This window comes from Pseudopipra pipra, chromosome 6 (genome assembly GCF_036250125.1).
Source record: "Pseudopipra pipra isolate bDixPip1 chromosome 6, bDixPip1.hap1, whole genome shotgun sequence".
In the NCBI taxonomy this organism is placed as follows: domain Eukaryota; kingdom Metazoa; phylum Chordata; class Aves; order Passeriformes; family Pipridae; genus Pseudopipra; species Pseudopipra pipra.
In genome coordinates, this window is record NC_087554.1 from 14,355,938 (window position 1) to 14,582,210 (window position 226,273).

The window sequence follows — 226,273 nt, forward strand, 5'->3', positions numbered from 1 at the left end:
TTCCCGTCTTTCTGCAAAATTAAATTCAGAAGTTACCAGGTCCCACTGGTTATGATCTAGAAATTAGCTACAATGCTCCACAAAAATGACAGGGCTTATTTGAACTCACTTAAGTTTGCAATATGGCAAAAGTTAAGTAACGCACCAAGACTCAGAATCCATGTCACAACTACCCAGAGTAACTCTGTTTATAATTTTCTCCTAGAAAAGGAAAAAACTGTCAGTCTGTTCTCCACGTTTCTCCAGCAGAAAGGTGACTGTTCAGGTAAAGGCAATCAGAACCCGGAGGCATAACCTTGGCAACAGTTACAACAGCTCCTGCCCTTTGGGTTTAGGGAAAACTACCTCAGTAAGGACACACTGGGGAGAGCTAAACTGTTGTCTGTACCTGTCCAAATTCCTAAGATTATTCTTAAAATTACTTACAAACAGCAACAGTTAGTATCAGGAACTGGCTGAGGTCTGCTTAACCTTTCTGCACAAGCAACAGCTCTACATGACCTACAATTAATGAATAAATCTCTCTAACTTTGTTTCCCTAACCCCTCATCTCCTGCATAATCCCTTCTTCAATTTCTAAATTTCCAGGTCTTCCTCCTCTTACTGCTTTCTTCCCCAGTTCCTCCTGCAGGACACAGAGGCAGAGCCTGATATGAATAAAATGCATCAGCAGTGAATGACTCAGTACCATGGCTGCACGCCTGCTCCACCTGGAAAACTTCCCACTTACAAGCAGCTCCCTGAAACAAGCAGAAGCTTCTAAGACACCGATCATTTAGAGACAACACAAATTCAGATAAAGAAAATTTATTCTTTCATTAAGTCACAGCCAGCTCTTACGCGACCAGGGCAGAAGCTGTCGATGATTCACTAAAAAGAGAGAAGAGAGAAATATCAATTGCAGAGGCAGGTTTTCAAACTAGTTGTCACACAGTTCAAAGCTTTAACTACCAGTCTTGAGCTGAATCACTGCCTGTTTAAAATTTTTTATAGCATAAGATTTCACTCTTCCTTTTAAAATATAAATACTAGGAACACAGCACAAAACCATATATTCAAGAACCTGGATAGCTGCACTTGAGTCTTCTTAGAAAAAGCAAGGCTAATCCTGTGGTGGCTGCCTTTCAAGAGAAAAACTATAAATGACTTTCATTTTTGCCATACCTACTAAGCCATTTCTCAAAAATTTTTGAAAGTAACATGAACTATAAAAGTATCTCGAGCGAGAACAAAGACTGCAGCTTGTATTCTTATAAAAATTATCTAGTCCATAGAAAAAAAAATCATTGTCTCAACAAACGAGGTCACTAAGTGTTTCTAAATGTTACAATGGTCATTTTACCCAGCAGTTAATATTTATAAAAATACCAGTTCTTTGCTGCCTCGGTTATCTACACACCTGATCATAACACTTTGAGTAATAGCCCCAGCAGTTTACAAAACCTTTGAGTCTTCAGTGACAATAGGAATGCAAAAGACTTACTACTTCCAGTTGGGTGGCAGCACTCTCTTAGTTTTGTAGTAGCGAGCCAACCTATGGATCCTGCTCTCAATCAGAATCAGGCGGAACTTGGCATCTTTATCCTTGAAAAGAAAGTTACATTATAACCAAGCACTACTTTAATTCCTCAATGTACAATTCAGACGTGCTTCAATAAAATAAAAAATCCACAGCTACTGCTACAAACTCCACATTCCCATTACCAAAGCCTGATGAATCCCGTAAAGTCAGAACAGGACCAGAAATACGTGGTTTAAATGCTGCTTTTAAAATCCTTCTCACAGACAAAGACCATCCTCCTTGACCAAAATGCCTCCCCAACCCCTTAAATTTACTCAAAGCAGGGCTAACAGGAAGTACACAAAGCTTCTTTGCTTTGTCAAGCTGTACATAAACTACTGTATAATTTCAAAACACAAACACTGAGTTATCCAATAAGCACCCACCTTTCTATTTCTCTCAAGATGTTTGCGAACAGCAACAGCTTTCTTGATCAAGTGGTAAAGATCCTCTGGAAGGTCTGGGGCCAGTCCCTTTGATTTAAGGATTCTCAGAATCTTGTTGCCAGTAACAAAGCGAACCTGGGCAACACCATGGGAATCCCTCAGGATCACACCTGGAAAGAAAAATCACATCTTACACTGGAAAGAAAAACCACACACCAAGAAATCTTGTGAAACCAACCTTACAGTTACAAGCTATCCAAAAAAAGGTCTTCTGCAAGTTAAAAACCTTTCTAGTGGACACTGAAGAAACGGCAGACAATGAGTGAGCAAAATACAACTTACAAATGCTGAAACACTTTATGATAAATCTTAAAACACAACTAACACACCCACCACTCTTACACAGGTAGTACATGAAGTGCTACAGTACTATTGGAAAATTTTCAACAGGGTTCATTAAAGGAATGTATTCAATCACTCCGTGAATTATTATTCTAGGAGGGATTATTATCACTTTCAGGATTACGATAATAAAAGAATTCATTTACACAGCACCCAATTACACATACACTGCATACACAGCTCATGACCACATAAAGCTGTCATGCAAACACCAGCTCTAGAAGGGTCCAAACCACTGAGAACTGGTCTATGATGCAGCTACAGTGCCTTGCTCAGTAAACCCTGAGCACAAGGGCTGCCGATATTTGAAAACTTCCTCCAGGAAACTGGGCAGACTAAAATTCCCTATGACACACAACGTTACATTGAGATCCTCATCGGTCCCTTCCAACTCAGGGTATTACTTTATGGCTCTTAGTGCTATCCACAGTGAACACACACAGATACACCAGATATGCAGTGTTTTCTTAGCATGCTATTTAACACAGATTGAAGGAACAATTACATTATTACAGTCAGAAAAATGTGGTTTTGTCCCCATTCAGGAGTGGTTTATAATCCTTACCGATCTGGGACGGAGTCAGGCCCTTTTTAGCCAGCTTGTAGATCTGTTCCTTTACATCATCAGAAGTGAGTTTCAGCCACTAAAGAAAATGAGAAAAAAAAAACCCAAACTGATTAACACTGCTTAATACAGAGGGCACAGGCTAGCTACATGAAAGCTTTTTATAAATGGTAGAAATAGATGCTTTGTAGTGCTTGAAAAACAATCAAGAACTGAAATTGTGCTTTTAACAATATAGAATTATTTGACACACAATATACCTATAGTGCTGGTGAAATGTGGTGAGGGAAGGCAGAGGTAAAACATGAGAGCCTCCATTGTAAAAACCAACTGTTTTACCATCGGTTCACTTCAATTGCCACACCAGAAGCAGAAATACAAAGTTACAGACCAAAAAAAATAATCACTGCCATTGGGAAGGAATTCTTAAACTAGGCCTTTTGACAGAAACATGAAATTGAGACCCATTTAGCCACCTCTTAGTAAACCACCTACAGAGATTACTGAAAAATCAGACTTTAAGTACATTAATTAATTAAAAAAAAGAAACAAATGGATCTACTGAGATAGAATTAATAGAAAAGGCACAGTTCTATGTTAAACTGTGCTGATAAAGCCACTGCTTCTACAGTTATTAAGGGGAAGACAACACCAACAAGCTAGGTAATCCTCACTTTCAGTGAGCTAGAGAAGCTCCTAATTTTTTTTTTCCTTTTTAATACTGTCACAGTATGAAACTGAAAAGCACAGCAAAAATAAATTTGGAAGTGCTCCGAAGATTACAATTTAAACCAGAATATAAATAAAACTGAGCAAAGAAACCCACACAATTTTTTAAAGCAAATACAACATTTGATCATCCTGACTGTTATCAAAACGTTTAACTGTCAGCAGTAGTTCGAGTAGCTTCATGTTATTTTACTTCAAATTGTATCTACTTAAAATCAAAGCACAAAATATGAAATTATGTTCTCATTTCACTATTTTCCAGTCCATGCTTTTCCACATGCACCACAAATTGTTCTTTCTGTCAACAAAACAGATCCTCCAAGAAATGGTCTTACAACCAAAGGACAGAGAAAGCCCTTTTTTAAGTACAAGTAACCTGAAAGAACTAAGGGTGCACCAAAATTATTTCCTTTACTCCCCTGACCAACAAACTGGCTGTAAATATTTTTGAGAGTAAGTGGTTTATTCCACAACAGAGAAGGCCAAACTCGAGTGTGAAGAGTAATTTAATCTCAAGGAATTACCAGCATATAGACCCTTGGAAGTAACTGAAGCAGCACTTAAGTAAAAGGACACACAAAGAGGAAATTTTTTTTTGCCTAATGAATCGTCTGGCCAGGATAGGACACTTGCTTCTTCAGCACCGTAAGAATCATCACAGAACCACAGATAATGAATCGTCTGGCCAGGATAGGACACTTGCTTCTTCAGCACCGTAAGAATCATCACAGAACCACAGAATTGACGGGGAGGGACGAGACTTTTGGACATCATCTAGGCCAGCACATGCCAATGCAGGATCACAGGAACGCGTCCAGGTGGTCGAATGTCTCCAGGGAGCCTCCACAACCTCCCTGGGCAACCTGATTCATCATAGGCGAAGGCAGCCTTTTACCAAGCCATAATTTAAAAGCGATGACACAAATTACAGCTCTCTCGTTTCGTTTCCCTCCGTGGGCACTCCTGAGCTGCGCTGTGAGGCCCGAAAAAGATGCCGGGGAAGGAACTCACCGTGGGCACGCTGCGCCTGTAGGGCAAGGCCGACTGGGACAGGCCCTTTCTGTGGGAAGAAGCAGATGAGATGCTCAGCGGAGCGGGCCGCGCTGGAGCTCCGGGACCCCGGGCCGCGGCCCGCGCCTTCCCCACCCCGCCGCCATCTCCCGCGGCCGCGCGCCTCCCCCGCCAGCCCCACACGCGCCGCGCCGCTCCCGCAGCAGCCTTCCCGCTCCCGCCGCGATCCGCAGAGCCCGCCGATCCCCCTGAGGAGCCCCGATGCGCCCCTATCCCGCGGCTCCAGCCCGATCCCGGCGCTCACCCCGGAGCGTGCATGCGACCCATGATGGCGGCGGAGGGAGAGAAGGAGCGGCCTCCGCGCGCGCTTCCGCAGGAAACGTCGGGCCCGCGCCTGGCCCCGCCCCCCCGCGCGGCAGCCAATCAGAGGGGCCCGCCCCGCCCCTTCCTCACCCTCTCCCCCCCAGCCCCGCCCTGACAGAGCAGGACACGCGTTGGGTTTTATTCCAGAATAGTGTTTAATGTACTTACAGGAGAGTTACGGAGTCACATTGAACCCGCCGCACGGCGCGGGGGCGACATTGTACATCTTTAACCGCTTAGTTAAAAGTATTTGGTTCTTAGAGATACACAGACAGAGGGCGGCGCCCCGCCCGCTCTCGCTGCCCTGCCTCACCCCCAGCACCGCCTCAGGGACGGGCTCCCGGCGAGCAGCGCTCGGGAAGGGGGGACACGGCGCGCCCCGGGGGAGCCCCGGCGTTAAGGCAGGTGACGGGGGTCTCTACACAACCCTAACACTTGTAAAAACAGAGAAAAGAGCGTTTACCAGAGATCGCACATGCGTCCGGAGACAGGCAGCTGTAAGGTCGTACAAAGGCAGTAATAAAAAGTTCAGTGCAAAGTTGTAGGTTAGTAAAGGAAGGAGGTCCTAGCGCAAGCTGCTGCTCTCGGATACCAACACAAGGTCTGTACGGACAATTACACTTCTGGCTGCAGGTCAAACGGTGCATAAAAGATTTTTTTTTTCTTTTCATGTAACAAGATACAAAAAGCTGTTAAAACTACATTTCTCAAGCTACTTAGTATACTGGTAAATTCCATCCCAATCAAATATTTCCCTCTTTCACATCCATCTCGGGTTTTGTATGTAGCACGGTAAATTCTTATTGCAACAATCAGATTTTTTTCTTAATTGAGAATAGTGCAAAGAGGTGCAAGCTTGGTGCTGGTCCTCTACACATGAGGAGAGGCCAAGGCTAGATCCCATAGACAACATAAAATCCATGACCATAGAAAGCTCCAGCCAGTGACTATTTTGAAAAGGAAGGGAAAGGCACAAAATGAGTTAAGCTATGAAGAAGATTAAATCAGAAGTCAGGACATGTGCTAACAATAATACAGTACTACACTTTTTTTTTTCAGTCCAGACAACTGTTAAAACTGCAAATCATTTTATAAATGATTTTAGTTTAATTGTATTTTGTGCTGTAAGACACTGTGCTTTAATAGCAAACTGCAAAAAAGGCAGTCCATATTGCTTTCATTTTATTTCACAATGGAACGTTTCACAAAAACAGTAGTCTACTTTCCTGTGTTTTAAGTGACTTGTGATTCTAATGATGGAATGGAGTAAGTCTCAAAAGCATCAAGTGAGCAGGAAATATATCTAGTTAGTTATATAGTTTATTATTTACAGGCTAAATACTAAATGAAAAATATGCAGAAGATGCCTACTACAACTGGGATTTGTAAGCGCCCATTAGTATTGGCCCAGTTTCTAACATTCAAGATAGCATTAGCTTTTTAATTGTAATAATTACTACGAAATTGGACCGTGAATAGTTTAGGCACCAGGAGATTCAAGTTTACTTCTCTCTTCTGTATTGAAGGGAGATTGGTCAGTAGCAGGGGAAGGAAATTCGGATTATAAAAGAGGTTTTTAGTGTCGGGTAGATAGAAGGCTTTCCCCATATTGTGTCTTTGTTCATAGTTGCATATTTCACTTTCCAAGTTCGCTTCAAGATTTTGTACTAAAGAAGACTGTGCAACTTTATAGCTTTGTTTAGACAGAACGTGAACAACCTAAACCCCGAATAAGGTGAACAAAAAGGCGACACCTGTAGTGCAGAAACACCTATTAAGTAACCAGTGGTATTAACAGGAGATAGTGACATTTGCACTCTGCTGTCACAACATAGTTCAAATCTAATGCTTCTTGGAATGAAGTATTTTAATGGAAGTAGTTCTTACTGGGAGTGAAAAACAGTATTGCTGAGAACTGTTAAAGAAAAAAAAGCAGTCCAGTTCCTCTCTCAAAGCTCACTTAACACAACTCATTTCTGGCCTGCAATTCATCCAGCAGCGGTGCTTTTCAACTAGAGGCCATCCTTTATCAGGAGGTAAAGGTGCAAATGCCACTTCGGGTTAATGTTTAAATGTGTTTCACACTTAATCACTGCAGTATTTAAAAGTTCTGGGAATTACAACAAAAAACCCACTGAGAAGCTGGGCACATTTCCTACAGTACCACATTCAGCCAGTCTTCATTCAATTTCTGGAGATCATGGGCAGAAAAAAATGCATCTAAGTTGAACTATTTATGATCAGTGTAAGTGATGTTACCTGTAAATAACACATTTTAGGAAAAGACTTCCAGTAGGACCTGCAAGGTATCAAATATGAGAATGTCACCCCTTTATAAGGAGCTGAAAGTTAATATGTATACATATTTAAATACCAGAAATGAGGTAAAAGAGAAGCATTTGAATTATAAGGCACCATTATTTACAACTTCCATTATTGGCACTCACTCCAATAAATCTTAGAGAAGCATGAATCTGGGATTATATGCAATGCTAAGGAATTTTTCCAGCCCTTCAACCTTCATTTCTACAGGTGTGTGTGAAGCCACCAAGATTTTTACCTGTTGCTGCTTCTGTGATACCTCGTTAGTAGTGGGGATGTAATCCTAAAATATGCAATTTCTTTGATGTTCTCCAGCATCATGCCATGGATGACACAACAGCGGTAACAAATTAAAAGCAAAAATGCACTATATCCACAGGCCTAAAGATTAAGTTACGGTTCAACCAACCAGCACGGTCAAACTGTTCATCTCGCTTTCATGGATGGTTTAAAAACCCCTTCCTTTACCCACAGCTCTTAAACATTTAAAATGATGCCTTGGTAACATCACATGAGCATAAACCAGGTTTTCTAGAAGTCCTCCAGATTAGGCTACATGAACATTGGTCCAACGTGTCTGTTGAAATGGAGAGTCTTGAAATTTAAGATGTACAAGTTATCTTCAAGTAGGAAGATGCGCAAAGCACAAGTGAATACAATTGTTCTGGTCTTACTCAGGTGTAGAAATGAGTTCACAGATAGGGTACAGCAGTTAGTCGATACCAGTTAACAGTCTCCTTGCTCAAGTTGAAGTCCTTTAGTGGGAGTGTAATTCCACCCAAGAAAAAGTTCTCACGTAACGATTCTGCACTGAGCACGCTTAACTGAAGTTCTCTCTGTTTCAGAGTCTCCATGCTATATCCACTGTACACGAGCTAGAAGGTAACAAGTCAAGAATTTTTTGGTTATATGTTACACAGATTGCCCTTTTTTCTGACTGCCAGCCACTGACAGGAGTCTTAACTGGTCATTATGACCATTCAGAACATCTGTTTCTCAGAGAATGGGCTGAAATACATCCCTATTTTATTTTGTGCTCCCAGTGTTAAGTGTTTAGAAGGACTAGTGTTTTTTGACTGAAGTACAGTTTACATGCCAAGACTTCTGAATTTATTTTTCTCCACATCATAAGTTAGTGAATCCAAGGCAGGGGATGTCTTTAGTGTTAAGATTCCTTTCCTTCTCCCCATCTCTCCTCAGTCAGTCTGAGAAATTTCTACCTACTTGTCACAGCACACTGACCTACTCAGTTGCTTTGTTTTATTTTTAAACAGGGCACAAAGTTTTTCAAAACAGTTCCTTTTTCTTTTCCATTTCTATATCTTCACAGATTTTTTTTTTTTAGACAATATTTAATTACTGCTTAGAATAAGAGGTAATAGCAAACCATAGGGAGTTACTACATACATTTTAACTTACCATTTCATTGAAAGTTGGGTTTCTTGTCTTCCGGGAGATTTTGGTTTTGCGTTTGGATGTTTTGTGCGTGTCTGGAAGTAAGTATGTTTTTACATAGGGATTTGGATCTGCACCATCTTCTGTAACCTACAGTCAAATAAACAAGACAAGTTAGAAAACTAATTAGTGCATAACTAATTGCATATTTATTTTCAAGTATCTAGACTTTCCAATCAAGCTAATCAAAAGCAGCAATTAATCAAGCTGGCACTTGGAAAATTTGGAGGGAGAGAGAAAGACTGATGCAGGAATGGTGGAACTAAGTCAAGATGGTAATTGACAAATGGAACCAGTTTTTGGCAGCGGGTGCAGCATCTGTACTTACCAGGTCTTTGATGTGCATCACCATGATAAATAGAGTGCTATTTCTGTAGGATATGGACAGCTTCACTTCTCCTCCCACTTTGCCTGAGGTAGGACTTGATGGACTTGTATCTGAAAAAATAAGACAATTATTTCTTCTGTAATATTGTATGTTTTTCATCAGTGCTACACTCGATTACTACATATGGGAAAAAATATAAGCCTTACACCAAGCTCTGTTTCTGACTTTATTTCTAGTTCCCTAATATGGGCAAGGCTATAGGCTTTAAAGATTTTTTGCATTCTCTTGCAAGAACCAGCCTCAAGGTTCGGAATGGAAACCTGAATAATTTAGTCAAGCCACGAACAACTCCAAGTGATCACATATATTGTTGCAACTTTTGGTATGTATTTCCTTGAAACTGTATGCAGGCACAGTTGGACAGACAGTGATGCATTTTCTAATGAAGGAAAACTATAGTTAACTAAACCAGATTTAAAAAATTCACACTGTAAAGGTGTTATACAATTTATAAACCAGCCCCTGCCCAAATGTTACCTACCTGTAGGTCTGGCTATTCCATCTATTCCTTCCACTTTGTCATCACGAAGTAATGGATGGAAAAAAGTATAAACAAGATCACACTAAATTTGGAAGAAATGTTACATATTAGTTTAAGTGTTAAAAAGCATCAAAACCTGAAAACTTGCATTTCATTTCAATTATTTCTACTCACTTCTGCCACCTCTGAAGAGCTGTTCATCAGGCTCTGTATGTAGCTGTTGAGCTCCACTTTTCTTTTAGCTGCTACATCTTTTATATGTGTTCTTCCCAGAACCATCTTATTAGGAAAGCTACAAGAGAAGAGCAAAATTGGGTTTTCAGTTAATTTATCAGAAGCAAGTACAGTTCAATTTCATTGTTGTTTCCATCCTGAAATGCTGACATCCATTTTATTTTTTGCCAATCAGGAGCGGGAACACAGCATGCCAACAGGTTATGACACTACAGAAAGGCAAGGAAATATTTATAGGCAATTGTTATATGTGATATGACACACAGACCCAAAACACTGAGATGTTTCTCTGGCTCCTCTCCTTAAAACTTGGAGACAACAGTTTCCTCCCTTAATTGCCAACTCTGAGGTCTTAATTTGCCCCTCAGCAGTTTTGTCTCCATTTCAAGCAATTTCTTCCTCCACCCAGCTGGGAGCAGTTTTGTTGCTTTTATAATAGTGATGAGTGAGTTAGGAACATACCCTGGTAACTTCCAAAGAGGAAAGAGAATGCCAAGTTTGTTGTGGAGCTCCTGGAACTCATCAAATGTTCGGAAGACAAATGTTGGCTCAACTTGCCCTTCTCTCAAAACTCTCACTACATAGATCTGCCCAAAACACAAAAACCACAAAGATAAAAGTAGTTTATATAACAATATTATAGAACTGACTTAACAATATAATTTTCTTAACAATCAACTCTTTCTCCTGTGGTAATCCTTCTCCTGAATACATATCCTGTTATTATATCCCACATCCCAGCATTTGCATTTTATAGTGGAGTTAGAATTATAAATAGCCCGTAATGCAAAGTAACATTCCATGATCTTCCTATAATGTAGATCCACAGCTGACAGGGGAATGAAGGTATTTAAGGCTAAGCTGTCTGCACTCTCCCTTTTAAGCCTTATTGTAAGGTCATACCATACACCTATGGTACAGGTATACAAAATGTTACATCGGTGCAGGATTACATGGAAACATGTATCTGTGGGACCAGGACTACCACAGAACCCTTCAAACGTATTTTTTTTCAATTTAATTCCCTCAAGATTCCAAAAGATTCCACTTCTAAAGTGATAATTTTGTGGGCAGTTCCAATGTACTTCATTTATAACTAAAAGAATTTTTAAAAATACCAGGGTGCAGTCCCAGGATACAGTTATTCACTTTCGTAGAAGGAAATGAAGGTTGAGAAGCTGCACAGTGGAGTCATTTTATGGGCAGATGAGTTGAATGTACAATGTATAATTTAACTTTAAAAATCTAGACAGAATCTAGACTGCCTTAACAGCTTCCTGGAAGGTAAGAGGCTGTTTTGGCTTAGACTAGAAGTACTCAAATACATTTATTATACAGTGATTCAGCACAAAGCTCTTCTTCACTTCCAGCATATTTCAGATTTGCTCTACCTTCCCTAGATGGTGTCTTACCAGATTAAGACATTTACAGCAAATACAGCTTGGAAAGAGATGTACATTTGCATCTATCACTAGAGCTCACTTCTTAAAAAACTTCAGGAAAATATAACTTGAGCTGAGTATTCCAGCCCAGCAAATAGCAGCACATAAATAAAACAGTAAAAAAAATAATTGAAGAGAGTTGCACATCTGCACAGGAATACAAATATTAAATCTTAAAATGCAACCAAGGGCTATAAAAACCCTGAGGGCAAACTGCAATGCTTTCTGCCCCTTGTAAGGCTGACAGGAATGTAGATGCATTAGTACAGGAAATGATGCTTTTACTTAAGAGGAACAAATACAACTTTAATGGAAGGTCAGACCAAAAACAGAGTGCTTGACTTAAAGACTCCTAATCAGGAAGGAGCCATTTTACAGAAGGTGGCTACATAAGCCCATAAACATGACTCAAATTCCCATATTTTAAAATAATCTCCACCAACACTACTTCTGCCCTTTCTACTTCCTTCTAGATCCTTTTCAAGAGGTGTTTTCATTTTGAAGAATATTATGGGATGCTAAAAAACCCACTCTCTACTCTAGCACTCCCATGGCTGGTTTACCCTAGCCAGCAGCTGAGCACCCACACAGCTGCTTGCTCAGTCTCACTCCCTCACCAGTGGGACAGAAGGGAGAAGAAGACCAAAAGGAAGAAGACCCGTGGGCTGAGATAAAGACAGTCCTTGGGAGGGAAGGTGACGCAAAGAAAACGTCTCACCACCTCCCACAAGCAGACCCATGCTTAGCCAGTTCCCAAACAGCCACCTTGGATGACAACACCCTCCTGTCCCCTGCTTTCTTGCTCTACCCCCAGTTTTTAATCGCTGAGTGTGACAATATATACTGTGGAATATCTCTTGGATGGTTTTGGTCAACTGCCTCTGCTGTGTTTTGGAAGAAAATACAACAGTATCTTCACTGAGTGGAAACAGACTCCACATACTTACATAATGTTTATCTGGGTTGTATCTCTTCTGATATGTAAACACAGACACTTGTTTGATTCTGCCGTCTTGTTTAAGAGAATAGGTTTTAGCAGAAAATGAGAGGATGGGTTCATCATTAGAAGGTAAACCTGAGAAACGCAGCTGAGCCAGATTGTGAATGAAGAAATTAAACTTTGTGGCAACACTTCCCAGACTGGATTCAATCAGCCTAGAAAAAACAAACAAACAAACAAACAACATCAAAACACACAAAAGGGGTTCTGTCAATAAACCAGACTGAAGTCTAAGAACAACACCCCCCAATTTCTTACTGACAAAGAAAACATTTTTAAACTATGCGTGATCAATGGACTATATAAATAGCATCATATCAACATTTCATAGAAGATTCAGTATCCAAACTTTGGAATACATTTTATCCAAGAAGTGAAGGCTTTCCAGACTTGCTAAAAAGCCTAGAGTACTGCATCCAGCTCTGGAGCCCTGAGGACAGGAAAGACATGGACCTGTTGGATCATGTCCAGGAGACAGCTGCAAAAATTATCAGAGGGATAAAACACTTCTCCCATAAGAACAGTCAGAGAGTGGGAGTTGCTCAGACCGCAGAAGAGAAGGCTCCAGGGAGACCTTATTGTGGCTCTGCAGTACTTAAAGGGAGTTTATACAAAAGATGGGGACAAACTTGTTAGCAGGAGCTGTTGCAAGAGGACAAGGGGTAAACTATGTGAGGGTAGATTTAGATTCTATGCAAGGAAGAAATTTTTTTACAGCAAGTGGGGTGAAACACCAGAACAGGTTGCCCAGAGAGGTGGTAGATGTCCCACATCTGGAAACATTCAAGCCCAGGTTGGACAGGGCTCTGAGGAACCTCATGTAGTTGAGGATGCCCCTGCTCATTGCAGGGGAATTAGTCTGGATGGCCTTTAATGGTCCCTTCCAACCCAAACTGTTCTGCAATTTTAAGTTGCATGCATACTACGGCAGTTTCCCCTGTACATTTAAAGTGAAGTACAGTAACACATTTTCTAACACACAGCAACTACTCAGTTATACTATATGCACACCCCCACCCATGACACTGGAACATCATCCCTCTCTCCCCAGTGTGCAAAAGCACTTCTCCAAGAGAGAACTTCTTTACAATGCATTACATCATATACACTCCTATTAAAAAAATTAGGATGTATTCAAAATGCAAGTCTCAAACAGCCAGGTTTTAGGTTACTCCTAAAGACAGCAAAGTCTTTTACCACAAGCATTAGTCTTATATGAAACTGATCCTACATAGTTAACTGATATTTTATGATTGTACAGTGTAACTATTGGACTTCTACAGATATGTTTGTAAACATCCTTCATATGTTTTTTTCATAGCAGAAACCTCCCATTAAGAGAATGATGCTGGGAGATATTCTAGTTTTCACTTTATCGAGTACCTCGTAAAGAAAATGGTGGCTTCTGCATCTGTTGTTTGGGGCTGGAGAGCATCCTGGACATACTTCAAGTCCTGAACCCCACTTAGCTCTGGTAACCCAGAAGAAAGCATCTGCAGGAAATTAAAATTTACAGTTTTAATGAAATGAAACAACATGCTTTTATAGTGAAATGATTAAAACTTAGACTCTCAATTTCATTTGTAGATGCACTAAATTGCCAAACACAAACAGTGATAGCAAACAGTTACTTTTATAACAGCAGTTATTCACCACTTCTGCTGAATTAAAAGCAGTTAAAAACACTACGCAGTGTCATTCACGGTATCATCTTGGTTTTAAATCTTCAGGAAAGAGGTAGGCAGTAAAAAAGCTTAAAAATTTGCAAATAAACCTTCCCAAAAAGCAGATTGAATGTTTCTGGCTTTTAAAAGCATACATTAAGAGTTTCTGCCGCATAAATAGCATTTAATACAACCCAGCATGACAGATCTATCAAGTTTCAATTGAATTTGAAAAATGATTACCAATGAAAGTAGGTTAAGGAAGAGGCTTGCGTGCTTTCTTATCAAGTTGTAAGCTTGGCAGCAGAGATCCACAAACAACTGAAAGCGGATGGTGGGTTTTTCCCCACCATTGATGACATAAGCCATATCCGACGTGAGCACAAACGGAGCTCGATCCCTGTTCAAAAAGCACAGAGAATTCATAAGTTAATTATAAGGGCTATTCCTCGTCATGTGCTTCCTCCCCCCCTCCACCTCCACCCTGGGGTAATGATATTAAATATTCCATTAATGCCATTTCACGTTTTTGAATTGGGTTCAGCTCCCTCGTGCTACCTCAGGTTACCCGGCACATTCACATGGTACTGGACCTACAGTAGATCTGGATCAACACTTGGAGGCCAGGTTACCTTACAATGCCTTCCCTCCCTCATTTCTGGAAGCCACAACATATTTAAACAAATTTAATGACTATATTATCACCAGACTAAAACATAACTCCTCTATCCTGGATATAGATTATCTTCCCCTACACAGAGGATTAGTCAATACAGATTTGCTGTTCACTCTTTTCCATACTCTTGACATTCACTACTGTTCTTATGATCCAGAGTCTGTTTTCAATTGTTTCACACTCATATTCAGATGATGTAAAGGTTCTGACACTCAATTTCTCAGCCATTGGTAAAGTTCACCTCACAGGCATGCAATACATACATGGCATGACAACAGCTATCAAGATCAAACTACACTACAGCTTTATCCAATATTCCTGGAAAAGTATAACACCAAGATCCGTGTTACAAGTAAGACTCCAAAATACTAATAAAAAGTTATATTAATCTTTTTCTGTACCAAAATACTTGGCTTCCATGACTTGGAAAGAAATTGCCACTGAAATCTGTCAGTTGTGTATAGCACAAGGTTCTTAAGAAGTGAGTGCAGTTTGGAAGCACCAAATTTAAATCATGTTTAGGAGACCAAATCTCTTATGTTGATCTACCAGTAGCTAGAACAGTAATTTTATTTGAACGTTATGCCTGTGTGCTTTGCCTTAAAACAGTTCCAGAGATCAGAATATGGAAATAGGAAACTGGAGCCTTTTCCAAATTAATTCTGTATGTTTAAGTTCAAATGAGTTTTGGAAACTCTCTGGTTAAACTGGAAGATATTGGCTTCATAATGAGTACAGCAAATAACAGGAATTTAAAAGAGAATGCTTGGAATTATAACGCTTATAAAAGGAAACTAAAAACATCACTTCATTCTCTAGATTGCTTAAAACCAGAAAATACCTTTTAAAGCTACCAAACATTTGTGCATGTCCCAAAAATTTTCCGAAGTCAATGTGAAACATGTGCCCAGTGTTTCGGAGCATTATGTTGTCATTGTGGCGGTCACAAATTCCCAGTACATAAGTAGCTACACAGCATCCTGCACAAGAGTAAATGAAGTTTTCTGAAGCCTGGGAGGGAGAGGAAAAAAGTGAACTGAGATCAAATATCAGTGGGAAAGTATAATTCATGCATTAAACTATCAATCTTGATGAGTGTAAAATTCAAGCCAGGCAAGACAGGCCCTAAAATCTGCTTTTTCCCCAAATACTGTTCTTTAAACAGATAGGTTTGCAAAAATCTTCAGAAATATAAAAGTTGTCATTTTGCTTTTTATATAAATGAAAGAGAAAAAGAGTTGAAGTCAAATCACAAAACTATGTTGGCAAAGAAAAGGGTACAAGACTTGTATTTCCAATGTGTTTCTTAAATATACAAAACAAATTTCAATGGAAGACCTGAAATATGAACTTCATTCTTTCATAAGTTGGTATTTATTCCTTTTAAAAGATCTTCGAATAAGAACAACGCTGAGATAAGTTACCTTTTCATATTCCTCCTCTGTAGGGTTATACTTTCGCAACCATTCTGCCAGAGGTTTGTCTTTAAAAGAACCTGTCACTCCATATTCCACTTGAATTTTCCTAAGTGTATCTGAAGCAGGAACAAGCTCTACCATGCCTTTATATAAAACACAACAAAGTGTATTTAACCATCTCCTCATGTTATACTGCATATGTTATACTTGCATATGTTATACTTGCATTTCCATTATTCAGTAGAAACTTTTCTTGACGAGGATGAATTTTATAATCTTAGACTAACCTCTTCAAAACCCAGTTAGATGTAAAAATAATTCTATTAGTCAACTAAGCAATTTCACAGACTATGTTACAAAGCAAACCATGAAACACATGTAGCAATCCAACTTAGCTTACTTTACTACAATTAGTTACAGTCGCTAGAACGAACATATAAATTATACTCTGAATAACTGCTTTCTACCACATAAACTATTATTGGTCTATAAGCAGTAACTGCAAAATATTTTGATGCTGACATTTCTCATAGCTGACACTGAGGTAATCTAGTAACTTAAACTGCTGTCAAATGTTGAAACAGACCAGACAGTGAGCTTTAAGTGTGGTCTTATTTTGGGAATACAATTTACTAAAAATATTTGTATAGCTAAATCATAAAAGGAAAACATTCAGTCGATCAACAGAATTTTACTTCCACCTTGGCAAGAGCTACTACAGGTAAATCTAATTTACATTCACTTTACTTTCCCACTTTAATCCTTCCGAGTACTCTGGGGACACACTAATATTAGCAGCAAGAAAAAAAATATGCTATGCAGATCGATTCATCATTCAGAGTAGGAGGAAAAGCCATCTGTTTCTCTAAAAAGCAAGTCTTGCATAAATAGAAGCTTTTTGCTTAGTTTTGCCAACCTAAATTTCCAACTTTTCCATGTATTCAAGAGTTTTTGTCATGTTGCTCTAGCATCTGACCAAAGAAATATTTAAATTATTGTTTATCCTCTTAAATATCTTCGGTTTCTATTGGCTAACTCTAGAGAATTAGCTAAAACTAGAAAAAAGCATGTTCAAGGTGCAGGGCAGTGTTTACACTTGAGTTCTGTGACCTACTTTCAAACCCAAGAGACAGCCTCATATTGCCAAGGAACTTTCACCAGCATACGACACTAACTCTGGGGGATAGTGTGTGTGCACGGCAGGGAGTGTTTTAAATTTTTCTTCTTTTTGCACATTTCAGTACGTGAATGATACTCCCTGACTCCACTGCAGCAGATTCCAGATATTTTGGAATTTTGGTTTTGATTGGAATATTTCTTTCACCGTAATTAAACTTTCAGAATAAGGATTGCTATAGCCCCATTATTTTCTTGTGTTGCAATAAGAGCATCAAGAGAAACCTCAGCTTTTATCACTGTATTTATGTGTTTGCACCACTGTTCACTGACAACAGAATGCTCAAGTGACACATTTAAGTACCACTCAGCCATCAGGAAATTCAGAACAATCTAACATTGTAGTCTCCACTACTGAAGTTTCTTGCAGTGGCACTGTTCTTTGGTCCCCTCTGCACTGAAGTTTTTCACTATGAGCATGAATTGAAGTGGGGGAGCAAAGATTAAAAGCAGCATCTGGTTTTGCACCTCGGTCTTTTCCAGTTGAGAGACACTTGAAGATAACCATCCGTAGATCCAGTCCCTCTTGCAGCCAGATCTTATCCATGATCTTAATCATTTGCAAGGCCAACATATCCTGTCTCAGATCTTCTCCAACCTTAAATGAAAAAATAAAAGTTAACTAGAGGTATAATATGCTTTCAGCAAAACTGAACACCACAGATTTTAATTGGTTTACATTTCTAGGAAGTGATACACTATGCTACTTCCTCATAGTTACACAGCTAAAAAGAGAGGCTACAATTAAGCTTCCACATGTGATAGACTTACGTTTTACAACCTGCTCAGATGTTGGTTTCTACATACACAGGAGCAAACTCCCAAAAACTAAGCTTACTGGTCTATGCCAAAGTTAACTGATACCAATGAAATGAAATAGTGATTATCATTCAACTTCTTTTCTCCAATACACAGATAAGGCCTACCTTAAACATCACATTAATTTCTTCTCCCAGAGGGTCTGCATTTATCAGTGCAACTTTCAGCGGTACTGCATTGGAGCTGAAGAAAGAACATGCCTGCAAGTAGATTTAGTGTTAATAGTCAAAAAGGCTATTCCTGCTAGCCCAGAAAACAAGACATTCTGACAACAAGCAGGTTTGACACACAATGTGTCTATTCAGACTTTTAACACTGCAATTGTGGTGAATACGTGCTTCCTTTGAATAACGAGTCCTTTGGCTGTTATTTGTTGCATTCTTGTACAAAAGCCAATAGTTCTGCACAGTCATGTTTTATACATTTTGAAGAGAAGAGCGAATAAAACATGAATAAATATTTTATTAGTAGCTTTTTTTGAAACCTAGAAGATACAAACACCGAAAGAAAAGTGTGTGTTTCACAGTATTTTTCCTCATTTATCTGCTTTCAAGTACATACTCATAATTTAATAGTTACAGTAGAGAAGGAAAGCAAGATGAACTGTCTCTCCAACACAGGATTAGTTCAAGCGTTAACAGACCTTTAGGTTTTCAGTCATGCATGATGATATAATCAAGACTGTGGTTGAGCAGATACTGTCAAACCTTGCAGAGTTCTGGAAACATCATTTACCTGCTTCTCCTACATTCTAGCTTTGCCTAGATTTAATTTCTACAAAAAGGTTTTGGAATTCTGAATGTGCAGTACCTTAATATTTAACTCTTTTGCCACAAGACTGGGATTGAGTGGCAAACGGCATTTGTTCTTCAAGAAAAATAACTGCACACGTTCCATACCATTTTGCAAGGCAACCTACAGGAAAAAAAAGAAAATTCAGCTGATATTTTCCTAACTAGAGCATCTACAGAAAACTTCTGAACAAAGTTATCCTAAAACAAATGTTTTAACTCCAGAGTCAAAGGAATGCTAGGAACTACAACTGCTGGTTTAGCTATTAAAAATACATAAGCCTGGCAGTATAACACTAATCACACAATGTCGTGGCGTTCTGGTGGTTTTTTTACTGAAGCAGATGATAGCATCCCATTCTATCAAACTAAGTTGTATTATTAGCACATAAGCAGATACCCCATTCTTTTGTATAATGGGATCACTCTTCAGCAGTAATAGGTTTAAATTAATTTCCAGTTTATTGCATACACAAACCGTCCTTTTGTATCACAATCTTACGTTTCTGATGACAACAAACTTGACAAAAAACATCACATTCATTATGCTTTTAATTTGTTAAAATGCATAGCAATAGATTCACAGATCTTCCTATAAATTATACATAACATTTTGAACTTAGACTAAAAAGACAATTGAATGGATTAGTTTTGAGGGTATACTCAGTCTAATCTTCTTAAAGAATATTAAAAATATATACAAACCTGCCGAGCAGATCCACTCGTTTGCTTTACTTTTTCTGCTACCATTCCAAAGAGCTGCACTAGCCTGGTCTGCTTCTCCAGCTCTTCCCTCAGCCTTTTTCCACAGACCGAAAGAAAAGCTCCAAGAATTTGCTCATACCTTACACCAAACTTCGTATCATACAGTGTATCCTTAAGAAGCCTGAAATAAAGCATATAAGTTAAATTTTCCTAAGGAAAATACTGCAAACGATGCAATGTTAAGACATTAAAATATTTTAAAGAATCAGTTCTACATATGTCTGAAGTTACTGATATATATATATATAGGATGGAAAAGGCAAGAAGTTCGTGCTTCGTAGAGGCACTATCTTTTCTTTCATTAAAAAACTCCCAAAAAGATGCCCAGTTTGTATTATCACCACTGATAACAGTCATTGTTATATTAGTATTACAAAGGGGTTTTTTTCAGAAATATTAATCTTGTGGTCTGTGAAAAACAGGACAGAGAACTTCTTACCAGTACAGGTAGTGTGCTATTCGAATGCTTCCCAGTGCCCGAGCCAAAAGAAATTTCACAAGAGCACTGTCGAGATAGGTTTCATACTTCAATGCCTAAATACAAAGAAAATGAAATAAATCAGGTCTGGATTTAATTCTAGATGAAGACTGAGGTTTTATGACTAATGCACAGGCAGAATCACCACAAATCTTTAAGACAGTCACAAAGTGATTTTTTTTTTACTCAAATTGTGTTCCCCACTATGCATTAAAGTTATTAGAGGCATGCAATTGCATTTCTGCTATTAGTCATCAGCAATTCCTTTGGGTTTTCAAGAGCAATAAAAATTTAAACTTCTGTGTAGGCAGAAATTCTTACCTGTACAAATTGAGGCAGGAAATCTGTTAACTCATCATCACTTAATGACTCCATCCAGTTCACAGCTGTATTTCGTACTTCCTGATCAGCAAACCTAGAAAGTCACCACAAATCCATATTTAGTTATCTCTGTTCATATAGGACTTTTTTTTTTTTTTTGAGATCAGCTAGATAGAAAAGAATCAATATAAAGGCTTTAACAGCTTAAAAAAACCTACAACTGTGAGGCCCTTCATTACATAAGATGCAACCACATGTGTATGTTTAGGACAAGCACAGTAACCTCTCAAAACTTAGTGCTGATAGCGTGGCTCTATAGTTCCTGTCACACAGTAGATATTAGAATCCTAACCACTCTTACTGTGCTTTCACTACATAACTTGGTCAAGCCTACATCAATAAAGCAAGCACATGTTCTTTAAGATTTTAAGAACACTTAGCTTTTGCTACAAGAAATTCAGCAATATTTTCCTACAGAACACCATTCAGGATCTGCTACCAAAGAAAAGTCATTTAATGCTCAACAAGACACACAGAATTTATTTAACACTGTTTTCCTTACTTTGAATCAAGTAGTTCCAGTGCAGCTAAGGGTGATAAAGGAGGCCACTTCTGAAGTAACGAATATATTTCTGGAAGACTTGCCCAGTCCCAGTGAGGGGCACTAACCAGTATTTTTGGTAGGCTACTAGTATGGCTATGACAGTAATGTCTTTTCTCCCACAAAAATTCTTTATCTTCTTTTGACAGCCTGCAGACAAAAGCACAAAATGAAATGACATTGAAATAGTTATTTCCTCTGCAAAACTCAAAATGAGAAGTCAAAGCCTCAAACAATTAAGGAAACAGTTGTTAAAAGTTATAATTTGGGCAGGACAAGATTAAGTTTTAGTATAATCTAAAATAAACCAAAATGTTAATATCAGTTTGGTGCAGATGAGCGGGAAAGCCTGCCAGAAAAGCTTCCATGGCATATGAACAGCCACTGCTCCTGTAACAGAAACTGCCAAGCAGGAATAGACAACTGTAACAGGCAGCCAAAGGGGCAGCAATCTTGTAACAAGAGACTACTATAACACCAGCCATGAAAAAAAAGGAAATTCTTCAAGTCAGTACCATTATTTAAGATGTTTAATTCAATCTCTTAAGTCTCTATAGGTCTTCACGATATATATTAAAAAAAAGAGTATTAAAGAAACTTAAGAATATATAAGCATTCCATACACTAGCCACAGACTGTCATGTGCAAAGAGACCACAGCTAGAAGGGATGAACATACCCAATAGTGTTATCCTTGGACAGAATGGCAAGGAGACGTTCTCTCAATGGTTTTTCTAATGATTCCATGGAATGATGCACAGTAGTCTTTGCAGGTTCAGGAATTTTATATTCAATATCAAATGCATGGGATGGGAAGTCAATCTGAAAATAAAAAAAAAAAAAAAAAGATGATGCAAGTCCTTAAGCATAGTGGAGAAAGCTCACTCTTCCAGCAACCTCAGGCATCTGAACTCTTTAGTTCTACATGTGTAAGTCTTCAGATACTGTTTCCTGAAGGTTTTTTTCCATCTCAATTCTTTTACATGGTCCTTAAATGTACAACTGTTGCTGCACAATGCAGTGGTTGGAGCACCTTAGTAGGGAAGTGAGAGTGCTTAGAGTGGAGACTAATCACAGAACTATTCATATTCACACCAGTGGTTTCAACCCAACCAGCAACTCAGACCATGTTTTGGGACTGCTAAGCCATGCCTAGTAAGGCGCCTTCTCTTTGGAGAGAAATTCATACTCTGAGTTTAGAAAGAGAGGTGCTTATATACTGTAAAGAAACTGGAATTGCTAGTGCTTAGGTCTAGGCAACTCTCAGCACACATTTCTGTGGATTTCTGTCAAAAATGTTCTTTCCCAGTACTGACAGGATGTACTGCCAAGGTTCCTCCAATTTCTCTTATTTCAAAATAGTTATTCAATTACTGATTTGTATGGACTTCCAGGAGCTTTCTATTCTTTCCCCTTACAGTTAAGTAATCACTATTCTATACTGGCTTTGAAATATGACTTAGCAGTATTTACCCTCTCTCCAAAACATTCATCTATTACGACTCTTGTAAGACTTACAAGTCACAGTACTCAAAAAACACATAGTCAGAGCAAGTCAGATTTATGTATAACCTGCAATACTATTCTTTCCATATTTCCTTTCTTAGCGGCCATCCCTGGCGTATTATGCGGATGTGATGAGGTCCACATTTGCAAGAGCTTTGTCCCAGAAGTTAACAATCTGAGAAAAAAACATGTACAGGTATTAGTATCACAATCTGTTTACTTCACCAAGATATTAGTTGTCAAATTATTTTAATTTTCACTGGATGTCTTCTTTAAGTGCTGCACACAACCGTTAGGCGGAAAAGGCAATGGAAAATGTTCCGTGTTGACACAGCTGACACAGATAAATTAAGTGCTGCCTGTTCCTTAAGTGAGAAAAGGAATACTTTGGCCTCTGACAAATAAACTGAACACACACACACACACACACACTTCTTGCCTTCTCAGAGAAAAGGTCCAGGCATATGAATATTACCAACACTATCATCTGCCTGGACTTCCCACATTACCAGATTCTGCAAGTGCATATCAAATGACATTTGCATTTGCCAGTGTATTTCCAATATTAATACCATTTCCAATCGTAGTAGGGAACAACTGAGGACACCTCATAAATCAGTTAAGTGGTGAATGTTAGGTACAGAAATGTTCTATCAGTCTTTAAAAATCAAAATGCTGTCTCAGAAGACTGCTTGAAGACCAAACCGTAAGTATATTTTGAAAGATGTTTTAGGGTTTATATGTATTTCAAATAGAGAACAGTTTGTTATATGTAAATATTGATTAACTGGGAGCTTATTATGCCAATAAAAGCTACTAAATTGTGCCATAGAGCACAACTGAACAGCTTGTTCTTTTTAATAATTCTCCAGTTTAATATACTTGCCATACCCTTCTGTCTCATCGACAAATAATGACATTTTAAGTCACTCAAGACACACTTCAGCTGAAGGGATTTTTACTTGGCTGTGAATTCTTCCAAAGCACATACATGACCATTTTTATTCTTCCTACATTTTAGTTAGCTACAAGTTTTAGCTCCTGCTTGCTGTTGCTGCTATTCTCAACTGTAACTGAAATATTTGAGTAGTATCTTTACCTAGGTCTGAATTTAATTTACATGGACTGCAAGTGGATTAGACCACTAAGCATCTCTGCAGCTGCTACATACAGGCCACTGAGCGAACTCTGGCACAACGCATTCTATTGTAGTGCTCTGCATAAACAGAAAATCCAGTTTTCTCCCTAAACTAACTACTATGACAACATCATGAAGCAGAAGGACAAGCTAAATCTGCAATTCAAATCAAAAGCTATGTTTTCAAATACTGTGTGATGTAGTATTTAGATAGGAGACTGAAATGCAACATTTAAACAGAAGTTTGAAATATGCATCATTTATGAAAAGAAATCCAAGTTTCAAGTAGAGTCTGAAAGCAGCTGCAGGCCATCTTTGCAATGAAGGAAATCCGAAAATCTTAAACACCCTCAAGCTGCTGGAATCATTGCTAGACAAAAGAGGAAGCAGGACAAGTAAAGTCAAACCTAGAACCAGAGGACATAAAGCACATGAAACAGACACAAGCAATACACAGCAGTAACTTTCCAGGAAAGACTTGGTTGTCTTTCTGCAGCCGTGGTGGTCAATTTAAGCTTCCAGTAAGAAGTCAGAGCACAGATAAATAGGAAATCATAAGCATAAATGCTGAAGCTATTTTGAACTGGTGTGATCACTCCTGCAACATCAAGCCTAATTCTGGCATATGTGGTTCAAGTCTATTGGTTAATGTCTCACTGAGCAGCTACCAAAGTGATAAGCATTTTGGAATGCACTTTGGAATGAAAGTTTGAAGGACAAGGAAACTTGAACCAGTGCAGAAACACTTAGCCTGGGAAAGTTACAGTAGGCTTTTCATTCTTAGTGAAAAAAGTATAATAGGATCCAGCAGATGTACTTGATGGAAAGCCAATTCAAACTAGAACTATGTAATAAGTTTAACACAGTTGTTAATTATCCCTTTATTTTAAGTTTTTAAAATAAATTCAGCTCTGAATCAAAAGGAATAATTTCAGAATATTCTGGGACATAATAATCCAAACAATATTAAACTTCCTTCAGCAGGTAACTTTTTTCAGCCAGTTCGATGGAAATCCTGTAACATAAGACTGTATTTTATTCCCTATTTAATGGAAGGTTTTATTTCTGTAACAATATAGTTTACAATTTTACCTTTACAATGGCCTATTATATTCAGTGCCAGAGAGGAAGTTTCTATAGTTATGGGAGTGGAGTAAGCTTTATACAGAGCAAATCATATTAATAATCTTACCCATGTTTTGAATACTTACCGCCTAAAATCAAAGAGAGGTAGAGAAACCTGACCCAAAATTTCTGGGCCCTTTCTCTGCTTATTTGAGTCAGGGGAACTCCCACTACTTTGATTTAGGATTCCAAACAAAGTCAGACATAAGACTGATTCCAGAGGCAACTGTGAAATCTGGATGGGGAAAATTATTCTACAAAATAAAAGTATTAAGAATAAGTCAGTTAGAAGAAAAGTAGTTGTTAGTAAGTTACAGCTTATCCATATAATCCATTTATGCCTCTTGCTTTCAAAAAGTTAATTAACATTGAAGAACAAGTGGTAAATTTTCATGCAATCATATTTCACTCCATTTCCCTCACCAATAGCTTGTAAAACCTGTTAAATTGTACTTCTGCACTGTAGTCAGATTTGGAACAATCGTTTTTAATCTTTGTCTGTTAAGTCCCATTTCTTACACAGAACTGACCTGTTCAGCACAACCAGTGTTCCTGCTCTACTCACTAGGAGGACACACACAATTCCATGTTAGCCACCTCCTAATCTCTCAGATTTAAAGGGTCAGCTGACAATGAAAGAATCTATTAAGAAGTGTTGAAAGTTTAAATCAAGTGGTACAAAACCTGTAAAGAAAGCAGCTCAGGAATATACACCTCACTGAGCCATCAAATTCTCATTTTTGTTTACACTGTTTTTACTGCGTAAAATGTTCTCTTTGATTTCTCTGTAGCATATCACTATAACATACTGCACTACAGTAAGCAGCTTTTAAGTAAACTAACAGATCTTTCACTGTAATACACTGGCATTTGCAAGCAAAAGATCTGACAATTAATCCCTTGCATCACCGGAAAAAAAATGTAGTTGGAGTATTCTCTGAAGGCAGGTGTTCTAGAAACTCTCATTCCTGGTTTGAAATAATTTGTTCACTGTAAACTTTCAGGGTATTCCTCAGGGTCTATCTCTGACCTTTAAAAGCAGTCAGGAGAGTAGATATAGGGCACAGTGGAGCTCCCATGATGCTTCAGCTGTGACAGACTGCCTGATAACTCAAGTAGGAGGGAGTAAGCTGTGCAGAGATAGTGAAAAATTTTCCCCTCTCAGTTATCAAATACCAGCTGTCATTATCTCCCGATTTTTTCTCTGCATGCCCTTCCTTCCTCCTTTCTACCCTCTTCCCCTGCCCTGGGGAAACCGGAGTTCAGTAGCTCAAACTGGACATTCCCTTATGCTACAGACTGATACTCTAAAGCACTTCTGCATCTGCCCTCTTCATAGCAGTAGTACTAAATCAGATTTTTAAATTCAGATATAAAGTTGTTACAATGTATTTGGAACAAAAACCAAGTGAATATTAATATTAGTAAAAGTGAGGTTTTCTTCTCCATTTACATAAATTAAGTAGGACTTACATGATCCCTCTTTAAGCAGCACAACCTGTTCCCATTACAAAGAGTGTTACAACCTCCCCAACTCCCTATAATTGTGCACTACAAACACATTAGCACAGGGCACTTGTCCAGCATTTCCATTCCCACTTTCAAAATGAGTAACAAAATACCATTTGGAAAAATATTTGATTTTGGTCAGTAAGTCTTGCACATTGTTCTTTGGACACTTCAAATGGAATCAGAACCAAGAGCTGCTTGAATGACAGTATTCAGCAGCTAGCTGGGTAGGTACTAGCTAAACCAAAATATTTTACTGAATTTTTACATGCTAAAATCACTTACAGTTCATCCCATTTAATCAAGTAGAAGAAGTTCTTGTATGTGCCAACCTTCTTGGACTGCACAGGTTTGAACAGATCTTTTCCATTATGGGTCAGAGAACAAATCAAGTAGTATTTTTCATAACTGGACAAAGAAAAAAAATAAGTTAAACAAGAAAAAAAATCTATAAAAGGAGAGGAATTTTACAATTAATTAATTACTTACTTTGACACCCAACCAGAAGAAATTCCATGAGCAGCAAATACTGTGAACTGGAGATGTTCTGTGGCAGTACAAGCTTCCTTGGTACTCTTACCATCTTCTGGAGAAATTGCTGCACAACTGCTACAGGAATTCACGTGGAGTCGCACAAGAGCTTCGACTGCTCTTGTTAACTGGTCTATACTCACTTTCAGAGGGTTTTCAGGCTGCAGTGAACCTAAATTATAATTTATTTTTAATGCATTTTTCCTAAATCGACCACCTGAGAGCAGTTTTTGAATAAAAACTGAAGAACTTTACTCACCAGGTGAGCTCTTGCTAGTGTCATCACCACATTTTAAGGACGCCTAGACAGTAAAGTTAGAGCAAATTTCAATACTGAGAAATCCATACTAATTTTCCATTGCTCTTAAGCATCTTGTACAGAAATTATTTAAATATCTGACTTAGGCCCATATTTAGGTTTATGTAACACATCTTTTCACTCAAAGCTCCTCAAGAGTTACCTGACAGCATCACAATTTTCACACTGTGCAGCAACTACTCATCAAGTTCAAAAGTTCATGTTTTGTCAAGTCAACTGTTTTGACACTCCTTATGAACTCCTAAAAGCCACAGTATGCTGGAATATTGCTCAGGACACCCTAACTTCTCCAGGTAGAAATAAAACTTGCTCAGGGCTGTTACGGATGAAAGCAGAGGCTGTTAGCTCTATTACCGAGTAATTGAAGTCTGAACAGCTGTTCTGTTTGTGGCATTTGTTAAGGTATCTTTTGCTGGCAAAGTTACTGCAAATTTACTGAATTAAAAAAATGTTAAACAACTAAGAAAACCGAACAGTAAGTACTGTTACTTTGGACTATATTTGTTTGCTTCTTGGTCTGCTAAAATGGAAGTCTAAACATGATACAACACCACAGCAATGTCTAGTCTCGACTCTCTTCTAATCTGGAAGGGTTTCATGCCAAATTCAACTCCTGATAAAACTAAAGTTTTCAATGAAAACTGAGTCTGTGATTTAAAATCAAAACCCAGTGAACTCCTAAGACCTCAGAGAAAGTCTAAGAAGTTTGCGACAACTGCTGCTGAAGAAAGAAAGCTCTCCTTATGCTTTTAGTGTACTAATTGAGCATCTTGTCAACAGTCAGTTTGAACTACAAAAAAACTTCCCATTCTTATAAGAAATGTGGTCACTTCTTCCAACCACAAGGAATTACTTAAAAAACAAAAAACCAAAAAAACAATATCTTTCAAAGTGTTTGGATGTACCTGTCTCCAGTCTTTAAAGCAATTTTGTTTCTGAAAGCAATCCTATAAGCCTTCATGCATGTTACTGTGTAAGCCAATGTGCATCATAAAAAAAAAAAGGCACTGTTTTACTGATAAAATCCCACGTATTTCAAACTCTAGTGGGATAGTGTTATTTTGGGGAGTTATTTATACACTGTAATCTAATTATTTCTACAGCTTTCTCCTATCAAAAAGCAAATGTTGAAAAAATATTTTACATGCTGTATTCCACTGTTTTCTAAATGTCTTCTGCATTTCCCTGCCAGAATTTTAGTTCTTGGGACAACTATATTTATTTGTCTGTGCACTTTGCAAGACTTCTGCTCAGTATTACAAATACATCACTGAACCAATGAAGCCAGAAGTGAACAGAGCATCACGTGAATCGCCATTCTAATAAGGCAGCTGGACAACAGAAACAGCATCACAAGATTATTTAGCTTTTTTTATTTGCACACTTCTCCATTTGTTGACTTGAGACCAATTCTGCTCAAGTGAATCATTCATTATAAGGTGCTGCATTATATAAGCATCAAATTCTGTGCTGTTTGAGAGATTTTGGGTTTGTCCATATGCTCAGGAATGCAGGAGCACGAACAGTTAGTTTCAAGATGCTATTGCTAGTCATTTAAACACTACTGGGAAAATGCATGATGTAAATTGCTCCTTAGCATAACTGCACTGATTTTAAAGAGCATGAGCTAGCTGTCAGTTCCCCTCGGTCAGATTTAATGGCATTTGCTGTGACACAAGTTTCTAGTTACAGAACCAGAAACCAGTACTTTAAAACTAGTTTTTAAAAAGTCACTATGTAGAAAAGGAAAGTATTCAACAAGCAAGTGATTAAGGCATTAACAGCAGAGAAACATCAACATAAATAGAAAATATTAGGTAAAATAAATAAATAAAACCCAGCAAAAAAAGCCCAACCCAATCCTGACAGAACTGTTATTGGTATTTCCAGCTACCAAAGATCGTGAAATACTATTTATCAGTGTTAAAAAGAGTACCTCAAAATGCAGTTTATAGTGTGAAAGTTTACCTCAGCATTTTTAGTCCTTGGAAGATTAACAGCCCTCCTTAGCTTCTTCACTGATTCCGTTATTGCAGGAGTCTCTACACAATCCAATGTAGAACAGATTTTTCTGACAGTCTTAATTACATGATCTACTGCTTTATGCTGGTTCTAATAAGGAATGTATGAGAGAACAGATTGATCTGATCACAATTGTGTAACCCAGCAGAGCTTTAATTTTTTTTTAATGAATTGCCACAAAAATTTCACTAGGAGATGCGTATCTCAATTACATTAAACTGTGGTGTAACAATTTGATTAAAGAAAAACCTCAGTATCAAGAACTTCCTTATGAATGCCAAAAACACAGTAGTATGGATTCTAGAATGAAATTCCAGGAAACACTAGGAGGTTCCCAACCATTTTTCTGTTAAGCTGCTGGCAAGCAAGTATTTTCTATTGAGACACTAAGCTCAAATTCCCTCACGGCGTAAAAGTAAAGTGTAGTTTAAAAAAAGGCTATTCACTTAGTGGGAGGAAGCAATTCTAAAGAAGCAGTGTTTCAACTTGAGTCTTCTCAAACATATAGGTTCAAATTACACTTACACTACTACTGCTTACATTACAGTATTGCTTCCATAATGGAACTTTATCTCTTTTACTTCACTTTAACATACTTCTGAAAAAAGTTTGTTGCAACTTTTGCTTTAAGTGCTATTTAATTTAAATGGTTCTTCCAGATGAAGCAACTGCAAACTGTCATCTAGGAGTAGGTAAGAAAGGAAGGGGTGTTGCGCACTTAATATGAATCTTTATTGAAAAGAATAGATCAGCTTCTAATCAGAGAATGAATATGCTGGTAGGCTACTTAAGACAAAGTTGAGATGCTCCTAACATTCTCCTCCTTCTACTCTTCCAACAGAAGAAAATCCACTCCAGTTAAATCTAAATTATCCTAGGTTTCTTGGGTTTTGTTTTTTAATGTAAGGAAAGTCTTCACCCAATTTTAAAGAACGCAGGTAGAAAATGTAAACATTTCACTTTTTAAAAAGCATAATGTATATGTTTCTTTCACAACTACTTCTGAGCACTTACAACTAAATAAGAAGGATTATTAGTGCAATATGGTCTCGGTAAGATGTAAATTGACTCCCAATTCCTACCCTCTCACACATATTGTCATGGCTTTCCTACAAGTGGATAGCAAAGAAGCCATTTGAATCAGAAAGTTTTTGAATTGAGAGTTTCCTGGCAACAATTAACTGTCCCGGTAAGAAAACAACCACAGAAGTCAAAGGACACTGTAAATATTTAAGTCGTACTTTCAAAGCTAACACTTTGAAGTTAACAGCTGCTTTGAGTCATGAAGAACAAAATTTCCATTGCTATTTTCCTCACAGGCTTTCAATCTCAATAAGAAGACAATTGATAACTTTTAAAGTGTTCAGTGATGTGAAATCAAAGCCTACGTACAAATTATTTATGGATTACTTCACGCTTTTTCACTTTGATTAGGAAGCTTCAGCTACTGAACATGTACAGGAATTCACTTCACAAAGTAAATTTCAAATACAGCAACTGCTGATATTTGGACCTAATCATCACCATCTACAAACTAGATCTCCTATCCTAAGACTGTAGAAAGAGCAGAACATAAGTCTGAATTGAGATGTTTTGCATTCCTCATCTCAGCCTTCACTGTGAAATCACAGTAAAACAAACAAGCTGAAGCAGCTGCAGGAGCAAAGCAACAAAACCACCATTAAGCAGCAGCAACAGCTCCCTCTTCTACAAAATGATTGTGTTCAAAACTACCCTTGAGAATATGGTGAATCACCATCAAAGGAATTAAATAAATTAAGGGTGTATGTGAATAGTGGACATCAGCTTGTTCAGACCTGCATTCCTGGAGAGGCAAACAAACATAGTGGAAATGAAAAGTACTGCAATTAAGTAATTAGTTTCAAGACTGCTCTTACAGAAACGGGTTAAGAAACACGGTTAATGTTTAAGCATTTAAGCCTCCAAGTTACACTATTATCAGGAGTTAAATGCAGTTTCTCCTTTGGGAAATGAGAAAAGCAGGTTACTTCCATAACCTTGTGCATATGGGAAATCACTCCAAACTACTTGACATGCAAGCTTCATTAAGCTACCTATCATACACCAAAATAGACAATGTTTTTGACAGGGTATTTCAAGTTAATCAAATAATGAAGAATAAGTTTTACACAAAGTGTACGTTTCAAACATGCGTCAGTTATAACTCCCACTGTACACAGCTATTACTGCTCATTATTGTGTAGATTTTTATCTGTTACCAAATATATCTATCATGGTTGTAGTTAGGATTCAGACCTTTTCCCTTGAATTTATCTCTTCGAGCATTTTTCAGGAAAAGGCTGTTTTTCACCCCAGGACTTGGAAGATAGATTTCTAATTGTGATGATTAGGTAACAGTTAGTTTGCAAGAAAAGAAGAGAAATCTAAAAATCCATTATTCCAAATTCACATTTGACAGCTTGTTCAGATCTCAAGATCTCATTTTTCCCAAGAACACCTGCAAGTCTTTTTCCCAGCTACCTCACTAGTGAACTTTCTCATGCTACTTTTGGTTCAGCAATAATTTACAATGACCTTACCTCATTCTTAAGAGCTATGTTAACTTGCTTATGATACACATCAAGAAGCTCTTCAATAGAAGGCCTGCAAGAAATAATAGTTATTGAACACAAGAGCAAGAAGAGAACATAGGTCAGGAGTTCAGCAGTGATCTGCACTTGGTTACTAAAATAACCACAAAACGTTACCTTATAATAGGTTCCCTGAAAGGCTTTTCTACTTTGTAGAGGTGTTTGGTTAGATGAATGGGTGTTCTGTCATCATCTTCCTGCAATAAAATATTAGATCTTAAGTCCAGTTCTTGCCTTTCTATAATTTGTAATACTGTGTTAGAAGTTTAATTACTAATACCTGTGGAGTTGCAGGGGAAAGATATAAGGTGATTTCTTCAAAGGGGAAAAGAAATAACTAATTAATAGCCTATGATATGTGTACACACAGGGACACAGGGAAGAGACAGCCATCAACTGCATAACCACACAGATACCAAATATTCCTCCTTCCTCTTTGATGGTCTGATACAGATTTAATTAAACTCAAAAACTGTTCTCAACTTTTAGTTAACTCTGAAATCTGTTGCTTCCCTTTCAGGCCTCAAGTTTAGTCCAAATGCTTGCATACTTTTTCCAGATATAATACTTAGTCTAATAAGTGACATTACCCGTATTTGTATTACCCGCCCTGTGAAAATTCAGTTATGTATTTCACTTCCTCTTAGTACGAGAGGACACAATTCCCGGCACCAAGCAGACCTACTAACTTGTTAGTAACACTAGAAGGTTACACCTTAGATCCACCAACTCTGATGCAAACTCCCAACCTCCTGAAGACTAGCAAGTACTTACTGTCCGTGCCAGATCGCTGCAGATCGCACTGTGGGTCAGGAGCTGCAGTTTGATTTCTGTGTCCCACTTCCGGCAGTTCTGGATATATTCATGACTTCCTATGCAGTGCTTACTGTTAAACAAAAGCAAGCTGTAGTCACAACAGAAATATGCAGTGCCTTTTAAAAATCTCACATGAAATATTTAAGGCAACCTGTTGCCTCAAAGTAAGGAAGTGGTCAATCAACTCCCACACCACACTTGATCTGATTTTCACTTCTGCAGAAGTTTTGATACACTATTACAGACACCTGTATTTTTGCTAAGGCTCTTACCTACAGTGAGTAATACACAAACCAAATACTCTAACCCAGAAAACTAATGGGGTTTTGTAAACCATCAGTTGTTTTTTGGTTTTTTTTGTTTGTTTTTTTGTTTGGGTTTTTTTGTTTTTTTTTTAAATAATCAAAACCCAAAATCAAACCAAACCAACCAACAACCAAAAAACCACAAACCACAAAACCCCCAGATTATTAGAAAACAGTAGATTTTTTTCCTGGTTGCTGGGATTTGAAGAGCAGCTGAAAACTACAAGATCCATCTATGGAAATGCTCTCAAAATCTGCATCTGAAATATGCTCTGTTTGTGTTCAACACAACAGATGGCAGATTAGAACATATTTTTAGGAAGGTGTTGAGAAACTACTTTGATGTATCCCAGAGCAACTCGAAAGACTTCTGATCTTTGTGCAAAGAGTGACTCTTCTACATTTTTAAGATTTCTGCCTTCATACATACAATCACTAGAGATATACTTTCCAGTAACTGTGTCATGAAAAAGCATGAAATTAAATATTAATGAAAAGGAGTTTGCTTACTTCTGTAAAACTTCTTCTTGGCCACAGACTTTCAGGATATAGCTGCCAATGTCCACTTCATTCAAGTCATCATGCACCCAGCAAAGTGCCTGCATTATTATAAGCTCAACAGGGGAACTCACTGTTTAAAGAAATTACATCTAAAAGTTAAATATAAATCTAGAGCGAGTGATACTAACTATTATTCACTCACAAATTGTAGTTATTTAATGAAATTGGGTTTTATATTTGTTGGAAAGACTCTTATGCTTCTATTGTCTCCTAAATGTCATAGTTTGAGATGTTCACTTTTTTCTCACAAAGAAAGGTATCCCATAAAACTAGCCTGTCATTATAAAAAGCCCATAAATTTTTTAAAATTAGGATATTGTGAAGTCACTTGACCAGAAATACAAACACAGTCTGCAGGACTGAGGATAGCCTTTTTATTATTATTATTATAAATTTGCCATATTTAGCAAGGACTTCAAATTGGTAAGTGATCCCAGAGGCACTTAAAGTTTAAAAATCATTATCTGAAGAGCTGGAGGTGGAACTCTTCTATTTGTTCTGCTTTGGAAGATCTGAATATCAGCTGCAGCTGAGGCAAATCCTACTGAAAGTGTTTTTTACTTTTTCCTTTCTGTTTGTCTAGTGCAGTTTCCACTTTGGACAGAGCAGATCTCAGCATCAGCAAGCCTTTGCAAAAAGCAACTCTTAGCTACCAGTACTTTCACATCATGTTCCAAATGCTTTTTTTGAAAATAATTTCTCTTCTATCCAGCAACTACAGAGCAAAAGAAATAATCCCAGTCAAACCGCAAATCCATTCCTCCACACCCACCAGCTGTCACTGATGAAAAATACACAGATATGTTTTAATAACACAAATGATTAAATACAAAATGCTCTCTAGCCCTCTCTCCCTAGTTTCCAGCAATCTCCTGTAAGTCGTTTACAAACAATATCACTAAGTGCCTCAAAATCCTCTAAAATACACTGTATAAAAGCAACTTAATTCAGATTGGTTTTTTCCCCTCCAGGGACTTTCCTAATTTTCTCAATTTATTTTTTTTTTTTTTAGAAAGAAATATTACTGCTATGGTGGACACACAGTGGTAATGCCACAGTATTTTCCACAAGATAACACATGTGCTTCGTACAATTAACAAATGATTTGGTATTACAAGCACAGAGGTATCTGATAGCATATGAAAAATGACTGTGAAATTCAAGAGCAAGGAAGTATGAATTCAGAAACATGATTTAACTCATTAAGACTGTTTAACCTATTATTAATCTAGAGTGAACCTGCTGTCATACCTTCAGCAGAGAACATGGCAGTTGAAGAGAAAAAAGATGCAATGATAGTTTATGGGCTGTAGTCACAGGAAGCATTGGCAAAGGTCTGCCAGCCCCGGAAAGCCCAGGGAAGTAAGACAAAGATAACGGTACCACCTTTTCCCTGCCCTACTTCAAAGACATTCATTTCTTGCTGACACACGATGATTGCTCAGATAGACTTGTACTTCTACGTAAAGTCTAATAAATGACTACAAAATGAATCCAAATAAGCTCTAAAGTTCATCTGTTTCCCTCCTGGTCCTTTCTACACACTGAGCTGTCAAGAGCACTGAAAGGCTGCAGTTCCTTCTGAGCAAGACTGAAAGGCATACTAAAGCAAAGCAGCAGGATGCTAAGGTATGTAATAATTTGACCAAGAACAGAAGGAATTAAAGGTAGAGAATAACTTTAAATATGCCTATTACTAGTCACATACCCATCTTTCATCAGCTATGGAAGACAAGTAGTTCTACTGTGATAAGTTTCAGCATCAGAAAAAAAGGAAGAGAACAGAGAGCGCAAAGAATAAGATATGTGGGGTTAGAATTCAAAACACATTCCAAGCTAGTTAGAAAAATAATAGAAATAAAGGGCTGAAACCCTAACATTTTAGTTACTCTAACAAAGCCTTTTGTAGGAAAGGATTAAGCCTGTTATATTAGAAAAGTATAATCTTAAGGATTAAGAGCAGAAACCCTTCCTATGCTATACTTAAAATCTCCCTCATTTCTTAACTAAAGATTATTACATCACAGCAGAATAAATAAAAGGTCCAGCAAATCAATATAGGATGAAAGCATTGAGAGGTCCTTTCCCAAGAGAGCAGTTAGTTTACATGAGTAATACAGCAACTCCATATCTTTTGGGAACAACCAGCTCTAAAGCATCTACACCATTACAGGTCGAGAACCAAAGGACAAGCAAACATCACAGCGCAGATCCACTGTCAGGAGGTTGCTCCTGAGGTAATTTATTATCATATATTTTATCACCAAAAACTGCCAGAAGCTGACAGCATGCAGAGTTACAGCCTTGAATACAAATGCCATGAAGTCAAGACTGCACAGAATATATGAATGTATGTATAAGGGAAACCTAAAAGGTCCACCCCAAACCAATATTCCTGGTTACCCACAAAATCAGGACAGCAGGTTGCGGCACATCACGACAATATTATTGTAATGTTTGTGTTCATAAGTATATATTGAAGTCAAATAACAGATAGTTTTAGTGCTTATTCTTATTTTCCAGCAGCAATTTGTCTGAATTTTTAGATGGGCTACAGAAGTTTATTTAAAAATAAGTTAAGAGTATTGAAATAAAAAACTGAACATTAAGAATCCCAGTCCTGATGTCGTCGTCCCCTCAATTACTATAAAGTAGGTCAAAGTTTTGAAAAACTGTTTTATTCTATCCAGCTGTGGATAGAACAGTGCTTCTGGTTTGCTTGACTTTCCTTTTTTAAACTAAATGTTTCACTTTGTCAACTTCTACATATTTTCTAATGGAGGCACTGACCCAGAATTAGGTCTTTCCTCAGTTACCTTTTCCACATTTCCCACAAACAATCCATGCATCTGAGACACAAGGATTAGAAAAAGTGAAAGCCACTGGCCTAGGCTCAGTGTACAGTCTTAAGCCATCATTGTAAGTCTTAACAAGCAAACTCCAGTTTAAAAAGCAGAAACATACCATCACATGTAAAAGTTACTGGTTGCTGGAATTCTTCAATTTCTATGGAAACCTTGATACTGGCACTCTCCCCACTTATATTTCTTTGTAGCATGATTGGACTCAGCACAAAGCCTGGGTTTGTTTGCTGATTAGAGTAAGGAAACTTGGTCCTCAATCTGAAAGTAAAAAAGGTATATGAAACATTGCAATGGAGAAGTCTAAGACTAAAGCAAACAAACATGGTAATAACCACAAGCCAGGTAAAGACTACCTTTGGCTCTCTACTTAAATTGTATGTACAAAACACCATTTAATTTTTCTGCTCTCCACAGAACACTGCCCACAATAATTATACAAGTAGCAGTTAGACAGGAAAAAATCCTAGCTTATAATTAGGCAGGTTTTCCACATAGCTTCAAATATTTAACAGGTCAATGCTTACAGGATATATCCATCTTCTGAAGAAGCTAAGCTCTAAAACAGTTTTTAAAAATGTAATTTACATCATTTACAAAAAAAGAATTTTAAAAAATAATAATTTCTTTTACGTAGATAAGACAATAAAACTCTTCACATCTTTCAATTTTTAGAAGTCTAATCTGAATTTAGATGCTATGCAGAAGGTAGTTATTCCAAGTTGTGGAAGTTGAGAAAGAGGCCTTAGTTAAGGGAATGGCTTTTATTCAGGACACAAACAGTATACAACATTCACCTATTTGTGAATAGACAGTACTTTGATAGCTGCTTTTTATTTTCTGCTATTTAACATGGATAAAATAATTTAACTCAAAACTTTTATCAACATTAAAGTGGTATTATGGGACATTAAGAACAGAACTCCTCTATAAGGGTCATTTATTTCATCATCTTGATTCCTAACAAAAGTAAGAATGGGAAAAATACCCAAAACCCTCTAGCAAGAATTGTCCAGTCAAAAAGCCATCAGTATTTTAAGCACTGGGTCTTGAAAAAAAAGGCAGCAATTAGATTTAACTAGAAACTGTTGCAACAAGCCTATTTTACATGAGCTTTTTCTTAATGTTGTTAATCAGTAAGTTTCACAAGTATATGAATTCTCATTGGTTTTATGGAGTTTGCTTTTGATTTTATAAACATTCCCATTTTAATAAATAGCTGCTGTCCTTCAGATTCAAAGATCTCTATTTCCTCCATTATTTCTTGGATTTTGATCTTGAAAGTTAGAAAGGCAAGACTTCTAGTTTGTCTTCTCTAGGAAGAAAGCAAAAAAAAAAAAATCTCTCATTAAATTGTGGCAGTAAGAAAAAAACCACAGAAGGAGCATTCTGTCATCTTCTTTGGTGTGGCCTTTAAGGAACTTCACCACCTGATCAAAGCAGCGACAAGTTTGAAGGTTTTATTTGTTAAAGTATTCCAGTTGTGGAAGCAATAAAAATGAAATCATTTAAGGGTTGGAAAGCCAGGATTTAGTGAGGTGCATCAGCTAAGAAGGAAAAAAAAAATACTTTAAATTCATGCAAAAAAAATTTATATTAAAAATAGACAGAAGGAAATACAGAAAAATAGTTTGAGGATAAAGAAGTGTTATAAAAACAAGGGAAAAAGTGAGAGGAAAGTCATGAGACCAAAATAATAGAGGCCATGCGATAATCCAAAAACCTTGGTACTCAATGTTTTAGCAATTTTGTTGCATTCTTAAACGAAACAGGACAAAACCAGGAAAAACTGGGATAAGAAAAGGAAAAAGGGCACATACTCAAATCTGCCTCATCAAGCAAAAAGAAATGTAGGACTATCCCTGTCAAGCTAAGTGAAAATGAGTCATTTAGCTTTTTTATTTCGTTTTGAAAGCTTATTTGTATTCAGTAATTTCTTACTTCATAACTGCTTGAGAAAAAGCTGACAGCTCTTGATTCTGTCCTTCAATTGCTTGGAGAAGCACATTTTCTGTCAGCATGCCAGTGGTCCCATTGTCTTTCTGCAACTCAAAGATAATACAGTATTTAAACAGCTGCAAACATATTTCTATAGCCAGCAAAGCCCCACGTAGATAATAAATTTTCATAAGTCTAAGGTTATTTTTGTGCCTACTGCTATATAGAGAAAAATGTATATAATCACTAAGTTGAAAAGTAAAGATTCACTGGACCTTGACAGAAGGTAATTTATTTACAGCACCACTATCAGTTAAGATTAAGTTGCAAGCATAACAGTTCCTGAGCTCTCAGCAGAGACCTGTTGCATTAGAATTTGGCTAGATTTGGCTGAACCAGAGGAGGAAGACAGACAAATGTTTTTTCCTCCACTTCTCCAATTCAGCCTTCAGTAAGTATAGTTCCAGAAAGAGCCATTACAAACCAGTTGTTCCCACGATTACCCTTCCCTACAAAGGAGGAAAATACAAGTTGTACACTAGAAGGAAGTTAAACACTGCAAGGAAGTAGCACTCACAACATGAAATTCAGGACTAATCTCGTGGTATCAATTTACTGCTGTTTTTATCCTTTATACCACAGGCATCCACCATCTCCCAAAGCTGCAAACCACAATCTTTAAATTATCCAATCTAAAAAACAACTGCTAAAAGAGAGCTGAAGTTGCAAACAACAAAATCTAATAAGCTTTAAAAATCCAACAAAACCACAAACAGAGATCTGCAGCAGTTTTTAAATCTGTATCTTTTTCTGGTCCAATTCACAACACAGCCACAGAACTGCTGAAGTAAACAAAAAGCAGTGGAATAACCAGTGGGATTGAGGTGGAACTCAGTTGTCCATAGTCTAACAGCCACCACTGGCCTGAAGGATTCATGTAGCTCCAACCAGACACTTCCTGGAAGAAGTTGAAGAGTTTGCTCATGTCCAACCCAGAGTCATTGCACACAGAGGATAAAGGCTTCTGATCAGTTACCTTCATCACCCAAAGCTTCTACAATGCTTATAGAAACCTTTAATTCAACCACAACTCCAAAAACAAAGCAGACTGCACAATAATTTTTCTAAAAATCATCACAACTTATTTATATTTGAAGTAGTGATTAATTACTTAACTAGTAAGGGGGTTATTTATTATTAGCCAAAATAGTCAGCTAGGCAACTAATGTCATTAGAGCATATCACATATAGTTGAATTAGACAGTCTCAGAAAAGGGGTCAAATCATGCAGAGCTAGTGACTGTCAGGTCTTTTCCTTTTAGCACTTTTTTCCTTCCAAATTAACTTGTTACACAAACTTGGAAGAGATACAACCTATAATTGCCTCTTGAATTGCATTTAAACCTAGTTATTTCAGCTAAAATATTGGTTGCATGAACAGTGATCAGTCAAAAGGATAAATTCTGTATAACTGGGGATTAGCAATACCAAAGGGGGCAATTAGAGCAGGAAGCTGTAAAGCCACAAAACCTGGAATGAGCTTCACGAGCATGTATAATACCTTAAATTTAAAGGGTTCTTCTATTCTAACATCTCAGACAAGTTCTGTCACATAAAAATACTTCAGGGCAACTGCACAACACTTGTTGACTAAGCCATGCAGCTCTATCTAGTACACATACTCTCTAAGCAATTACACAATAACAATACAAAAAAATCACACAAGGAAACAGGAAGGTGACCAAGGGAAAGGTAAACACTTTGAATAAAAGTTCAACTAACTGTTGGTCGGCACTCAAGACAAAACTCAGTCATTTCAAACCAAGTAGCTGCCTATTACAAATGTTAAATTCTACTGAGGAACTCTTTTTAAAGAATACTGCAAATAAGTACACAAAGCACTATGCAAAACCACAGCATAAAAGCACTACAGAAGAGGAATACTTAAAGTCAAACCAGTGATGCAACATCTCCACTTCATGCCACTATATGACACTTTTGAATACTTAGAGCAAAATCTGCAGGCTATTCTACTGTTAAATTCAATGAAGGCTGGGGAACTGCAAGGCATGTGAACACATGCAAGTTTAGCCAGGGTAAACAATAAATTCTAATCTAATGAGCAAAGAAAAAAAAGACTTTGTTCCCCATGGGTGACCTCAGGGTCACATTTGGCTAACGAGAGAAACCTAATGTTACTACAGATATGCAACGATGGACAATATCTCCTGGTGGAAAAATAAGAACATTAAATACCTCCTTGCTTTTTAGTTGAATTTCAATACTAAGTTTTGATCATTTTTGGGAAAACAATTTCAGGATGACAAGCTCTGAAAAATCAAGAATTCTATTTAAAACTCAGATGGGTTTTGAGCAACAAGAAGGAGTTTAATTTCTTTAACTTCCAGAAGAGCCAGTCTAAGAGGTGCAAAAGCTATCAGTCAAACAGGAAATAACTTGTAAGAAAGGGCTTCAGGCCAAGTAAGATAGATAGTTCATATCAGCACAGGCTGCAAAAATAGAACAGGTCTGTAAATACAATTACTCTGAACAATGACAAGCAAACCCAAAATCCTGTAATTTACCAAAAGTCATGTTAAATAAAATCCCACAAGTATATAAATTCAAAAGACTCTTCAGCTCTGTGGAAAGGAAAGGAAGAGAACACAGCACATAAAATACAACAAAATTATGACTTTTGCCTCTGCTTTCAGAAAGAGTGACAAACACTGAAGTATTTAAAGGGGAATACTTCAAATACAAATAGATACATCAATTGTATCATAACAAATATGATACTCAATACAAATAGATTCTTCTATTTGATCAAAGCAACCTCTTGATTCAGAGACTAAGCAGTCATACATTTTGATAGAATCAAAATATATGACCAGAATTTTTTACTGATAGTTTTGTTTAAAGGGGCAGTGAGACCGAGTTATTCAGAAAGGGTGGGGGAGAATGATCCAGATCAGTTAAGATGCAAGACTTCAGAATACACTTTGAAGAACACAGATACCTGGGGTAAATTGGATAGAATACAAGAGAGCTGCCAAGAACAAGGGCTACATAACTCAGCTTTCTACTATAGTAGGTGGAAAAATATTTAAACTTGAAGAGCAAGTAGAAGCATGGGATAGGCAAAAGATACAAGAGCCAGATTATGTTGCAAAGATATCTATTTGAGACACTCATCTTTAAATCTATTAATTATCTTCTTTAATAATTTAGCAGAAATGACCATGCTAATTTACAGTCTTGTATCATCAGCTAATCTCATAATACAGACTAGAACTGGAGTCTGGTGCCAAAACTTGTGAATCAGAGACTGGAGGAGAAAAAGTGGAAAGTAAATCTCAAACCTTCAATTGGGCATTCACTTCAGAAATCTGCCATAACCTAAGAACTTGTTTGAAAGAGATGGTGGCTTAAGAAAATCAGATTCATTGACTACAAGATTGATATGGGTTGTTGTGATGCCACGGTGAATAAAGCAAATGCAATAGAAATGTATCAAGAAGGATGTCCCTACCTGTAATGAGCATTTATTCATGCTGCTGTACAAGGCCCATGGCACACTGTACTCTCACATAGAGAACTAAAATTCTCATAAGCCATCTTCAAAAAAACATGACATAAAAGGGAAGCTCTCACACAAAGCTTGCAGTGAAAGCTGACAAAGTCACTGTCTTTTATAGCACATTGAGGTAAATATCAAAATGATTCTTTTATCTTAAATACCTGCTGATCTACCCTGAAAGAAGAACATTTGCTAAGAGCTAGTTACAAATGCACTCTGCTGAAAATAAGATGACTGATTAGGACAGTAAGGGTCCGGAACAGCCTTTAAATCAAACGTGGCAGGAAGAAAAAGACCACATGTGAAGGCAGAGCTTGAGCTTCATTTATGAACCAATTCCTATGTGACATGCAAATAGCAGGAGACTGGACCTTATGAACAGAAATGCACCTTTTAAAACCTGCTTTCTTGAAAAAAAAAATGGAATTTATAAAACCAGATTTCATTCAGCAACAGTCAAATACTTCTTCCTACAGACAACACCTCAGAAACACTGATCCAATCCAGCTATTACCATCAGCAGCTGCATTACAACCAACCAAACACCCCTGGAAAACTGACAAACATAACACCAGATGACATAGCAAACCGAGAAGCAAACTGCTATAGAGCCCAAATTTACATGCCTTTGCAAATACTAGGAAATAACTGAGTTAATATATCACAGTTCAACTGTGAGTGGGGGGGGGGAAAAGCAAAATTAAGTCACACCCAAGATCTACACATATGCAATGCTAAAAATGTGATCCCATAAAAACAGAGGTAAAGGGTTTTTTTGGGTTTAGGGGGTTTTTTTGGTCCTTTTCTATGAGCCTCCTATTAAACTTTTGCCAGGATAGTGACAACTAACCCAGAAAAAACAGGAAATCCTTCAAACAAGGGGCCAGAAATTTCACTCCAGTGGAAACTCAGACAGCCCTTTAAGCCAAAGTCTAGTAAATATTCGTATTTCTGAGAAAAACCTCCTCCACTTTGGAGGTGGGGAGGGAAGAATTAAGATAATTTGGAAAATATCCTTGACTGATAATGGTTGGGTTTTTTATGGCATGTCCCTAGCCTATTAAAAACACCTAGAAAGACAATACCTAAGATTCAAAACAGCTGCAATCCAAAGTCTCCAAGGCAAACAAATAGTTTACTCCTCCCTCTCTAATCAGCTTCTACAAGTACAATTTTTTTCTGCCATTACCATCCTTGCCAGGGTGCTGGCTCTTCCACTGAAGTCTTCTCCTTCAGTCTTTCTACTCTCTCTCTACCAAAAAAAACACCCAAACAAATAAAACCCCAGAAGTATTCTCTAGTGAGCTGACTAATGTCTTGTTTTATGATGGAATTATCACAGAAAGAATTTAAAAATAAAGGAAAAGTTAAATAATCTACAGTCATTTACTGGACTTGGAAAACAACAGGATGCACTTATGGGGGCATAATTAACCAGATGAGATTGTGACAGTATTGATCACCTGCTACACACGTTAGTTTTGACACAAACTGCATCTGCTCAATGTCCAAAGATATGAGTGTCATAACTAAAGCCCCTGTTGACAGTTTTGTCTTGAATATTTCATTGAAGTGATCCTGATCCTAGAGCAGAAGTCACCTATTTGCCCTGCCTGATAAAAGTAACATCACACAAAGATGGTTTCCCTTCTTCCAGAACAGAAGTACAGTGTTTCTGACCCAACAGGCATCCCACCATCCAAGACAGTATAATCAAAAAGTTCTCTAGCATTCTTGCACAGAAGCAAAGCTTTCTGCCTACCAAAGTGGTCCCGTAAAAGGCTGCAAGTGACACTAGGAAAGCAGAAAAGATCTTTGACTATGCCACCTATCCATGCTACCTTTTCTAAAATAAAATAAAAACAAAAAAAATGCTGAAAGGTTCAAATATAAGGAAAAAAAATTTTTGTTTTTTTTCAAAATCAAAATAAAGGCTGCTCAAGATAAAATTTTCAGTTCTTAACTCACCATCCTTTTATTTTGCAGTATCAGGTGAACTACTCATAAAATTTAAATATTTATCAATAGAATTTAAACACTTAATTGTTCTAAATCTTATTTCCATTTCTCACAGGAGTGTGTTGAAAAACAGCAATTTCCTCAGTAAACATGGAAATGTTACACAAGGGCAGAGTTATTTTGGAGATAATTCAGCAGTAACGTTCAATTTTCTGAATAGCACTAATACACATGCCATAAGATCACAGTATCTGGACACTGCTCAAGCCAAGTAACAAAACAAACCCAGACTTTAAAGTGTCTTTAAATATTGTGATTAATCTTGACTACTGTACTGCAATTTAAAGATACCAATTTACATACCTGTGATGTTTGGCCCTGTGACTTTGCAAGTGGAGTTGTTCGCATGTTTAAGGACTGGCTCCTTGTGACTGTTGCTCCAGAAGATTTCCCATTAACTTTTCTTTCCAGGTGACAATTTACTAACAGCTTTTCTTCTAACAGCACAGCCTCCCATGGATCTTCAGCAGTCATAGTTGAAGCCCTCTCTCCATCATTCTCTGCTTTATTTAAAGTCTCCACACTATCCACTTTCGGTTTACTTAGGGGATCCAAATCTAACCAGTCAAATTTACTAACATCCCCACAGCTTTCCGAGGCTGGCAGGTTAGAAACTGCAGACTTTATAGCAGTCATTTCCAGGTCTGTGCTCGACTTCCCATTTTTCAGAAATTCCGAAGTGCTTGCAATTTTGTCAAATACTTTTGCCATTTCTGGTGTGAGTACTGGAGGATATATAGGTAGGCTTCTCTGTGGATGGAAAGGTGTGGTAGCTGCCAATGGGTATGAAATGTATTGTGACTGTCTTGGAAGACCAAGATAAATAGGCTCTCTGGAGGGATAGGACGACATACTTGGATGGAATCCGTTGTGAAAGACACCAGTCTGTTTTGTGTAAGAAGCTGAGGTGTAAATAGGAGGTAAAGTGCATGTCACAGGTGCTGGTATCCCAGGTGTCCACTGTCTCCTCTGACCCGCAGGCCCAAGATAAAATTGCGAAGAAAAAGATGGGCTCAAAATAGGACTTGCTGGTAATGTAGGTACTTTACTAGATTCAAAATTTTCATCCAGCAGCAGTTTCTCTAGTTCAGCATGTGTAAGCTTCTCTATGTCAATGGTACTTAGTTTATCTTCCATGCTCTTGGCATCAGACTCTGGAAACACCATGAGATCATGGTCCTGTTTGTTATGAGGCTGTGCTTTTTGTCTGGGGCTGCTTAAAGAATGAAAGGTTTGTTTATTACCAGCTACACCTCTTTCCTTCTGCATCTTGGCTAATGCCTCAGCTTCCATCTGCAATGCCTCCTCTTTGTCCACGTCTTTTGACCTTGCGGCCGACAGAGAAGGCGACGAGCGCTGTTTGAACCCATTGCTGCTGGATATCTGGGCCATGCCGCAAGAGCAGATGTCCAATTAAGGCAGCAACACTCCCCTGGTTGTCTACTCTTGGCTTCAGAATAGATCTAGCAGACCTAAAAGGAAATGAAACATTAGAAATGTAGAGAAGAAATCATGTCATACATCACCAACTGACAAGGCCGCATATGCCCTCCAGAAACCCAGGACATAAAATTTTCAAGAGACCAATTTTTATTTGTCTGGGGGGTGTCAAACTTAAAAGGAAGCCACAGAAATAAATCCACAGTCTTTGAATTGTGCAAGACCCATTTATTTTTCTTACTCTACCCACTGGTAAATACTAATAATTACTTGGTTTCTTTTTGCACCACTAAACCCAAAACAGAGAAGCTCCCCTTCAGGTACCTAGTGGTTTTCAGATTTGAGCAATTACACAGGTGCAATCTTGGAAGTAGAAATCATTCTAAAGACTATACAAATATCTAGCATTGATAAAGCACATTATCAAGAGGACTTCCAGCTTACTTCAACAGATTACAAAAACAACAGACCTTTCAGACTGCTGTACCATGATTATAATGGTCATAATGACACTGAAGGACCTCTCTTCCTTTGGACAATATTGTACTTTACCCTCTTAACAAGAAAAATAATGCTTATGAATGCTATTTCTTGGACAAGCAAACTGAGCTATTTAAGTACAGCTGCTCATTGAGTAATCTCTTTAACAGCCCCTTAAGGAAGTGTCATTCACTACTAGGTAAAGGAAGAAACTCTGAAAGGTCACTTTTGCTTAGGGCCACCACCACGAAAATGACATCTTACCTTTCTACAATTCCAGTCTTGTGCTTAGGACTACGATAAAACTTCCCATATTCACCACAGTATCTATGCCTCTTTATCAAAATAATCTTGTAAGAGATAACCACAAGAACTGTGTTGGTTTTCAGTGTTACTTCTGCTTTATTCTACAGCTTTTGCACACAGTTGGGTCAGAGCTGAGTTCAGGAGATGTCTTCAGCAACAGCTAGTGTGCATATCAAGTAGCAAGATAAAAATCAAGAATAATGAGTTTCTGCTAGGAGGCTTACATAATCAGCAATCCTCATTAAAACACAGTTCCACTGAATTGGATGAGCCCTACAGATGCAAATCATCTTGAGTTTTAAGTCATGCAATGATCTACAAATTAAGAGTTCTCTGCAGCAAATAATGTAGATTACTCTAAACTCTTTATGATCCCTTGTATTCACACCCATCAGAATGGTTTGGATTTTGGGCTGGGTTTTTTTTTCCCCCCTCCCTGAATCAAATCAGAGATATGTGCTTCAAACAAAGTGATGGTATTTCTCTGTATTCCCCACATGGATAGCAAGATTCTCAACAGATTCTCTAAATTCTTTAAGACTGGCCAAGTTTTTGTTTTATCTGCTTCATTTTAATGGCTTATAGTGTGAAGGACAGACATGTTTATAAGAGGTTCTACACATTTCAGCTAAGTCTGAAGACATAGTCAAGTGAAACCCTTCACAAAGCAAAATTAAAACAGAAATGATGTTACAGGTACCAAGACAGGATTCAAACCAAAGAGGGTGTCTCCAGAAAGACTGAAACAATGACAGATTAACAAAGTAAAACCCTGAAAATCACACAGCTGAAGTCTCGGGGCATAAAGTCTTAACGAGAAGCTTAGGAGGTCACAGGTATGTATCCATGCCACAGGATAATTATATAAATGTTCAACACAGACTAAGTCTACAGAAAAAAGCAGACACCAGATTCTTTCTGAACAGTATACTAAGCTGCAGAGTTTGACAAACATTAAGCCATAAATATTGCCTTTAGGATGAAGTTCTCTCTACTGGCTATCTGCAGAGCTGAGTGTTTAACCCAATCCGGGAATCAATTAAAAAAAAAAACAACAAAAACAACCAAACAAAACCCAAACCCTTTTGCTGAGTTCCTTTATAGATAGTGCAGGTCTCTGGTCCCATTAATAGCACAGCTGTGGCCTTCAATTATTTACTATGCTCCTGTTAGCAGGGCAGTCATACTAAACCTTCTCCTAAAGATATACAGAACATTTTGTAGATGGTCTAAGCCTACTAGCCACAGATAATATCCTGACAAGAAGTCTAATATACTTGACACCAACTTCTCAGACTGCCTAGAAAGCCAAGCAGGCTTTAATCTCTTTATTAACTTACAGATGGTTAAAATTGCTATGTCAAATTTTCAGATGCAAGGACACCCTGACTTGTGAAGTCCTCTCAATAATTCCTACCTGGTTTTTCCAAGAAGCAGCAGCATGAGGTAAGTGCAGTTTTCATAGTCATGCTATTGCCTAACGATTCTAAATAGCAGTGGGACTTTTTTCTGAATTTTATTTAAAAAACTAAAATAGGATCATACTTTCTGAGACTATTCAGAACTGTTTGGGCCACAACTCTGAAGACTATCAGTGCATTCTGGTGCTGCTTGATAATTACAACAACAAAAACCAGGTCTTTAAAAAATTAGGAAGCCTTATTTTTGTGCTGAAATCAACAGCCTTGATCTCCATATCGCCAAGCAGTCTCCTACTCACAAGGAGTCACTGTTCCACAAAGTCACAACTGCAGATAAACATACATTCCTTAGCACTCAGAAACACGGTGCACAGCTATCACAGCACATTCATTCATAACATCCAGAGAATCCCAATCATTCAATAACTGCTTGTTTATTTTACAATTTTACATTAACAGTGCTGTACTTCTGTCAGTGGCTTCCAGCATTCAAGACAGAAGATTATTATTAGTGGTTATCTGAAAAATTGAATTTTAGTTTTTATTTTTGCAAGACAGTCTCATCAGCATACATATACTTAACTTGATTGCTGTATTTAAGTCCTGTCCTTGGGAAATTTCTAGAATCAAATCAGTGTATAAATTTCTGTCACATTTTATAAGTAGACTGCAGGTTTTTTCAAACATTTTGAAGATTTTAAAAAATGATAAAAAATCTGATAAAATTGCAATAGTTTTGGCAAAAACTATTTGCATGCCAGTTTTAAGCAGTAAATCCACACAACACATCAGAAGAAGAAAAGCTCCCTCCCTAGGCATAAGCATGACTAAAATACCGATAGACCTTCTTTTAAATGCTAACTACACCTCACCAGTTAACATTTTCATCTAAGTTCAGCTTCGCTTTGAACCTCTCACTTTGTAGCCATCCAAGTTCAAAGCAGAGAGTGAGTAGAATTTAAACTTCTCCAATATTTGCAAACAGAAGGGCAAATTCCATTAAGACCATCTATCAGCAGGGAACTCCTCTCACTCAGAAGACTATGTTTCAGTTCAAATTCCAGAAGTCTGAACCATTACTGACCGTGCCACAGGAACTCAGCAGAAGTTTACAACAAGTGGAGGTCATCAGAAGACCTAGCAGTAATCCTTACAGAGTCAGGATTGTTCTCATCTCAACTGCTGCACACTATTTTAAGTAACAGTAATAATCAGTTTTCAGCTGCCAATCTATTCACCTTCAAGAGCACTACTCTTGCCAAGCACTCAAAGAATGTGAGAAACATTTCATTTTTTTTCAATGAAAGCTAGAAGCAATTTAAGAGATTGTTTTATCACTTATGAATTTCTGTTATAATCTGCTACACCACATATTTCTCCCCTAAATTTGAAATTAAACAGACACATTCATACTTTGTATGAAGTCATCACATTTACGCTGCCATACTTCACCAATACTGCCTGCTTTGTTTAAAAGCAAGTCTAAAATCTCAACCACCCAATTTATCTGCAGCCTAGATGAAGGATAATCTGTCTATTGCAGTGAGACTTCATTAACTTCAAGCAAATTCTCCTTTAACCATTTGAGCAGTTGTGATCAGACATGAGTTTGCAGACCCCTTTGGCTCCAGCCTAGCAGAGTTTCCATAAAAGCAAAAAATTGGTGACAATATTAAATAAACGTGTTTAGAGTCTAAAGTTAATTTTATATCACTCAAGTACCTGTGTATTGCTACGTAATTTTGAGTATTGCACATAATTCGTTATTTCAAAGGAGTAAAATGCACTTAAAAAAAAAGGCAGCAACAAAACTTTATTAATATCAAGAACCAAGAAACTACAAGATGTCCAATCATCTCCTGCAGATCAAAACCTCTACATGGAATGGTAACTAATTTCAAACCAGATTTTCACTTACAGTGGCTTACATTAAAAAAAAAATACACATATACTAACTTAGCAAATACATAAAATGGAACCAGGAAGAACTTTTTTCCCAATAATGAATTTATAGGTTTGTGGTAAGAAACTTCAGGGGAACCAATACAGGACATTCCACCTCTACCAGGACAAAGACTCCCAAAATGTAAATTAGTTTCCTATCTTAATGATCCAGGGATGACTTTGTTAGACATAAATCCTGTTACCTTAAGCAGAGGTAATCTCACCATATGCTCATGTACATGTTAACATTCTTCTCTACTTAAGATGAGTTGCACAATTTTCTCCTCAAAAAAACCCATAGCTTGTAATATTCTATTTATAATTTGTTCTAGTGCTACGCAAGAACAGAACATATTATTTGGTAATTTATTCACAAGAAGTACTTTATAGTTATCACAAATCAGTGCACATGAATTCCCTGGAGTCCAAGCACTAAATACAGAAGCAACGATAACAAGTCAGGCCATTTCCTGCATTCCTTATAAAGTAATGCCCTGGCATACAGTAGCCAAAGCTTCCTCAAAACAAGTGCAATTTTCACAGTAACTTTGAAGTTATTTTGCCATTACTTACAAAAAAAATAAAAATATTTGAGGCATTTGCCTAACATGGAATGATAGCTAACTTAAGAATTAACAAATCTTGCCTGCATACCAGAGACAGCAGCAGTTTTATGGGATACCAGGGAAAACTTAGCAAACTACGACAGCAGTAATATACTGTGGAAAGTACTAACCATCTGCAAAGGAATTCATAGCGAGACATTTGCCACAGCAGGAAAACTCCTTAGCAAGAAAAAAAAATAAAAATCAGAAGCACTTTGATGTTCAAAAGCCCTCTCTGCCAGATGCACTCAAATTGCTACAAACAGAGAAAAAAAAATGAACAGATATTCATGACATGACTTCTTGAAGTAAGGCTGTTATTCTTTTAAAATACTGTTAAATTTAAATTGGAAGTTTCTCAATCATGTGTACACATGCACTTCCGAAAGATCAGTGTTTAAGCTATACAGTTCTAAGATGCTATCTTTCCACTAAAAACTTAGTAGCTTCTTTAATCCAGTCATTTAGAAAAATTAGAAAGTGCCCCCTTACACATGAGATTAAGAGTTAACCAGAAGATTGAATCTATTTTGTTTCATGTCACATCTACAGAACCTTCAAATTAAATTTCACTAGCTTAAATACAGGTGCAATTTTTAACTGGGCACAAACTCTGAACCAACACTCAATTCATTTGTTTTACTCAAATCATTCAGCTCATAAATACCAAAGCAGGAACTGCTTCTCAACTTTGATTTTGAAATTTCATCACAAAACCTTTGATCTTGAGGGCTAGGCAAGAATAGGATGTTTCTAGCACTAGAACAGGAAGCCTCCAAGATCTTTCAACATCAGCAGCAAATCCCTTGAAGAATACACCCCCTGCTCTTTCAGTGCTTATAAAAGCTTATGAAGTGTTCTACTGAAATCAATTTTCATGCAGGACACTGTGCAGAGGACCATTATTTTATATGGCATACTTTTTAACTGTAGAATCTGGAGTTTTTGATCAATGTTCCAACAAGCATCTGTCATGATGTTCCAGCCAAACCTCAGTGTAGGCAACCACAGCTACCTACAGATCATGTGTTTTCCATTGCCACAGAGTACTCTTTCCCTTCTGGAACCAGGCATTTGCATCATTAGCCCCTGCAAGCCATTCCATCAGTAGATGTGGATACATCCAGATTTGCCACCGCAGGTTTGCAAGCTATCCAGCATATTTGTGCTGTTATACTCCTCCCCTCAAATTCTGAATCCAATCACCATTTCATTTAAGTCTGTTAAAGAGATGGGGGTCTTAAAGATAATTAAATTCCATATAAGTTTTATAAAAGCAAGCAGCCAGACCCTGCCAAGAACACTGGGTGTCACAGCGAGAAGAAAACTGTAGCATGTGCTCATATTACTGGACACTGCAGATTTATTAGCAGGATAATCTTTATAAATACTTGAACTGTGGTAAGAAGTCCTTAAAGCCAATTTGTGAAGACACAAATCAACAGGAAACTTGGCATCAGTTCCATCAGCTGCAGAACTACTCATCAACCTTTGCACCCCTATATTTCTCCCTATTCTGTTCTCAGCTCTCTAGCAGCACACCTGCTATTCTGTTCCTGCCCAGTATTGTCTTGATGCAGGTACCAGAAAAAAGCAATAATCAAACTGATGGCATCTCAGGCTGTTTCATTCTGATGTACTGGGCCAAGATTTTTTTTTTCCCATGCCTTACAGCCAAGCTTATTACCAGCATTGTTTGACAAAGGCTAAGAATTCTAGTTCTGTTGCAATGTTTCTCCTTACAGAATAATACTTTCAATTGCACTCCCCGTGTTTTGAAAGTTGGCTTTACAAACTTTTAACTGGTTCTCTTGCTTTACAGACACCTCTGAAGTTGTGCTTTTTTCCATTGCACCCTGACTATTCCCTATTTTTCCCACCAACCCCTCTTTGCAAAGGGTTCTTGAAAACACTCATGCAACACAAAATATTTCATACAGAATTAACGTTAGCTACTGGCTTAGGTGTTTTGTTTTTTTCTATTCTTCCATTTCTATTCAAATATTTTGATTCCCCAGCTAAATAATCAGTGCTGTAATCCCTGATTTGCAAAGTAACTTTATTCTGGAATATCACTTTGATGGAACAATTAAGACTGGGAGGGGCCTTGGTGGGGGTCTCTAGTTTCATTACCTGCTCAAAGCAGGGTCAGCTATGAGAAGGTGACAAGGGTGCTCAGGGCTTTATCCAGGCAGCAATGCCCAAACACCTTTCATACAGGTTTATAACGTTCTACAGCACAGACAGAGCACCATGTTAAAACACATTTTTTCTTAAGTTACATGCCTCAAGTAAGCCCTGCAGATATCCTCCTGATGTCACAAAACATTCAAAATGCAGCCATCTGCAGGAAGTTCATGATGCAAGGTACAGTGGCTGTTAACACAGGGACATGAAAACAACCCTCCACCACAATTTTACTCCTTGTGCAGCAGGGCATAGTACACACCTTCAACCAAACATAATCAAAAACACGCACTGAGACGAAACATTGACACCACAGCTCTGGCCCAGGTTTAAGTCTGTATCACTGTATTAGTATCACCCTACCAGTCTAACCAAATGCGATTCTGCTGCAGTAGCCAAATTATTTCCACCACTTGCTTCAGCAGATGAGTTTCCCCTCAGGCAGGAAACTTGCAAAGTTTCAGTTATAACCAGCAGATGCTTCTTAGTCAACAAACCTCGCATTCATAGAACTATGAAGCAGAATTGCTGATTATTAATTGACAGAACAAACACACAATTCACATGTACCTTTTTGCTTTATCCATTAGAAAATACTACATGCTTATTACATGTATTGATTCAATGATCACAGGGTTTTGTTTGGGTTTTGTTTTTGTTTGGGTTTTTTTTTTTAACAATACGCAGGTAGAAAACTGAATAGGGTGGCTACACCCTGTCAGACCAAAGGTTCATCTCATCCTTATCTTGTCTCTAAGGGTGGTTTCAGAAATGCAAATGGGAAAAACCTAAACCAAGACAAGCATGTAATGACACTTCCTCAAAATACCCTTCTAGTCCCCACTGATTTGCCACTCAAGTACTTCCTGAATCCTGAGGTAACTTCTCTAAGATTAAGACTCCTGATGAACTTTTTCATCCACAAATTGTCCAGCCGCACGCTGAACTCATCTAAACCTTCAGCACTCGCCTCATAACTCAGCACTGCCACCATGCTCTGCTCTTCACTGTGACTACAATCTAAGCAGAAGATCACATCAGTTGTTGATGACCAGTTCTAAATGCACCTCCTAAAAATATCAACTACAATATTGAAACCTACAAGCTAAATTATTTACTCTAGGTCATCATGCACTGCCCAATCTCCAGACGGGAACCAGCAACATCCTCTCAGCACAAATACCATGAGGCCCTCATACACTACGTACTGCAAGTTTCCAATTGTGGCTGGGTTTTTGTAAGTGATGGTTTGTTTGTAAACTTCAAATTACAAGTTACATGAAACATGCAAACATACCTTTGCCCTCGATTTCAATCTCTTCTATGAAAGCACTCACAAGTGACCATCGCTTGGAACAAACTAAACTTAATCTAAGGAAATAATGTCAGGTTGCATTTCTAAGGTACAGACTAAGGTACAGATTAAAGTAATATTTCTCATAGCTTTTTTGAATGTGAGCTTTGAGGAAAGCATTTTATTCTGAAACTTCTATAGCTTGAGTGAGGTTTATCATTACTGGAACACTTTGAAACATTTCCTCCTTCCCTTCCATGTCTGGAAACAACTTCATCATTCTTCTGCAGAAACTGACTTCACCGTGACCTCCTCGCCTACAAAGAGGCTGGATGATGCTCTTTAGATGACTGATTTTATTGACCACTGTTGATAAAAACTGAACTCTGGTTCTGGTAATTAGTCACACATCCACATCTTCTGCTTAAAATGGAGCAACATGTTTACAATTACGCTTCCACGAAGCAAACAATTTGCATTTGTGCTGTACTGCCTCATTTTTAAGTTTGTTGTACTATTCTAAAAATAAATAAATACCAAGTAATTTCTGCACTGACTGTAAACACTAAAAGACAATACTTCTAAAATAAAAAAATGGAATGTCATCATCTGAATGTCATTAAGGCTGACCTTAAAACATGTACTATATTTTATGAATTCTAGTCATGTTAGCATTATACTTACACTGGCCTACCTACCAGTAATAATTTACTGCAATTTTTAAAGCTCCCATAAGTCAGCCTTAAGATTCTTTAAGAGTTTAAAGGCAAACAATATACAATCCTGCTCAAATAAAATTCAAATCTAGCATTTGTTTTTCTAAATAATCCCATACTGGTCTGGTTTTGATCCCACATAAAAGTCTAACACGACAAAAAAAAAAAAAAAAAAGCTCCAAAACATCATCTCAGCATTTTTATTTCTAAAACAATGTAATCCAAGTTTCTCCAGCTAGACAGCAGATATAATAGCAGAACCGGATAAGAAATATCATCAGTTTCAACTTAGTTTGAGAAGTAAGAAACAAAGGAACGCAAATTCAGAAAATATTTTTTTACTTGACATTTTGAAGTGCATCATTTTCTATTTAAGGCATTCAATTATCTTTGTTATGACACAGAGTGCTACTCAAATTAGATAAAAATAACTAAATAATCAATTTAAATTCACTGATTACCTATACTGCTGAACATTTATGTTTGAGTTCTTAACAATGACAATAATAACCCAAAGGAGAGAGGAACCTCAAGTATCTAAATCAGGATTACTGTTGCATTGTAATCAAGAAGGGCAAATCTATTTTATTAAATCAGTCAAAATTTTAAATCTTTTTTGACATCTCCCATCTATTTTTTTAAAACAATCATCTTTAAGAGATGTAAAAGAATGTAAAGGAAATTTGAACATAGAAGAAAATTCAAATACAGTAAACCATTTAAGAAGATGGGACTCTAAATAACCTATTAGTTGCCTAGTTTGTGGTCCCGTCCTCAAAAGGGCACTTTACTTCCAGTATTTGTCAGTCTCTCTGTGTTTTCTCTCACTGCCTTTATCTTCTATGCAACTTTCTTTCCCTGCCCACTTTCTCTTACTAGCTTTGCTTCAACTTGCTTTTAGAACAAAAAACACAACCCCAAAACACAAACAACAGAACTTGGTGGCAATTATAGTCCCTTTCCCCCCCTCCCACAAATATGCTAAGTGATCTCCAATTTAAGTGATCTCAATTTAAGCAACTTCTCTTTCTCCCAGATACATAATAAAGTTTTTTCCAGGCCCACTCTCAGTGTCAGGGGAATGAAGGACACAATTGCCTTCAAAGACGACAAAGCCAACTAACAAAATACTTTTGTGTGCCTGATTTCATTTCCCCTGCCCCATTTCTGCTTCCCCTTTGGATTCTTCATAAATCATCCACCACTACCACTCCTGAACACAGATTATATTCTAAACGAATATTGCACAATATCTTGTACAAACATCACACGTTTTTTCTTGAATTTTCAGTTCCGTTTGGAAGGAGATCTGCATTAAACACGCGAGGTTCTTATTTAAAACCTCTGCAACTCTCCTCTACCCCAAATCAGTCTGTGCTATGCTCTAGCATCACACTTGTAATAAGTAATACAATGACTAGGAAAACCATCTTTTTTTTCTTCCAAACTCTTTTCTTTTGAGTGCATCTTACGCCACATCCTTTTCCCAACAACAGCATAGCTGGACTGGGAGGTTACTTGTGCTAACAAAGGTGCAGGTATACCGTTTTTATTGTGTTGATGCAGAATAATAAACTCGATCGAGTCAAGAACAGTAAGCCAGTCACACACTTCCATCCATCACTAGTAATTCGGAAAAGCTCCCGGAGGAAACAGCAGAGCTGTTTAAGGATCAGCTTTGTAAACATCCAACTTCTCTGAAACCACAGTAACGCACCAACCCGGGGCAAGCGAACCCCCTCAAAAGCCAACAAGGAGATGAAGAAAAGGAAACGTAAACCTGGTGCGTTCTTCCAGCGACCGCCAAGGTGCCCCCTACGCAGGGCGAGCCTCCCCAAGCTCCCTGCCCCGTGCCGGTGACAGCTCCCCGCACCCCGGAGACTTCACCTCGGGTCCAAAAACCACCTCCGGCACCTGCGGGGCGCGGGCAGCTCCCCCGGACGGCTCCGCGCCCGGAGCGGCGCCTCTCCAGACGCGCAGTTCCCCGCTGGCAGCACGTCCCGCAGACAGAGCCCGCACAGACCCCGAGCGGCGGGGACGGGACGGGCCGTGCGGGGACCGCAACCCCCGGGCCCCGCCGCCCGCAGGTGCCGCCCGGCAGCTCGGGCAGCTCCGGCCGCCGCCGGGGCCGGGGCCGAGCCCAGGCCGGCAGCGGGAGCGCCCCGAGGCCGAAGGGTCCCGGCGGGGCGACCCCCGGGGGGAGCGGGCGGCGCGGGGCACGGGGCGCGGGGAGCAAAGCGGAGCGCGGCGGGGCGGGACAGGGACAGCGCGGAGTCCCCGGCTCGGCCCGACCCGCGGCGGCGGGGGCTGCCCGCGCCTACCTCGGCCATTCCCCCGGTCCCGCGGCTCCCGCCGGGAGCGCTCCAGGCTGCGGACGGCTCCCCCCGCCCCGCCGCCGTGCGCTCACTTCCGCCGGGCGCGCGGGGGGGCGGGCGCTGCGCTCGGACCGGCCCCGGGCCCGGCCCCGCCTCACCTGGGCCCGCCCCGCCCCCGGCCCGCCCGGCCCCGCCCGGGGGTCCTGCCCCGACGCGGGGGTGGCCGAGCCCCTGGGCCGCGGGGGCCGGGTGGTGGCGCTGGGGTGACTCTCCGTCACTTCCTCCCCTTATCGCCCGATCTTCCCAGGAATGCGCGGCATGGCTGGGAACTTGCTCAACGCACCAGAAATGTCCGTCGGGGGCGGGGGGGCCGCGGACACAATGGACTTCCTCAGCCGCCGGGAGCGGGGGAAGGGCCGGGGCGCGGCGGGGCCGGGGCGTGACGCTGGAGGAGCCCCCGGCACACGGGGCTTGGCTGGAGGAATAAATGCTTTCGCCGCTCGCCAGTTGCCGACCCCGGTGGTTTGTTCCGCTGCGTTCTGTTCTGTTCCACTACACAGAATTTTGCTTGGTTTAACTTACGAAACTTCTTATCCGGCACGGGCAGATCCCGGTTGTCAGCTCCAACCTTCTTGACATACCAAGGCTTTTCAAAAAAAGAACCAAATATTTTGGTTTGACCTTCACAATAGCTTCAAAAGAACATAATGCTTTGGGTATCCCCAAAAGTATTGCATGTGGGATTTTATACAAAGTTTAGACAATGGGCCTTTCATAAGATCAAATTAAAAAGTTGTCATGGGCATTTAAAAGTAACAATATGATTTGTAATGTAGATGTAAAAGAGTTCCAGAGGGAATAACTTTATGTTCCATCCACTCAGAGGATACTACTTAAAATAAGCAAAGATTTCAGTATTTTATTCAGCACTTTAGCACACCGAAATTCTGAAAGATACAAAACACTTAATGAAGCGTAGAAGACACATGAAAAAGTGTCATATAAATGAATTAACAAAAATTAGTCAGAAATACATTGCTGACTGTGATTCTGTGTGATTGTATATAAGCCTCACCATTAAAGCATCTAAGCATTCTCTATTGAATAAATCTTGACCTGGCACCAGTAAGGTCAATGAAAGCCCTTGCAGGTGATTTCAACAAGAGCAAAATGTAAACTTGGAAGGCTGACACAAAATGTGTTCCTGGAGAAGCACCATAGGCATGACTCTTTAGTTACACAGATTAAAAAATTACCAGAGTTCTTACTACCCTTGTGATCAGGCTTTTTTCAGGCTGTCAGTTATTAAGAGGAGATATCAATCCTTTCTAGTGCCATTCCAGTATTGACAATCAATAAGCCAATTCTGCTCCAGGTTTGAATACAGTAGAAGAAAACTACTTTTCTCTCAAGCTCCAGGTTTCTTTCCAGACTGTCTGTCCAAATATACCTTCTTTTCAGACTGCATTTTAGAGTCTTTCTCCTGCCAGTCATGTCTCCTTGCCACCTCCTCTGTTGGGCTCCTGTGGTGATCCTGGCCCCAAGAACACTGTGTTTGGAGGAGTTAGTGACCCACATAACAATCAGACTGTGCTATGCTGCCTGGCCTTCAGACCTGTTTTGTCTCCCTTGGCCACAGGATAAACTTTGTAGCCCATTATACTGAGAGTTTATAGGCAGCTCCCACTTGCTACCAGTGATTGCACCATCTGCGAGTCCTTGGCTTTATCCAAAAGTGCAGCAAGATGTTCCCATGTCAATACCCTTTCCGTTTGTCAGTAGAAATAATGGACAATTATTGTCTTGCAAGAGAATCCTGTAACACCTGACATGGGAAACCCTTTTCCAGGGATGGGTTCTGTGGAGCGTGCTGTGCCCACTTGATGCTGCACAGCTGAGGGTTCCCAGCATGTACAGGGTTGTAGGATTATCTGTGCTATCCTCTCTTTCCTCATAGTGCTGGTTGTAATAAATAGCAGTTCAAATGATACTTCACAGAGGCACAGTGCCTTTCTTATTGGGATTGTCAAAGACCAGCAACTCCTGGTGCAAATCAGTACCATGGTGCTTATGCTGCTTTCCCCTTCACATGCAGGTCGCATTAATTGCTCCCAATTACACCTCCAACTCACTGGCCACATGGTTTAGCCCTGGGACAACCATTTGTCAATGTTTCATCCATCTCTAACCAGAGGAGCATTAATCTGCTTAGACTGAACAAAAGGCAGCTGCTACATCCAACAATTTCAACAAGATCATGTTGGAACTAACATGATCTTTAAGTCCCTTCCAACCCAAGCCATTCTATAATTCTATGATTCTACGATCATGACTCTTTGGCTGATCACTATCCATAAGGTTACCTAATATATGACAGTACAAGCAGGTCAAATATGAATTGTACTAGTTGAGATAGGAAAGATGATTTGGTTCATTCTGTGGATTACTGCAGAATTTTAGACTATTATCAACCCTGCCTCCCAGTGCCACAATAACTGTAAGAACCTTCCATGTCTTTCCTTAGAAATTATTTCATTCTTGTCAGAAATTTTTCCTCTATTCTGCATTTATTTTAATACTTTAAACCCATGCTTTTTAGCATTATCCCTTTTTTTTTTCTTTCAAAATGTTCTAAAGATACTTTATGTTAAATAGGTATTGATTTCCTTTTATTGTTCTGAACACAAACTGAATGTGCTGTTCCTTCATTTGCTTTCACAGAATCATTAAGGTTGGAAAATACCTCCAAGATCACCAAGTCCAGTCTTTGACCAATCACCATCTTGTCAACTAGACCATGGCACTAAATGCCAAGTCCAGTCATTTCTTGAACATCTTTGGGGATGGTGACTCCACCCCTCCAATGCCTGACCACCCTTTCAGCGAAGCAATTCTTTCTGATGTCCAACCTGAACCTCCCCTGGCACAGCCTGAGGCCATTTCCCCTTGTCCTGTTGCTGGTTGCCTGGGAGAAGAAGCCAACCCTCACCTGGCTACAACCTCCTTTCAGGTAGTTGTAGAGAGCAATAAGGTCACACCTGAGCCTCCTTTTCTCCAGGCTAAACACCTCCAGCTCCCTCAGCTGCTGCTCATAGGACTTGTGCTCCAGATCCTTCTGCAACTCTGTTGCCCTTCTCTGGAGATGCTTCAGAACCTCAATGTCTTTCCTGAATTGAGGGGCCCAGAAGTGGACACAGGATTTCAGGTGTGGCCTCACCAGTGCCGAGTACAGCGGACAATCACTTCCCTAGTGCTGACACAGGCCAGCACCTTACACTGAAGAGCAACCCCAACATCAGTACTTTTGCCTCTGCTTTCATTGTTTCTCAGTTAAATTCACATTACATAAGTACTGATTACTGGGTGCACTCTAAAGCCAGTACCAGCCAGTTTTAGAAACAGCATTTGTATATCAGATGCCATGCAGTGTTCTCCATAGCTGGGCAGCCAAAATAACTGCCAAAATAACTCTCGAGTGAGAATTGATTGGCATTGGAAGCTCAGGTTCCAGGTAGAGTGACTCTATACCCTAGAGAGTTGAGTCAAGGAAGGGAACAATGGCATAGCCTGCAGACTTGCTTAGGAATGGATGATTACAAGTTACACATTCCCACATGCAAACATGACATCAGTTCTAAAATATTTCTCATACAGGAAGTTATTAATACACCCGTGTAAAATCAGTGCACAATATGTGTGTCTTAGCAGGCTCACTGCCTTGCTACTGTGTGTCTTGTCTGTGATACACTGGCCAAATGCCACAGTAGCTCTCAGGAGACACTGGGTAAAGCTGTATCTTGCAAAAAACCCACAAGTTACTAAGTACCATTCTTATGAAAATTTATATTGCATAACGCAGGCAGAATAAACGAGAGACTTTGGTCAAATATTTGGAGAAAGTAAGCACCGTGCTCACTATGTTGATACTCAAACATCCCAAAAGCATTCCCACACAACATATGCAAAAATCAAATCAACTTGTGTAACTAGCAACACTGACAGTGGCATTAACTGGAAATGCAACAAACTGCAGCTAGCAGATGCCTTTTAAAACAATACTTAGGATACAAGGAAGCTTGATGTATACCTAGACCAAAAGGATGGCTACGTATAACAAAGCTTAACAAATGTGTTTTGGTGATGATAACAATAAAAAACAAAAACAAAACCAAACCAAACAAAACAAGAAACTAACCAACCCCCCCCATCAAAACAAAAAGGAACAATACATAAAAACCCCAAAACAACCCACTTTAAACCCAAAATTTCCTTAATTTTCTTCTCAGCCTCAAATGCTTTCAGGTAAGCTCTTCAGATTTAACAGATGGATGCCTCAATTGAACTACTGGAATTGCTACTTGTCTTTAACTGGAAGGAATAAACTTGATGTCTATTATTAGAACATCCTTTTTCTGAACAAGAAATTGTTTGTAGGAGCACAGGGATTCTTAAAGGACAAATACTTTTCCTCTGGCAGTAGGAAGACGGAGCGTATCGTACCAGGGACAGAAACATTTTCGCAGAATCCATGACGTGTTCCGGAACGTGGTGCTCACTTCGTGCAGCGTGGAAATTCCCGAGCATTTGTTCATCGGGATGCAGATTGCAACACAAAGTTCACCTGCTGCTACACTCTCCGTGGCACACACCATGTGTGGGTGTCTCACTGCCTCGTGGAGCGGTCTGGGGGAATGGCACCGCGAGGTGACAGCAGGGCAGGGGCGGGGAGCGCATCGCTGCGTGGCAGCCAGGTGTGAGCACCCCCTGGAGCAGGGAGCAGCCAACCTCGGCATTGCAATCCCAAAGAACCCTCCTGCGCTTGTCACAGCCAGTGAGCTGTGCTCAATGCTGTAGCCATTCTTGTGGAGGGGAGTCTTCAAAAGCCTTGTGACCTGTGACTTACAGCTATGGAGCAGTTTAGAAACTCCTATGTGAAAGAGAAAGGCTTTATTTGAATTGTAAAGTCCTTTCCAGACTATGCAGGAAAGGAAAATTATGCATCTACATCTACGACTCCAGTGTTAGGCTGCTCTTCAGGATGTTTGAATTAAAGGCAAAACAGCTTAAATTTATCTTATTATATTTTCTTAAAGATGTACATATAAAGAAATTGTTAAATATACTGAGAAACTAAGGTTAACCAGAATAAATACTACAAAAGTCTACCAATCCTCAGCTAATCAATACACTGATGTCCTCAAGGTGACCCCTATGTATTTGAAGGCAAAAAGTTTTAAGATCTAATTCTGGAACAACTGATGATTTGTATCAAAAGTTCAGCTAGGACTTTTTTAGTATCTAAAAACTTTTTTTTCTCTAAAAACCAGCAGAGGGAGACAGGTTCTTTTTTACTCCTAAAGAAAGCAAAAGACTGTATTACTTCCTCAAAAACGACAACTTTAGAAAATTCAGTATAATTTCCTAGATTACTCTTTCAGTGCCTTTTTTTGGGTAATTTTAACTCTAATACTCACTTTTCTTTTTCTTTGTGTCAGTGTTTATCCAAGCTTAGATGGCTCTTACTTAGATCCGCAGATGTTTAGTCAACAGTATGTTCCTATTAACATTTTGCTGTGAATTTCTTTCAGGGAGAAAGGAGATATCAGTGTTAGTAATGAATGAAAGAAAAATTAGGCTGTGGTTATGTTTTTGTTGTTTCACTGTTATGCAACAGTTTGCATATGTTTTCAGCATGTCTAAGGTCTGCATATGGCTCTCAAAATCTATACAATATTAGCTGGCTATATATATGTTACACATTTAAGGATTAAATATAACAAGAAAATTCTGTTCTACAATAAAAACCACAAAACCAGCTGATGATAGTTTCAAGTGCAAGTAAAATATTGTCTTGGGTTTATTTCTTAGGACCCAGGTCCTGCTTCAGTAAATTTAGGCATTAGAAGCCAAAATATTACTACAGATCTTGGGACTGAAACTGTATGTCCCATACAGTTTAGGCAACATTCTGTACAAAATGGCATGACAGGGCATACATTTGAAATTCATAAAATATTTTTCATATTCACACATATTTTATCAAATAAGCTATGTCCAGATGAGCTATTAGAACAGGGAAGTGAAACAATTTGACACATTTCACTCCTTGTTTTTCTGTAAATACTTTGTGATAACTTTTTAATCTACTTTTTTTTCCTCATATAACTCCCTTTTACAGGTGGTCTATTTAATCAGAGAAGAAATTTCAATAAATGTTTTTTGGATAGAGTGTGTTCTATGTGATATGCACGATTTCTATAATTTGAGGGTTTTAAATAAAATGAAGCTTCCAATAGTTCCTAGAATAGGGTGGAAGCAGGAGAGTTAGAGAACACATGCAGGAACTGTGTCAGTGCTGCAGTGTGCTCAGGAGGTACCGTGGGATAGTTGTTAGTCTGATGTATGCTGTGGTAAGGGCTATTCATGTAAGAATGATGCCAGAAAAACCTGAGTGAGAAACTGCGGGCAACAGGATGCGTGCCTGGAAATAGCAATCATTCCTTGGGCAAAGATAATTGAGGTAATTGAGAAGCCTTCTGGCATTTAAAATCCCAATGACAGCAAGTCATGCTTAATGAGACATCCAAGGACAGAGGATGATAAAACTTCATATTGACTACCCACTTGAATTATCCTGTATCAAAGAGTTTAAAACAAACAGACCAGCACTACCTGCAGGGGTCTTACACAAGAGACTTCCACGGTGATCTCTTTGGAAGGCTGCTAAGAAAGAGGCTACAAGGTCTTCTCCCAGCTGCCCAAATTCCTGCAACTCCATGGAAGATCCAAGTCCTCCCTGACAAAAGCTGGTGTTTCCTTTGTTGTATAAGTTAATTGCGTGAAGCTTCTTGTAGTAACTCTGTGTTCATCAGCAACACAACTTCACAGTTCTTTAAGCATTTCAAGACAATGGAAATATTCTACTATTATAAAAATATTGAACAATTCCTTATGTCCTGTATTTATTTGTAGTCAAACAGTGTATATTGGTGAAAAGAAATTATCCTATCAAGTACATTCAATGAGGTGTTTTCATATCCCCATCCAAGTCTGGATCTGTCATGGCTCTGGCCCTTAATCCTTGTATTTTGGTATACAGTTTTTTGTGGTTTTCATAGGGGAAGTTAAGTACTCAATGTATTTCCTGGAGAACATTTGTAAAAACAGTTTTCAAATTAAGGGTCAGTGATCCAAATTCAACAGATTTTATCTAATAGATATTCTGGAAGCAGCAGAATTAATTAAAAATCCCTTAAATCCTTGCCATTATTTTTTAATTGGTAAATAGGCATCTTTTACTTAGGAATGACAGTTACATAACAGTAGAGCACTGGCACATTATTCAAAGGGATTTATTGCTTTTCTTTGCTGCTTACATTCATGAGTAGAAAGACATCCATGCTTGAGGGTGTCTGGATAGAGTTTTAATGAAAGTTATTTCTGAGTTTGGTGGAAAACTTTTCCAGTGGGATTGCAGTAGTCAGCCCCCAGTGGAAAGAACCCAACAACATTAGAAGCCAACAACATTAATACGTGTCACAACTCACTCAAACAACTTGACACAGAGCTTTTGTGTGTGGGAGGAAAAAAAATGTGTGTTCATGCATGCACAACTCACTGAGAAACTTCCAGGAGGAGGACAGCTGATTGTCACACCACACATTTCTGGCCTCGTTACAAACCCAGTCTTTGTGGATACTCCATCCATCAGAATAAATGAACTTTGCCTGGACTGAGCTTGTGCACCCAGGTGTAGGTGTGCAGAACATGCTGGGAATGTCCTTTCTTGTCTTCCAAGGTGTCAGAGAAATCACCTGTCAGCAAACCTTCTTGGGATCCACAGTCATCCTTCTGCAATGAAACAGTGACACATCAGGCTACAGAGAAATACAGCACTTTGTCCTAAGTAAGCAGAGCACAGGCAGCATTGAAGCAATTAGAAGTATTAATGTTAAGAAAACTGCTTATTTTCCAAATATAATTATAATATGAAGTTTTGAATACTAATTGGCCTTTGCTTGAGAAATATACTGAAGAGTAGCTGAAGGATATAGATAAAGGAATGACATCTCAGAAATGCCATTGGGTAATTCTGCCCATGATACCAATCTAACAGTGCAGCAAGTATTTAAGTTAATGTGCATGTGTGGTGAAAGTATAGAATGGTTTAATGACTGTTAGAAATTACTAAATGGAAACATTTTTAGCTACCTCATTTTAACTAAATCTCAAACCTTTCAGAAAAAAAATGATTTAATTGTGTATATGTCACTTGCAAATATTACTTCTAATAGAAGTGAATATTTAACTAAATCCCAAGCCTTTCAGAAAAAAAATATTAAACTGTGTATATGGCACCTGCAAATACTACTTCTCTTAGAATACTGTATAGTGTTTTGGGAGAGCAGAAATTAATCATTCCAGTCAGGAATCCATCATTAAGCATGATCTTGGTTTTGTGTCTAAATCAATGGAAATTCTGCTGTAGTTTCACTGAAAGCATAGCCTTAAACCCCCAAAATTATCTTTGCTTCCTACCACTAAAACCAATGGAGGAATCCACCTGCAGTGTTTTGGCATCTCCCAAAGGTTCCTGGATGAATCCCTAACTCATGAAAGCTTTGTGTTAAAATACCACACTAATGAAAAGTTAGATCCTCCAGCTATTTGTGTATTCTCTGTTAGCAAGGGCATCCTGTCCTCCTTAGTCTCACATTACTTAAAACAAGTCCAACTCTCAGTTCTGAGACTGTGAAGTAAAGTGCCCTCTGCCTATCTAATATTAAAAACCTTTGAAAATCCACAAGGTTTAAGTCAAAAAGGCAGTATTTTTCTAAAACCTGGTGACATTTAAAACCTGAATAATGATTAACGTGCTAGTCTTATAAAATGGCCCAACCATGCAATGGTTCTGGAACATCTTTCTAGAGCAGCAGAGAACATGCAGTACTGATCATCCCTGATCTCTCTCTTTGGTTGAGAGAGACTTTAATAGCTTGTTCTGAAGACAGACAAGAAGTCGACTTTTTTTCAACCTCGAAAATATATGAAACATACCCAGCCCTTTAGAGAATTCCCTAGGTATTTTTAAGTATGCATAACAGCTTTCACTAAAGGGAGAAGGTACAGATGTGAAACAGATGGGGTTCTTTTTTTCCCTAAATTTATTGCAATCACAAATGCAATGCAATTGGCTAAAATAGTCTAAAAATCCTATTCTCACATCACAGTTTCGTGAGCTCTGGAGTCAATGCACTGTTTTTCTAAGGAAAAGGACAGATAGCTTGACAGCTGTAGAGGGCTTACACTGAAGGCATTTAAAGAATCCTTCTTTAATCTGATTTTAGTAGAAATTAAGCTTTACTCATTTTCTAGTCTAGCACCAAAATTGACAGGGTTGATCCCATGGATAATTAAAACATCCCTGGGAGTTTGGAATCTGTTATGGCCGGTCTTAAAAGGTATTATGTTGCATTCAGAAGAAGGAAGGAACAGAAAGAACCAGAGCAAAAAGCTTAAACTATCTGTTTCTGTGACAGTGGGTATCATAATGTAATTTGTTAACATTCCATCTGACCACTCAATAAAGGGGATTTGCAGCAAACCCTGGAGTATATTTAGCCCCTAAAAACCAGGCCACACGGTGGGATGTGGTTAAGACCAGAGCTCAGATATCCAGCTTCCCACAGGCTCTTCTGTAAGTATTAGATTGTCTCCAGAAAGTCCCTTTTAACCCTAAATTACTTCAGAAATACTTCAATCTCCTTTCAAATATCACAGTTCAGAGAATTCACTGTTTGGAGTTAGTGAATAACATTTTTCCACATTTTTAATTTTTTCCCTCTCTTAATTAATTATATAGGTTAGGGAAACTGAAATAAGCTTGCTAGGTTATTTCACCATCTACCATTTTAGTGACTTGGCCCCAGTCATTTAAGATGAAAACAGACTTTTACAACATTGAAGACCCTGCCACTCATTAGAAACCATTAGTTTAAAATTAAAGAACAAATATTGCATTATTCTCTCAACTAAGTGCACATATGGAGATTAGGGAGTACTAATAGAGCATGACTGGCACCTTTGCAAACTTAGGACTTCAAAGGTAAATACACTGCCTGCCTAATGGCAAAAGGCAGACAGATGTGATGACAGAGGTAAAGCTTGTATTGAAAGCTTTTTTTTTTTTTAAAGCCATGTTTAAACCATATGCCCCTCTGTGATCATTAAGCACTGGAAATTAATGTTTTGGACTGTTGTAGTAAAGGAGGATTTAAAAGAATCTGATGCTGATATCTTCACTGGCTTTGAAAACCTTGAAATTAATAACTAACTTGACTGCAGTCTATTAGTCACACTTAGTGGTATGCAAGTCAGATTATTTTGATGCAAGACATCAATTCTTGCCCAAAATTTGAGCCCTATGAGGGACCCTATATCTCCAGTCATTAATATGAAGGAAGTTTCACCTTTACCAGATGATAAAGTCTTAAGACTGCGAGTATCTAAAACAAATTTGTGCAGTCTCTTCAGTTGGTAAAGTTTCTTAAAACATCATAGAATAGTATTACTTTGAAAATAACATAGGAAATAATATTTGTTTCCATCTCTGCAAGTAGAGTCAGTCACTCCATTCGGCATGGAGACTGCATGATTTTTTGGGTAGGTTGGGGAAAGATGACCCTTCAGGAGGGTTTGAAGGGTCTCCCTGTGTTCCTTTGAACAAGAAGTTTTAGCGAGAGGCTCAGACACACCAGAGGAGAGATGAAAAGGGACTGTGGTGAGACATGCCTTCCAGTCCCCTGGTAATGGCCATTTCTTAAGTGAAACTATACACTTGCATCTTGAGGCTCACAGAAGGAGTTTGATAACACTTCTACAACAAGGAACAATTGCAGAGCGCTTTCAGATTGACTGATGAAAACTTTTACCTTGTATGTTACATTTTTACTGGGGGAGGGGATAAAATACGGAACTATGTGGGAGTGAGGCAGAAGATGTGACAACATAAGTAAAGAAAATAAGGTCCAGAAGAATTATTGTTGTTGTCCTCCTCTATTTTACAGCTCAGTCTGTCTCTCAGATATTTCCATCTCCACTCCCTTTCACAACCGTAAACACTGCAGGAACCACAGCAAATGCCATAAAGAAAGGCTGTATTAGCTGCCTTTAATCCAGTGTCAACACCAGAAAACTGGGCAGCATGTAGCTAACCAATGCTAGGAAGATCTTAGGTGTTAGTTCCCAGGGCAGTTTTTCCACTTCTAAGTTGTATCAACAGGTTTTGAATTTTATTGGCTTTTTATATCCAGTGTGGCTGTTGCTCCACAACCTGTAATAACTTCTTTGCTTCACAATCTATGGAACTCCTGGCTTAATATTTCCCTATTTCACAAACTAAGTATGAACACTAACCACCATAAAATATTTAATACTGAAACTGCCTGTAAGAAGAAATTATAATGTGATGGTCATTTAGTTGCACAGTTAATTCATGTTGGGTTTCCAAAATTATTTTAAAGGCACGACTATTCTTTTTCTATCCTTATTTAATTTCTGATTCTGCAAAAACATATTCTTGAGACTGTTAGTTGCAGAAGTATATGGCAATCTAGGTTTTTTTTTCTCCACAAGGTTTTCTGTTCCCTTTGCTTCAAACCGTCTTTCTCCTGCTTTCCCTCCCTCCTCCCCATGCCAGGAATGGATCAGGCCAACCACATAACTTGTCATCCAAATTAGATACATTCGGTAAAATTACTAGTTAAGATACAAAAGCAAATGTCTACATAGAATCAACCTTTTGAAATAAACCTCAAGCTATGCAACAAAATGTTATACTGATCTGTTAGTTTTCCTACTCCAGGATATGTAATTGCTTTTGAAAGCACTTGCATTATGATTTATTTCCATTCCTCTGTGGTAGGTAGAAGACTGTATTTCCATTTTCTAGATACAAGCTCAGCAGAGGCAAGAAAATTACAAACAATGCTCTTTCAAATATTCTCACCCAATCTTATTTTTATGAAGAGTTTTGGAAGTGAGGAAAAATATTTGCAATGCTGCATTAAACATGCATGAATTAACAAAGAATAAAGATCAGTGGTTGATACAGTACAAAGGGAGACAGAAACAGAGTGAAACAACTTTTAAGCTACTTTTATGTTCAGCTAAGGTTTATGTAGGTCAATGCAAACCTTGCAAATTCCCCTCCGGCACATCTTTTGTAGAAATCTCTCTTTAAAATTTCATCAAAGAAAGGAAAAGTTGGGATGATGTCCCTTTCTGTAACAAAGTAGCTCCTTGCCACAGATTATTTACACATCTTGCTCATAATAATACTTCTGAATAGAAAGTGTTTCATCTCTGATATAGACAAAATGTTTCCTGATGGCCAGGGTCCAAAACAACACAGGATGGAGCAGAACTTGCAACCATATCCTCCCATTCCTGTAACATTCAAATTCCCTCAGCAAGTTTTTCAGGAACGAGATAACGTTAGGGCCCAACAAGGACATCAACAATACTTTTTAATAAATACTTTTTTCTTTTTCAATGTGAGAAACAAATACACATGCAGTCTATACCTCATTGTTCCACTGAGCACATAGATACACTCGGGTGTTTTGTTTTCAATTTCCAAAGCTGTCAGCACCATTCTACAGATGTCCACAAACACACACATTTCATTTCAGATGTAATCAGATGTAACAGAGGATAAAAGGGTGCTTCACACTGGGCAGGGTCTAGAAAGACTGGGGAAATGGCTTCCAGACCAAAATGCTCTTGCTACCCTTTGACTCAAAGATTCAGTCTTTAGCACATTCCCCATGGAAGAGTAGCAGGGGAAAACATATAGACTAAGTCTTGCAATTAAAGATAAACTCTCATCAGGAGCGGCAGGCAGAGCCTTCTTACCCTTCAACAGATCAACACTCCCACCAAACTTAGTGTCATCTGTGAACTTAATGAGGGTGCACATTTAAAAACTTAAAGGAAAAGGCAGACCTTTGGCTTGTACAATTCACGGCGTCACAAGGTAATAGCACTTTCCATCCACAGTGCCTAAAGAGCAAAACTGCACTTTTCACAACATGCATAGGAAAGGGAAAAGTGTGCCCTGGACTTTAATCTCTTAAAGATAAATCAGATCCTACCTCATCTTTCTCTGCAAAGCAGTTAGAAAGCTTATACTTTAACTTTGATTTGCAATCCAAAAGGTGGGATAAATTCAAAGAGCAGATGATGGTTGAGAAATTGTAGCATGCAATACAAAGGGAAGACAGGCAGCAATGTTCAGCATGTACCTCTGAATCTGCCACATGATTGCATTGCTTTTTTCCTGTGTTATGAAAAATAGTGACCATTTCTATTTACCTTCATCATGCCACTCTTTACTTTACAAGGGTAGACCTTTATGTCATACTTACCATAGAGATGTACAGTGGATTTATGCCACAATATAACAATTCTTTTCCTTTCATACTAGTCTTTTCCTAGCAATTCCATTCCTCCTAATACTTGCTATTTTGACCTCCACTAAGCACTGCACTAATGTTTTCACAGAACCTTCTTATTACACATCCACTATCTGAGCAGTAAGAGAGTTAGTCCAAAGCTTGCCATTTTGGGTTAAAAAAGCCAAGACTGCCATTTCTTCAAGGCAAATCAGTTTACATTACTAACATATAATTTATTGCTTCATCACTCAGCTACTGAGTATCATCAGACACTCTGCAGATCCAAAGTAAAAGCTTTACTTGCAATGTTATTGCTCTAAGTAATTCCCTGTCATCAGCAAACTTTCTCACATCATTTTGTACCCCCCTTTGGGAACATCTATGATAACACTGAAGCACAGAGACCTGATATAAATTCCTGGGAAACATCACTGCTGACTTCTCTCCACCCCACGTTAGTCCAAGGTTTATAAAAAATAACAGTAAGTAAAGTCCCCAAACCCCTAAACATCACAAGAATAAAGCCCACATGTTGACTGCTCCTTTTTTGCCCTGCAATAACTGAGTGATAATCACATGCATATAATTACAACAAGACAGAAGCAGATATAATTTTAAAAGACAGGCATTTCTTAAAATTACTACCACAATCTTGTAAATATCTTGTTGATACTTAGCCTTTGCCAAAAATTCAGATGCTACTTATCTGCTTTGCGGAGAGAATGGCGTTATAGAAACTGCAGATAAGTTAAAAAAAATACAATAAAATGTAAAGAAATATTGATTTGCATGGGAAATCAAATAAAAACTGCATCAGAAATCAAGTGCTACCTTTTCCTTTAATGAGACATTTCTATTATTTCTTGCTGCATGTGAGATTTGTGTCATACATATGCACTCTATGTCCATTACCACAAGACTTTCTGTTCTACTTTTAAAGAGTATTTCCATTACTGGAAATGAGAAGCCAAAAAAGTGCTGTAAGTGATACACTTCCTGCTGCAACCACAGTACCCTACTTTTTACTTCCTGTTTTTCTTGGTGTCCGTTATTATCATCTCATTTTCAAGGCACCCTCTCTTCAGTTAAGAGTATCAAAATTGCTTGTACCAAGTTACAAGTCTTACCTCCTTCTTACACAAGATATCATTCCTCTTCTGTCTTCTCTTTGTGATTTCTCCATGTTGCTTCAAGTCTAAAATTATCCTCGTGTCCTGTACCAGCATTAATACTTTTCTACACCTTTAGAACAGTTCTCCCTCAACTTACTCTATACTTGCCTTCTGAATGTATTATGGGTCTTGCCCCAGTTCTAACTCAAAGTATTTTAGAGGAAGATTGTGCCTGTTTCTCTGAATACATCTCCGTCTGTGTTACTGAAGTAACTGTCAGACATGATTTGCCCCAGTGAAGCCATGTTGGCTGTTAGCAATCACCTCATTTTCCATGTGCTTTAGCACAGTTTAAGAGTTACCATCCTTGGAGGGGTTGTTGACACAGCCCCAAAAAGCTGGGGATCCACCCTACCCAGAGGTTCTCCACCCTTCAGTTAAAGCAGTTAAAGGAGCCTGACATGAAATAGCCACATAGTTTTTGGAGAGAGAAAAATAAGTAGCACGATTAACTAGGCTACAGTACTTATCAGCTTGTGATTGGGAGAGGGTGAAAACAACCTGAAAACAGTTAAAGCTGTGATTGAAATCTTCTCCACTCAAGCAGCAGGCCTGACAACAGCATGGGGCCTGTGAGGAAAAAAAAAGAAATTATTATCTTTCAGCAGCTGGTTATTTGTTTCTAAAACTACAAAATCACAGAATCATAGAAGGAGTTGGATTGGAAGGAACCTTAAAGAGTATCTAGTCCAACCCCTCTGCAGTGAGCAGGGACATCTTCAACTAGATGAGGTTGCTCAGAGCCTATCCAACCTGACCTCTACATCTAAATGTACATCTACAACTTCTCTGGGCAATCTGTTTCACCCCTGTTTCACCACCCTCATTGTAAAAAACTTCCTCCTTCTTTCAAATTTAAATCAACCCTTCTACAGTTTAAAGCCATTTCTCCTCATCCTATTACTATTACCCTACTACCCGCCCTTGCAAAAAAGTCTCTCTCCAGCTTTCCTGTAGGCCCTCTTTAGGTACCAGAAGGTGCTGTAAGATCTCTGTGGAGCCTTCTCTTCTCCAGGCTGAATAACCCCAACTATTTTAGAGGAGACAGATAGCTGGAGAACAGTTGCATCTCCAGGAAAACCAACTAACAGTCACCCTGATCCTCACTGCACCCATCCTGCGCACGGACACGCTGCACTGGCCACGCACACGTGTGCACTACACCAGCCTCAAAACCTCTGGCACCACCAGCAGAAGGGCTTTGCTCGAGCCCCCTGGCACCACCCACCTGCCTGAACCACATCTCTCATTTGTATTAAGTATCTCCCAGCTCTTCTGCAAAGGCAGCATCCAAGGAAAACTCTGCTGAGCTGCAGGCATGGAGGGGAGCAGCTCCAACAGGTCACCTCCAGGGTCCCAAGCGTGATCCTCCCTGTGCCAGTGCCCTGCTGCTCCAGGTCCTGGGAAGCACATCCCACCCTACCATAACCCAGGTGGGACGGCTGGGAGGGTCAAGGTTACCAAGGAACAGTGGGAGGAGGAAGCAGAGGCAATGGAAGAGGAAAAAAATTGTCCCTCCTGCTGTGCACACCATTGCCCTTACTTCCCACAACCTGTTCTGCTGAGCACAAGGCACACTGCACAGGAGTCCCCTTTTCCTGTCCGTGCCTCACCCACCTGGACACTGTGGGGGGCTGTGTCACAGCCTTGCTAAAGTCACAGTAAACAGCTGTCACTGCTCTCCCCTTGTCCCATGAGGACACTCCTCCAAGCAAAGCTCATGTTGGTCCTGCCACAGCTTGTCCTTGGGGAAGCTGTGCTGGGTGTTCAGTGATGTCACCTTGCCCTGCAATGTGCCTTCAAGCCACCTTCTGGCAGGCGTCTGAGAAGGGCAGGTTCTTCCTAGAAACCTGCTGGAAGGTTCCCACAAAGGACATGCCTCCAATTATTCCAACAAGGCAGAGAGAGCTCCTTCTTGGAATGGGCAAACAAGAGGCCACAAAAGCTTTGTCCTTCATACAGGCAAAGAGTAAGGGTGCACCTCTAACTGAACCCATCCCCACTCCCAGGTGCCTGCCTCTCCCTGGGGCTTTGTGCTCTCCACGCTCCAAGGGTGGAGCCGAGGCACGGGGAAGAAGAGTCCATGCAATGCTTGGCAATTGGCAGTTCTAGTGCTCACCTCCCTTTCCTTCTTTCCCTTCTCCAGTGGCATGTCCGGATGCTTCGTCCCCTCTCATCCACTGTCCAGCACGGGATGCTGCGTCGAAGGGGTGTCACTGAGGACCCCTGACTCCCTCAGAATGTTGTTGCCACGGTGTCGCTGAGGGGACCCCAGGCACAGGATGAGGAGGGTGCTGAAGCCAATGGCTCCTGTGCAGAGATAGAGGGTGGTCCCTGTGCCCAAGGGACAGCCAGTCTCACACAGGCAGCACGGCAGGTGGGAGCGAGACCCACGAGAGGGGACCTCAGTCCCCATAATCCTCATCCTTCTCCCACATCGGGGCATCTTTCAGGCCACAAACTGCCTGCAGGTGACTAAATTCCAGTGCTTCCAGGTCCCCAAAATGACAGTCAAGAAACTGGTAAAGAATGCTGACTGACCCCAAAACTCTGTTTCTAAAGTGAACTGTAGCGTAGGAAAATGATTTTCTAGTCTGTAACAGTATCTTCTTGAGAGAGGGAAACATCCAAGTAGTGTCAGCCCTATTACTTTAACAGCTTTGTTACCACAGATGTCATCATAGGCAGTTTACAGCCCCATTTTATTTTACCTGCGTAACCCAGAAGCTACAATTTCAACCACCACTTTGGACCCATTATAACTAAGTCTCAACCCTGTGGCAGTTTTGAGTTTCTTCCCTAGGCTGAGTAAATCCCACAATAATTTATTTTTTCTTCTGATTTGTATAAACTATTGCAACAGTTTCTTAAAAAAAATTAACTTGTAGATGCTTATCTTGTAAGTTAGAGTAACAGAAATACAACGCACAGTGATAAAAGTTCTTCAATAATTTGTACATATCAATACATCTCTTTAAATGGGAGTACAGGCTCACAGTATTGAGACACCATCACTGCTTATTCCAGAAATTGGTATTTCATAGGAAGTGCAGTGCATTTGCTATCACAGCTACCATTTACCTACCCACTAAAACCAACTTTTCTGAGTATTTTCTGAGCACTTCTAGTGCAGAACAAACGCCTAGAGCATACAGAAAATAACTGCCAAAAAACCCCCGCCCAGATACCATACTCTGAAACCAGGCAGGAATGGAAATACACAAATCAAACCTTACACAAATGTGCAAGCTGAAAATAACTTCCTAAGTTGTTTGATCTGCATGGATGTTAAGACTTTTCTCCCCTAAGAGGAAGGGAAAACCAGGTCTGAAGGCTCAAATGAGTGAAAAGAAACAGGAGAAACAAGAAGTGTGCCCGAAGATACATTTTCGAATTTCTACATCCCAGCTCACGCCTGGACAGGGAACAGCAGGGATTTACTGCGACGGAGAGCTTCGCACAGGGTACCACGGGGCGTAAGGCGCGAGTTGTCTCCCGAGGTGCAAGGACAGTGCCAGCGTTCCCTCGGAGGATACAGGGGACCCACCGAACACCCAGATCTCTCCCTCCTCCCTCGTCCCTCTTATCCCTCATCCCGTATCCCGCCCCCGGTGACGTCAGCGGCGCGCGGCCCGGCCCGGCCCCGCCCCCGCGGCCCCGCCACGTCCCTGCTCGGCGGCACGCGCGCGTCACGGCGCGCCGGCGGGGCCGGCCGGGCCAATCGGGGCGCTCCGCGACGCCCGCGAGGGGTCAGCGCCGGCCAATGGCGGCGCTCCGGGGGGCGGGCGCTGTGCCCATGGCAACGGGCGCGGGGCCGCCGCGGGGCTGTCGCACCGCTCCGCCCGCGCCGCGCACCGAGCGCCGCACCGAGCACCGCACCGGCAGCCGCGCCGCTCGGGGACACCCGGGCACGCTTCGCCCCTCGGTCCCCGCGCTCAGGAGGTACCTCGGCGTTGAGAAGCAGCGGCTCCTCTCCCGCCGCAGCGGGACCCAAAGGTAGCGCCGCCCGTCCCGGTGCCCCCGCCGGTGGCGGAGGCCCTGGCGGCGGGGCGGCTACCAGGTGGGAGGCGGGGTGGGGTGCGTGTCGCGGGGGTCTCGCCGCCCTCCCGCCTGCCGGGTTCGAAGCCAAGGGGGTCACGGTAGAATCGCGGGGCTGCCTCCCGTGCGGGGCAGCGCAGCTGAAGTTTTCCCGGGCGGCTCCAGATGTGTGCGTGTCCCCTCCATCCCCCGATCCATCCCTACGGCCGCAGGTACCCGCGGATCCGGGCGGTAGGTGAGCTGCAGAGCGATGTAGAGCGCCAGGGGAAAGGAAGGCAGAGCTGGCAGCGGCAGCAGCTGCAGCGGGAAAATGTTGGGTGGCTGGTAATTCCACAACCGCAGGGGAAACTTGGGCAGGAGACTCGACTGATTTTACTAGAAAGGGCAGAGCTTTTCGGCCTTACTGTCATAGAATCACACAATGGTTTGGGTTGGAAGGGACTTTAAAGATCATCCCGTTCCAACCCCCTTGCCTTGGTCAGGGACACCTTCAGTTAGACCAGGTTTTTTAGAGCTTCATCCAACCTGGCCTTGAACACTTTCAGGGATGGGGCATCCACAGCTTCTCTGGGCAACCTGTTCTAGTGATTCATCAACCTCACAGTAAAGAATTTCTTCCTAATATGTAATCTAAACATGTTTTCTTTTGGTTTGAAGCCATTCCCCCTTGTCCTGTCACTACATGCCCTTGTAAATACATCTCCGTTGTCTCTTTCCTGTAGGTTCCCTTCAGGTAGTGAAAGGCTGCAATTAGGTCACCCCAAAGCTTTCTCTTTTCCAAGCTGAACCATCCCAGTTCTCTCAGCCTTTCCTCGTAGGAGAGGTGCTCCATCCCTTTAATCATCGTGGTTGCCTTGTCTGGACTTGCTGCAGCAGATCCATGACCTTGTGCTGGGGACCCCAGAGCTGAATGTCTTACTGTACTATTACTGTAATACTACTGGAGGAGCTCCATAAAATACCCCAGTGCTAGGCTGGCCACTGCACTCAGAAAATATTCCAGAAGAGGAAAAAAGTTGAGATATGGCTGTAGACAGGTAACATTTTTTGGATGAAATGAATATGTCTGAGGTTTTCAAAAGAGTTTGTGTTTGGCAACACTTTTTAGGAAGCCCATAGGAGAAAAAAGCCTCTGTTGTTTGAGTTGCAAGTATTTGCTGTGGACAGGTAACATCCAGTAGTTTCAACACGAGGCCATCACATATGAACAATGAAGCACCTGTGCACCCATGGGATCAACTTCAGTGTGGAGCTTCTGTGGGCTTTTCTTTGGTCATTTTGTCTTCTTCCACTCTGAAGAAAAGTCCTGTGGTTGACTCAGTATTGGTGCAGCTCTACTCTGAATTCCTAAGTGACCATCCCTCTCAACCAAACAGAGCAGCACGGGGAAGATTCCTACTGTGAACACTGGGTAGGAAGGGAAGAGCCATTCAAAAACTTTGAACCTAGGTTTTATTGTAACCTTTATGGACCTCTGCTTAAGACTCACAGATAGTTTATGGGAGAAGCCTGCATTTCTGTGAGCGCTTAGGATTCAGTTGTATCTCTAATTGTCATTTGCTACACAATGATCTTGTGCAGTCATAGTGCCACGTCCACCATGACTGCAGATTACTAACCTAATTACACACCCTACCTCCTACCCGTGGTTACCTTTTATTCACCACTGTAATCTCTTGGATGGCAGCAGTATTTTATTTCAGGATAAGAAAGGTAATTATATAAAAAAGAATAGCATAAGTCTATCCATAAACAAATTGTGTTGGTGTAGAACAATGTGAATCTCATTCACTTCTAGCCAAGGTAGTTAACACAAATAAAAAAACCCAGGGAAACCAAATTATAAATTAATATTGCCCATCGGGTCTGCTTAGAACTTATATTAGTAGTTGGATAAAAAGGCATGTGGTATAAATTTGTTTGATGCTGTAATACTGCTTGAGCTACATTTATTTGGAATCTGAAATGGTATTCAGAAAACCCCATCAGGCAAATAAAACCAAGCAACAAGAACAAAAAGAATTATTCTTTTAATAAGACTAAAGCCAAGTTTTCATACCTTGGCTGGATAGTACTGGCAGTGCTGCTGACGTAAACTTTCTGTTCGTATAAGCCAAGTTAAAGGCTTTCTGTCAAAAGCTGCACCCCCCTAATGACACATATGTAAATGAAATGCTAGCCATGAAAGGGGAGAGCAGTAGTCCTCTGAGAAAATAAAAAATGTAAAATACATTGACTCAAATGTTAGAGATGTGGAAATATTGATGCACAGTTCTAGTGCTGCGCTGACTAAAACAAACGCACTTTACATAAGAAAGATAAAATCGTTTACTGTTAAGTTAAAAGCCTCTATCAGAGCTGCCGTGATTTGAACTCTTGTGCACAGAGGTGTTTTATCTAGTGAGGTATTGTGCTCTTGGCTGTTTGATTGCTCAGTAAGCAGAAGAGATTTCTCTGAAGTTCCTGTTAGATACATAGTAGACACAAGCCCTTTGGGTAGGGGTGTGCTTTTATGTAGCTAAAATCATGACCAGGTGCTAATGCCAAACCGAATGAAATCAGAGGCAAAATTCATGTTCATTTCAACAGTTTTTGCTCTTACGTACTCTACGTGATTTGACAGTTGGAAGAATGAAAGAAACTGCATTTCATTAGAACATTTCATTTTAATCATATTAAGTTGTAAATATTATTCTTCACCATAGGTAATTCATAAAATATATACACCCTTTTCATGATTGCATTTCTCCTGCTTTATATTCTTTATAAAACAAGAGTGGGACATTTATGCACATTTGGGTTCCTAAGCAAGTAAAAATCAATGGGAATTAGCAAATTGCAGACATAAATCTCATTAGGCAGCTATCATTAAGTGCCTAAATATTTTTTTTAAATCTGGCTCCACATCATTAGATCTAGATTTATTCTGGATAGTTATTCTGTATTTTTTTTTTTAAGGGGAAAAAAGTACTTTGAACTCCTGGGGCATTCAAGGTTTACTTTAGCATCATCATTTGTTGTTGACTAGAGCAAAATGCATATTGTTAGAATAATTGAAATACTTTTTGATTGGAGATAGAGTTTGAGCCAATACATTGGTTGCATGTAGTAGCATATTTGAGGTTGCTTTTACGTAAGTACTGACAAAATTGCCATTTGCATTTATGAAAAAGGAATTTCTGACATTCCAGGTGTGCCGTTGTATTATGTTCTGTGTGGGAACTGAAACTATAGTGCAGGAAGCTGTATTTCTACCAGTAATTTATATTTTTTTATTTGCTTTTGAAGTTGATAAGATTTTTATCAAGTATGTATTGAATTCAGTACAAGTTTCTGCTTGACTAATGGCTTCATAAATCTTTTTCTGAGCCAACTTTATTGGAAAGAATTGATAAAATCAAGCAAGTTGCTTTGAGAAACAAGAACTAATATTTCATCATTCTTCAGTTAGTAAGGCAGCTTTGTAGACACTGATGTTTTGGTTTTTTGAAGCAAGGATAGGGAAGTTCCTTGGAGGCAGGTGCTATTATAAATGTGTATGTGTATTTGTGTGTGTGCACACAGGTTTTTAAATAATAAACAGTTAACACTGCAACAAGAAGAAAAATAGTTTTCAGACTTTACTTACCGCAGAACTAAGCACATGTAGCAGCAGATGTACATTTTGGTTCTATGCCACTTTGGTTTTGGACATACAGTTGTATTGTTTCATGATATTATCTTACATTGTTATGTTGTTTCAACATAAAATTGCTTCTTTCCCACTCCAGCAGTCATAGTTTGTATTGCTATATAGTATCCCCCAGCATTTGGGTGACTCATTTAATAAAGCAGCTGAAGTGCATTTTTTAAAGGGAGGTTCTGTCAGCAAACATTGTACTGGGCATGGTCAAGGCATGCTCTCTTTTCTGGGAATCTGAACAAAGAAGCTGTATCATCAGCCAGCTTTTAGCTGTAAAGAGAATGAAGCAACTGAAGTGCAGTGAAAAAATACAACAATTCCAGTTCAAAAGAAAAGAATTTAAGCAAAGTAAACAGGATGAGAAAAAAGGATTTTGCTGCCTTTATGTACTTAAATGGTACTGTTTTATATAAAACTATTTACATGAAAGATCAAAATACTTCTTTGAAAAAGTAAGGAACATCCCCTGGTGCAGAGAACTGAGTGGGATGGGCTCAAACAAAAGATTAGGACAGCATGTCCAGTGTGAAGCCTGTTGGATATTGGCTAGAAAAAAAAAAAAAAACAACATCTGAATCATAGTGTTAGTAGACAACTTTGACAGAAGAGAAAATAATACTTGAAGGATAATGAAATACTCTATATAATTATATAGCAATAATAGCTAGCTTGTAATAGTTAATAGCTTGCATATTAACTTATTAAAGGATGAGTTTTCATTTGGGAAGGGAAGTATGCAGGTGTTTCTGTATTTTGAGTGTTAACTTGTAAAGGGAAAACTACTGCAGCCTGTAGCTATTTCCCTTTTCATGTCATTTGCTGCTCATGTCTTCAGTGAGCAACCTGGATCTATGGACTGATGACCCGGTGAAGAGACACCTTCACCACAGCCAGAGGTTTAGCTTAACATTGTGAGCAGAAACAGGTTTTTCCACTTGCTTCTCAAAATTATTGCCACATTTCATCTGTGCTAATGCCAGATTAACTCATTAGACAAACAGTGTGAAGAAAATGCATTAACTATTGATTCATTGACTTTGTCCTTTCTTAAGGTATGATACCTTACAGTGTCTGTGTGGCAGCTCCTCCTCCTGAAAAAACTGGGAGGATCTAACACTGGTGTTTCCAAACAGAAAATATGGCAGAAGAATAATCTGTTTCTGCCTAATTTCAAACATTTACTGTAAAATTGGTTTATATATTTGCAAATAATTTTTAAAGAAAAGGAAAAGCCCATGTATCAATAACCGTTCCCTGTTTAAACTGTGATATATGGGCAGGTATATCACTGTTTCAGAGAGGTGAAAACAGATTCAAGGTGCTACATTGCTGGCTCAGCCTGCTGAAGGAGTACATTACATAGCTCAGATCTCATTCTAGTACTGAGGTTAGAATATTCTTAGAAAGATGAAAATCAGTAGATCTATTTTATCTGTTTCTTGTTTGGGCTTTTTTTTTTTATTCAGCACTGCCTATGAAGATTGTTCATTTCTCTGAATTACAGGATAAAAATAGGAAGTCACAGTACATGACCACAGAGAACATTGCTGTCATCCTGCACGTCTGCACTGTGTCTCACACAGGTTTAATTACTTCCATATCAGATATAGCAGGCATATGTAATATTTTTTTAATAGGTAGGCTTATTTGTGCATTATGTCAGTATGGATTTAGGTTTTCATTGCCCACCATGGTACACATGGCTTTGGCAAGTGCAAATGTACAATATGACATTTACAATGTTGCACTATTCTTGCTTCATAATCACTCACCTTACTGAGCTTCTACGTATGCACCCTGGTATCACTATATGGTTTTGCATATCTCAATTTTAGAAAATTTGGCATGGAGTGTTACTTCTTTGCAAAGCACAAATATGTTTTAGGAAGGTGATGGAGATGTCAGTACCAAAATGATGTTATTTTCTGGGCAATAGGTGTTAATGAAAAGTAAATTTTGGGGTTTGTACTAGTAACACCTGGCGGCCATATAAAAGAGGTGTGCTAATGCTATGTTTAGCAGCTTGTGTTAATGTTGCTAGAACAAACTTTAGAAGCAGCATTTTGTAGTTACCTTTCAAAGCTTGCAGCTCTTTATAATTCAAATGTTCGATCTTATTCCACTGAAGTTGATAGGAATTTGTGATTAACTTTAGTAGGATCAAGATCAAGATTGCTGGCAGACAGCCTGCTGCTTTCCTTTTTCAATTGTATTTTTCTGTTCATGCAAGTACATTGGTGTCTCTGTTTTCTGCTGACTGTCTCATTCTTTTGGCTCTCGGTCTGTTTTTTAAAATACTTTATAGTCGGAGAAGTTTTTATTTTTCCTTTTCCCCGAAAGCTTATGATATTGCCCTTGTTTATAAACTACAGTATTTGTCAGTTCTAGAGCACTACTTTTATGATTAGTTCTCTTTATGTATTACAAGTAGAAATGTTGGTTTGTCCCTATTGGAAAGATGAGGTTGATTTCTGATACCAGCAGATTACAGTTGTGCTACCTTTTCATCTAGGTGGGCTACCTGTCTTTGACTAAAATCACTTACTTTCTAGATGACAGTTGTAACATTAACTCTCTCCATCTGTCTTTAAGAAAGTAACTAGTTAGCTGGGCAGATCCATAACTGCTTATATTTCTATTAAACTGTGCAGGAGTAGGAAGAATAGTAATAACATTCCCCATGGCAGGGCAGGAGCGTGTCTGCTGTGCTTTATGTAGCACTTATGGCAATGAGCAAATTGACAACTGCTTCTCTTCTGCAGCACCAGGATTGACTGTTGACTTGGTGGCTCTAGTACAGAGAAAACCACATTCCTGGGTCAGACACATGGATGCACTCAAAATACCTGGGAAGGGATGGGCATCACGGAATGGGTTTCTCAGAAGTCCAGAACTCTTGAAGGTAGCTGGTAGCAGGCTGAGAGTGGAATGAACTCTTAATAGTAAAGTGCTTAGTGGAACAAAAACTGGAACCCCAATTTTCCTCTCATCCTGCCTTTCCTCACTCTTCCCTCTAGCTGCTGAATTTGAGTATCATGCTGGGGTTTTTTTCTGGCAGCTGATTAATGTTAGAATTTGCAATGGGCCTGGTTTCTGTCTTCTAATACAGGTCAGAGTAGAATGTGCTCAGTGACTCAGTTGTGACTGTCACACTCTGAAAGCTGATGCAAATCTTAGTCACGTGCTTTTCTTAAGGCAAGTTTGATGACTATAGTCTTGGACTAATAGGTACCTAAATACAAAAACTCTGTATTCACTAGATAATTATTTTTTATTCTAATAAATGTATTTCCAATTTACTTGTTACATGACAGTTGGGTTCCTCTAAATACTGTGGGAAATCCTGTGTTAGGCATAGTAGTTTGCAAAGTCAGCTGCAATGAGAGAGATATTTTTTTACATATCCATTTTGGACTCTTCTGCTTTTAATTCTTCCTGGTATGTGTGAAATTTTTAGCCTGTTTTATCAAAAAAGCTACAGTAAAAACACCCTATGCAAAACCTGAGACGAAACTGCCTGATGTAATCTTTCCTGAGCAGCCTATTACATCAAATAGATATGAAGAACATATTGTGATATCATCCAGTATTTCCCATTATGTACGACAGCATGTAATTACAAAGGTTGGTATTTGCAAGGAAACCCAAATTGCCCATGAGCATATATTTCACAGAGTCAGCAGACCCAATGGCACTTTGATTAGGGCTTTTGATAGATAAGTTCTGTTGATTCTACTGCAGAGGTAGTTAAGGATGATATAGCTCCAGTTGCCCATCCTAAATTTGGTGGTGATCAGTGCTCCCTCATATGAGGTTTGGCAGACCAACACAGTTACTTTTATCTCAGTTGTTTCACTGAGCGTGGCCATTTTATATATCAGGTTTCCTGAGTTGTAAGGGAAAAAGTCTTAAAAATTTAAGTGTGTCCCCCTGCAGCCTAAACCAGGAGTCTGTGTCTCTACAACTGTTCATGTTACTAGAAATTGTGGGTCAGGAGCTTTAAAGAGGTTAGTTATGTCTTTAAAATGGATCAAAGGCTGGGTGTCATTGCTGAGAGTGTTGGCTTTAGTACTTGCCTTAGGCAAAGAATGAGTCAACACCAGAACAATGGTGAGCACCTGAGTTTCTGGCTTCTCTTCATCTCACTACATCTCACCTGTTGATCTTACCTGAAATGAGCATGCTCATTTTGTAGCCACATAGTGATTTTCTAAAACACTGTTTACACAGCTTACATAACTAGAGTGGTCTATAATAATATTAAATTACTTTTATTACTGTAATTTTGTATATATGAAAATAGTTTGGTTGGAAAAATATCCATCTATTGGGGTCCAAATTTTTAGCATTATCAGAAGGCTATTATTTTTTAAAAAGGAATACTTCAAATATACATGATCTTTTAAAAATGGTTCTAAAAATGCTGAGTATATATATTTATTATACTCACATACTTTATAAATATTTTGAGTTTTATTAGTTTTGTTTCATATACATTGCCTATACTTCATACATGCTTATGGCCTTTAACTTACAATTTACTAGACTGCCCCATTCATACTCTTCAGGAGTTTCAGCAAGGTGGATTTTTGGTTTTCCTGCACCTCTTTTTGGCTGTGGTGCTCTGTGTCTACTGAATTTATTACCCAGGCTGCTCATCCAGAATCTTTCGAAGTGGATTTTGAGGTTCACTTATCTCCTATTGATTTTCTAAATACACATAGCTGACAGATACTGAATTGTGTGCCTCACTTTTACTTTTTTTTCCTGTTTTCTTTCATCTGAAAAGTACAATGGCTTCCTCACAACTGTGTCTCAGTCTGCTTTGAAAGGGAACCATCACCTTGCAAATATTCTTAGTCCTACCTATAGAGTTTATAAACTTTTTTTGTTAAGAAACAGTGCTCCAATAAAATCTGTAGCATAGCCTAGGCCACCCAAGGTTCTATTTCAAATCAGGCATTAAAGGACCAATAAAGATTCAGGGAAGAGTAACAAGCATGATCAAAGGTATGGAAAAGCTTTCATAAAAGGAATCAATAGGTAAGCTGGCACTCTTTAGGCTGATGTCTGATCGCTCTTGGAGAGCTATTATGTGGACATGGTAATTAAGAATAAATTGTTTACATCTTTTCCAATACAAAAACTAATTGAATGAGATAAATGGATGACAGGTTCAGAGAGGAGATGATTTACACAACATGTGTTATCTGTGCAACTACATGCCATACTTACCATGTTATAGGTAGTCTGTTACAGAAACACTGTTATCTATTTCTATCCAACCTGCTACTCAAGTTAAGCCATTTCCACTTCAATTCATTGTATTAAAGCCCATGTGATGATCTAGCTGTGTTTGTATGTTGACAGATACTTCAACATGCCTCGGTAAGGATAAAATAACAAGCATCAGTGTTCAGAGAATGCAATGTCTGGTGTCAGAGTCAATCTACTTTTGGAAAAAAGAGGTCAAAATCAATTGATCTTGTCCATGCAAGACAGAAGAAATTAAGTGATAGTAGGGTGATGGTTGTCTGCCAGCTGAAAGAACTGAGGGCCTGCATAAGATATATTAACTCACTATTGTTATCCATACATAAAATGAGCTGTGCTACTAATGGATACAGACTCAACTGATGGCTCTAGTTTGGGACTTTCCAACAGCATTGTTGATCTGCCCTTGTAGCCTGGCCTGGCCTGAGACTTCTGGACAAGTCTGTTAACTTGGCAATTTGATTTACAGAAGTTATCCAGTTGGTACTCAGAAATACTCAGTCTTGGCGTCTACATCAAGAGTAGGAGACTCGAAAACCTAGTATTTGTTAGTTATTATCATTTTCTGGGAATAAATCCTGTTGAAATTAACAAACCTAGGCCCAGCATTTATACAATGCTCTGTAATTAAAACCATCCAAAGTACTGGAACTTTGGCATCTTTAAAAGCAATAGTGAATAAATAACTCCTTCACTCATCAGCTCTGTAAGTCCCTGCAAGCCAACAGCTTGTGTAGAAGTATAGAAATTACCTTACCAGTTCCAGTGAATCAGTCTGGGTCTGGATTTTTTTGTGTTTGTGTGCTTGTTGTAAAGTCATAACCTAGGCAAAGCTAATCAGACTTGTTGTGGATCTGACAGTAGTGCTGATGCTGAATCTCATGTGCTCAATATGGCAGCAACAATAGCTCCTGCTGTCCCATCTGGGAATGAGCAGATGTTAGTAATTTTTTAAATGAAAGTAACAGGTATTTGCAGAGCGTAATCCATTTAGGCTCCTTCTGCTGAAGATGTGATTAAGAAAAAACAGTTTCAGGGAACTGTTATAATTCTTGAACCTTTGACATATAAAACAATAGATGGATAAGTGAATATATTTTTACCTCCAGTTATTTTCTCATCCTTAACAAAAGAAAGAGTATCTCTGCACATCTTGTATGCCTCTTCTATTTTTTTTTTTGTTATAAGAGTGCTTTCATTTTCCTAGCAGTTGCATAAGGGTGAATAAAGGGTGTCAGCAATGCTTAATATTGAATACATAACATTATGTGTATTTATTGCTGTAGTAAATCCAAGCAAAAGCAATGTTTCACTGTCAAGTACCAGATCATGTAGTCAGGGAAACTGGCACTGACACTGTAATTACAGTTTGTCCCTCTCCCCCCTCCTCCTAAAAAGAGGTTTGTTGCTGGTGGACATAAGTACTTTTGACAGAACTACTTGCATGACCAGCTAAAGCCCTTGTACAGAAATTCGCCTTGTAGCAGTTATACTTTTGATTTGACTGCACATTTCTTGAATGTTATGTCCTTTTCTTTGGCATACCTAAGCTAATTTTAGACAGTCTTTGACTGGCAAGTTTCATGTTCCAGGAGGTGAATTATGTTACTAACGTAGCACTGGAATTTGCTCAAACTTTTTATATATTATCCAGAGACTTTGGAGTGTCACAGGCTGAACTGGCCAGATTGTCTCAAGAGCTTGACTTTGCTGTCAGATGCTGGATCACCATCATTACTTCTTTTACCTGGATTTTTATATTCACACCATTTAAGTATTCCATCTTATCAGTTTCTGGCTGAATTGAGCTATTTTCAACCAGATTTGATGGAGGGAAAGAAGACAGAGGTCAAGAACTCAGAGTGCTCAATGTTCATCAAACTATGTGTGAATTAGATCCATATAAGACAACAAAGGCTGAATAAAGCCCCAGCCTCAGCAATACTCTTTTCACTAATGTCTGTCAACCTGAAATACGAATATAACATGGATTGTAAAATACTATTCCTGCAAATAAATTTTGGAAGGAATCTTGACTCCAAATTAGGCAAACTACTCCATTACTGAAACATAAAAACCACTGGCATTACTACACTAAGATCTGATTCAGTGTCAATGATTCTCTTTAGGAGTTTGTCAATAAATTCAGCAAAGACATGATCAGAATGTCAATATTAGTTATGTGAGACTTGGACATCCTAAACAGGTGTTCCCACCTGTTATTGATAATACCTCCACATGCTAAAAATCTCTTAGCATTTACAGTACAACTTAGGTTTGGCACACAACTCTAATCTGAGGAAGTACGTTTGCATAATAATGGCCTTTAAAAATTAAAGCTGTATTTAATTCTTTGAGTTTTAGTGTTCCTTGAAGAGCAGAACATCATGTGGAAAGGGGTTTATTACAGGTATCTGTGTAGGAATGTCAACAAATTCTAATCAGTACAGTATGATAACATCATTTATATTAATTTTTGTGATTTGGTCTCATTTCAGATGAAGTGGCTATCTGTCCTGCCCCAGCAGTGTCTTTTGCTGATGACATGTCTCGTGATGGCCTTGGAAGCTGTACCTATAGACATAGATAAGACAAAAGTCAAAGGAGAAGGCCACGTAGAAGGAGAGAAGGTAGAAAATCCAGTAAGTGTAAAGAAATTTATCTGCCAAGCGTTTTTCCTAATTGTCAGTAATCTGGGGGTAGGAAACTCCCTTTCTGAAATTTACATGTTCTTTACTGGAGTTCTTTGCAGGAAGGAAACTAATGTTAGCCAGGATTGTCACAGGGTCTGCCATCTACAATGGGGAGGTTCTACTTAAATTTGTTCTTCCATTTTTTTTCAATGAGCTGCTAAAGGTGAGGTGGCACGTGGAAGGGATTCCCCAGCTTACAGTAGGAAGAACTTACTGTTCCACAGAGACTTATTTCAAAGGACTGGGAGGTGGCCTAGGAAATTCTGCTCGCTGATTCCAATTCCGTGTTTCAAATAGAACAGTAATGAATGAATTGCACTGATTTAAAAAAGCTACACTATATTAACAGGACAGGTGCTTGTGTATTATGTGGGTTCCTAAACAATTTTCTCCTCTTGTCAGTTGCTGAAACAAATGAATCAGAAGTTGCTATAGGGCAGTGATGCAAATAGGAAAAAGCAAAGATATGTAAGACAGCATAATGCCTGTGTTGCTGAGATTATAGTGTCAGTTCAATAATTGTATTAAAACAGGGCTAAATGTTTGGCAGTATATTCTTTTTTCAATTTCACTTTTTGGGTTTTTTTGAAGGATACAGGACTTTATTATGATGAATATCTCAGGCAAGTGATAGATGTCTTGGAAACTGATAAACATTTCAGGGAGAAACTCCAGACTGCTGACATAGAGGAAATAAAGGTAGGTTCAAAAAAAAGAGTTAAATCAAGGTTAAGTAAATCCATCATCTTGAGCCATGTATGTTGTATTCTTTCTTCCTTTTTTTTCCATACTCCTCTCAATTTTTGTGAACTTAAATGTAATTTTTATTTAATTAAGTATTTTACTAGATCTTTGTCTGTAGTCAAGGGACAGCAGAACTTTTGTTCGTTAAAGAATATTCCATAGCATAAGAAACCCTAGCAACAATATACACTGGAATGCATAGTTTCTGCCTGCTGCCTATATCCTAAAAAGCTTTATGCAGATAGGTGAACCTTCATGTCCATCAAAACAGCTGCAGTTGTAGCTTTCATGTGTAGTTGCTTGCTGAGTAATTTGGAACGCTGTTTTGAACCCAGAGGTATATTTGCTTTCTGAGACTAAGATAGTAATTCACAAATGTATATGATGACGTGGAAAAGAATTACAAGACAGATTTTAACATCTGGGGATACTGAGGAGTTGTGCTAGAAGTCAAGTCAGTGTATATAGGAATAAACCAGACCTCTGGATTTCTCTGCTGCTGTCCTGTCTTTTGTGCCAATCCACATAGCACTCTGTCCAAAACCTCACCACGTTGTTGTCTTTTACTCTTTGGTTCCTGGCTCTAGGTGGTGGCTGTTCTGCATTCCTCCTTTAGGAGCTAGAAATTCTGCAAGGGATGGGTAGGAAACAGTCTAAAGTGACAGACTTAAAGAGGACATCCTGCCTTTTGTGTTTTCTTTAATCCCTCGTGTTGGCATTGGCAGCTTTCAGCTTCTTCTGTGCTCCATCTAGTGTAACCCTTGAATATTGCTGTTCATTTCAAGGTTCTTGAATACACATTGATGGCTGTTGCCGTGCTTGTACTTTCCCTGAGGTCTTACAGCCCTCATCGAGGGGATGAAGAACACAGCACTTTGTGTGTTTCTCACAATTCTTGTGAACTAAGTTGAGAACATTTGATCAAGAAACTTGTCACAAACATTATTAGGCATTGCTCCTTCAAGGTTATGGTTTTGCTCTTTGGAGGAGCAAGATAGAAATTCTCTTTTCAGAAAGCTTATAGGATTCTTTTCTGTTTCTATAACCATAGGCATAAAAATTTTGAATCTGCTCTTTGGAAAAATACTGAGATTCTTACAGTGAGTGCTACAGTATTGCTACAGTCTTGCAGCTCATGTCTAATCCTAAAAACTACTTTCTTCCAGTTTTTATACATAACTTTTGTTTTTCAACAGAGCGGAAAGCTAAGCAGAGAGCTCGATTTAGTAAGCCACCATGTGAGAACACGGCTGGATGAACTAAAAAGACAAGAGGTGGCAAGATTAAGAATGTTAATTAAAGCTAAAATGGATTCTGTTCAAGGTAAGAATACAAAATTTACCGAGGTGAGCTGTGGGACAATTGTGTTGGAGAAATGCCAAAGTCCATTAGTTGTGCTTTGTTTGTTGTCAACAATAATAACTAAGCTGAAAGTGAGTGTCCTTTCTGAGCTGGCCTAAGGCCAGTAAAGACCTGTCTTTATAGGAAACTGGGGATAAGAGAAGAGCCATCTGTGTTTTATAAATACCTAAACTTCTTTCTGTCAGTGGATTTTTCACTGACAGAAGCAAGTTCAGTTATTTATAAATAAATACATTAGATACTTATAAATAAATTTGTTAGATGCTTCTAATTGTTTTTCAGCTTCTTTTCTATTTTATAATGCATCAATTCACAATTACTCACTGAGAGCAGTAACATAGTAGGACTATGTTTAAGAACACATGACACAGTGTTTCATGACTTTCCAGGGTAGAAAATTTATTGTTGGACAGTCAGTTAACATGAAAGTTTTCCTCTTTGTCGTCTTTTAGCCCCCTTTCCACTAGCTGGAGTTATTGCACAGATTTAAAGCAAACATTAAATATTTATATTTAGAGGATTGTTTTTCTTATTTTGGAGTCAGTTTTAAGCTCCTGAATAAGGAAAAATGCTTGGAGTGAAAAAATTCTCCATAGCATTTGCTCATTTGCTTAATTTCTAGTGAAATTTTACAAACTCAGGCAGTTTCTTTTAGTGAATAAAGTATACAAGTTTCTAATTATTCTAGTTGCTGCATGTTTGTGTGGGAAAAGGTGCTATCCCTTTTTATTTCTTTTTACTGAAGAACTTTTAAAGTATGCATTTAGAACTAATTCTGTAAATTTCTTATTAGTGGTTTCTTTTTAAAGAGATTTAGTTGCTCCTAAACAAAGATCCTAATGATGGACTCCATGATCTTGTTTCTGAAATGGTGTTTTCACAAAGAAACTCTCATAAAAAAAGTCTCAATTTGCCTACGCAGATTATTTTATTATTAAAAATCTTTGCAAGTCATGGGGAAGGATCCCATGGAATTGAATCCATAATGTATCAAATTAAAATACTCCAAGAATGAAGATCTGTCTTCCAGGCTAAGCCAAATTTAGAGGTGGCAAATAGACTGAAGAAGTGTGCAAGTGCAAATAAGTGTTTATGGGGATGTTGCTGCTGTTGCATCCTGGTGACATTCACAGTGAGCCAGCTGACAGCACTTAATGGTTGTGTACATAGTAATTTTGTGTATTTTGAAGTTTGATGGACTGATTACTTCTAGCCCCCTCTACTGTCATAAATCAATAGTAACTAACAGAATGTGCTTTAGAAAAATAATTCCCCCCAGCAGCTCAGATCTGTTACCAAATAAGTGTGGGATCTTAAATTTGGGAACAGATTATTGCAGTTCAGAATATTCAGGTGACTACTAAGATGTGAAAACATTTTGTAAAGTTTATAGTCAGCTTTGCTCATGAGTACTTCGCATCATATACAAGAAGTATGGCCAGATTACCTACAAAGTACAGCTGCATCCACATGCCTAGACAACATCTTAGAATAGGTACAAAGAGCATTCTATAATAAACAGCAGGCAGAACAGTTTGATTTCCTTTTATTTGTTCTGGTAATCTTTGCCCTAGAATACTACTTAATAGCTTAGTCTTCTGTCTGATCTAAAAAAAAGAAAAAAAAAGCATACAAATTCCCATGTTTTCTTCCCTCTCAGATGGATCAGGTTTATAAAAAGAAATCCCAAACAAATCTGAGATTATATTCTGCATATATTCAGTTCTTCATCCAGATGTGTTTTTAAATATTTTTCACCAAGATCCTACTAGACTAATCAGTACAGGACAGAAGAATGCTAGGGGTTGGATCTCAGATAATACAGTAATGTGGCAAGTAAATATTGTCAAATCAAATGAACCTTTTCCCCTAAGTATAAGAAATGGAGGGAAATCGGTTTGGGGGCCAGGTTTTTTGTTGTTTGTTTTTCTTAAGTCTATTATTACACTTGTAAAAATGTTTCAAAACCAGGCAAAGGCACATATATTTCTACAGAAATCATGATCTCACCAAGGAGGAATGATGGCTGAAATCTGCCCTGGCCAGTGTTTGCTGTTTTGTGATAATACAAACAGAGCATTCCATGTAAAACAGACAGTTTTGAAATTGTGGGTTTTTTCATTTTTTTTTTTTAACAAATAAAATATTCTTTGCGAAGCCATCTAATAAAAGCTTTTCACAATTGTTGTACTTAACATATCAAAGTGTGTGCTTCTTAAGAGAGCATTACTATCTAGCATTAGCATTCAGAAGCCATGGTAACAGGTAGAAAAGCCTGTAGTAGAAATGTGTTCAATTGTTGGTTCTTTATGCATTGATGCTGGTTGAGTATCACCCCTGTTACAAGGAAGAGAAAACGCTTTCACCTGTTAGACAGAAGACCCGACTTTCCACTGTCTTGCACTTCTCTTTTTGCACAAATGAAATCTGAATATCTGCTTCTCTGATTTGTTATACTTTTATACCATATTGTGCATAAAACTTTGGCCAGATCTAAGATTTGTAAAATGTACAGGGCAGTAGAAGAGTTGGATTTTTCCCATTTCAGGAAAATATTCAAGTTGTTAGCTTTGATACATCACAACTTCAACTATCTCATTGATATAAAAGAGAATAAAATATTTTTCTTAATTTATGTAGCTCAAATTGATTGTACTTTTCCTTGCTGAACCACAAGCCTTAATTTGTGCATGTGAAGTTACTGTGTGCGATGCAACACTGACACATTAGAGGGACTACAGTGAAAAATTGCCATTAAGTTTGCCAACCTCCTTCAGGAAAAACAACTTCAGAAATTTTGTTATAGTTTCCTCCAACAGTGAAAAAAATTATCCAGTCCTCAGGGAGCCTCAGGTACTTACAAGGCACAAACTCCCATATGAAAGACTTTAACTTCTTGATCTCGCTGGATTTCAAACTTATTTTCATGTTTTGCACGTGTACCTTATTCTTTCAGACACTGGCATAGACCATCAGGCTCTCCTTAAGCAGTTTGAGCACCTGAACCATCAGAATCCTGACACCTTCGAACCTAAAGACTTAGATATGCTGATCAAAGCAGTGAGTGCCAGATATGAACTACTATGGGGGATTTGGGGTATTATTTATTAAGCTTTTTTCCTCTGGTAAAGACAAGTCCTTTCCTGTGTACCACTTTTTATAAATGACATGCAGTTTTCATTTTCAGAGAAAAGTCAGTTGTCTCCATGCACACTGGAAAACTGTTGTCAGTGTGCATTATGCTAAAGAGCCCATAAATGTTGGGATGTCATCTTATCCTCATATGCCAGTACAAGCAACTTTGGGAATAAAATACACCTTTCTGGAAGTCTTTAAATTAAATACAGTTTAGACAGAGGTACACTTTTTTCCAAGTGTATTTTCTGATTCTATTTCTAGATGATACAGGAGTCTCACAGAATTACATAAGTAATCAACCCTAACCTACCCATATGAATTTTGGGTTCTATTATATATATGTCAAGCTGCAAAACTACAGCAGAGTAGAATTTAAGATACCAGTATTACAAATTGCTTACACTGGACGTGGCATTCAGTGTCTGTTTAGCAGATTCATTATCAGTCACAGGTGTGGGGTTTTTTCAGTGCCTGTTTTTTAAGGGATGTAGTTAAGCACTGCATGGCTTTTTTTCAACTGCTAGAGAAAAATACACTTCCCAAAGGGAAAAATTACTTTCATCTCAACTATGCTTTAGAGAACACTGCATGCCCAACATGAGAATTTGACAGATTTTACATTTTCAAAATAAATTGAAAGGTAATTTATATTTCTAGCTTCCTGTAATTTTGTGTAATTTTTTTTACCCTTGGAAAATTTTATCTCCATTTTCTGTAAAATTATTTTTATAGATATATAATTTTTCTTCCCATTTCTGAGCACCACTTCTGGGAAAATTCTGGTTGGCTAGGAGATGCATATCCTCAACAGGGCAGTTCTTGCTTTTATTATATATTTTATTGTTTTGTCTCTTCATTTCTCAGCCAAGATATTGACAGAGTGTAATGGGTATTTTAAGGGGTCTTTGGTTTGGAATTGTTTTTTTAAAAGATACAGTGAAAACTAAGATGTAAATCATGGAGAGAAAATATGAGGTGTAAACATGTACTTTGAAAAGCACTACCAAAAAATCATTTGGCTTGTGTGAAAATGACATATCTTTAAACTCTATACAATATTTGTTAGAAATTCTTCCCTCACTCTCACCCTTTCTCTCCATATAATTGTTTTATTTTTTATTTAATCTGCATTAAGGTACTGCAAACTAACCCCCACTATTAATGAATGCACTTTTTTCATTAAACTGTGGGATAAACTACAAATGTTCTCAGTCTGAAGTAATCGAGGAGTTAATGGTACTATTAGTGTGGGACTTATTTAACTTAATTTATTACTAACTGATGAGAAAGGACACCTTTCTGCCTGTATACAGTACTGTGCAATTGCAAGAATTGTCTAGCAGTTGAAGCCTTGTAAATTAATTTCTGTGAAAATAACAGAGCAGGGATGTTTCTGCATCACTGTCATGTGAAAGGACCCCTCCCAGCTAGACTACCCTATATTTAAAAGGAGAATGGCAGATTTGCCAGCCTTGCCCATGGAGCTGGACAATACAGTGTTTAATGTCAGAGGTGTTACATAATCATGTGGCATAATCATATGTCTGCATATGTCTGTATTTTTAGGCTACAAGTGACCTGGAAAACTATGATAAGACCCGCCATGAGGAGTTTAAGAAATATGAGATGATGAAAGAACATGAGAGGAGAGAGTATTTAAAAACATTGGATGAAGAAAAGAGGAAGCGAGAAGAATCCAAATTTGAGGAGATGAAGAAAAAACATGGAGATCACCCTAAAGTTCACCATCCTGTAAGGCCATAGCCTGTTTTTATGTGACTGAGTGGAAGCCTTCCTTTCCAGAGAGAAAAAGCTAACACAGAGAAGGGTGTATCTTGTTTGTTCTCAGCATCTGCCTCTAATCACTGACATGGGAGCAGAGCGTGGGCACAGTGCTGAGAGCATTACAAACCCCACTATGTAAACCCCCATTTTTTCTGTACAGGTATGCTATTTTCTGGCAGAATTCTTGTTTACAAAGATGCTGAAACTCATGAGGAATAAGCTAGAACAGTATTAAAAACTGTAGGGATGCATTCATGGTGTGCCTGGCCTGCAAGGAACTGCATCACAGGACCGTTTGCTCTATAAAAGGCAAATTAATATAACTTCCTTCAGCTGTTGTTTCTAGATGAGTCTGTGTAGCCATGACTGATTATTACAGGTGCTCCTTTCCACAGAATATGCATTTCTTTGACAGTCTCTCTTTCCCTGGGCCTTTTTGTCTAATAAATGTATTAGACCTGACCAAAAGGGAATTAAAGAAAATTCCATTGATTCCATTTGCCATGTGACTAATCAGCAAACAAAGCCTTTCAGAGAAACCGTAATGCAAAGGTAATGCAGAAAAATTACACTAAATTGTCTTTTGAATAGTTTTTCTTTAACCAATCTATAGGGAAGCAAAGATCAACTGAAAGAGGTGTGGGAAGAAGCAGATGGACTAGATCCTAATGAATTTGACCCCAAAACATTTTTCAAATTGCACGGTAAGAGGTTTAGTTTTAATTTAATGAACAAGTGAAGTTACTTTCTTTTACATTCTGCTGAGGACAAGTTTATCATATGCTAGGATGAAGTCTTATACCTCAAGTAATTTGGATGAGTCTGAATAGTATAGAGGAGAAAATATTTGTTCTTGTTTGTAAGTTTCCTGTAAAGTTTTAAATGGAGCTTAAAATTTGAAAACAGTTTTGTTTAACTACAGCCAAATACCAGGAGTGATTACTCAGGGAAGTATGGGTACCTGGAGGGCTATCCCTATCTATAACTTTGCTTGCACACTACATACTAGGAATAAATCCTCAGGTGTGTGTCCGTGGTGGGGGAAAACCTGCTTTCTCATCATCTCTGCAAATAAATACCAGACACCCCTAATCTTTGGAACGGCCACAGACGTGCCAAGCCTCATCAGAAGAGGTTTATCAAGATTCCCTTGATAAAACAAAAACCAAAATGCTCCCTAATCCTGCTGCTGTGTTTCTGAGCAATGTGCAGCTAGAGACAATAAGTAGTAGCCGTAGCAGACATGAGGATGCATCTCAGTGGACATTTTCCTTTAAATGTGATTATATCATCATGTAACCTTAAATTCTGATATTGTTAAATGCTTCATCATAAAGTACCCCTAAGTAGATCTTGCCTGGCACTAGGTTGCAAAGGGTTGAACAATACATTTGACTAATCCCAAAGATGATGATTTAGATGAAGAAAAGTGTTGTTGCTTGAGTCTGAGCTTTTATCTTGGTTTATAAAATTTATAAATATGTATTATAGTTATTAAATCCTATTTCTTCTTTCTAGAAAGAGATTTTGAAAGAATTTTCTGAAAAGTTTTGTTAGCTTGTTTCTGCAAATCCTACCAAAACACGAGTAGCTGAAACAACCTTTTGCCTTAGAGCTCGGTATTTAAAAAAACTTAGAAGCAGTTAAACAAAAATATTGCATAATACCATCCATTTGAAATAGGCATTCTCTTTCAATTTCTGAGGTAGTATAACAATATTCAGAGTACAATGTAGAATAAAAGATGGATCATTAGTTATCAAGTATTCTCCTCTTAGCATTTGCTGTCATGAAAAGTCATTTTACAGTTATCTCAAGTGCTGCATATTTATATAGATTTTCACATAATTTTTTAGGTTTTTTTTGGAGAGTCATACTGCCAATTAACAAAGTTTTTCTGCAAAATTTTGTTGCTCCTGAGTCTAATTACAAATTTAGTTGTTAAATTGCAACAACTTGTTCTCAGTAATATTTTTTGGCAGTTGCACTCTGCACAATCCTGTGGTGACCTATTTCTCTTTGCTAATCTAAGAAGTAGGGATATTGCTCCAGACTTGTCCAACCTACCAAAAATGGCAGTACACTTCAGCCAATGCCTGATAAAAATTTAAAGAGAAAATCAACCTATGTAACCAGTTGCTTGTTAAATGAGGTTATTAATCCACATGGGATGTGTGTGCTGATCCTTATTTAACTCAGGAAGGTCTATTACATGTATGACTTTCTGTACCTACTCAACTTGCATTTTTAACACTTCTTTTTGTAGATGTCAATAATGATGGTTTCCTGGATGAGCAAGAATTAGAAGCCCTATTTACTAAAGAGGTAAAAAAAAAAACATTCAGAAGCTTAACTTCTTTCAGAAAATGGTTACAGGGATGTCTGTATTTTTTCCAAGTATAATTGGTGATTTTGGACTACAAAATAGCATATTTATGCTGAGTTTTGTGCATCCTTAATAGTTCTACCTATGCAAAACCTATCAGCAGGCAAAATGAAGTTGTTGAAGAATAGGAGTCAGACATCAGAGATCTAGTGCCCATGCATTTCTCTGTCACACGCTTGTTTGAGATTATATAACTAGTCTGCAGGATAGGTGTCACCTGTATGAATTGTAGTGCAGAGAGCTGCACTTCTGCTCTGCCTAGATGCAGCCTGGTAGAGGTTTTGAGGTTTTGAAGGTGTGTAGCTGTGCTTGTTCAGTGTTTATCAACAAGTCTTATGGGAAAAAGGGTCACACTTGTGTGACTTGGCTCAGGGACAGCACGCTGTGGTAGTGGCTACAGAAATTTCATGGTTTGTGTCTGGCTACTTTGCAGCATATGTACATCTGGTACAGTAGACAGGCTCTTAATTTCTTTAAGCCTTTGTTTGTTCTTGTGAAAAGCAAATATTAGCATGTCTTTGCCACCCAGAGGGGTAATGCTAGCAATTCCAAAGATAGGAATTGCAGAATTGATAAGTAAATGAAGGGCATTTGTCTTAATTTTTTCAGTAGGTTATATTTTGGTATTGCGGAAAAAAAAAGATAAATTTCCCATTCAGAGGTCCAGTACTACGGCTGTCAACATCTAGTCTAATATTTTTTTCTGATTTAATGAGCCAGAGAGGAAATGTGCTATACAGTATATATAGAAGGTTATAAATTCAAACTAGTGTAATTTTTTTAAGAAACATGATTTGCAAATGGAGATTTCTAACAATACTTTGCCATAATCCCCCTCAATACAGGGCAGTCTTTTCTGACAAATGTCTCACTGTTTTGTAGTTTTTTTAGTTTAAAAACAATAGTCTGGGGCCTTAAAATTACCTATGGCTAAGCAAGAGAAGGTCAATGCCTGAGAAAGCTAAGTAGAAACAAATAAGCATGAACTCTCCAGAAAGGCATTGTGCAAGAGGAGAAGTGGACCATTAAATTTAGCACTCAATTTGTCTTGTGATATCCTAAATGCTTACAGGGTCAACTGCATGCTCTGGTAAAAAAGCTACTCGCTCCCATTCCAGAAACCACATGGAACCTCTGCCTGCTTTGAATCAAATGCAGGATCAGACTGTGCACACTGAGGTCAACTTCACTGTAACAGCCACGGCACAGAATTGCAACAGACCACATGAATTAACTGAAAACTTCATTCTTAGGAAAGAAAGGCTCACTTGTTGCTTAAATACTGTGCTGAAAGAGGAAAGTTGCACACACACACACACACACACACACACACACACACACACACGGACTCTCTCTATTGCAACAGTGGCAAACTTAGGTTTTTAGCAATCTCACGCTACTTTTCCAGATATTCTCTGTCACTTGAATGAGCAGCCCTTTCTTCAAACTAACATTTACTAATTCTGAATTTTAGCTAGAAAAAGTTTATGATCCCAAGAATGAAGAGGATGACATGGTTGAAATGGAAGAAGAAAGGCTGAGAATGAGAGAACATGTAATGAATGAGGTGGGGACTGATATTCATTAGAGCTTATTTCCTTCTGTGTTCAAGAAATACAGTTCTGCCATGAAGTGTTGTCCAAGTGCAGCAGAAAGGGATGACCTGTCACACTGCATGCTGTTTGTGCAGGGATTCACATAAAGTAACAATTCTCAGGCCCTGTCCCTGTATTCTGATGTAAATGCCTGCTGACTAGGTCTTGTTTAAGAAGTTCCAGGAAAGGAATTGTGCAGCAGCCTCTGTCTCTTGCAGATACTGAGATTCAATAGAAATTCCCTGTGAATTGTGTCAAACAGGGAAGAACTCTAAATGTTCTTTGGTACTTGGCAGATGGTTAAGATTCTGGTGTGTAGAGCAAGGGCTTCTTTCATACAGCTCACCTTTGTCCCTTCAGGAGAGAGCTCAGGGAGAGAGAGCTCAGGGAGAGAGAGCTCACCAAGTCTGATGGGTTTTCAGCTCTGAAGACAGAGGAAAGGGAAGGGGATATTTTGAACCACTGTGTTCAAATTATAAAAATTTTTATATTCTATAATTTTATAATAATAATAAAAATAATTGTTCTGTATTCAACTATATTCCTTAAGCTTGAGGAACAGAGCAAGCCTGGTCTTCTATTAGTCATAAAGGGAAGCATTTCCTCCCTTCCCCTTAAAGGATTCTGACACAATTCAGAACCTTACCATCTGACAGTGGATATAATTTTATGAGTCAGAGTAGTTACCAGAAAGCTACAAAACATTTTTCTCAAAAAAGTCATACCTTCCACTGTTAGTGTTGGGGCTGTGAACACAAGTGTTTCCAATAAAGCCAATGATTTTTTGAAGTAAAATGTGAATATTTACTTTTCAATTCTATTTTTGTTAAGCTATATAAGCTTGTGAGAAGTTTTCAGAAGAAGTTGCGGGCGATCCCTTGAAAATGGGACAATTTAACAATTAAAATGGTTATATTTGAGGATATTTGTTTGATGAAATTAAATATTAGCTCCATCAAAACCCACCCATTAGGTTAAGTTTAATTTTTTGCTTCAAATAGGTTGACATCAACAAGGACCGACTAGTGACTTTGGAAGAGTTCCTCAGAGCTACAGAGAAAAAAGAATTTTTGGAGCCAGACAGCTGGGAGGTAATGAGAATGTGTTCCAAGTACAACATAGAGTAGCGTTACCAGCACTCCACCAGGAAACCAAATGGCATGTCTGTGACCTTTGCTTTTTTTCAGTTCTGTGTTGGTATGTGTGTCGTTAAGCGCCTTAGCTAAATGTAACCTACAAATGTAGCAGCCTAATGTAATGCAGATGTGAGCTTTATGGGCCTCTCACACACGGAGAAGGTCTGGCGCCACCCTGGGGATTCTAGAAGAGCTTTTCACACATGCTTTTCAAATGGAAAACGGACATTTTGTTTATGAATCACTTTAAAGGGAAGATAAGAGCTCAGCTGGAAGAAAGAGGATAGTTTTCTCCTACCTCTAAATCTGTAGTAAAGTTTTGCTGACAAAATAGCTGAGAAATGACTCTTTTGCTGTTTGCTGAGAGTGTACTAACCCTTTACAGTGTCATGTCTGGGTATCTTGTTCTGTTTTTTTTTTTAATTGAACTGTACAATTCAGATAAGAATTTCAGTGGGGAGATAATAAAAAATATACTTGTGTTCCTGGCTAAGTATTCACATTTGTATGTATTTTCTTGCAGACACTAGATCAACAGCAGCTCTTCACTGAGGATGAGCTGAAGGAATTTGAAAATCATATTTCCCAGCAGGAAGATGAACTTAGAAAGAAGGCAGAAGAACTTCAGAAACAGAAGGAAGAACTACAGAGGCAGCACGACCAGCTTCAGGCTCAGAAACAAGAGCTTCAGCAGGTACATGTATGAGAACAGAATATTTTTTTTTCCTTTTCTGTATCCTTATATGTGTAACAGCTCATGACAGTTCCCAGCTCTGGAGCATTCTTTATCTTGATTTCTTGTATGAGTCCCAGCTGAAATCTAAACTAATGGTACCACAGCAAAACATAGTCTAGTATTCAGAATTACAGCAAACTACACAAGCATCTCAACTCAGCCATATACTCAACTAACTAAGACTTTACTTAATGACTGCAAAATTTGTTATAAGTGTATTCATTTATGTCACATCAGAGAAAGTTGACAAATTTAAGTTTTTCAACTGTTGTATTTTATTTTTCACCAGGTCGTAAAACAGATGGAACAGAAGAAACTACAGCAAGGAAATCCTCCTGCAGGACCAGCTGGAGAACTGAAATTCCAACCCCGTATGTCTCTTTCTGATAGATACACAAGCTTTAAAATAATATTTGCAATGTAAAAGTCATTACAACTATATTTTCTGTTGGAACTATTAATCTAAAGCAATTTTAATGACCTCTGTAGAGAGGTTCACTAAACAGTCTTTAAGAGGGAAGTACATAACTCTTCTAAAGTATTCCTGAAATCTCAGTACTTTTAAATCCATAGTAAAGAAACAGCATTCTAACACAAGGCATAAGATGGGCAGAGAAGGAGGATTGTGTTGTACCTGTCTGTCTAAAAATATTGAGATCTAGGGTCTCTGAACATCCAGAGAAGAACAGGGACGTACAAATGACCGGGTCTGTCTTATATTCTATGGCTGCATTGCAGTCTCAGACTGCAGAACAAATCAAAGCATTTAAATATTCTCAGTGCTCAATTTACCAGCAACTGGATGCAACATGACATGACAACTTAGCCTTAAACAGTATGAAAGACCAATTGCTTCAACACCCTCAGAAGAAGGTAGTGGCATAATAAATCATTGCATTTGCTCATTGGTGGCAACAAAACAGCTGGATATGTATTAGCCCTTCTTATCTGTAACAGCTTGCCTGAGTTACCTTTGTGCTTTAAAGGAGTTCTCTTGACATTCCTTTCAAATACAGGCTTCAGATCTATCCAGGCAGCCTTTTGAATACTAGAAGCTCTTAACTGCCCCTGCAGGGCCACCAGTGGGACTTCAAACCTCAAGTGCTGTATTCAGTGATTACAACTTTGTTGGTACCCTGAAATTCTACCCATTCAGTTCCATGAAGGGAAATGATGAAATTTCAGAACCACTTTAATTTTGTCTTTCATTTGCTTTGAATCAGCCTGTAGGAAATTTCATTTTACAATCCTTAGTTCTGAGAGCCTAAATTCCCCTCACCAGATGATACATTCTTTTGATACTGGCAGTATTGTAGCAGATACTGTTCTTAACATATGTATTATTTTATGTAAAATCTTTCTGCAAAGTCATTTAATCAGGTGCCATAAGAATTCATTATATTAGCTGGAACTGGTCACTACTCATTCACTGAGTCAAGGAGATCCAAGTAGACAATATTTTAAATCCATAGGCCACTGGAGTTACTAAGGATACTTTAAGGAAAAAAGAATCCCAAAAATGCAGCTGCAAGTTCATCAGACTATGAAAATGAGTATTATTCAAGCATAGGCAAAGGCAGAACATTGTAAGTATTGATGCAGCAAGGAGCAACATATAGGGAGCAAGTTGTTAAGTATGTCTTTTTCAAGCTTTCCATGTTGGGATTAAAGGTCCCATAAAACCATGGTATATTTCAGAAAAAAACAATGTTGAAAGAATCAATGCCTTATTGTTTTAAAAATATTTCACAGAAAGCAGAAACAACTAGTAGTCTAAGAGGAAACACTGAATAATAATGCAGTCTATTGGGTAATCTTAATCTGATTTAATTGTTATTCACAGAGAAAATTCTTGATTCCATTTATAAACCAAAAAATGGAAGGTTTTGTTGATTGTTTCTATGATAGGAACCTTCCTTCAGAGACTTTTCACATCTGGGGCCAATTTAATTGAGAAGTTACAAATGGTTCTATTCTTGTTTTACAGCTGGGGAACACAAAGTTGGAGATGCAGCAAAACATCCGGCAGGAGGTGATCAGCCTTTACCACCAGGACATGTCCAAGAACCAGCTGTTAGAACTGATCAAGTTCACCCTTAACCACTTGTGCCTCAACTTTATAGCATCTTTATTATTTGGGGTGGGAAAAGGGTGGGAGGGGCTTGGGGTGGGGTGGGCAGGAAATCAGAATGAAACAAGAACTCTCCACTCTCTTCCTCAGACTGTAAAATCATGGGAATGTTAAAGTATCAGTCAGGTTTGATTTATAAATTAAACTAATTTTCTCTCCAATGCATCAGTGAGAAACACAAGGGGATCATCTAGAGGCTATAACAGAGGAAGAAATTAGGGAAACCATTAATATTAAAGATTTTTATGGCCAGGGGACTGAGCTGTTGAACTCTGCTCTTACAAAGAGGGAAGAGATGTCTGCCATTCTGTGTTTAGGCATGAATCAGAATCTTCTCAGAGAGGAAAGAGGGAACAGGCCTGAATGTCTAGTTTTATGTAGAAACTTTCCAGAATGCTGAAAAGCAAGAGATAGGGAAACAAAGACCATATATAAAAGGCCTGCTTTTTCCACTGCTACCAAACCCTTTCTTCTTTGAGACCAAATAAAAATAAAACCTCTTAATCACAGAAAATTTGCACTTTCTAAAATTTAAACACAGCAAAGAATTATGTGGAACAGTGAATATTTTTCATGTTTACAGAAGCCTAAGAATTTCACTGTAAGCCTTCAAAAGGAATACTGTACTTGTAGTGCATTGATCTGAACCGTCCTCCTCGTTGAGACTAATTGTGTGTAGCAGTTGAAAGCTCAACTGGCTCTTGGGACAATACTTTTGTCCCCATTTCTTTCATCAGATGCCAGCTGATCTCAAAAATTTGCATGTTATTAAATAAGCTTTTTATGTTGATGGAAATATTGTGCAAAACAGAACAAGACTCATTGTCTTTTTCTGTACAGATTATCCTACCTCCTACAATAAAACCAGATTTTTCAAAGTGCACCATGTGCTTCAGAAAGCTCTTCTCAGACATGAATCTGGGACTCGTTAAGGGTCTCACTGTTAACTCCTGTGAGTTTTTCAGCAGTTGGTCTAAGTTTATGAAGTGTCCTAAACCAGGGGTGCTACTTGATTGTATTATTTTGATATTGAACCAGGATAGGTCCCTAGTATTGCAAGCCAAGATTTTACAAGACTAAGTTGATTTTCCTGTCAGTTTTACTATAATGCTGAAAAGTTGTGTGTCTGTCCTTGCTTTTCATTTGTTTCAAACTGAAAGTATCCTAAAGTGTAAACCCTGTTTGGATTTCTTTGTTTGCTTGGGTTTTTGTGTGTGGGTTGTTTTTTTTTTTTTAACATGGATTGTTCTGATTGTATAATGCTGGCTTTGAATGGATACACACACACCTCAGCTAACATCCTTTACATTTCCTTCTTGTTCTGTGTCTAACTGCTGACAGTGGCATTAAAAGAGGTATTTTGGGTTTTGAGAAAAGAAACAGAAGCATGCCTCTGTTATAGAAAGATGTTCTTTTCAGAATAAGACTTGAATATTTTAGGCAAACTCAAAAAAGACAGAAGGCAATTGCTAACATTTTGTGTTGACATTTGGGAAGTTTCTCACTCTGAAGAACTGTGATTGATGGAAGCTAGGCACATTCCTTCCACGTTCAAGGCTTCTTTCATCAGACCTGGGCATATTCTTGTGCTCCACACGATATAACAGAACTCAGTGTGAGAACAGATTAGGGTTCCTTATCTTTTTCATCTTGTTAGTTGTCAGGTCACATTTCCTTCATTTATACCACTCAAACAGTTGGACTTCTTTTACCTTTTTTTTCATTCTTTATGCAAGTAGTTGACATTTTTAGTTTCCAAAACCATTGTCTCCTCTGTTTGTCACTTCCATGCAATTCTAACAACAGTTTGATTTTGTCTTTGTCAGGAGACTAAAATACCTTTCAACAGCTTCATCTGTTTGCGAAGAAGCCCAGACATAATAATGGCTACATAAAGTTTCTCCATGCACAGCCCTGGCTTTGAGGTTGTAGCCTGATAATGAGTAACAGGGTGAGGAGGGAAACAAAGAGGGAATTATTCAAATGTCATGGAAAAGGTGAGGGGAAATTTTGATATTGTTCTCCCTATCCCACATGAAAGTTTGCAGAGGACAAGTGATACAGACACAGATGTTTGTAGAGAATCAAGGACTGAAACCTTTGGTGTGAAGGCTTTTTTACCACACAAATCATTCCTTCAGGCTGGATCTGCCTCCTAACAAATGCCATTATATGATCATGATATGCTTTGTAATGTAATGCTCAAGCTTCAGTTTCGGTGCAACCCTCTTATGTTTTGATTTTAAGATCTTCACTCTGCAGTTGGAGATTGGCCCCCTTATCCCATATACTTTGAAGCAGCCAGAGTTTTGTAAAGAGTTGTTGGAACTTGGGTGCTGAACTCGTGAAGTAGAAAGCTATAATCGCAGATAAATAAGGGACTGGAATATCACTGGCATAAGTGCTTTCACCTGTATTCTGCTTTTCATTTAGGAGGTGATTACAAGAAAGCTGTATCCAACTTTGTTATGCAAACACCAGTATCACCACAAAGAGATTTGGTTTTGTACGTGGCTGGGATTTCAGTAGGAGGATGAAGGGGTAAAATTTCATCAATGTTGTACAAATTCATATCTCCAGTGCAATATATGTATTAAAAAAACAAGCCCCACTCTGTACTTTGTATAGATTAGTTTTTAACTGGATTAAACTGAAACTCAGCACAGTGACAGATGTTTAGTGTTTTATTTTTAGCGGGTGGGCAAGAGGCAGATTTACCTCTATACAGCTTTGTATTCACAGAAACATAGAATGGCCTGGGATAGAAGAGACCCTAAAGATCATCTAGTTCCAATGCCATGGATAGGGACACCACTCACTAGACCAGGTTTCTCAGAGCTTCATCCAACCTGGCCTTGAACACTTCCAGGGATGGGGCATCCACAGCTTCTCTGGACAACCTGTTCCAGTGCCTCACCACCCTCATAGTAAAGAATTTCTTCTTAATATATAATCTAAACCTACCCTTTTTCAGTTTGAAGCCATTCCCCTTTGTCCTGTCACTACCTGCCCCTATAAAAAGGTCTTTCTCCATCCTTCTCATAGGCTCCCTTTAGGTACTGGAAGGCCACAGTGAGGTCACCCCAAAGCCGCCTCTGCTGCTTAGAGGTCCTTCCTCTTTGCTCTCCATTTCCTGCTTTCTGGAAAGATGTGAATTTATAAAAAGATGTAAGGGATCTTGTGTCTTCCCTGGCACCACCTGTCTCACTGCAATAGCTATTCACTAATTTGGTACTTGAATGCTCAATTTTCTATATTCATAAATATATAAACCCAACTAATTAAAATGCTACCGCAACAGCATTACAAACTCTTAACACCACACGCTTCTTTGACTTGTTCAGATCCAAACCAGAAATCCTAGAGAAGGTGAAGCACTCATGTGCTTAGTAACCTATTTTTCTAGAGGTTACATTCTTTGGTTAGAGATTTTGCATTTGTAGCCAGGTGTTGGCCACTTCAGGATGTCAGAATGGCTGGGGCAAGGTGTCTGGTGAGATCCACAGGACATGAAGCCATACCTAGGCACGTTAGACTTTTCCATCTTGTGAGTATCTTGATTAGGAAAAATATGTAGAGGGGCATTTTGCAAACAAGCAAAGCTCTGAACTATGGCTTGTCCCTTGATAATTTATGCAAAAGTAGCAGATGCCAAGAGCTGTCCCTGAGGTTGGCCCCAGCAGTACTTTCTTGTTTACATCGTGAAATATCTGTTACTGAAATCAAGAGATAGTCGCACCGAGATTGTGAAATTAGAGTCCCATCTAAAAAACCAGCACTACTGACTATAGTTTAGTTACATTTCTAAAAATGAGGGGTTTTTTATTTTTACATGATGAGAAATAGGAATCTAGCTTGAGTCCTATTATTTATGCGTCCACAGACAGCAAATATCAAAACCATGTACAATTACTCTAATGTTACCTAATACCATAAAAGCTACACTTGCCAGATACACTTTGTATCCAATAGTAACAGTTTTTATAATTATACTATCAAATACTATGCTAAATGACAGCCCACATACTTGCCTGTGTGGTGAAGTACAATATCAGTGAGGGAAAGTAATTTTTTCAGAGATGTCCAAGTTTCTAGACCTGGTATGTCTTTCAGTGACAAAGGCAGGGATAGAGCAGCACTACAAAATTGACCTCTCCCTTCTTTGCCCCTTTTCTGTGAATTCAAGCATCTGTTGGTCTGAATGACTGCACAGTGACTGCTGCTCAGTCTCTGTGCAAGCAATTTGTATCTACTCAAATGTGTATTTGCTTTGACACGCAATAGCTCACAGCTGGACCTCCTAAGAAACTGCCCACAGAGCCATTTCTGTGTTAAAGAAGGTGATGGTACACACAGTGTACAGAGTTTCTCCTCCAATATCTCATTTCACACCCTCTCATTATCTTATCACTGCTGTTAATAATACACTGAAGACTTCCATTTTTGTGCTTCCTATCACCAGGGACAGTGGAGAAAGTGGGATGAAGTGCAGGTAGCCCTCTAACTCCACTCTGTTCATACCAAAGCTACCCCAGTTCACAAGTCCAGGGCCCACCCAGGAGGAGTGGATGAAATATTCAGCCGTGGAGTAGAGTTCTCTGCAAACTTGTATGTATGGAAATTTCCAGTCACAGAAAGACACTACATACTTCAGCAGCCATGAGTGAAGTTCCTGAGCCCATGTTAATTCTAGAGGCTGTGCAGACCTTGCCAGTGCATTTAATACCATGGAGAAGTGATACAACATCTGTTAAAACACACAAGGATTTCTCAGCTAACAAGCATATACAGTTGCATACCATTTCTTCACTAGAGGGAGTCTAAGACAAGGATTACTGAGCACTTCCAAACTTAATAAAGGAGCAGAGGGGTGCCACAATACAACAGGACGTTGAAAACTGAATGATCCCTTAAAACCTAAACAATATCTGCTATGTTTCAAAAGGGCTTTTATTTTTCTTTTACAAAAATGAATTTCTTACATTATAAACTGTTTCCTTTTGAAAGAGGCCCTGAAAGTGCAAATAGGCATTAAGCTAAGGATGCTTTTCCTGAACACAGACACCTCTGTACCATCCAAGGACTGTGCACCACAAATGGATAACAACAACATGAGAACTACTTGGTGTTTAAAAACCCAAGGTGCTGACCAGGAAAAGCTACTATTTACATTTGTAGCTGGAAACCATAGTCCTCAAGTAGGATCCTATGTGGTAGTGAAATAAAAAAGGCAATGCTGTACCATTCCTGCCAAAAAAAATACAGCTGGAGGAAACAGGATTATACAGGTGCCAGCTCATTGTCACTCCTGAGGCTGCTCAAGGAACAGCTTCTTTGGAGGTAGATGACAAGTTGGTTCATATTAGCTTCCCCCCTCCCTCAAGGGAATTCTAAAGCTGAAAGTTGCATGTATTAGAGCCAGCTTAGGGAAACTGGTTCACTCAGTCTTAAGCTCCCACGGCTATTCACCAACGAACAGCCAAGCAAAGTGATAAAGATAATTCTGTTAAATGCTGAACTGAGATAAAGGAACAGGGAGTTGTCATCCAGGCATGCCTTAAGTTTTTGTGGAGTTTCCACACATCTCTAGTTTAATTGTGTTCAATGTCATGCTGCTTACTACACATAAAGCCACAGCTCAATTTCAACCACAAAAGTTATATTTCTTAGTCTAAATAACCTCTTTCTATGCATTTTATTTTTAACAAGGAAAGAGGAAAATTATATGCTGTAAATGTTCATAGATTTGTGTTCACTGAGGATTATAAAACTTAATAAATCAGAGACATTATTCATAGTTCAAATAACTATCTGTGTTTTAAATTTCTACGGCATTTTCAGAAAGAAAAAAGCCTGTCCTGATGAGTAGATTTAGTTCAATCTACAGGCAATGACAGTATCACCATAATAGTCTTTATTAATTTATCTATTAATTATTTACAGGTCCCCAGTTGCATTTCAGTTGGCTCAGTCTTTGTATTAACAGCTGCTTGTCTTTCGGTTGGGCTGATTGCTTTCCTGTACATTAAGCACTATCAACCACATCAGTGGTTTCCAGTGTCTAAATTTCAGTTCTGATTGTATTACAGTTTCGACACTGAAAACTGTTCTTGCAAATGATTTTATTCTAAGGCTAATAAGGAGGGATCAGCGACTACAGCCAGCACTGGAATACTCCTTTTAGCGCTACTGTGATCTGTAGCCCCAGCTCCCAAAAGCAACACTCACATGCTTTTGCTCCCATTTGCTTAAAAGCAAAAAGTTTTCCTTTGGTCCTTTGGCAGCTGCAGGCAGGCTGGAGATTGCTAAGCCATCTGTGCCGTGACGTGGCACTGCAGACCTGGGCCCTGCCGGCTTATGCATGTTTCATCACAGCTCATCTGTCAGTCTAGACATGTCCTCAATGTTTCAGATGTCCCTTGGGCTCCTCAGGACAAAGCCAGGGTGGCACTGAGTATGCACAGAGCATTTTTTTAAATATAAAAAACCAAAAACCCCCAAACAAATAAAAAACCCCTCAGAACCAAATTGCAACACAGTAGTTATGAAACAGGGGAAAAACAGGGCTGGGACTAGATGCAATGTATTCACATGCTGCCACAAAGGACTGACTGAAAAGATGCAGTTTGACCCAGAAAGTGCCTAATACACATCATTCTGCTCATGCCTGATGCATATGTGTCATCAGTAAATCTTCAAAGTGGTAACTCTCAAGTGTTTGATGAGGTGCTTTCTTCATTATTAAACACTAACAAACTTATGCATCTAAATAACCCATTTACAAACAAATCCACACAGAAGAAACCTTGGAGGCTGTCTGGTTGTGCTGACTGTACAGTCACATGTCTGCCATCAGTGGTGGACTAAACACTGTTTAAATAATTGCAGCTCTTCAATCCAGAGAATGTAACTGCATGTTTTAAGTAATAAGGCAATAAAATACTTTAATGCACTATCATAGTCTAGTATCTAAACCTTTGTAAAGTGAAGAATCAATTCATTGTTTATGAGTTGAAAAAAAAAAGGTATCTCAAGCTTATTTCAGGCAGTCATTAGCACTGTGTAAATGCAGCTCACAGCTGTTCTCCTTGGTGCACAGCTCCTTAACGCTGCCCTAAAACCGGCTGCAGTCTGTCCAGCACTTGGGGGTAAGTGTGCATCTAGAAACAAGTGAGTCCTTTTTTCCTTACAGTTCCTCAAAAACTAGTAGTGTTCAAATGAAGCATAGAAAAGAAGCATTAGGAAGAAGCAGTTTTGAATCACCAGCTTGTGGGCTTTCATCCCAACTATTAGTACTAAAGTTTTTATCCAAAGTATCCATATGAGAAGAATGTACAAATTTTCTTCTGTACCACACAAAGCAATGCTGCAAGAGAAGATAAAGCAGCTCTGCTAAAGGACCAGGACAATCTAAAACCTTTTCAGTTTCAGGCGCACATAGAGGAGAACGGGACTTTCATGGCTCCACACACCATTCATGTTTTTCCAAATGTATGTGAGCAGCACAGGGCAGAGCCTTCCACTGAAATCATTTATGACACTCTTGTATCATATATTTTTTACTACATTTTTTATAAAGAAAGACAGAAGTAACATTCTCTTGAGTGGACAACACCACTGACTGTCAAAATGCTTTGCCATGAAGTGTCAGTATAGTTTAGTTTCTGGAAGACAAGGAGGTGTGGGATTTACAGTTGGTAGAGCTACGGTCAGTGTTAAAAAAGATAATCTTTTTAAAGCAAGTGTCCACTTTAAAACTCCCAAATTTTCATCTCGCTGCTGTAAGGGTGGGCATTCTTTGTCTCCAGAGCTGTGGTCTTCTACTCTAGACACTCTCACATGAATACACAGTGATTCTTATGTGTTCACATGGAATTGCTCTTAGTAATACTATGTATTTTCTCCAAATAGCTGCCTTAGCTGCCACAATCAGCTGTCCAACAGCTGGTCGTTTCCCTCACAGGCCTGCAGGAACTAGGAGGATGCAAAGCATTTCCCGAGATCTTAAATAAGATGTCTGGAAGCCATTTCCCCACAGAAGTCACATTCCCTTCACAGAAGGCAGCTTAATCTCTCAAACACTGTTGGTCATAGCCACTGGATCTCTCTAACCAGGGAAAGCAAACACCCTTCAAACACATTGTGCTTTTCTTCAGAGGAATTTAACAGCTGCGTACAGTGCAACCATGAAACCCATCCTTCCCCAATCCTTTTCTCTTGGCCTATGTTATGAGCTTCCAGCAGGGATTCCTCTCCGGGATGAGGAACCCCCCCAGTCAGCACCTTGCAATGCTCTATATTGTCTTGATAACATTTAAAGGAATCTGGTGATTTGCTTTTTAGGCCTACCAGTGCTGGATGCAGTGCAATGTTTAATGGGCACGCCAACTGCTGTGCAGGCACTTTAACTTCGAGAGCCCATTCTTTCTTTCCTGAAGGAATTGAACTCTTTAGGCATAGAGGTGATGAGTAACTCTCAGAAGGATCCTCCACAGATACTGAAGTTAAAAATGAAAGGGTTTCTTCCTGCTGGAGACAAAACTGTATTGCAAGGAAAACCAAATTTCATTTACAAGACCTTGCAGTGCAGTTCATTGCTGATGCTGCACATTCAAAGAATACTACAAGGAAATCCTGTTCCCTCAGTTTACAAGGTGACTCTCCTATCCTGTGTTCTTTGGGCAGTGTGTTTATGCTTTCCTCTTTGATCCACTTGAAAACATCTGGAGAGGACACACTGTCTTTAAACCTGCATTTGCTCTGTTGTGAGTCAGATTCGCTCAGTCTGCCCTGGAGTGAGGTCAGTGCAGCTGTGTCCTGGATGTCCAGCTTTATAAGTACTGACATGCCAAAAATAGAGAGTTTTGAGAGGGCCAAACCTAAGGAGCAACAAAGATACTGCTCCTGATCAGATTTCACAGGATTTGTCATGATTTTAATAAAGTCCTAAAAAAAAAATCCTACACATACCTGAGTGTTCCGCTATGACACACCTACAGAGCACTGCACTTGCAAACTAATGCACACAAAAGAAAGAAAAATGTAGATGTAGATTTAAATCTAGCCCAAGGACTAGATTAATCTTGAGAAACAGAGCTAGCCTGAGAATTTCAGTGTCCACAGCACCTGTATTCCTGTCTCCCCTGCTGCAAATCAGGGAGCCTAATCCATTGAGCAGATGTAATGCTCTACGTCTTTTGGAAGCTTTTAAGACACTATTACAGAAAAAAAAAAGGAAAGAATAGCTCTTGGAGTTTGTTAAGTATTTTCCTGAGGCAGCATATTTTAATAAGATGACACTTAACCTTTAAGAGAAATTAAATAGATTATTCTGCAGCAGGGAAACTGCTCCAATTCATAACCTTTTAAATTGTGCTGGCATCGCTGTTTTTAGGGGACCATAAGAAGGACTAGCAAGTAGAAGCTGGGAACTTCATAAACCAGGGAAAATAAAATATGTAATTACATGTTACATTTGTTACAGAAGACCTGTAGGTGGATGAGTACTAAATTAGTATAAATAAATACTTTTTCATATCCAGAGGACTAGAGGTTTGTTATGTTTAAGCTGTCAAAAGAACATTATTTCTCATATTCCTTACTGAGACAGGATTCCTCTTGCTTCCTGTATAATTAACCAGCTATATAAATACCAAGGCTATAAAGAGATAAATAATTAAATTTCTTTGGCCTCCTTTTAACAACTTATCTAGCAGTAAGAAATATTATATACTCTATGCACACAGACACAGAGACTAAGTGGTTTCTGACCTGAAGAGATTTAAACTTAGTGGTTAATGGAGGAGATATAATCAAGACAAGGGTTACTGGCCCACTCAGGCAATTGCTTCTACCTCAATTCCGTGCTTCAGATAACACTACAGCTTTCATATTTGTGGGGAAAAAAATGCTTTCAAAGTAATGTACTTTGTAGCCTGGAGAAAACTAAAAAAAAAAAAAAAAAAAAAAAAAAAGATTTCTAAGGTTCCCAGGTATGTATACTACATCTATGGGTCCTTTCACTGTGAGGGCAGTACAAAGCACTATTTGATGTAATTTGTAGGGGAAAATAATTTTATTTCAGTTGTACAGAGTCATTTGGAACAGGAAGGTGTAACTCATGAGTCACCATGCAAGCTTGGTTCAGGCCCAGGAGACGCCGGCCAAAGCTTCTATAGAATTAGTCCACACAGGTATATTCATTTGGCATGTTATTTTTGCTACTGAGAGTCTTTACAAAAGCTCCAACAAACTAGCATAAACAAAGGTTGAATTTAACTTGGATATTTGCTTTCCTTGAATTGTTTTATTTCAAATGAGTTAAGAATGTTATACTCCCTGCTATGAAATGCTGAAAGTAAAGTGGTTGGGAAAAAAATAAAAGCCAAAAATTGAGATTCTGTTACCTTTAATCCAGCTATTCCACCACCAATTTGCTTTCCATGAGATATCATATCTGACAGGATCTATTTCACTTACCCTCTACCCTCTCAACCACAATATGTAATTTCATATTTACCCTGCTGTAAAATTCTAGTGGCAAGAAAGCAGTATAGACTTTACATTTCATATTTGAGGACTGTTACCATCAAACCCTTGCCTGGGGTTTACTTCTTAACGAGTTTGTCCTCAAACTATAAGTCTTTTTTGTAGCAAAGTAACAGAATGTTTTAATTGGTGGATGATGGTGAATGGGCTCAAAACAGCCTGTCCAAGTCAAGTGCTTTATTGCTATAGTGTTGATAGGAGTCATACTTTGGTCATATTCCTGCTGCAAGAAAAAAAAGCCACCTCCCTTAACAAAGAGTAAGATTTCTCTCTTCTAAGTCATATATGCAGTATGACTGTTGGTATGTGTGTACTCACCCAAAAACCAGCACACATACACTTTTTTTTTCTGTTGCAGTTCTTTCCTCTATAATAAATCACTCTTGGCTTAGTGTCCCAGGAGTATTTTACTGCAGCAGCTTTTTAATGGAAGACTTTCTCTCTTGGTTTAGCAAAGCCTCCTCCTTTCTCCATGATAAGAGAAATTCCTACACAAACCACAGCCAATAAGACTTGGTGTGTCTTGAACTTTCCGTATCAAATTTTGTACCTGACAACATCAAACAGGTGTGTAGAGCAAGCCTTTCAACTTAAGCTTGCAGGCAAAGTGTATTGTTTTATTATTGTTTGTTATCTCTTAGAAATTAGTTTAAATTTGGATACTAGTTTGTAAATACTCAAGCTTCTTTTAGACTGGTTGGATAAAGGAATAAGACACCCCACAAAGTTATTAGAGGTATTGGAGTCTTACCTAAAGGAGATCATATCTCTAAGGAAGTATTTTGGTATATCAGAATTATGTGGAAATTTTCAATTTTCGCTCCCAGTTTTGCAGTTGAATGAACTAAAGCAATACCATAAACTTTAAAAGCAAACTAAAAGAACTTTCCACCAATAACTCACTAAGGACCAAGTCAAACTTCTGAATTAATGCTGATCAGTATTTTTTCATTTATAATAAACTGTTTCAGGAAAATGAATGAAATGTGAATGCCAGTACACTATTTTAGCCAGGCTTTCTCTGAACTGCATCCAGGCTTCTTTAAGTCAGTAAGACAACATCTGTTGAATTTAGCACACTTTGGAGTAGTTTCTCTGAGAGTCAGTGTGGAAACCAGTGATGACTGGATATTGAGTAATGCCTACTACTAAAAACTTTGTTGGGTGGCGTAAATTGGGCAATACTTTTTAACACAAGATCATGTATTTTTCTACAGATACATTAACTCCCCTTATGATGGGACAGGATAAGAGTATTACTACTGTAATTAATTTAATTTCTTCCTACTTTGTAGAAGAACCTAACAGGGCTGCTAATAAACTCTCTCTGACATCAAATCAAAGGCACACAAAACCATGAACAACAAAACTCCATTTTAGTTTTAAAACAGAGCTATAAAGGCCATTCTGACAATATCACACCTGAGCATGACCCTCACCTCACCAGGCAAACAGTACTGGAAGGTGTGATAAGTGACAGTGTTTATTCAGCAGCTGCTTGGCCCTGTATAACCTACAGAACTCCAGAATTGGGATTAGCAAGAGGAAGAAATAGGCAAAAACCATATTGTCCATCACCAGCAAATAAGTTGTCTCCAGGTTGATTTTGGTAGTTTTTAAATGAAGCTGCTTTTTGATATGAAAGTCACCTGAAGGAGGCAGTAAGGGACCTCTGGAAGTCCAGACAGAGGTTCAGTGGTAAAAGAGAATGTTTTTGAACATGCAAGTTTCACACTGAGCCTACTCAAGGCCAAGTCCAAACAAGAGGAACAAGCTGGCAGGGAGTCTTATATTTATAGTTGTCTCTTCAGGTAGTTATTTAATGTTACAGTGAAGTGTGAAAATCACAGTTTTAACAGTAAAACACAAAACCATTCATCTAATATGACACATTTATGGAATAGCTTTGCTGCTAGAACACTTATTCTCTTCTCTCTGGAAAAGTAAAATAAACAATTCTGATTCATCCAGCCAAGAAGCAGTTCCCACATTGAAGATGAAGTGCATTACTACACATCCAAAGGCTATTGTGGATGTGACACCTCAGTGCCAGGTACATGGAAGTAACAGAAACCGATTGAGTTTAGTTATCTGGTTTAAGGGACTATTCCCAATGGAGAAAGAAGGAGAAAATAAGGACTGCATGAGGAGGGATTTGGTTTCATCTCCTATGTAACTTGCAAAACATAAAACAGAGTCAAGAATGTAGGTCCAAACGTGAGGTTTCTACTGAAGAGGAGACTTTTGAGGAAACATAAATTTTACAATTGGATTTAACTCCACTTAAAAAGAAAATGGATTCTCTTCAGTGAGGACAGATTTGGACAAAAGAGTAGAAACACTTGTGATACCATGGAAATATCTTGAATGGTAGTACTGTAATTCAAGAGTTCTGACCACAGGGTTATGACACATTGTGGAACTTTTTATTTTATTTTTCTCCTTAAATAGATGATCAAGAGCACAACAGAGGTGACGTGCTTTTCAGGTTACGTACAGTAATGAACAAAGTAAGTAGGAAAAAAATTCAAATAAAAATTACAAAAAGGAAACATGAAAGAACAAACTCGCAAACCAAATGGATCCAATTAGTAAAGCAGGTGGATTCTAAATGTAAAGATTTCAGTTATGAATATCCAGACAACTCTTGATAGAAGAAAATCTGTGACAAAATAACAGCTACTTCCTACAAAGTAATTTTTAAAGATAGATACTGACTTTCAAAAAAATATCTGTTTATTGCCTATAATTCTAGATAAATTCTCAGCAAGCACGAGCTTTGTCCAAGGTTGATGTAGCCAGCCATTAGTTCTTTCAAATCAAGCTATCCTGGTATATTCAGTGATTAGTATACATACAGAGTGATAGACATCTTGTAAAACATCACTGGGTAGGGTACCTTCTTTACCCTCAGGTTCAAAATTTACCATCATTTTACACAAGGAAGGTGCTCTCTGGGCACTCTGTTACACCAAAATCCATACATTTTGCAAGAACATCACTCTGTTCTTCCTGCTTATCTCACTGCTTCTCTTGTCCACCCATCCCATGAAAGAAGCATTATCTAACTTTTATTCCTCAAGTTTTAAAACTAAAGTAGAACTAACATCTCCATTACTTGTATGCACTCATCAGGAGACAGTGAGAACTTACAATAAAAGAATTGTTTAGGTTGGAAAAGAAAGACTCTTAAGATCAGCAAGTCCAACCATTAGTCCAGCTCTGCCAAGTCCACCACCAAACCATGTCCCTCAGCACCACGGCTTTTTAATACCCCCAGAGGTTGTGACTCAACCACTTCCTTGGGCAGCCTGATCCAATGCCTTACCATGCTTTCACTGATGAAAATTTTCCTAATATCCAGTCTAAACCTTCCCTGGCATATCTTGAGGTCATTTGCTCTTGTCCTGTCCCTTGTTACTCAGCAAAAAGAGACCAAAACCCACCTCACTACAACCTCCTTTCAGGTACATGACAAACAGGACAAGTTGATCTAAGACAACAACATAAACATTCAAGTCATTCAAGTGCCTTAGCATAGAGGATTACACAATAGACACAAGGGCCATATTCTCTACGCTAGAGAAAAGGAAATAAAACAGGATTTTTACTCACAAGGCACAGGAAGAAGTTCCCAGGAGATGCTGAAGCCAGAACAGCATCACTGTTGCAGCAAAGGCACCATCAGAGACTATTTGAGTCAGCTGCCCACCCCATTAACCTAATAGTTCCCAACCCTAAGAGGGAAATCCTGGTGCTAATGAACTCCTTGGCAAGCTCTCTTGGATTTAAAGGCTCAGGATTTAAAATGAGGGCTGGATAGAAGGGGGGCTCATTGAAGTCAAGAGTCCGTTCTTTCTGGCACTGATGCTCACTGTTAATTTCTGCGCTTCAGCTTCACTCAGGAATAACATTATTGTGACTATAACAACAACAATGCTATTTATATGCTGTACCTACCCTCTCTTGGGCAGAGAAAACATAAAGGCAAAACCATAAGCAGGTATTGGCCACTTAAAATAGCAAATGTAAAAGGAAGAACTAGAGAAATAAAAATGTGGCTCCCACCTCCTGCCATAGCATGTGGTAGCCCTACTCCCAGCTCAGGGCCTCAGCTCCTGCAAGGGAAAGAAAGAGAAGACATGTTTCTCTGTGGGGCCACTATCACAAGGCCTCTAAACCCTCTCCAGTTCAGATTGGATTGCTTATTTAATGCTGCTGAGCTTTGCAGTAAGGGAGCTAGTTAGGAAACCCTCATTGGGTGTTTCCATTGGCATTTAAACTCCTAAGGCACAAAGGTTCACAGAGGCAAGTGGTGAAGAGGAGCTGCAGGTGGTGATTTTTGAAAATTCTCTTTAAACTGAGTCATTCCCCTGTGATAACTCCTTAAAGTCATGCTATATATTAAAACAGGGGCATAAGCCAGAAAAACATGCAGCATACCATCCTCTCCAGGGACCCAATAGTGCTTAGAGCAGGATGGAGGCAGCAGCATCTGCAGCCTCTTAAGAATGTCTTCTGCTCTTTTAATAGTTCTCCTTGGGGGTATGGAGGTTTGTATCACGTATCTTTCTCCCGTTGCTGGATCAAAAATAGTGCACTGAGTCACTTGTCACAGGCAGTTTGACAGTCCCCAGCCACGCTGAACACACGTCCCACCGCCTGCTCTGGTCCAGCTCACCCAAGGCCTTCTTCACCCAAGGGTCCTCTCACCTCAAACAGCATCTTTGCTTCAGTAAGGTCTGCAGTGATGGTTAAATCCCCCTTTCTGCTGCAGCACATGCTTTCAGCAGGTTGGCAGATTATGCCATTTGATCCAAAACCACACTGAAACAGGTGGAAATTTTTCTACTGCCTTCCAGGAAGCTTGGATCAGGGCTGATGGGTTTGAGATGTCCACCTTGGAATGGGGCAGCTGGGCCTGGATAAAGGAAGTTCCACACAGGAACATGCACTGCAAGGAACACTGACCTTGCCCATTTTTAGTGGACACACCAGCATGACTTTGAGCATGAGGAGAGGGAAAGGTGTAACTAGGGAGCCTAAAATGCAGTGATTTTGAACCTTCTTCTTTTTTCCTGAACCTTAATGTGGAGCTAAAGCACTTCCCCTTCCACACAAACCTGCAAAACGAGCAAGAGGGAATAATTCAAGGTGGTTTATTAATATCCAGTTCCTAGGAATAGGTATTTCCATGCTTTGTACAAATAACCACTATTAAAGTTGCAAGCTTGGCAATTTCACAGAGATTTTTCAGTTTCTAGTATCTATTTAAATGTTTTATTTCTCAAAACATTCTTGTGCTTTATCCCAAACAATTGGTGCTAGCACACCTATGATAATTACTTTAAGGGGACACTGATGTACAAAGAAAGAGTGGAAGAGAAAGGAAAACATGAAGAAACAAATTCAGTTTTCAAAAAAACTATTAATTACCTGTTAGTTTGATATTATTAACTATTAATAAATAACTAACCACAAGGGTCAGATGCCAAAAAGTCCTCCTAACACTGCTTCCAACAGGGCTCTGTTGTGACTCGTACCTTGCTCAACACACAGCAATATTGACCCACTGGATTGAGTAATGCTGATCATGCCCAGCCTGCAGTCTCTCCTTACAGGGCAGCCAGAATTTTGACATTGACCCTGTTGCTGATCTATGCTAGCATGTAAACCATGGCCTTCTTAAAGACTTTTATACCAGCCTCTCATAGCTGCTTTTTAGGCCTCTCATCTCACGTATCAGCATTGTCACACCTTTGCTGGTCCTTCGAAAGAAAACAGTTTATTACTTCTTGACACTCTTGTCTTCTCACTGTGTAATTTCAGGATTTTAAATGTATTTATTTTGTGTCCCTTACTCCCTTTTGCCCTAATATACCACCTCCTCAGTTCACTTCTGGTTTGTATCTATTTTATAGGGACATGTCCTACTGAAGTACTGTACTTATCATGGCCTTGAGGGATAAAGAGACAAAGTGGGACCTTGTTATACTCTAATTTTGCACAAGTATGTCCCTTGATTTCATTAGGAAACACAACATGAAACTGATACATTCAGTGGCTCACCAGCAGTCACTACAAGTATTTTAGAACTATGGCATAAAATGTAAGTGTTCTCCAGCCTCCCTTTCTGATTAACCAGCTCTATGACCCTTCTCTCCATCCAAGCAGCTTCACAAGCTCCAGCTGGAATGCACTAAACAGTGTGAACTTATGAGCACAAATTGATAATGATATCTGGACTCTGAAGCACATGAAAGGCAATTCCCATGGACTCAGCTGGTTCTGCCACACCCAAAACTCATCACTGGGTCACTACAAAACCTGTGCTTCCTACTTCTTGTGTCCATGTCCACACCTCAGCCAGTGCAAGCCTCTGGCTTCCCTCATGCCGGTTTCTGTGCAGAGGACATGTGGGAGCCACGGCACACTCTCCCTGGCTGCTAAGCAGGATCCAAACTGTGATACCACCTACCAAAAAGCAGACGTGGGCTGAGAAAGAAAGTTCAAAAGCCCACTCACTTTGGACTTCAACTACAAAAAACTGCAGTGTTTGCTCATTGCTGAGAATGAGGAACTTTTGTACGTCAAATGATTGCACCGACGCCTTCTTCAGAACCCTCCCACGGAGAATGGGGGTGGTCAGCACAAGTGCAACTTTCAGAAAAATTTCAGATACCTGTGCTCCTAAATACTGTGTAAATGACAAAATGAAAGGATCCCCAAAAAAAAGTGATATCCCTAGTGCAAAATAAATACACTTACTCTTCCTTGCTATGCCCCTGAAATGCTTTTGAGTATTTTCAATGGTGAAAGAACAGAAGGATTTTAGATCAAAACAATCCCAAGATTCAAAATCACCAACACTTCGATTCAAATAATTCACTGTTTTAACAGCACAAATCCTGCCTTCCTCATAATATTTTGATGTCTCTTTATTGCAAGACGTGGAAAATCAGGCCAATTCTTGTAAAAGAAGTGACATAAAAGATGGTCCTGACAGCAGCCCAGTGAAAGCAAACTGTTTCCTCCCATCTTTTCCCTTCCATTCACAGTGAACAAAGAGAATTTTCTACCTCTCTCCTTCACAGATCTCCCTGAGGCAAAAAGAAGCTTGCATCAGTTCCTGAAAATAGTTGCATGGTATTGCTGCTGAAACTGCTTCACATTTAGGTCAAACCTTGAAAAGAGCTTTAAAATTGCAACCAGAGCTGAAAATATTTTATGAGAGAACCTTAAGGTGTATCTTACACACTGAAATAAGGCACTAAGGAGATTATAGAGAAGTCAAAGATTTCAAGTCACCGGAAAGATAACTAATATTTTGTCTATGCCTCTTGTAAGAACAGAGCAGTGCTATTGTGACAAGTGATTAAAAAAAATGAACTTTCAAAGGAATGAAGGTGCCTGGGAAATGCAGGTAGCTCTACAGTAAGTGCCCTCTGACAGGCAACAGGAGACAGCACAGGGGCAGTAAAAGGGAAAGCTGGAAAATAATGCGACAGTTCAACTCAATCTGACAGAAAAAACTTAATCATCAAAGGCATTTAACCATTCAGCATTTTAAAAAATAAGGGGGGGGTATGATTACAAATGTAAAATATGCCTTTCCAAATTTTCTTTGCTGACTACTTGTTAATGTTAGTTTTCCTGTCTTCTTGTTGTCAAACTCTTATCACACTTTGAGAGCTGTTCACAGAAGAGTACTGGTGTAGTGGGAGTTTGGAAACTGAGCAGGTATTTATTCCTGTAACTGGCAGTCTGATAATGCTGATACAGGACTTCATAAAACTGAAATACACAAACAGCAAAAATATAACTAATATTTTAGCATTTTAAAACAACATTTGATTTCAGCCAAAAGTTGTTCTGTTTCATTATAGATGCCTGAAAGCATTCTGTAGTCACTATGGAAGTTTTCTTATACTTCTTAATGAGTTTGTCTTATTGTTACACTAATAAGGCATAAAAAGTTTGCCATAATGTTGCCAACACAAACCATTTTGGGTGTCTGTTGTGAACTACATAACACACAACACTTGATACTAGAAGCTCCTTTAAGTTGAAACTAACTTGGTGCCTCTGCACAGCTTGTGTAACAGGCGTTGGATCAGTTCTGTAATACTTATTTTTAGGTTGTATTTGAACATTATATTTTTTTCCTGGGTGACTGGTTGCACTGTAGTTAATCCTGGAGCTACCTCCTGATAACCCTGCATAGAAATAAAATCGCTGCTGTTACCAGTGTGCCCAGATAGTGGATTTGCAGCAGTGTGCTAAGGGGAATTGCTCCTGTTATCACTGTGGAATCGAGAGGGTGAACATGGCTCCTTCATGTTTGCTGGCAAATGACAGATCTGGAATTCAGCTAAAAACCAAGGCAGGCGCCGGGTGTGTAGGGAGATCAGGATGAAATCAGAAAGGGAATCGTTTCCTCAGCAGGAGTTTATTTTGTGACACAGCATCCCAGAAGTGACCACACTGTCTTACACATCCCTCCTTCCCCTAAGCACAAAAACCTCAGCTTCTTTTATAAAAGGGAAAGGAGTGAAAGGTTTTGCCTACTGCATGCAGATATAATTTCAGCATTCAGCATTGCCCTTTCATTTAAAATATCTAATCCTATTTTTATTCTCTGATTATCTAGCAGAATTCACCATGACCCAAGATAGGTTAATTTTTTTACTGAGTATCCTATGGCCATGTGGCTTGGGCGGAGGGGAATGTTGCTTCTCTTAATGTAGAAACTGAAATAGAGAATTTTTCTGATTTATAGTTAATTTCAACTGTATATTATCTGTTACTCCTTTTAAAGGAAAGTATTGCTTACTATCAGAAAGGTACAGTCCAAATAGGTATTCCTGAATGTTTTATTTTGGAAGTGTAAAGGTTTTTAAAATAAACAAAGGTAAATATTCAAATACATTTCATATTGCATCTGGTAAGAGTGGCTCCATACAACACAATATGGATGATGCAAATCCAGCAGTATATTTCTTTGAGACATAGAGTATAATATATAGACACTTCCAGATCTGGTCTTCTGTCATACATAACATTGTTTGACCCTTTTGTTATTATTTAAATCCAGCCTACTTTATTAATTATTAATATTTTATTTTGCTATATTGATTGTTCAAGTAAGAAAAAAAAGCAGTTAAAAACTACTGACTTGCGAACACTGCAAGACCCTAAAAACTGCAATGTCTGAGGATAAATACACATTTATTTTTTGAGAAAATGTGTTATTACCTGCAGTTGAATCAATGCAGAATGATCGTGCAATTAAATAGTCTGACTTGAAATTTAAAGCTGCAGACCATGGTTTTCCTACACCCAGTTCTGCTTGAAATCTCTCACATCTTTAAAAAAATATAATTAGCTTTAGATTTCCCCACAATAAATAACACCAGAACATACCTTGTGCTACCAACCTGAATTTAAAAAAAAGTAAGAGGCCACCTCAGTGTTTTGAGTTCATGAGATCATCTTTCAGATACAAAGCCCTAACAGAGTTTTCCAGTCAGAAGGCATCAGGAAGGCTCTTCACTTATGGTAAACTTGGGTTTTAGCTTGACAGACCTCCTCCTCATTGTGCTTTTAGGGGACAATGTCATGGTGTCCATAATGCTCCTGTCCTCCTCCAGCTGCCTCGCAGTGCAAGAAGGGGTGGGCACTTTCACTGTGTTGCCAAATTTAGAGTAATCCACAGAGTATCTCCCATCTTCCTCTGCGACAATGGGCACAAACCTTTGGCCCCAGAGGATTTCGTCTGCCAGGTAGGAGGTTCTGGCCTGAGTGGTGATGCCTGTGGTCTCCACCACCCCTTCCAAGATGACAATGATTTCCAGGTCCTCGTGGTGGTGAAGGTTCATGGGGGAAATGTCATAGAGGGGGCTGTTCTTGTCTATCACGTGGTAGATGATGAGTGGGGAGACGAGGAAGATGCTGTTGCCCCCCACGGGGTTCTCCATCTGGATGTCGATCTGGTTGAGGGGCACCACCTCCCCCTCCAGGCTGGCGGTCTTCTTCACCACCTGCATGCGGATGGTGGCACTGATGATCATGCTCTTCCGGAGGTCGCCCACGCGCAGCATGAAGCAGAGCTTGCCCTCCCGCAGGGCGATGACCGCGTGCTTGCTGAAGATGAGGGTCTCGGCCCGCCGGTGGGCCTGCGAGGTCTTCATGAAGATGCAGCCCAGCATGATGGCGTTGATCACCAGCCCCACGATGTTCTGCACAATCAGCACCAGGATGGCGGCCGGGCACTCCTCCGTCACCATGCGCCCGCCAAAGCCGATCGTCACCTGCACCTCGATGGAGAAGAGGAAGGCGGAGGTGAAGGAGTGGATGCTGGTCACGCAGGGCACAAAGCTGGCCGGGGTCCCCGCCGCCCCCTCCCCGGGGTCCCGCTGCAGCCGCGTGCTGTGGTCCAGGTCCCCGTGGGCGAAGGCGATGAGCCACCAGACCATGCCGAAGAGCAGCCAGGTGCAGAGGAAGGACATGGTGAAGATGAGCAGCGTGTGTGGCCACTTGAGGTCCACCAGCGTGGTGAAGACATCCTGGAGGAAGCGCCCCTGCTCCCGGATATTTTTGTGGGCCACATTGCAGGCGCCGTTCTTGCCCACGAAACGCGCCCGCCTCTCCCGCGCGCGGTACCGGGCGTGATCCGGCACATCCTCCGCCAGCCGGGTCAGCACGTACTCCTCGGGGATGATCCCCTTCCTCGAGAGCATGGCTCCCCGCCGCCGCTCCGCCGCTCAGCACCGCCCCGAGCACCGGGGGCGGGAGGGACCGTGTGTCTGTGTGTGTGTGTGTGTGAGTGCGGCGGGGACGGGGGGGCGGCCGCGCCCGGGGGCCGAGCGGGCGAACGGCGCCGCCGCAGCCCCCGCCGGAACCGGCCCTGGATCGCTCCCCGTGCGAGCTGGGGGCGTTCCTTTACCTTTTACCCCTCGGGGTGGTTTTTTTTTTTTTTCTTCTTTTTATTTATTTATGTTTTTAATTTTTTTATTTATTTTTTTTTTCCCTGAGGAAGGGTTTCGTGCCGCGGTTTGTTTGTAAACATTTGATCCAGGATGGATTTACTCCCCCAGCTGCCTTCCATTATTTACAGGGGGCTGCTTTGTGGGATGCTGTGGCTTCGGGTCAGGTGATTACTCCGTGAAATACAAAAAAAAGAAAGACAGAAAAGAAACGGTACTGGGCATTTTTTTTTAAAACGAATTTTTAATATTAATAATAATAATAATAAAATTCCTGAAATTCACCTGCACGTTTTTCTTCAAAAAGAGGAAAGTGTTCATCTAATAAATCGGGCAGTTGGTGGCAGGAAATTTGCTTCAAGAAGCTAAATCCAAGGATATAATGGTTACACAGAGATCTGGAAATAAAGGGACTAAATCCCACTTCTAAAATTTGCTTGAAGAAGCTAAATCCAAGGATATAATGGTTAAACACAGACCTGGAACTAAAGGGGTTCAATCCCACTTATAAAATTTTCTAGAGTTATTTAGACTAAACAAGGATTTTTTTTTTTTTTTTTTAAACAAAGGAGCCCATGAACTTACGTGAGCTATGGCTGCTCAGGAAAATGTCTATAGTCCAAATAGAAGTAAAAATTGCAATAAAAATGATCCAGCTGCAAAGGGTTAACCCTTGGTGACATGAACTTCCAGAGGGGCATATCCTCGGAAGAGGCAACAAAAGGAGGCAGGAAGGTGGAACCCATCTGTGGCACTATGATGTCTCTGTGGGTGTAAATACATACATGTGCACGCCTGAAAGGATGTATCTTCCTGACAAGATGCATTATTCAGAAACATTCTGATCTGACTTCTCTATTGTGTAAACAGCAATATTCTCATCCACGTGTTTACTTACTCTAATTTCAATATTTTGTTTCTATTTCAGTTTAGACACCAACATTGTAGAATTGCTAAAACATCCTAGGATGTTTTAGGAATTAGCAATCCTGCATAAGGGGTTTTTCTTCAGTGCCAGTGGATTTGTGATTATTTTTTTCTAATTGCACGTGTCCATGGACTTTCCCTTCAGTTTAAGCTCTAAGTGCTGTGATACACACTGTAAACAGCTATTGGCACTGATTCCCTGGGCAAGGCAATTGTCCAGTTGATATCTGGGAGTCAGCCAGTTGGGGCTGAAATTAACTTTCACCACCTACAACTACTTAAAGCAGCCCACCTAGGGATTTCAGACTAGCATTTTGAAGTAATCACTGAGCATTCTGAGCAGTTGTTATGGGTCTTGCAATTAAACGCTTACTTTAGACTAGTTCTACTTTTTATACATGAATAGTTGCATGTCCTTGCACACATCTATTCCTTTTAGATGGTCCAGTTTCCCAATACTGCGTGATTTCTCTTGTTCTAGTTAATCTTTCTTGCTTCTTTGATAAACAAAACTAGAAAAGCAACATGTGGCTGCCAGGACACCGAGTGTAGCCAAAGGTGTTTCCCCTTTCTCTGTATCACTTTGCTTGGCTCTTTTTGTGTGCTTACTGTGAATATGTCACCTGCACCTACACTTTTAGTTTTATATATAAATCATGCCAAGCACATGATTTATATATACAGTTTAATTTTTTAAAAAGTTTGGTTTTTTTTAAAAAATACTTTTTTTTTCCTAAACATTTTAAAAAACCCGCAAAACAACCCAAAAGGATGAAGTAATTTGAAGATTTACTTGTCAAAAGTGTAGTTCTGTGGTTGATAGCAGCTCAGACTTCCAGCATTTTGCGGTGAGCACGAGGAGGCTGTCTAACACCATGCAGTTCACAGGCAACATTTCACACTCTTTTGCAGAGATGGACGTAGGGATTCAAAAGGTAATCCTGACTTCTGTGCCGGTTTTCCGTACTCTTTTCTAGCCGTGGGCTTATTCTGTACCTTTTCCTCCAGGGGGCGGTACCTCCATGAACGCAGAATGGTTAAAAACTTGTGTGTGGGAGTGTTTTAAAGAGAAGAGTGAACTGCTGCGTCGCCTGGTGCTAGGAACTACCCATGGAGCCCGCTACAACAAGGGATATGGCACAAACACATTCACTGTGTTGGTTTTAGGAGTCTTGAACTCTATAGAGCTAGAATGGTGTTTCCTTGTTTCCACTTCTGTTCTTTATTGGGACTGTCACTGGCTACTTCTTTTTCTCTACCTCTGAGCACTTATGGGCTGAGATGGGATAGCAAAGCAAGTGGCTTCTGCTGAGGAATTTCTAGACCAGAATAAAAAGAAGCCCTGTCGTTGGGGATCAAGTGGCAGGTACTTAAAAGAAAAAAGTGACAGATCTTCTGAGTGAGCCAACATAGTTGTGTTAAGAGCTTCTGAACAAATTGGTCTCCCAGGAATGAACAATCCCACTCTGTAATATTGAATTACAGGGGGTAAGTTTTTCAAACCAAAAATAAGTTTTACATTTCAAAACTCCCTCCGCCCCAATTTATCCTAATTTTAATGGCTGTAAGATCTTAGGATAATTGTTAAATTAAAAGCTGTTGCCATGGTATTACTCTGCCTTTAGAAGCAGAGTAAGGCTACAAAGGCTTCCCTTGGAAATCAGAACGTGATGAAATGGCCACATTAAGACAAAGGAATAAATGCTATAAAGGTTTTCATATAATGGAAGCATTTATAGAAGGGAAGCAAAGGGAAGCAAAAAAAATCCTGGTTACATCTCCATGGGCAGTTTATCCCATGAATACTTTTAGGACTGAACTGCGTCCCATCCCAGAGGAGAACTGAAAGTCAGGCCATGGCTGCTCCTGTGTTTTCTTGCACCCATTTCAATATGGCCCTTTGCTTAGCAATGCTTCATTGCCATGAAAACACATATGAGCCTGATTCAGTAGCAAGTTCTGGACTGCCTATCTCGAGGCAACAAGGTTTATTGACTTGGATAAACACAGCAAGCCTCCCACCATAGAAGAACGTTCTTGGGTATTGCTTCAGATCACGGTTGAGACTCTAACCCTTTAGAGTTAGGGGCAGAAAATCCCTGGGACTTGGCCCTGTATCAAGAAGACCAGATAAAATGTGCTGAGGAAACGTCAAGTGTGTCCTGTTCAAGTGGCAGCTGAGTCTCTCCCTGTTTACATGTGTTTATTCAACATTGTGGTACCATTGAAAAGATATAAAATCGTCGAGTATGAACCAACTCACCCTACTCTTCTACAATACTGCTTTTGTGAAATATAAGTCCCATTTAAAATGGAAACATATGACATTTGTACTGTGAGTTCTAATTTCTTAATACTGTGAGATATAGCACAGCCACATATGCTGTGTCCCTTACTCCCCTGCTTTCCCTTCTGGGTAAGGTTGTCAGAAGCTTGTAGAATAGGAGCTAGTCCAAATTGCAGTGTCAAATCCCAGGCATTTAATTAAAAGCATATGAAACCTCGCTTCTCTGCATCTCTTCTCTTGCCATTAGGATTCAGGATCTTCCACAGATGGCTGCAAAACCTCTGAGGATTTCTCTCTGCAGCATGAGTTTGAGATGTCCTGCAGAGTGGTGTTTTCCGAAGTCTTTACAGGATGAGATCCTGCCTTGAACCAGTACTGGAAAACTAGGAGACAGCGTACACAGTAGCTGCAGCAGAAACTTGCTCTGTGCCCTTGAAAGGATAGTCACCTGTCTCCCATTTCCTCTCACTTTACCCTAATGGAAGCCTGGTATCCCAGAGTAAAAACACACAAACAGTTCTGCAGCCATTTTTTCTGGGACATTGCCCAGCAAATGATTCCCTGAAGGAGGAGATATCTTCCAGCTGCCCATTTTCTCTCTTCAAGTGTAGTAGGCAATGTCAGAGCTCATGCATTTCATCTACATAACCATATCCTACACCTCCCCACTTTTAACACTGCTCATACACCAGTGACCTGCCCTTTGTTATTGCCCAAATAACAGCAGGCAGATGCTGCAAATCCTCTGCTGTGGCACTGGTAACACTACTTAAACAGCAACAACAGTTCTTCAGTTTTCCTTGCTTTCTGCTGCAGTGTTAGAAGTAATGCATTAAAATATCATATATCCCATGAGAACATCAAGCTGTCTCTTTGTAGAAAATGAAGCCTTTAAAAACAGCTTCCAAATTAATTGAGCAGATTAAAGAGACAAAAAAAGAGTTCTCCAAAGTGTCAGGAATTCTTCAAAAAGGGGAAGATGACAACAAAAAAAAGTATGTAAAGGCAAAGTTGCTGTACAAAGAATAAGGGTGAAAAATGCACTGCAGCCTTCCATTGCGTTATTGACATTTTAACCCCCTAGCAATGAAAAAATCCTGAAATGATTCTCACAGGGCAGAGATGAGTAGCCATCTAGCCAGATTAGGATACTTTCAGTGGTTAAAAATTATCCTAATAAGTATATATAATATAATTCTAAGGATCACAGTGAATCCAGAAACAGCATGACAGTGGGTGAAATATGTGAAAAGAGGAGACGATGAGTCAAGTTCTCATGGCTCTGAGCTACAGTCAAAGGTTTAATACTGTTTATTTACTAGACTTGGAGGGATAATTTCCAGATGAATTGGTACATCTGCACTGGTCTGGAAACAGTGGGCATTAAACACTGATACTTTATCACAGCCTGCCTCCTCTCAGCCTCTTCACAGTTTGGGAAAGAGTCTGCCTCAATCCTGCTTGGAATCAATATTCTATGGGCATAGAGATGGAATCAGATTGTGACTAATTTCTAGAAGGTATTAGAGAGTCTAAGACAACACAGGCACTATCAATAAACCACAATATAAAAAAATGTTTTATAGATTTTATATTTGGATATTAAAGCTTTACAAAGTCGTATGATTGAAAGAGATACAAGCTTTTGAGAAATACCTTTGGTATATAAGTTTTCCTTCTGCATTTAGTAAGTCACGAGTGTTATTTACAGTAGGGCTATGACACATTAAAAAAATAACATGTTCATAAATGACAGGAGAGGTTTGAGAGTTACATAAAAACTCCATGCCGGCTATGTTTGTTTGGTGTGTATCCTGTTGCACTTCACCCATGTAGTTTTTCTCAACTATATTTCATGGTTCTTTGGTAGTAAACAAAAAGAAGAGTAGTTGTATACAAAAAAGTAAAGTACACAGATAATTCGTTAATGCTTTAGATGGAGAAAAATGGCTCATTTTATTAAAAAAGGAAAAGCTCAATTTATTATGAAATAATATTTATTTACAGGTATTTTACATTTATAGAAAATAATACAATTGTAATCTAAATATTTTTTTTTTTTTACTACTTATCTGCTTGTACAAAAGAAGCAAAGACACTGTCTTCTTGTTCTAGCAGAACCTCTGGCTTGTCATATTCCAAAATAACACCTCTCTTCATTACGATAACCAAATCTGCATTGAGGATCGTGTTCACACGGTGCTGAAAAACAAATAAGCAAAATGCCAGGTCAGTGTACCTATCCCAATATATTCCGGGATAAGACAGACTTCCAGAAATTGGTTTTCGTATCAAGTTCAGGTTTTATTCAGGCTACTTATCCTACTTTTCATCCTTATTTACTGTGCAGATACTGCAGATAAGTATACAGACCAAGGGCCATGTGGGTATTTGAGTACCTAAACAGCCCACAGGTACTTCAGTATGAAGAGTCCTATGAGTCCACACTAGAATGTCCCCAGCCCAGTGTCCTGCCACCAAGTGCTGCCACAAGAAGGTGGCCAGGCAGAGTAGAACAGGGCAAGCAAGTGTAGTACTGCATGTGGGAATTCTCCCAGTCCTGGGTTACTTCTAGGTCAGGGAGCATTCTTGAGCTTGATGTGGTTTGTCCATTTGTAAAACCAAACAGATCATTTTTCTAAGACTTTGTCTATGTCTTCTCTTGAGCTTTCATAAACATTTTGCATCCATATCCTTTGGAATTGGATTTTTCCACCCTTCCATCCCACTATATGAACAAGCATTCCCTCCTTTTGTGTGCTCTGGGCCGTGTTGCTCAGAGCTTCATCTAATGCCCCTTGACTCATGACTTTGCAGACCTCTCTCACATGTCCTTACATTGTCCTTCTTCCAGAAGGAAGAACCCCAGCCTATTCAGCTGCTCCCCTTTTGGAGCAGTTCTAGCACCTGCAATCCTACTTGTGCTTCTCAACATTTTTCAGCTGTAATGTGTTGTTCTTGGAATTAGGAGACTGGAACTACACACAATATTCAAGGTATATGCGAACTGTGGACTTATACAGTGGTATTTTGTTTTCTTTTTTTTGTTCCCTCCCCTTTTCCTAGTAAGCCCTAACTTGATTGATTGATTAATTTTATTAGCAAGAAATCTCCCCATTTTTTTCCAGTGAAAACAATTACTTCAACTTTTCTGCAATAACATTAGCTTTCATGAATCGATCATCAAATACCCCTGTAAACTGACTGACATCTTGCTCCTGGTGTGTTTCATGGATTCTTTATTACTTTTTATGGCTCACAGACACTGCTCTCTTTTTGTTTTCTTTTGTCTACTTTACTGCTCTTCACATGTAACATGCCATTTTGATAGTTTCTCTTTTCTTTATTTGGCTATGAGTTCAGCTTTTACAAGAATGCCTTCTTGTTTCTAAGAATCTTTTTTATTTGTTTAACCATACCACTGTCTTTCTATCCTTACTCAAGTATTTCCTTAAAAATAGCATGCATTGTTTCTTTTTTTAAAAATAAAATCCTTCAGTAATTTCCAAAATGTCTGTCAGATTCAATTTTCTTTGCTGCTTCCTTTAGCTTTTTTTTCACCATTTATTTTTGGGTTTTTTGCAAGCCTCCCCATATTGACAGAATTCCACTTTTTAACATTGAGTGTAACTGCATGGGATTTTTGGGGTCTGCATTACTCCTGCAGGGATATTTAATCTCAGAATACTGTTACACAGTCGCTTTTCACCCATAAGGATTTTTATCAGGTTTTGGGCACCCTCTGTACAAAAATAGCTCTTGTATTTCCTTCTGTGGCTTCCTAGCCAGATGTTCCATAAAATAATCACTGATGGCATCTACAAATCTCATTTCTGCTGCAGTTTCTGTGACATTTATCCAGTCCACAGGCAGTGGGAGGGAACTGAAATATCACATTCCGGTTGAACTTGCTGCCCTTGTTGTCTGATCTCTTTCAGTATAACACAGTCAGTGCTGCTGTTCTGGTAACACAGCAAGTAACACAGAAGGTAATACAGGGTCAATATTATAACTCTTCCCATTCCTGTTCTTCCTTAACACAATTTAGGAATATTTGGCTTTCTCTGGAAAAAGCAGACAAACAAACAAACAACCCCCCCAACCCCCAAAAGAACAACCCAAACAAAAAGAGGTCAAAACTACTACTCAATCCCCCCAAAAACAATGTTACGATTCTGCTACAGAATGTTTTGACTACAAACCCACCTGCTGTAAACCACATTTACAATTGGAAGAAAAAAAATTAAGTGAGTTTATTCCATGATGTCGTTTGTTTGAACTGTGCAGTTTAAAACTCACTAAGAGAGTAAAAAACTAATAAATCTGTCCCCAAACAAACTGAAAAAGATAGACAAATGCAGAATGCAGTGCAATTCTGAATTTTCACACAGAGAAATCAGGAAATTTCGTGCTTATGGTTCCTTTGCTTTTTTATAATGACACACTGAATGGATACCATAAGATAAATCAGGTTTTCTATGATATGTGTGCTAGGTGAGAATAAATGATGCTCAAAGATTCCTGAGCATAGATTTCTTGATTCAATTTTTAAATGTTAAGAAGCATACTGACTTTATTTCACCTCTCTGAAATATGTGTATTTATTTACTTGTCCTTAATTAAGTAATTATTTTAGCTTGATGAAACTTATTTTTAGATTTCACAGTAGTCAAAGCATATGGTATTTTAAATTTTAAATGGGTAACAAAAGACAGACTACATACATAGATTAGGAGCCTTTACAGGCAATCTCACTTAGCATCACGCAGCACATTTAAGAAGCTGCTATTATGAATTTAAGTAAGAAAGTAGTTTAAATTGGAAAGGAAAGCTTACATTTAAAAACCACTTAAAAAAAAAAGATTAATGGCCAAATTAGCACATTCATTAACATTGACAAGAACTGACTAATGGGGCATTTCTGATTCTTGTTTGCTTAGAATAGCAGCAGAGACTGTACTTACTGCTATTGTAACCACAGTACGGTCAGCAAATGCAGTCATGACCACCTTCTGGAGTATGTTCTCCTATGGAAAGAAGAATATTTTATGCTTTTCAAACAACAGAATTTACATGATAGACACAGACACTAAGAAGGCCTAAGTAACCACTGATTATTCCATGCTTTTATTGATCTTACACCACAGAAATGAAAAATTAACTACATGCCAGAACGAAGCCTGAGCCTGGTCTCCAGTTGGACAGCCCTGCTCCCCTGCCACCCCCACTGCCTCTGGGGTTCAGAGGACACAAGAGCTGTGCTCTGGCCCTCAAAACTCCTGCTATCCTGACTTCAGGTTTATGGTGAGGAAATCCAAGGTGAATTCAGGGTGCTGCCAGGCTGCACGTATGCTGGCACTCAGTAGTGTGTTCTTCACCCCACTGCAAGCCCAGGAATGTTCCAGCACACTGGGGACATCTAACACCAAAGGGTGACAGAGACAAACAAGGGAGTGTGCTGTACCTGGCATATTTAACAGTGGAGATGATATTTAACATGGTCTTAACATACATAGCTCTCACTCAACAAGTACTCATCCTTTGCTATGTAGGAGACATGTTGCATACCAAACTGCCTAGAAGTGTCACTAACAGAGATACTTTCATTTGGTGTTATCTGTTCTTTAGATAAGTATTTCAAGGGAGGAACTCTATCCTTAATGTGTCAAAATCCAAAATGTGTTTTAACTGGGCTGCATACAGTAGAATTCCCAACCCCACTGACAACTTAACATTTTACTGAACTAAAAATTGAAGCTGTTGTAAACCATCCCCCCCAAAATATTTTCTTTACTTATACCAGGAAGGAGACTGAAACCTAACAGATGGAAAAAAAAATCCTAAAAATGTACCATTCTATTTGGCTAAAATCCAGTCACTGCATTATTATTGAGTGGTTTAACATCTGCCCAGCAACTCCAGACAATTAATGCAATAATCCAGTATGTCTTTTCTGTGTCTCTGTTTATTTCTTTGACTCTACTTTCAAGCCTTTTAACTTCCTGACTTGTCCTGTCCACTGTGCTGGGGAAATTTGTTGCTTGCCCATTTACCCTTCACTGACCATTCCAGCTGACCTTCCAAAGCTTTGTTTACTTAAGAAACTGCCCATTAAAATAACCTGCTTCATTTTCCTAATGCAAGCAGTTCTGCAATATCTATTAAATTCATAGTAAAATGGTTTGAAAGGTCTTTAGATTTGTTAGCAATGACTCCCAATCACGTGGACTTGTGAACACACCTGCACTAAATATGGCATAAGCATACTAGAGAGTAGATAGAATTGCTTTCCACCTTTTTCTTCACGTGTTGTCAGTTGTCTCCCCTACAAGGAAAACAAGAAATCAGAAACACTCTAAACTCACCGTTGCCATGTCAATAGATGCTGTGGCTTCATCCATGATGAAGATGCTCGTCTTCCGCACAAAAGCCCTTGCCAGGCAGAACAGCTGCCTTTGGCCCTGGCTAAAGTTTTCGCCCCCTTCTGTGACTATAGCATCTGGAAATGATACAACAAAACCAGTATTTATACTCTGTGTGTGTATGAGAAGGTCAGATCAGAACAGAGCACATGCTTGGAAAATAATGTCTCGCTTTCAGCATAAAGTAATATTTCCTCAGTCTACAGCTGCTGGTGATGTTATTTTACCTGTTTATTTCCACTGTTCAAAACAACCTGTACTTTTGTCTCATTATATTCTTTATATCTGTTAGATATCAAAGTAGCTAAGGATGTTTAAGAGTGGGTTTCTACAGAACTCTATGACACGACACCTCCCTGTCAAAGCAGCATCCATCAATTCTTTACCCTAAGGATGTGTAATTTAGGATTATACATTTGAAGGGATTTTATTGATGGTTGATTTGTTTGGTTTGTTTTTTTCTCTCTCTTTTTTTTTTTTTTTTGCATGGCCAAATGATTCACACCTTTAAGCTTTTGAAATTTTCCTCCCTGGACATGACTACTGGAAAATAAAAAACCCCCATGTTCTAGGTAACACCTGACTTGTTGACACCTTATTTGCATTTAAGAGACACATAAACCTAAATACTTCATAATGAAGACATACCCACTGATTTGAAAAGAAAGAGGATTCTGCTCCACAGCTACAGTCGATAAAGCAGTTACATGGATGTAGAACCTTTGACTGCAGCCAAGCACTTTTTGTCACCTTCCATAAACCTAAAAAGCTCTTTCTTCATCAACTACCCTTTTAATAAATAAATGTGAAACAGGAATGTTGTGAATACTGGAAACAATATTCTCAAAAGGAAGTCTTATTACCTAGACCCCCAGGTAGTGCTTTCACCACATGCTTGAGCTGTGCTATTTCCAGTGCTTCCCACAGCATGCTGTCAGTGCATTTCTTCTCAGGGTCCAAGTTAAACCTACAGTCATGGGTAATTCAACAACATCAATCAATAGAAACTTCTGCAATGGATTTCTTCTTTTAGTGTGCTTAGAAACAAATCTGCAGATAATCAGAATCATATGCTAAAGATCTGTGCCTGACTCTGATCAATCATTGGCGTAAATCCACTGAATTTTCCAGACTTAGTTAACATTTACACCAATGTGATTAAGAAGAAAATTTGACACTTTCAGTTGAGCAGAAAGGAAAAAGCTTCCTGTTTTGCAGATATCTTTATGGTTTTATAATTTATTTTGTTCTGAATAAACTAAAGAAATTCTCATGTTTTACTGGAAAAAGCTGTGACTATACTCAAGTCTAAATTAACACTAATTTTTTAACAAAGGGTCTACCCTCTTTCCTTTTAAATCTAGTGTCTCTTTGTTTTTCACTCCTACAGAAACCTTAACAGAATAATCAAGCTTCATACTGCGTTATGAAATGCAAGTCTTCAGTGCAAATGAGCAAATCTTGCATTTATGAATAGATGAACATTATTTTAGCTTGCTGTGGCCCAGAAATGATAGCAACAAATGCAAATCTCATATTACATTAGTATATAGAATGATAATAAAAGATTCAATGGTGCATAACACTCTATTTTTATGTTTTACTCCTGCTGTATGTGTTGTGAATGACAGATGCTGGCCTAAATAAATTTTTTAATAGGTTAATTAGCACAACAAAGGTATACAATCACATCATCTTCTTGATGAGAATGAATTGTGCTCTATTCAGGCACGTTCAGGAGATAACCATGAGATCTGTATGAGCATGGAGTCAGCAAACCACAGAAGCCTGTATCATTTTCAGTGAACTCCAATGACTTATGTAGAAACTACAACTGCAGGTGATATAACTGTGCACTGAGGATTGTACTGTTCTTTTCCCTAGGTAAATGCCATGGACACAGGGAAGGATATTTGTTGGAAACTGGAATTTTTGCCACTGTTTCTACTGCGACCTCTTCTCAGAGAAGTAGGAAGAGAACGAAAAAAAAAAAGGAACCAAGGTGTTTGGTGTCACAGATGAGAGACCAGCTCAAAGAGTAGAGAAGAAACATGGATAGAGGCTCAAGGATAAAATAGACCAGTCTCCCAGTACTTCTCATATTCTATTGCTTTCCTTCTGTCTACATCATTTGGTAGTCTGCATTTTTTCCATCTCCTATTTTAAGACAGATAGATCAAAACAGGGTGAGTGAAAAGCACAGAGAGAAGGCAGTGATCCTCCCTACTCCAGCTGAGGAGACTGGAATTGAACAGCTGGGCATAAAAGTGATTATATAGTATAATTAGAATATATAATTCATATTATATGACATATAAGCAATTACATATTGCTTTATTTATTGATGGCACTTAATACTTACCGGATTGTTCCACTGAATAAAATAGGATCTTGGAGAATGATTGACAGCCTGGATCTTAACGTCTGTAAGGGGAGCTTAGCAATATCTATACCATCAATGATAATCCTTCCTATTCAAAAGAAAATGGACAGAATTTTTAATGTGGCACATTAAACAGACAGAAAAAGTCTGTTTAATGTGCCACACAGCTGCTGGCAAAGACACGGCTCACTTCCAGGCTGAAATGTAGTACAGCAGGAACAGGCCTTGTATCAAATATCCCCTTCACTAACAAAACATGCTTTGGCTAAGCAGCAAACACAACTGCCTGGACACTAAGCCTCAGCTGGAAAGAACACAGAGTATACCTGTAGTATCTTATGAATGATTAGACACACTGCTTAACTGCTTGACCAATATAAACATTTATCTAACAACAAGGTCAGACTTTACTTCAATCAGGGACTAATTACTAGGGGCAACAAGCATTTCAGAAAGCCAAATTACTGTTGAGCACTGTGAAATTTTATCTTCAAGTACAACTGTCTGGCTCCGCATAAGGGCTCTGTGGGTGATGTGGCTGGGAAACTGGCTAACATCTTTTTGAGATGCACTCTGTGAGGCACATGGACATGGCACACAGAGTAGGGAATATGGCAGGAAATTCCAGGGCAGCAGGCCAAACTGCAACCCCCAGTTGCTGACTTTTCTGGGCCCAGCAGATCCCATCTGTGCCTTGGATCTTTCTTTGTGCTTGGACACCTTTCCCTTTTATGCTTTCCTTCCACTGTTGTGATTTAACAGCACAAAAGGCTGTCATCTGTCACTCTTGGACTTTTGCTTCTGTCAAGTAGAATTTTTATTGATCCAGCTTAGGAATGGCACAGCTGTTAGGTGACAGATGACATTGGATTTAAACAGGGCCAGAAAGTCTGTCCTGCAGATTCAAAAACTACACTTCAGAGCTGCTGATGTTAATAAGAAGACTACCAAAGCACCTTCAGGTACTAAGCTTGACTGAAACACAAAAGTGTAATCTTACCCTCAAAAGTGTCAACCATTCTGAAAAATGCAAGAGAGAAGGAGGATTTTCCACTGCCTGTTCGGCCGCAGATCCCAATCTGTGACACAGAAAGCAGATGAACATCAGGCAAGAGGAAATGGAAAATGTCTGTACTTGACACTTCAGAGGAGTGGGTGGAGGAGCTGTTCTGATCCACATGATCCTCTTGTCATCCTGACAGGTCAGTCAAACTGAACTGGCTATAACAGAATCACTACATTTGCTTTTTGTCTTTAGGGGTCTGAGCATTTAAGGATAAATCAAGGCCAGTCCTATATATGGGAACAATAGGAGAGCAGTAATGATGGAGATAAAGGCAAGAGAGCCACATGAGAAAGACGAAAAGTAGGTCTAGCACAGTAAGAGCTCACTGTCACTTTTTCTGGCACAGTTTGCTGATGGCAGAGCACTGGGATACTGAGCAGGGGTGTATGCTTAAACATACCAAGCTAACTATCCCCCAGACCCCTTTTCAGTGCACTACACTCTTTGAGAGAAAAAAACCACTGTAATTCAGTCATCAAAACATTCTGTGGTATGTTTTTTAACTCTGATTTATGTGATGAGTCAGTCTAAAGAGCTTCTCAGAATCACTGCAGTTCTTTACCTTTTGTCCAGGTGAGATGTGGGCATTGACGTGTTTTAGCACTGGCTTTAAGTTGCTGTCATATCGGACACTGAGGTTCTGGATTTGGATTTCCCCTCTGTCTGGCCAGTTCTGGGGAATCTGTGAGGAAGCTGTACCAGGAGCACAGTGGCAGGGGAGGAAAAAAAAAATAATTAAAAAATCAACCCTCTTGTGGTAAATTAATTGGTCCATTAAGTGATTTACCACAATTTCCATGTTAATACACTACAAAATCATTAAAATTTCAGTAAGCTCATTCTGCATGCTGCACAAAACTGCACTTACAAAGGAGCCCTTCGTAATTTTCAGCTTCTGTTTTGAGAAGGCCATTGATTCTTTTCACTGCACCCAGCTGGATCTCCATGTCAGCCAGGTTACGAACCATCCAATTCAGATAGTTAGACACCTGATGTAAAGCAAATACACAACTAAATTCCAGATTTTTAGTAGTTTGCATCATTTGACCAGCATGCAGTTTATATTCCTATACAGGAATGCCTCAATAAGTGGAAGGTTGTGAACAAACTGTATGGTGCAAATCAACAGGGAGGCAACAACGACTAAAGGTTTAATTTCCTAACTGCAGTGCACAGATACTTTGGTACTATGGAGATCTATCTACACCCACAGAAAAGAGGGGGCAAACAGTTAAGACAGGTGACAAGACATCATTTTGGTAACATAAGGTTTGACAATCTTGAATGATGTGCCAGGGTATAATTACAATTGATGCACTGAAAATGTATTCTTCACAATGCAAGACAACATAAAAATTATGAAGCAACTTGGCCATGTTTTGTTGACATATTTGAACTAACACCTTTATGTGCATTTTATCTAAAAACTGAAGGAAACATACACTCAAATATGTCAAGCATTAAATGTGAACTGATGTAAGCACATGGTTTCAGTGATGTTTACAGTACCCACTAGAGATGTACAGACACCTTCAATCTTCCTGTTCATCTTTGTGCCCTGAAGAATTACAAAAAAATGTTTGGGAGAGACAGAAAGGGTCCCGAGATTCTTACCATAAGAGCATAGGTTAGTCCCAAGCCTACAAGTCCTGAAGTGAGTTTATTATACAGGCAACTGGTAATAGAAGTGACAGCTGCTATGAGTACCACACATGCTCCAATGTACTCCTGAAGGAATATGAATAAGCTCCATCACTATAAGTCTACAAAGGATCAAAACATTCTCATAACTTTGCATATCAAATAACAAAGCCATTGCATATTTTGAAATACAGGCCAAAACCCCCATGTAACTCCATACAGACCCTGCCTAGGAAACCATTCTTACTGCCTTTAGTGGGGCCATGCTGTGTGAAAATGCTATTGTAACAATACTCCTAATGTTCTTCTGGAGGAGTCAACACAGATATCTTAAGCACGTAATGGAGGTGGTTGAAACCTTGCAGCTGATGTTACCTGGGATAGGAGGGAAATGTTCACGTGATCCCATCTGTGAGCAGATCCTCTCTCTGTGGCCGATGATGAACCGCTGGTAGGCTCAGCTGCTGCTGCTGAATTGCTACCATCCATATTTGTTCAAACAAGCTGTTCTTGCACAGCATGTACCTGTTAGTTGGACTCTGTCCACCCATAATGGGCTTTTGCTGCTTCAAGTCAAATCACTGGTGATTTGACTTTCCACAGACAGTTCTTTGAGTAAAATCGGGTAACAGACTAGAGAATAAACTCTGTAGGAGGGAAACTGTCACTTGTCTATGTTTGTACTGTTTAGTGATATAGGCATTGATCAGAATTAGGGACTTTGGGTGGTCTAGGCCTGAACATATAATAGGATAATAACACTTTATTTAAGTCATACTCAATACCTGAACTTAAGTAGCAACGGGTGCCAGATAAAATGGCATGAAAGTTGAATTAACATACATTTATTACATATAAATGGAGTCCGTGTTACCAGAACAGCAGTACTACATCTGCATCTAAAAATCTGATACCACCATCCACAACATAAAATTCCTTGATTTGTGTCTTGGAGAATTATTTTTAATAAACCATTTCTCATGCCAGGCCACTTAACTGAGCAGGAAACAGGCCACAGAATATCTTTGGCATTCTTCAGATGACCCAAAAAGAGGCACAAACCTATCTACAACCTTCTGCTCATTCAGAGAGCTTCCAAGATGTTGAAATATTCCTAGGGAGCCATAAGGCAGGGACCTGCTGACATTGACTGATATGGTTCCTTCCACAATGGCATCCTGGCTGGTGGCACTGCTCATCTAGCTCTGATCGCTCTTCACACTCAGAGGAGCCAATGTGACCTATAAAAACTATTCCTGTCTTGGAAAAACAGCTGCAAGCTATGGGGAAAATTCATACTCCATTCAGGTTCCAAGACGGGTTTGGCACGTGCTCATTACAGTCAGAGAGACACAGAGGGCAAAGGTATAGCTTTGAAACCCCGATGAGGCTGCTGGATGCCTCAACAGATTCCTTGGAACAAAGTCAAAGATTCATTGTGTACACTCAATAATTAATGTACTTGCCATGCGAACTTCCAGCCAGCGATTGGCAGCTGTAAGGAAAAGGGAAGCAATGTTGTTGGAATCTGTGTATTCGAGAAGTTTTTGCCGAAATTTGGCTTCATACCTAAAAAAAGAAATAAAAAAAAAGAAAGAAAATAAAAGACAGGTAAGGAGAAGAATGAAGAAAGAAAAGAGAAAGGAGAAAGAAAAGAGAAAGGAGAAAGAAAAGAGAAAGGAGAAAGAAAAGAGAAAGGAGAAAGAAAAGAGAAAGGAGAAAGAAAAGAGAAAGGAGAAAGAAAAGAGAAAGGAGAAAAGAGAAAGGAGAAAAGAGAAAGAAAAGAGAAAGAATAAATGAGTCAGGCCTTGGAGTCTTGGAAAAATGAAAAATACAGTTCAGTTTCTAGGGTATATGCTTATGGGCAGCTTGACACAGGGTCTAAATCAGAATATCCATAGTTCAGACTGACATAATCTGTAGACTCATATTTCATAGAATCATAGAATCATAGAATCGATTGGGTTGGAAAAGACCTCCGAGATCATCGAGTCCAACCCTTGGTCCAAATCCAGTCCATTTACTAGATCATGGCACTCAGTGCCACGTCCAATCTGCGTTTAAAAATCTCCAGGGATGGTGAATCCACCACCTCTCTGGGCAGCCCATTCCAATGCCTGATCACTCTCTCTGTAAAGAATTTTCTCCTGATATCCAACTTAAATTTCCCCTGGCGGAGCTTAAGCCCGTGCCCCCTTGTCCTATTGCTGAGTGCCTGAGAGAAGAGACCAACCCCCACCTGGCTAGAACTTCCCTTCAGGTAGTTATAGACGGTGATGAGGTCACCTCTGAGCCTCCTCTTCTCCAGGCTAAACAACCCCAGCTCCCTCAGCCTCTCCCCATAGGACTTATGCTCCAGTCCCTTCACCAGCCTTGTTGCTCTTCTCTGGACCCGCTCCAGCACCTCAATATCCTTTCTGAACTGAGGGGCCCAGAACTGAACACAATACTCAAGGTGTGGCCTCACCAATGCAGAGTACAGGGGTAGGATCACTTCCCTGCTCCTGCTGGCCACGCTATTTTTGATACAGGACAAGATCCCATTGGCCTTCTTGGCCACCTGGGCACACTGTTGGCTCATGTTGAGCTTCCTGTCAATTAGTACCCCCAGGTCCCTTTCTGCCTGGCTGCTCTTCAGCCACTCTGTGCCCAGCCTGTAGCACTGCATGGGGTTGTTGTGGCCAAAGTGCAGGACCCGGCACTTGGCTTTATTGAACTTCATCCCATTGGAATCAGCCCATCTCTCAAGTCTATCCAGATCCCTCTGCAGAGCCCTCCTGCCTTCCAGCAGGTCGACACTCCCTCCCAATTTAGTGTCATCAGCAAATTTGCTGATGATACACTCAATCCCCTCATCTAAATCATCTATAAAGATGTTAAACAGGACTGGGCCCAACACTGATCCCTGGGGAACACCACTGGTGACCGGCCGCCAGCTGGATGCAGCTCCATTCACCAGCACTCTCTGGGCCCGACCCTCCAGCCAGCTCCTAATCCAGGAGAGGGTATACTTGTCCAAGCCATGGGCTACCAGCTTTTCCAGGAGTATATTATGGGAGACAGTGTCAAAGGCCTTGCTGAAGTCTAGATAGACCACATCCACAGCCTTCCCCTCATCCACTAGGTGGGTCACCTGATCGTAAAAAGAGATCAGGTTGGTCAGACAGGACCTGCCCCTCCTAAACCCATGCTGGCTGGGTCTAATCCCTTGTCCATCCTGAAGGTGCTGTGTGATTGCACTCAGGATGATCTGTTCCATAACCCTGCCAGGCACCGAGGTCAGGCTGACAGGCCTATAGTTGCCAGGGTCCTGCTTGCAGCCTTTTTTGTGGATTGGGGTGACATTCGCCAACCTCCAATCATTTGGGACCTTCCCAGAGAGCCAGGACTGTTGGAAGATGATGGAGAGCGGTTTGGCAAGCTCTTCTGCCAGCTCTCTCATCACCCTGGGATGGATCCCGTCTGGTCCCATAGACTTGTTGGGATTCAGCTGGCTCAGTAAGTCGCTAACTACATCCTCCTGGAATACAGGAGGGCTATTCAGGTCTCTGTCTCTGTCTATCTGCTCTAGAGGCCAGTTGTCCTGAGGGCCACCTGTCTTACTGCTAAAAACTGAGGCAAAGTAGGTGTTAAGTACCTCAGCCTTCTCCTCATCTTTGTTAACTATATTTCCCTCAAAGTCCAACAGAGAACTGAGGTTTTCCTTGCCTCTCCTTTTGCTATTAATGTATTTATAAAAGGACTTTTTGTTATCTCTAACTGAATTAGCCAAATTAACTTCAAATTCCACTTTTCTTTCCCTAATTTTTTTCCTGCATGACCTAGCTCTCTTCGTAAATTCTTCATAAGTAACCAGCCCTTTTTTCCACAGTCTGTAAACTTTCTTTTTATCCCTGATTTCTTTTAGAACCTCCCTATTTAACCAAGCCGGCCGTCTTCCCCTCCGGCTGGCCTTTCGGCACACTGGTATAGCCTGTTCCTGTGCGCTCAAAATTGCCTGCTTGAAGCATGTCCATCCCTCCTGGACCCCCTTGCCTTTAAGGGTTGTTTCCCAGGGTATGCCTTGAATTAGTTTTTTGAATAGGCCAAAATCTGCCCTCTGGAAGTCCAGAGTAGAGGTTTTAATGATGGCTCTCCTTACATCCCTGAGGATTGAAAATTCAATTATTTCGTGGTCACTATGCCCCAGGCGGCCTCCAACCACTACATCATCCACCAGCCCCTCTCTGTTCGTAAACAGTAGGTCTAGTGGGGCCTTACCCCTGGTAGGCTCATTTACCAGTTGATGAAGGAAATTATCCTCTATACACTCCAGGAACCTCCTTGACTGCCTCTTCTCTGCAGTATGAAGCTCCCAGCAGATATCCGGCAGGTTAAAGTCACCCACAAGCACAAGGGCTGGAGATTTTGAGACATCTGCCAGCTGCTTGTAGAATAATTCATCTCCTTCATCATCCTGGTTGGGCGGTCTGTAACAGACACCCACAAGGATGTCAGCCTTGTTGGCCTTCCCCCTGATTCTGGTCCACAGGCACTCAACCTTGTCACTGCTGACCTCAACTTCAACAGAGTCAAGAGACTCTCTAACATATAAAGCCACCCCTCCACCTCTCCTTCCCTGCCTGTCCTTTCTGAAGAGCTTGTAGCCCCCCATAGCAGCACTCCAGTCGTGTGCGTCATCCCACCACGTTTCTGTGACAGCAACTATGTCATAGTTTTGCTGCTGCACTATGGCTTCCAGCTCCTCTTGTTTGTTTCCCATACTGCGTGCATTGGTGTACATGCACTTCAGCTGGGCCATTGATTTTATTCTCAACTCAGGCTCTACACCCTTAGGCTTTTTTCTGGAGAGCCCAGTTGCCGCCCCTTCCCCCTTCAGACCTAGTTTAAAGCCCTCCTAACTAACCCTGCCAACTTACGGGCTACAGTTCTTTTGCCCTTCCCAGATAGATGAAGCCCATCTGGTTTGACCCAGGCAAACTGTATTTGTGCGGTATCTTAATGAGTAAATAAATGTTATTGCATTGATGAAACTCTATGGGATTTCAAGATCCCACTGGACATTTTCTGAATGTATTTTATTACATGGTAATTGTGAGAGACAAAAATCTAAAACTAAAAAAAAAATTAAAATAGTTATGAGAGAAATAAATACTCGTGAAAAAAGTATTAATGCTGCAGAATGCAGTTTCTCTTCTCACTTAATCATATAAACTCAAGTTTTAAAATTTATATTACTGCAGTGCCTAGGAATTGTAACAATTTGTAAGTATAAACTCAAAGTACCTGCAGTCATAGAGCTCCCATATTAGACAAATATGTTTGTCCCTATCATTAAACAAGTGGAGCACTTCGGAAAACAGAAGTCCGACTACATGGTGCAACAAAAAGTAACAGGCTGCAAAAAACCCTTCCTCTTCCCTCAAGGAATTAGCCACACTACACAAAGCAGTATTAATGGCAAATAGGTCTGTTTACAGTGTCTTAAAGTGGATCTGCACCCACTCATCCATTTACCTGGGCATATTTATTTTTATATGTGTAAATTCATGTGATGTTAATGATAAAGTGTCTCAACAATTATGGCTTATAGTAAACAAGTCTGGCACAAGATTCTTTTCCAGGGTAGTAACAGAAGTTTGAAGGCCTGAAGATTTAGTTTGCTTGCTTTTTTCTTCCCTTTACTACATTAGCAAGTTTAACAAACTTCTCATGTTTCCCTATGAAACTTTATCCCATTTATATCCTTTAGCTATTATGGCTGCAACAAGCAGGTCTCCTTATACTGATGTGAAAAAAATAGGACAATGTCTAAGTATGAAGTACATGGCTTGGAGAAGCTTTCAAATTTGTTCACTGCAGAGTACTTTAATCCTTCTTCTGAGTACAGTATAATAAAGTTATGACTTTACACAAATCATTTATGATTTTGAGGAAAAGAAATATGTGCCTCTTAGTGGAAATAGCTTAGCTGTTCACAACTTAGCCATGTGCCAAGACATAAGAGACATGTCTGCTGTGTGCAATGGAGAAGCACAGAATGGCCTGGGTTAGGAGGGACCTTAAAGATCATTTCAACTCCTCTGCCATGGGCAATGACACCTTTCACTAGACCAAGTTCCTCAGAGCTCCAACCTGGCCTTGAACACTTCTGGGCAATCTGTTCCAGTGCCTCACCACCCTCAGAGTAAAGAATTTTTTTCCTAATGTCTAATCTAAACCTACTCTCAGATTGAAATGATTCCCCTTTGTCCTGTCATTCCATGCCCTCATAAATGGTCTCTGTCTTTCTTGTAGGCTCTTTCAAGTACTGGAAGGTGCAATGAGGTCACCCCAAAGTTGCCTCTTTTCCAGGCTGAAAAAACACAATTCTCTCATAGGAGAGGTGCTCCATCCCTCTAATCAACTTAGTGACCCTTCTCTGGACTTATTCCAAGAGGTAGATGACTATCCTATGCTGGGGACCCCAGAGCTGGATGCAGTACTCCAGGTAGGATTCAGTACTCCAGGTGATTTTGCCCCTCTGCTCACCAGAATGGAGTAGAGAGGCAGAGTCACCTCTCTCAACGTGGCCAGGCTGCATTGGATGCAGCCCAGGATCTGGGCTGGCTTCGAGCATGTCGGTGTGTTTGCACAGCCTAGAATGGCTGTTCCTGAAAGCAGGCATTTGTGTCACCGTGTCAGAGCTGCTAAAGCCTCGTCTCTCCTCAGGGCTCATTACCCTCAGTGCCCTACCATGCAGAAGTGGCTGTGCTGCTTCTGGAACCAATTCAGTCACACTTAACTTTCATATGTCAATACCATGAAGAACTACATGATACAGATAGACTCAGAAGATGTTAGCTACACATCATGAGTCAGTCATGCACATGCATGTGGAATGAGGATCCCAACAAAGTTACTGCTGTTGCTGGAGCACTGCAGAGATACCAGAATTTCTCTTCAGAAAGTGTCCCTAGATTACCAGGCCTCTCAGAAAACAGACCAGTCTTTGCAGAAGCCTTCACATTTAAATTTTATTGCTTATTTAGCACCAACACGATCTGAAGTGTCAGACAGCAAACTAAATCAGGCCAGGGCATCTGCTGAAGGTGCATTTGTAGGCGCAGCAGTAGCTGTCCTTCTGATCTCCCTCTGGATTTTTTTTATATTTCTTTCCTTATCCATTTTGACTAAATCCAGGACAGATAGTTACCAAGGGTAAGGACACTTTGGGAACAACTGGCACCTCGTAACAGAATGACTAGATTCCTGAATTAGTGTTATTTTTAGGTATGCTCACGCTAGCAAGTCTAAACTCCACTCCTGCTAATATGTTAGGCAGCTGAAAAGCTACACAGTCCTAAAATAGCTGGGTTACCAGCTGATGCAGGAGGCTGGCAGGCAGATGGAATACAAAACTTACTGAAGGCACATGGCTGGCTGGGTCAGAGACACATCAGTTACTGCAAGATTTAAGAAAAAGGAGGCACCAAACACAATTCTTTGACAGAGGAATTAATTCCAAAGTGACAGGAAGAATCAAGAGGGTATGTTCTGAAAGACTGAAAATATTAGCTAGATGGCAATAAATATTATTTTCTGTATCAACAACAGGAAATATACAGCCATAATACTCTAAAGGTCCTCTTGATCCAGTAGAAGAATATATGGATAAATGAGAAAAGCAACAATTAAAAGAGAAATTGATTTTCCTGAAAACTTAACATAGACATAACTGCAAACTTAAGGACACTGTTGGCACTTAATTGATTAAATATTCAATAACAGTAATTAATAATGGAAAACACTATGCTTTTCTACCACTCTCAGGGAAGCTACCTTCAGTCAATCTTAAATTGGTTGTTCTTTCATTGAGCTATTTACGTCCTATTTAAAACAGTTTAAGAAGAAGTTAACTTTGTGCATTACTTCTATTATAAAATTAAAATTACAGGTTAGGAGAAATAAGCACTACTGTTTCAAAGATAGAAGGGTAACAGCAATAATTAACTGAAAAAACACACAGACATTATCTAGATGAGATGGGTGCAGAAAACAGTTGACTGCGTTTGAGTCAACTGGGAGAAGACAAGAATAGCATTAGTGCAGGGAAAGCATCTGGTAAGCTCAGCAGCAGTTTTATTGGTACCTCTGAAGTATCAGCATGACTTCCAGTTTTGTAACACAGATACACAACCCAGGCACATTATCAGGTATTCCTGGGCTGCTCTCCTCTGAGCTTATGTGGATGGAAAAATGAACCAAAGGAGGCAAAGAAACACTTTGTCTCCAGTTTTTGTATTTACAAAATCAGTATAAACACACACATTTTCAGCTAGCAACCTGTAAAATAATGTGAGGTGCTACTGTATCCTCTGAAGTCAAGCACATGCACAGTTTATCTTACCAGGACATCAACTCATACACAGATTGCTCTGGCATAACAAGTTGGTGCATATTAGTTATGTCATGGAAATTGTCCAAGCCCATACTCTGCCACAGCACATGCTGTGGTAATTGCAAGCTAATTTAGCTTCTTAAATCACATTTGATCAGAAGTCTTTTTTCAGACTGCATACAAGTGTCTGGACAGTAGCCACAGGGCAAATGACACATATTAACTTGTTTTTCTACAGTAACCCCTTCAAATGCAAAATACTTAAAGTTCTTCAATGCTTTAGTGTAGCCCTTACCCATGTTTTGGAGACTGGATTTTCCAGGTGATCCCAGTAACAATTACTTATAACTGCACAACTGCAGAACAGCATCAGAGATAAATATTCAAAAGTGAGGTTGTGTATGTTTCTTAAAAAACTATACCTGAAGGCTCGGATGGTGGTAAGACCTTCAACAGTCTCTGAAAAATGGGAGAGCAATGGTAGCTGAGTGCTGTCATCCAGCTGCTGCAGGTCCCTGGAGAGGGTTATGAAAAGAATTTCGTAAAAAGCTGGTTTTATTGTGCAGTTATTCTCTTGAACCAGGCCCAGGGAGTGAAAATGAACATCATCACAATAATCATAAACATAAAGTTTAGATAAATTGCAAAGTAGTGTCACATGTCCCCAAGAAGGGAACGAAGTCCCCGGGAGGATTTTTCTTTTAACATTGAACTAGCTGGAGTTATGAATGGCCCTCTTCCCTTCACTGCCTTCCTTCCTTTCTCCTATATTCCTGTTTGTTATATTCCATTGTGTATTGATTTAAACACCATTCTGGCTCTATGCTGAATATAAATTTGATGGGATTCTGCAAATAAGAGCTTGAGTTAAGCAGAAGGCAAAATGCATCCCTAGATCACAGCATAACTCCTCACTGAGCTAACAGCATAACTCAAACACTCAACAGAGTAAATGAGAGCACATTAGGTTGCACTTCTCCATTTCATATTTAGTCATCATATCAGTAAAAGCACATGTAGGGTGAAATTCTATTTAGTATCAATTTCTTCCAGCAGGAAGTAAATTGGTTGCAGACTCCCTCTCAATCTGTGCATACATGAAGGAATTTGCATATTTTTGCATTGCTGCAAACGTTTCTTGAGTGTCACGAGGGGAAAGCTGTTTGACCTTAGAAGGAGAAAAGTCACAGACATGGTTATAATTTTTCATCTTGTTAAAAACTACAAGGCACTCAGAACAGGAGAGGTTGCTTGTGCATGTTGGATTCTTAATGGTCAGCTGTACCACCATGGTTATACTGCATTCTGCAGCCTCTCCCTGGCTTTACAGATTTCCACTTCCACCTGGACAGGCAGACAGCAGTTTCCCAGTTCTGTTACCACATTTTCTTGGACGTGCCCAGATTGCAGCCCTTAGGGACAACAGAATCCAACTGGGTTTTTGTCTCCTGCGAACTCCAAAAAACTTGGATCATGTACTCTGCTCATGCCTCCCAGAAGTTCTGGGAGAGCTCGAGCTCTTGAAGAGCTGCCAACAAAGACACTTGTAAAATGACACTACAGTGGATTTGTCCCACTTTCAGACAGGAACATGGCTTTGACATGACCAGATTTAATAACAAAGTTTCTCTGCACTGTAATTCTGCAATGCACTACTCACACACTGCAGATGTTTCTATTGCCAGAATTATACTGGTTTATGTTCTTACCGTGAGGCGACTCGGAAGTACTTCTGGATGAAGTAGCACATGATTGCAAGTGGAACCAGGGCAATGAGGAACATGGGTGTGACGTACGAGATGACAGCAAGGGCAGATACACACAGCAAAGTGGAACGACTCAAGCACTCCAGGGTAGCTGGAATGTGCTGGATTAAGAAGAAAAAACGCACAGAAACTTCCATAACATACCAAGTTTAAACCATCATTATTTCATTTTCCTCTCTCCCACTTGCACAAGAAATAAAATTTTTGAGGATTTGAAGCACTAAGCATACAGGTCTGTTCTTGAATTTACTGCTGGGTTTTGGGAACATCTGAAGGGATTTCTGTGGGGCTGCTCCACATGTCTGTATTGTGGAGCACAGTCCTCATGTCAGACAATTACAGATGGACGCAAGAGATGATTTTAGCAGCTGCATCAATCCTATGAACTGGCAGTGCAGTCTGGAGTAAATAATGATAATGTGAATTTCAATAATTTCTATTTTAGGCAATAACATTTGCCTTTTTCTCATGTCCTTTGCTCATATTGTGAAATGAATGTGTTTACCCACTTTCAAAAAAAAGTAGATACTCTTTAATTTGGGGATATCACTATGAATCTAATTTCGCTTCCCCTTTCCATACAGGGCATCTTAATAAAATAAATGGTTTTTCAATGTGAATTTAAGATGAGGAACTCATTCAGAACTGAGAAAATCATGATGCAAATTGATATAGTGAAAAATATAGTTAATCAGTGAGCTTTATCTAATTAAGTCTATAATAAATGAAAATCCAGTCTTTCAGATTGAGAAAGACAGGATAACTTGGGAGCTTGAATATATTTATTCAGTACCTGGTCAATGGTATTGCAGTCAGCTGAAAACCTGTTCAATATACTTCCCAGAGGTGTTGTTTCAAAAAACCTAAATTGCGACAAGGAACAGCAAAGATTGCAATACTGATATTAGAACTGGTTTAGTTTACTTTTTTGTCTTACTTAAGCTTGGTACTATATCACAGAAACAAGCAAATAGATTGACAGTCACAGTAAAATTCCTTATTCTTCCCAGTAACCATGGCTTTCCTATAGAATAGCAGTCTGGAATATACAACCACAAGCATCAACCCAACTACCTAGAACCTACAAGAAACCTACAACTGCAAGCACACCCTCAGCTCCCTCTACTGCCTAAGGTATGCACATCATATGATTACACTTGAAAAAATCCTTTCAGATTTTGATTTGAGGCTCCTTCAATTCATGAAAACTGCAAAACAAGTTAAATTGGAGTGCCTTGCATTTTTATGGGAATGGAAATGCATAACTAAGAACAACTGTTTGAATAATATATTAAAAGGCATTTGGATATGCAAAATGCAAACTACATTATTGCTCTGTAATTTTTTACTGTTCCATAACTCATGCTGAACTTGGAGTCTAATTCTATTCTAGGGGGAAAAAAAATAAAGTGAGGTTTTCCATGTATGTTATTTCTCTGTGACTTCTGGGTCAAATACAGTTAGCATAGGAATAAGATGGTATTTTTCCTAATGTCCAGTAAGAGCTACACGTTTGAATCAAGCTGCAACTTTCCTGTCATGCACAGGAAAGAAAGCTTCTGGAGGCAACAAAGGCCTTCACTGTTATCTGTGCATCCCAGTGTCCTCTAATGATGCTGGTAATGACACTTGCCTAAACTCATTACCTTTCATTGACTTGCACAGTTGCTGCCTGACAGTAAATATTTCCAGTGATTAAGATGATAATGCAGGCTATGAATTTACTGTACAACATATTGATCAATAATTGTGTTTTCTCCCTAATTAAAACAGCCAAGAGAAATTAAACATTCAAGGAAGTAAATCTCTGAAGTCACAGTTAGGCAGGAGAGGCATTTGTCTCTGTATCCAGGAACTCAAGCAGCCTGGGTACCATTTTCAACAACTACTCAGGAATTTGATACCCGGTGATTTTCCATGACATGTTAAAAAAACATCATGCACAGTTACTTCTGAATAAAATCTGTACTTAGAAGACTGTCTTGAAGTAAAGAAGACAAAATCATTACAATACAATTTGTATAACAATCAGAGAAATACCTCATTGGAGCCAAAATAATTTTATTTAGTAAAGCAGAGTGTAGCTTTTTGGTGACTTTCAAACCAGTCCACTCCACTGCTATTGATGTGACAAGACATAATACGATGCCAAGGCAGCAGAGAATGCTGAAAACTTTAGAATATGGAGAATGGTCGAAATCCTAAGAAGCAAAGAGTAACACAATTATTCACTTCAAATTAGGTTTAAAATTTATTGTAAACACACAAGCACAAGACTGAAAAAACATAAGGAGTAAATTCTTTTTTCCTCCCTAAATTAAACTGTCCATGATTTTTACTCATCTTAACTCACAATTTTTTATACTTTGGAGAGTGAAATGTCTGCATGAAAATATGAGATTAATCAGAAAATTAAAATCACAGAATACTACAAAAAGCCCTGCTTGCAGTGAAAATGCAACAGGACAGGAAAAATAAAAAAGACCTATGATATCAAAATTACTTTAGAGACCAGGGTTTAGGTGTATCAGCTACGTGACGAAAATACAACAAATCTAGCAGAATGAGAACAACACACCAAACTTAACTGCTAGTTTGACTGCACTGTGTACCCAAAAACGTATTGAGCTTCAAAATACTCTGAAGCAGCTCTTTTACTAGAAATATAGTGCACCACATACAACTCCTGGAGAGGAGGTTGACCGTGGGAGAACTCCAACAGTTAGATCAAAAGAGAAAGGTGAACAAGGCATTGCATACCGTGCAGACAGAGCAGTTTTTCATGTCTGGTTCCAGCCTGTTAGTGATGACAGCCTCGGTCCAGAGTGCCAGGCAGTAGTCGATGGCCACCATCACCGTGTGCTTCAGCAGCTGGGACAGGACCAGCAGCGGCAGGAGGAGGATTCCTGCGGCACTGAGGTACTTGCCACAGGCTCTCCAGGGCATCTTTGCTCTCTGGTGCAGCACAGAAGACAAGTTGTCTTCATCATCACTTTCTGTTACTTCTTCTGCAACGTGCAAGAAAAAAGCACAGCCACGCTGACTTATTCGTGCACACTTTTCATCAGAAGTGGCAAGTGGCAGCTACAAACCAGGTCTTACAATACAGGATAAAGAGTGGCTTTAAGGTGAAAGTACCTGCTCAGGCATGCATGTTTTAACCTGCTAAAGTTTGTAGTAATGCATGCTAAGAAGCTACAAAAAAACCTCAGCACTTGGTGATCAATTTCTAGAATTATGTTTTTGCAATTTGAAAGTAGTGACTTTAATACTATCCTTTGTCCATTATTAAATCACATTCACATATAAGAAAAAACCTCAAGTTTGGAGGAAGTTATGACTTGTGAATGCCTGCAATCACTGTAGTCCAGAGGTAAAAGCAATGGAAACATCACTCTTACAAATCATGACCCACATTGAAAATGATTTGTTCTCCTGCCAGTTTGAATGATGTTAATTCATTCTAATGTAATTTAACTGTGAAACAGTAATGTACTATCCATGGGTTCAAAGGGTGCCCTTTACCTTCATCCTCTTCATCATCTTTCAGCAGTGCTTCACGGGAATACATAGTCCTCCGGAGATTTGTTCTTTCCAAAACAGGGTTTTCCTCAACAGTGGTTTCCTAAAAAAGAGACAGTTCATGTATTTTCAACTAGAGAAAAAAAAAAATTACTAGCTGTGATAAAATTGTTTCCATTCAGTAAAAAATACAAGTGAAAATCTCACAGCAGGCAACCATAAGTGAAGGATTTGCTACATCTGTGTAAAACCGAAGGACATAAATTAAATATCTAACATTAATTTCAGGTTGTCAGTCCCAACTCCTTTGGAATCTTAACTTTGACAATTATTCCTGACTTAATAAGAACCAAGATTAATATCTCATTCTTCTTGTGTTATAGGATGAAAGGCAAAACATCATGATACAGGCACATCTGAAAAGCTTCTACCCAGTGAAATGAGTAAATTCAGGCATATAAAAACAATTGCCAGTATTAGCAATGCTTTTCCTAAAATGGCCCTATTTAATATTCCTTAGCCAAGAATATTTTGATAGGGCTCCCCATCAAAAATGGATTAGAACAGAATCAAGGAAGTATGAGGTGTCCAGATGAAGGAATTTATCTTAATAGATAAGTAATAATGCTAATACTAATAGGACATTCATATTAAGTTAGATACCACACACAGCATGTCAACCTTGCTAAAGCTTTCAACATAAGCAAAAAAAAAAAAAGACACATTTTCTTGTATATATTGATTGCCCTTCCCATCAAAAACCTTTTCCAGCTCTTGGTCTTGTCGATTCATTAATGTCTTCCAGTGTTCAAAAAGCTCAGTCTCTGATTTCTGAATGTCCTTGAGTGTTCCTTCTCTCTGGATGTAACCATCTTTCATTGCAATTATCTAAAAAGTTAGAAACACAAGTGGTGAGATAAATAGCCAGGTATGCCTATTTATTTTAAAGTTATGTTGCTGTGCCTTGACAGGATTTTCTCTTTTCTTAAATAAATAATATTTTTGCAAACGAATCTGTCTTCTAAAAGGACAGTGACACTATCTCTTGACTCTACCCTTCACTGAAGGTGCTGCAAAAAAACCAGAACTCTCATTTTCAGAAAAGAAGGCTGCTTTTAAGAAAGAAGAATGGGATCTCTGTCAGCAGACAGGGGGGCATATTACTCTTCCTAAATACAAGTCATTAGCAAGATAAGATTTTAGAGTTCTCCTACCTCCTAAAAGGAAAAAAGCTTTTAGGAGCACACTGTGTGCAGTATGTTTTGACCTCATTCAGGCAATTAGACATGAGCATGCTGGCTCCCTCTGTTTGATACCACAGACTGATAAGGAAGAGCTAGGGAATTTGAATCTGTAAAGCTTTAAAAGCATAAATTGTCGACACAGTTTGAAAGGAATTATATATGCAAGACAAAGTCTGAAGAGAATGGTTTTCGGGTTTGCATCAGTGTAATTACATTATATTCACGTTGTAACTACCTTCACTTTGGATCTGACAAGGAGAATTGGAAAATGAGGCGTGCAGATTGCAAACCCACATGACATCATTAAAAAATAGTTAATGCAGTAGTTATTTTTCTCTCTCCCTGGAAGCTCAGAAATTTCCATGGGTAGGGTGTGGGGAAATAATCTTTTCTGCTTATTGCTAAGAATTTACACCAGAGCAAAGGTAAAAATGGAGCAAACAAGGATTTTTTTTTGTGGTAAGTGCATTCAGGAAACCTACAATTGGATTGGACCTTGAATTCTTCTGAGGGTTTTGCTACAAAGATTTAGGAGGCCATCACATATACTTCAAACAATACTTTTATTTAAAATTCCTTAATAGAACAAATATTCTCTCTTCAGTCCATTGGCTAAGGCTTAATGACACTTGTACTTAGGAATAAAACCTGAACTATTTGATAATATCTTTAAATGATAAAGTTAATAAAAATCCTTTCTGTCTTACAGGCTGCTTGAAACAATATATATAATAAAATTACTGAAACACATGTAGAAGATAATAAAATGAAGTAAGTTTCATACACTTCCCAGAACACCAACACCTAAAAATGGGTCTGACATTCACAAAGAAAATTGAAATGATTATACTGATACAAGGCCATAACTGAGTATATTTTTAAAAAATGCAAATATTTAACAATAAAAACCAAGAAGTTAAAATTGACTTCACAGGGAGGGGAAGAAGGCAGAAAATTACTGCATCCTGAGAGACACTAACCAGAAAACCAGACCTGTGTTGAGAACTCAAAGGTGTACAAATGTACAAGGTCACAGCAGACACCATAAAGGACAAATGCTGCCCACCAAAAACATGGTCAGAACAAGATTAATGTCTCTCTGCAACTTTATACCAAGCCAATATGAAGCACAGGCAGCAGCTGAAATACGATTATTTCTTGAGACAAGTAAACTGCTGCTGTAGTCTGTGCAAGCTGCAGAACAGAGAGAAGTCCTGCTAGGAGGTATAACTGCAGTCATCAATCACCAGGGGCAAGGAGACCTGGGATGCTGTAGCTGGATAACCATAGGAGAACTAAGTGCAAGGCCAGTGCATACCAATGAAATAATAATAATAAAAAAAAATCTGAAAAACCAAACTTCCTTCTTCATCTTTGACATTTCCAATTACAAACCTTCATTTTTTTTTTTTCCTGCAAACTACAGGATATAACAAAGAAACCTAACAAAACAATCAAACATTACATATTTCTTAAAATCTTACCAATATACAAGGGTAAAAATGTTCTTGATACATTATATATTAGTACTAACATCAAGGAAACACTGGTATTTTCCTTATATTTCCATGTACCTCAATATCCATAAATGTACCTTCTTCTGTGACAGCACAAATTCCTAGTAACATCCCAGCAAAGTCAAATGTGTTACTCAAACATTTCATTGTTTTGAAATTAAAAAAAATGAGCAAAATTTTTCAATAGGGTGTTGGATATTCGATATTATTTTAAATGCAGCCTGCTTTCACAAGCGTTTTAAGTAGCAGCTCTATGAAAATCCAACCTGTTTAGGTGTTCTAAGATGGGAATCTCAAAATTATGGCACCCCGAACTCACTGGCCAATTTGCAAAAGATGTTTATTGTATATCTTCTCATTAACTATGAAAGCATTATTTGTAGCAAGACATGTTTGTGCCATGTTCTTGCCTCCTCAGAAAAAAAGGGAAGAGCTTTCTTACCCAGTCAGCATGGGGCAAGTACTGCAGCTTGTGAGTCACCAGCACAATGGTCCGCTTGTCTTCCCGCAGCATTTTCAGGATCCCTTCTTGCATGAGATGATCACTCAGGTGGATATCCAGAGCAGAAAATGGATCATCCTGTTGTCAAGATAAGGGGTCAGCTTCTAGAGCCACAGCTTCAGGGATTTAAGGAAACTCACAGATTTCAATACCAGTAAAACTAATTAGATCAATACAGACATATAAAAGAAGCCTCAGAAGATCTAAATTGTGCTGAGGAATGGTTTTCTTAAATTATATAACACCAAACCTTGAACTGTCTTTTTGCAGTGAGCACTCAGACATATGGTAATGCCATGACTTTGTAAAGGCTTTCTGGGACCTGGTCCTGCCCCCAGATGTGTTCATGGCCCACATTACAGCAGCACACAGTGTCTGTCGGGCTCGAGACAATGCCCCAGTGTGGGTCTGTGGCAGGTATTGCATAACTGCTCCAGGGCCAGGGCCAATGAACACATTTTCATTTCCTTTGTATATAATTGCCTCTAGATTTTTTTTTTTTAAATTCACAAATCAATAATTTATTGACATTATTTATTAACAAGGAATCACAAAAAAAAAATCACAAAAAGGAGCAATATTGATCATTTTGATGCCTCAGCTCAGATGTTTGATTTATGACCCAGATTACCTTATTGAATCAATTAATTATAGGCAATTCATTTAGTTATAAACTAATCTGTACCATCTTTTGAGGAACTTGTTTACCTAATCCTATTTACATGGAATTACAAACTTTGTGATTTGATTTGATATTTCTGCTTCCAATAGTGATACTGGCCATAGGATTTACTTAGTATTATTATTTCATGCTAATATATTACACTAAACCCAGGCTTTCTTGAAAATCAAATTTGGTTTTTTTTTCTCCAAGGGTTTGTTGATAAAGTAGGGTTGAATTTTAATTAATTCTGCTTTCTGGGTGACATCACTGCCACCAGTTAGTTAGGGAGAGGTATAAGGAAAGAGGTGAGTGTTTTAGAAAATCCCCTTAAATTTTTATTCCCTTAAATTTAGCAACAATTTCTATTGTGACTGTATTAGACACTTAAGTATTGTTGCTTTCATGCATCTACAAACCCAAATATACCTGAAATTGACAGTAAGATAAATATGACCGCTGAAATCTTAATAAATCAGAGCATCATAACATAAAGCACCTAAATAGTGCTTTTGAAACACAGTAACTTCTAACTGTGATGCTCGATTTACTCTCAAAAATGTATATGCAACTGTGTGTCCACTGAGCTCACTGAGCAAGGACCTGTGTTGTCAGCTCTGCTGCTGCAGATCCGATCTAGCACAGCCCTAAACACCATTCTGAGCCCAGGGTCTGTGCACAGCCACCTCCAGTGTGATGCTGCACCTCTGGGGACTGGCACTGCCAGCTCACAGAACACAAGACTGCACCGTGAAGTCAGGTGAGGCTGCTCATTAAGGCAGCACTCACTACATATATGCTTATAATGATACATTGATAACAAGAGACCTGAAAAGATTCAGCTCATGCTACAGGACTAGTCTGATACAGACTAACAAATAAATGTAACAGTGAATGAAGGTAATTAAGAAAAAAATAGGCAATGAATCATCACACGACCTTTTCTCACGTCTGCAATTATCACAAGATGTTTAACAAATATTACATTCAGGCTTGTGAGAGAGAAGTTTCATGCGCATTTGTTCACAAAATCAGTCTTAAAAGAACTGACAATTTGCAAATAACATAAAGGATTCCTGATTATTTTCTTTAAATATTAGGAACTGGAAAAAAGTTTATTTGTAGGTGGTTTTAAATTATCAAACCATATGAGAACCTGCTACTATTAGGAGGTTATTGAGTGTCCTTCACAAAAGGACAAAAGGGGCAAAATGGAGTTACAACCTGACTGGATCTGCTGACTTGCAGCACCTGCCTAACACCTCTCTACTCTCCTGCACTCTGATCATTGCCTGGAAATACCCTACACATGAAGCAAGCACATCGTGGTCAGCCTAATTACAAGGAAAGGTCTAAGTAACCTCCCAGACTTTCAGGGATGACCTCTAATGTGCACAGCTTTTCTAATCCCATGTGACTCATGTCTCACTGTCATAACAGCTGGATTGAAACCTCCTAGAAAACTGAGCTAGAGAAGGAAGTCCTAAATTGGAAAGCCATCAAGCTCACTACTTGTGAGTATGTAGGATGCATCTGTTTTCCCACCTATGAAGCTGTTAGAGCCTGCTCTCACTCCTTTTTCCATAGCATGGCTGTTGAAGCTGGGACAGGATATACAACGTGCAGTTCAGGGAGGAAAACCAGCTTAGTTTGTTGCAGAAAGGAAACACCCCAGACACAAGACAACATTAATTTTAGACCTGAGACAGCTTGGGAATTTTATGAATACAGTTAAAATTATTAAATTTCCAAAGATAAAAACAAGGGTCAAAAAGAATTTTCAATATACTGAGAGGGGAAGCATCAGCATTTCAATTTGTAATACCTATCTATCTGTCTGTCTGCAGCGTTTACAAAATGCTTCTTACCTGCAGGCTAGCTAACACCAGATATAAAATAAACAGTGCACATTTGGCTTGGCTCAGTGAAACACAGTGTTCAGTGTGTGACCCCTGAAGTACTTTAAATGCTTGCATCTCGTGCCTCTGCATGGAGCATAAACATAAGGGCACCTACTCACCAGGAACACAACATTTGTCTGCTGGTAAAGTGCTCTTGCCACGCTGATACGTTGGCGCTGCCCTCCAGACAGATTAATACCCTGAAGATAAGCAGGAGAAAAACAATCAGACAGTTAAAAAAGCATCAACTGGATATTCATATTCTGATTGGAGTACCCATAGCAGACTCTCTGGGCAAAGAAACCCAGAGAAATTTTTCAAAAGCGTGGGGCTGCAATCCAGCTGGGAATACAGGACACAAACTGTTAGAGAAGCCAGAACATTCCGTAAGGGGCTGTACTCCATACAGAAGGACATGAAATGTTTAACGGTTGTGGTGACACAATGCTGTAGGTGGCACAGATATTCTGCAGGCAGCCTAAACTACACTTCTGCTGAAAAGTTAGCCTTGTGAGTCTGGCTGTGTCCTGGGCTTATTTTTTCCAGTCTACTGTATGTTGTAATGCTAAATCAGCTTCATTATATACTATAATCAGTAACTGCCAGGTGGGAGGTCAGACGATGCTGACATGGACATTACGGACATTTCCCGGTTGCTATTGTACTTCTTTTGGCCTTCAGTCCCCTGCTACCACTTTGCTTTAAGTTATTTATATTTCCTGTGATCCACCTGTAGTTTCACAACCACCTTAAACTCTCATAAGCCAGCACTGCTGCCAAAAGATGCTATCCCACCTTCTCCTTCCCCTCTCGAAAACATTTGTTTGGCTACACAATGAGCTTGGTTTGGAACTATTCCATTTAAAATTAACATGGTAGCCAGTGCAGAGATTAAGCATGGAAATGTATCCTTAATTTATCTGTGTGGGGGTGGTTTGTGTGTTGGGGCGGAGTGGCAGTTGGGTTCTTTTATTTGTTTGTGCCAGTGCCAGTATATGCTAGAGTAAATTATTTACAAATTTGTTACTTCTGTTTCCTTTTCTGTCACTCCTTAGTCTTCCCTGATGTGATAAAGCTTAATTTGCTGCTGATTAAACACCTGCCCTTTGGTAAATGAAGGGGCTCTAAAAAATCTATGTACTACTTATTTTTATGTTACTCCTAAAGAAACCAAAAAATGCCCTGTAAAGTCAGGATATCTGCAATAGCAGCTGCAGAATAGTCAAACATTCTGATAGCACCACATTTAAATCATTGCAGCTCACATAAATGACAGTGTTTCCATGTTTACTGAGCAATGAGCTTTCAGACTAATGACCCAAACATACACTTAACTAAAAGATTATCTTTGTTGCCAAATAACCCATAAGATTTTAAGAACACCACAAAATAATAAAACCCCCTCTATATATTTAAAACAAAAATAGAAGCCTGTAGCTGTTTACTGACCCTCTCTCCAATCTGGGTTTGGTCTCCATGAGGGAGAATGTCAATATCAGGCTGGAGGGAACAAGCATCAATTACTGCTTTGTACCTGAGGAAACAAAAAAAGGCAATGCAAAATCCACACAGATACTGCTAAAGAAGCACATTGCCTACCTGCAGAGGAACAAAAATTAACCAGCTGGAAAAAATCACACGGTGGAAAACATATTTGTTACCCACTAATTGTTCTAATGGGATCTCTTTCAATCACAGGTAAGTAAATAATATCTCAGCTAAGAAAAAGGATCTTAGGTCAGCTTCCCAATTAAAAATGTTAAATAGTTAAACCCTGGAAACACAAACACAACTTCTTCCAAGGCATATTGCTATTCTTTACCATTTAATTTTTTTCATGCTCAGGGCCTTTGTTTCTTGTTTCAATATCCAAGGATGACAGAAAAAAAATGTGTGTAGGATGTGAATACATAGTCAACCACTTCTTTTAAGGATGGGGGGGATGGAATATCAGCAATTGACTCCTAAATATTTTATGATGTTTGGTGGGCATTTATACTGAGTAAAAAGGCAGCCCATTAACCCTTTAAAAACAACATTCCCACTCCCAAATACCTAATGTCCTCCTAGGTGAGTTAAACTAGCCAATTCGGTGTGGGAATACTGCATGCTAGACAAACATGGTTCTTGGAAATGAAAACATTTGTACACTTAAGTTCAAGTGAGACATTCAGGAAAAACATGGTCAAAGGGGGATTGTCATACTCAGGCAGGTGCAGTATGTTTGTTACTAGAGGGAGATGGGGACCATGCTTGACCCACACAACCCCTATATTTAAGGAAAAGGGGAGTAAAACACATAACAAGGCTGGAACCTGTTACCTCTGTTTGTTAAAAGAGCTTTCAAACGTGATATTCTCTTCCACTGTGGCATTGAGCAACCAAGGCTTCTGGGATGCATATGCTACTGAGCCTCTTTTCCTGGAAAAAACCAACCAAACAAAAATTTGTTCCCAGCTTATCAGTGCAGTAGGTGTTTTTGGAAATCATTTTCTTGTAAAGGAAGAAACTGGTAATTACTCTTCAAAAATGCTGGCTTTCATTTCTTTTCTTGAAGTCAATCAATAGCTTTCCCATTACAGAAATATATAAGATGTTAACTTTCCAACAGAACACTGAAATTGTTCACCCAACTGAATTTCACTTTGTTCCCTCTTTTTCTGCTGTGAAGTGGGTTTTGGAGAGGCTAGCTCAGTAAAGCTGCCTCTTGAACAGTGTAGATGGCAGGAAGGAAATTACAAAAGACTGAATCCCAGCTGTTTCGATAAATTAATTAAAAAAAATATGGACAGCAGATCACTAGTTAAACAATACATTTCAGGGGGGACATTCTAAAAAGATATTTTTAAAGTGTTTGAAAATGACCCAAACAACTCGACATGTGCACAAATACAGTTCCCTCCACCCTAAACACATATATTTTCCCCATTCTAATCAGAGACCTAGAGTAACAAAGTAAATGGGTGAAATATTTCTATGCCTATAAAGGAAAGAAAACAGAACACAGATAAAAAATATTTCCTAAATTTCCCTGCATAAAATTGCCCTCAATATATATCATCAGAAAGGGACAACTTACCAGGTATAATCAACAGGGTCTCACCATGCACATATTATTTCACAGGAGTTATTATTATTGCTATTTAAACATAAAAGTATCTGCCTGCTAGTGGTAGCAGTGCTTTTGTTGGCCGTGGTGCACTAAGCTGGGAGAGAGGCAACATCTTTTGTTAGAGCAACTGATACTGTTGGAAGAATCATTGGCATATCACCATTTTTCCAGAAAAAGGCCAAAAGGGGGGATCATACGCCTAAAAGCATATCTGTTTCCTTTCTAGCTATATCAGCTAATCCAATAAGGAGATAGGATCTCTCACTCAAACGTGGCCTTTGTCTGCTAGACAGCCATTACAGCAGCCTCCTTCTAGTCAGACCTGAAAGCAGTTGAAACCATGAGCTGCCAAAACAGACTTTATTTTCCTTTATCAGTTAAGGTCACTTGCCCTGCTCGTTTTTTCAGGCTTTTACCAAGCTTGTTTTGAAAGTCATGATAGCATCCAATGATCCAATTTTTGTTGACGACCTGGAAGGACACACAATTCCACTACTCTGCTAACATGCTTCCAAGTCCAAATTTCTGATGGTTCATTAGAATTTAATGGTGTTTTATGTATTTTCTTTACTGGAAAATGAAACAGATATAACAAAACACAAGAAAAAAAAACCAAAAAAAATTCCCTAGGCAGTACAGCCTGCAGTGGCAAAATCTAATGCAAAGAGCATTCAGTTCTGCCTCAAGAGGGAAGCATTTTTTCAATTACTATGAAATTTTCATACCAATAATTGAGAAAAAATTGCTCTGAGCATTCCAAGATGATTTACTCCCCTCCTCTCCTTTTCATTGCTTGAAACTGTGCCTTTGCAGCTCTTAATTCTCAGTGCCATCAAAAAGTTACTTCTAATTTAGTTTTTGAAAAATAACAGCCAAGTTTTGAGAAAAAGTCTTTTACAACTTGTTTGAGTGAACATACAGGCATTGCCCAGTATGATGTACTCCATGCTGAGAACCAGCACAATGCCTGGGAATACCACTCATACTTGGAATATATTCTGCTTGTAGGACATCAGAGAGAATTGATTATTGCAAGGAACTTGGGAACAAGCAATGAGCTTGGCAAAATTGATTACGGACTTAGAATTTAGCAAGTTCCTCCAAATTAATCCTAACTGCGAACTGACACCATGAGAACATATCAGAGCAGATCATATTTTGACATAAGCAAAAAGTCTGCAAGTGCTTGACCCCATGTGAAATCTATAGCATGTCTACAGTGCTGCTTACAGGCAAGAGGCAATCAAACACAACTGTTGCTGCAACTGTGAGAGACATGTGGCAAAAAATCCAGAGAATAAAATATTCTGAAATGAAGTGTGCAAGACTTGGTCTGAAAGTCTGCCTGGAACCTACCTAAGGTTTCCCACTTATAGGACCAAATGCAAATAAAGGGCTTAGCAGGTAAAGACTTATGAGGGATTTATTCTGCAAGTGGAAGCAACCGCTTCCTACCCCCAGAGCGCATAAACAACTATGTGTTTTCATCAGTGGAGTATATTTTTTCCCCTCTTGCAACACAACAGACTAGCCACAGCCTCTTAATTATCACAGAGAGGCAGATAGAAAAATTCAGCCTTACAATAAATAGAGAAAACCTTCCCTAAGGTCCCTGGAGATTATGAGCTGTGGCCAATATAGAATTAAACCTGTTCATTAATCATGAATCATATTAATTCATCAATCAGAAACAACATTGTCAAAAGAAACAACATCCACTTCTTTACTGTGCAGGTGACCAAGCACTGGAACAGGTTGCCCAGAGAGGTTGTGGAATCTCCCTCACTGGAGATATTCAAGAACCATTTGGATGCAGTCCAGTGCCATGTGCTCTGGGATGACCATGCTTGAGCAGGGAGGTGGGACCAGATGATTGTGGTCCCTTCCAATCTTACCCATTCCGGGATTCTGTGGTTCTGTGAAGATCGTTTGCTTAAAGTTCTTAATCTATCTCTATCTTCACATTTCATTTTATTAAGTCCAGTAGGGTCAGTACACCTTCAAGATCACTGAAAATTCAACTAGTTAAGGGACATTCACACATGAATATCAGTACCTTAATAAATATAGCAAGTCTGAAATGCTGGTGATTTTAAAAAGGAAATAGATGCACTTAAAATGCAATGGAGTTATGATTATACTGGTACAGGAAATAATACATTGCAAAGCCTTTCCTGTGTGTTTTGGGATTGCTGACTACAGTTTTGTTTTGCTTACTTTGCACAACTCATTAATTTCTAATATAAGTCAACAACTCAAATTCATGTGTTCTCCAGGTATGAGAGAAATGTGTACTGTTCTGTCCTGTATTATCACTGCATGCACAAAAAATATGCTTCTCTTATTTTCAGCCTGATGGTATTGGAGCATTCTGGTATTGCCAGTCCTGAGCATTCAGGAGTATATTTTTTTTACCATTATTAAATTGCAAGGGTCACTTCCTTGTTTTTATTTTAAATCTTGCAGTAGCTGCATACAGAGACATTCTGCTTGTCTTCTAAGGAGGAATAACTCATTAAGTGCAGAGGCTTCTCAACAATGTTCACACAGAGTCACAGAATGGCTGAAGTTGGAAAGGCCCTCTGAAGGTTCCCATTAGTTTTTAAAATGTTGTACCTGAATTCCGTGTCAACAGGAGATTCTTTCTCTGGGCTGCAGAAAACAAATACAAGTTGGTTTGGTTTTTTTTTTAAAGAAATTTTTTTAGACAGTGCAAATAACATCACAAAGTACTATCACTATGCTATAATTAAAAATCCAGCAAAATGACTGCATAACAGAAATAAGTCTCTTTACGCTAAAATTCTGTGCTGCGTGATATTGACCTAAAATGGTATGGTTAAAGCTTCTGTTCTGAGAAGTGCTTCACAACCTTGTAGAATGCCTTCAACACCTATGAGCAAATCCTCAAGACCTCACAAGAGTGGCTCAAAATGCTCTCTCTTTTGAGAACACCAGAGGTGTTCTACAGGATGTTAGAGCAACAAAACTACCCGAGATAGTCTTATGTCACTTAACCAACTAGGATTAGCAGAACATAGGATAATGTAGGTAATTGCTTCATACAGTCTAATATTCTTTCCTACTTTTTAATATGCCATACTGTGGTGCATGTTATCTCATCCTTTGCTGTCCATTCCCACAACAGTTTCAAACATGTGAATGTCTAATTCTGATCGTATTTCTCTTGTATCTTAAGGCATCTTTAACTTGGCCCAGAAATTTCAGTCTCTCTTATACAGACAGAACTGTGAGATTTCCAAGTATCCTTTACCACAAGGGCTTAGTCATTAGGTACATAAAACTCTCTCTTATACTACACATAGATGGCAGCAGAAGTTTTACAGGACTCAGTCTGACAACCAGGTAACAAGTCTGTGAAATAAGGTAAATGGGAGAGAAGATGCTGATAAATTTAAAGAAAAGGCAGTGGAACAGTTGGTGAATCACAGAACTGAGAAAATATTCTGGTCAGTAGAAGTCACACAGTTTAGCCTAAGTCAAGAAAAAAAATCACATTTTTCCTCTGCTGATTTCAGTAACAAAGTTCTCACTGATTCCAGCAGGGACAGGATTGTCACTTGTACAAGGTTTACCATTCTGGAGATGCCACACTAGAATGACAACCCAGTGAGAAAGCTTTGTACTTAGTTGATTTGATAGATATTCCCAGAATCCAAGCTGAGCTATGTTAATCAGGTACAAATAATTTCCATGCAAGGATCCCATGCCAACAGATGGACTAATCTGCTACTCTCCAGACTTCTCAGTCTGTGTGTGCCTGAAGAATACTAGGTGAGAAAATAAACTTATGACAGGATGTTAAAACTGTAGGGTAATGGGGAGAATTTGCTTTAGTAAATGAAAATACTATTTTTTTAAAGTGTAGCATTAGGGAATAGTCTGATTCAGGCTTCAAGAGAAGGATTTTCAAAGACATACAGGAAAGTTACGACATGATTTTCAAACTCTCCAAATGGCAATGGAGATAATGTTTTCATAATGGAAATCTAGCTCTTATTTTCATAACTTGCATAGGTGGTTTCAAAAATTGTATCCTAAGACAATTAATGCAGTTGAAGTTTCATTGATTTTCAGAATTCTGACTCTGAAAATCTTAACCATAGATTTTTGAAGCCTCTGGTTCCTTCTACTGCAACCGATTTAGTAGGAAGACCGATAATCGCGTACGATACCGTACCTGAAATCTTCCCCCGTCTCACTGTCAGAAGTGCAGCTGCATCACAAATAGAAAGCAAAGACTGTTTACTTAAGTGAGCACAGGCAATCTGCCCCAGAGAGAAAAACTATTAAATTCCACTTAGTGCACAGGCTGCAAACATTACTTATCACAGAGCTGCAGTGCAGCATCTGTTCCTTCTACACAAACCGACTTAATTTTAGCAGGTAAAAAAAAAATTGGTGACTTTTTTTTCCTTATAAGCATTAATTTGACTCCACAAATAAAATCACTTCTACCCTGTCCTGAAGGTGCTAGTAGATCTGAGAAGTCCTGCTGTGACAAGAATGAAGTTCCATTTAAAAAAACAATTTTCTAAGAAAACACAATGATAATTCATGATACTGGGTTTTTTCCATGACAGTAACTGCATCTTTGCAGCCTATAATGGGTTAGTGTGAACCCCAAATCCCACCTTCAGTTGACTTGCAACATACTGCTTTCTGTGTCAGCCCTATCCTTGGGGGGATGTGCCCATGTAAGTGTGGGCAAGTCTGAGGGACAGACAGGCTTTGTTTTTGCTATTTTTGAACGTGCACAAAGATGTTCACAGAGCTGTTTTGACAGGATGACTGGCCATACGTATTAATGATGCTAAATTCAGTTCCAATGAACGGAGTGAAAAATCTGTGTCAAATGGTATAAACAAAATCAAGGAGGAACAAAGTCTTTCATGCTTTAAAGAGGACAGTCTCATTAACTTTATGCCAACACAATTTGTTTATAAATATCCAGGAGAGAAAACTATACCTGCAGTTTCAAAGGCTGGTTTGAGACATTTCCATAAAGTTTTGCATAATAAGCAATGACCATTATATAAACTGAATTTACTGTATAATTTGAGAGCACCAGCCAGCCACTAGTACTTTGATTCCAAAGGTCAGTGTACCAAAAAAAGCTTTTCCACAGTTGCCTTGCAGTTCACTCATCTTTAGTGACTGTGTGAACTCAGTGGCACCTTCTCCAAAAACCCTGTTGCATATCTATCCATCTATCTATCTATCTATCTATATCAACACATTCTTTACAGAAACTATCGATAGGCTGAAATACCAAATATCTTTTCCAGCCCATTTCATGCACAACACAAGGACCTTGAACCACAAACATCAGTTCCTGCTTCACCTTGAAGAGGGCCATTCTGAATTATGCTGGGGAATACGTTGGTAACTTATAACATGTACTATTTGTGCATGACAGCAACTCCCTCTCCACTGTGCCCTTTTTCCTACAGCAGCCTGTGAGGCAGAAAGCTGTGAGCTCATATAATCCATCACTGTAGTTCCAGTAGCAAAGCTCAGCCAGGGTTCCTCATGGTGACCACAGTTTATCTGTGCTTGTGGCAGGTGTGCCACATTGCACCAGTGTCTGCTCAGAAACCAGGGCCAAGCACCACACTCACAAGGCAGCAGTGATTCTCAGTAACAGGAGGTGCAGCAGAGCACAGTAACATCCCGAATTTCTCTGCTCAGGTCTTTTGCTATACAGCCAGAGGTGCCACTATTTTTGTATCCAAGCATTGGTATATGAATTCCCTGATCTGTGTTTCAGTTTGGTAGCTGGAAAAAAAATTATTCTCCATTTGGAGTTTTAACTCAACCTTTTCAAACCTCTTTTCCCCACTTTGTTTTATCTGCCCTTTACCCCTTTTCCTGCAAACTCCTACCAAATAAGGATGCCTTGATCTCCAGTGTTGAAATACCAAAGTAATGTATGTTTGATAATGAGGTCTAGATCTAATTTTTCAAGGCATATAGATGTCTAACGATGCAAAGATGAGCCTATTGAGATTTTCAAGCCTCCCAATTTAAATTAAGTACCTTGATGTTTTTGAAAACTCCAGTAAACATTTTTTAAAAATCAATGCATTTTTTTAGGCATCAAAATAACTTTAAAAACTTCGTGATTTGATAAAAGCAGTCAACTCCACATTGAGAAGAAAACCTACTATGAACAACCTGAAAACTATCACTTCCTTCACATTATAAGGACTAGAGATTCAGATGCGAGTATATATACGTCCTATTTAAAAACAAATGATGTAATTTTGATTGAGCAAACAATTTCTCTTTTAGGTCAATTTTTTGGTATTATTTACTCCAACAGGACTTTAAATAGGACTATTCAAAGTGAGATACTGCCCAGAAGAAATTAGCATGGCATATACTATAATTATTTACTCAATAACCAGCCAAATCAATACCATTTACTACCTGTTCAGAATATAAAATAATGATCTCTCTATTTTTGATAATCTCTAACCATTTTATACAATATTTATATTGAGTTGCTCTCAGCCTGCTTTGGATAAGAGGCATCAACCTGAGCTGGATCTTCTGAAGACATGCCTTAATACAAACAACAAAAAAATCATAAATGAGCCATGGCTTACTTCTGATTATCCCACTCCTAGCCCAGAAATAAACCATATTACTTTTTAAGGTTTTGAAACAAATAATTTTTATAAAAAGCAAGCAAAGATGATTTGCAGTTAATCGTGTTTTATTCATAGAGCATGGAGGCACAGAGGGGGGAAATTACTTGTGCAAGGTTATCCATTAGACCAAGGGAAAGGACAGGAATAGAGTCCAGATTTCCTGAGCAGTGAGAGACATGCCAGCAGGATATGCCCTTCGTCTTCATAGCTTTGACCTTGGAGGAGGGGAAGGGAAAGGAAATTTGGAGGAGCTAATTCAGGTCTATTCTGTAACATGAATGAAGCATTCCCCATGAAAGAGCTGTGACAAGGAACTTACTGATTTTGGTGACACATTTCATTGCCTGAGCTAAGGCTATGAGTCTGGTGATTACTTGATAAGACTACTCTCCTTGAACCTGTGATAATGTTGCATGTTCCTGGTCAGGCATTAGTATTTTCTTATCAAATTAAGGGAGCTTTCATCTGATAGCTTTACAACACAGGTGTGCAGCCCACAATGACTGCATCTATCACTCTGAATAGACCAGGGCACATGGCAGCAGCTCTGAAAGATGAGACAAAACATAATCTGTCCCAGTGCAGCCAGCACTTACAGTGCTCAGATTGTTTCAGCCACAAGTCCCTTTACACATATCTGACAGATAGCAAAGCAAATGTGATAACAACTGAATTTCACCTTGTGATACTTTGGCACATATAGAAGACATGAAAACCAGTTCTGACCTTTGCATTGTTGTGAAGCACATATTTCTAAACAAGTGCTATTTAAAAACACAGTCTGATCAGAGCCATCATGTCATCTGTTTTAGTTTAGCATCAGACATTCAAATTACACTTCTTAATCATGTTATGTCATCTGTAAAAAATTACAGGCTTGCTGAAATGAAATTAGTTCACCTAATAAGGCTGCAGGGATTCTGTGTGGTTGCCCACCATACTCTGATTTTCTCTTGGGGAAGTTATGTTCTAACGGATACTTCTGGAACTTTGGCTTTTGTTCTTTTCTCCCTCACCAGCTGAAAGGGTCACCTTCCTATATTATATTTTCCACACCTGCAAAATAGAGAACCTTTCTTCCTTGTTACTATTAAAGCATGTGCAATTCTGAGTAGTATGACTGGCTTACACTTGAAGGCTGGATATAAATAGTATCTCTCTACAAATGCTCAAGGAACTTGAGAGAACTATTTCACAAAATCAGTGCAGAACCCACTGGGTAACAGTGACCCTCTACCATCAGAGTGCGTGGATTTGACTTAGAGTTGCACTGTTGTTCCTTCATTCCCAATCAGCTGGAAACAAAAGTAATTGTTTCTCTAAGTTCTTCAGCAATTTCTTGAACTTTGCCTACAAATAATCATATCCCAAAGGGCAAAGTGCAGTCTGTATGGCTAGGAAGTCTAGTACTGTAAAATAAACAGGCCAAAAATGTTCACACACATTGATCAAACTGTGTACTACAGATGGCAGCAGTTTACCGGAAACCATGTACAGGAGTTGCAATACATCACACCATCTGTCACGTAGCTTGAGGGTCAAGAGACCAAGTCCCAACAGAAAAGCTGCTGGAGTTCAGTACCATTTTTCTCCTTCCCTTCACGGCTAGTACAAAAGTCAGACACAAAGCAGAATTTATAACTGGCTATCAGAATACAGGTGCTGTGTCCCCTTGGGAAAGGAGGGAAGGACATGACTGACTCCCTCTTGTCAGATCAGGCAGGATGCTGGGGGAGGACTCTGAGGTCACTGCCACTTAAAAGAGACTCACATGGAGCACACATCTAAGCCAGGGACTATTCCTAGTGAGCCAGTACCTCTTTATAGCTCCATGCAAAGACACAAGCTCAGGCCTGAAAGTACAAATGCCATTCTGTAGCAACACAACTCTTCAAGCTAAATAATCCTGATTCCAAATTAGTTTCAATTTCACTCAAGTTATGCTGCTGGAGTGCAGAATGCCCAAGTATGGTTATCCTTCTTATTAATGGAATAGACAGCTTGTTTTACCCTGGCTGGGGATTCTTTCTGATGTGTCCCCCTACCACTTAGAGCAAGGTTTTTATCTTGACTGTGTATCTAGAAAATCTCTGACTCCACAGTTTCTCAGGATAGATTTCAGGCTTTTTCTGCATTACTACTCAACTCAAACTGAATTTTTAAATTAAATTAGAACTTTAAGTTAAATGGCACTACCTGCTCCAGGATATGTTGCCAGAGATCTTCTGCATCTCACCAAGTATGGCCAGCAAGAGCGATGACTTACCACAGCCCACCTGCCCTACAATCATTGTTAGCTGACCTGTGAGAGAGGAAAGTAGATATAAGATTCTGATTTAACAAATGCCTATGGAAAACATCTTATTCTGTATATCTGATGTAATTTTGTACCTTGAGGGATTCGGATGTCAATGTTGGACAATGCTGGAGGACCTTCAGGTGTCCAAGTGAAAAATCCATTTGTGACCTATACCAAGATGGAGAGAAAGAAGAAACAGAAATCCTGTTCACTTCTTTTTTCAGCATCAGAGACACTTCTGTATTCATTACACTGAGCCTAGGAACAGAGTGAGACTTTGCTCAATACAGGAAATGGATCTTCAAGTGACTGATTTTGTAAAGGCCTGCATTCTGCTGGGCAACAACCTCTGAAGTCAAACAAGCACAACTATTAGAAAATTACTGAGACTTCATAAAGGGAAAATGAAAGGTTGCTGTTTAGGATTTCTCTTGTTTCGTTATTTGTAAGGTAGGTACATATAATAAGTGAAATGATTAAGACACAATTAAATTGCATACATGGTCACAGTCTGCTCTCTGCAGAGCCCTGAATGTCACTCTAGACACAGTGAAGCATATACAGCAATTACACAGTCCAAATTCCAAGCAGATTCGCAGAACTTTCCACCATCCATAGATGTTGCTGCCTACCACAGTATTTTCCTTTGAATTTCTGATATGATTCTCAGATAACTTACTCTTTGCTAGACACAGAAATCTTAATTTAAAAAACTAAAAACAGGAAACAAAGCCTGTTCAGACTTTAAATGGAGATTTCCATGGATACTGTGAAAAACAGGAAAGAGGAGACAATTATAAAAGGTCTGGATTTATACAGGGCCCTCTCCTCTCACTTTTTCAGAGCCACTGAAGCTTCCAAAGCCTTTCAGCTATGCAAGGTACAATAAATTTTGATCTAAGAAGAGTGGAAGGGGACAAATCTATCACACCCTTGAGAAAAACTGATATTCTTATCTTGGGAAACTACTTGAAAAAATGAGCAAAGCAAATGTGGTGTTCCTCCCTCTAGATTCCCAAAGGCAGCCAGAGGATCCTCTCTCAAAAAATGCTCCTTCCTGGGCAACGAGCTGCAGACAGACAGTACCTGCACAAGTGCCCTGACCCAGGGGCCACTGGTGACAATGATGTCAGCAGATGGAGCCAAAGATTATCGCTGGTCCTGGCTTTTGGTTCAAGCCTTATAAATCCTGTCCTTACAGAGGTTACTGCACTGGCCTGTCCTTTGTGACAAACTCCTCTGTTGCCACTCCAGGCTGTCTTTTGATCCAACACCGCCCCCCAAAACCCTCTCTCTCAAATATTTTTCTTTTCTTCCTGGAAATCTATTCAAGATGAATCTGCCACCAAATCAGCATGTATAAAAAAACCCTAAAAGCACTACCAGTTGTCCTACTTAGTCCCATGAAACTGAATTATTCATTCTCTTTTGCTGGAAATGCAAATGTAACAGCAGACTTCCACAATAAACAGCATCATCACCATAACAACCATTAGGATTTTTATTACTTCTGGTCATTTCCACAGCAAATCAAGAGCACCAGTCTTCAAAGTGGCACAAGTAATTTTAATTTTTTTGTCAGAGAAGTTAGATCTTTGAGAGTTAGTTTTTAACTTTATCTGGAAAGGCTACTAGGAAATGCAAAAGAGGAAGGGCAGATCCATTACAAGATTATTTTAGGAAGGTCCAGAACAAATTATTTTCTATTTTCTTCATACCATTATTGTGTACAGACACTGGAAATGAAAGAAGGAGTCTAGCATACTTAATGGGTTGGGCCAAATGATCTTTTGAGGTTCCTTTTACTTGGCTGTTCTACATTCTAGTAGATTTTAGTTAATTTAGTTAATAGATTCTAGTTAATCTTTGTCATGAGAACAGGACTAATGACTTAGACACTTCAAATAGAAAATTGCTGAGTGGAATCTAGAGGAATAATTGCAGCTAATCACAACATAGAGGTCAGTAGTTAATTCTTGAAAAGAAATACAGAGACAAGAAAGGTGGAGGTTAATCTCTGACAAGTGCACAAGTGTCTGACAGTTCACATCAAATGCTGGTTCTTGAATTGAAACTGCCATCAGAATACAAAAGTGACTATTAGTGAGCTAATATAAGTGTTATTAGAGTGACCTTCATATCACCTTTACACAAAAATCATCTGCTTCTGTGATATTAATGGGTCTTCTCATGTGAGAGCTGTAATTGTTCCAGTCCTCCCTGGCAGGCCTCTTGCGGTTAACAACTTTGAGTGGCTGTGCAAAATCAGAAAGACAGAAATCAGCAGTAATTGGTGGCAGTATCAGCAAAATGTCCTAAACACAAGCAATCACAGTGTGGATGATACAGTTCAGGTTATTAAAAGAGAGGTTTTGCAACTGCAAGAAAAAATTAGTAGGAAATGGAAAAGTAAAAAATTTATTCTGGGTACAAACTACTCCAGCCACTTCACGTGCAGTGGAACAGCTTTACTCACCACCGCCTGGTACTTGCTCTGATTATCTGCACTTCTTAGCTCTGAAGATTTATCATGTTCTTCTCCAATTTCTTCACTGGACAGGAACTCACTCAGTTTCTGCACACTGGAAGGGGAAAAATCACATGTCAATGTTGAAAGGAAAGTTTTTGTTCACTGCAATGTTTATTATAGACCATCCCTTCTGGCACTTCAGTTGCTGTCTGCTGCATAGTTTGTTTTCGTTTTGTTACAGGTGTATCAAAATGTGCAATGGGAAGTTGCCAAGGAAGTTTTCAAACCCTGCCCTGTTGTCTATTAACAAGGATATATTTTAACAGTTTGTGAAGATGCTTCTCAAGTCTTGTCTCTTCTGACACCACCAGAGACACTACAAAAAAGTTCTTTTAGGTATCTGGTGGGACACGGACCAGCACAACAGTGGCTTGTTTCGAAGCCACATGCTGAAGTGGAATCAATGTCATTTATGTTACTCAAGTGTGGCATCATCAGTTCTACTGAACAGCCTTATGAACACTAAGGCTGATGAAATTTGTACGCTGTGAGCTAAATTCAACCAGCTATGATGAAATATCAAGTGCACAAGGTAACGTGATAAAGGAATATACCTTAATAGAACGGTGTTCAACAGATGAGATATAAAAGGAATCCTGACAACCAGCAACAAAGAAGAAGGCATAAAATCTTCACTAACTGCTTAAGATTTAATTAGTTAAGAGATAATGTGCCTTTATTAAGACATTTAACAGATCAGGGCATCAATTTTATCTCTGCACCTGACTTTATAAAATGTATGTCTAACCTACTCACAGGGACAGCAAATGAAATTTGTGAAAGAATTAGACTGAATCACAAACTCAACATCAAAGGAACTCAATTAGCTGGAAATAAGTTAAATATCAGTTTTGAAAAGCATAAAGTGCCAGAAGGCCTTAGGTTCCTAAAAATAAATTTATGGGCAAGGACTGAAAAAATTGGTTTCAATATTAAGCCTTAGGCTAACTGGGGAGAAAGAGGCAAACAATGCCACTGTAGCATAGTGGTACGTGGCTATCTGCTAGGAAGCCAATCTCACAAAATAAAAATACACACCTCCCCCATTTATTCTGCATTCCACTGACAGGGTTTTCTTCTTCAGAAGGAGGATTAGTTTCTTCTAAGTAGCTCATGAAATCCCCCCTGGTGCCAAAATGGTGTCGGACAATGGTTTTACAACACTACCTAAGGCAGACTCACTGCACAGTTAGCACTCGTCCTGCAAGCAGAGATCAAAGTCACCTGGGGACTGCCTAGGAGAGAACTGGTTCTACAGTTTTTCTGTCAACCTGCCTAATTGCTAATGGCAGCTGAAGACTAAGAGCTTTACAGTGGAGTGAATTTAGCTAGAGGGGGTACTACAATCTTAGCAACAAAAAGGGGGAGAATAACTATTTGGGACGGGCTAAGAGGAGCAATAATTAATTCAGGCTCATTTTTGGATCAAAATTCCTTGATGGGAAAGTCTGTTATCTCAAAGGAAGAGATTAGAAACTCCACCACTAGAGATATTTATAGCAATTTGCACAAAACTGGGCTAGGAATCTTACCTTTTTTGTCCAGTGAACCAGATGTTTAAAAGAACATTTTAAATGTCTGTAAATGGACCAACTGATGGTTTAGATGCTGCCTATATGGAATTGATATGCAGCTGCACCTATATGCTCTATACAAAAATGACACTGATATTTGAATAATTGCTCTGAAGGTAGAAAGAGCAGATAGAGAAGTCCTCTGCGTATCTGCTCCAGGGTCCAGAGGGGTAGGAAGAGAAGACAACAAACATACTTGGACCATGCATAATCAAACAAGGATGTGTCTGTATTAAGCCATTCAACAATTTGATTTTGCTCTCTAGTTGTGTGTCAAGGTGGCTGTACCCTAAGTGCCAATCCCTCTGCTCAATGCATAATTCTGGAATCACTGTTCCCATGGCAAGTACTGAAGAAACATAATATAGCTGTGAGAAAATCTTTCGTTAGAGGCAACAGCTCATATTTCAGGATGCCACACTGTTCTTCAAGGATGAAAAAAAATCATGTTCTCTGCAGAGCTCTTGCTGACAGCGCAATTTCATTAGCACTCCAATATCTCCACGGGGAGATTATTTTTAAGCCATGGAACAGACGTATTGATTAAAACATGGTTATTTGCACAGCTGACTGAAAAGGTGGTTTGATATTAAATCCAGGCAAATACATAATGCCACTCTTGCTGCTTAACCTTTGCTGACAGAAAATTTACACTGTACGCTTTGTCCCTGAAGACCTCACATTTAAGAAATACATTAATTGGCTGCTCAGTTTTAATTTTCAATGGCAGAAATGCTCTACATATTAAAAAACAAACAAACAACCCCCCCCACTTTTCAAAGATATACCAAAATTTCTCACCTTCCTAAAGACTGTCAACTGTTCCCCCTCTTAGAAGCAGACACCCAAGCCCCATAACTTGGAAAGGTTTTGGGAGTCCTACATGGAATAGAAGCTTTAAGTCTGTGTTGCTATTGGAATCCATCACACAGAGGTTCTGATAATGTCAATGACAATCCAGAAGGATGCTTTGCACTTGGGCAAATGTGTAATGATTAAAGATAATGACTGATGAGGTTATTGTTCGATATTATTGTTCCTGATAGCATCTGGCATCAGAGGCTGTAGCCAATATTAAAAGAGCGGGGTTTTTGAAGTGCCTGAGATACAAAGCCAGTAACACCCTCTTACTATCCTTTATATGCTGGTTTCACTGCTGGATCATCTTCTGCGTCTCTTGATCCCTTTCTGTCGCTACAGGAGAAGCTGTCTTGCACACTTGCTAAAACCACTTAGAATATCTTAGCCTAAAAAAAGCTGAAATACAACTTTGCCAATTTAGGTCACCTTTTCCTGATCTTACTGACCAGTTATTTATTAGCAGGAATTAGCAGGACACAGTTATAGCAAGCAAGTATTAGTTGTGCTCAATTGGTGCAAACTTGACTGTCTGCTTTTCCACATTTACCAAACAAGTTAAGCAAGCACATCTTTGCATGGGTTGAAAATATCTGGCACATGCTTCCAAAGTATTGCTCTGAAGGATGAGGCACTCTATCCAGAGTAGCACCAGCAGCACTATGGAGCAATGCACTCTGAGACACCACCCGGGTGACTGTCACGCAAACAGCCAAGAAGACAAGGATCAAGGCAGCTTTGCTAGAGTTTGATTCCTGTCTGGATTACAAATGCAGAGCAGCAGCCTGCTAACAACAAGGTATCTACAGAATAACTCATAAAGAACTCCCAGCTAGCACCAATTAATACTTAATTAATACTAATTGCTTTAGAGTTGTTCCTGCAGCATTGACAAACACAATTAATTTACAAAGAAATCCTTGGACAAGCCAAAATAAACACCCATTACCAATGCGGGCCCCCAGATACTTTGCTGGATATAATCTTTGCAGGACAATTTGTTGTGACTCTACAGACTACCACAGTGGCTCAAAGCATTTTCTTCCAGCCACCGATGCTCTCAGATTTCACACTCCTTAGGGGAGAGGACAGAGATGGGACTTCGCAGTGTCAGGGAATTTTGAAACAGCAAGGGCAATCTCAGCCTCTTGCTGAAGTCTCCTTTCCACCCTCAAAGCAACACAAAGGCAATTATGCAAGGGCTGGTGTCCAGCATCTGTCCTGTAGTTTAAATAAGCTCTTCAGACATCTATATTTAAACAAGCTCTTCAGACATAAGGAGGTCATAATAAAGCAAGAAGCCCCAACTTGCCTCCCCTATGAGTCAGGTAGAGTTAGAATGCACAGGAAAAAGCATTATGAGGTTTTTACAGTAATTTGTTGATATTAAAGTTAAAACTCCCAGTGAAACAGCAGTTCTATGGTTGTTCTATTGGTTGTTGTTTCAGTTTTTAAATGCTCAAACTAACAACTTGTAAGAAAGTAAAAATTCATCAAGTCTGGAGTAGACGTTTAATCATTAACTTGGTCTCACACTTAATAGTGACTTTTAGGGGTTTTTTTTATTTGCTTATTTGTTTCATCTAACTCACCATCAATGGGCAGTCTCTCAGGCAGAGGGGTGGAGGCTTAGCACAACCCAAAAGACACACACTGAAACACGTACTTCTGTGATTATCTTATACCCTTCTATGTGCTTGAGGGAGGGAAAACGTTTGGGTGGTTTACAGAACTAAATCTTCAGTAAATTTTCACTTCCTTTCTTCTTATCCCACATCTGTTGCAAGCAGTATTAACACAGCTCAACCTATTCTACACAACGAAGCACCAGCTGTGCACCACAAAATGCTGGTTGTGACAATTGTGTCAGCACAGAACTCGGCCCACATGCTACAACCAAGGATATCAAGCAAGGTAAAAAGTTGGGAAGCAGTTTACAAGAGCAGATAAATAATCACCAGGCTATTTCTAAACTTGAAACCATAAAAGAGCAAGAGACACATTCTCAAAAATTAGAAAGGTGGTAGCAAAGATATTGATTTTACAGTTCTCACCTTACTAATGCTTTGACAGTGGATCTAACCACACTGGAGAGCAGGAACAATGGAGACACCAGAATATGAAACAGGGAGATGGAGGCAAATGCCACCGATGGGAAGAAGTCAGCCTTTCTTGTCAGATGAGCATGGACAACAAATGTCTACAAAGAGACAGACATCATCATCAGTGCTTTGCCATAAAGAAGGAAACAAACAAAGACTTCACACTGCATAAGCATTTCATTTACAGAATCTTAATTTATACTCTACTCTCTTAGCATTTTGGGGGAGTGCTGCATATTCCAGGCTGCTTCTGGTCCGAGATGACAAGTGGGCATTTTCCATTCTCTTCCAGAGGAACCACAAATGTGTAGCAGGTTTGCATCCAGTTTTCCTTCTTTCTCATTTCCACATCACTTATACTTGAAAATGCAGTTGTTATTAACATTACTTAGAAAAGTCCATACTTACTATAAGTACAGCTGCAATTGGTATTGCTGCATTCATAAAGACTGTGAAAGAAAACATGTAGGAACATTTAGAAACAATGTCCATTCAGACATGCTAAATGCTAAAATACTACTAGCACTGGTTTACAATGGCATTTTGTATGTTCAAGACAGGAAAAACGCACAAGTATCTACCACATGAGTGCATTGTTTTAAAATGCCTACAGTTTACTTTTCTTCACGTCACCAGAGTTGTGGCCCCCTGAGGTTTTGGGATGTAATTCAAAGGATAAGGAAAGACTGGCAACTCTGCACTGTGTTGTTGACTCAACTTGGAAGATTTACTCATAATTACTCCTGCTTTGTCAGGCTTGGATACTTGATAGTATCCTCAGGAGCTCTATACAGCTTCTAATGGTACCTAAATGTGGTACAGCTTAGATTTCAGCTGGGCCTTGAGTTATTAAAATGTGAACAATGAACCAGTTTCCTCCCTGACCTTGAACAGCGTCTGTTTTGGTGTTCTGGACTCCCTTCTATAGCAACCCATACATTATTCATGCATCATTCAGAGGTTATTAAACAGATGCATGGGGAGAAGTAAGCAAATACCATTTCTACATAGGGCCCTCACTTAGATCAGGCAGGAACATGGGTTAAGAGCGCAGTAATAACCAGTCATCCTCTGGGAGCTCAAGTCAGAACTGAAGCTATGATCTTACCCTACACATCTGTCCTCTCTTTCACAACCTGAGGATATTATTTAGTCATCATCTTTTATGTTTTGACCTTTGCTCAACTGTATTTCATGTAAGTAAACCATACAGAGAAAGAGTATAGAATTTATGGCTAAAATGGAATTCAAAGATCAGTACAGATGTAACAGAAAAGAAAAAGGCTAGCCACTTGTTTTGTGTTTAAACTGTGCCTGTCTTTCCTACCGGCTATATCAATGTTTAAACAGTAAAAGCTCTTCCCAATTACTTCACCTGAAGTGTCATCATTAGACCCACAAATACTGTTTGGCCATCCTTTGGTGGGCATAAGCCCCTGAAGGACTTTATATACCATCAGATGTTTCTTTTACCTACATTTAGATTATATTTAATAAATCCTGTAACATACGTATAAACTCTGTACTCATGCTTATACAAAATAGCTTTAATTTATAGCTATTTTATACTTTATAGCTTTATTTTATAGCTTTATTATAACTATTTGTAGTTATTTCATGTAGCTCTAATTCTTTGACCGAGGGGAGTATTTAAAAATATAGCTATGTTGGTGTGTGTAATTCCAAAATAAAAGCTTAGCCTTTGAAAAACTAATATGTATTAAAGCTTAGAAATTAATAGCTTACACCTCACCCTAGGGAAAAAAAATCCTGTATTTTTCTGAGGAAAATGCTCTTTCTGTGTTGGAATACAAAGCAGCTTCAGGCCAGACTCTCATTTCTCCTAATGATGCTACTTCCTGTCCAGTTTTCACACTTTGTATCAGCTTGAGGTGGTTACAGTACAGAAATTTTGAAACAGGGAAATTTGCTGCCTGCAACTATGTCCTTCTGAATTACATCAAATCCTTGCCTTTGAGACTGCTGAAGTACATGAGTTGGCTTTTAGTAATGAATCTGATGAGAGAATCTAGCAAAGCTTCTGCCTACAGTACAAGATGGTACCTGTCAAATATGAAGCTGGATGGATTAAATATTCTGTAGGGTTGGCAAAGCATGTTGCATTTAAGGCATCTAAGGTACTTGGTGGCTCTCAAGAAGTTGATCTGAATTTTGCTATTATGTGAGATCACATCCAAGGACTTCACTTCAAATTCTTCTTTCAAGCAAACAAATAAGAGCCACTGGAATTTGGGGGTTGCTTTCCTTTTTTTTTTTTTCAATTATGCTAGTGTTCAGAATAATATTTTCTAAAATGAATTTATTTTCCAGCAAAGACTTTTTATTTAATTAGATCCATTCAAAAGTACTTTGGTACTGGAAAAAGGCAGACTGAAAACTGGGAAAAATGTTCAGCTGGTCCTGAATATTTTAGGGTAATAACCAGTGTTATTTTCCTGTGAAAAAGTCTGGAGTTATTTTGTTACTTACAAATGAAGGAAAAAATCATAGAAGTAGGAAAACCACTCCTTTCTTTCTCTTTTTTTTCCTGAATAGTCTATACTAAATCCTGTAACGCTGCAACACAGTGTTGACTGTGGTGGGTGTCTTTCGTTAAAACATAAGAAGAGCTAATTTCTGTTATAGCTTTTTTAGCACACATGCACAATTCCATATACATACAACCTGGATCCAGGCACAGGGGTGAGGCAAATGAGATCCAATTTCCATGCAGTCGTGAAATGGAACTTTCTTTTGGTTTAGCCAACATCGCCCTGAAACTTTTAGGTATATTTTCTGTAATCCACTGTAAATCTATTCCTTATGAAAAAAATAACTCCAACCACATTCTTTCATTCCTGTTAATAACTAAGTGTACTTAGAAAAGAATTCCAGAGTCTACTCAAAACTGTATGTTGAAAAAGTATATATAAAAATCTCTACTGTGCTTTCTTAGTGTTCTACCATCTTGCCTTCCTCTTGATATCAAAAATATAAAATCTTGGTCCTCTTCTGCCTTTTTTTTTTTTCCTTAACATATGTCCATACAATATTAGCTAACATGTTTTGGGCTGATTACGCCTGTCATTCTAATTATGGTAAGAAAAAAGGGAAGGTTCTCCTGTATTTATGTCCCCTTTTTAGTCTGCTAAACTGCAAGTTTTTAAAGATCAGTGTAATTTCTGCAAAAGTCAGAGGGTGTAAGGAACTCCTAGGCTGAAACAATAAGAACCCTTTATAAACCAAAATTATGTGCACCATCAACATAAAGCTGCATGGCTTTACCCCAAGCTGAGAAGTTATCTCCTGTGTCTTGCAAATACATAAATATCACACATAATACAAAACAAAAATGCAATTGAAAACTCACAACATTTCAAGAAGCATCTGTAAATATTTAGAATTGTTTTGAATAATACATGTTCTTATTTATGTAATTATTTCTTTACTGAATAGTCAGTACTCTTGGGATGAATACAGCTTTTCCTAGTGTTACAAACAATGCTGTGAGGATTTAAAATCTAATAAGCCTCCACAGCTCCTTCAGTCCCACAGATGAACCCATGGCCCTGACTATAAATAGATTTTAATGCCACATGAAGCACTGCAGACAAAGGGAACCCATCTCTGTTGATCTGGGTGCAAGATTGAGTTTCCAGTCTCACAAACTTCAGATAAAATCTGTTTTATGTCAAAATAGAAACCCCTTTCCAAGACCAGAGAGCTTAGGATCCCCAGAGAGAAATTCTGATCTCAGAAGTCAATAAATACCTCAACTTAACGTCAGTTAAATTCAGTGGGATCAGGATCCTTCCCTTAGAGTGCATTACCTATGTGATCATTTGTCAGTGAATAAAGTCAGCTGTCTGTGTCTTAGGTGAAAGAAACCAAATAATACTAACCAGACTGCAAATTATTTTTCTAAGGACTAGTCTTCCTTATTATTCTAGAAGGTATTTGTACAGGTACCTTGTAGCATTTGAAAACTTCTTGCTAAAATTTTCCATTTCATTAATATCTCACAGATTATATGAACAGCATTCTTCAGTGTGACTTTACTAATTATTTCTAAAGTATTACAGTAGAAATTATATAGGTGTTGCATATAATCTCCTCAAATACAGAGTTCAATATGCCATAGGTCTTTTTAAAAGCATAATAAAATCTTAAAACAGCTGAAAAATAACAAGAGAAAAGAATCTGCATACAGAATGGTGAAATTGCCAGGATGCTCATATTTTTTCTTTCCAGGATATAGAAATGGTTTTAAGAATCACTTATTTTAATAAGAAATCCAAATTTTGAGTAAGAAAGTGTAAGTACCATCTGTTGGAGCCTCAGTGCAAAGACAATACCTGTCACACATTATGATTTGCATGCTCTGTACTGTTCAAAATGCAGGAAAAAAAAAGAGACAGAAATGTCAACAAAGGCTTCCTCCTGAATGTTGTATTATAGAGGAGAATACTGCTTGTTGAAGGTAGTCTGTGAAACAGTCCCTTGAAAGCTTTTCTCCAGAAAAAGTCAATGCTATGAAGCATTGACTTTCTCTTTCAGGCATATTTCCCATACAAGCAAAATTCTACTGAAATAAATGGAGAGTCTGACTAAATGGGAAGTGAGGAGGACAGATCAGAGCCTAAAGCAACAGAAATAATCTCGACAGAGGAATGGTAAACTCATTAGTAGCTAATAATGCAGTAGCACTTAGCTGAGCAGTGGATTAGAATGAAGAGACTTACTGGATATGGAGGTATAAAGGGCAAAAGACTTGAGGCTAGTCATTTCTTTTTGTCTAGTTTCCTCCACACTGCTGTGGAATATGTGTTCCCAAGCATAGAGTTTAAGTAGCTTAATGCCTCGAAGCATCTCATTTGTCTTCTTCAATCTCTCGTTGGAGTACTCCTGCAACATTTACACACACATTTACTTGAAGAGTACAATTAAAACACCTGCTCCCCAAGAATAAGGATGACACAACAATTCTATGCAGCCCCTTGTAATCAGTAAGGTATGCATCACTAGTTCTGTCCATTCAGATGTTCTGTTGCAGTGTTTCACAGAGATGAGCTTCCCTACAGTTCAAGGGAAAAGGCTGTTGGTTTGCACTTCTAAATCGCATAGTTTGGCCTGAAAATTTTAATCCTCTGTCAGGTTTCTGATCACTTGCAAGGCTGCCCCTCAGGACTTACACCACTGGCTGGATATTCAACTGGGACACTGACAATATCCAGAGGAGACCAGAACACGACAAGCTATGCCTGGGCACTGCTCTGACCAGCCAACATGACATGGAAACAATCAAAACAGTCCGGCCATGTTAGCAAGGAGTTGTGATCCCATCAGGAACCTTGGCTCCAAGCAGGGACAGCTGGCTCAGGCACAGTCATACACTGGTAAAGTTATACTTCCAGTAAAGTATAACTGGAAGTTACAGTTTCCATTTTTCAGGCTAGCTCAAGCTTTGTACCGCACCACACTGCACAGCACACACATTTCTATGGCAAACAGCACTGCTCCCATCTGCAGGAATTTCTAGGTGACACCGACTGTCTGCTTGGATGCTGTTGGGATGAACGCTGTCCACATTTCTGGAAGGGCGCATGCTGCTGATGGGAAGGCATTACTGGTCACACAGGAAGGTGCACAAATAACTCTCGTTACCACAAATGATTTGTGGTGGAAGAGATTTCAGCAAGTTCTCTGGCTCCACTACAAGTTCCTATGGCTTCCTTGGCAGTGCAACAGTCACTGAAAGTGGGAATAAGGTTCAGAGCAGCTGGGCATAGTAATTCCAGTGAATCAAAGTAACTTTCTCGGCAGTGATGCAGGCGATTCAAATTATAGACAAGCCAAATGAGGGATCAAGGAACAGCTCGTGACTTAGCAGACCTCTAAGCTCCCCAGTTCAGGCCCACACTGTGGGAGTTAGGATGGCATAGAGTTAGTTTAAATAAATCCATTTGATAGATTTCCACATCTGGGGGCCAAGTTTGGATGCAGCATTCCTACCTCCTTTGCCCTTGGACAGCTTGCCCTGCACAATTCATTTATTTGTGCACTGCACAAAGCCATCTCAGTCAATGATTACTGACCCTTTACATCTGCAAGTTGTTGACTCTTAAGATTTTTTTTTTCTCTTAGGGAAACATATTTGTTGAAAAATATAACCCCCAAAAATACATTTTTACTGCTTACGCTTACCATGTTTCCACATTCTTGAACTTGATATCCTTGAACATTACAAAATATTTGAGAAGCAGTTCTGGGTCAATGTCCACAGTTAGCTTTGTAATTCCAAACACAGACCAATGCATAATTACCAGAGGTGATATTTATATCACGAACGAGTTTGAAGGCACTTACCAATGTGCTTCTCTGGGCCTGTGACAGTTTTGTTGCTACAAAGTACTGAACAGGTGCAAGGACTATGATTACCGCTGCTCCAATTAAGGCACTGATTCCAAGAAGGTAGTAGAGCAGAAGAATTCCTACAATTATCTGTTGGGAGAAAAGAAAGTGAGGGAAAGGTCTTGGTTTTACTTTGGGTATGTACCACGAACACCAATTAGAGGGTAACCAGACACCATGTTCAAGCCAACAGCCACTGCAGTTACACCCTACCCCAAATGTTGTATGTTCTGCATCGCTGGCACAGTGAGTGTGATCAGTCAGGATCTTCTGTCAGAGGACCAGACACTCAACCAGTGCTCCTCCCCAAATTATGCATTCTGCATATTTCTGTTTCACAGATGCCCCATTATGCCCAGTAGAAGGTTGTACAAGGTTTGTGTACCTTCTGTAATTTAACTCTCACAGCTATTCAAAAGAACTTTATTAAAAAAAAACAACAAACCCTTTTAAATAAAATTTTATTTAAAAATACTTCCAACTAACACATTAAAGTATTCCCTTTAGAGTCACTATTAAATATTTTTTCCTATTGGCTGGATGACATAGCATACATTTTTAAATATTTTATATTTATACATTTACATATATATCATATTTTATTTTAAAATATATATGCACATATATAAATCATATATTTTATTTTTTTCTTCTCTGATATTGCAGTATTTTTATACCAGAGAAGAAATTACTTCTCCCAGTTTAGTAAGAACTCACTAATCTGCAAAACTGAGACTTCCACAAGAAGGAATGCTTCTCTGATTACTATAGAAACTAATATGAAATATTACTAAAAGAATAATAATATTAATATTATTTAATAATAATTAATAATAATAAAAGTTAATATTATAAAAATAATATTATTAAAAATAAATGGATCTTGCAAATGTTAAGATGACATTATTGCTGACCAGCACATTAAAAACAAAGGAACATCATAACACTGAGAACCTCCCCTTCAAATAATCTCTAATGTAAATTGGAAAGGATATGTTTTAAGGATCTACAGTGCCAGACTCACAATGACTATTAAAAAAGGGTTGAAGAAATAGCTTAAAAAACAAAGGTTTGTCTTTGGATATGTAAGAACCTAGAGATAAAGCCACAGTCTGGATGGAGAGGGCTACTGTAGGCAGCTCAATAAACACAAACAATACATACAAGCTACCAGTGTTAATTAACACTATTCTAATGACTGACTCCCGAACATTTTGCAGCATTGACACTCTATATGTTTAACTGTGTAAGATGATAAATTAATCAGAAGACATAGTGATAGAAAATTAATTTCATACATAATTTCCCTCAATTAAAAAAATAATTGGAAATTTCCTTAAAGTGTTATCTGCTACTCTTGCTATGTTTGCACAGTATCATGACCTTCACAGAAGCATTATCTTCCACCATTTCAAAGCTCAATAGTTATATGCCCATCTATTTCCACACATTTATGGGAATTTGGTGTTTCCATGAAGAAAATTACTCCCTAGTTTCCACATTTCTATATTGACATTTTCAATAATTTAAGATGCAGAGAGAAAATACAGACTTTTTTTTCTCTTAAGAACCCTTTACATCTCTCCAAAACTGAACTAAACTAAAACGTGACCATCAAAACGAGCCACAGTACTTACTTAGGAAATATGCAATAGCATGAAAGTAAAATCCTGTTGTATACACACCTCAAATCTAGTAAGAGGCAAGGTTAAATTGCAAATTAAAAATCTTTTAGTGACCAATCTGCTTCCATGTGAAGTCAGGAAATTCATGAGTGTATGAAGCCAAACAAAACACACAAGGATAGCCCTGGCAGAGCTCTCCTCCAAAACACAAAACGGTCTTGGTCTTTACAGATCAAGATATTAATTTCCAATGGCTTCATCATGGATAGACACTCCAGACACTCAAAATACAGGTAATCATTGAACAGTGTGCAGCCACTGCAGAATACTGACTCCCTGCTCTCCTGCTTTCCCTTGCTACTGGTTCACTGTCAAGGACATTATGGGACTGCCTAGTTCTAAAAAGAGACAATCAGCTTCTCACATAGACAAGGAGAAAGCTATTCCAGCTGGATCTTGAGGGAGTTAGCTGCTAGCTCATGGCTGCTTTTCCACCTGTCATCCTAGCTATTGAGAGGACAGTCTTCACAATAAAAATTCCCTGTTTCCAATAGGCTAAAGTAATCCCATCTTATCTTCTTTATACTGAGATAATAAGGGCAAACCTTTCAAATATATTCAGCACGTATGGAAAAAAAAATATGTGAAGACTTGTATCTGTAAAGTGCTGAAATCTGTAAATCTAATTGAATGTAGTTCTATATCATATCACAAAGGACAGAGTCAAGAATAAACAGTATACAGACAATATCTGAACTCTGGAGGACAGTATCTGGCAGATAGGAAGGCTCTTATTAATATTCCTGAGAAGGTAACAATCATATTTAAAAAAAAAACAACCTGTGTAATGGAAGACTTTGCTTCCCTTTCATCAAAATCCCAAAGCTCTTTCCCGCCAGAGATATATATCAGGAGGAAAAAGCTCACCAATAGCTCTGGTTATTTTGCCTTGATTATTTATTGAGGATAGCAAACACTTTCAGCCAAAAACTGCTTTGTGGGCAGTTTTGAAAGAGACAAATATCCTTTTATTACCAGAGTAAGCTATCCCTACCAATGAGCCAGAGATATGAGAATACAGGATTTTTTAATAACCACAATGAATTCAAACAAAGGTGTTTATAAAATGGAGGCGTGGGGAGAAAGCCTTTATAGCGTCTCATTTTGCTCCCAGGGTTTGAGCCAAACCTACTGAGGGCATCTTTCAACTGATTGGCATTCCTGGGCCTCTTCTCATGGATTTCAATAACATTCAAACAGTAACTTACAGCAATTATAAAGCTCCCATTGACTGCAGTCAGAGCAAAGATGGGGCTCAAATTATCAAGACTGTATAGGAAACCTGACTTGTTATGAATGGCTACTACAAGATCCACAGCAGATGCTGATATATTGATTGTTAGATTAAGAGCTACAAAACAATTAAAAATCTGCTTTAAATAATTATGGAGCATGTGCAATTTATTAGTAGCCATCTCTCAAGCAGTTGTTTTCAGTACCTCATAAAGCAAGGTACTGAATGAATGTTATGGAAAATGGTTCGAAGAAACCTTCGTGACCAATGTGACTCGTTGTTTTTGGCAATACACGCACCATCCACAAAACAGGAGCAGGCTCTGGCACTGATCGTCCTCATCTGGTAAGGAACATTGCAGGGGGAATTTTAATGCAAATATAATCATATTTTCAGCAGACTGTCAGGAAGTCTTTATGAGCCCGTGACTTCTGGCACATTAGAGTAAAATGTTGTTACAGAATATGCAATAATATTGGATTACTTCTCAGTTGCACTAAAGCGCTGCCTACACTGAGGTGCCAGAGAGGTCTTATATAAGAGATGTACATGAAATTGGTACTTTGTACATTGTTTATTTTACTAACAGACTTACAATGGAGACTAAGCTGAAGGGATAATTGTACCCTAAACATTAACATTAAAGGGGCGGACTCTTCTTAACGCCTCATAGCTCTTTCAGCAATATCATTTTAGCAGTATACAATCACTGGCTTCTTACTGCAGGGTACTTCCAGTAAGTGGAACAAAAATACCCTGGTATCCTAATTATTACTAACAAACTGCCAATATGTAGCCATATTTACTATGATATTTTGTATCAGTTTCTTTTCATTATAGTTCTCCTCTCTTTTGTGATTAGACATCACTATAAGGATACATTCATGGATCACCTTTTTTTCCCCATTCTAAAACAATCTGGTTCCCATTGCCTCCCCCCTTCTCACCTCCACCCCCTTTAATTTCAGGGAAGCCATCCTGATGCTAAAAAATAAGTCAAGAGGTTTTTTTTCTGGGTTAGGAAATTAATCTGGCTGAGCACGGCATCAGACATTTTTAAGACTTGCTTTTAAGGAGGACGTGCTTATCTGATCTGTAGCATCTTGACCAAAATCTCTTATTTTTGACAGGAATGACTATAAAATCAACTCAATTCTAATATGTATCTTTATCATCAGAAAGGAATCCAGATCTCCTGATGGCCAGCACTGTAACATCTCACTCTTTGACATCGGTGCAGTTTACATAATTACTGGAATGGCTGGCTTTTCTTCCCCATTCCCAGCTTTTCAATGTAATATTCTTATATGCTTAACATCTTATAGTATCAGAAGCTGATGGACACATGAACTCCTAAACAACACTGCTAAAGCCATGTTAGAAAGTGACTGGAAACATGATCTGCCAGCTGCAGTCTATATATAGTCTCAGGAAAATTATTTAGTTTTCAGGCAAGAGCAGGCAATGCAAAATGCAAAGATGCTGGGTAGATTACTTGCAGGTTTCTGACTTCCCCACCAGTCAAATCAGCCTCTGTGTGGTGCTGAACCAGACTGCCTTTGTGACATGAACAGAATGGAGTTTTCATCATGTTTTTGAAACTAAGCTATATTCTAGAAAATACCAAGTGAATTTAAACTCTACTGTCTCTTCTGTTTATATTTACTTCTAGCATTGAAGTAAGCTAAACAAAATACAATGAGTACCTGGAAGAAAGAGGAAAGACTTACAGGTTACTATGTTAATTCCAGATGAAACTACGTGCTTTACTGTCAGCTTTCTCAGGAAATTCTTAAATGGAATTGTAGGATGTTTCTACAGTTTTGTTAAAGTATGGCTCTTACAAACTAAGTAATCTGCTCTTCCCCCCTGTTTCACGAAGTGTGAACTCTGAAAAATGCTCCAGGGTTCTACTGAAATTGCTCTGACCTCCTACTACCCCCATCTACTTATTAGAACAGACTTAATCACATGCCTGTCCAGTGAGATTCACCACTTCACAGACTCAGAGGAATATCACCTCACTGAAAAAAAAAAGCAACTAGCTTTGATCAGATTTGTTCTTCAGTGCTTCCACAAGCTCATGTGACACAACATACAATCTATTGAGCTGGAACACTGAAGAAGTAAAAATACCATTTTCCATGTTGGATATCACACACAAACTCCTGTTTCTGTAAGTGAATAGGCTTAAGATTAATTTAAATCAATCATGGAAGTACCCTCTGAGATGGGACTTTGCTTTCCTCATCCTAAAGACTTGATAAGACACAGTTGTATCTCACTGGGTATTACAAAAGGCTACAGGACATAGAACCAGGAATGACAAGGCAATTGGGTGTGACTCAGAACAGTGATCTGTTCCCTGCTATCCATGTGGGAAAGGGGACTGAAGGGATGAGAGTGGTATTTGGAGACAGGAGACCAAAGACACCAGAGAGAATAAAGTAGCAAAACCATTTCATATAAGATATATGTTATAATAATAAAAAAAACCCAAACTGTGGAATTTGTCATCCAAGAAGCAGCAGTAGTTTTGAGGGATGTCCAAAGGATCATCTCTAGCAATCACATTTGCAAATAAAGTGTTACTTCTCTTGCTTCCGCTGGGATTCAGAAGACAAATGATTGCAATAACTTCCAGTTAACCTCCCTGATGTAATAAATGAATGGACTGCAATCTGCTGCACCCTATAAATTCTTGCTACAAATGCAAAGCATGTTTGGCAGCAGTCAAGATTCTAATACAATCCTAAATACCTAGAGTCCAGTCACAGATGTGAAATCTATTATATGCAATATTTCTAGATGCTAATAGCTTGAAATCTTATTTCCAATTATTCTTTAACTTCTACCTCTACTTTCATAAAATTCATACACAATGAGCCAGTACAGGCTGACGCGCACTAAGAACAAAAGCACATTCAATCACCTTACCTGTACTGGCATAGCCCAAAGGTTAGGGCAGAGGAAAAAGAACCACATCAGCTGATTTGTGTCTATGGCAACCAGGTTACAGATTTGGCCTGCTGTCATCTCCCCCATAGACATGTTAGAAGTGGAAAGCTGCATAATTTTATTGTATATTTTTGTCTGGAAGAGATATCAAAAGGTGTTAGCATATAGAAATAAAATGAGTTTTCTAGCTCCATCTAAAGCACACGTGCAGCATGTTGAGGGAAAACAACATTTCCAGCAAATTAAATGAAGAATTTTGAGTTTGGCCATTTATATTATGATGTAAAATTTTAAGCTACTTATTCTTCACCAACACAAAGCACAGTAGCTGCATCATGGTTGTCTAAGTACTCCACCTGTGCATCAATAAGAGAATGAAACCTTTACTGCCCAAAATGCCCAAGAACCACATTAGCAACTATGATTTATACCTCCAGCACATCCATAGAGTGCTCTTGCTGTAACTAGCACTAATAATGTATTATTAGATTCAATATGCAATCATCAAGATATTATAAATCTTGTCATTTTTCTCTGGCAACTGATCTAGGTCCCATCCAGCCCTGAGAACAATGTTCCTGGCTGAGAACATTGCTACATTTTGGCTAGAGAGCTCAGTCCCATTACAAAGTTTAATTCACAGACTACTAATGCCACAGGTACAATTCTGTACCGAATTAAACAGGTGCCTCAGTACAGAATCAGGCACCATGTAGGAAAGTAACTTAATACACAATAATGAAAGTGTGCTTTTACCAGCTGGTTTGGTAAAAGGCTACACAGCAACTCTTTGCCATCATGAGACTGAGCTGACAGGAGGCACCTTCATTCAGTGAGTGCCTTCAGATCAAATGACTGTCCATCAAAAAGCATAAAGTCATAAAGGGCACATTGAAGAGGTGCAAGTTTACACAGGAGAGGAAGAGAGATAAAAGATTTAAAGAAAAAAAGTGTGTAAAATTACTGGCACAGTGAGTGCTACTAACACTAATCTACTGCTTAGAGTGATGGATAAAAATTTTCCAATTTCAATAGCCCAACTGGGCCTCTGTGTATCATCCACTGCAGAGAACAGAAAACTTTTCTTCAACAAAATTAATTTAGTGCTATTTTACAACAATTCCCCTTTTACACTTGCTGTGGTTTCAGTGAGTTGCAGCTCTTCCACTTGATACAAGACGTGCAATTTTTTTTCCTATCTTTTGGGTCAAATCTTATTCCTTCGGGACTTTTCTGCTTCACTGTAATAAGGGAAAACCAATGGATGGAATCCAGAAGCCTGGCAGCCGACAAGTGCTTCCAAGTGTAAGATCAAAAGAGAATTAAACAATTAGGCTGCTATTGAAAGCATCCATCCATCACAGACTCCCCACAGGATCCACGTAGCTCAGTGGATAAATAGTATAACTTATAAGGCTGGCTTTCAGGCTGTCAGAGGGTAGGTTTCAGCCAGTGCATTTGGCAATCACATGTTGTAATCTTACACCAAATTCTCTCATTTCCAGGCACAGAGCTTTGTATGCTACATAAAACTTGAATTTTGTATGCTACAATGATTACGGACTCCACTTTAGCAATCTTACTCATGTTCCGTAATTACAGATCCTGCAATGGCTGGTAGGTTTTGTGGCATGACCCATGGAATAAGAGCTACTCTATACATTGGGAATACAACCTATCCTTTTGTCCAAAGTTTATTAACAAGAGATTTTAAAGCTGCATTATTTGCAGGGGATGCGATGCTACAAAAAAATGCCTTTGAGTTGGGTGAGGTGCAGCTCACATCCAAAACTCTTTCAAAATTTACATTCGGTTTTACTATCAGCAAATTTCTGGTTAAAGGTAAGAAGAAATACAAAATTAGATATTACAAATAAGTGTTTATATAAAATCATCAAATAAGATGCAGAAAAAACAGAATCCAGGTCTAAGCTAACAATTTTTAATGGCAATGGTTACATTCAGTACATTTCAGGAGAGAAGCGTTTCAGAATTTAACAACTATAATTATAGTTTTTATTTACAAATACACGTATAAGTGTATGGAAAGGTTAATCAGTAATATATTGGGTACCTGTATTGCGCCTCTCAAGTTGATTCCCGTTTCAATAGCAACGTAGTATGATGCTTGGAGGAATGTCCTTTGCAATAGAAGTGCAAAAAATAAGAGTACGGCCAAAACATACGCATTGGACAGGAACTCTTGAGATGAAATAAAGAAGACACCAAGAATTTTGGTCTGTAAGAAAAAAAGAAAGTTAGAAATCAGGTGCAATGATAATTTCATTACCTGCTTTGCATAACTAATAAGCAAAGATAATCCCCATTTATTACTTTGAAAATCCTCCCTAACTTGCCTGAAACCTCACAGTTTATCAATTCAAGGAAACAGTTCCACAACGTGCCAACTCAGTAAGCTTCATTTAAATGCAGAATGACATTTACAAGATTTCTGATATCCTTCCAAAACTCTAGGACACTGAGTAACTCCATATGGTCATTTGTTAAAAGATCTGGAGTGCCCATCATCACAGAGAAATAGTTAACATCCTTTCAGAGAAATTACTCTCACTATTTTAACGCCTCAGATTTCTGAACACTAAAAACGACCTTCAGACCTTGTCAAAGAAAACTACTGGAACTATGCACATTATTTTGGCCTGCAGCATCTTGTTCAAAACTTCTACTTATGGTCATTACCTTCTAGCAAGTTGTTCATGAGATGACCCAAGTGCATTTTGAAGCATGTCTACAGCTTAATGGGAAAACAGTGCATTTATTCCAGATTATATTTAACAAGCTGACACTCTTAGTGCCACAACTAGTTGAGAGGTTGGCCCACCTCTGGAAGCCTTCTGAAACTAAAATATCTGTGTTCCTCTTTCTCCTCTTGGCTTCTTCTAAACTTTGATTGCTGGCTTGTGCTTCCATTAATGGCAAAATTAGGAAGAGGTCTCTTTCTATTCCCTTTCAGAGGGCTTCTTGCCATTTACACTCCTGCTGTATTCCTTGCTCAGCATATTTCTTCTTGCCTACATAGTTTCTTTGCTGTTGAAGTTTTCACACCTGTTATAACACTTAATAAACTATATTTCACAAACTCTCACTGTCTGTACATTTTATTAGATCTGATCTGCACCTTGTAGTTAACTTCATAGAAACCCCATATGGCAAGTTCATACAGAGGCTAAATTTAGTTTTTAAAGCTGTTCTTTTGAAAGGTGAGGCTGAGCCAACCGGAAAAGGAACAAACTTCTCCCTACCCGTCCTTGCACCTGGCTTGCTCCAACCTGCACACTTCTGTTGTTCACTGTGCAGTAGCTGGGGAGCTAACTGGACCTCTTCCTGAGCCAATTTAAATCACTGACATAAGAAAATCATCCCAGGAAAAAATAATGGGCCAAATCAGACCACAGAAGTGCCCACTCAGTGCCAGAGATAGAGCAAAGAAGAAAACAGGAGCAGAGGTGACAAGGAATGTGAAAGGAGGAAGAGCAAGTCCTTTCAGCTGTGGTGACCCAATAGGTCGCTTCATCTTCCTGAGAAACTGAAGTCTTAGGGTATTTTTTCCATCTCTTTTTACTCTATCTTTTGGCATTCATGATTGCTCTTGCCAGTGCTGTAGTGGGAACACTATCTATACCCTTGATATCAGCAGGGTGATTTTTAGGTCTTAAAGCAGAGAAATGCCTTGCTTCGTAAACAAGTAAATAAGATAATGAGCAAAACTGTTTTAGAAAGGATCTTTTGTTTCACTTCATGAGAAGAGTGAATGCTTACAGTAACACATCCAGGACAAGTTTCCTGAGACAGTGTCTCCGACCTCACATAGCAATATTCCTTTTCATGAGAGGAAACTAGTCTGATCTGTCCACGCAATGGTCTCACCATCTGTTGAGGTGCCTGGGAGCTCATTCATCAACACCAGTCATTCTCCATAAATACCTGATCTCTTCCAACTGTGGTTAACTCTTCCTCAGATGTTGGCCAAACTAAGCAGCTGTCAAAGTACTTTTGTCTACTATGCAAGACAAACAGACTTGGGTAGATTGCTAAGGTTTACTGCCTTTTCTCATTTATGTCGCATTTGTTACAAGCACTGAGATTCAGAACAAGGCTGGACACAAAGAAAAGCAAGTAATTATGATTCCATTCCTGTAAATCTTTGCTCCCTATTTCCATAAGGAAGCATCTTGATAGTCATATACTACTTTTATGCAAGTACGTGCAAGAACTTGAACATGGAAAATTTCCAAGTGCTACTTAACAGTGCCGAGTTTCACGCTCTGAAAACAGGGAATATAAACTACTTCAATAATTTATTTCTTGCTTCCAAAGGTAAATGGTCAGATGATAATGTTTCCAATTCAGCTAGGTGCTTTGACTTCAGCCAGACTTGATGCACATAACCATTTCAGCAGTCTGTAGGGCCACTGAACTCACTAATGAATCAGCCCTCAGAGAAAGTTATTCAAGCATACAGTCTCCCAAGTCAAATCAATAGAACGTAAGTAATCACTGGGCATACCCATTTCTTTAAATCTGTATCAACTGCAAAACTCTGAACAATTACAAGGTATGTCAGCAATTATGTTCAGACAAAGAGACGCTTAACTGCAATTTTAGTTATTTACACCTTAAAGAGATTTTCGAGTCCTAAATTATTACTTATCCCATAGTAATTCAAATAGGCTACAGCAGCATTATATACTACAAATGTCTACACTACAATAAAAATGAGTCTTTCTTCCGGATTATTTACAGTCTTACAAGTTCAGCTTTTCAATTCAACTTGCCTTTGACCCTTGCAAGGTCTAAGGGTCCTTGCAAATTTATTCTTGCTGTAACTCTGATGAATAAGGAGGAAGACTCAAGGCTCTCAATTTAGCCCAGAAGCTTTAGAAAATATACCGCATTTGGAAAACATACGGAAATACAGTGGAAAATTATAAGTACAACCAAGTCTTCTCCCATGCTAACTGCAAGGCCCCAGTCCTTAACTGTACCATTCAAGAGTCACCTCTAGTTTCTTGTGCAGCATATATATATTTAAATACTAAACAGAAGGTGAAACAGTACATAACTGAAAAACTTGGAGGTTTTGCAGAAAAAAAAAAAAGAAAAAAAAAGAAAAATCACATTTGAGGAGTTAATTGCTATTATTTTAGCAGTTCTTCACTGGGAATTCTTTTTATTTCAATATATGATCATCCAAGAAAAAGTGACACCTCTAACACATGAAAAACTTTAAAATGCTTCTTATGAAGGCAAATTTAGAATAACATACAAATCTGCAACACTGGGAGGTCCTGATTGTCAAAGATACTCATATAACAGCAAAGAGAAAGGCCAGAGCAGTATCAGTCATGAATCACAAAGATTAGAGATTGTGCTGTATTCTATCAAAAGCAGCAAGGGAAGCAACATGATTTCAGTGCTGTCCTACATATGCAGCTGGCAAGTACTGCTAACTACTGCAGCCAATACTACTTTTTGCTGTATGTAAAATAACACCATTTTTTCCAAAAACAAGTTTGACAAATCATACTTTTCTAGCAATGAGATTTTGGTGCAGCATTGTTTCCCATCAAAACTTTATATAATAGACAAGCAGCAAAAGTGAGATGAATATTCTCATTATTTCATCTAATACTCCCTTGAGAGAAAAGGAAGACAAACATATATACATAAACATCACATACACACACTTGGTGAAAGCACCAAGATGTTTGCCAAGTCTCAGATGCATTATCAGGCCATTATGGTTTATAAAGTCACTGAGCACCTCTGTGTTTAAACTACAATAACTGTCTACCTATACTTGTCAGCCTGTAGGAAACACAGAGAAATCACTGAACATCTACCCAACCTTTTGCATTTAAGGCAAATAACCTTGTCTGAAAAGTTGATGAAACTAATTAGATGGTTTATTTTCAGAAATGTCTTCAGGGACATTCAGTGTTCCCAGTTCCTGACAACTTCAGGAGAATGCTGCTTTTTATAAGTGCCAGTAGGCTCTAACCAGTAAAAGGCTGAGCAAAAGGCCACTGCTTAAATACCTAAAGAACCCAGAGTCACACAGTTTCAAATGTAATTTCTGGGCTTTTTGCTACACTGGGCCCTATGACTTTCAGAGCTTTCTAAATAATGAGTTTGGTGTATCCTTTGAATGTGTTATGTCAGCAGATACTCCTAATACTGGAACTGCTAATCCTAACATTGCAATGTGGAAGATGGTACCAGCAAAATATAATGGTTATCATTCTTTCAGTCTCTTCTTTGGTGTGAAATGATTAACACTCAGAGAAATTCATGTCATAAGAATGTTCTGGGGTGTGCATAAATATTGATACTGGAGTTATAAATAAACATGAAGAGCGTGACAGAATTTAAGACGCTGTCATGCTCTGACTAACTGTGGCAGTAACTAAAGCAGTTAATACTGCCTGTGACACCCATGTGATCTCAGAGTTCAGGCTCCAAGGTGGTTTATATCTGTCACACAGGGCCTGAGGAATAGACTAAATTTCATATTTCTTTGCCTTCAGTTTCACAAAGAGAATTTCTGTTTGAAAGATACGACATCTCCTCAATCTAAACTATTTAAGACGTAGATGGGTAAAAGATGCGTAAAAGATGCCCTCCACCATAATCACAGCTTACTTTGCTTGTCTGATTCTGTCCCACTGTGTGGCAACTCTTTCCAACACCCTCAAACTCAGCAGCACATCAGGCACAAAATGTTTCCTCCAATTTGTCTTTGCCTTCATAAGACAGCATGTCAGAAGGCTTGTTTTTCACACCTATGAGGCTCTTGGGCAAACAATAAAGCAAGGTTCTTTTTCTTTTGACTCATTACAAGTAAGGATACATTCCTAGCAGTACAGCTGGTGTATTTCTTTCCAAAGCAGACCAAAACACCCCAGCCTGTTTACAGATAGTTTGAATAGAAAGCCTTCATTAGGAAGATATTTCAGCTAATCCAGCAAAGGTAATTTTCAAACATTAATGTAATTAGCCTCTTAACAGAAAAAACAATGTGTATAAACAACTGTGTATAAACCAGGTCAAAACAGAAGGAAAAGCCTCTTGGAGACATTTTAGCTAAGCTAAAATTCACTTTGTGTCACTCCTGGACTATCACCATCAGTGAATATTGCTGTCAGATGATCCCAAAATAATGTAAATGACAATGATGAGGTTACTGCTTGGCTAATGAGTGAGGACGCCAAGGCTGGATGAGGCTCTCCTTGGGGCCTATCTAGACCAGACCTGAGTTTTTTTCACAGAGCAGCACTACCAGACACTTTCATAGGAAAATTAACTATGACAATCTGTAAATTGTGATTTGATACAATTTCAGCTGAAAGAGTATCCCACACAAATTATCAAGAAGCAGAGCTCAGCAACCTCCACAGTACTTTGCTGCAACACAGCCCTACAGTCTCAATTTTCTCATTTCCTGCTTTAACTGGTTTCCACTGAATCCACTCGCTATATTAAAGTTCCAAATATTAGGATAAGGATTGCAAAATGGACAAACAATTAATTTTAGCCTGAGGCATTTGTTAAATTTTCTGCAGTGCAGCTGATGTATTTCAATATTTACAGTGCACCTAATCCAAAGTGTACTTGAGTGAATGGGTGTATTTCCATTAGTGTCAACAGACTTTGGAAATAAAATCTTACATCAAACATTAACTGAGCTGCAGAAATAAAATAATCTATCTCACAGAAATCCAGCCTGAGTGACCTCAACTTATAATGAAAAGATGTTTCCTGAGTTACACTTTTATTTTTTGTTAACCAAGAAATACATCTGCCTCTTCTTGGAGAACATTAATTTAAATAACATCCTTAAAAATGTGTTTCAGTTGATCTTTCAAAACTTAACCTCCCCAAAGACACTAGTGGAAATTCTTTGTCAGAGTTAAATTACTTTTCCTTTTATTATGATTACAAAAGTCCTCTTTAATCATCTTAGATATCACCAATTTTGGGATATGAAAATCCAAGCCTATTAAAAACACACTTTCCTTTCTGAAAAGCACTCAGTCACATACTTGATTCAATTTCTACTCAAGATTGTACCTAAGACATCCTAAGATTAACTCAGCTGGTTAGAGCATGGTGCTAATAACACCAAGGTTGTGGGTTTTATCCCTGTATGGGCCATTGACTTGAGCTGGGCTTGATGATCCTTGTGGGTCCCTTCCAACTCAGAACATTCTGTGCTTCTGGATAAAATACTCATGATATTAATGAGATTCTGCATATGCTTCACTGTTATCTTGAATGAGGATATTTTCCAGAATGCAAGGCTGACGAGATACACAGGTCACATATTTTGCCCCCCACAGAAACCCAGAATGGGTCAGGTTGGAAGGGACCACAGTGGATCATCTGGTCCCACGTCCCTGCTCAAGCAGGATCATTCCAGAGCATATTGCACAGGATTGTTACCAGACAGTTCTTATATATCTCTAGTGAGGGAGACTCCACAACCTCTCTGGGTAACCTGTTCCAGTGCTCAGTCACCTGCACAGTAAAGAAGTTCTTCCTCATATTCAGGTGGAAATTCCTGTGCATCAGTTTCTGCCTGTTGCCCCTTGTCCTATTGCTTGGCACCATCGAGCAGAGCCTGGCTCCATCCTCCTGACACCCTTCCTTCAGATACTCATATACATTGATGAGGTCCCCTCTCAGTTGTAACTGTCTCAGACTGTCCTTGTAAGAGAGATGCTCCAGTCCCTTCATCACCTTTGTTGCCCTCTGATGGACACACTCCAACACAGTATAAAAGTGGATAACAGGCAGTACATTCATACCGTCATTTCTAGCATTCAAAAATACACTGCAGAGTTGCTTTCTTTACTGGGGCCAAACAATACGTAGTCATAGCACTGCTTTTTTGACTCCTATATTTTTATGACATGTTGACAGTACCTGTGGGCGAATGGTGTTATTTCCTTTTCCAACATTGTGAACAATCCCAGAGATGCAGAGTGGCCCGGCAAATCCAAGCAAGTCAGCCAGAATACGGAATGTGCTACTGAGAAGTAAGGGTCTTCCAAATGCACAGCAGAGAGCAAACCAAATGGATCTGGATCCCTGTGGAGATGATGACCTTTTGTTCTGTTCAGAATAAAAGAAAAATTAATAAGAATTACGTTACACGGTAACCTCAGGTCTGGTAAATGGCTGGTATTTTTACTGTTGCTTTAATTCATTGAAAATCATTTGCAATATTTGAGCTAGAAAAGCACAGGAACTACAACTATTGTTTAATTTCTTTTTATAGAGTTAGAACAAAGCACTAATTCACAGAAAGAACCACAATTTCTTTCCTACCCCTTAATAGGGATCAAATAAGTGTGTTGTTTGTGGCCTGCTGAGGGAGAAAGAAAAAAAGAGGGAGGGAACTGATAGTTCTTGTATTCTGGTGAACACAGAGACTAGAAACCTACACTTGTTTTAGACAGGATGCAAAAGAGTTCTCTTAAAATCTCAATACACTCAGCTCCTACCAAGGAGTAAAAATTAATTTGAGCTGAGGTAGTTTCAGCCCCAAATTCTCCTATGAACAAACTGTAATTGAAATTACATGGAAAAACCCCAGTTCTGCAAGGCCTTATTAATAGTGACTCTGTAACTGAATGTTTCCAGGGTCTTATTAGGAAGAAAAATGGTGTTCAGTGAACACAGTCCATAATTGTTTTCCACATCAAAATAAAGGCTGAGTGCATTTTACACATATTTAACCAGTAATGTATTTGACATGCGTGTTTAGGTAGAGAAATTTCATTATTCACCAAGTATGTGTTCTCTTTGTATATGGAAAGCTATGCCAATGGATACTTGATTTGCATCATGGTTCTTGATAGAATATCATGCTCATTCCATAAAAAGTAATCAAAAATGCAAGCACTGAGTAAGCAGAGAGACATAATTCCATGCTTTGCACACCTTCTGTGCTTCAAAGGCCTCATTAAGACGAATGTAATTGGTCAGAGCTCTCATAGCAATGGGAAGCTTGCCTATGGTTTTCAAGTCTATTGGCTTTTTATGGGCAGTCTTGATGAATGTATTCATCCACCAGTATGTTCCTTTGGATAACAGATTCACAAATGGCTGTAAGAATCGAACACCAAGGTCCTGGAGGTCCTCAGGAGGTTTAACTTCTTTAGGAGTTTTGAAGAAAACATACCTCTGAAATTCATAAAAATACCAACAGAATCACACTAAATGCATAGAAAATAGAACTGCACAAAGAACAGATAAGGACATTGCAGATAATCAATGAATAAGTCTTGAGACTCTTGAGAGTGGATACAGCAATAACAAATTATTACATTGGCCTAAATAGTGAAAGAGCAAGGGCAGACAGCTGGTGGCTTCCTGTTGTCAATAGAAAACTTTTTCAGACTTCACTCACTTTTGGGAATGAAAAGCCAAGCCTCTTAAAAACATACCTTTGCTTTCTGAAGGGTACTCAATCACATATTTCACTCAATCTCTATTCATGATTAAAATCCTTTTAATCTTAGTAGGATTTCTGGATATGCTCCAACCATAGTTGGAGAAATAATTCACAGGTGCTAGTAAAAATGGTGATGGGGTTGGGAAAGGCCATCTAGAACCATGAGAACAGATGAAAGAAGGGAGAAGGTACAGTTGGGACTCAAAGTCAAACAAGTCAATTTTCCTTCTTCTAGAAGAAGACTGGAAGGTGGGAGAAAAAAAAAGTGAGGCCAATGTCTGCTGTTTCTGAAAGCATAGAGACCTCATCCCCTACTTTTAATTTCTTTTTTCTGCCCCCTCGTCAGCAGTGGCCAACTCTCCATGCATCCCAATGCCTTTCTTCAGCAGCTGCAGCAACAAGCCACAGAACAACAGGCAGTAAAAAAAAATTCGTACTGTTGACTAGTTTATTCATTCCTTTAATAATTAAAACCAAATGAATAAAACAAACAAAAAGGTGACAATATGCAGTGATCATTTTTTATTCTTCTTTGTGACACACAATTCCACAGAGATTAAATCTCATTTAATTATACAGTTCTATTACGAAGTGGCTTATGGGCAAGTCTCTCTGATGTCACATTTGGATGTCACTGGTTTTCATTTATTATATAAATACTGAATATCCAGCATTGAGCTTTTTATTCCTCTTTGTTTTAAAAATGTTACTACAAATGCTGCTTTTAGACATATTTTTTGTCCCAAGTCACCAAATAAACATACACACAATCACAAAAGAACAAATATATGACAGGTACAACTTACATAGCTGCATGCATTACTGGAAAAAAAACACGAGGAAACCAGCAAGAAAATTTACATGGAAATATTTCTTCCCCTTCTAAATTTAATTTGTGCACACAGTTATTTGAGTTCCAGGTCAAGGAAACTTTGGCATTTATCTATCCAGCAGTCTCCAAAATCATCTCTCAGTTTAAATTATGACTGCAGACACCACAGAGGGAAAAAGAAAAAAAATACAGCTGGAAGAAACCCCAGTTGCCCAAATAAATCACTTACTGTGATTGTCTCCTGGAAAATGAAAGATGTTATTTGTATGTCTAAGATATTCTCTGACAGAGTAGAAAATTCCTTTCTACCAGTCTTCACTTGCATCAGAAATATTTGTTTGTCATGACTAAAACAGAATTATTAAAAAATTTAAAACTTGAACAGAAGAAATTGACCTTCATTTCACTACAATGGAGTCTGGCATTTTTTGAAATTACATATTTATCTGGCCTAATAAAATTGGATTAACCTTTGATTTTCAAATTGATTTCTATTCCTAACTGGATTTTTCTTTCTCCTTTAGAAATACCTTTTAACCTAAGTACTCAGAAAAGGGAACAAAAAAAGGAAGGAAAAACAATACCCCAAAACCCAAACCAATAAAAAACACAGGAGGAGACTTTTATGATAGTAACTTACCCTCACCCTGATGACATTGATTTCTACAGCTAGTAGCATTCCATATAGAACAACCAGGAGTCCTGTGAGGCAAAATCGAAGCTGAGAAAATCCAACCCCATTATCACAGAACTTTACAAATTTGATGGTTTTAGTTATAAAAGCTAAAGTCCAATAGAACAGCAATGCTGCAGAGAAAAAAAAAACCAAACACAAAACAACTTAATCAGCTCCACAGTTGCAAAAATATACAACAGCATTATAAAATATTCATTCAGAAAGAATGCAATAAAATATATAAAAGCAGAGAGTAGCCTTTCTCATGTCAAAACAGAAGCCTAATTCAATTCCATAAACATTAAAATATTAAGATGATATTGGTTCTAAATGCTTTTTCTATTAGATTTAGTGATATTTGAAAAGTTTCACAAAGTGAAGTCTGCTGAAGAAAATTTCCATCTGCTGTAAACATGTGTCCACATGATGAATTCAAGGAAGGGTATTGTTCCACGAGTGAAGGTGCCTGTGAATGATGCTCTTCAGATTTGGTTAATTCTACAAGACTGCTATGAATTTGTCTTGAGGAAAAATTCTCTGCAATTCTCTGTGATGTATGGAGGAGCAGATAATAAAATACTTTGTCCAAGCAGCTGCTGCACTATTACACGTATTCCATATATGTAATTTACAATGTAGATAAAACAGTCACATCAAGGAAGGATATTCTGGCATTCATAGAATACAACTTTTATTTTTTAGTTATATTGAACTTCCTGTCTAGAACTGCTCATTCTACCACCAGTTACAGATAAATAATCTCTGCAATAAGCTCTGACGGTTTGGAAACACTCTCCAAACTATTCATCACACCATAAGCCAGCTCCTTTTCCCCGTTCTTAAGGAAATGCCTTCTGGGGTTATGTTCTTTTACTTTCATTGCTGCTGTATCTGCCATGGTGCAACAGATGCAATGTTATCTAGCTGCCAAGAAAAGCCTGGATGTGCTTTCCAAGTTTTGCCAAAACACCGGAGAAAGGCTTTGACCAAAGCATTAGCAACTGTAAGTCTAGTTTAAACAAGGATATTCTCAGGAACTTGCACAAACTTCAAAGAATTCGTGGTGTTCCAGCTACCCTGAGGCACTCCAGAAAGTCCTCTGGGGAGGTACTGTGGGGCTACCGTTTCCAAGCAAAGCTAAATTCAACATGGAGAATCCATATGGGATTTGGGACTGCCAATCCTGCTTCTACAGAAATCAAGTTAAAACCTCTCCTTTAATTGAGGACAGTGAATGGAACAGTACAGTAATACTGGGCATTAGGACATTTGCCAAGAGTCTATCTTCCTCTAAAATTAACAGGCCAGTTTGTAAGAAGAAAGCAGGTATTTGGGCACTGTACTTTAGTGGCTGATGGAGTTGTAGAGAGGATTTAAGAGATATACTTTAAAAATTTATCTTATAAAACTTTAGCTTTCTTATGTGAGGCTTCCTACTATCTTCCCAACTTATACTGCCTCAAATTTAATCTTCTCATCCTGTTTCAGGTTGCTTCCTTCCTTTGAGGCACTATTCCTTCCTATTTGCAATGTCTGACTATAAAATCTTACTTCATCCAAGAATACATTCCATACTGTTCTACTCTTAACCACCTTTATCCGTTAATCTTTGTTTTGTCTCATTCTTCTTACAACAGGCTGAGAACACATCCTTCTTGGAGTAAAAGAGACTTATACAAACATTGCAAACTTAAAATATGCACCAGCACAGGACTTCTGAAAAATACCACCAACCCAACTGGCACCTATGTAGAGCTCTTGGTATTCTAAATATGAACTAGCAGAGCCATTCTCCTATTTAGGATTTAAATAAGGGTTTATATGACATTTTTATAACATTAATCTATCTTTTATCTAAGAAGTATTAGAAAGGGCCAAACACAATATTCTCAGGTGATAAGTGGCCACCCACTTATACTTCCTACAAGCATTTGAATTTACTTAGCTTGTCACTTTTCAACACAAGTGTATATCATCTAATCTGGTGAATGTTCACAGGCCCCTCAAGATCAGGATCCCTGGAAAATATAGTTGTGGCTCTTTCTTTTAAGCCATAACTACATAGGTGATGTTTCTATCTTCTGGCTGGTGAGTGCATATTGGCTGAGAGTTTCTAGAAATTATCTCGAAGAACTTCCGCTGATCAGAACTGCCTAGTGATGAGACCATAGAGGCATGCATGCATTTACTGGATTGCTTTAGATCTATTCTAGATGCCTAAATGACTTCACTTTTTTTTGGGGCCACGTAAGATACCTCACCCCGCAACACTTGGGCCAAACCTCTGAAAATTAAGTAAACCCTTCTACACTTTTATTGAATTAACCCCAATCTAAAAATGCACACACATAACTGGATGGGACTTATTAGTTAACCTGTGTCTGCTTGGAAAGAAACTTTGCATACTAAGCAAGAAGCATTATTTTTATATGATATTCCTTTAAAAGAATAAACTAATTGCAAGGGAAATAACTACAATGTGAAGGTACAAGAATTTTAAATTAGAAGAATAGATTACTGTCTAGCACTGGTAAGGCAGTTGTATAATTAAGATTGGTTAAAAGAAGGACAATTTTCTTAAACTCGTGTGTTCCCACACGACAATCCACTTCAGATTAAAAACTCCAAGTCCTAGTGTTATTTCATCATTTTCTCCTACTGTTAATTTCTGAGGTTTATTTATTTTATAAAACAAAGAAACTGACTTAAACAGTGGAATCAGATGCTACCATTTCATTACATATTTTGAATGTTGAGAAAGCTATCAGATTTTCCAATTCAGTATGAAAACTATTCCAAAATGTGTCCTGCTAAACTGTACAAATGTTATTCATCCATGTGGCGCAAAGAGCATCAAAATTAGCATTATTATGAGAGTCCCCTGGTAAACAGTGTTACTTGTTAATTTGTTGAAATATAATTACAGGCCAAATACATACAGAGAAAAACATATTTGGATCAGATCAAAGTGTTCCAAGAGTCGGGAAACTCAACTGCGACCCTGGAATCAATCGTTATCTTCAGAGAATAAATATTCCAAACCTTGTCAACTTTTTTTGATAAGAAATAATAAGAATGACTACTTCAAAATAGCCAAATGTCTGGGCTAAGCTGAAAGGCAGGATCAGTAAAGGAACTTTGAGTCCTTTTCTTGCATGCTAATCCCCAGGTCTGTTGCAGTATCTATCTGCCTCTTGCTTGCTTATGAAGAGCTACAAATGGACTCGGTTTCTTTAAAGCACAGAGTGAATTTTTTTTTAAAAAGAAAACTTAAAGTTTCACAGGATTGGAAGATTTCACCCTATTCAGAGTTAATGAACGGACCTTCAAGGGTCTACTGCACTGCATCAATAAGAGTTTCTCTGCTGGGTTTAGTAAATTTTGGATAAGGCTCTGTCAGCTTTTGCTTTATGTAGCTACCAACTCCTTGCAACTGTGAACATCCTGCAGCTGAGGCAGACGATGCCCTGCAGTTTGGTGGAAATTCACTGATGCTCAGAAGCAGCAAGATGCCACATCAGGTCATTTACTTTATTTGTCTGTGGGTTCAACATTAGATCTCTTCTACAATACTTTAGTGACGAGGAACCCTCTTTCTCATACACTCAACAAAAAGTTTATCACCAACTTTAGCTTTGCCTCATATTCCCATCTACCCCATAAAATGAGGTTCTAAAGGGAAGCTGCTTCATGGCCACACTGCACTCTAGTGGGTTGATAGCGGAGTATAGCTATAATTTAACTATCTCACACTGGGCTAATTTGTGATAATTGCCTCATCCCACATGTCAATACAGAGTACTTGCAATTAACATTTAAAGATGACAGTCCTCTTAGTTGTGCAGTTATGAAAAAAGGATAGAGGCTTCCAGAAAAATCTGTCCTAGGTTCTCTCAGAAACATAGGACAAATATGGGAAGACAAAAGAAAAAATAAAATAAGTCAAAGATCATCAGCTTTTAAAGACTTCAGGTTAAAATTCAAATCAGATCAACTAAGTGGGAAAGAGGATGATAGCCTGATTTTCTTTTTTGTCTTTGAGCTATTAAGATCAGATTTTCTGAAAGAGTCTATTCCTTGGAAATTCTTGCAAAATTAAAATTAATCCATAATACTTAAATGTTGGTATTCATTGGTATAACTGTTTACTATTCAAGTATTGTCCAGAGCTTATCCAGCACTGGCACTCTAAATACTGAAAAAAATTATCATAAAAAAGAAATCTCTACAGAGCAAGACTTATGCAAAAATGGGTAATCAACTATCAGCTGTAACTTTGTGCTACCCTTCTCCAAGACTTAACAATGGGAATGCAGTAATGACACTAAATTATTTAACCCACAAGCAACTGTAACAGGCTGGCAATGCTTCCCTGAGACATAACATCTAGTCCTACGAGAAGGCACTAAATAGACTGTTGACTTATTAAAAAATTAACTAAACTACCTCAGCCGGTTATAAAATATAAAAAAAGATCCTACTTAGAAGAAGGGTACAAGAAGAAAAGCAGTCCCAGATAAGAAGATATAAGTTGCTAAGCCTGGATAGAAATCTCAGTCTTTGGAGAGCAATTTTTTTACAAGTGTCATAGGCTCCTTCTGCAGAGGAGGATTCTCACCACAACATGCAGTACAAAATAATCTTCAATATTTCAAAGCTTTCTCAAATCCAGTCATTACTGACTTTTTCCCACCTGACAAAAACTAAAACACAACTTTGATAAAAAGAGCTACAATGGCACACGACAAATTTTAGCAGGATCTATTAACACAGAAAACTAACTCAAACAAAATTTGATGAGCCAGGACCACCAAAAAAATAACAGGTAACAGGAAGACTAAACAAGTAGACATCCACAGCCTGCAGTCTACTTAACAGAAGACAGCATACATGACTGTCAGCAGCAATGGATTTTCTCTAGCTACAGTTTATTTACAACCTTGAAAAAAATATTTAGTATACTATGTAGTTCTCATTTTCCATTTGAAAGGTCTTAACGCAGTTTTCAAAGGGAGTTTTAGGAACGCTAAGCAAGAACAAGCAGGCAAAGTAATATATCCAGTGTGTCATACTGACAGTCAGGGATGTCATTCCTTAACTCCTTGCATATTTCAACAGACCACACACACAAAGACTGCTTCACTCTTATATCATGCTTGAACACAACATGCTGGCAAGCTGGGAACTTGGACAGCTTTTAAAGCTAAGACTTTGCCATGCTACTTTTCCCACAAATCCAGTTTTTCCTAGAGAAGCCCTTGGATCCCCAAGAACACTATAAAGAATACTATTAGAAGTTAAAAGCATTGAAAATAATGAACAGTTTCAACATACATATTGCTATAGCTTTATTCATACAAGCCATTCCTGAAACTGCAATGACCTGTCCCAGGAAGAGCAGACACACAGCACCACAATCACACTTCCAAGTCTGGTAAGTTGTGAGACATACCTATTAACAACTTCGGGAAATTGGATGTTTCAATATTATGGTAATAGACAACCGATGTGATGGCTGCCAAAAATGCCATCCCAGCTGGCATGTACAGGTGTAAATGGCGTGATTCCGAGACCCTTCAAAAGAAAAAAGTGAGCATCTGTTAAAGTCAAACCCCTCTTGGCTATTTAAATGTTTCCCTTTTAATTTATGAATTGTATCCTCTACCCAGCTCTGGGTTTTTCTAGATTTTTTTTTCCCCTCAAGATTTTTCTAGAACGAGTTATGGATGCAAAACTCTCCAAGTTTTAATTGAATTTATGCTCCTAAATCACATAGTTGGACTCCAAATTCCTCCCCTGTGATGAAGATGAAAGGTGTGTACTCCTATTTCCTGCTGAAATCAATTGAAACACTGTTTAAATTAGGATAAGCAGCTCAGCTCCAAAATGAGAAAAGTTAATTTAAGCTAAACTAGTTTGGGAGCTGTCCATCAAAGTATGCAAATAAGAACAACTGACAGCACAGTTCAAGATTTTCTATAGAAACATTTTGTGGAAATGTTTCATTTTTTTCAGTCTGGGAGAAGGAACAGCACCACAGCACAGGAATTACAGAGAGGCCTGTATTTGATGACTGCCAACAAACAAAACCTACAACAGAATAATACACCCTTATATTTTGTCCTATAAAGCAAAACTCTCCTGATACTTTGCTTCAGGCAAAGGGGGTCCTGCCAACCATAGCCCTTTGGGAATATAGGAGTTGCTGGGCAATGCCATGCAGAGTTGGATAGAAATATGTTTCCCCCCACCTCCTTCTTCTTGTCATCTTCTCTTCCTCCCATTTTTTTTCCTTTACAACAGGAATTAAGCACCCTGTGCTGTCAAAAGGTACAATTTCCTGTCTCCCAACCAGCTTCAGGAGAAAAGGCCCCAAGAGAAAGACTTCAGGACACAAATACTCAGAGAAATTCACACCTTGTCCTCTGAACCCCGTGGAAAATATGCTAATAATGTCTTGATTTCTTCTTGCTGCAGCAAAAGCTACTTTTGTGTAGTTTGGAGAGACAAAAAGGGTCATGCTGTCAGGGAAATGGGAGATGATCACAGGACATAAGAGCAGAACACCCCAAATGTCTAACAGATCCATAGGAGCTCAAGAGGACCCTTTCCTGTATCTCTACTGTAGGAAAGAAAGGAAAGTCCTCCCTTACATGGAGATTGTGGTGAACTCTACAGAGCTGGCCAGAGCCATGCTGACAGCCTGTGTCATGAACACTGAATTCCTCCTGCTGACAATGAGTTTGTATGCGTATACAGCAAAATCAGAAAGGATTCTCCAGACTCTGAATTCCTTAATGCCGGGTTTTGTACATAAGGGCTGAATTCTCAGCAAGAAAAAAAAGCAACAGGAACAGATTTCTTCAAACAGCCTAAGCCTCAGTGGGTAACACTGCAGTGGGAGGCTTTTTAAATCTGTTTATTTCACAGTTGCAGGAATTCCCCTATATAACCCTATTTCCAATAGGCTGCTTCTATTGCTGAGGTGCCAAAGCTTTCAGCACTCAGTTGCTGTCAAGAGGACTTACCAACATGATCCATTTTGGTCTTAGAAAGCTGATGAGTCTCAAAACTTGCTTTTATGCACCGGAGCACTCACGAGCCTGCTGAGTGCTCGGGGAGGCACAGCTGTGGGTTGGCACTCCCCCAGTAGAGCTCGGAGCTTTGATTCTCATCAGGTGACACCTATTACTTAACAGCAGTGTTCTGAGTCAAGTTCACTAGCAAATAAACATAATGAGAGGGATTGCTAAAGAGCCAAATAAAAGAGAAAACACAAAGCAGGAGATTTTGCTCTGAGCATCCCACACCCTGATCACTCTGAATAAGCATAAGAAAAATTCCTTTTTAAAAAAACTGGCACTCAGAAACATCCTATTTATATATGTTTAAGAGAACTTATAATAATAATGATGATGATATCAGCTTCTACAGCAGAAGACTGCAGTGCCTTTCACACTGCTTGATGCATACTTGTTATATAGATGGCTAATCAGAGAGGTTTTGTTCTATTTAACGAGGAGCTTTGACTTCATCATCCTTTCGGTTGCAAATTCATAATTGTTATGAAAATCATACCTCTCTTCAGAAGAAGATGATCATATTCATTGTTATACACCATTAGGTTTTTTGATAACAAATCAGTCTCCTGTATCACTTGTTTCACTTGGAATAATTTTTCCCCACAGATTTCTGTTTAAAGACATCCTAAGTTGAATAACAGATGATGGATCATGCTCACATAATATGAGATGCTCTGCTTCAGGTAACAGACCAGCTGTACTGCAAAAACATCAGAAGAAACTCTGTAGGGCGTGAGATAAGGCCCAATACATTCACTACTTTCATTAAGATGAACAGAACACGGTTTGGGGAGGAATGGTATGACCTGCTGTGCACATGGGAGTTCCTCCTGAGTAAGGACTGTGGGACTGGGTCCTTGGACATAAAACATATTACGAAAATGTCACCATCTGTTTGAATCATTAGGATTTATCTATGATTAGTCTTTGGAAAGACAGTGTCATTAAGCTGAACTAAAAATGATTAAGGTCAGTTTTGCCTCTGTACATCACTTGGCAAGGCCTGTGGAATTTCTGATATATAAGGTCGATAGGTTAATCACTAAGAAAACAGATTACATGTTTATAACCACACGGAATATGGTCTGGATAAGAATTTAGACAGGGAGAAAATATCTACCCTGAAACCTTTAAACTGCTCAGTGCTACCAGGAGAAGGCAGACATACACTTACCCATCAGACACTATGCCCTCAGCAATTTCACACACCAGCACAAACAAGAGGATAAAAGTCAGTATCCAGCGTAAATTGTGGCCAGGAAAATGAAGCCATGTGCTATGATGTATATGTACTTTGGAACTCTGACTTCCCCATCCTAAATGAGAAAAGAGAATCGTAAAGAGCTTTCTTAACAACAAGGGTGACACACAAAGCTCCTGCATAAAAGAAAACCAAACCTAAACATACATGTAACAATCTAGTGTACCAACATCGACAGAGCTGTGTTGTTAAAAACACATGCATTTGAATATTTTCAGAACTGTGTTTACTCCACTTCATAGGGAATAATATCAACAATGCAGATAGGACCCAGCCTTAAATTCCTATACTTTTGGCAACTTACTAACAAGTAATTACGTTGCACTAAACATTTTCCAAATATTTTCACAGTTTAGAGAAACAGCAAATTAACATCTCGACAAATACGCACAAACAATAGAATAAACACAGTACTTGTTTTTTCTAATATTCTTTTAAAAAGTTAAAAAAAAAAAAAAGGCACAAGTTAAGGTGTAAAGCAACTCATTCTCTTGATCTAGTTAAAAATTAACAATACTGAGAAACTCCAGACCAACACAGAGGACCCTCAGCAGCTCTTCAGCTGACCCCGTTTTAAAAGTCGTGCTGGTTGTTATTTCCGCACCGGACTTTTTGTGATCCACAGCAGCGAGTGTTAAACCGCGCAGCTCGTGCTGGGGCCCTTCAGGCCGGCCCAGGCTGAGGAGAACTGGACCGGGAGCAGTGAGAGCCGCGTGTGCTGAACCACCGAGCCACCTACCGGCACCCCCGGGCTTGTGACACCAAATCTCACCCACCGCAGGTACCGCAGGAGTCGCAGCCGCCGGGCAGCCCTCTTGGCCAGGACCCGTAATGGAGGGCTGCCCGGCGGCTGTAGCTCTGCAGTTATTACCGGGAGCATTGTTTGATAACGTAGGACTTACTCGCCAGGTTTTCCGGGGGTTAATAGCACATTTATTTCTGCTTCCCGCGCTGCTCGTCAAAACCGGCAGGCAAATCCTGCGGTCTCCTCCAGCATCACCCATTTCTCCGCTGCCTGCGCAAGGGGGTTTCACCTGCGGGAGCCCCGTGGGCTGTCCCGCCGCGGAGAGTCTCGGCAGACAGAGACGGGCATCGCCGCCGGGGCGGAGAGCGAGCGGTGCGGGGGCAGAGGGGGAGAGGCGGGGAGAGGCGGCCGCCGGAGCATCCCGCAGCTCGCACCGCGTCCTATAACACCCTCCGCAGCCTTCAGCATCCCCGCACGGCACGGAGGGCAGGGCTAGGCCGGGGGACACCCGGCCAGGGGAGGCCAGGCAGGCAGGGGGAAACGCGGCAGCGCGGGGGAGGGAAACCCGCGGCGAGCTAAAGCCAGGCGGGGGAACACGGCAAAGCAGCACCGGGGGCGGGGGGGGGCAGAAGGAAGGGGGGCCGGCAGAAGGAAAGGCACAGGCGGACAGGGCAAGGGAGACCCGCAGGCACCCACCGATGAAGAGGATGGGGAAGGTGATGAAGAGCAGGAAGACGTGCGGCACCACGTTGAGCGCGTCCACGAAGCAGCCGTTGTTGAGCACGCCGTGGTCCACGTTGTAGGCGGTGGAGTTGCCCTCGTCGCCGCAGAACGCCAGGGCCATGGCGGGACCCTGCGCGCAGCCCGGCGCCGCCTCCGCCCCGGCGCACATCAGGCGGGGCCGGCGCGGGTGCGCGGCCGAGGCTCTGCCCGCACCTGCCGGGAGCGGCACCGGCCCGGCCCGGGCACCGCGATCCGCTCCCCGCCCCGCCCCCGGCAGTCCGCCCCGCCCCGGCACCGCCCCCGCCCCCCCCCGAGGGGTCGGGAAAAGCCCCGAGCGGGGGAAGGTGAGGGAACGCCCGGCAGGGAGGGAGCCGGGACATCCCTTCCCCGACCCGGAGCGAACGCCCCGTGACAGCCCTCGGTACCCCAGAGCACCAAACCCAGTGTTCCAGGGCTCTCGGAATTGAGTGTTTCATGCATTATTAATATGGCAGAATATAAAAACATACCCCACTAAATTAGTGATGACAGAGGAACTATAGGCTACAGGAAGTGTATTCTTTCAGCCTTGTCAGCTTCGTGCTTTTTTCTCCGCTATGATGAAGATATTATTAGATTAAGTCGTGTATTCAGCCATACTCTCTCCTCAAAGAAGGCTTCTACATCATATCCTAAACAGCTGTTATGTTCGTTCCTTACCTTTTTTTACCCTAACGCGTCCAAGCCTTTTTCTTTTCTCCACCAACACTTCCACAATCTATGGAAATCTGACCTTTAATTTGAGTGGGTTCCATGTCACTTCCTAAGCATTTTTATGTACATCAAAGTAATCTATAAATCAAACTTTTCAAACCTTTTTTACTTGAGTGGAAGTTAGGCTCAGCTGAGCTAAAGCTGAACAAGAGCTCTACCCAAATATCTCTCTGCTAGGGGATAATACTGGAAAGTAAAACTTGACGTGCATCAGAAGTCTGCACTTCCCAGCACAACCTGTGTCAAAGCCTGAGATTCAAATATCTCTGGTGTGTAGCCATGAAATACTCAACAATAAGATTCATAACCAAATCCTTTCCCTGGGGGCTCCTTTCATTCCTAGTCACATTTTTCCATTGCTTTGCTGAGTACTTCATACAACTTGCCACATCTTACAAACAGAAATGCAAACAAATAATGCCCGTATATCAAGGCTTCACTCTTCAAAATATGAAAGCTACAAGTTGGCTGAATGCCTCTAAGGGAAATGACCCCATGAATAAAAAATCTCTTTGTTCTTCCTTCAACATAACAGAGCACATTCAATTTCTAGGACAGACAGCTCCACTAATAGACCTGAAAATTAAGTTTGTCATGCTGCTTTTATTGATCTTGCTGTTGGATAGGAGCAAAGAAAAAGCAATTCTCTGCATGCATCATATTATTTCCTATATATGCTCTTTTGGAACTACAGCAGTGCAGTTAAGAATAAAAATCAAAAGACAAACCCCAAGCCAAATCCTGTGTATATGTATTCTCAATGTGAAAGTTAGACCCACACTGAAAAGACTACAATTATTTTAAGTTTTGGACGGAATCCAGCATTCATCTGAACTTCTGGTCAAGCTCATCTCTGTTATCCTAATACTTATTTAATAAACAGTACGAGCAGTTTGCATGAAGATAATTTAAAAATAATTTATATTTTACTATTTCCTGAGGCCCCAAGTGACACTAGGGCTCTGTGCTACAGAAGAACAAAGAGCAACAAAGAACTCTTGACAGTTTACACTCTAGAGACTGAAATCATGGTAAAGATTTGGGGGAGGAATCATCATCACCTTCACTGTGGCCACAGAAATGAACACAGAAATTTAAGTTTGTCCAATGTCTCCAAAGGAGTACAAGAACTGAGCTCACATTCCCAACATCTACATGTTCTCTGAACCTTTAGGCCATCTTCCTTTATTACAAGGTATCAATCACAATATTTTTTTAAAATATGTATCTCAAACAACAAAACATCAGGCATCTCCATAATTTTGAATTTGAAAATTTATCTTTCGATGGTTTTCAAATGCAGCCTGGATTACCTAGTTAACATGGTGGTTTCAAATTAATGGTCTCAGTCCAGATCCTAGGACAGATCTGCACCCATCACAGAGCTAAAGTTGAGTCGGAAATGTGTTGGCAACCTGAACAGAAAAGTGATGGATTAAATGGGGAAGTGTCTTGGACTACAATTAACTACTTAAAGAAATACTGAAAAAACCCCACACTAACAGAAATCAAAACAGTTGGTAAACTGAAAACGGTAAGCTGAGCATTCATAGCAATAACTGACACGCACACACACAAACTCTTTAAATAAATCACACTTCCAGTAACAATGCTCCAATTTTGTCCCTGCTCTAACAGTGAAAATGAGTGCCAAATGTGGACAAATACTGGTTTTCCTCACTAGAGCAGCAAACAACGATTTTTTTTCCACTTGCAAAAGGTGAAACATCTATTTTGTGACTTCAGAAAATAATGGTAAAGTATAGTTGGATCATTTTATGTAAAGCTTAGATGTGATTGCCTGTGGTGTCAAAGGACTGAACCTCCTTACCCAGGCTACCTCTGCTAGTCCTGCGGGCTTTGGAGCAGAGGAATAGTTTCTTTCTCAAAGCTGTGATTTTGTGAAGCTTTGTGAGAGCAGAATCACTTCTCAAAGTACGGAAAAGGCAAAGAAAATACGAAACCGACAGGTAGACATCCACGTTCATCTGCATGTTGCAATGCAACTTAATTTTTCATGAAAGTCCCTTTAGATCTTGTTTCCCTCACTCTTTTCCGACTATTTCCGTATCACAAAAAGTCGGCTTCCTTCTTCATTATTTCAGTATCTCTGTTGGAAGTGAGACATCAAGTCAGATTCTGGCAGCCACTAGCACATTCAGTAGGTGACTGGAAATATTTTGGAAGCATTTTGATTATTTAAAATTGATTTCCAAAGAGACAAGGGCAATATTTTAATTCAAGGAAATTAATTTAAGGAAAAATCTCTTTTCATGCTTGCCTTGGAATTTGACTTTGTCTACAGGATGCAGAGAGGTTTTTATTTTGTAGTGAAGCACTGACACTTCAGAATTTGAAACCTGATAGTTGTTTTCAACTGATATTCATTTATCTGGAAGCTTTCATTTTTATTTTGTACCTTTGTAATTTGTTTCTTGCTCCTCTTATTCAGCTGCTTTGCACTGACTTCTCTTTCTCATTAATGCTATGTAGGGGAAGTGGTCTCTCCCTAAAAATCATATTTTGCTACTGGATCACTCTGCAGCTTTTGGCTTGTGTTTGCATTTAGAAACACAGATACAAAAAAGTCCCCACAAAACTTTTGAAAGTTCTGAACAGCTACAGCCCATATTCAGAGTTAGATGGTTAGGCATATAAATTTAGGCATTAAGCAGGAGAATTAAATCATTAGTGAGACCAATTATAAACAGGAAATCTTAATCAGAAAAAAAAACAGTAATAAAGCAAATTCTCATTGTGATTTAGAATTAGCTAAACAAGATGCACTGATCTATGACTTTTGGTTCCTATTAAACTCTGCTTTGGAGGTAGAGAGGAAGGAAACTACCAATCCGTTTCAAAAACACATTGGGAAAGGCTGAAATGAAAAAATTGGACAAAATCACCTCCAGAGAAAACTGTTGTTTTATTCCTGTGGAACAAAGAACTCCATTTGATAGTTTCACAGAAGATATCATTTAACAAAGAAAATGAATTTTCTTTGCGATAATAGTCTAAGGTAAAATGCTACTATTAAAATTAATGCAATAAGCATAACCATAGAATCCTAGAATGGTTGGGGCTGGAAGGGGCCTTAAAGATCATCTCATTCCAACCCCCCTGCCATGAGTAAAGACCCCTTCCAGCAGACCAGGTTGCTTGGAGCACTATCCAACCTGGCTTTGAACGCTTCCAGGGATGGGGCATGCACAGCTTCTCTGGCCAGCCTGTTCCAGTGTCTCTCCACCCTCTGAGTGAAGAATTTCTTCCTGGTATCTTAAACTAAACCTGCTCTCTTTCAGTTTAATAATAGTGCAGAGATTCACAGAAATAGCTGTTTTTCTGTAAATAAACCTTATTAATTTTTAATTGCTGTCCCTCATTAAAAATGAAGCAAGAACTTATGAGTAAGCAGATCTATCTTAAAGAGGAAACAAAATACAAACTCTTTGTTGGAAAATCATCTTTAGGCAAACACTCAGATAAGTGTTTTAGATTGGAACAACTTATCTTTCAAGTGTGTGCCACAAAGTTCAGGCATCTTGTGGCTTCAGCTACATACACGAGCTCTATCATTAAGTCATTTTATGAAGCACATTTTCCAACACCCAATATAACATTCAGGAAATCATTCTTGCTTTGAACTAGCTCCTCAGTTTAATACTGCTTCCCAGTTCAACAGGGACAGAGCAGTGCTAACTTGGCAATGCCACATGGCACCTGAAACCTGGGGAAAAAGCTGGCTTTTCTCTTTGCTCACTCCTCTTTGAAGTGTTAAACACTCATACATTTGGGGCTACCTGGCAAAACTCATGGTGAATCACCTGAAGGGCTGCAGGCTGTTTCCCTTACCAGCCTGACCTAAGGAGAGGCTTGATGCTCCCCTGCCCTCCTGCATCATCAGAATTCTTCTTAACAACTAAGACAGTACTCTCCAGGCACAGTGCTTTCCTCAAGTGGCAGAACTCTGCATCTTGTTCTCACTAGGCAGAGGGGTCACTGTTGCATTCGTCAGTTCTCTCTCCTCTGAACATACACTTGTCACCGCAAAAGAAAAGCCAGCTTTTCGGTGAAAGGTTTGCTTTTCCTCTTAACCTGCCTGTGTATTTACTCCACCTACAGCTCTGATTCATCCTTTACACATTTTTGAAGGTAATTTATTACCCCAGCTGCAGTTAGCTTGGTTGGTGCTCAACACTTGAAAATATTTTGAGCTGAGAAATGCTGAGGCAAAAAAAGCAGCATTAATGTTTTGAAAAATCAGTCCTAAACCAACCTTCTATTCACTCCTGACAATCCTTGTACACAGATATACTTTTACAATCTCTGCATGATCTCACTGATCACATCGTACCTTAGTTTATTTTCCAGTATCTAAATGCTTAGTGTTTTGAGTACTCCCTGTGTAGTACTTGTAGTACAACTGTTGTGTTCTCCTTAGCAGAATGAGTTGAGCTCTGTGAACTAACTCATGTCCATAAACAGCTCCTGGCTGGCTCCAGTGTGGTATTCTTAAGCAAATGTTATTTTCGTTACTGATTCAGTTAAGCACTGATATGATGCTTGCCTTGTTACATGGGCTCTTGTATATAAAAGATTATTTTGCCTGTTTATACTAAAATATACACACACATTAACAAATAACCATAACAAATAACATAACCAGCATTAATTTCCAAAAGATTACAGAGCTAAAAGTCACTGGCCTTTCTAGGAACCCTTCCAAAAACCAGAAATTAGTCTGAAAACTAAGATTTGAATTGTCTGTTGAAGGTTATTAGAAACAAAACAAAGATATCTTTCTTTTTCAGAATAGAAAATGGTTTTCTGTTCAGGCACACAGAGAGTTTTAGTTAGTTGATTTGCTTATTGACCACCTGGGAACAGTTTCAGACTATCTTCAATTTATCCAGTGGGTAAAATCAACACGACAATTAGAGAGAAACAAAGCTATCAATTCAAACTTGGATTTGGAATGTATTTATCTTGTGCTGCTATTTGACAAAATTATACAGAAAATTAACAAAAAGAGTGTCACAGTTTAATGAGGTTTTGTATGCTTTGTATGTTTTTTCTTCTATGTTTTTTAATAGGATGCAATGTGGCATTTATTCTAGCTATTAAAACAATGACCAAAAATCATATTATGGATTAAAAAAAAATCATGAGTATGCACAAAGAGTTTGTTCCTGCATAGCCAATAATATTTTTTCTCTGTTGTGATTTATCATATAACTAGTTAATTGTCAAAGGTCTATTTCAGGAGGCTTTCCTCTTGAGCTCAGCCCACATGCAGACTACCTTTGGGATTTTCAGATGCTCAAGGGAGCTAAAACAATCAATATCCGTACAAAATATACAGAAAATTAATTTAATACCTTAGTAATTGAACTTGTAGCCAGTAATATTTTTTTCCTATTTTTTCCTAATTTCCACAATGATTTTAACCTGAAGCTTACTTTCTCTTGGAGTAGTACAGTGTTGTTTTTTGTACAGCAAAGTGCTGTACCTGGCTTTTAGGTGTGGAAGCTTTACATGAAATTAGGTTGTCTGTGACACTGTCACGTGGAAGCAGTAATTTCTGAGTGTCCTCAGTTATGGCAGATGTTCATAGCCTCAGCCTTCAAACCAGCCAAAGATCCTCTGCTCTGGCTAAATATTCTTTATATTGCCAGTATTCAGGGGGAATCAAGTAGCTTTTGTAAAAGGGCAAAAATAGAAGAGATAGCTGTACAACTCTCTCCAGTACTGAAACTTGGCAGTATTCTTTTCTGACTATAGCAAAAGAAAAATACATTTTGAATGTTAAGTGTCTATAGAATTATAGATTTGTATAGAAAAGTTACATATTTGCAACAAGAATAAATAAGATAAACTGAGTACCAAACCTTCAAATCAGTGTGCAGTATAAAACCCCCTTAACCTGGGCAAAATAATGCAGCATCAAGAGGGCTAAAACTATTTGCAAGTTTGAGTCACATTTAATTGGTGTTTTAGCCAAAGAAAGTAGGGAAAATACAGGAGGAACTGCCCAGCACATAACACCATGTCAGTTGTTTTAGTATACAGAAAACAGGCTTTGCTGAGACAGGCCAGCCCATCAGGCTCTGAACAACAAGTAGTTCGTCCTTAGGATTCAGGGTCATAGAGTCTCTCAGGTGTTCAAACTAATGCCACAGGTCCTTCACACTGTGAATAACACAGAGGAATCACCTCCTGGACTGATCGTGCCCTAGTATTTGTACTAATATCTACTCTTAAAAATATGAATTCCTTAAGGGGCTGAAATAACGGGTGAGTGCGAGTAGTGAATATTCAGGTTAGTTTTAATGTGTTATACAGTGCATTTACAAGGTGTCTTTTTTAACAGTGAATGATAGAAACAAGGACTTTGTACAGCTAAGCATCCCTCTAAACGTAGTGTGTTGGAGAATGGGTTGAAAATAACGGAGAGAATAATCTCCAGCAGCATTTAAAATAAAATACTACAGTTATCAGAAGTTCTGGCTCACCAGGGATGTCCCAGTTGACTGGAAGTTAGCAAATGTGACACTCATCTACAAGAAGGTCAGGAAGGAAGATCCAGGGAACTACAGGCCTGTCAGCCTGATGTCAGTACCCAAGAAGGTCATGGAGCAGATCATCCCTGAGTGCCATCATGTGGCACGTACAGGACAACCAGGGGATCAGGCCCAGCCATCATGGGTTTAGGAAAGGCAGGTCCTGCTTGACCAACCTCATCTCCTCTATGACAAGGTGACCCGCTTAGTGGACAAGGGAAAGGCTGTGAATGTTGTCTACCTAGACTTCAGTAAAGCCTTTGACACTATTTCCTGTAGCATTCTCCTGGAGAAACTGGCTTCCCACTGAGTGGACAGCAGAACTCTTCACTGTGTAAAAAAAAGGCTGGATGGCTGAGCCCAAAGAGTGGTGGTGGATGAGTTACATCCAGGTGGCAGCTGGCCACTAGTGGTGTCCCCCAGGGCTGTTTTCCTGTCATGTTTAATTTCTTTATCCATGATCTGGATGAGGGGATCGAAGGCACTCTCACTAAGTTTGCAGACCCCACCAAGCTTGAGGGGGGAGTGTTGATCAGTTGGAGGGTAGGAAGGCTCTGCAGAGGGATCTGGACAGGCTAGGTTGATGGGCTGAGGCCAATTGGATGAGGTTCAACAAGGCCAAGTGTTGGGTCCTGCCCTTGAGTCTCAATAACCCTGTGCAGTGCTACAGGCTTGGGGCAGAATGGCTGGAAAGCTGCTCAGCGGAAAAGGACCTGGGGAGGCTGGTTGACAGCAGCTGAACATGAACCAGCACTGTGCCCAGGTGGCCAAGAATGCCAATGGCATCTTGTTCTGTATCAGGAATAGTGTGGCCAGCAGGACCAGGGCAGTGATTATCCCCCGTACTCAGCACTGGTGAGGCCTCACCTCAAGTGCTGTGTCCAGTTCTGGGCCACTCACAACAACATTGAGCTGCTGGGGTGAGTCCAGAGAAGGACTATAGAACTGCTGAAGGGTCTGGAGCACAATTCTGATGAAGACCAGCTGAGGGAGCTGGGGGTGTTTAGTGTGGAAAAAAGCAGGATCAGGGGAAACCTCATTGCTCTCTACAAATACCTAAAAGGAGATTGTAGCAAGGTGGGAGTCAGTCTCTTCTGCCAAGTAACAAGTTACAGGATGAGAGAACATGACTGCAAGTTGAGCCAGGGGAGGTTCAGAATGGATATTAGGAAACATTTCTTCACCAAAAGGGTTGTCAGGCACTGGAACAGGCTGCCCAGAAAAGTGGTTGAGTATCCATCCCTGGGGTTATTTAAAATCTGTGTAGGTGTGGTACATAGGGACATGATTCTGTGGTGGGCTTAGCAGTGTTGGATTAATGGTTGGACTAGATGATGTGAGAAGTCTTTTCCAACAATTTTATGATTCCAATTTTATTTCTATGTAGAATTGTTCTCTCTGTGAAAACAAGAATATTTAGAGGTGGGCGCATATCAGGAGTCTGATGCTGAGTGGCATTATGTGAACTAGTATAAGTGGCAGCAAACAATTCTAGGTACCCACCTCACTGCAGGATGTAGATATCTCTATAACTGCTTTCAGAAAAGTATGAGCTATTGGTTGGAATATTATGTGCCTAATGTGAAAACTCATGCTATAATTAAAAGTCTACACTGTTCTGGTAAAAAGAAGCAAACAACAAGTTGGAAAAGCTCCTTTTGTTCCTGACAATGGTTACAAAGGGAACAACCCCTTTCTCCTTCAGAAGTAACTCTCCCCTTCAGTACATATATTAAATTGTTCCTGCCTAGTGGTACCACAAAGCTGAAGATAATGTTTTGTATCGTACATCTCTTCTTAAAAGAGAAACTATATTCTTTTGTTGTAGAAAATTTTCTGAAAGAAAATATCTATTTTCTCAAAGTTGAATGTTTTCTTTTTACAACAGCATATGTTCCAATGTTTCACTGTGTAGCAACAGATACAAAAACAATGCTGACTCGTGAGCACAGCAGCCAATTTGCAGTGTGCTAAATCTGTAAATACAACTGTGATTGATAGAGCTGATATCCTGCTGAAGATATAATGAGAATTGACAAGTAACATGAATGAACATTGTGTTGGGTTTTATAGTTTTTAGAATAAGTAGAGCGCCATATGAGCTTGTAAAACATAGTAGAGAGAAATGTCTTACTTTACAGAAACTAGTTGGTAGGGAGTTTTCTGAGTCCCCTTGGTTGGAGACTGATGTCTTAAAAAGGTCCCAGTACTTCTCAGCCTAAGTCCAAGGCTCCTCAGTAGGTACCTGGGCAGCCATGTGCAGACACAAACACTCCTGTCTGCCCACCTGATACTACAAGTTGACGTGTCAGAACCACCTGTGCAGGGTACAGTTCCCAGACTCTGATCTTCCCTCCTATGTGGAATTATTCCTGATTTTCTCTTTTTCCCATGGGTGTAGGTAGCTTGTCCCAGCACACTTTCCCCGGGCTATATTTGTCTCCTGTGATAAGGCAGCAATACGAGTGTGCGGAAACTTTCTGCACGTCTACATTTTGGCAGTCCCACGTGAGGGGGGATGTCAAGCCCTGAGGCTCAGCCATGGAAGTTTTTCACGTACAATCTTCTGCTGTCTGTTTTTCATCTGCAGTGTAACAGCAGTGCAGTAGAGACAACAAGAACAACCACATCCAGCTGGAGAGCACTGACAAGTGATGATTTTCTCATGTGTGCCAGGGATACATCCTCAACACGTGCTCAAAGTAACTAGGCAGAAAAAGTAAGATTGTTTTCCACATATTCCCAATCCTGAAACTGTCCAGGGCTTCTTGAAGAAGCTGAACTTAAACACTGAACAGGCTGTTTTTTTCACCACATCATAAATGAGCACTGGCCATTCATTCCCCTATTTACTCATAGGTTGGGCCATGAAGGCTCAAGATACTCTAAGATAAGGAATGGGTCATGCTAGACCTAGATGAAAAATCTTCTCTCTTCCACTATTTGAAACAGTGACTACAGTGATCATTGCTCTGTGACTAACATGAATATTAAAAAAAGAATAGTTGAGATTTAATACTCAGGTGTTTTCTGCTTTCTAGGAAAATGGTGACATGCTTCATGTAAAAGTCACTTGGCACTGTCCTACAGTAAAAAAGGGTAAGCATTTTGTCCCTTTGTGTAATTTGTAAATCTAGCCAGTTTTCTGCATCTATTTACTAAGTTATTTTAAACATCTGTTCATGTACACATGGGTTTAAATATACCATTAGAAAGGCAATACCAGGTGATTTTATCATTGAGAAGGTAATTCACAGTGTAATCCAACAGCACAACAGAAAAAAGGCATCTGTTTGTCTGGCTAGAGGTAGAGAAATGTGAATATTGTCACAGTTAAAAGCCAATAAACAAACACAGCTTTCCTGCAGCAGTACAATCTAGGGCAAATCATTACAACTTAATGGCAACTTAACACAACTCAAATTTTTCCCTGTGAACAATCCAACCACAAAATATGCCCATCCACTCTGTTTAATCCATTCTATGATGGTTAACAGAAATTCGTTTCAATCAAATTCTCTACTCTAAGAAGAGCAACATTATAAATTATCTTGTACCCACCTGTGAACTCTTAAATCACAGATGAGAAATTTGTATGTTAGTTGGAGACTAGACTTGTCTGTCCATCCTTCTTTCAGTCTGGACTTTGTGTCTTGACCATTTGCGTGATCTGTAGATCACAGTCTGCTTTGTGGACTGACTTCTTTATAACAGTGCTGATTTATTTAAAAATAGGCAATTTGCCCATACCCAAATGTACGAGATAGGTGATGAGGAAGCTGCCTTCCCCTGTATGAAGAAAGCAACCTGGAGCTCAGAGCACAATGGACACACCTCAAACATCTCAGTTCCTTCTATTCTCTTAAACAGCTACAATCTCTGTACAAATGGCTTGATGTCTGTGTTGTTCTGAACTGGAATTCTCTCACCCAGCTTGAAAAACTCTTCAGGTTTTGATTCCTGCTATGCATGTCTCTCCTTTGCACTAAGATGGAGCTGCCTAATTTTCACTAACGAAGTATGCACTTTCTTCTATCCTACCAGGTTGATACCTCACATTTACAGATCTGCTTCACCACATTTTTTAATGAATAATCAAAATGGAAAAATGAATTTCTCCACTTTCTTCCCCTCTGTCCTGTTTTGCTATTGGAACTGCTGCTAATTTGTTCCTGGGTTTCTCTCCTCTGAAAATTCCATGTTTTATGCTGGGAGGGGGAGGAGTGATAACAAAAAATAATATTTGAAAAATTATAATCTATTTAGTTTCAAAGAATAACCCCAAAAAGCTATTTCACCCTGTCAGGGAAACGCTTATCATAAGATTTTAATCAAAGCTCCATTTTGTGCCCAATATTTCTAATTAAAAGTTTTGTATCTAGTGTGCTTTGCACTCTGTTAAGTGGCATTAACGTTCAAGCTGTTGCCAGCTCAAGCTGTTGCCAGCATGAGCATGGGGGTCTCAGTCCCCTGCTGGCTAAAGCATCCAGAATGTTTAGGGGAAAGGGAGAGAGAAGAAAACAAATAAAAAGTAATTTGAAACTCTCTTGGTTTGGAAGGAGTGTGTAGCTTTGCATAAAGAACAACCATTAGCAAGTTTGCCTCTCACTTCCTTACTGTTTAGAGAAGTCCTTGTCCTCAAAATGCTGTCTGATTTCTATCTTACTCAATTTATGTTGGGAGGATCTCAGTCTCTTTCTCCCAAACTGTCCTCTAAGCACCACATAAACAAACTCTGTTATAGCTATTGAAGACTAATGAGTTTTACTGATGTTTGGAAGAGAAATGGTGAGAAAAGATAAGATGAGGACAAGCTAAGAAAATGGGCAGTGGGAGTTGGTGGGAGGAATAACCTTTAAAATTTATTTGATAAAATGAGGAGGAACTGAAATTCAGTATGAATACTAGAACTTCAGCATTAACAGCTTTCCATACTAAGCATCTCCAGGGCTAAGGCATCCTTTGCCTTCAGATTTTGACTTCAGGCCCCAATCCAGCAAAGTACTTAAGCCTGAGTAGTATTATCAAACTCAACCAATGTCAATGAGATTGGCTCATATGCTTAAATTTAAGCACGTACTTAAGTGCTTTGCTGGACCAGAGCCTTGCTTGTTCTAGTCTATGGTTACCATCTAAGTAGGAAATATCTGTCAAGCACAATTCAGATGTGCAAGGGATAACCATTGCTTATCATGCAGGAGGTTTTGGAATACTGGATGAAGCGGCTATCTGCAGGACATCAGACTCCACGTTTTCAGGTAGACAAACAGTCTGAGTTCAACAACAGCTATGCAGACTTAAGTATCCAAGAGATGGCAGTCTGCAACATATTTATTCGAAATTAATTCCTTAAAACTTCCTTCCAGTGGCTTTTACAGGGATAGTTTAGCACCTTCGTTGACATTATGGTTCACAACCAGTATCACAGTTCAGAGAACACTTCTTAATTGTAATCCATGATCCTCTGAAAGCTTCACATTTCAAAAACCTTCTTTCTAGAGAACAGAAATGTTATTGATTGCTTTTCCTATGTCTGTCTCCAGTTTCTCTTTCATCCTAGATACTTTCAGTAAAGACCAAAAATAGCCCAAGTTACCCTGTTACCTTGTTGTAAATATAAATAGACCCTGAGCCTTACCAAAGCGTTGTACTATTATCTATGTCCTTCAATCACACAGCAAATGCACACTAGTAAAGGAGGGAGAAGTATTCCAGCATAGGACCCTCGTATTCCAGCAGAGGCAAACATTTTGCTGCCTTCCTTAAGAAGAAGGAAAGAAAATATCCTAGTCAGTCTCCATGAAAATAGTTTGCATGACTTGTGAGCAGCCCACCTGGAGCATCCTCAGATTTCTAGTCTGCAAGAAGGCAATTTTGAAATCTGTTCCAGAAATTTTGGACAGTCAGAAAAAAAAGAGACCTCCTGAGAGCAAGAACAATGCCAAAAAATAAAATTGGTAGATGGGAAGAAAAACACTGAAGGTCGAACTCAGTATCAGGATCAAACACTTATTAGCTTACAAGTATTTTTACAAGTAATTTCAGACTCATCTGATTTATAATCTTAAGGGTCAGCTCCTTACAGGTAAGACACTGGCTCTTCTACACTAGAGCTGGTTTGGATTGTGTAAAGGTGACTATTCACATCAACACAGATCCCAGGAGAACATGTTTGTGGTGAAAGATGGCCAAGAATTCCACAGCAGCTACCTCAATTCTGACCACACTTCATCGATGTCAACATACAGCTAAAGCATACAGAAAACATCTATCAACCATTGCACATCAAGCTCCTTACAACCAGATACAAACCCATAATTTTCAGTCTCGTTTTTAAGGTAAGGGGATTTTTAACAACTTATTTATATTCAGAGTTTATAACTTGTATTTGTGGAGTGCTGTGATTATTTGTACGTGTGTGCCCTTCAAATTAAATTTTGGAGCTTTGGATTTTAAAAAAACTTATTGTTGTCTGTACACATATAACCCCTCTTTATGTATGTACATTTGTTTATGAATAGAGCATTTTTTTAAAACCAAGACCTCCCTGAGATATACACACAAGTTCTAAAAGATGCCATAATCATACGATTCTGCCCTCAAAATAGCAGAATGGCAGTAATAAATAGATCAAAGACTTCCCTATGCTAATAGGGAGTATGAGTAATAAACCACAGTATTTCCTATCCTGTAATGAGTGTCACGGTTCTGATCCATAGGGTCTCACATCTTTTGCCTGCATACAGGCACGCACAGGCTCACAGAGCACATGTGAAAGTCACAAGTCTCTAATGTAATTCATGCTCCAGTTCAGCAACTATGAGGGTATGCTAAAGACAACGCTGTGACTAACACGGCCAAGAAATTCCTGAGAGAATAAGAATGACTGTTAACAGTTCTGAGAAACTTTTCCTCTGGGTTATTATCCCATAGAGAGATATAATGGGGTTTAGTGGTCTTAACCAAACAAACAGCTCTGAGAAACAAGACATATTCCCTCTGAGATTATAGTGAATGAAAAACAAAAAGAACATCTTATGTTAAAAGTAATTTGAAACATTCGTGATATTGTCAGTGAAGTCCTTGGACTTCTTCCTGCTTTATGCATCAGGTCAGAGTTTCCATACTCCCAAAGGGAACTAAGCATTGGCTGAAAAAGAGAAAGTCCCATTCATTGTTATCTTTTCACAGCTGGCTTCATTGAACAGGGGTGAGGCCTGGGCACACACAGTGATTATTACAGCCACCAGAAGACAGTCCACTAGCAACTCAAACAGGCACTCCTGTTTAAATTATTTACATCTGAGACACTCTGCTCACCAAAGTAACTGAAAGGGAAGTTACTTCAAAAATGTATTTTCTTGTAGCATTTTCCAACTCCTTGAGCTAACTGGCAAATGAAAGATGTGATCCAGTCTCGGGGCACTGAAAGTCAGAAATAAAGTAAAAAACTACCTGACTAATGGCTTAGGATCATTTTAACATTTCAGAGGTGTCAGGTTCCTTTTTTCTAACACCACCTCCTTACACTGCCTAAAGAAACTTTGCAGTTCTTACACAGGCTAAACTCACTAAGTAACACTTTCTTGTTATACTTGAAGTAACGAGCAGTAACTATTTCCTCAACTGCCTCTCATGCATTTTAAGCTGTATCCAAGCAAATCATGTGAACAGGGTAGATGGGGAGAAGAAAGATAGTTCTGTGACTAAGAATCAGTGCAAGAACTCAACTCCTGGTACTCCCACAGATTTCCCAGCTCAGTCTTCTGTGCTCCTTTTGTCTCTGAAAAAATAACAACAGTAGAAATATTTCTAATATCTAACCTGTAAGTTTTTTGTGTTATGTGTCTTAGTATGCTGAGACAGTGATTAGCAAAATCAAGCACTGGTTGCAGGCTGAAGTTCTTTAACATCATAGGAGCCCTCAAGAGAACATTTGATAGCATCACTCATCTATCTGCATTGTCATACAGTCCAGATGGTTGCAGTATGTAGGCAACTGGGAACCAAAGCAGCAGGAGTAGTACATCCTGCTGCAATTTC

At 39.1% G+C, this 226,273-nt stretch overlaps 5 protein-coding genes and 1 long non-coding RNA gene across 11 annotated transcripts; 1 reads left to right on the forward strand and 5 right to left on the reverse strand.

The window, feature by feature from the left end:
- Positions 1-791: 791 nt before the first annotated feature.
- RPS13 (ribosomal protein S13) lies at positions 792-5,067 on the reverse strand. The gene is made up of 6 exons (XM_064657468.1): positions 4,959-5,067; positions 4,655-4,703; positions 2,915-2,993; positions 1,948-2,117; positions 1,484-1,584; positions 792-870 (listed from the first exon to the last, which is right to left on the reverse strand). The coding sequence occupies exons 1-6, from the start codon at positions 4,979-4,981 to the stop codon at positions 837-839; spliced, it is 456 nt and encodes a 151-aa protein (XP_064513538.1). The 5' UTR covers positions 4,982-5,067; the 3' UTR covers positions 792-836.
- An 86-nt stretch (positions 5,068-5,153) lies between these two features.
- On the reverse strand, positions 5,154-56,706 carry PIK3C2A (phosphatidylinositol-4-phosphate 3-kinase catalytic subunit type 2 alpha). 4 transcript variants are annotated; one of them, XM_064657448.1, is made up of 33 exons: positions 56,604-56,706; positions 44,193-45,361; positions 38,294-38,394; positions 36,456-36,613; positions 33,441-33,561; positions 32,584-32,695; positions 31,927-32,006; positions 31,759-31,822; positions 29,144-29,287; positions 27,116-27,158; positions 26,815-27,028; positions 26,611-26,733; positions 24,903-25,070; positions 22,620-22,728; positions 21,727-21,869; positions 21,010-21,198; positions 20,448-20,541; positions 20,088-20,182; positions 19,589-19,769; positions 18,903-19,007; positions 18,200-18,292; positions 17,742-17,871; positions 16,104-16,240; positions 15,521-15,690; positions 14,247-14,403; positions 13,723-13,832; positions 12,287-12,494; positions 10,360-10,484; positions 9,838-9,955; positions 9,664-9,745; positions 9,123-9,232; positions 8,759-8,884; positions 5,154-8,214 (listed from the first exon to the last, which is right to left on the reverse strand). In XM_064657448.1, the coding sequence occupies exons 2-33, from the start codon at positions 45,279-45,281 to the stop codon at positions 8,032-8,034; spliced, it is 5,082 nt and encodes a 1,693-aa protein (XP_064513518.1). In that variant the 5' UTR covers positions 45,282-45,361; positions 56,604-56,706; the 3' UTR covers positions 5,154-8,031. The 4 variants fall into 4 exon arrangements, with proteins under 4 accessions (XP_064513518.1, XP_064513516.1, XP_064513517.1 ...); XM_064657446.1 differs by having other exon boundaries at positions 38,294-38,400; XM_064657447.1 differs by lacking the exon at positions 56,604-56,706 and adding an exon at positions 56,063-56,080 and having other exon boundaries at positions 38,294-38,400.
- A 7,293-nt stretch (positions 56,707-63,999) lies between these two features.
- On the reverse strand, positions 64,000-74,910 carry LOC135415569 (uncharacterized). The gene is made up of 3 exons (XR_010431185.1): positions 73,346-74,910; positions 71,728-71,796; positions 64,000-64,448 (listed from the first exon to the last, which is right to left on the reverse strand). It is a non-coding gene; the product is annotated as an uncharacterized LOC135415569 (long non-coding RNA).
- Positions 74,911-75,083: 173 nt separating this feature from the next.
- Positions 75,084-104,595, forward strand: NUCB2 (nucleobindin 2). Its single transcript, XM_064657471.1, has 13 exons — positions 75,084-75,222; positions 86,719-86,862; positions 87,505-87,612; positions 88,854-88,980; positions 91,976-92,079; positions 93,724-93,909; positions 94,556-94,646; positions 96,209-96,267; positions 97,803-97,895; positions 98,925-99,014; positions 99,583-99,753; positions 100,085-100,166; positions 101,783-104,595. The coding sequence occupies exons 2-13, from the start codon at positions 86,719-86,721 to the stop codon at positions 101,893-101,895; spliced, it is 1,368 nt and encodes a 455-aa protein (XP_064513541.1). The 5' UTR covers positions 75,084-75,222; the 3' UTR covers positions 101,896-104,595.
- Positions 104,596-120,904: 16,309 nt separating this feature from the next.
- Positions 120,905-123,387, reverse strand: KCNJ11 (potassium inwardly rectifying channel subfamily J member 11). Its single transcript, XM_064657472.1, has one exon. The coding sequence runs from the start codon at positions 123,211-123,213 to the stop codon at positions 122,011-122,013; it is 1,203 nt and encodes a 400-aa protein (XP_064513542.1). The 5' UTR covers positions 123,214-123,387; the 3' UTR covers positions 120,905-122,010.
- A 4,862-nt stretch (positions 123,388-128,249) lies between these two features.
- On the reverse strand, positions 128,250-211,147 carry ABCC8 (ATP binding cassette subfamily C member 8). 3 transcript variants are annotated; one of them, XM_064657469.1, is made up of 39 exons: positions 210,891-211,144; positions 209,363-209,504; positions 206,559-206,680; positions 201,071-201,237; positions 199,085-199,327; positions 198,065-198,253; positions 191,193-191,357; positions 189,098-189,253; positions 183,197-183,331; positions 181,573-181,735; positions 177,239-177,279; positions 176,783-176,928; positions 172,243-172,348; positions 171,911-172,021; positions 169,859-169,934; positions 169,664-169,769; positions 164,992-165,027; positions 163,407-163,442; positions 160,001-160,099; positions 159,128-159,212; positions 157,798-157,878; positions 155,057-155,194; positions 152,616-152,741; positions 151,857-151,956; positions 151,092-151,339; positions 150,372-150,532; positions 149,125-149,194; positions 148,275-148,432; positions 146,988-147,080; positions 139,652-139,754; positions 138,159-138,272; positions 137,413-137,533; positions 137,107-137,237; positions 136,479-136,557; positions 135,458-135,566; positions 133,959-134,062; positions 133,039-133,172; positions 131,638-131,700; positions 128,250-128,875 (listed from the first exon to the last, which is right to left on the reverse strand). In XM_064657469.1, the coding sequence occupies exons 1-39, from the start codon at positions 211,084-211,086 to the stop codon at positions 128,738-128,740; spliced, it is 4,791 nt and encodes a 1,596-aa protein (XP_064513539.1). In that variant the 5' UTR covers positions 211,087-211,144; the 3' UTR covers positions 128,250-128,737. The 3 variants fall into 3 exon arrangements, 2 of the variants coding, with proteins under 2 accessions (XP_064513539.1, XP_064513540.1); XM_064657470.1 differs by lacking the exon at positions 210,891-211,144 and adding an exon at positions 210,352-210,450; XR_010431184.1 differs by lacking the exons at positions 128,250-128,875; positions 131,638-131,700; positions 133,039-133,172; ... (2 more) ...; positions 136,479-136,557; positions 137,107-137,237 and having other exon boundaries at positions 137,453-137,533; positions 138,054-138,272; positions 210,891-211,147.
- Between the last annotated feature and the right edge of the window lie 15,126 nt (positions 211,148-226,273).

What these genes read in the sequence shown, in the direction of transcription:
- RPS13 (XM_064657468.1), bottom strand. Translation starts at nt 4,981, where the DNA reads ATGGGTCGCATGCACGCTCCGGG. An exon ending in ACAGGCGCAGCGTGCCCACG is followed by an intron (nt 2,994 to 4,654) that starts GTGAGTTCCTTC and finishes CATTTTCTTTAG; the next exon opens with TGGCTGAAACTCACTTCTGA. An exon ending in CCTGACTCCGTCCCAGATCG is followed by an intron (nt 2,118 to 2,914) that starts GTAAGGATTATA and finishes TTTTCTTTCCAG; the next exon opens with GTGTGATCCTGAGGGATTCC.
- PIK3C2A (XM_064657446.1), bottom strand. Translation starts at nt 45,281, where the DNA reads ATGGCCCAGATATCCAGCAGCAATGGGTTCAAACAGCGCTCGTCGCCT. An exon ending in CTGGAACTACTTGATTCAAA is followed by an intron (nt 20,542 to 21,009) that starts GTAAGGAAAACA and finishes GTGACTTTCTAG; the next exon opens with GTTTGCTGATCAGGAAGTAC. An exon ending in GCTCTTCAGAGGTGGCAGAA is followed by an intron (nt 9,746 to 9,837) that starts GTGAGTAGAAAT and finishes TTCCAAATTTAG; the next exon opens with TGTGATCTTGTTTATACTTT.
- NUCB2 (XM_064657471.1), top strand. Translation starts at nt 86,719, where the DNA reads ATGAAGTGGCTATCTGTCCTGCCCCAGCAGTGTCTTTTGCTGATGACA. An exon ending in GAGAGAAGGTAGAAAATCCA is followed by an intron (nt 86,863 to 87,504) that starts GTAAGTGTAAAG and finishes GTTTTTTTGAAG; the next exon opens with GATACAGGACTTTATTATGA. An exon ending in GAGAACATGTAATGAATGAG is followed by an intron (nt 97,896 to 98,924) that starts GTGGGGACTGAT and finishes TGCTTCAAATAG; the next exon opens with GTTGACATCAACAAGGACCG.
- KCNJ11 (XM_064657472.1), bottom strand. Translation starts at nt 123,213, where the DNA reads ATGCTCTCGAGGAAGGGGATCATCCCCGAGGAGTACGTGCTGACCCGG.
- ABCC8 (XM_064657469.1), bottom strand. Translation starts at nt 211,086, where the DNA reads ATGTGCGCCGGGGCGGAGGCGGCGCCGGGCTGCGCGCAGGGTCCCGCC. An exon ending in TTTGGGCTATGCCAGTACAG is followed by an intron (nt 183,332 to 189,097) that starts GTAAGGTGATTG and finishes TTCTCCCAACAG; the next exon opens with ATAATTGTAGGAATTCTTCT. An exon ending in TGACATCCGAATCCCTCAAG is followed by an intron (nt 169,770 to 169,858) that starts GTACAAAATTAC and finishes CCTCTCTCACAG; the next exon opens with GTCAGCTAACAATGATTGTA.